The following is a 248461-nucleotide window of genomic DNA, read 5'->3' on the forward strand; positions in this document are numbered from 1 at the left end:
CAGATGGGCTTGGTAGTCACCATAAACTGAAGTCTACTCAAAAGCAATTGACCACAACAATAAAGCTCTTGGTAGGAACCTGCTCACCAAATTTTGGAGGCCATTGAAATCATACCATCCCTATGCACTTTCTGAATCTTTCTCTGACTGAGCTGCCTGGGAGGGGAAGAAAAAGGTTAAGTTTGCTTTAAAAAGCCAATTGTTTTATTTTTACAAGAGTTCTTGTCACTAGTTGCCGCTCTCCAGCCAGACAACCCTTCCAGTCCATCTGTCCTTCCATCCGGTAGATAGTCCCTCAGCCCCCCAGAAAGCAAAACAAATGCTTAAGCAATAAAAATTGCATCTGGACACACCATGTTTCAATACTGGTGCAGCCCATTGCTCTCTGTCTCTTTCCCCTTGTTTCCTTTGCACATGCTGCCCTCTTGTGCTCAAGCAAAGGAGGCTCATCTACTCAAACTTTTCCATTCAGTGTAGAAAATTTGGAGACTGTAGCCTCTTAGTGCTAAATGTTAAACAGCATCTTCAACACCTGGGATGTCTTTTTACCATCCTTACCATAGACCCTTCATGATCTTCTTGTAACCAGATGAAGTAGACTGAAGTCTACCAATGCTCATGCTGCCAACTTCTTTCTTTAGTTAGTCTCGAAGGTGCTACAAGATCTCTCTACATACTGATCTTTGGTCATAGACTCTTTCATTTCGAATGTATATACTTCCCGATAACATAAGCGCTGACTATGGTTTGCAAGCAAAAACCTAAAAACCGTAAAGTACTGTGTGGAAATAAAATGAAAAAACAGTCCAAGCTGGTCTGTGGTTCAAAATATGTGAAAACAGCTACCACCACCTCAGTTCTGCCTTTGGAGAAAGGTTTATATGGAATCATGGGGTCAGAGCTTCCACTGTGTACCCCCAACTCTTTATCCAACACACTGGAAAATGAATGATTGGAGAAACCCCCACGACTGGCTCCTGCCAGCCAAAATGTGAATCCATCACAAGTGACACCATGAAGCTGGTCAACCTTGATTGCCCTTCAACCTCAAAGCTCCATGTTCATGAGTATCCTGGCATCTCCCACATCTGGTCCCAGTACTGTGATGCAGCATCCTAGAGTCGTAGAATCATGGAGCTGGAACAGACCACAAAGGCCATCCTGTCCTATCCCCTTCTATGGAGGAACACACAAACAAAGCACTTCCGACAGATGGCCATCCAGCCTCTGCTTAAAAAACTCTGAAGGAGACACCACCACTCTTCAAGGCAGTTCTTCCTAATGTTCAGGTGGAACCTCTTTTCCTGTAATTTGCTTCACCATCCCAGGAACATCAACAATGTTTGGGCCAAAGATGCTGAAGAAGTGATGAAATGCTAGACTTCAGGCTGAGAACCACTTCGCAGTTCCTGCTTGGTGAAGCCTGAAACGGCAGAACCAGGAGAGAGTAGTCCTGCGTCAGAAGATGAAGATGCCCCACTTCAGCTCTTCCCTATGATCAGAGTCAGGTCTCCTTGGTTCTGTACCTACCCTGCTGGCCCTGTTGGCTCTCTAAACCAGCCTGAACATGACAAGGGGGTCTCCTCCTGCTGTGGGCATGCAGCGGAAGGAGATGTCAGGGGCAACCAAAGACATTTTGCTGCTTGAGCCAGAAGATAAGACAGTACTTCCCTTTTCATGCACAGATGCTAACTGAATATTGAGTTCAATTGAACTCGACTCCCTCGGTGGCATTGGGATAGCATCCTGCATCAGACTCAAGGGTGACATACTAGTTTAGGGATGCAGGAGACATTGACAGGTGATGTCTTATATAGTGAAGAATAGCAATTGAGTTCTGCACATGGTTGTGCTTGGATTGACCCCCAGAGTATTCTGTTGCTGGAGGAGAGCAGGGAAGGGAAGCTGGAGGAGCATCTGCCTATGTTCCTGTAGCCAGACACAGGCCAATGACATAATCTGCGGAAACCTCCAGACAGTGGCACCTGCCTCCCTGGTATCACCAGTGTGGGGGGCATGGCTACCAGGGATAATGGCTAAAAGGCAGTGCTCATCCCTTCTTCCTCCTTATGAAGAGACCACTGCAGCTACAAAGAATCGCATCCCGGCAGTCTTGGCTGAATAGTCTTAATGTTTGCACTAGGGTTGTTAATGGGTGCCAGCGTGGTCTAGTGGTTTCAGAGTCAAGACTTCAGTTCAAACCAAGGCAATGACAAGCTCCTTGTGAACAAACCTTGCCAAGAAAACCCCAGGACAGGTTGGCCTTAGGATTGCAAGAGTTGTCAGAAATGACTTGAAGGCAGACAACAACAGCAACAACAAATGTTGTTAATAAATGGATCTTGGAAGTGAAGTAAGGTCAGCCCTGGTTAATACTTGGACGGCAGGTCCATTTCAGATGAAGTTACTGGCAAAGACCACCTCTGAATATTCCTTGCTTAAGATACTTTACGATGACATTTTTGGGGTCGCTTAAGTCGACAGGACTTTAAGGCACATACACAGACATGCACAAAGCTATGAAAAGGTCCATTTTCACCAGTTTTCACTTTATTTCATTCAAAAGGATTTTTCAAAGTGTACAGTTTATTCTGGATAAAATACTAGACGTCATTTCCAGAAAAAAAAGTGGTTTTGTGTATGTGTGTATTTCATATATTTCTAGCATTTGTGTTTCATCTGCCTATTTTTCCAAGGGGTATTTAGCTGAACCCAACATAAGTTATCACTTATATGAACGCATGACGTGGATGTCTTTCTTATAGAAGAATATAGGATATGGCTGCACATTTTCATTTTTTTTTTTCACAGACTATGCAAAAATAAACCCTTTTAACGTTTTTCCTTTTTGGTTTCCGAGGACAATTAAAATCATCAGGAGCGTGGCATACAATATAGACATGAACAGCCCTGCAAGAAATGGTTAAAGCATTACTATACATTTCCTCCAAATTAAAAACGTGTCCAAGGACTCAAAAGGGGAATGAATATATATATATATATATATATATATATATATATATATATTAAAATTCAGTAGTTGTTACAAGAGAAACAGGACTCTCATTGCTGCTTTAATGGCTATACAATATTGCTTCCTGCTTTAGGTGGGTGTTTTTAATATATATAAATATATATATATATATTTATATTTATATATATATATATAGGGTCATTTCGATTTCTTTGGGTGAGGTTGGTGATTCAGGCTGCTTTGTGTCTAAAATGATTGAGAAGTAGAAACCTAAAAAAAGAATGTGTTTACACAATATACACATTTCATTACTTACAGCTTAAACGTTTCATAGTAAAAACCTGGGATACAGTAGGGTTAGTAGCACCATGAAGTCAGGCTTTTCAGAATGGCAGGTTCTCCTCCTCTGAACCATCACAGTGCATTTTGGTTTCTTCTTTTCTCTGGGGGCAATGGAAAAAGCGGCCCCCCGTGGCTCTTGGGGGAGGAATAGCAACTTTCGCCTTCGGATCCTTAGCGCCCGCAAGTGTCTCTGATATTTCAAGGGTGCGTCCGCAAGTGTCTCCGAACAAAAACATAAACTGCACCAGAAGAACGTCTTCAGGAGAGCACTTGGGGGGACAGAGAGAAAGAGAGAAAGAGGGTGCACCGGAATCTGCATTCTGGATTTTCTCTTCTTCGTTTTGCGTCGTAGCACCATTTGTTATAGCTGAAGGATTGTGCACCAAATGATTTTGTTTTTTTCAGTTGTTCTGCATTTTTGTTTTTTACTTTCAAAGTCTCCGAGGCATTACGTCCTCTTCATACATACTTGGCATCGACTAATACGCGTCCTCAGGTCTCCGGCCTTGAGGGTCTCAGACTGAGGTTTACTGGCAAAGAGAAAAGGACACAAGAATCATACCAAGTTAAGTTGAAGGCTTTCACATCCGGCATCCATAGTTTTTTTGTGGCTTTTTCTTCTTCTAGAAGAGTTTATTCCTGATGTTTTGCCTGCGTCTGTGGCTCTCTGAAGATGCCAGCCACAGCTGCTGCGAAACATCAGAAATAAACTCTTCTAAAACATTGCCACATAGCCCCCAAAACCCATAAAAAACATACAAAGTAATCTGAATACAAGTATAAGGGCCCTTCAGTTCATGGCTCTCTTCTGTTTTCCACCTGGAAGGCTCTGAGGACAGCAGCCACTAAGTACTAGATCAGCAGTTCCCAAACTTTGGTCCTCCAGGTGTTGTGGACTCCAGCTCCCAGAATTGCTGACTATCCACCAAGCTACCTGGGGCTTCTGGGAGCTGGAGTCCAAAACTCTTGGAGGACCATAGTTTGGGAATCCCTGTACTAGATTATCCCCTAATTAGAAGAGAAAAAAGGAGATGCCTGGGAGATTCTCCAGGCAACTCAATGTGGAACCTTCTTATGGAAGGCCACCAAACTCCTGCAAACCCTACAAAGAGAAAGAGAGAGAGAAGAAGTGAGACAGGCTGAAATTCTGTTGGTGATGTACATGCACAAAGTTGGGATTATCCACCCTTATGTCTTTTTCTGATGTGTTGTGCAAGAAACTATTCACCAGCCCCATGTGCAGCATCCAAACACCTGACTTTGGCAGGTTCCAAACTCAAACATTGCTGCCATAGCCACTTACTGGCTTGTGAGAGAAGGGAGACAACTAGACTATTCATCTCAGCTGAATGGATTTGCTGACCCTCCAATAAGTCATTTGAGATATAGGGAAGCAACCTCCTTTCTATTTCAGGAACATCATCTGCAAGGACTTCTGGAGGACCTCCAGAGATCCTTAAGGATGCCTCTCGCTGTAGGAAAACAGCAGGATGCTTGTTGGCTCTCTTCTAAATGGCTGGTTGAGAAAAGATGGGTCAAAGGGGGAGGACAGGTGACTATGGAAGCTATGTCTCATAGCTACATCTTCTAATACAGCATCATAGCCAAACTTGTGCCTTCTGCCCATTTTTTGTCTTTCCTATTGCACTCAAAGTGAGTGCTCCTTGAGCCGAGAAGCAATCCCAAAATATACAGTTTGTCTATGTATCAAAAGAGAGAGAGAGAGACTCCTTGGAAAAGTTACTTTTGTAGACTACAACTCGAAGCATTGCCCCAACTGGCATGGCCAAAGTTTGGGAGATTGTAGGAGCAGCATTCCACAAATTAACTTTCCCAATCTCCAAGAGAGGGGCACACTTACCTAAACATTTCTGCCACCTCCACTGTCGCCAGCCAGAAGCTGTAGGAGTTGGCATAATAGTTGCAGGTCCCTCGGCCATGGCACTCAATGAAAGGAGCTGAGCGGAATTCTTCAAGGCAGGAACCAGGAGAAGCCAATGCCTGCCCAGATCCTTCTGCGCCAGCACTGGTGTGCTAAGAACAACGACAAAAGCATCACTATCAACGTCATCATAATATTACCAAGCTGGAATATGTCCAAAGAAGGGTGACTGAGATGGCCAAAGGTCTGGAAACCAAGTCTTATGAGGAGTAAGTTAGGGAGTTGGGTACGTTTGGCTTGGAGAAGAGAAGACGGAGAAGTAACTTTATGAGCATGTGTTCATGTGCCTTCAGGTCAGCTGTCGACTTATGGTGATCCAATGGATTTCATATGGTTTTCTTAGGCCAGGAAGACACCATGGTGGTTTTGCCAGTTCCTTCCATTGAAGTTATGCCTCATATTTGTTGGCAGTCCTCCATCCAAGTAGGGTGACCCTGCTTAGCTTCCAAGATCAGATGGGATCTGGTACCTTTAGAATAATTAGGCAATGTTACCTTGATCGCCATCTTTAAATATCTGAAGGGATGTCATATAGAAGATGGAGCTAATCTGGTGGGAGAAGGCTAATTCTGGAGATAGGCAACTTAGGGCCCTCTAGTCAAAAGACTATCACTCTCATCATCCTGACCACTGCCAATTATACTTTCTCACCTCCACCTCTCCCTGCTCCATCCTCAAGAAAGGGAATGCAGAGACAGACAAGACTGACAAGCGCCTGGGACACCATTGTAGATGGTTTAAGCAATGACACATACCATCATGAAAGAATAGCCGATCCATAAGGAGCTCCAGCCTAGTGGACATGATGGGATTTGGATGGTCTGGCTGTGGACTGCTATAACCATGGCTGGAGCTTCACAGACCGTGCAGCTGGAGAGAAGATTTGAAAGGTAATATGGTGTTAGGAGATTTAAAATACTAAAAAGCCCATCTTTATTACACTTAAGTGGTTTGAAAATGCCAGGAAATTCCCGGATCCCATAAAGAGCCATGACAGTTAAGGTGATGCATTCATTTTTCATTACTTTTGCCTCCTCACTTCCGATTTCCAACTCATCTAGACTACTACATCTATCTGTGAAGTGGGAGGCAAACAGTCACAAAGAGCACACATTCTGTGTTTGGATGGGAGACCAGTTTCTCTTCTTACCGGCTAATAAAAGGTTGGATGCTCTTTCCAGTTAATGGCTCCATGCTCATGGGCATCGGCTCGGGAGTGGAGAGCCAATAGGAATAGTCATTTCTAGATGCAAAATTACAGACATTGTTGATGTTGCAGAACATGAAGGGCATGGTGCTGAAACGGCGGAGGCAGCTGCCAGCGGTGCCTAGGGTACAAAAGTCACATTTTATACAAGCAAGACAACACTTTAGACTTTTCATGACAATAGAGGATCTCCATATAATACCTGAGCCTTCCATGATCTTTGCAAGACTCTTTTAGCTTGCCCAACCTAACACTATGCAGTTTTATGCCTTACAAAAGGCCAATTATTGGCCAGGAGGAAGCAGTATCTGTTCTGCAGCCAGAGGGAAGAAGGAAGAGTTCATTCTCCCAGAGTGTGATTTGCCCAGGGTCACCCAGAAGGTTTCCATGCTTTGAATGTAGTCCAACATTGAAAGCACTACACGATGTGGCACTCCTCCTCCTCATCCCTCTTTTCAAAACAATTGTCTGCCTTCCTTTCACCCCAGGTTATCTCCCACATTTCCCAACAGAGATGAAGTCTCACCCAAGTCCTGCCCGTGGGCTCTTTCGTTCCCCTGGACATACAAAAGAGAAAAGCCATCATATATCCGAGTGGTTCCTTGCGGGCAGAACGGTGTATCTGTCGTTTGGCTGTGGCGAGTGATCAGGAACCCATGAGCGACTGATGCCATTCCAGGAGGACCAGGAGGTCCCTGCAAACCATCCGGACCAGGAGGGCCTTGCGAACCCCGAAAACCTGTTGAAATAGGAGAAACAAAGTACATCCTTCTTTTGATCAGATGTTAAGCAAAGATTACAGGCTGTGAAATGATACGGCACTCTTGGTAGGCAAAAACCAGGCATTAGCTTCTTTGAAACAGATGCTAAATTGTCTAGACATATTCCTAGAAATCAATTTTCTGAGGAAGCTTTTCTTTGAGTCTCAAACGTGGCTGTTCATAGTCAAGCCGATCACTTCAGTCCCCAGAAAGTTCAGATGCTTCTGTGTCCCTCCATACTACCCTCCTGATGAAATTCTTCAGGGATGGGGTGCTTACCATACCTGGTTGACCTGGAAGTCCTCGCTCCCCTTTACGTCCTCCTGGACCATCAAATCCAGGCAGCCCATCTCGTCCAGCATCACCAGGAAGACCAATCGGACCTGGGTACAGACAGATATGTGGGAATTAGGAGATAATGTTTGCACACACCTGAGATTTCATAATCCTGGGAGCTAGGCAAAACCATAGACATGCAATTAAGATCTTACCTGGCGAACCCGGAGGGCCTGGTAGTCCAGGTAGGCCTTTCATTCCAGGTTGCCCTGGTGGGCCTGGTGGACCAGGGTCACCTTTTACCACAATGGTTTGTCCAGCTGGGCCAGGTATCCCTGGAGGACCTAGGACAAAGTCAAGATAGCATGAGGTCAGGGTGCGTTTCTGAGCCTTAAAGTTGCCTGTTGACTTATGGTGACCCCCATTCATTTCATGGAGTGTTCTTAGGCTAAGAACATGCAGAAATGGTTTTCCCAGTTCCTTCCTTTGAAATATAGCCTACAACACCTGGGGTTCTGTGTGTGTGTGTGTGCCTTTGAGCTGCCTGTTCTACTTATGGTAACCCCATGAATTTCATAGCGTTTTCTTAGACAAGGACTACTCAGTGGTTTTGCCATTTCCTGCCTCTGAAATAGAAAGCCAGCATGGTGTAGTGGTTTGAGCACAGGACTACAGCTTTGGCGACCAGGGTTTGAATCCCTACTTGAGCTTCAAGCCCCACTGGGTGACTTTGGGCAAGTTGCATTCTCTCAGCCTTACAAGATGGCAATGGGAAACCCTCTCTGAAGAAACATGCCAAGAAAACCCTATGATAAGGATACCTTAGGGTGGCCATAGGTCAAAAATGAGTTGGAGGCACACAACAACCACCACCTCTGAAATATAGCCTATAGCACCTGATAGTTGTTGTTGGTCTTCCATCTAAATACTAATCAGGGCTAGCTCTGACAAGCTTCCAAGTAAGAGAATCCACTAAATGGAATGGTTTTAAACAACTGACTTTCTTAGTAATTCATTAAAAGCACAGATCAGGACAAATCTTTGCCAAGCCACTTCCCAGGAAAATGGATTAGCTCCATCAAGGTTTCAGCCATCAATCCTGCTCAATAAAGTCAAAGGCCTTTCTTTTAAATCAAACCAACTGGCCCTGATTTTGCATGCCCACCCTTGTATTTGTGAAAATGTAAAGTTTGGAAGGGAGAACATTAAACAAACAAGTAATGGTAGTGACACGTCCGTTTACTGCCGACTAAGCTCCGTAAACCTTTTGCTTCTGATGACCTTAGACATCTGAAGAAATGTCTCTTGGAACAGACAGGTCAGGCTGCCTGCCTGAAAAGATGCAGTTTGTAGCAAAAAACGGTTCCTGCTTTGTTTTGAGTGGCTAATGACTTTTGCCTTGAAAATACCTGACATTTGGAACAAAGGACAGAGCCTAATCTGTGCTCCAAAACAAACTCGCTGACATGGAAATTCAGGGATGACCTAGATTGGGTGCAAAGCTTGCCTTTTTTCTGACAGCTTCATTATTCAAGATTTTGTGCATTGTGAAATGTTTTCCCCTGTTTCTTTACCTATCTTTCAGAATCAGTTATACCAATATACAGCTCCTACCTGGGGAACCTGGAGGTCCGGGGTCTCCTGCAAAGCCGGCTGGTCCTGGGGGTCCAAGGGGGCCCTTCATCCCTGAAACATCAAACCCTTGCAGTTAATGCACAGTGGTTACAAAACACCTATTACCCAAGTTAACAATCTCTCACACCTGGAGCGTCTCTCTTCCACCTGTTGTCACCATACTAGAGAGTTATTTGTTCAGGTAAGTTATAGATAGCATGTTTTGTATGTATACATTCCCAAAGCAGCCTTGACCTTCTAGTCTTCAACAAACTAGGACCCATGTACTTTAAGACCCCATAACACCTGGTTTCTCCACCTTGAATCCACCTACAAACAAGATCTGTTTCAGAGATTAAAGGGTGGGAATAAATCCAATGACAAGGTCTTCTCAGTGGTGGTGTCTCAGGTACGAAATGCCTTGCCTCACAGTTGTTTTGGTGGGGGACAGAGTCTTCTCATTGGTGATGCCTTGGTTGCTTGGTTGCCCCCATGTATTGGAGATGGAACACAAGTCTAAACATTTAGGATTGCCATTTAATATACCTGGAAATCCTGGGACTCCTGGGACACCGGGATCACCTTTCATTCCATTCAGACCAGGACGCCCTGGATCACCCTAAGACAACACAACAGTGGTTACTACTCTTACCACAAAGTAGTACCAATGGGAAATCAAAGGAATGGGCTATGCTTTTCTAATAGCAAGTGGGATGAAGAAGGCAAAGGTCAACCAGTTGTTGAGCAAATCTGTTGTTATGGCCCTTCAAGTTGACTCTGACTTATAGCAACCCTAGCGTAAGGTCTTCTTAGTCACCATGTGTTGATTCTAGAGTCCCTCTCCTGTTTCTGTTGAGTAGGATGAGACTGTTGGCTAAGATACTGCATCAAATTTGAGTGCTAGTCCAACACTCAAAGTACTACTACACTGAACTGGCTCTCTTGGGGGAATGTATTTATCAGTATATGCATGGATCAAAAGCAATGACAATTGCACCGACAATGGTTGCAGCTACGAAGACACCAAGGCTTGCCCAAATAAATGCACACCGATTTGAAGTTGTTACGTTGGATGACAATATTTTAAGTGATGATCTGGGGAAATTGAGGTGTTTGGCTCCCAGTCTTTCTTGCACCTTTTCAAGACATCCTAGACTGCATATTACAGGGTGTAGCTAAACCATATTCATGTCGGGGAGCTGTAATAGTGAGAGGACTTGAATCAGCCCTGACTTAAGTACTCCCTCCCCTGAATTTTCAATCTGTTTTTCCAAAGCTCAGGTCCAAGACCTATGGCTTGGAAACTAAAGCCTGTTTTGAAGCTCAGTTACAATCTGGAAGTCAAGATCATTCATGTCATAGTATTTCCAGTTTCTATGTGTGGTTGTGAAAACTGGACAGCAAAGAAGACTGACAGGATGAAAATCAAGCCATTTGAAATGTGCTGGGCATGTGTTGTATGGGTGCTTAATGGAAAAGGCAATAATGCTCACTCAAGTGGAAGGCAGTGGGGAAAGAGGAAGGCCACACTACAAGTGGATTGATTCAATCAAAAGAACCCATGGCCCTGAGTTTGCAAGACCTGAGAGGGCAACTGACAACTGGGGTTCTTGGAGGCCTCTCATTCATTGAGTTGCTAGAAGTCAAGTTGATAGCAAATGACAACTCCCCAACAAGCAACACAATCCTATGTGTGTCTTACTCTGAAGGAGGTTCCACTGAACACAGTGGGTGCCTATTCATAAGTAATTGTGGAATGAGCTACAGACCTCAACCATTCTTCCCAGATCAAGTCTTCTCCCTGGGTACCTACCGGGCGTCCAGGTATTCCTTGATCTCCTTTTGAGCCAGGCAGTCCAGGTTGACCTGATGGACCTGGGTTCCCCTTTTCACCTTTGACTCCTCCAGTTCCGGGGGGTCCACGGACACCTTCTGGACCAGGTAGACCTTGGTGTGGCAGAACAATGGTTTTATGGGTTAGTGTGACTTAGCTCTCTTTTCGATCCACCTCTAGTATAAGTAAGGCTCACCCAAACCCCTTGAGATTGCAGAGAGGTATGTCCCCCAAACTCAGTTCTGAGCTTAGAGAGGTCAGATCTAACTAGTAGGGATTCTGAGGTATTCTGCGGTGAGTGAGCCCTCTGGGTCTGAACAGTGTGCCCTACATTATGTGGATAGCCACAGGTGCCATACTCTATAGCAGTGGTTCTCAACCTTGTGGTCCTCTGGATTTTGAGACTTCAACCCCCAGAATTCCTGAACAATGAGCATACTCACTGGGACTTCTGGGAATTGAAGTCCAAAGCATCTGGAGGCCCAAAGGTTGAGAACCACTGCTCTATAGGGATGCAGGTCTTAATTTAATTCTCTTCTGGAAGAAAGAATAATTTCAAAAGCTATCCGAGTGAGATTATGAAAGGTGTGTCAAAACAGCCACTTGCAAGTACTGTATTATTTACACCCCTAAAATCACCTCATTTCATATAATATTTAAATTGCATGATGGACTTAGAACACAGTGCTGACTTACTGGGCTTACTGGTGGCATAGTAATAGTGATGGTGGAGGGATAACCATATTGGAACCCTTGTGCTCCTATTGATATTTTCATACTTATACAAGCAAACTGCATAAGGTCTTGGGGAGCAGTCCAACTTCTGTTGTGGGTTCCCCTTTCTCAGGCTCAATTGAAAGGAATGGGAGTTGGACAATGCCACAAAATGGTAAAAGGGCCCTTTTGGCAACAGAGAACAGGCACGCAATGAAGACGGACCTTTATACAACTCCTGCTAATTCCATTGGAAAACAGGTTGAAGGGCTGGGTTTATCAATGGATACCTCCCCAAAGTGTTTTCTCCCCATAGGGAAAAGATGCAGGTTCCCGAATCTTCTCTCCTACTAGGAGAAAACTTAGCTACACCAACAAAAGAGTACAATCGCTTTGCTAGAGGGCCACAGATATAAGTATAAAATGTAGTTCATACCTTAAAATAAAAAATCATACCAAAATAGATGAGGCATTTCATGACTTGAATATGGAGCACAGATATCACTGATATATTAAAATGTTTGATTCAATGCACTGGGCGTCTTTCTTGTGGAGACTTTGGCCATTTTCCTCCTTGCTAATACTTGCTGAATGAGTAATATCTGAGCTTTAGATCCTACTGTTTCTTTAAAAGCTTAGGGTTAACCATGGAAAACTGACCAGAAAAAATACCACCACCACCACCATCACCAAAGAGAAGTATGGCGAAAAGATCATGTACACTACATGAAAATTTACTCCTAAACCCAGTTTGTATTTTTAATATCAATGAATTTGTGCCAGTTTGGGAAGCTGTTTTGCAAGAACAGTCAGGATCTAATATATACATTTACCTGTTCTTTGGTATGAACAAGTGCAGATATGGAAAGGAAACCAAATTTTAATGTAAAAATAATGAATTACTTTTTATTAAGTGTGCTCTTATACTCTGTTCTCTCCTCCAGCGCAGTCACAAGGAGGAGATTAGAGAGCTTTGCTTCTGTTTTCAGTTAACCATAGTTTATGTTTAAACCGTAAACCATAATTACTTTTCACTATGATTTATTGAAACTAGCAAGCTTCACAAAGCATGAGTTGAAGTTGGCTTGTTTCATTAAGCAACAGTTAAATCTAACCCTATTGTGTGCAAGTCTGGACAACTCCTATAAACTATAGTTAGTTAAAAATGGAAGCAAAAAGTTTCAGATCGCCTTACAAATGGGCAAGAGGACAAAATGCAGGATCCTGATGCTTGGCCAAGATTGCTTATGCAACAATAAACCAGTTTGCTAGTGCTTCCGAGGCAGCCGTTTCCGATTTACAGTCAAAACAACATCGTAAACAACCAATGCAATGTAGAAAAGCAAACCAACCAAGTTAAGAATCTAACCTGGAGGACCTGGAAGGGTCAGGGTTCACCAAAGCCCAAAGATCGATGTTAGGGGGATATCAGACACCACACAGTGCAAAACAAGATTACGAGTTAGAAGTGGCACAGATGAGATAGATATTGATACTAAACAGTGAGACCAATTTCACCAGCATATTTTGTATTTACAACATTGCAAAACTTGCATGCATGGGGGAAAAAACCTCCCACCCGCCGGCATACTTATATACTGTATATATATATCTACATAGCACCATTTATATATACAACTTATTCTGGTGACCAGGCTACCGCGACCAATGTGAGCAAATGTGCTCAATCCAAAACTTTGTTGGTGTTGTTGGTTTTAACCGTGGCGCCTGAGGTTTGCTACTAATTAGTTCCATGTGAAACAAAGACAAGATACTAATTGTGACCATTTCACTGACACTGGTGCATGAAGGACAACTTGGTCGAAAGGAGCAGGTTTAGCGGGGAGAAGAGAGGTGACATGATAGCGTCAGACTCTGGCACATTCAGTCATAAGACGGTTGTTTGTGTTGTAATATACAGCGCTGTTTAATGTTTTAGATATATAGAAGGATTATATGGATGTGAGAGTATACTGGAATAGGATGAGAATGATGGGAGGTATAGTACTAGCGGAAATAACTGGTGGTGGTTCAATGGGATGCTTATGGCACGGGGCAGGGATGTGTAGGAGGACTTTTCTCAGAGTCTGCTGGCGAGAAACAAAGTAGAGATGAGACCAGGATGGCACTGGAGGCTGGGTGAATGAGGTTGGCATGGAAGAGAGGGTGGATACATCTTCATTAGTAAATGAATTAAGACGAAGTCTGCAAAATTCTGGGATGGGACATTGCTAATGCTATTCCAGTGTTGGTGGATGATAGCAGGAAGGCATTTGCAGACAGAAGTGCCAACATCTTATGTATTTTACTGTGTTCAGTACAGAAGACAGGTTTACTGAACTCTGGGGAGAAAAGGCAGCTCCAGACAGATAGCCATCTTTAAATATCTGAACGATGGCATGTAGAAGATCAAGTGAACTTTTTTCCTGCTGCTCCAAAGAATTAGTACACAAACCAACCAATTCAAATCATAAGAAAAGAAACTCCACTAAACATTAAGATGAATTTCTTAAGATTCTTGTGTATCTGAATGCAATGCCTTCTCTGGGGCAGCAGACAGGTAAAGCAAGGCGTTGCTGGTGTCCTCTGCATCAAATGTGTCAGTGAAACGTTTGAAAAAATATACATATTCCATGCAACATTCAATTCTATACCAGGTTATGCATACACATTAAGTTTTATCTCACTTGCTCTTTCTCTGCATCTTCTAATTCTACTTACATTAGCACACTACATTACTAAATAAAAGATGAGGCTAACATGAACATTGTAGTACAAAACAGAAAGAAAGTTTTGCTATGGCATCGAGTGTGGCAAAATCCAGTTTTTCAGCCACTATGCAATTTCTGTTATGAAGGGCACATCAGGAATGAATGTGGTGTTGTTCCATTTTCTAGCTTTCTATCTAAGACTAAACTCTGGATTTAATGCAATATCAATGTGGCATCTCAGTTTAAAACTATCTTTCTCTGCTTGTAGTTGCGAAGATTTTCTTTTTCTTAAAAGCCATCATAGCAAAACTTTCACGTCTTTGTTGCAATCCACACAATATAGATGCATATGCCAAGTCATTCCTATTCTATGGAAAGATATTAACAGCATTATAATTAGGCTTAAGTAACATTACATTAGTAGAGAAACAAGAATATTCACTAAATCAGAGCACTGTTGGGGTGGGGAGGAAAGCCCTTCTTCCAATGCAATCTTCTTCATGTCTACTCAGATGTAAACTTTAATGCATTTGAGAGGAGTCACTCCTAGGCATTGAGTCACACCTTGGAAAAGTTACTTTTCTGAAATACAACTCCCAGAATGCCCAAACCGGTGCAACTGTAGACCAAATAAGTAATGTTTCTAAGCTCTGCAAGGTGTCCAGGGAGATTATTTTGTTATGAGGTGAGCCAATTTTCTATCCCTGGGATGCTTTAGGATCTACATAAAGCAAAGAAATCCCAACCCAGAAGTGCTGAAAATCCACTTCTCGTGTTGAAAAACCATTTTAAAAAAGTTTATCTGCAAAAGGCTGCAACATGTTTAGAAGTTGAATTGTCACTCCATTCATCTTTTATTTTTGAGGAAACAGAATCGCCTTGAACTCTCTGATGTTGGCCTAAGGCAGATGCTCCAAGGCCTCTTCCATCTTAAGAGGCACCAACAGGATAGATGAGATTTAAAACAGTAAAGCCAGAATCTTTGTCTTTGGGGAAACACTGAAAGACTACAAGGCACATCTCACTCCCTCTCAAAATGGCCAAATGACATGACATGACACCACTTCCTGACACCAATTTTGGCAGACTGCAGGGGAAAATATAGTTGAGTTTGCTTGGGGAGGGGATGGGGGAACTGGACCCTGGCTTCCATAAAGCTGCCCCAACCCAACTCAAAGGTACCATTTGAACCTCTCACACTCATGGCACCATATTAGCTTCATCATGAGTACGGTCGTTGGTACATGTTTGGGTATGGTGTTGGCAAGTGTTTAATCAATAAAGCTGTTGTAATTCAGCCAGAACATACCCATTGTCATCTGCAAAAAGCGTAAAGAAACTAGCTATGTGGACATATATCCAAGTGACTTGTGGAGTCAGTTTAGGTCAGTGTTTCCCAAACTTTGGTCCTCCGGGTGTTTTGGACTTCAACTCCCAGAAACCCTAGCCAGCTTGGCTAACAACCAGGAATTCTTGGGGGCTGAAGTCCAAAACATCTGGAGGACTTAAGTTTGGGAATCATTGATTTAGATACTACAAACTATTTGCCCAAGTTCTGCCAATGATTTTCAGATCACAGAGTTGCCACATTGGTTCTTCCCACCAATCCCTGCATTTGGCCATACTGTAGGTTCTCAACGACTAGTGATCTACCACATCTATGCAAGATTAATGACTTGGCATACACATTCTTAGAGAACAAGGCATCCCCCCCCCCATCAAAGTAGTACATTCAAATTCATGCAAAGTTATTACACTGGAGTTAATGCGCTAACCTGTGGCACCTGGAAGTAGGGGACCAAAAGTTCACCAAGGCCATCATTAGAAGGGGGAAACATCAATATGGTTAGATATGTCAATAAACTAAACGTTTTCATGGCGATCCATCTAAAATTCCTTTTTGTACATAACGTATAGACCAAGCTATTGCAACCCATCATCAGTTTATCACGGTGCAGTCCAATGCATGAAAGCAATGGTAAATGTTGCAGCTTAAAATGATTAAATGAAGGTGGTCTAGCACTGCAGTTTGGTATGGAATGGATATTAAGGAGTTTTCCTAACAAAAACAGTCCTGTGTAAAAGCTGGAGGAACTCCTAGGAAGAAAACTGTATTATGTGAACCATGGCCAGAGTTAATGCCATAAGCTTCATCGAAGTGTTTCAAGCAGCCACTATTCCTTTAAAATTAATTGATTCAAGAAATGTCTTCTTTGGATAGCCAATTTCATCTCCATCCAGGTTATGTTACATAGGTGGTGTTTCATCCATTGTGGCTCATTTAGGCGGACAAATATGGACTGATTTGACAGGCAATAACAGCTTGGTCTACCCATGTTGGGACATGCGCTTCAGATGCTCTGCATGGTGCAGTATGCATGCAATACAAACAAGGATGGTGGGAACAAAACCACTGAGCGGTTACTGGTACTTTCTCATGGTGCTTAACCAAACAGAAGTGTGCACACATGGCCCATGAAGTACATGTGCTGTCTTCTGCTGAATTGCTAACAATATGGCATCTGTTTAAAAAAATAGCCTTCAATTTGGCTTTAAAACAAGATGCAATAGGAGCATGCGCCTTGTTTTCAAGCGGATTAGAGCTGCTAGAAATCTTCCAGGAATGCTAACCAATCTGGAAAAAATGCCACATGCCATGTTTTAAGACAAGTTGCAGCTTTTGTGCTGACATCGTAATGCCAAATTCTGGTGACAAAACCCCACACTGTTGCATTAAAACAAGAGGATCATGTGCCTTGTTTCCAAGTTTGTTAGCTCTCTCAAAAGAAGCTTAATGAATTTGAAAACAGGTGCTCCTCAGGTGTGCCTCAGTGTGGGCTACACATTCACAGCAATTGTTTGCTTCTGGGCAAGATTGATACTATCTCCTTCTAAGTATGAAGCTCTTTTATTTTTGAATGTACAGTGTGTCCGCATATGCTGGAAGCCATGCCGTAAAAAGCCATGGTGCACCCTGAAAGAATGGAGAGTGTGCCTGTGGCGTGTGTGCTGCGCCACACCGTAGGCACAAGCCCCATGGGCTCCAGCATATGTGGGATTTCCCTTACATGGGAACGGATCGCCTGCGTAATGGAAGGGCCCACTGTATTTTACTGGCACGCAAAACTGTATATACTACGTGGAAAATGCCACTGAAGATCCAGAAGATTTTCTGAGATTCAGTAGATCTCAGCTAATGGGTAGGTTCATATGAATGCAGAAGGGCTTTACCACATGAACCTGACCATCAGCTGAGATCTTCTCTAACTGCTCCCATGGGCATGTTCTCTTCATGGAATCAACTGATGCCCAGGAAGGACCTTTATAGACTGTATCACCTCATCACCATACTCACAAGTTTTGCATTTCCATCAATATTCATACAAAGGTCCTTCCTGGGCACTAGTTCCCTCCATGGATCTGAGGATGTAGACCAACTCTACAAAAGCTCATGCTACAACTTCTTTCGCACAAGATCCCTTTGCTTATTGATATTCCAGACTAACACAGCTATGTCTCTGAATTCTACTTTAATGAAGAAGTCACACAAAGGGGGCCAGTTACAAATAAAACCATACAATATGCAAAGGCTTGTCCACTTTGTAGCTGCCTTTCTTGGTTTTAATGTAGGACAATAAGGCAGAAAAATAGGATGAAAGGCAGTCTACCTTTTCTGTTTTAACGTTTCAGCCATTGTCCAGATTTTGTCAGAAACCCAATAGCAGCTCAGTGGCGTTCGCCCACAATGGAAATTATCACTTCCAAGAATTAGCACACAGAGGGAAAGCAAACATGACAAGGGATGGTAGGGTGAAGATGATGTGGCGCACTGAATCCATCGGAGCCACAGGACATTGATGGAGCAAGGAAAAGCACACGCGACGCAAAGATGAACGGGAACCATGATACAATCTGGTCATGCTGTGCTGCTAACATGGATTTGATTTCAATGGATCCTGCGGGCAGTGCATATTATTATTATGTTCGGTGCACAAGATGGATTTGTTTATCAATGTGGCGTCATGGTACAGGCACATTTGGCGGATGCTATTAAAAGTCGATTGGGTGCTTGGCTGGATGATTGCTGTGATGACATGCGGAGGCCATCTCAAGTTGGCAAACTTTTGCTGTCAGGTTATCGAGGGAGTGCTATTTATTTTCTCTCTCTCGACATTGCTTTCACAGCAAATTACGGAAAGCCAGAAGATATCAAGTTAATACCTTCCAGCATTAAACAAGCAACATATAAATACCGAAAGGGACTGATGCAAAGTTCAGTCTAATTCCACAGACCGATAACCTGTCAGCAAAAGGCTCAATGTGCTGATTTTTCTCTTTCTTACCTGGCCTTCCTGGTATGCCTGGTGGACCAGGGCTACCCTTCGGTCCTTCTGATGGTGGCCCTGGGAGTCCTGGGGAGCCTGGTGGGCCTTGGAGGCCAGGAAAGCCCTGGGCCCCTGACTCTCCTTTCAGACCAGGGGGGCCTGGTGGACCAAGGGGCCCCGGTAAACCTGGGTCACCCTTTTGACCTGTTGTTTGAAAACAAGAAATTGAAAAAGTCAGAGGCTTTTATGGACGGCATCCATAGTTTTTTGTGGGGTTTTCAGGCTACATGGCCATGTACTTGAAGAGTTTATTCCTGATGTTTCACCAGCATCTTCATTTCTCCAAAGATGCCAGCCACAGATGCTGGTGAAATGTCAGGAATAAACTCTTCTAGAACATGGCCGCTTAGCCCCAAAAACCCACCCAAAAAACCTATGCAAAAGTCATGTTTGTTAGGATTGCAAATCTTGGTAACATTTACTATTGCAAGAAGAAATGAACAACTTTGCTGAGATAAAGTCTTGAAAGCTGCAGTTTTCAAGGACTGTTTGCAGTTCAAGACTCCTCTGCTTTAAAAACATTAGCCAAAATCTTGTTTTCTGCACAGAAATTGCAATTTTCTTCACAATGCATTTTCTATGAGAATAAATGCCAAATGAGACATACTCTTGTGGGTGTCTAGTATTCTCCTTGTTAAGCTTCTCTGAGTCTCTGACATTCAATATACCCACTTTTACGTCTGTCGTTTGGATATTTTCAGATATTATCAACCTGGCACCTTCTATATACAAAGTATGATCTCTACTACTGATCTAGGATCAACCTGCTCCATGAATAAAGACAAATAAAACTTTGCCTGATAGTCCTGGGAGTCCTGGATTTCCGGGAAGACCAAACCCTGGTTGACCTGAAAACAACAACAACAATGATAGAAGTCAATGGAATGGTTATGTATTATGGATGTGGTTCTATATGGCTGTCTACATTGCATAACTTTACACATATGTAGCAGAGTTTAAAAAGGTGCAGTCGGAGTGGGAAAACAGATCAGGTCCCAGAAGATGTACTGGGAAGACTTCTGTTTGGAAAGAATAAATGGGGGGGGGGGGGGGAAGCAAGTGGGACATCCAAGAGAAGGAAGGCATTTGCTAACCTGGTTCTCCCTTCTGTCCTGCCGGTCCAGGAATGCCGTCTTGCCCAGGTTGTCCTTTTTCTCCTGAAGGACCTGGAGGACCAGGGCGACCAAGGTCACCTATGAACAGATGAGGAGAACATGTTAAAAATAGCAGGCTTTCTGGCAGTCTTGAGGTTTGTTTAAGTTTGTACAGTTTGAGTTTCCCTTAGCCAAAATGCTTGGGACTAGAAGTGTTTGGGATTTTGAAATTTTTCGGATTTCGGAATATCTGTATTCGCACAGACAGTCGGCCCTTTGTAGCTGTTCCATTCCCGCATCATGGATAAGAAAAAAACGTAGGACCTTAAGACCCATTGTCCCCAATGGCAGCACAGCTGGGTGCATGCACCACCATTGAAAACAATGGGCTTTGCCATCCATGGATGCTCAACTCCAAGGATGCCAAGCCAGCAGATGACAAGAGACCACTGTACATACATAATGAGATGATACTCAAGTTTAAACACAAAATTCATTTATGTTTTGTATACATTTTATACAAAAAGCATGATGGTTAATTTTATCTTGTGCATGAAACAAAGTTGGTGCACACTAAGCCATCAGAAAGCATCACTATCTCATTCACCCGTGAAAAAGTTTTGGATTTTGGAGAATTTCAGATTTTGGCGTTCTGGATAAGGGAGACTCCATCTCAATTTCAATCTCAGTTTGTAAAGAATTCACATTAAAGGAAAAAGCTGTTGAGAAGTACATTTTCCCCTTTTCTTTACTGGATTATGAAGGCCATATCCAAAAGTAACTGTCAAGATCTCTTTCCGTACTCATGCCACATGGACAGCTTCTCACTTGGTACGCTGTATTTCTATTACTACCAGACCCAGGCCAAGAACCACTTGTGTCCTCCAGTGTCCAAGATGAGCAAGGTCTACACTTGCTTCCATCCACTCAACCCTCTGTGATAGGGGACACCTGGGCCCATGCACACTATACACATATAGTGCCATCATACCACTTTAACTGCCTTGGCTACATCCAATGGAAGTTTTAGAAGAGAAGAAAGGGAGGTAGTATTAACCAGCCTTCTTTCCCATGAGCAGCATTACCCAATGCATCCTTCCATCACAGAGCTGTTTGCTAACATGTTGGGAGATGTACACCAAAGAAGGAAAAGCAATGCTTCCAACATCTATGGGGGAGTCTAAGCTACCTTAAATTGCTACGGCTACTGATTTTATCACTGGAACCAGAAATTGGTTTTTATATTTAAAGCATAGACTTCACATTCCAGATTATCAACAGATAAGGGAAATTTTGATTTTGAAAGCCTCCTTCTTTCAGAAAAAAAGGAGAAAGTCTATCTCTTTTGGAAGCATCTTGCACCGTATTCTTGCAAGTTTTCTTGCCTCATGATGGGTGTTTCTGAATGTTAAATCAATGCTGGATCAGCATTTGGACAGGTAAGTCTGCACAGAACCTCTCAGGAGTCAGAGAAGTGGGAATACTATACAGTTGCTACTGTTGTGTGCCTTCAGGTTGTTGAGGCATACAACCATAGGGTTTTCTTGGTAAGGTTTGTTCTGAGAGGGTTTGTCCTTGGCTTCCTTTGAGGCTGAGTTGCCCAAGTCACCCAGCGAATTTCCATGACCAAGCAAGGATTCGAACCCTGGTCTCTCAGTGTTTTAATCCAATTCTTAAATCACTACGCCATGTTGACTCTCAACACTATGTGTAACTGCTATGTTTTACTAAAAGCTTAGCTTCAGGACAATTCAAGTAGACCAAGAACAAAAAAAGCAGTTGCCCACTTTGCCCCAAAGTTTGACAGATCTTGCATCCCTGAACATGTACCTGGAGGTCCAGGTGTTCCTGGTACGCCTGGATTACCTGGGGGTCCATCGATACCTTTTGGTCCTGGCATACCTGGTGTCCCTGTGAAAGCAGAATTTTAGCTTACAAACAAGGAAATTAATTCAGAGAGACGTCAGAGGAGGTAGACCAAGTCTACAAATGCTGACATACAACTTCTTTTGCACAGTCCATAAGGTGCTACAAGATCTCTTTGCAAACAAGGAAATGGATAAATAAAGGAGGTGCAATGCAGCTAGATGGGGCCAGTAAAATAGGATGAAAAATGGAATAACTTGTTTATGAATTATAGTCCAAACACAGGGGATAAAATTGGAAGGGGGAGAAAAGTTCTTCCCTTTGCTATTCTACTCAGCGATGGGGATGGTTCCTTTCATTGAAAGGAGTTATAGTACTTATGCTGACCTGTAATAAGTCCACCCAGGGTTTTTGGGTTGATTTTTTGAATTAAATTTCTCTATACAACACCGTTGCAAAACTAAAAGAAATTATCCATATATATATAAACCTCTCAAAGCTTTGGGAAACATTAATGTTTTCAATTGAGACTTCCCAGGACCAATGGGGATTGCAATCCAACAATATCTGGAGGGTCATAGGTTCCCCAGCCATAGCTTTAAAACCAATATGAGAGGGAAAGGATGAGAAGAATTCACTTCCCTGGAACAACGTCTTGACTTTATCCCCTGTTCATGTTACTAGAGTCCACTATGTACATACCAGTAAGGGAAAACCGTAAGGCAGAAGAAGAATTACCTGAAGCCAAAACATGAAAGCATGGAGAAAAACAGAAAAAACAAGAGTCAAATGAAACAAGAAATTAATTACCTGGGAACCCGGGGAGGCCAGGTTCACCTTTTGCACCTGGATTACCGGGCAAACCAGGCAAGCCAGGATTGCCAGAAGACCCTTTGATACCAGGACTCCCTGAGTAGCCAGGCAATCCTGCATCGCCCTGGAAAAAAACCGGAGAGGTCAAAAACAAAGAAGGGGCCTCGTTTTTGGTGGGTTTCTTGGGCGATGAGGCCACGTTCTAGAAGAGTTTATTCCTGAGGTTTCACCAGCATCTGTGGTATGTATGCAACAACAAGGGTCTGTCTCCATCCATCTGGGCTGATGTGGAGCAGGCCATCACAAGATTTACATGGGTTTTGGGATACCTGTGAGATATGAATTTTCACGGGAGACCTGAGATCTCAAAAGAAACTCTCCTCTTGCAGGGCCGGAGGTAGCCTCATATAGGCCAGCTTCAAACATCCCATATTTCTCTGTGGAGAACCTGGCAACCCTTAAGAAGTTAATCTTTCACCTCTCTCTCTCTCTCTCTCTGTTCTCATTTGCAAGCACTATGAAGAACAAGCTCTTCTCAGTGTGGCTTTCTGTGTATCCAAAATAGCACTAGCCTCACATGCTCACAAGATATTCACCTCCAAAACCCTTTAGCAAATTGAATGGGTTTGATGTAAAATTCAATAAGTCCAATGACGATTCAACATGCTTGAGTGCATCTCACACCTGTGTGCATACAGGTTGAGTCTCCCTTATTCAAAATGCTTGGGATCAGAAGCATTTAGGATCCCCTAATATTTGTAATATTTGTATTACATTGTGGCATGATATCTTGGAGATGAGACCCAGGTCTAAACATGAAATTAATGTATGTTTCGTATACATCTTGTACACATAGCCTGAAGATAATTTTATACACAATATTTTAAATAATCTTGCACATGAGACAAAGTTGGTGCACACTGAACCATCAGAAAGCAAAGGCGGCACTATTTCAGCCACCCATATGAACACATTGAGTAAGGAATTCTACAAGTTGTAGTTCTAGAAAGTAACTTCTCCAAGCTCTGCTCAAGGAATATTCAAGAATCATGCCAGAACAGGCCAATGCTGTGATGATCTGCATTCATTAAACTAGTGATGGGTACTTGGCTTGCAGCTCCTATCATCCCCAGCCAGCAAAACCAATGGTGAGGGATTATGGAAGTTACAGTCCAAAAACTTCTTGAGAGCCAAACTTGCCCACCTCTGCATTCATGTTTATGTATTTGTTTGTATGTGCATGTGTATACACACACACACACACACACACACACTTACAAAATGTATCTAAAAGGGAAGCCAAGATCTTTATATGACACTGATAAAATATCCTTGAAAAGGACATTCCAGCAACATACCTTAGGGCCAGGGGGACCTGGAATACCGACGTCCGAAAGTCCAGGATCACCCTTGTCTCCTTTCAGTCCAGGAAACCCAGGAGAACCAGGCTGTCCAGGGCGCCCTCCTATGCCTTGTGAACCTTTCGCACCCGGGGAACCTGTCCAAAATTTAACAAGAAAGGTTGCAGCAGATTCTGAACCTTCAAATATGTCCCTAACTATGTTCACAAACTAAATGTCTTCAGTTTAATCTCTAGTACAAAATTCATCCCAACAACAGACCTGAATGAAAAAAAATATCTTAGTTACCTGGAAGACCCATTTCGCCACCAGAACCTTTCTGTCCAGGGGGTCCAGTTGGTCCAGGGGGGCCAGGTAATCCTCGATCGCCTTTGGGACCTAGCAAAAACATATTTCTTAGATTGATGCTAGACAATCATTTCCACCAACAAACACACATAGAGTCCATCAGATCTGTTATGTCATTAGCATTCAAGCATCAGAATTCATAGACTCATCATGCATAATCTTCCAAGTCTAGTATCTGCCATGGATTCCCGTTAAAAAAACCAATATATCCAGGAAATCTTAATTTTTTTGTTTCAGGCATGTGCTAATTAAGTGTTATTGTCTCAATGTGCATTTGTGTTTTCTTTGTGTTTTGCTATTGAAGCATGCTCATTAAGGGTTTTGGGAGGCAGCTGCAATATATCTTGCTTGCTGTAGGCAGACACACATGGCTACTTCAGGCCTGGCTAGAATGTCATTCTTTTCCAGCATCTTCTTTATTGCATTGCCTACTGCGGATCTGCTGCTGAAACCCAGCTGTGAAGGTCTATGTTTCTCCAACCTCCTTCATCATCCACCTGATGCTGATGCTGCTAAAAAAACCTCCAGAGGAGAAGGAGGAGGCAAAGTGGGACTGAGGGCACAGGAAGCCTTTGTAACAAGGAGCGTCTTTGCCATAGGTTTTGCTAACCAAACTAGGCCTGTACATTCACATGTTAGGCAAGCTATCGTTTTTTTCCTCACCTGGAAGTCCAGGTGTGCCTGGCTGCCCAACTAGTCCAGGAGGCCCTGGGTCACCTGAGATGCCTTGGTAACCCTTCTGCCCAGTTAGACCAGGAATACCTTCAAGAAAAGAAAGGGAGAATTAGATGCATTTATACTTAGGTGCATGGCCAAATGGAAAGTGCAAGACGATGCAGTCTTCCTCAGGCTCCAGTGGCATCTTTCCTGTTTGTCCAGCTAAAAACCATTGTGCAAGGGTCCCAAGGGGCACTTTGGCATGCAGACACACCCCACTCAAACCAATACACAACATATGACTATTCACAGAGCTGAGCATGCTTTTCCATTGAAGATAACACTAAAGTTCTATTTGTTAGGTTCACAAATCAGGTAACCGAAGTAATAAAAGATGCAGTTCATTGAGCAGAGGTAGGATGACCTGGGACCTTTTATTTGTTTTAACCGAATCAGAATACCTGGTACTGTGTTGTTGTATAAATTGTTCAGTTCAACCTCCTATCAGACTTAAAGAGTTAATTTTTCTCCCTGGGGCCCTTGATTATCAATAGTTTAGCAATAGTAGCTTCCCTCCTTGCATTATACTGATTTAATGAAGAAAGGTTGGGGCAAACAGGAGTTTTATGCCCAAAGTCAGTAAGCTCTGTTCAATGTTTGTTTTTGGAACAAATTCCATGGCTCAGAATTATTTAATTCTAAATTCACATCAGGCTCCGTTTGGTTAATCTTAGGACTCTGCAAGCTTGAAGCCTGCAGTATTAAAGTGCTATGAGAAGGACATCTCAGCGGAAAACATATCCATCCCACAATGGGCCCCATGTTGCAAGGTGAGGTTAAATGAGAATCCCAAGTCTGGAAAACAGCAAATATTCAAGATCTATATTATATCAGGGGGAAATACAAAGGCAGGATTTTCTCACCGGCAGTTCCTGGCTCTCCTTTTTCTCCTTTTGAGCCCAACTGGCTTAGATCCACTTTTCCTGGAAGTCCAGGCAGACCTGTCTCGCCCTTGCTGCCTTTTTGTCCCGGAGATCCTGGGCGGCCCGACTGGCCAGGTAAACCATCATTGCCTAAAGTGGTACCCAAACACAGAGAATGTATCACTGATTCAGACTGCTTTGCCAATGCTATACAATCCCCAAAGGAAGGAGTGGCATTCTAGGTTTGTTAGCGTCAAAGCATTGGTGTAATCTGAAGAATTCAAAAGGTACGGTGTACCGAACACTGTTTGATATCACATCCTTCTTCCAATAGATTCAGGGTGGTCTAAATGGTCACACACATACACACCTCACACACTTAAGCCTAATTTAAAGACATAGCCATGTTAGTCTAGAAAAACCGTATGGAAAGGAATCTTAGGCCTGTTACAGACTGCCAAAATAAAGCTGCTTCGGGTCTCTTTGGAGGTATGCTGTTTAAATGATGCATGCATCCTAAGAATCCGAAAGCTGCACCAAAGCTGCACTCCAGTGCTTAGGAATGGAGTGTGGCTTTGGCACAACCTCCGGACTCTTAGGACCCATGCATCATTTAAATAGCATACCTCCAAAGAGACCCGAAGCAGCTTTATTTTGGCAGTCTGTAACAGGCCTTAGTCTTTTTCCTGAGATGAATGGGGATAAATGACTCCACGCATCTGAGGAAGCAGATTCAAATCTATGAAATCTCATGTTACCAACTTCTCTTTTTCACTTAGTCTCAAAGGTGCTACAAGATCCCTTTGCATATTTAAGGCTAATGGCAACCTGTGAACTAGGGACTGGATTAGGATGAGTGGATTCCATAACTAATAACTACTACTACTACTACTACTAATAATAATAATAATAATAAAATTTATTTTTAACCTGCCCCCAATTTGAACTATACACTGGTCCTAGCTCAACATTGTTTTTTAAAAGAATGATTAATTCTACATGATTAGACAGTGCCATGGAAAGGTGGGATATAAGTTTAATTATTAATTAATTAATTAATTAATTAATAACACTGCCACCATGCACCTGCACAGCAAAGTAGAACATCAAAAATCTACCTTTTTTCTATTTGTTTGTGATAAATGGAAAACAGACTTGAACTTTCAGAACCTTTCAGAGATGAGTCTCATGCACCAATGTATACATTGCAATGTCACATATCCCAACACCGCATTAAACCCACCGCCATGAAAATGGAGAGCCACACACATCTTACCTTTGGGGCCAGGAAGGCCACTTCTGCCAGGGGTTCCAGGTGAACCTGGTGGCCCAGGTGCGCCCATCACTCCCATCTCACCTTTGCCACCTAAAGGCACAACAACATCACAGTTTAAGGCACAACATCACAGTTTTATTCTGAGTCCAATACATTCTCTCTCACACACAGAGTCTAAACCCTTTGGCTGCTTTCCCTTCAAAAGATCAAGATGACAAATTGAAATCCTTCTTAACTGTAGTGCTTAAATTAATGATCCACAATCAAAAAGTCCAGAAGTGGCCATGTTATTGTAAGCTATAAAGACAACGCTATGTAACATAACTGACTAAGTATTTTCTTGCTCATGAGGATGATCTAAGGATTGGTTGGCATGCCTAATACAGAAAGGCTTCAAAAGACCTGGAAACCTTCAATAATCATCTTATTATGGAAATACAGAAGCACCTATGGTCTCACTATAAGCTTGGCCAAATGGATCTGTCATTTCCCATTATTTATGCTTGGGATCTAAGATGTTTCTTACAGGCAGAATTCTACTAAAGCCATAAGTGTGTCTCTGTAAAATTAACCAGAAAGCTGGCATTAAAGTAAAATAATGCCGGCCATCATGGGGACTTGAAACCTGTATACAGACTCTGCCTTCATCACCAATTCATTTGAAATAATACCAAAGAAGCCCACTTGCAAGCCTTAAATTTCTCTGATGACTCATTCAGACTATGCCCACTGAATCAAATGCAAATCCTTGTCCAGCATTCAGACAGTTATCCATTTCTAGCCAAGTTCTCGGTCACCGCATCCTTGAAAAAGCCCCAAAGAAATTTACCTGGGAATCCTGGACTTCCGTCTCGGCCAGGTGGCCCAGTTGGACCCGGTGGTCCTGGGGAACCAGGGGATCCTGGGAAACCTGGACTGCCTCGGTCACCTGGAGGACCAGGAACGTCGAATCCTGGCGGGCCAGGGTCTCCTTTTTCACCGGCTATACCTTGCAGTCCTGGACAACATTATGAGAATACAGTCCTTCAGTGAGAGCAGTTATGGAAGAGGCTCTAGAATGATTGCAAATCATGTCATATATATCAATTTGTGTTTTGCATCAGCATGATTAGAATGTAAAGTTGATTGGTTGCCTACATGGCCTTAATTCAATAAAAACCAAGTATATGACAGGACTCCAAAAATGATAAATTTAGGAGTCTGGTGTTGTAGGCGCAAGACTTGTACAAATGGCTGCAAAAGCTGCGTCAGGTAGACAGACCTTATATATATTTTCTGATTGATGGCTCAAGAGGCAGTTGTTTATGGAAAAATGGAAATTTGTGATCCAATGTATTAAAAACCATAATCATTTTGATTGACAGGGATATTACCTTTACAATTATATAAGATTGTATATGTCTGTAATTGTGTGTGTAATAGCCTGAGTTGAGACTGCTACCAGGAATAGGTTTATTGACTGCACAACTAATGAAGTTATTCATTTGCTTTCATATGAGAAAACCAAGGCATCTTTCTATGTCTTCAGCATCCTTTAGGGATTTTTGGACAAAACCTACTCCATGTGGGTGAAGGTGCTGCCTTTGTAATGTATGGTTTTGTAATGTAATAGTTTTATTGTACCGTATCTAAAGATGTATTGTATTTGTCGTGATTTATTGTGCACCGCCCTGATCATAGGAAGGGCGGTATATAAATAAAATTATTATTATTATTATTATTATTATTATTATTATTATTATGGTAAAAGTATGCATAGAAGTCTATGTGATCAGCCTTAAATTTCTCTTGAGGAGCCATCTTCCGTCAGGCCTCCGAGGTGAGAGCTACTCTTGACCGAATGAGTAAATAATAACCGCCTGGACCAAGAGTCTAGAAACAGACTAGATTATGCTCTTCTTGAAGAAGAAAACCAAGAGCTGAAGAGAAGTTCTTTATAGAGGAGGATTTGGAAGGTGTGAGCTATCATACCTTGATAGCAGGCCAGTCACATCCTATTCTCTGTATGTACTATAGGCTTGCATAGAGCTCACTAAGAGTCAGCTTTCTTGAGACATTAGAGTTGGGAATTTTTGGTTCTCCAGCTGTTCTGGTCTACAACTCCTATTAATGCTACCAAACATCATCAGTAACAAGGGACTGTGGGAGTTATTTTCCTAAACATCTGGAAGGCCAAAGGTTCCCCAGCCCTCTTCCAGAAGCTGGTTTAGAGACTCCTTCCCACCTACAGTGTAGTATCTAACACGTAATACCAAGCGGCAGAATAGCAGAACCCAGCAGAAATGGGGGAATCCTCCTTCCCTTAATGCAAACCCTCATGTGTCCACAAAACTGGTTCTGTAGGGCTAAGAATTACTCCGAACCCAGTTTTGGGGATGATGTGGACAGCTGTGTGGGGAAGCAAATCAGAAGAGAGTCCCATTGCACTGGAACTCTACTGAAAATGTTATGTAGAATTCGAAGGCTTTCATGGCTGGTATCCATATTCTAGAAGAGTTTATTCCTGATGTTTCACCAACCTCTGTGGCTGGCATCTTTGGAGAAATGCCTGAAGATGCCAGCCACAGATGCTGGTGAAATGTCAGGAAGAAACTCTTCTAGAACATGGCCACATAGCCCAAAAAAACCCACAGAACATTATGTGGAATTATGTGCATTTAAAAAGAAAGAAAGAAAGAAAAGAAAATCAATACATTTATGGGAAGGGGGAAAGAGGCGGAAAAAGGAAACCATAATACCTGGTGGGCCTGAGAAGATGAAAAGCCATCATGGTAAGAACTCATCAGGAGGTTGAAGCACAGGTAGGTAGTAGGGAGTTGGGAGAATGCCATTAGGGTTAAGATACAAAAGTAATCACAATAATGTTAGACCAAAAAGCGACATAATAGTTTCAATCCACAACCCAACAACTTGAGAGATCAACCAGTGAACAAACGGGTTGTGGATTGTGACCATCGTCAGTTATCTAACCCAAGCATAATGCCAAGGTAGCAACATCTAGAAACTGAATTTCAGGTACACTTGGACTGAAATGTTTTCCAATGGGTAGTCACTATCATATCTGGAGAAAATGAATGCATTTTTGTCATACAGAAATTCCAATAGGAACCGAACCTTTTGATGCCTTTGAATAATGGAAGTAAACCAAAATGTTGCAATGCACTTATTTATTGGTGGGGTTTCTTCTCCTTAGAAAATAATTTGTTCTTCAGTGACAATATCGCAATAAATAATGAACTGCCCAAAGGAAAACATAAGCCAAGAAGATGGCTTCAAACTGCACAGAAACAAAGACTCATGTCACTGTTATCCCAAGTTATTGCTAGAGAAAAAATGGAATTCTAGGGAGACAAATATAGGTAAAAGAAGGAAGGCGTGTGACATCAGGACAAAGCCAACAGTGCCAAGCAAAGATGGTTAATTCTGGTTTGTTAGTCAAAGCTTCAGCCATGCAGGTGCTGGAGGAGTGAAACGATAGAACAAGAACAAAAACTGAACCATATAGATTGCTTTAATTGAGTAGATCTAAAGTTCATATGGGAAAAAATGAATGTAGGGTATAAACCCAACAGTAGACAACTTGATGTGGAAATTACAGCACTTGGCAAACAGGTGAGTAAACGTGCATTGACAGCTGTGTTACATGCAGAGATTTGGTTGAGATACTCTGGCATGTCATGCGGAACGGGCATTAAAATGTGATATCAAATCAAGGTAAATCCTTCTATAATGCTGTTGACTCAGGAAGCCATTCAAAACACGACACATCAGTGGAAGTAGTCAAACTGAAGTTGACTTGACTTGTACAAAGTTGGACTTCCCATAGAGGTAACATAGTGGGACAACTACAAAGTGATGTGGACAAGATATGGATGAGGCTTGAAGGATTGTACATTCCCCACCTTTGGGCTGTTGGGACTAGACATCCCAGTCTTGATGCATTTTGCAACATTGATATGGTCACAGAGGAAGCCCCAGTCGTGGATTTTCTTTCAATACAGTAGGTACAGAATTTGCCTGACCACATTTTTAACCCAATGTTGGCATCCGCAAGTGTGAAAATAAATACATGGTGGCTTGTGTTCATGCAATACAGCTATACAGATGTGCACAGCAAGAGCCAAAACATGTTCTCTAAGTGGCTTGGAGTGAAACATGAAATGGTGTTGAGCTTCGCAAGAAAACATTCTGATAGCGGTTAATGATTGTGTGGATTTATGACTTATCCATATATTAGGCAAACCTCACAGGACTGCCTCAGGAACATGAGGGCCTGTCAGGCTTCTGGCTAGGCTTCTGTAGCAATGCCGTTGGTGTTAATTGGCATTTCCATGTGGCATACAGTGCAGAAAATATTTCCATGACAGGCACAGTGTGAAAAAGCAGTACCATCGTAATGCAGAAGTTATAGGACCATATATTCCGCTCTCTTTCTTGAAAGCAGAAAGCCCCAGGTATATCATTCCTAACAAGTATTACCTGAGGCCCTTGGGCACCAATTCCTGGAAAGACTCAGGTTTATTATTTTATTAAGAACTATCCTTACTCTGAAACCAGGAATCTTATCAATTAAGTAATTCATCCGACCGACCAACCAACCAACCATTCAACCATGTATGTCTTAATCCCAATCCCAAGAAAGCAACCAACCATGATCCAATTTAACAATTTTCTCCAGACCTACATTTAAGTAAAAAATCAGCACAATCCTACATAATCCATGGCTATCAGTGTTCTGCAAAATGTTTTTGCTGCCTATAATTATGGACGAATTACACTCCAACAGCAAAAAAGGCAACAAATGTTAATTGTTTTAAGGCAAGCCCTGTTTACTCAGCCCAATTTAATATTTGTGGATAATTTCCAGGAGAAACCCAACAGAAATATTGCTTTGACTTTCGTAATTGTTTTGCTGTTGGGCAGCAAGGCAAAGTGTGGCCCCGGGGCAATTTCATGGCCATTGGGGAGCCCCAAAGGTATGTTTTATTTGCCTCCAAATAATCCCTGCTGGGGGTGGTGGGACATTTGGGGGCAAAAAGGGTTTTTTTTGTGGTTGGATGGAATGGCTCCAATGGCTGATGCTCCCTATAGATCTTCTACAGTTGCCCACTCCTACTCTGGGATATGTCAGGAACTCCCCAACTGTGGAAGTCAATGTGAGAAATTTTTAATCTCTTCTCACAAATCATTAAGTATCCATTTTAACGGCTGGTTTTCCCAAATTCATTCCAGTTGCTGTTCTCTTTGGATCCCATCATTTGCTAAACAAATCTTACCTGGGGGGCCGACAGGTCCTGGAGGCCCCGGTGCGCCTGGGGGACCTTGACCACCAATTCCTGGAAACCCTGGAGGTCCTACTAACCCAGGCTGGCCGCGTGGCCCAGGGTCACCTGGAAATAAGATGGCAAGAAATGCTATCTTTAGAAGGCTATACACTTAATGATAATGTTTATATTACCAAGTACATAGGATGATGCCTTTTTGTCTGTCTTAGAATAATACAAACATAGAGTTGGAAGAGACCACAAGGGCCATTCAGTACAACCCCATTCTGCCACACAGGAGCATACAGCGCGCCCACGTTATACGTGGCTTTGAGCGTACGTGCCCAAGCTGAGGGGAGCATGTGGGGTGCAAGGGGTGGTGTGTCCCATTCGAATGAATGGGGTGTGCACCTGTGGCTGCCACTGTGTGCACGGGCGAAATTCGCCTTACACAGGGGGGTCCGGAACGGATCCCCCGCATAAATCGAGGCTCAACTGTACAATCAAAGCCCTCCCTGTGACAGATGGCCATCTAGCCTCTGCTTAAAATCCTTCAAAGAAGGAGACTCCATCCAAGACAGCATATTCCACTGTCAAACAGCTCCTACCAATAGGAAATTCTTCCTAGTACTTGAATCCACTGTTCTGAGCTTTAGTCTCTGCAGCAGCAGAAAACAAGCTCGCTCCATCCTCAATATGACATCCATTCCAATCTTTAGGCATGGCTATCATGTCCCCTCCTAACTTTCTCTTCTCCAGCTAAACATACCTAGCTCCTTGAGTCAATCCTCATAGGACATGGTTTCTGGACCTTCTAGACCTTCCACCATTTTTGGTCGCCCTCCTCTGGACACATTCTTAGCAAACACTCAACAGAAAGACTAGCAAGGACCATGCAAATGCACAAAGAAATGTGCTTCATACTGAGTCTGCTTATTGATCTAGGTGACATCAGTGTTATTTATACTGACTGGTACTATTAAGTATGGTACTTAAGTATAGTACAAGAAAGCCCCATGATAGGTTTGCCTTAGGGTTGCCATAAGTCAGAAATAACCTGAAGGCACAGAACAACAAACTATTAAGTATCCACGCTTATTACCTTTAGGTCCTGGAGTTCCATTTAAACCTGCGCGTCCCGGAGTACCAGGAGTTCCTGGAAAGCCAGGTTCACCTTTCGAACCCTGTGTCCCTTTAAAACCTGGTGGCCCAGGTGGCCCAGCTGGTCCTGGAACACCAAATCCACGATCCCCCTATAAGAAAGAAAGAAAGAAAGAAAGAAAGAAAGAAAAGAAGGAAGGATGATCTTTTAGAATGTTTTTCTTTGTTCCCACTAAACACAGTTATATATATTTTTTCCTATTCATATTTACTGCAATCACACACAAAAATGGTATATGTATAATATATATATAAGAAATAATCATTATATATATATATATATATATATATATATATATATATATGAAATGATCACGATGGAATCTTCTGCTAGCTATCACAATGTGTTCACTCCCACAATATCCTAAATTATGGTTTGCTGGTACCTGATGGCAATGGCAACCTTCCTCTGAGGAAACTTGCCAATAAACCCCATGATTGCCTTAGGGTTGCTATAAGTTGGAAATCTCATTATTACATCCATTCCTGCCCTCCCAAGCCAAGTTAGTGGATCTTCTTTACAGACCTTCTGTCCTGCTATTCCAGGTGGGCCGGGAGGTCCATCTAGACCTGCTATTCCAGGGGTTCCTGGTGCTCCGGGGAGACCTGGCAATCCAGGGAAACCTAAAACATAATTAAAAAGGGGTTGGTTAACCGTATCAAGAAACATCATATTAAAGTAAGCTCCTATTTTCATACCATTATGACCCTTTCCCTACACAATTCCAATGCTTCTGGGACATCACATGAGCAAGACAGGAGGAATATAGAAATGCTTTTATCCTACATTGGTCCATTTACAATACTATCAACTCTGACTGGCAGCAATACTTCTTTGAGTCTTTAGGCAGGACTCTTTCCTAACTCCACTTGGAGATCTTGGCATTTGTCCATCATAGTTTCCCTTTCAAGAGCCAGGGTAGTGCAGTGGTTTGAGCACTGGATGATGACTCTGGAGACCAGGGTTCGAATCCCAGCTCGGCCATGGAAACCCACTGGGTGACCTTAGGTAAGTCACACTATCTCAACCTCAGGGGATGGAAATTACAAACCTCCTCTGAACCAATCTTGCCAAGAAAAGCCCATGATAGGTTTGCCTTAGGGTCACCATAAGTTGGAATTGACCTGAAGGCACACAACAACAACAACAACAATCTTATCTTACCTCCAAGGAACCCCGAGGGTTGAAACAAAATGTTGCAAAATTCCCCCCAATCCAAAATGCCCACAAATTAGCTATACGGATATGGAGGGTATTTTCACCACATTTGGAGCCCCCTGACCTCCCAGAGGTCAAAACCTTTCACTTTCACAACAAGCCACTGTGGCAGTTTACCTACAATGCTTTGAGGCTGAGTGAGGATTTGAACCCAGATTTCCATAGTCATAAGTACAAGAGTCTAATCTCTTTTCCACACAGGCATTATAGAATACGACAAAGACAAACCTTTCGGTCCTGGTGGGCCTGGAAGACCGATGCCAGGTAGTCCTGGGTCACCTTTCTGCCCAGGGAACCCTGGCAATCCAGCTGGCCCTGGTGGACCTGGGTCACCTGGAAAGACGTACATTTCAATCAGCAAAGTCAAGGGGCACAAAACGTCACTTATGAACATATCTACATTTTACAGTTAGGGTAGTCTGATACCACTTAGATTGTCATGGATCCATTCTGTGCAATCCTGGGATCAGTAGTTCAGTGAAGTACTCTGGTTCATGGGAGAGAATACACTGAAGCTCTCTACTGAAAAATTATGAGTACCTTACCAAACTATACATCCAAGCCTTTGAATCCAGAGCAGCTGAAGTCGCATCACACAGATATAATTATGCAACGTGTATATACAGGTTGAGTCTCCCTTATCCAAAATGCCTGGGACCAGAAGTGTTTTGGATTTTAATTTTTTGGGGGGGATTTTTGGAATACCTATGTTTGCATATATGCATATAACAAGGTATCTTAAAGATGGGCCCAAGTTGAAACGCAAAATTCAGTTGTATCCTATGCACTTTATACACACAGCATGAAGGTAGTAGTATACAATATTTTTTAATAATGGAACAAAATTTATGCACACTGAATATTCCATATTTTTTAATTCCAGATAAGGGAGGCTCAACCTGTAATCCTTATTTCATTGTAGCATTCACAGATGAAGAGTTCAAGACGTTTTCTCATTACTTGGTATGAAAGGGTTTTTTTACATTTTGGGGCGATTTTTAACATTTTGGAAATTCTTTCCTACAAATTTACAACAAATTGATTTGGGGGGAAAAAAGCCCCTCTTTTCTGTGCAAAATTGTTTTAGGCACAAATGATTTTTGCTTTTCTTCTAATGGGTGATGAAATTTCACCAGGAATCATAGCTAATCTCTTACCTGGGAGACCAATTTCGCCATCCCTGCCTGGAGGACCAGGTATTCCTGGAGACCCCGATTCTGTGATTGTTTGACCAGGGTCTCCTTTGGGTCCTGAAAGTAGGAAAGGTACAGGTGAACACCTCAAATAATTCGCTGCAGAGATGTCAACATTTAATATGGATTGCCCCCCTCAAAAAAGTTTAAATTTTCTTTAAAAAGGAAGATAATTAAGGAGGAGAAACTAAACCAACAGAAACACGGACAACGATAAACCTGAACATTTCCCACCATTTCCCATTCTACTGAGTGTGAAGAAGGCTGACCCTGTGATGGAAACCTGATGATGATGATGATGACGACGACAACAGATTTTGTCTTTGGTGCTTCGTTGTGAAAAGGTAAATATACTAACCTGGGACTCCAGGGGATCCCGGGCGACCTGAAACACCCTGAATGCCCTTCTCTCCCGGAGGACCCTGTGGACCAAATCCAGGAGGCCCCGGTGGCCCTCGGTCCCCCGGAAGTCCAGGGATCCCTGGATCACCAGAGGGGCCCCTGCTTCCTTTGAAATTGATGCCTCCCTGAAAGGACAAGGAAATGGAGAAAGAAAAACAAGTGCATGACGGCAGACTTCTCAATACTTATTTATAAGGCCATTCTGTCCCAATAAGAAGGTATGGGTCGCTTTGCTGATTGATGGTCTATCTAGTCTCCAATGTTGTTGTGCATCTTCAAATCGTGGATTTGCAACACTGCCCCATTCACGCAAACTTACTGGCTCTCCTTTAGGTCCAGGAAGTCCCGGGCTTCCATCTTGTCCACGGGTCCCATCCAAACCAGGCAGCCCTGCAGGGCCTGGGAAGCCTGGGTCTCCTTTATCGCCTTTCAACCCAGGGAAAGTACGGACATCACCTGGATCGCCTTTGGCACCGGGTCGTCCGGGAGGACCTTGAGGGCCAGGAAGACCCTAGGGAAAGAACCGCAGCTATTTCAGTTCTGAGGACTGCACAGATGTTTCAATACAATCTCCCTTCAACCCCATGCTCCCATGAAAGTCAGCTACCGGTACTTACTTGGGGCCCAACAAGGCCAACTAGGCCAGGAAATCCTTTATCACCTTTTGGTCCAGGTAAACCAGGTGAACCTGTTCACAGGTAAAAGGAAGTATCAAGAATGGCCACTAGAACATAGCCATGATTTGTCAGTAGAAATTCAAAGATATATCCAAAGTGATCTAGTACCATCTTTGACATTAACTGAAACAAAAGAAGCGGGTAGCACGATCTTTCATAGACTTGAGCTTATGTCCTCAGAGATGAAGCTCATGCTACCAGCTTCTTTCTGTCATTTAGTCTCAAAGGTGCTACTAGATCCCTTTGTATACTTATGCAAGAATTAGGGAAGGTTGGATGCAACCAGTCTATCTTACCTGGGCTTCCAGGTAATCCAGGGAGCCCCTTCTCCCCAGGAGGGCCAGAAATGCCAGTTCCTATACAGTTGAAACACGTGTCCCCTTTATCTCCTGGAAAGGATGAGTTAAGCACTGAAGTGAATAACCGTGCATGGAATAACAACAAAAGCAACCTTCACTTATATCCCACATTTCCACCCAAACTGGGAGTCAAAGCAGTGTAGAAATTAAAATGTAGAATAGATAAAAACATACAACATGAACACCTGAATATAGGGTTTCTGTAGTATACAACAGAAATAGGCATATTGTGCATTATGCTAATGTACAAAATAAAAAACAACAATTATTTCTGTTGTCTATGAAAACAAATACTAGGTTGCAGTATACAAGAAATATAAATATACTCTGAAATATAAAATGTACAAAAAAAACCCCCAGAATATACATTTTGGGATAATGTTATGTGAGCCCATTAGTTTAGGCTCCCCAGCAAGTCTTAATACACTCCTCAACCCCACTTTAAGACCAACAGGAATGAATGATGTTATTGTACCTTTCTGGCCTGTCTCTCCCATAAATCCTTGTTCACCTGGGAGGCCTGGGAGGCCGGGAGGCCCTCGTTCACATAACCCATCCACTGAAAGGAAAGGCAAAGGCAGTTCAAGGTGTTTGTATTTGCATATATGTATATAATAAGATATCTTAGAGATGGGCCCATGTCGAAATGCAAAATTCGGTTGTGTCATATGCACTTACGGGTGGATGACCATACCTGTTCCCTCTTAAGACCTTTTGACAAGGTGTATATAAAAATGAGTATAAATGTCATCCTTGTTTCATCATAGCATCCATTTAGCTGGGGCATAAGCCAGCATCCACTTGAGAGGCATGGCTACCAAAGACAGTGTGTCATGGCCCTGGCATAAGCCAACATCCACTTGAGTGTCATGGCTACCAAACATAGAGTCATGTCCCCTGTCATATCTAGCTAATGAGGGTTGACCAACCCATGGCTTCTAGCATCTCTCTTTTGTCATGCTCCACAAAGTGGGGAGATGGTATAGGCCCGTGGCTCAGGCAAGTTTGTGCAGTAAACCATGATTTAACATTGAATCTGTATCACTGTCTGCTAAATATAACTCAGCAGAAAGCTTGTGTAGATACAAATGGTTTGTAACAACAGGTTCAGTCATTCTGTTCCATTTGTTCATCCAAGTAGGCTTTGTTTCCAGTAGTAGAAGGTAGTGTATAATTTAAGCCACTCTGAGAGGCTTTAGGGCTGAAGGATGGAGCATGAACACCATAAATAAAATAAAGATGCCATCCCTGGGTCCACTATGCAGAACAACTGACTTGGTTGGGAGAAGGCACTGAGACTCATTTCCCCTTAGGCAAGAAATAGTAGACTCCTCTCAGGGTTAATGTTTGCTGTATACTCAGAGCCAAGGATATCAACCAGAGGTCAACGCTCTCCTGTCTCCTAGTTCCTTGGAGCCACTGTAAGTAAGCATTCTATAGAAGGTAAAACTGGTGGGGAAAAGACTATAAAATGTGGGAAACCACTAATGATGGTGCTACAGAGAATTGGGCCAAATGGAGGAGACCATGGCCATCTGAGAAGGGCTGGGACCACAATAAAGACAGATTTAGCCTGAGATCCTCCATCACAGCATCAGAGGAAGCAAGATTCAATGCAGAATACATTTGTGAAACTGCATGCCTTGTAAAAAACAAGGGAAAAGGAATACCAATGCTGCAATACCACCCACAGAGATACTGGGGCATCATGGCAAAGCCTGATATAGATCAAGCCACAAAAGCCTTGGAGGAGAAGTTCCTAAACATGTACTGAAGTTAATATAGGCTAAAGCAGACCTTTGGGTGATTCTGTTGCACCTTGATACCAGGACTCTTTCAACGTTTAAGAGTCTTTCTGCCTTTTGCTCAGCTGAGTAACTGGTTTGAGAAAGGAAAGGGATACAAAAACATTATCCAGTTAATTGGAGGCCCAATATTATGTCTTACCTGGTGAAACTGCTGTTCCTGGTGGTCCTGGGGGACCCGGGGGACCGGGAAGTCCTGGTCGTCCATCAATTCCAGGTGGGCCAGGGATGGAAATCCCAGGGAGACCTTGATCCCCCTTCTGTCCTCTTTCTCCAGGGAGACCAGGTGTGCCAGAAGGACCTATGCTTGGAATTCCTGGAGTAGGAAAAGATTCATATTCTCAGTCGGACTGCTTTGGGCATAAATGAAAGCCACAGTGTTCATCCAACCAACCAAGTGATCAATTAACCAACCAACCAACCAACCAACCAACCAACCAACCAACCAACCAACCATATCTTAATCCCATACTGGAAATTAAGAAAGCAATTGGCAATGGTGAACCTTCCAAATGTTTTTGGGCTCTCATCACTGACTGTGTTGGCTAGGACTTCTGGGAGTTGCAGTAAATCCAGTTGCTACAGTTGTCATATGGAAGAAGCAGCAAGCTTGCTTTCTGCTGTTCCAAAACACTAAGACATGGAGCAATGGATTCAAACTACAGGAAAAGAGACTCCACCTAAACATTAGGAAGGGCTCCCTGATGGTAAAAGCTATTCCACATTGCAACACACTCCTTTGGAGGGTTGTAGAGTCTCCTACTTTGGAGGTTTTTAAACAGAGGCTGGATGGCTTCCTTTCAGGAGTGTTTTAATGGTGTATTCTTGCACAGCAAGGGGTTGGACTGGATGGTCCTTGTGGTTCCTTCCATGAAGTTACAGTATAGTAAAACAGGGCAAACTATCTAAGCACAGTCAAACTACATACTGGGTTGGATCTAGATTTAGTCATAGAATCATAGGATAATAGAGTTGGAAAAGATGGTCAGAAGGGACTTGCTGAAATCAATAACTTGCTGAATGCCCCTTCATTTCCATCCTCTTCAGAACATGAAATCTGCAAGCATTGGGGACAATGAAAGGTTGCTAGTTACATCAGAGTAGGAATGGAGTGGAGCTTCAACAGTGTCGTCCTTTGCTGGGATTATAAGGAATACAATGACCAGGTATTTGCTTTGGGTTGGAAATCACATCGCTATCTAGGCTGGTGCCCAACTGGCATATACCCAAGAGTCTCATCCTCTTACCTGGGGGACCTGGAAAGCCGGGAGGACCTTCTAGACCAGGATAGCCGCGCTCGCCCTTCTCTCCAGGAAATCCTGGCAAACCTTTGCTACCTTTGGGTCCCACCGTTGCACCAGTATCTGGCCTAGGAATTACCTGGCAAACCCCATGAATTGGGAAAACGAAAGTGTTATGCAAATACAGAAAGATAAAGGCAACAACATTCTGCAGAGATGAACTGGAAGCTCAAACTTCTTATACCAGCATCAATAAAATGACCCGTAATAAAGTACCTGTTGTAAATAGGCACACACAGCTATGACAGAATTTGCAGAGAGAAATCCAGGGGTGTAATTATTTACTAATTTTCATCTCAAAGGAAGCAACAAGCAATTTAACACATTTTCTTCCCACTGCAAGAAAGTCTTCTGAAACGGTGCAGTTTTCGAAGCCTTTTTGCAATAAGAGACTTCTTCTGTGCACAATTCACCCATGGTCGCTTTGCTTAGGAAACAGCGCTTTCTGCGTAAGAGACAGCATTTCTGGAGAGAAATATTATTTTCTGGGCCACAAAAGATGTTTCATGTGCAGAAAATGGTATTTCCTTTACAAATAAACCCCATGCATTTTTTCTGCATAGAAAATGCTGTTTTCTAAGGAAAACAACCATGTGTAAATTTTTAGCTGGAGTCCCAAACTGCAAAGTTCAGGAGCGTTTCTAAACACTGAACACTTACAAAGTCTGTGTTTCTCCAGCCCTCCTTCACCATCCCGATGCCAATGTTGCTAAAAAGACTTGCAGGTGGACAGAGGATGAGGAAGGAAAGAGGGCTGGATGAGAATAAAAAGACTTGTACAAAGCAGTCAGGGAACTACTTCTGAGGAAGCCGACTGAAGTCTACGAAAGCTCATGCTGCCAATTTCTTTCTTTCATTTAGTCTCAAAGGTGCTGCAAGATCTCTTCTTTGTCAGAGGCTTTCTTGACTGAGGTATCCCTGTATCTAATATATGGTCCAACTCTGTAACACTTAACAATGATAAAAGCAAGCAGATTTTAAATTAAATGAGATGATGATGATGGGAGAAAAGATGCCATGCAAAACACAAGGGAGGTAACTGCGTGAATGGCTAGAACTTGGACTGTTTTAGATTTGTAAGCCGCCTTGAGTCCCCATACTGGGAGGAAGGCAGGATACAAATAAACATAAGCATAAGCATAAGCATAAGCATAATAATAATAATAATAATGGATACTTACACGACCAGGAGGGCCAGGTGGACCAGCGTCGCCTTTCTGACCCTGCCAAGAAAATTTTGACAAGTTTGACATTAGCAGTAAAACGGATCAGGAACTGTATATACTTCAGGGATGTGAATCTTCAGTTATATCACTCTCACACACAAGAATGAAAGGCTTCACAACTTTTCTCCCTGCTGGGGAAGATTGTGATCGGGCCGGCATATATTTTGCAAATTTTAGGGCTATTTCTCCTTCTTTGGTGAAAAACACATTTCTGCACAAAATGCAATTAGGTAGAAAAAGGGTATGTGCAGGCCATCTTGAGTGCTAGTCATGGGGGGAAGATGGGGCATAAGATAGAAAGAATGAGGGTCAGTCTAATATAAGGTTTTGAGAGTCGGACTACAACTCCGGAGACCAGAGTTCGATTCCCTGTTTGGCCATGAAACCCAATATATGACCATGAGCAAGTCACATGCTCTCAGCTTCATGGGAGACAATGGCAAACCTCCTCTCAACAAACTGTGTCATGAAAAACCCATGATAGGGTTACCTTAGGGTTGCCGTAAGTCAGACATGACTTGAAGGCACAAAACAACTACAAGATAGATTGATAGAGCAATTTCCCCCCACAAATAATGCCTGGAATGCAAATACTAATACTAATATTACCACTAAATCTTGTGGCAATTGTCTATTTTCTCAACATGGTGAGAACCCTTCCTCTGCAAGGATGCAAAAGCTTGTGGCAATGATTTATATCTCTTTCAAGTATATACAGGTGGAGGTTCTGAGTAGTAAAGCACCCTTACCTTTTCCCCATCTCTTCCCGGAAAGCCAGGGACGCCACGATCACCCGACAAGCCCTTAGAAAAGAAGGGAGATGAGAGAGCTTGAGATCAGTCTTCAGAATATTTAAACGGTACCAGATCATTACGTGTGAAAGAAAGGAAGGGAGTAAAAGTGTAAGACACTCACAAACAAGCCAGGCTGCCCAGGTTCTCCATCCTTGCCAGGTTTTCCCTTTAAAAAACACAAATGAGGATTGAAACAAAACAAGAAACCTTCATAATGCAAAGATGCTACTGGCTTTGCACTGTTGGCAGCTATAGCAGAAGGTAAAATTTGTCTCTCCGGCATTGTTTGAAAGGTAAATGGAGCCAAATTGTTCTTTGCTGCTCCAGAGACCAGAACACGAACCAATGGATTCAAATGACAAGAAAAGATATTCCACCTAAACATTAGGAAGGACTTCTTTACTGCAAGAATTGTTTGGCAGTGGTGGTGGATTCTCCTTCTTTGGAGGTCTTTATACATAGGTTGGATGGGCATCTTTCAGAAGTCCTGCCATTGTATTCCTGCATGGCATGAGGTTGGACTCGGTGGCCCTTGTGGCCCCTTCCAACTATGATTCTATGAAATACCAACAGGCAGCTGGTTCTTGGGGAATCTATCTACATACACTACAAAGTTAAAGCAATTAGATCCCACTTTAATTGTTACTCTGGCACTCTATGATATCCTGGGATTTGTAGTTTGGTGAGGGAGTTAGAGACTTCTGACCAAACTAAACCAAACAACAAATTCTAGGATTCTATAGGATGGAGCTTAAGATAGTTTAAGTGGGATCAAACTGATGTTAACTATGTAACGTAGATTTACTTATTGTTAGTATACATAATTAAAACAAGTGCTAAGGATGACAAGAATGGGTAGGCATCATTATGGGAATACAGTTGGTCCTCCACATTTGTAGCTTTGACTTTTGCAGATTTGATTATTCACAGATTTGATTAATTATGTTCTCTCTAGGAATCCCTGGGTTCCTCCAACACGACTATATTGTCAACGTCTGCCACAAGGTCTCTAGAGATTCCTAGAGAGAACACTTCTCTGGGCATTTGTAGGTCATGCAGGGCAATTTCATGGTCAACTTCTGGGCAGATCTTGACCACAGAACTGCCCTGGAAGAACTAGAGATCCCTATGAGAAGTGTTCTCTTAGGTTAAAAAAAGTGTTTTGGGGTTTTCCACTTTTACAGGGTCCCTGCCCCCCTAACTTCAGTGAATGTGGAGGGTTCACTTTATAAGGAAAAACAAGCCCTGGATAACGCAATGACAATTCCCTGATCTTTACCTTGAATGCCTACTACTGCAGCAGCATGCATAATATCTTCCAGGGTTATACAAACAATGCAGATAGGTCTGGTTTGGGACTGTGATGCAGATAGTAATTCTGCTCCACATTGCCATTTTCCCAATGTAACTCTCCTCCACCAACATGTAAGGATACACCTTTCATCCCTCATCATGATCATGGTCCACCTTAGCCCTTGCCCTGGAACTGCTTCTTTTAAAAATATTAAGGGACAAGAGATCCTATCCATCAGATGGCCAATGTTCTTCCTGATCTGGACCTCTTATCATTTTAGCCATCCTTTGAAGGAAGCAAAGGCTCTGGTTTTTCCAAACAGGGCCTTTTCAGACTTGTCACTAGATCACAGGTTCCAGCAGGTAATCCATTTATCAATTTCATGCTCTTAGAAGTTGTTACATGGTTGTACGCTTGCGGATATGGGGTGAGAATTCATTAAAATGCCAAAACAAATGGAACACCAAGCCGTCTTGCAGATATCTTCCTCAATAAGCATCCTGCCTCCTGCAGTCTTCCTGTCTCATTGCTATAGCAATGGAAAGAAACGGTGAGGGAGGTACCATCCTTTAGATGATGCTGGACTGAGAGCCCCACAAACTTTTAGTCCCAGATTTAAACAAACCACAGCTTGGCAAGTTGAGATGTCATGGGAAATTATGGTATTCTAACTAAGCATGATAATGAAAATGTACAAATCCTCTTAATTATTTTTTTGTTTGCTCAGCCCTTGCTTAGCACTTGTGTATGATATCACCATGCCACTGTTGTGTATTAATGCATTAAAAATATCTTTAAAGGGTTGCCTTTCTATGTTTTCATTTGCATCTTCTGCACATTTGGGTGCTCTCTGGCCAAGTTCACACCTTACAATAAATCACAGACTTGCAGAGCCCTTGACGCATTTTAGGATTGCCAGGTAAAGACCCATCCTAGGCCCTGAGACTTTGGGGCCAAAATTTGGAGATGTAGGGACAATCCCTTTTGATGTCATGGGGGAATTAAACATTATGGATTAAGCAGTCATCTTCATAGCTCACAGCTTGTGATTCAGAAACACACACATATATAAAGAGAACCTATTTTCCTGGTTGGAAATGGAAGTGTCTTTGCAAATTGCAATACAAGTTGCATCTCCTTTTTCTGAAATTCTTGGGACCAGAAGTGTCTTGGATTTTGGAATTATTATTATTACTGTTTTGGATTTTACCTGCATTTGCATATGCATACATAATATGAATTCTTGGCAGTGGGACTGAAGTCTAAACACAAAATTCATTTATGGTTTATGTACACCTGATACACATTTTATACAACTGCAGTCAATGGAGCCTTCTCAACCAGGAAACTACACTGTCCTCCCTAAAAGCCTCTTCATCCACACCAACACAGCAAAGGAGAAAGGGAGAAAAAAAGATCTTACCCAGCGTTTGGTGGCCCAACCTGAATTCCCAAAGCTATACATGATTTGGAAAGAGAAAAATGCTGGGTTTCAAGAAGTTACTTACTCTTTTGCCTGGTTCTCCTTGCTCACCTTTTTCACCTTTTCCACCACCAGGAGGGCCCTGGGAAGGAGAAACACAAACCAACCATTGGCTCCGTGGGATCCAAGGCTTTAGAGAATATTTCTGACATGACTTCAGAAATGAATGCAAAAGTGGGTTACTTACAGGAGGACCTGGTAACCCAGGAGGTCCTGGGGGCCCACGGTCACCTGGAACACCCTGTCAAACATGGCGAGGGTGAAAAAGAAGAGGAAGATCATTAGGGGGAAAAAGAGAGAAGTCGTTGCACTGTGTAGAACATTAATGCTTTCATTCCCATCTAAACTACTATACTTCATGACACTCCTTAGTATGTTGTCCTTGGGTGTGATCTTTCTCCCCATGTGAGTGGAGAGCAAGGTTTCTACTGTGTTAGACAGCAATGGTCCTTGCCATGCTGAGGCCACTTGCGCCTATCACTGGGATGTGCAGAGTTCGAAGTCCCACAGGCAGGAGAACAAGTCAATGTCACTTACACAAGGGCTCCTTTCAAGGTGGGCTAGGAAGCTGGGTTCCTTGTGACTTGGACAAGTATAGAGACGCAAGAGAGAGGCAGAGAGACAGACAGAGAGAATACAACAGGGTTGGGCCTCCTCCTTCCCTCCGTCTTCCCCACCCGCCGCCACTCAGCAACAGCAGCCTGTGGGAGGGACGTGGCACTCACCATCAGGCGGCCATCACTGCGTGGCGAGCAATGAGAGAGAGACCCGGGAATCCCAGCAGCTCCTGCAGCATCCCAGATGGCGCAAAAAGGGGGGCGGCACGCGTAGCCTGGTGCCACAGTCGCCATGGGAAGACAGCAGCCTAATGAGCAGGGCAGGAAAAGCAACTGTCACAGGAGCACACACATACATGACACACGCGCACAGAGTCAGGGCTGGCCCAAAGACATTTTGCCAACTGCTGCAAAGAACACAACGGTGCCTCCCCCTGCCCACTTCCACATCAAGAAGCCACTCTGGATTGGCCATTGAATGTTATAGTAACCACAAGTGGTCACCGGATAGTGTCCTCCAACATCACCTCTCATGCTTGCTTCGGAGTGGGACCAGGGAGGTTTGCATGGAATATACAAGCCATGTCCTTTAAACAGTAAATGACAAGAGAAGCCAAGAATCCATGAAGCTTCATGTATATTCTGCTTCAGATTAATGCCTCACTCTGTCTAATAGGAGGACCAAATCTCACACCAGGAGGTTCTCCAGGTTCTCCTCAGCTTAGGTCTTAAGGATGATGGCTAGTTAGGAGGAGGAGGAGGAGGAAGAGGAGGAGAAAGGAGGAGTGAGGAGAAGAAATACGAATGACACAACTGGGTGAAGAGATTCAGCACCGCATGCCAACGGGGCCTGAATCATCAATCATGCTCAAGGACAGAACAGTGCCTCTTGCCCCCTGGTCCTTTAAATAAACTATCATCTACAGTAGTTGACTCTGAAGTCATCATCACATACAGTACTGTAGTGCTTAGGCCAACTTCCATCTCTTATGTTCCCTGGTGCATTTGTGACTTTCAGCCACTGGTTTGCAGGTCACCAAAATTTGCTACAACCTGTAAAGTCCTAAAAGAGCTTGGGACCAAAGTACCTGAAGGACCCACCTTCACAAATACGAACCTCTGCGAGAGGGTGAGAGACCCTCATCAGTGCCTTGCCAACACAAGAGCTACATGTAGTGAGAATAAGGGTGGAAAGGCTTTTCTCTGGATGGAAAGGTCCATTTAGATTCCGTTTTGATGATCTTTGGTTACCATCTTGCTCAGAAAAGCTTAAGATCTCATGGACTGATTATGTACCCTACTCACTACTAGCTGTGATGCCTGTATTAATCTGTCTTTTATTGCTGTCTCTGTGCATGTGTGTGTGTTATGCAGTAATCTTATGTCTTATTGTTCTTAGCTGCCTTGGACAACTATAATATATACTTCCAGGTGAAGGAACCCATCAAACCAAACCAGAATGGTCTGGCAACCATCCCTCTTTCATGAGAACCCAGCAGAAATATGAGGCAGTTATGCAAGAGGATCTCATGACAGCTACATCAAATGTGCATCTCTAAAAACAGCAAACCTCAAGTTTTGGGAAGCAGAAATACATGGAAAAGGTGCAAAGACAAATGTCAGCATAGCAGTGGAAATTGAATAGAAGAGCCCCTAGAAGTAAAATACAAGAGTACTAAAGTCTGGATCTAGTTCTCAGTTTTGTCACTGAGGTGACCTGCCTGTTTTTGGACCCTGTGACATGTTGCTTGAATTGTACTATGTCTGTATGCCATATTCAGGCGTGGCATCCCTTTGCAGGCAGGTGAAGGCACTGGAGGGAGGGAGGACAGGTGTACAGGATGAATGGAAAGAGCAGGAATGTTCTCTCTTCACCTTATGTCATGGGCTGGATTATGGTTTGAAGGTGGAGCATGATCCACTGTGCCTTGCTGCACCTGGCCAAGTTTATGAATGTGCCCAATGTGGGAATGCCATTGGAATCTCCTTTTCTCACTCACCTGATCTCCCTTCTGAAATTCTACATCGTTTGGTCTCTTCTGTTCGCCAATCTGCCCTGGTGGCCCTGGAGGTCCTTGGAGTCCCTGTTCACCCTAATTTCCCAAGGAGACAGCAAGATATATTAGTTTTAGAAGGTGCTCTCATCTGATCCGCCGCTACCAACCAAAGGAAGGCTGAGCATGGCAGCTCTGCACTCACCTTTTCTCCTTTGGGCCCTTGGAAGTTCAAGCCCATGTTGCCCTAAAAAGAGAGTCATGACAATTGTTGTTATTACTCTTGATACTGTTATTGCTACTGTTGTTGTAATCATCGTCTTCATCATCAACTTCTTGCATCAATATCCCACCAGAAAAATCCCAGGGCAAGGGATAGGAATACTGAACAATCACAGCAATACTGAAACAATCCAATAAATAAACACCTAATAAAACACATGAGCGGTCAATAGGGACAAAAAAGGCCCACAAATTCAGAACACATTATTTACAGCACCATTTATAAATGCCCAGGCAAATAAATGGGTTCTAGCCAAGGCCCAAAAGAATAGTAATAACAGCAACCACAACAAAATACAAAAAGCTTAATGAAAGTAGACAAAGGATACTATACCTTAGGGCCTGGTAATCCTGGTGGGCCAGGAGGACCCTGTAAATGACACACACACTCATGATTTTGCAAGACAATCACTCCCCCCCCCCAAAAAAAAAATTGCATGAGATATTGCATCAGATGCCATGATGCATAACTTTGCAATGACTTATCTACTTTGCTGACATGATATGAAACTAAGGTAGTGATTGCAAGAAGCCTCGTTCTGTTGCTGGCACTATACACAAAAACAAGACACTTATACACTTCTTGAACCATGAAGTATTTGGCCAGGGCAAGGGGCTATGGATCTGTCTCCCACTGCCCTCCATAAAAGTTTACCACCCACCCAGGCTTCATTTCCCAGCTGTTGAATGAATAAGGGATACATTGTGGTGCAGGACCTCTGAGTCTCAGCCTCATCTCACTAGCTGGGACTCTGCCACCAAAGAAATGGGAGTTAGAATCCTTGTTAGTTTCATGGCCAAATGTTAACAGCTGCCCAGTGGCATGAAAGTGTTCAATTGTATTAGTGATCTTGTTGGATACCTTTTACATTTGGTTCACAGTATGAGGCTGGGAAAAAGATATGAAGCTAGAAACTGACTATGGAAATGTATGTTTATTGCTAACTACCTAAACATTTCTCATAGCTACTGGGGTCAGGGGACACTTAGATTTTCTTTGTTTACCTTGGGAGTCCATTCTCCATTAATGGGAGGCTGGACCCATCAGCACAAGAGCGAGAATGATTTTCTTCTGCTGTCTACCATCTGTTGTATCACCACCATTAAAGCTAATGCTGTAACAGTAATGCATGCCAGGGTTCAGCATAAAAACAAAACCTTGGACGGGCCTGGGAGCACACTCAATTCTGGAACAAGACAGGGCCTAAAAGAGGTTGGCTTTGCTACCTGGAGGGACTCCTCTTGGTTCATCAGTACCATAAGCCTGATCTGCCACAGCATGGACCTGTTCCACTGATAGGGAAACTTGCACACATGGGCACTAAGATATCTCCACTCCGGAGAACTTTAATCCCGCCTTGCAGCAGGATCAAAGAAATGCCAAGCAGAAATCCCCCTGTTTCATTCTCTCTCATTGCTCTTACTGCTCACAGCGCAAAGGTTTCTCTTGTCCTGTTCAGGATGCAAGAGACACTTTTCAATCTGCTATAATATCTTGCCCCACCTCTACTCAAAGCCCTGCCCCTGAATGCTGTACATTTCTACTGCAAAGCACTGGAGAAACTCCAGAGCAGAAGCTCAGACTCTCATTGGGCAACACTTAATCATTGCAAAAGTTATGCAGAGGAAATCAAGGAAATGTACCGTCAAACCTGGTGGCCCGGGAGGACCAATGGGACCTAGTGCGCCAATGGGACCTGGCGGGCCCTGTAACAAGGAGAGAAGGAATGATCATCCGAGCCCAAAAACATGATATGAGAATACCTACAGAATATATGTGTTTGTGTGGAAGTATAGCATTAGCATTAGTCAACTGGGAGGATCATCAATTAACCCACCACTTTTCCACCAGGTCTAAAGCTCTGCCTGATTCTCCATTGCCACCAAATGTGAAGACTTTTATAAATCCCTCTGTTACCACCTTGGATTGAGGGCTTCCCTTACCTTCACCTTTGCCAGCCATGTAAGGACCTCCTTTTGTCCTTCTGCTGTGTCCATCACTGGTGGGGACTTCCTAAATGCCCCCAAGCCTGACATATATTTATATCCCCACCAGATACTGGAGTTCCCTTAAAGTTTTGGTTTAACACTGGGTGACCAAATAGTGGACCTCCAGCTTTTGGACTACAATTCCAACCATCCTTCATCATTTGCTAGAGATTATTGGTTTCACAGTCAAACAACATCTTGAGGCCCCAACCCCTAGTTTAATTTCACAATTGATAATACTATCCTACTACGGATGGAAAAAAATAATCATAAATATTTGCAGTTATTCATTCACAGATTGATAAACAGGTTTCCTGACTGTCAACTTACTGGTATCCCTGGAACGCCTGGGAATCCTGGGTCGCCTTTCTGTCCTGGAAGCATAGACGATATAATTTCACCTGGCTCTCCCTTTTAAAAAGAAGAAGAGAAATTGGACTAAGAAGGCACTCATTGAGATTTCTATAGAAACAGATCATACAGTTCACATATAATACTGGTGCAACCATTTTTAACACACAAACAAAAGCTCCCAATTTTTATTTAAACATTGCCTTACATGAACGTATTGATAACATTTATGGACCCAATGAATGCATTGGGTGCTAGATCTGATCTTGAAAACTTAACAGGTTGGTTGGTACTTGCATGGGAGACCATCAAGCCATGATGGTTAGCATTCCTTTACCATCAGCTGGAGAATGATATGACTCTTGTCCTCACCTCAAACCTTGGCAAGCTAAAACATATTTGTTTGTTGCTGTGTGTCTACATGTCGTTTCCAACTTATTTTCATCTTAAAATCTTGGGTGAAAGCATTCAGACATTCCAGATTTAACAGACTTGGGCAGAGTAGCATTTGCAGAAAGTGTTTGCAGAATAACAGCATATTTAAATGAAATTTACCTTCATTCCTGGTAAGCCAGGAGGACCCTGCATTTAAATAAAAATGGAGGTGGGGGAAAGAAAGATAGACAGAGTTATGAGTAGCCCATTCAGTGAGAATGTATCTCTCTTGAATCAAAGAATTCAATTCAGTCAACAGCTATTATAGAAGCTCAATATTTGGATGATGATGATGATATTATTCAATATTGGCATTTATATCTCCCCTTTCTTCCAACAAGCTCCAGGCAATATGCATGCTTTCCTTCTCTTTGCTTTTACTCTTCACAACAACTCGGTGAGGTAGGCCAGGCAACAGACAGTAGCTGGCCTAAGGCATCTCAGTGAGCTTTATGGAGCATTGAGGCCCTAACCTGGGATCTTCCAAGTCCTAGTCTGATATTCTAAGTCCAGTATAACACTGGCTCTCCATACTGTAAGTACTGGTTCATTGAGGGAATCTCTCAGTGTCTTTAATTGACCTCTTATTTAGAATGTATACTACCTCTGTGAAGTTTCTATTGATCAGCTCTTATAGTGTATCAAAACTATAAGAAATGGGGATGGCAGCGGGGAAGGCAAGTAAGTCTAGCACATGCTGGATGCTCATCTTTACTCTCAGAAGTCACAGCAATGGCAACTGGAACATGGAAGGAGGGTCTCTCACCAGCCACTGGGACCCAGGCATGATGGATCTAATCAATAATCTTGAATTTAATACATAATCAATTACACTGCCATAATGATTAGAGAAATGAGTATAGCCCCTTTGCTGATTTCCATTGGTAGTGCCATTCAATATATGTGGAACTCTCTGTGTCGTGATTTCAAACAAATGAAGTCCTGCAGAATCAGACTTATTTTTGGATATACAGAGGCTAAACCAATCCCCATAAACTAGGTTCTGTTCTAGGACCGATCATCATGTATAAAACCAGACCAATGCTAGAATGCTAGGTCACAACACTTTTCTTTAAAACATAATAATAATCAAAAGTTATGCATAAAAGGACTGTATAACAAGTCAATGCCACTAAAACTTGCAATTCAAAATCCAAATATAACAACTGTAAGAGGGAGTTCCTTATACTTACGGGGGGCCCTTGCAGACCGGGAAAACCTACATTGCCAGGAAAGCCACGTTCACCCTGCAGAAGAAAGAAATTGAAATTCAATGTACAGTATACTTAAACACAGCTTAAAATCTAAATGCATACTTCTGTTAAATGGAGAGAAGCAGCAAAGCAGTAACACATGTTGCAAAATATCAGGAACTAACTCACATACATAACATTTGAGGAGTAAGCTAAATACAGGAGAGAGAAATCGCTTTATGTACTCAGCAATCCACAGTTGCTTGGCCTTTACAGGATACAATTGGAAAAGGCTGATGGAGATAAGGAACATTATATCTGACCACTGAAGATGACAGATTGATGGAAAGCTTGCGCATGCCATGTTCTTGTTCCAGAGAACATGGAAAAAATTATTCTAACCAGAAGAGAGGACAAGCAGCTAGTACTCCATGATAATATGCAGCTACTAGGAGGAAAAGTGAGGCAGCCTTATGTAGCAGCAGATTTTAAGCATCATGAAATGGAAGCCAACTCTCTAGTTACTTACCTTGCATTTTTTAATTAAGAGAATGAGGAAGGGAACTTGTGGGATTTTTCACTTTGTAAATACTTTGGCTATTATGAAACATCTTTGTATATATTCTGTTTTTCTCCTGTGCTTTTACAATGCAAAATATCTGGAAATAAGCAGCTCTTCCTCGTCTGCGACAGATAAATGCTAGTACCAGCTGCTACACATGCTACTGCCGTTTTTAGCACCTTCTAGTCTCATGACCAAAAATGATTCAGTTTCCAAGACTATTGCAAACATGAACCAGTCCTACCTTTGTTCCGTTGCATCCTGGGATTCCTGGAGGCCCTGGAGGCCCATCTTGACCTGGCAGCCCCTGAAAGGTAGAAGGAGAAGTGGCACAGCTACATCCAGATAAGCATTTCACGCATACAGTACATATGACCTGACAATTCTGCAGTTATGTCAGCAATGAAGTCTACTTACAGGAAGTCCTGGTGTTCCTGGAAAGCCAGGTAGACCTGGAGGTCCCTGCAAATATGAAATTAAGATTTGTGATTAGAGAGAAAGGGAAGGGCATATAATATTTAAAAGCCAAGGAAAAGAATTATTGTCTCAGGCTTCAGAATGAGGTGAGTTAGGCTGCAAGGACTTCAGAAGAAGAAATGCTGAGATTGTTGCACAAGGAGCAACAGGATCATAAGCAAATTTACTCCTTGATATTTTAGATCTGAGTTATGAGAATGAAAACCTGTATGTTGAAAGTGCTTGGAGTTAGTGATATTGGACCAAACATTTTCCACTGCTTTTTTTGACAGTAAATTCTTCATTTTCAGAAAGATTGCTATCAGAGCTTTGTGGCAGTTCTCTATGGGTGCCTGGGGTGTCCTTTTGTATCATAGAGCCCTGCAGACTGATAGGGTTGAGTGTCTCCTTTTCGTTGCAGAAAGAAAGGAGGAAACTGCCACAGAAAGGAGGGTTTTGCCACAGAATGGTAGAATATTATTTGTGGTGATGCCAATGGCCATGGTAGGGGGCATAAAAACAGCTGGCGGGTATGGGTATGCTGCCCATGGGTCATAGGATCCATCCCTGAACAAGTTTGACATTGAATAGGTTTAAAAGCATGGGAAGAAATCTCACATTCTTGGATTGCTCCAGATCCCAGAATCATATTCCAGGAAATAAAGAATGCCACTTACTCTAATTCCTTTGGGTCCACCTGGTCCTGGAAGTCCATCATCTCCCTACAAAAACACATGCCAGCAGGGGTGGAGAAAGTGGTAAAAGAAAGAAATGGATGGCATTATTAATACGAATGGGAAAAGCTTACTTTAATGGCAAACATCCAAAGCCATTTTGTCCATTAACCTGAGATGTGAAGACTCCCCCTCTTACCATCACTTTGAAAGAAAATCATGTGGTTTTGTTTCCGCTAGCGCACACAGGTTTCTGGGTTTGCTTGGCCAATTCCACAGAAAATGAGATGCACATGAAATTCAAGTTGGTGGGAGCAATTTTACAGACCCAGGAATTTTTTGTACTCTCTGGGTGCATCTACTCTGTAGAAATAATGCAGCTTAAGTGCTGTAGCTCATCCTCTGGAAGCCTGGGATTTGTAGTGTTGTGTTACAAGGTCTTTAACCTTTGATGCCAAAAAGTGCTGGTGATTCACAAAACTATAGTTCGCACCAGATTCGGGATGCTGGTCCTGCATCATAGAAACAGGATGCAGTGAGCCTGGGGGCAATTCAGGGTAAATCACCCATGTAGACAAGGCCACAGAGTCCCAAAGAGATTCCACCTATCTTTTTCACAGAGCTTACTTCATGTATGTCATGAGCCACAAAGCAACAGTTCCCCCACGTAACAGGGATATTCAAGAAACATCAGTTCATACGGGTTCTGCAGGTCTCCACTTGTGAATATACAACAGGTTGTAGCAAAGGAAACACAGGCGCGGTACAGAGCACCAAATAAAAAGAAAGAAGCACACGGAAGTGGCTCCTTTTTGTGGCACAGTTGCACCATCGCAAACCACAAGAGACAGCACGATGATGTCGCAGCTGCGCAGCGCTGTTTGGATGCTGCACTGCTGCAATGTCATAGTTGTGCATGCTGTGTAGATGGTGCTGTGCAGCTGCGATGTCCTCATCACATGCTAGGGTTGCGGGGCATGTGCACGCACCCCCCTGAGGCAACCCTAGCATGTCACCATGACGCCGCAAAGGGCCGGTATGTACTGGGCCACAGAGCTAGCTCTGCCTTTTTGGGGATGCCCCAGGTGCTGGCAAGATGGCTGAACCAACAATCATGGAGCCACCATTTCTGGTTGTACTGTTTCCATGATGGAGACAGCAACCATGACTGTCTAAGGTTCCAAGAGCAGAGCTAGCTCTGCACAAAACTCAAGACCCCTTCACAGACCATAGAGATGCCTGGTTTCTAATGCCATTGCGCTGAGTTACTCACTTTTTCGCCTCTTGGCCCAGGTGGTCCTTCTGGTCCTGGAAATCCGGGTAAACCTGGTTGCCCTTCTAAACCCGGGAATCCTCTGTCGCCCTGCAGCAATGCAAGAGAAGCAAGAAATCTCATTATTACAACTCACAGTGTTAATCAGTTTTCCCCAAGGTTTCCAACATGAGTTTTGTTACGTTTTTCTAAATAACGTTCCCTGATGTGGTATGTTTGGTTTGAATCTTATATTCAAAGACATTCAAAGCTTTCTGCGGAAATTATTTTACTGGGATGTTTGTAAGAGCATAACTCACCTTGGATCCCATCCTGGCAGAAAGGCAGAGTATACAGCCAGTAAACGAACGGACAGACGAATGAATGAATATTGCTTCCCTTTCATTCCATTTTTCAACCTGCCTGGTCTACCATAGCAACCTCTAGCTAAGTAGCTTATTCACTTTCCCCTCCCTTCCCAAGTTTGTGTTTTTAATAGAGTCTCAATATTCTGGGACCAACAAGCACTTTAAAATATTCACTGAACTGACTTTCTTGCGGAGTGGGAGTTGTTGTCCCTTCCGCTCTGATACTGAAGAGACCTGTGATCTGACTGAGGTTTCTTGCAGCTAAAAGGCACATTATAATTCTTCCAAATAAACATTACTTTTAAATAAATAGCATGCGTAACTGGGATTCAACACAGGTGGACTCCGTCCAAACACTTATGTGACATCTGGAGGCAGTGTGGAACACCAGTGCTTATTTAGACATGCCTCAACAAAGGAGGTGAATAATACTTATGCAAGCAGCAAGTGCCAGGGTGTTTTTGTTTACTTAGATTTGTATGCTACACTGAGAAGATTTTGCACCTTCATGGTGTTGAGCGTCTCACGCATGTCAAGTGGTAACATTGCCAACTAAAAACAATTCCAATTCCTCGTTGTTACAACCACAAAATGTGGAGAGGATTGCATGCTTCTGCAAGGCACTATAGGTTTGCAACCACGAATGGTTAGCCAACACAAGCAAAATGCAGGCTTATTACATTCCATAATGCACTGTATTTCTTGGCCAAAGGAAACATAGGATTCAACACAAGTGGACTCCGTCCAAACACGTATGTGTCATCTGGAGGCAGTGTGGAACACCAGCGCTCCTAGCACTTGAGTGCGAGTCTTTGGTGACACAGTAAACTGTAAAGGTCATCATGTAGATATATCTTGTTTCTTTCCTTAGTGAGTTTTGTTTTGAGGAAATGGATGGAGGGAATACAGTGGGTAAATACACGAGGTTGTCATTTGAACCCTCTATAAAAGAAAAGGTCCACGAACAAGAAAGGTTGGTTGTTTTATCTGGAGGCATCCGAATTGCCCTCTTCTGTAATCTGAGGCATATACTAGCTAAAACACAGGGCAGCCACAATTAGATCTCCACATCTCTCTCACACACACATACACATACACACAAACAATGATGGCTGGTGTTGTCTGTGCCACTAGGATGGTGAATCCATCCTAGGTTTTAAACTAAACTTAAAGGTGCTGTCCAAGGTGTTGAGCCTATTTTGCAGTCTAGACTTCAGCATCCTGGGGTGCATCTGCACTGTAGAGATAATGCAGCTTGACATTATTTTAACTGCGGTAGCTCCATCCCATGGAATCCTGGGATTGGTAGTTTTTCTTTAGCCTTCTCTGGTGCATCACCAAACTTCAAATCCCAGGATTATTTACGATGGAGCCATGGCCATTAATGTGGGGTCAAACTGCATTATTTCTACAATGTAGATGCATCCTTGGATAGCTCCTTTAAAATATGACTTAAAATCTGGAGCAGATTTACTATCCCACTAACAGGGGGGTCACCAGCCACCACTGTTCAGATCCATCATACAATGTAATACTTTCCTTCATGTGAGGGAAGCGCAGATCAGCTCTCAAATGCCTTAAACCTGTCTTGAAAGATTTATTTGTTGGGAAATAAAGAGGGTGGATGGGAACAAGCTGAACCACTGGCAAGTTCTTTCGAAAACTAAGGTCACGGAGACCAGGTGGGGACTGTTCAGTGTCACGTAGAACAGCAGCCCTTGTGAGACAGATGTTCTCCATCATGGAGCACTGATACATTTGCAAAGGGATTAGAGACGCTGCAGATGTACGTGGGACATGTGTGCTTTTGATCCCAATGAAGCAATGGAAGAGTGTCCAGCCCTGATTTCTTCTTGTGTATTTGGCATGTTGAGCAGCTACAGCAAAAGAGAAAGCGGACAATCTGTGCCCCAAAGGAACATAAGCCTGGCATGAGGAAAGCCTGATGTAAGGAAGGAGCAACCCTTTTGCTGCCAAATATCAACCGAAGATGTTGTCTTATGTGGACAGACCACTCTACTACCATTACAGTGGGCCCTTGGTATTATCTGGGGTTTGGTTCCAAGACCCGGTGTGGATGCCAAGATCCATGGATGCTCAAATCCCATTATATACAATAGCACAGTAAAATGTCAACACCCTTTTGAATTGTTCTGCCCTGAAATGAACACAGTATTCCAGGTGAGGCCTGACTAAAGCAGAATATTTGCTGTTCCCTTCTGAGAAATGCGCCCCATGCTCTGGGGGCAAGTCTTGCCTGCTGCTTGAAGTGAATGGCACTTGCAAGTCGGTTATGGAAAATACACAAGCCTCAAGTCAAGTCAAGTCAGTGTGTCATTTGTGCCAAGTCAAGTCATGGAGGTGACTTGTGTCTGAGTCAACAGACTTGAATCTACATCGCTGGCAGGACCTAGAGAAGGGCCTATCCTGTGGATCTCAGGGTCCAGGCAGGATGATATTAGGATATATAGTCTATCAGATAGCTTGGACCTAAACTGTAATATTGTCCAAGCGAGAGGCCAGATCCAGCTCTTTCCTCCAAACTATGCATCACTCTGGTTAAAAACAAAAACAAACCCACACTCCGTCATTGCGACAATAGAGGATCGTATTCGAACACATACGTAACCTCACTTAACCTTTCTTCTGTGCCAAAGAGACTAAGCCTTCAGGCTCAGGCACACATATGTGTACAATGAACCCTTGGCAAGCGCATTTGCCAAAAGATGATCTCATTCATCTCAGCCACCTGGAGAGAAAGGCGTGACCCTTCCAGGGCAGTTTCTATGAAAGGCATTGCGGAACATGCCATTGTGCAAAGCCTGGCCCTATTCACATGGTTTGCTACGGAAACTTTGAGTTTAAAAACTAGCAAGGGACGAAATGCAGTGGGCCCTTGGTGTCTGCTGGGGTTTGATTCCAGGATAACAAAATCCATGGATGCTCAAGTCCCATTCAATACAACGGCAGAGTAAAATGCTATCCCTTATATAAAATGGCAAAATCAAAGTTTGCTTTTTGGAATGTATACGTTTTAAATAACATTTTCAAACCACGGATGCTTGAATCTGCAGATAAAAATATCCATGAATATGGAGAGCTGACTGTAATACTTCTGCAAATTTAAATTCAAATCACAAACCCTGAATGCCCTTAAGCAATGGTTTAGCTTGGAATTTCAGTTGACCTGCTCTGTTTGTGTACTAGTGCTATTGACAATTTAATATCTACTCTATTAGAGATTATCCTATTAACTTGTTTGTTGTGTTGCCCTGGTGATGTAAGGCATTGCGGAAAGATGATTTCCTTCAAAGGTTACAAAGGCGGCATCTGCACTATAGAAATATTGCAGTTTGACCGCACTTTAAACGCTTCATCCCATAGAATCCTGCAATTTGCAATTTTAGAAGGCCTTTAGCCTTCTCTGCCAAAGAGTGCTGGTGCCTCACAAAACTACAAATCCCAGGGTTCTGTGGGATGGAGAAACAGCAATTAAAGTGGGGTCAAACTGCATTATTTCCACAGTGCAGATGCACCCCAAGAAAGAGACTACATAAACTAATGATTTGCAGCATGGTTGCCACAGCAGACCATGGTTGCAATGGAAGTGGATGGGAACTAATATGCTTCTCTGCTTACCTTTTCTCCTTTTTGTCCACTACAGTCGCATTTGGATCCTGAAGAACATCCATGGCAAGCCTAGGCAAAAGGATAAAACCAGCAAAGTGAGACTCATTTAACTTTGAAAAGAGAGAGACAATGCACACTGCTTCTTCCTTCCGAAGGCTTATGAATATTATTAAGTGTATCTATCCATTTGGAATAAAATACATCTTTTAAAGTAATTAACTCTGTTTAAGATGTTAGGATTGACTGGATAACTCCTGCATGAGGCTCTTGGTCTCGTATTTTAAGGCATTTCTGCAGTAAGAATTCTGGCCAGTAGGTGGCACTTTCTGCTCACTGCTGAGATGCAGTTGCTCAGACTCCATCCAGTTTGGAGGGCAAGTAAGGAATTAACTTCTCCTCTCCTGTTCATCCAGGCCACAAATGCACTTTTGCCATGCAAATCTGAAAGGCAACATTCACATTCCAATGTGGCCTTGGTGCTGAGGATTTCAGACATCAAGAAGTGAATTAGATTTCATTGACACTTTGCTAAAGTCCCATCAGACCCACCCAGCATGTACAATGTTATGGGATTCTGGGAGCGGTAGTCCAATAAATCTGGAGGGCCAAAAGCTTCTCCACCTTGACATACCAGTAAGAATGGCATCCCATAAAGTAGTATGAATGAAAACAGGCCACAATGAAATACCATGAAGGAACATACAACAACGTCAAACCAACTCACATACAATTATTTCAGCAATAGTACAACGTCTTTTCAGCGAAGTACAATATTTGCAGAATAACCAATCAGCCCCAACAAGATGGCCATCTGTCAGGTATGCTTTGATTGAGAGTTCCTGCATGGCAGGGGTTGCATTGGATGGCCCTTGTGGTCTCTTCCAACTCTAGGATTCTATGATTACAAAAACAGTGTGGGGCTGGAAGTAGATACATAATGTCCCTCCAGATGCTGCTGGACTCCAGCTCCCATCAATCCTCAAACCTGTTTGTTCTGGATAGGGCTGATGGGACTTGCAGTCCAACAGTCCACATGTTCCTATACCTCAGCAATTATGCAATCATAACACTAGTACTAGAAGAACAGCAGCAAAGATATAATACACAGAACCGCCTTGATCCATGCATGAAAGATCAATTTAGTGGCAAGGTCAGAGCCATGTCTTACACACAGACAGAATGCACAAAACTAGTATTGCTGTCAAGAGAAAATCTAGCAACGGATTGCCTGCACTCTTTCTACTTCAGTTTCTCCACCCGTCCAAAACTGCAGACAGACATGACTGCAAGTGATGGTAGGCATGAAATCTTTAGATGAATAATAGCTTTAGATTTAAACTGATCAGAACTGCATACTTTATACCCCCAGGATGGACTAAGTCCCAGGGACATGTGGGCACACTGGATGCCTGGGGCAGTGACGTAGCCAAGGTGGGGGGCCTGTACCCCCCTTCTCTTAATTCTGTTAATAGATCAACAGCATAAAGCAAGGGTCCCCTGTATCATGGAAAATGGTGGCACATAATCTGGATCCCCCCTTCCCAAAATCCTGGCTAAGTCCCTGCTGAGGGGCACACTGCTGACAAGTTTCCTGCCAGTACTGAAAGTCAGTGGTGACAGCTTAATTCCATGCTGGCACAGAAGTTCAGCAACAATTGCATCGTGTAGCAGGATGCATGTGCATTTTCCTCTGTGATAGAGCCTTGCCACTTTGCAGGGCAGCTCCTTCCCTTCCAGCAGGGAAGAGCGATGGGAATATGTGTGCATTTTGCTGTTATTCTTCTTGTTGTTAACTGCCTTCAAATCAGACTCAATTCATGGCAACCTATCTCCAAAACACCCTTATCCTCAACAGCTCTGCTCAGGTCTTGCAGACTCAGGACTGTGGCTTCAATTATTGAGTCTATCCATCTGGTAAGTGGTCCTCCTCTCTTTCTGCTTCCTCCTACTTTGCCTAGTATTATAATCTTTTTCTATTGAGTTGTGCCTTCTCATGATGTGGCCAAAGTACAACAGCCTTGGTTTAATCATCATGGCTTAGAGGGAGATTCCAGTGGCCTTTGGTTTGTCTTTTTAGCTGTCCACAGTATCCACAGAACTCTTCTCCAATACCACATCTTTCATATCAATACATAGGAGTTTATCACACTGGGGCTAATTTCAGCATTAGAGAGAGATTAAAGCATCACTCAAATAAAGCGAAAAGGGCGAGTAATTGCACGGATGATTATCGCAAGCAATTGTGCAAATAAAGTGGTATCGGAAATGCTTTGTCGCTGAAATCCCGAAAGTAAAAAGATACGCATTAATGCTTCTTTTGGACCACTTTAATGGTGGGTTTTGCGCGATGTTGTGTGAAATTATTTAGCATAATTCAACAGTTTTTCCGGGATATTCATGGGCGCATAGTTTGTAAAGACTGCATGCATTTCCATACAATGAATACTATTTCCATGTGAAGAACACTACCTTTAAGAAAAGGTATGTTTCCAATTTTGCATGAACTGACTGTGCATCAAAGCAGATACACCAAAGCATGGGAAGAATGATAGGATGCTTCTTCTAAGAAAGGAAAACTGGAGATGACAGGTGCTAACTAACAGAAACGAAATGGACCATCTCATTGGAGTCACATTTTAGTTGGTCATAAAGGTAATTAATCAACCAGCAAAACAGTGCGGCTATTAACTCTTAGCATTGCAACCCATGGCAGAGGAGTCACATTCCAACAAAGCATAGCTCAGGAAAGAGTTAAAAATTAACTTCTTAACTACTAATCAACTGAATAGGAACATACACAAAGTTTCTCCCTTTGTCTACCAAAGCACTCACCACCCACAGACACAGTGAAGGCCATATAGCTCTGGACTTAGACCCATTTGCCATTAAAGAATGGCATAACTGTTGCTGCTATGTGCCTTCAATTCAACGCCTACTTATGGCGCCCATATCCTAGGTTTTCCTTGGCAAGGATTTGTTCAAAGTGGAATCTCCATTGCCTTCTTTCCAAGGCTGACGGAGTCTGATTTGCCCAGGGTCACATGCAGTTTTGTGTGTGTTTTATTTCTCTGGAGTGGACCTCAAGTGTTGCAAATCCAAGCTTTGAATTTCTGAAGCAAAGTAAGCTTTGTTCCAATGCAAAAGTCTCATGAGGTGTTAAATGAATATTCTGATCATGCATTAACTTCATATGCAATTTTTCTGCATCCCTAGCTGGGAGGAGAGTAGCTGTTCCCTATCTCTACAGTTTTATAATAATCCGAGGCAGGAATGCAAGAGGAGTTTCTACAGATAAGTGGTTTAAACCTCCATGGCACAAAGCAGATATAGGAAGACGTCTCCCATATATAATATAAAACCTAGAAGTTACTTGGTGTTGTCTCAGGTCCCCATTAAAAAGCCGTCCACTTCTTTGGGGACAAACAGAACAAAAAAGAACACCACAATCTATATTATCAAACTATAGAGATTCATCTTTTAAGTAGTTAGCTAGGCAATGCATCAGTAGAAATCATCTCAGGGAGCATTACCTAGAGCATCAGTGAGCATGCTCCAGATTCCAGAGGGAGCCCATCCAAAGATTGAGAGGGTCACAAAACACCATCATGGTGTCCTTTTTGTAGACCAGGAACCTTTCCATATTACACAATGTTAGCACTATGATTCCACTTGAACTACCAAGGCAACATCCTATGGACTCTTGGTGTTTGCAGTCTGCAGAACCACTAGACCTCTTGGGCTGAAAATTCTTGCAAAGGCTGGATGCATGTCTATATACCTTCATGTCACCTGTTGACTCACTGTGATCCCATGAATCTCATAGGGCTTTCTTAAGCAAAGAATACTCAGAGGTGGTTTTGACAGTTCCTTCCTCTGAAAAGTAGCCTACAGCAACCTGGTATTTGTCTGCAGTCTCCCTTCCCAAGTACTAACCAGGACTGACCCTGCTTAGCTTCCAAAAACAGACAAAATCTGGTGCCTTTAGGACAGTGGTTCCTAAACTTTGTTCCTCTAGGCATTTTGAAGTTCAACTCCCAGAAGCTAAAGCTAGGTTGGCCAATGATTGGGGATTTTCCACCTCTGAGCTAGTAGAAGGATTAAAAAGTATCCCCCTTCCCAAGCAATGCTCCTTCTTTAGAAGGTGGAAAGTCACCCCTTTCCAATTTCAGAAACGCTCTTCTAGAAAACTAAATTTCAGAGACATATCTTCCTCTGCCTTTTTTTTTAAACTATGAGATTATTCTTAGGACCACTTTCTGCAGCTTGCATACCATTTTTATGTACTTTTCACAGACATGCAAACAGAGCACAGTTGAAGTTTGCAAACTTTTGAGAGGATTAAAAAAAGAGAGCAAGAGAAAGAGAGGAGGGAGAAGGGGAGGGAGTGGAAACTAAGGCCGAAAGAGAGAACATTCTGTACTAAATTAGGTATCAGTCAAGCAAAGAGGCAAATCCAGCTCGTTGCAACTCCCAAACCCCTTGTGTGCTTGAACTGTCTTCCACTTCCATCACATCGTGCAAAGAGGTGCATGACCTCTTGCCTACCTGGCTGGCACCAGGAATGCCCTGGTTCCTGGCCAAAGCAAATCACCACATGCCTCACCAAGAAGGAAGGAGAGAGGAAAGGCTTCGGCTGCAAAAACCTGAGACACAGAGAGGGACGGCTGGTGCTCTTCTTTCCCACAAAAAGCCTTGCAAGAAACTTTGGTGCATTGAATCATTTGGGGCAAGGAGGATTGATCCCAATGGTGTCACTGCAAATTCTGAAGAGGGAACATTAATCCAGACAGTCCCTATAGCTAGAGTCTTTATCCATCTCCACAGGACAGGGGATAGGGAGCCCACTCTCAATCAATCAATCGATCAATCAATCATTCCCTTTCCACTGGTTGTACTGGACGAGAACTGATAGCAGCCAGATGTCCAAAACATCTGGAGGGAGCCAGTGTTTCCTGATCCAAGGCTGTGTAAGTGAGGGAGACTCTACACTCCTGGTACTCAATATAAAATCTCGGCGGTATGCAGCCAAAAGCACGATGCCCTTCAAATATTTACCGAAAGTCTTATTCCTGTGATTCTATCCAATTGCCTTGCCAAAGACTCACTCAACAGTCTGATGAAGGGGATTTTGCAGGCCAGTGCTCTTAAGACTCTCCATTCAGCCACCCAAACGGGGGTGTGCGTGGCATTCGTTCTCATCTGAAGAAGGTCAAAAGCAACCATCCCTCCCCCTCCTCTCACAAAGGAGACCCTGAAGGGCTCTTCTTTGTGTACACACCATTAACTTACTCTCCCGTTCGCTTCAAAAGAAAGCCATTTTGCTCAGACATTAAACTCAGATCCACAGGTGCTATATAGAGCTGTACAATTTCCTTCTGTCAATGGAGCAAAAGAGATGAAAGGCCCTCCTCAAGATACAGAAACTCAACCAGTATTTTCCCCCTCCATAGCCACCAAGCACATTAACCAAACACACGTGGGATTTATTACATATTAAGATGCCATGCCATTTGGTTTGGTGGTGAACCAAAGAGATCTTGCTGGTTAAAGTGGTTCCAGAAATTGTAAGGCTTCAAATCCCACAGCAATCCTGATCCTATATTACTCAGAGAAGTCACTGGAACCTAGCCCCACTGCTGCTGGAATTGATCCTAACCTCCTCCCCAAATTGGTACTTCTCCTCCAAGTTAAAAAGAAGAAGAGGGTATGTCACTCCTGTCTTAAGCAATATTTTCTTTGCACAGCTATAGAGGTTGCACCGCTAGTACCGTCGTTCATACTGAAAGACATAGGTATGTTGGTTTATGCCATCTTGTCCATTGTCGCAGGTGGGAAAATGTTTTGGGCTGACAGTCTAATCACTGTTACAATCATCCAGGATGTATCTCTGTGCACTTCAACATGGGTCCAAAATACACCGCAGAAACAATCCAGTTTGAGACCACTTTAACTGCCCTGGCTCAATGTTAGGGGATTCTGGGGACTGTAGTTTTGTAAGACATTCAGCCTTCTTAGTCGGAGAGCTTTGGAGCCATAATAAACTACAGTTCCCAGGATTCCCTAGCATTGAGTCAAGGCTGTTAAAGAGGTCTCAAACTAGATTATTTCTGCAGTGTGTTTTGGACCATTGCTACCCTAGCAGCCTCACATATACTGAGAAATGAAACAAGCATAAAACATTCCCCATAACATTGATACTGGGAGGAAGACCAGCAACCTCCCACTGAAAAATCCATCTATGAGTTCTGGGAGAACACCGACGCAACTGAGGTCCTGGGAACATGGCTCATGCCAAGGTCTGTGTGGCTGGATCTCTGATCACCGTGCCAAAGCTCACTGGAAAGACTTACTAAAAGGTTATCAGAATTCAACCACTCCAAATGATCTCCAAGAATAAAGCTACTAAGGCCACCAGTGCACTCCCAAAGTCACAGTGAGGTAGAAAACAAGCTCAGAAAGATATTTCTGGACATCTTTTTATCTCTCTTAAAAAAATATTCTGCATTGGCAAAACTGCCTGGAAGCAATCATACCAAAAGCAACCCCCTTTCAACAACAGATCTATTTCCTCAAGTGTTTGAGAGACTAGTTGGCTCCATGCATCTACAAGGGAAGAGTGTGCTGCACAATTGCCAACAGAGGCAGGAGACCTGGGAACATGGGCTCTTAAGGCTCTAAGCCAGAGGTTCTCAACCTTTAAGCCTCCAACTGTTTTGGACTTCAGCACCCAGAAGCCTTTGCCAGCATGGCCAATGATGAGGGAATCTGGGAGATGAAGTCAAAAACTTTTGGAGGACCAGAGGTTGAGAACCACTCTCTAAGCATCTGCGGAAGGGAGCAAATGCAGAAAAGGCCTCAGATGTGTTGAACATTGCCGAGAGACTTGGATCATCTAATGCAGTGATGTCCAGATTCTAGCCCTCCAGGCATTTTGGACTTGAGCTCCCAGAATCCCAGACCATTACCCAAGGTGGCTGAGGCTTCTGGGAGCTGAAGTCCAAAACACCTGTAGAGCCAGAGTTCGGACATCACTGATCTAACAAGAAGTCTCCTTAGACAGAGCTGAATTGACTTCTTTATTTCAGACACAGCTCTTTGCCTCTTCACCTCTAGCTTTATCTTAACTTTCTTTCCAAGTCTCTCCTCCCTACTATTATTTTTATTGCTTCTTACTTTCTTCTCTTCTCCCCCTTGTATCACTTTTGGGTACCATTGTGCTACAGGAGTATCCATAAAGCAAGGTTGGAGATCATGCAATTCAGCAGATATGCCTAGTCCTGGCAGATCCCCATGGAAGGCAAGCACCTTCAACCTCAAGGTTTAGTAACCTGAGAAAACAGTGATGTAAATCCTTGACTGTTTTGTCCATGCTTGCAAGGATGAATAAGCATGATAATTTTCACCCCACGGCATGGGAAAACTCGAATATCCCTCCACAGAATATTGGGAATTTTTTTTATTTCTCACTTGGGAACAAATAATTCTGAATATTCTTTCTATCCCTCAAGGTGAACAACAACAGACAAGGGATATCCACCAGCATTCACCAGCTGTTGGATCATTGTTGCTAAAACATGTCCCAGTGAATACAACTTGATTCACATCCAGGTAAGTTTGCAAAGAAAGACTGGAGTTTGATGATTGTCACATCTGTTCCAGGGGTCCTTTCACAGCATACAATTAAAGCACTATGGTTCCACTTTAACTGCCATGGCAACATGCTGGATAGAGGAGAGGAGATAAATATTCTAATAAATAATAAACAAATAAAATAGCCATTTTGCATATGCTCAAGTGGACATCTGGTTATTGCAATAAATTCTTCTTTACATTTTGGCAATACAAGTGAAAAATTGGCCCCCAGACCAACCTCCAGTGCCCACCCGAGTTTAATATTCTGCCTAGACTGGATCGATGTGGATTCATTTCACTTGCAAAAGACACAAAGCAAATATTTTGTATTAGTCCTTGCCGCCGCCGCTGCTACTTCGGGGAAGGCAGCTGTCTGGGATTCAACTCCGCAGCTGCGCAGTTTCCTGGCTAAAGGCAGGTCTTTTCTCCAGGTCAAAGGCAGATAATGCAGCCTGTTGAAGAGGTTTCCCACCTGCCCAGACATGAATGCATAGGAAATGGAAAGATTTTGCAAAGCAGCTCTGACATGGAGAAAGAGTGAGAGCTAATGAAAAGTTTAATATACAGTTACAGATATGCAGGCTGTTCCGGCGCAGCTGAATGCCGAAAGCCTCCAAAAGTGTATCGTCTTGCATAAAAACATGTTTTCTGTGGAAAAAAACCCGTTGTCTACATAGGTCCAAAACACAATGCAGAAATAATTTAGTTTGAGACCATTTTAACGGCCCTGATTCAGTGCCGGAGAATCCTGGGAATTATACTTTATTGTGATGCCAGAGCTCTCCGACAAAGGCCACTAAATATCTCACAAGACTACAAGTCCCAGAATTCCCTAGCATTCAGCCAGGGCACTTAAAGCAGCCTCAAACGGGATTATTTCTGCAGTGTGTTTTGGACCATTGAAAATGTGTGTGTGTGTGCAAAAAAACCACCTGTTTTTCTTTGCAACATGATTCCGGTGCAATACTTAAGGATAATGAATACGAGGAGAAAACTGAAAAATTATCGTTGGTCTTGGTGGGGGTTCCCAACTGTCAGGGAACCTGTCTTTCAACCTGTTTGTGATTAATTGCAAATATTTTTTCCATCGCTATTGCATGTACCTTGATTTCTCCAAAACGCCTGGCATGAATGTGCAAATTTCTCAAAGCGAGTTGCATTTCTCCTCCCCAATGAACCTCAGGAGATGCAAAAACAAAGGACTACTTTTGTGAAGATTGCAAAATCCAACCCAGTGCTATTCCAATACTCCTGGTTATAAGTTGGGAAATGAAGGGAGACTCAATGGAAAAGGGGAGAACAAATGTTACCTGCCTGAGTTTGTCCCTGACATTTCACCAGCATCTGTGGCTGGTATCTTCAGAGAATGCTGGCATGGAAGAGAGTGGGGTGTGTGTATGTACGTATGTACACACACACACACACACACACACACACACACAGTGTGACCCATAAATATCTGTGTGTCTGCAGTATAGTAGGAAGGTTAGTGAGCAGAGTAGATGTGCTTTCCTGGTCCAGAGTTTTTCCAGTCTCCAGGTGTCTTGGAACAGTTTCTCCCGATACAGATTTCCTGCTACGCTGCAGAGACAGAGATACTCATGGGTCATACAGTGTGTACACACACACACACACACACACACCCCAAACTAGAGATAAAACATTTTCCAGCCATTTGCCCATTTCTGAGGACACCTTCTCTTAACCCAGGGGCAAAACTATTCTGCACCATGGAGTGCAATTGGCCCTCAGTCTCTCTCACCCTATTATCTTGCCTTATAAACCCTTCCAAGCAAACATTTCATGGCTTGGTCTTTCTTTACATCTTAAGTCCATCTTGTCAGTGGGAAAACTCTTTTTGTCTGGCATTATTTTTTTTAAAGGTTAAATTACGTAGCAAAGATCTCTTTCCCTCTTTGCAGCACCCCTGTCCCTTTGAAGTCTGCACAATGCCTGATCTGTCCGGACTTGCAGAGGATGCCCCCACCGCACTCGGCTCTTCTTTTGGGTTGCAATACTAGCAGCTGCAATTCTGTCTGGCCATCTTTTTCATCTTGGCGCAGGCAACGGTGCGCCGGGTCAAAGAAACCTGAAGGCATCCAATTATTTGGAGGCCATCTTCTCTGGAAATAAGCGTAGTTCAATAGGTCACCGGGAGGATTGCCAAGAGACAGAGAGCAGGACTGTATTCCCTCTACACCTGTGAAATGCCATCTTCATTCTCTGAAGGTGCCAGCCACAGATGCTGGCAAACGTCAGGAATAAACTCTTCTAGAACATGGCTGCATAGCCCCCCCCCAAAAAAACTATGGATGCCGGCCATGAAAGCCTTTGCCTTCACATTGGAACAAAACCTTCCACTTTCAACGCACATACCTCTTGGTATGCATCTGAGGAAGTAGACCGAAGTCTACAAAAGCTTGTGCTGCCAATTTCTTTCTTCCAGTTAGTCTCAAAGGTGCCCATAAAAGATGGTGCTATATCTCAGAGCAGATGCACACAAGAATATATTGCCTGCATAGATGGCACCCGTAGTAAAACCATAACCACACTTATGGACAAGTGGCTATAGCACATTTCAAAGAATTGGTTTGGGTTGATGGGATTTTTACCCATGTAAAAGATCCCAGGCTGGGTACAGAAAGGCTGGCAATATAGTATTTCTCACTATCTGAAATACTGTCGGCTACTGTCCCATCTCATGTCTGATTTTCCTCGCCTACATGAGAAATACTTCATCTCCAAAACAACTCAACTACTATCACTCTGGAGCCATTCGGAAGCTAGCATTTCTTCTCTCTGGTTTCCCTCTCTAGAGGAAAAACAAGAGCAGGGAACTTGCTAGCAAGGCTACTCAATCTTCAGCAATCTTCAGATATGAAATGAAAGGAGGTAGATACTCCCACAATGATCTAATAAGGTTTTTCTTCTTTTATAGAGGGAGGGGAAGCAATTACATTGCAATTCCATGTGCTCAGCCAGACTTTTATTGGAGAGCCAGTGCGGTGTAGTGGTTCAAGTATAGCATTATAACTGTAGAGACCAGGGTTCGAATTCCCACTCAGCCACGGAAACCCATTGGTTGACTTTGAGCAAGCCACACTCTCTCAGCCTCAGAGGAAGGCAATGGCTAACCCACTCTGAATTATTACTGCCAATGATAGGTTCACTTTAGGAGTCAGAAACAACTTGAAGAGTTGTATTACAGTTATTTGCAGGGGTAGAAATCTGGACCAAAACCTGGGGGGGTGGAATCAACATTTAAAAAGTAAAATAACTCCTGTGTGATTTAGTGATTCTGTTCTGAAAAAGATCCCCCACAAACCTATCCTCCTGAATGAAAGACTGTATTTTGACCTCCATGAAATAACTGCTCTACAGATGGCTGAAGACTGATCTTCCCTCTGGTTATGATTTACTCAGCTCAGCATCTTGACACGAATGCAGTTGGGATTTGCTTTTCAGTAGTTAGCGTCAGACTACCTTTGCTTTTCAGGAAATCTACAGTTTTACTTGAGCGCCGACTTACAAGTCTTTAAATTACTGGCCTCCTGAGACAGGCCTAGTAAGAATCCAGATGGTACCCATTAAGGGTTGACTTTCCGCTTTCTAGAGCACAAGGGTTGCTTGATGTTTGCAAATGGGAAGCAAGTAGAATGGGAGAGAAAACAAAGATTTCGATCTCCCAGCTGCATGTCTGGAAGATTTTGTGATCATCTGGTACAACATCACCACCCATATTTTCAACACCAACGTTGCGCAGATGGCCCAGGACTAGCTTCAGGACAGACATTTCTAACACCTGACAATAGGAAAGGAAGAACTCATTCTTTCCAGTCAGTACAAGTCTTAATTTCAACACTTTGTCTAGCCATAAGAATTATACAGTGGGCCCTTGGTATCCGCTGGGGTTTGGTTCCAGGGTCCTCCGTAGATAACAAAATCCATGGGTGCTCAAGTCCCATTAAATACAATAGCATAGTCGAATGGTATCCCTTATATAAAATGGGGGGTGGGGGGTGGGATCAAGCTTTGCTATTTGGAATTTATACTTTTTGGAATATTTTCAAGCCGTGGATGCTTGAATCCATAGATAAAAAAAATCCATGGATAAGGAGGGCTGACTGTACATATAGTAGGCCCTTGGGATTTTGTTACAGTACCCTCCGTCAGGTAAACACAGCTTCTGTTTCCAGGACACAGGGTGCATCTACACTGGAGAAATAATGCAGTTTGTCACCATTTTAAGTGCCCTGACTCTGTCCTACAGAATCCTGGGATTGGTAGTTTTGTGAGGTGCCATCATTCTTTGGCAGAGAAGGCTAAAGACCTCATGAAACTACAAACCCCAGATTCCATAGGATGGAGCTATAGTGCTTAAAAGTGCTGTCAAGCTGCATTATTTCCACAGTGTGGATGCACCCACAGATCCAAGAGACATCAAGAGATGGGAAAAGGAATGTCACTAGTGTAATATTGCTAAAGCAATTACCACTTGGACTATAAGTCCCCGATAATGATGATGATGGCTTGGTGGAAATTTGTGAAAACCAATTTCTTAAATGTTGTCTTAATTCTGAAAGTGACAGATGATCCATTGGAGAGGGAGGAGGAAGAACAGAAGGGAGTAAGGGAAACTCAAGACTTGGCAAAGAAGAGTTTGGACGGAAACCTGGAAATACCTGTATGCAGGTACATTCAAAACCAAAAGAACTAGAACTTCTGAATACTTTCAGATACTTTTTTCTTTGTATGAATCCAAACTTGGGACACCCAGGTTAAGAAAAAACCCATTTAGTCATGAAACTCACCTTTGGCAACACTGGGTTATCTTGGGCCTGATCTAACCCAAAGGGCTATTATAGGGATGAAAGCCATTGGAGGAAAGGAGGGACATCAATATACAAAATGCACGCATAGGTAGAAAAAAATAACACTCCATCCTAGGTAACAGCCACATGCCTCCAGTATTAGTCCATACATGGAGCAAAAAAGTACGGTAATAAAAAGTAATGATTGCATGCCTTATATAGGACAAAAGTAGGAAAGTGCGGATGACACACACTGCATGCAACGCAACCCAAAGCTATAAAAAGCATAATTGGAATAGTGGTGCACAGACGTAGCCTAAGAGAACGCCAAGCACCTGACTGTTTCAACCAGAACGCAAGTAGCATTTAAGATTTTATCTCTATTTCTCCCTTTTAAAAAGACACACCCGTACAAGACGCAGCCTGCAGACGCTGTTCCCAATTCAAAATCTCAAAACCACCAACCATGGCTCTAGGCCCCTCATGGGAAAACAGACGTTTCTGCAAGGTCTTTCATGACAGTGGCATCAAAGCAGTCGAGAGTCAGAAATGTACTTCATTACACAACTCTGATAATAAAGCCCCTGCTCCCTGTGCTGCTCCCTGCAAGGGAGAGACGTTTACCTGTTGCTCACGTAAAAGCACATTGCAACACCTCAGATGACATCTGGAGCATCTATGCATACGTTTGTTACACTTAAATCAAGCAAGTGCCTTTTCTTGGTATGGATGATTCTGGGAGCTACGGTCCAAAAACGTAACTTTCCCAGTCACTACCAAGAAGTCTTTTTATACTTTGGTTTTCAAAAAACAAGGCAGGAAATAATGCTTTAAGACCAATATGGATTTGTGAACCTCCACCTAAAATCCACAGAACTGATACAATGCTAAACACATCACTTTCTCTCCCCATTTTGTAGAAACCATGCCATATTTAAGGTAGCTTGAAATGGTTTGTTCCAGAAGCTTGAATTGGTTCATTCCAATGGGAACATCTGCCTGTGCCAAACAAGGTATAAGTGAGCCTTCAAAACCTATATTGCACCCGTTTCCCTTGCTCTGACCACCTGAAAATGAACTGCTTGGAAATTAAGACAAAATCTCAATGAAAGGGGATGTTCCCAGATGGGATAAGGAACATTTAAACCTAACCATGTTGCTTCTAGCCAGAAAATGGATGCAGAACAGAACAGAAGCCCTGGCACCTCTATAACTCGGAGGGAAGTACAAAGCTAACTACCATACATACTCAAGTAGTAAACATCATATATAAGTTGAGGGCAGGTTTGGGAGCCTTTGCAAACCGCAGCAAGAAATCAGTCAATAGTTTTTGGAGGGTTTTTGGGCTATGTGGCCATGTTCTAGGAGAAGATGCCAGCCACAGATGCTGGCGAAGCATCAGGAAGAAAACTCTCCTAGAACATGGCCACATAGCCTGAAAACCCCACAAAAACTATGGATGCCGGCCATGAAAGCCTTCGACTCCACAAATTAGTCAATCCTTGCAAACCTTAGCATGGTGCTGCTCTACAAACTGAGCTGGAGATTTGGATGCAGCCCTTGCCTGGAGTTGAATTCCCCAAAACGGCAGAATGTACCCCTGGAGATGGTCCTTGAAAAACTGAGATTTAGGGTCAGGCCCTGAGCTATGGAAAGCCTATGCATAAGCCCTCACTTATGGTATGGTCAGAAGGAATACAGTTTAGCAACCTACGCAGCTTTGAGTTTCCTCGCTTTGAGTTGGGGAATGCTCAGGAGCCCAGTGTGTAGCACCTTGAATTACATGATGGAAGATGTACTGTAAACAAGCACAACTGAACACTCACGTCTCAATCGAGTTATTACAAAAGGCAGAAGATATCCATCACACTTATTTCCCATTTCTGGAGGAAGGGGGTTGGGAACAACTTCTCCACTCCCAGAATGGGAAAACCCAAGGAAACCAACCTTTTCTGCTTGGAGGCAAGGTGGGATATGAATGTAATAAAGGAAGAACACCACAACACTTCCCTGCGCTGTTTATCCTTCTTGTTTCTTTTTAACATTGGACCCAGAGGCTTGCAACAAAAATGATCTGGCAGGGCTGGATTATCTTATCAGAAACAAACCAGTTTACTGTAATGGCACTTTTGTCCTTCTTAGCACTGAAGAATGAACCAATGCACTTATGGATGCTATCCACTGGAGATCTCTACAATGCAGATGTATTGGGGCAGTGTGAAAGTGCGAAGCCATTTTACACTGCCAAGGACCCTCAATATTACCCCACATTGGGCTGTTTTACAAACAAAATATGCTCCAAGGTTGACATTCACCATGTATACATCAACACATTTATCCTGTGCCCATGATACAGTAGTAGTGTATGGCATTAAATATCCACCAACGAATGCCTTCGAAGTCACACATCTCCAGTTTCTGTGAATGATCAAATCCACAAAAGTCAAAATTGTAACTGTGCATGTATGAAGAGATAAGAAGGTCAAAGAAGGAAAGAGAAGGGTATGAAGGAAGGTATGAAAGTGTAAGAAGGTGTGAGTAAGTGATGAGAAGGTGAGAGAAGGCTTATGGGAGGGAAAAGGTGTATGGAAGAATGGAGGAGATGAGTAGATAAGAAAACAAGAGGAGAAGGGGAAGATCGAGAAGTTAAAGGGGGAAAAGGAAGGAACAGAAGCAGAAAGATGAAGGATAAAGGTTGAAGAAGAAAGTAGGAGGAAGAAGAAGGGAAAGGAAGGATATGGAAGTGATTGGAAAGAAAAGGTGAGATAGGTTGTTAAGAGGGGGGAAAGTGGGTTAGGATGTTATCACAAACTAATGTGTTGAGATTTATTTTAGTGTTATGTTATGCAAGTGGGTATTAAAGTTAAAGTATAAGATTTTGGGGTTTTATGGAAGGCTTTCTTTCTTTCGCATAGTATTTTACGAATTATGTTAGCATACGGTATGCTTGTCTGTAGACCTGTAGTGTGCTTCTTCTGGGACACGTTGCGTTTCAATGTTGAGCTTGTATGTTGTTGTCATAGTTGTATTGTGTGATATCAATACAAAAACGGTAAATGTGGAAGGATGGCTGGAGTTGTCCTTTGGGGGCAATGCATTGGTGGCCATCCAACTCTCTGTCAACCTACTCTAACTACACTAACTACTCGCCTCAAGCGTTGTTTTTATTTTGCTATGTTTTGGGGGTAGGGGATTGTGCTGAATTTTAAATGTATCATGTATTTTATTGCTATTTTTGTTTTGTAACCCGCCTCGATCTATAGGGAGAGGTGGGATATACATAAAATAATTACTACTACTACTACTACTACTACTACTACACTACCACACAGGTCTATCTGACTTTCATGGTTGAAACTAGTCATTTTGGAAGAAGACAGCTGCTAAATCCACAGAAAGGAGGTCAATCGTCGGAGACAACCATCTTGCTCAAGAGCCGGTTCCAAACCAGGTGAGCTAATACTCTTATCATATCTTGAAGCACTCTTTCCACCTCGCACTACTCCCATTTATCATTATATTTATTCAAGCTAAGAATGCGCAGCGCCCGTCTCCTTTCCTCTAGATTCCTCAGTCATTTAAAACACAATAACAACAAAATAATAACCTAAAAGTACTCGGTTGCCTGCTTATTTCAGAGTTCAAGTATACTGTAAGACATTCCAGGCCAGTACATTTTGCAGGCATGACCAAACACGTCAACCACGCTCAGCCTCGCTGCCAGTGTTTTGTCGCTGGATTAATTCATTAAGGTTCGGCTAAGATTATAAAACCCAGTTTTTAAACAAAGCCACTTCACATTTGGATCTGCCCTTTAAAACATTTTTGGCTGTCATTACCTGAGCGACTTGAAAAGAGGCCATACGTTCTGCCCAATATGCCCAGTTCCTGCAATTTTTGGCTAAGCCATATCCAGAAACAGCAGATGCAAAGTGGTTGTTTCCTGAACCCATTGTTTCTTTTGTAACTATGTCTGTGGTTAAGGGCAAATTCTCATTTATACTTCACTTCTTGAGGATTGAGACATGAGGATTGTGGAGTTGGTGCAACACATCTTTGATTCCAGTTCCACTGTTTTTCTATTGCCTGACTCCGATTCCTTCATAAAAAGCAAATGCATATGTATTGGTAGTACAAATGTATATTAGTAGGTGATACCAAGTTGACCTACGACTCTGGAGACCAGGGTTCGATTCTCAACTCAGCCACAAAAACTACGTACTTGGGCAAGTCACACTCTCTCAGCTTCAGAGGAAGGCAATGGCAAACCTCCTCTGAACCAATATTGCCAAGAAAACCCCATGGTAGCGTTGCCTTAGGGTTACATAAGTCAAGAATGACTTGAGGGCACACAGCAACAACCACCAAATTTATTGTAGTACAATGATTACTACAGTGTGTAGTGATTTGAGTGCTGGACTAGGACTCTGGAGACCAGGGTTCGATTCCCTATTCGGCCATGAAACCCACTGGGTGGCCTTGGGCAAGTCACATACTCTCAGCCTCAGAGAAAAGCAATGGCAAAGGCCCTCTGAACAAATATTGCCAAGTTGAAAATGAGTCGAAGGCACCCAACAGCAAGAACAAAATAGTTACACAAGGCACAAGGAACACACTACTTAAATATGAGGAAAACACAATGTAAGCTAATTGTCTTCCTCAGGTAGAGACACACACAGTAAAAGCCCTTTGGCAGAACCTGCCGCTTTGCATCGCCTGAGGCCATGTTGGCTTTCATTGCTCCGCTGTGAACAAGAACGGCCACTATGTCAGGTTATAATAGGTGCGGCTTTGCAAAGATGCCGTGCCAATCGCAACTCTGGATTTCCCTTCCCTGTGGCCACAAAGTTCATCCCACAGAAAAGCTGTTGCACACCCAATATTCAGCCTTGCCAGGAGTGTTTCAGGAGAGATGTCTGTCATCGCAGTCATAGTGTTGATGTATAAAGAAACATATCTCAGAATCTAAAACAACTGCTCAGATGTACCATCTGCAGCAGATATGGAGATCCTTTGGCTCTACAAGTGTTTGGATCACAACCTAAATGTGAGGCTGATGAGAGATATAGGCCAAAATGTATGGAAAACACAACGTTCCCTTGCTCTTCTCTGTTGAAAGTATGGTTTAGCGTTGCATCCAAGTTGGGTCATGCTTGGACCACCTACAAGAGAAGCAGATATCCCTTGACCTTCTAACTTCCACAATTCCTTCTCAATGGTTTCTCAAAGGGTTGATGGCAGTTGAAGGCCAAGACACCTGGATGCTTAAAACCTAATGCAATGGCATCTCTCACACTTCAGGGCTTAAGCGCAACCAAGAGACTACTCAGAAGGCTTTCTTCCATATGTAAGTCATTACTTTTTATCTCAGATAAAGCGGTATTAAAAGAAAGCTTGAAGAGTACATGACCCACTTGCCAAGGACAATTCCTCCACAGGCATTTTTTATTCAAGCCCAAACCTCATTTTCACTTTCAGATCTGGATAGACAGTTAGTCTACTCCAGTCCTTATCTGTTCTGCATGCCTGTCTCATTTCTACATTGAAGTACAGCTTTCTTTTCTAAAAGCCACACATTTTGAATGTGTTTTCCACAAATTATACATTTTAAGAACCTAAGATGCACACGTTTTAAGCCACACGTTTGGCATTTTTTGTGACGCACATCGCCAAGTTTGCAGAAGTGCAAAATCCAACAGAAAGTAACATTGCGATCTGCACATTAATCCAGTCAGCTTGCAATTCAAATGCACAAAGACCCAAGTCCTGAATTAAGAATGAAGTCGATCAGAACATACACATTTAGTTACCATCCCACATGAGCGCATAGTTCTTCCTAGTCGCTGGGAAATTCTCAGCATGCCAGCATTTGCACATGTGTCAAATATGACACAACAACAGCAACAACTCTATGTCAGATAACAAATCAGCCAAACAAGCACATTTATACTTGAGTAACTGGCTTAACTGTCACCCCAATGCAGCATCTCACAAAAGTAAATGATCCAAGTAAGAAAAATCATGTCATTTCCTAAAAATCAATTCAAGACACTTTCTAGAGTGGATGTTAGCTCCATGTTTCAGGGAACATTAATATGGCTTTAATCCCAAACAGGCAGCAATGGCAAAGAGGAGTAGCAGGGGTTGCAGACTGGCACTCAGTCTCAGATGACACATGGATCCCATTCAACTGCACACGCCAACCTTGCATTTGCATCTCTTGCTGGAAGCAAAATCATCCCGAAAGATGATTGCCATTTGTTATATTATGCATGCCTTTGTATGTTCAGACACCATTGAAAAAGTGTGTGTGCATGGCATAATATGGAATTCCAAGATGGCTTCAAAACCCACTTTGTTGTTGTGTGTCTTCTACTTGTTTCCAGATTATGATGCAGGGCTTTTTTCTCATCCAAGGAACAGAAACAGGGCTCCAAAATAAAGGACTTTTCTGGCTAAGGTCCTCTGAGGGTTGATAGTGGGTCCTTTCCATGGGAGTGGGCATTAGCACATGGCCAATGATGTCAGTACCTACCACTACCCCTGAAATCTATTTCATGCGCATAGACAAAAGAATCGGAGCCAGTGTGATGCAGTGGTTTGAGTGCTGAGCTACAAAACCGGAGACCAGGGTTCAAATCCCCTCTCAGCCATGAAAACCAACTGGGTGACATCAAACAAGTCACAGTGTTTCAGAAAAAAGTTTACTACAGCACTGCCAAAAGTTACACACAACTGCCAGGAGGCTGGAGAACAAATGAGAAGAATGAATGAATGAATGAATGAATGAATGAATGAATGAATGAAGGCAAACTGCAACAAAGCCTGGGCTATGTTGGGCACCCATAGCTAAGAATGGAGAACCTTATGAAGGCTATCTAACCCTACCATAGCTTCTATATTGTCTATAGTCGTGGTTTGCAACATTTGGTCCTCCGGACATTTTGGACTTCAGTTCTCAGAATCCTTGACTGTTGGCCAAGCTGGTTGGGATTTTGGGGAGCTGAAGTCCGAAGCACCTGGAAGACCAAAGGTTGGGAACCACTGGTCTACTAGTGCTGGTATGATCAACAGCAGCTTTCCAGACGTTGGCCCTAGCCAGCATTACCAGTAGTCAAGGATTTTGGAAGTTGCAGTCCAACCAGATCTATATGGCTACCAGTGCCCACTCCTGAACTGAAAGCCAAAATATGCTGAATTGCACAGCTCCTGAAGAAAATTCCAACAAACAATTCATTACATTCAACACATGCACCTGAAGGTTTATTGTAAATGTAGTGTCAATTTGGCTATGTCACCAAGTGTCAATATACCCCCCTGGGACCAGGGGGTCTTCAGTTGCTACCAGATTACAACTCTCATCATCCCTGGCCACTGACTGGGGAAGAGAGGAGTTAAACTGCAACAACAAATTATTATTATTATTAACATTTGGAGACTCACGGGCTCTTTACCCCTACTCTGTGTCTGTGTGTGTGTGTGAACACACACACACACACACACCCCTTGGGAGTTGGAAGAGGAACAGAACCACATCCCTATCTTAACCAGTCCTGTGCCAAGAGATATATAGCAAACTTGGATTCATGCAAGGCCTTTTCCTATCCTAAGTTGGCACAATTTTAGATTAGTTTCTATCTTGAGTATAAGACCTTAAAAAACCTTAAATCTGCTGCATGCCAAGAGCCTATGCTGGAAAGTTATCCCCAAGGGATATGAATCTTGCAGTTTTCCCAACATTGCTGTCAATTACCTCCCAGTTAAAGGGTTGCTGGAAGGAAGGAGGGGAAAGACCATAGAGGAGAAAACTTCTCTTCCATCTTCTAATCTCTCACGACCTGCTTGGCCTAAAGCAAGAAGCCTTCTGGCAGCCTTGCTAGAACTTCTCTATACCCAGGCCAGCACTCTTTCCCAAGTATTGGTCTTGGCTCTGAAAGGCAACTTCTCAGGGATTACAAGTACACAAAGTGCCCCAAATGCATCTAGAAATAGGATCTGATGAGGTTTTTCTTCACCCCCCTCCACCCCTTTTCCTTTCAACAGCTCCAGGGTTGTAGTGATGATGGGGGATGAAAGCATTGCCCCACATCTAAGACCCTGTTGTCCTGCCAAATGTCCCCTTTGGCCCCAGCATTTCTAGCACTTGCAAGAGAGAGTAAGACACTGAAAATTGGTCACACCTAGAACTGTGTTACTTGCTGTGTTCATGTTCCCTTGGTCTCTTTGCCTGCCCCTTTTCTTTGGTTGTCAAAACTGTCTTTTGGAATACCAAACTGAAGTTTTAAGTTACTACAATGCTAGAAATTTGGAGATGTATTGCAGTTGGGCAGAATTCTTATTTGGGAGGGCAATACTCCCATTTTGGTTTTCCCTTAGCTACAGCCCTGGAGCACTCCATTAAAATGCAAAACCCTATTTCGATCTTGGGTCCTCGGTATTCACTTAGGGTTTGGTCCTAGGAACATCTGTGAATACCAAAATTCCACTCCACTGTGGTATAGTGAAATGGTGTCCCTTACATAAAATAGCAAAATCAAGGTTTGCTTTTGGGAATGCGTATGTTCTGGAATAATTTCAAGCCATGAATGGCTCGTTCTGCAGGTACAGAGGGCTGAATGTAACTAGTTTTAAAATATATGAACATTTATCTCAGATCTCACTTTCACTGCACAACTGTGTCTATTTCCACAATCACGTCATGGTATAAATACTCCCTAGACTGACAAAGTGCAGCACCAGATTTTCTCTTAGTGGATATAAATACTCATGGGAGGAAGAGGACATACACACATGCATAATATATATACACACACACTTTCTATCTACCAGTTCCACCCAGTAATGACTTGTCTTCACAACCCATAGAAGACATCCTCCCATCTTGAGACTTGTATCTGTCATCATCAACAGACAAGAACCTCAGAATTTTGCATTATAACCCAGGGTTTTTTGACATGGCATTTCCACATTCCACTCAAACAATATTTGGAAATTCAGAAACACATGAAGAAGCAGCACAGGGACTCCTTCTTAGCTAGTTGCTCTCCTCTATGGTTCAAAACTGAGAGCCAGCATGAGTGTTGGACTATGACTCTGGAGAACAGGGTTCAAATCACCGCTTGGCCATGGAAACCCGCTGGGCACCTCATACTCTCAGCCTCAGAGGAAGGCAAAGGCAAACTGCCTCTTGGCAACAAGTCTTGCCAAGAAAGCCCCATGATAGATTTGCCTCAGAAATAACTTGAAGACACAACAGCAACAGGTGGAATCTAATGGGCCCAAACCATAAATGCCTCCAAAGCTATTGGGTAGGCAAGGAAAGGTGTCTCAGCCGGCCAAGTACACTGCCAGGCTTTCACCTTGGATGGCTGGAGGTTATAAATTGATATTTGGAGGAGAAAGGAGTGACCCGTCAGTGACCCGCAACTGTCTGCCAAGGTCTGTAGTTGGAACAGGGTTGGAATTTCTTGTTTATTTAGGCTGAGGCTGCATCTCAGGATAACAAGGCTGGAATTAATGCAGTAATATTTGGTATGTTTTCTTTCTTTCAAAAGAAAAAGCCTTTAGAATAGAATAGAATCTTAGAATGGGAAGGGGCCACAAGGACCTTCTCATCCAAGCATCTGCCATGTAGAAATACATAACTAAAGCATTCCTGAAAGTTGCCCATCCAAGCTCTGTTTAAACACTATCCTTGAGGTGCCCCCCCTTCGAGGCACTCTGTTCTGCTATTGAGCCATTTTTATGATAAAGAAGTTATTCCTAATGTTTAGGTAGATTCTCTTCCCTTGTGATTTGAATCCATGACTCTGCTACCATCTCCGAGATTCACCATTGTGCTATGATAACCCCCTGTTGCTGGTGGAGAATGAAGAAACCAGAGAAGTGTCTGGCCATGTCTTCATAACCAGACACAGACTGAGAACATCCTCCACTTTGAAAATCTGAGCAGTTGATGTCAGTCGGTTGCATTTGACCATAAGAAAATAGACAGATGTGTCTCCAATCCCCCCCATGCCACTCTCCGCCAGCAACCAAATGGCCAACAGAATTCAGAGGGGCTATTGTAGAGTATGCCTAAATACCCTAAAGGCACCAGACCCTTTCTGATCTTGGAAGGTAAACAGGGTCAGCTCTGGTTAGTGCTTGGAAGGATGAACGCCAGGTGATGCTGCGTAGGCTCTATTTCAGAGGAAGGAACTGGAAAAACCACCTCTGAGTATCCCTTCCCTAAGAAAACCCTATGAAATTCAGGGAGTCACCATAAAGGTGACTTGAAGGAATACACAACACACATACACAAAAACAATACAACAAGTCCTGGGAAGGGTGTAAAAGAGTATCAGCCTCTGCAACAGCCCCTCTCCAAATCACATGAAGGCATAAGGGAGATGTATACCTCACCATGTCACCAAAAAACCCAGCATCTTTACACTTTCTTGGAAAGGGAAATAAATGCAAGGAGCTTGCTTTAACAACCGAATCCTAACACATCAGCACTACTGCTAATGCTACCAGACTCTGCTGTAAGCACTCTTTCCACCTCACTGGACTACAACAACCCAAACCAATGCTGCAACACAAGAGGGTTATATAATGGTATAATAGACATATCAACAAATCCACAATAAAAATGGTGTCGGGTTTACTTAGAAGATGAACAATGCTATCTCATCTTCTCATCTGCCAAACAAATCCAAGGGGCTTTGATGGATCTAAGGTTTCATTTAGCAGGACAGGAGCCAAGGAACAAACCCCCAGATAATCCACAACACTTCCTTTGGCAAATAGGAGAAGATGGAATGGAAGTAGCAATGCAAGCCTATCTTGCTGGCCTGACAATCATGCAATAGGCCTGATCATATCTCCTAATGTCTACTTGGTCAGCTTCATCACAAGATGGGCTCCGTTATTTAGGAAATAGGAAGTACACATTGGGGCAGTACAGATGGATGGCTCCATGCCACCCATCTTTGCCCCATGTCTAAGAGCCGCCTAGAGCGGCTCCTTTTTTGTGATGCCAGAAGCAGGAAGGAGCGCCACCATGATGCCACTTCCTGCCAGCGACGGCTGGTCACTGTATGGTGACAGTGACGGCATCATGGCAGCCCCAGTATGGATGTATTAGGGTTCAGGAGCATGTGGTTTCTGTGCACTCCCGAACCTTAATATTGCTGCCGCCACACCACAAAGCGCCCATGGGTAGCAGGCCTTTATTTATTTATGTTTAGTGTGGTATGGAAGTAGTGTAGAAATATAGGCAGGGTACAGACCGCCCAAAAAGGGCGGTTTCCCAGTGCCTGGTTTTGATCTGCAGGGATGCTGCAGTTTCCAGACCGCAGGACCTCTTCACGGACCAAAAAGAACCCACAAAAAGCGGGTTTGTCTTGTGGTGCGATTATGACACTGCAATGTGCCAATGGCACACTCGCGACGTCATAATGGTGCCGCGACATGCGGATGCTATACATCCAGCACTTAACAACAATGGCGCCCATCTGTACAGGGTGACGCCATTTTGATGCTCTCATCACACGCAAGGGGTGAGGGGCATCTAGAAGCGCCACCCCTTGCATGTGACAAGGGCATCCTTTCATGCCTGTCTGGACTGGGCCATAGTTAACATTGTCACTAACCAAAATCATCCTCCCATTATCCTTGAAATAAATCCATAAATCTCATGATGTGCTAGGTTGCTTTTTGAAGGAAATGTGTCCCTTCAAAGAATATAATGCCTTAGCACTGCAGCAGCTTCACACTTTTACATGCCACATTTCCCTGGTTTACTTTTCACATCCTGCTGAAATGAGCCTTTTCCCGCACGCTCAACCAGCTATATTCATCCATGGCCAGAATCCATTCTGCAATTCCTCTTTTATTTTTTCCTAATGTGGTTCCATTTCCCAAGGAAATAAAACGACCAGAAAGTAGCCAACAATGCAATACGCAATGCAACAATTGCTTCCTAAATATGGCCATAAGTAAGGGCAGCAATTACTTGATAGATATAGTAGCAAGGAACAAGAATGATGAACTGCTAACAAGTAACTTTTTACTTGTTCTGGCTTCCTTTCTGTTCTTAGGATTCATTGGATGCAAGAAAACAATCCCTTCCAGTGTTACATTGTTTAAAGAAAGCACTAAAATAGCTGCTTCATATAAGATTTAGGAGTACATTTGCTTGCTTTTATTATTACAGCCAAAGTCATTTTCAAAGATAGCATCCGCTCAGAGGCTAAGGTGACACCCCTGCAATTTAAAAATGCTTTTAGGCTAACTTTAAAACGTTTTAAAAATACATCTTCTTCACACGCAACAGTAATAATATACTGCAAGTTCAATTAAAACCAGCCTTGCATTCAAACACCATTCTAAATGCAAGTGAAAATCCAATTACAGTAGAAGGCATCAATCCAGCAACAATTAAAAGCCAAGCGAAACATCCAGGTTTTTGAGGCAGACTTTACCCAAGGAGGGCACAAAATAGGGAAACCATGGAAAAAGCCTCTGGAGACCAGGGTTTGAATCCTTGCTTGCTCCTGGAAACCCAGCATGGGACAGTGGTTTCAGTGTAGAACTAGGGCTCTGGGTTCAGATCCATGCTCAGCCACAGAAACCTTGAGCAAACTACATCCTCTCAGCCCCAGAAAATCCCATGATAGGTTTGCCTTAGGGTCACAATAAATTCGGGAAATGACCTGAAGGGACACAACGACAATGTTGGGCAAGTCATACTCTCTCAACCTCGGAGGAAGACAAAGGTAAACCCCTTCTGAACAAATCATGCCAAGAAAACCCTGCGATAGGTTTGCCTTAGGGTCGCCATAAGTCCAAAGCAACTTGGTCTTATAAGTCCTACCAGCAGCACATGAACAAAGCCTCCATCTTAGGCCCTGGAGAGGATGCTATAAGTGGAGATCATCCTTAGATTAAACCTGGCTCTAAAGCACCACATCTTGCAGTCCACTGCTTCCCAAACTTTGCTCCTCCAGATGTTTTGAACTTCAGATCCCAGAATTCCTGACTACTGGTCAAGCTGGCTGAGGCTTCTGGGAGCTGAAGTCCAAAACATCTGGAGGAGCAAAGTCTGTAGTCTCTGCAAACAATTAGCCAGCAGGACTCAGCATCAGCTTCCAAACCTTCTCCAGAACCATATTCTCTTACGATAGTCTAATCTGGATGAGATATGGGCATGGATGACTACAGCAAGGCCTGCTTTCTCCACATGGCAATAAAACTGGTGAAACAAACAAAACTGATCAAAGGCCCCCATGATAGTCTGTGCTTCCAGAGATAGAATCAAGCTCAGAAGACCCTTCAACCTTGGGCTTTCAAGAGGAGAGCTAACTCACTCAATACCAGCCTCACATCTCTATTCAGATCAGTACTTTTGTTTTATCTCGCTCGCACCTCAGCTCATTTGTCTTCATCCATCTCCAAACTGCCTCCAAGCAGATGTTCACAGTTCCACAGACTCTTTGGAGGAAACAGATAGTAGAGCTGCAAATTGTGTACATATTTATGGCAATTCTGCAGACTAACACGGCTATATCTTTGAATGCTTAGCTACTTCCAAGTTGTTCTTGCAGGTATCTAAAGGGAGGCTCCTATGGTCTAAATAGATCATTACTAATTCTGCACTAATTAATGCTCTCCCTGGAATTTCATTATATTAATACAAACTGAGCATTGGCTTCCTTGATCTATTATTTGTTTTCTCTAAAATGCATTACTGGGATGAATTAAACTCAGTATTAGGGAATCCAGTTGCTCAGTTGGTTGTCAGTCTCTCCTGAAAGACTACAGAGGTTTATAGATCAATACACACTGCAGGAATAATCCAGTTTGACACCGCTTAAACTGCCCTAGTTCAGTGCTAGGGAACCCTGGGAACTGTAGTTTATTGTGGCACTGTAGAAGGCTAAATGTCTCACAAAACTACAGTTCCTGGAATTCTTTAGCATTGAGCTAAAGCCGTCTCGATCTGGATTATTTCTGCAGTGTGTTTTGGACCCAAGAGACTCGATATAGCTTAAAGACCCCTTCTATCCAGATTGGGAAAACTGCAAGACCTGAAACTGGTCCACAGTGGGGCAGGAAATATTATGAGGTACAACCTGAGAGACAGGACTCACAAGAAAGCATTTTGATTGAGACAAATTAGTAACTTCTAGAAGAATTGTTCACTTGCGGGCAGATGCACTCCCAACTCAATTAACATTCCTTCCTTGACTCTTTAGTTTCACTTCTATGTAACTGCAATTTTAGGAGTCTTTAATTATGAAGGTACAGCGAAGGCAGACAGTTGACACCAACAGATGTTGCTTTCATACATTTATTCTGCAATGGAGTCTTTTCATAACTAAGTGTGGCTGGGGGTTCAAAGGACGATTAAAGGATGATTGTAACCCGAATACACACTTGTTGTTTTGCGTCTTCAAGCCATTTCCAACTTATGGTGACCCTAAGATCACCGAGTTTTCTGGGGCTGAGAGTGTGTGACTCACCCAAGGTTACCCAGCAGGTTTCCATGGCCAAGCGAAGAATTGAACCCCAGTCTCCAAAACCCTAGAGAAAGAGGGAAATTAACTAAAGAAGTAACTAAGGGCCCATACGGACAGGCCAAAATAAAGCTGCTTCGGGTCACTTTGGAGGTATGCTGTTTAAATGATGCATGTGTCCTAAGAGTCCAGAAGCTGCACCAAAGCTGCGCTCCATTCCTTAAGACTGAAGTGTGGCTTTGGCACAGCTTCTGGCCTCTTAGGACACATGCATCATTGAAACACCATACCTCCAAAGTGACCTGAAGCAGCTTTATTTTGGCCTGTCTGTATAGGGCCTAAGTTATCCATGTTATATCAGTCTATACTGTAAGCTGGTTTATGTTACAGCACCTTAAACCAAAAATCTGAATACATCAGATATTGGCCAAGAAGACGATAATCATGAAAGTGTTAGTTCAGTTCTTTCTACTCACAAAATGCTTAGGGGAGGTTTGCATGAAAAACATCTGGGATCCTTTAATATCTATACATACACACTCTAATTCTCATCTCTTATGATCAGCCAACTTTTTAGGGTTGCAATTAATTAATTTAATACACTACTGCTGAACCCAGTATGATCTTAAATGCACACAGCATAAGCGATTGCTATCTGTTTCTCCAGCATTGTTTTTATTATGGTTATAGGGGCCAGGATATTACATATCACTCTAAAGGGGAGATATTATTAGTAATAATTACATCAGTACCTTTAAGACGACAGTGGAAACTGTCTGGAAATTTCAATTGGCCTCTGGGATAACAACACTACAATAGTGCAACATCCTTTACAATGGTTGGTCACCCATTCCCAAGCCAAATGTTGTGCTATTGGTTCTTAAAGCTATAAATTCAGGAATTGGAGCCAGACTATCACCAGTCAGATAGGTACATGATGGCAAGCATATCTGTACTACATAACAGTGAATGCAGCCATCACGAAGATATAAGGTGTGTCTAGAGTTCAGCCATGAAACCCACTGAGTGGCCTTGGGCAAGTCACTCTCTCTCAGCCTCAGCAGATGGCAATGTCAAACTTCCTCTGAACAAATCTTGCCCCATGATAGATTTGCCTTAGGATTGCCATAAGTCAGAAACAACTTGAAGGCACACAGCAACCACAAGAGTGACGAATGGCTGGTTTCACGTCCCACCTCTGTCACAGGTCAGTGAGCAGCCATGGACTACAACTGTAGCTTGACTTCCCAATCTGTAAAATAGGAACAATTCACCCTACATAAAAACAAGTATGAACAGAAGTGCATTTAGTAGGTGTCAATCTTGTTTCTCTCACAAAATCATGCTCTAGAGGGCAGAAAGTGTGTAGCCTTCCTGATGTTACTGGAGCTCAGCTCCTACCTGCTTTAAGCAACATTAACCAGTGGTGAAGGCTGATGGGAGCTGCAATCCAGCAACATCTAGAGGTCCATAAATTGGCTGTCTGAGGTCAAGGCACACTTCTAGACTTCTCCACAGCCCTATATAGTGGGCCCTTGGGATCTGCTTGGGTTTGGTTCCAGGTCCCCCTGTGGATACCAAACTTGATGGATGCTCACATCCCATTAAATGCAATGGAATGGTAAAATGGTGTCCTTTATATAAAATGGCAAAATCAAGGTTTGCTATATATCTATATCATTATATAGATTCCAACCATGAATGGTTGAATCTGTGCATGCGCACACACACACACACACACACACACACATTCAAACCATGGCTGGTAGAATCTGTGCATACAGAGGGCTGACTGTATAGCAATGTGACATTAAGACAGGACTCTGCAAGGCCCCCTTTTTTCAAATGCGCAAGAGCACCCCCCCCATAGTAGGATACACACCGCCACATGCATTTATATGAGTTTAAAGCGACTTAGCTGTGCAACAAGACCCTTTAACTGACAAAACACACAGGCACCAAATTGCAACCCTTCTTTCAAGTCCTGGCATCCAGAGATCACCAGAAACTACCAGAATCTGCCCCTTTGGCCCCAAGACAGAGAGATATGCTCCATCCACATCCCAGAAACCGTGGGAGGCAGGGGCTGGGGGAGAAAGGAGATTAAGGTCGAAGGTCTTTGAGTGGAACTGAGCTCCTTCCTTCTTTTGTGCTAAACCCTCACACTGGACACACACACCAGACAGGGCTGGGCTAAGCATGGAGGAAGGAGAGGGTCCTCCCAGCTGCCCAAGTGGCTTCCAGAGCTCAGAGAAGGTCTTGAAGAGGGTTGAGGCATCCATCTGAAGTGCCAGAGAGCTAGACAAAACTATACATGCCTTTGTTTGATAAAAGACATTCCCCCAGGAAGAGAGGGAGAAGGAGAGGGCTGTAGTTGGGGGTGGGAAAGGGGGGTGGCGGGAGAGATAAGGGAACCAGGATGCAGGAACCTGAAGGAGACAGTTGAGCCAAAGGAGAAACAACCTTCCCACTATTGGTGGTCTTGTCCCGTTTGGCAAGTTGCGTATCTCCCCGCACTAGGAAATGCATCCAAGATGGGCCTAAGAAAGCACCCTGTGTGCCTTTCAAGTCATTTCTGATGTATGGAAAACCTATCCTGGGATTTTCTTGGCAAGATTTGTCCTTGCCTTCCCCAGAGGCTGAGAGAGTGTTACTTGCCCAAAGTCACCCTTCCATGGCACCCTAACACTGCAGATAATGCCAAGAGAGTTTTTAGGGTGGCTGCAATACTTCTCTGCCTTAGATTGCAAGGCCAAAGGGGAAACAACATCCCTGCCATCCAGCCCCATTGCGTTTGGTGCTTCACGTATCTGCCTCTTACAAGAAACGCATCTAAGATGGGCAAAAGAAAGCACCCCAATACATCAGATAGTGTCATGTTTCTTCATCCTGATCAAGAGAGAGTTGGTAGGGTGGATGCAACATCTCATCTCTGCCCCAGACTGCAAGGCCAAAGGGGGGAAACAGCATCCTTGCCACCAGTCCCACCCCATTTGGTACCTTTAGTGTTCCTCTAAATATAGGACAAATGGGCATGAAAGCACCCTACCCAACAGATAATGCCATGCCCCTTCATCTCCCTCAAGAGAGGTGTGTAGGGTGACTGCAATGTGTCATCTCTGCCCCAAACTGTAAGACCAAAGGAGAAACTGGTCCCACTCCATTTGGCACCTCAAATCTCTCTCCCTTCCCCAAGAAAAGCATCTAAGATGGGGATAAGAAAGCACCCCAAGACAGCAGATAAGGTCAAGCCCCTTCATGCCTCTCAAGGAGGTGTTTGTAGGGTGGCTGCAACACTTCATCTCTGCCCCAGACTGCAAGGCCAAAGGGGAAACCAGTCCCAGCCCATTTGGCACCTCAGGTACCTTTCCCCTCACCAAGAAATGCATCTAAGATAGTCATAGGAAAGCACCCAAACACAGAAGGTAATGCCATATCCTTACATCCCTCTCAAAGGGGAGTTTGTAGGGTGGCTGCAACACTTCATCTCTGCCCCAGATGGCAATCCCACCCCATTTGGCACTTTGGCTATACCTCTCCTCACCAAGAAATATATGTCAGATGGGTGGATAGGAAAGCACCCCAAGACAGCAGATAAGGCCAAGCCCCTTCATCCCTCTCAAAGGGGCTTTGCAACATTTCCTCTCCAGCCCAAATGCAAGGCAAAAACCCTTTGCAGTTACGTCCAAGCCAAGATTCCCGCTTGCCTTCCTCACTCCTTGAAAAAAAAGAGGGGGGGAGGAAGGAAGGAAGGAATCATTCTTTCTTACATCCTGAAACCCTTTAAGTTGCTACCAAGCCTTCCAAGCCAGACTCCCACTTGTCTTCCCTGCTCTTTCCTTAGAAGTAAAAGGAGGAGGGGGGGGGAAGGAAAAGAGGGAAGGAAAAGGAGGAGGGAAAGAAAAAGAAACGAAACGAGGGAGAAACGATTCTTCCTTGCATCCTCAGACCTTTGCAACTGCTTCCAAGGCAGAGTCCTACTTGCCTTCCTTGCTCTTAGAAGCAAAAGATGAGGAGGGAAAAGGAAAAAAAGGAAAGAGGGGGAAGGAAGGGAACCATTCCTCCTTGCAGCCTCAAACCCTGCAATCTTGCAGCCGCCTTTAATATCTCCCAATCAAGGATCAAAATGAAAGGGGGAACCCAGAAGTGTGCTGGGAAGTGGGTGCCTTCAGGGAAGCCCTTCTTTTCCAGAGAGCCTCCTCTGCAGCCTCCCCGAAAGGGCACCTCTTGAGGAAGGCTGGGCTTCCCAACTCCAAAGGTTTATGGAGGAAGGCAAATCTCTGCCAGAGCAGCAGCACCTGAGGAGGAGGCAGCCTGAAGCCCAGGGAAGCGCATGGCTGCCAACGTCTGGCTTGCAGCAAAGTTTCCAAAAGAGCAAAAGAAGACCCCCAGCCCAGCCCCCTCCTACTTTCCCAGAACCTTTAAGTTACTTTTTAACTATAAAGTTACAAATAGGGAAATAATTTCCCCTCCACAGCCCCTATAGAACCCCAAGCTGGGTCCTTTGGTCCCCTTTGGTTCCCTTTGGCCTTCCTTGGACCCCCCAAAAGCCCCCCAAGCCCCCCATCCCTCTCACATGGTCCCCAAGGAGGAAAAGGGGGTCCAAGGAGGAGCACCCACCGCGGCTCCGACGTCCTGAGCCCCCCGAAGAAGAAGCAGGAGAAGGAGAAGCCAAAGAGGGGGGAGCCCCTGAGGGCCCCCCTTCATCCTTTGCATCTCTCTCTTGGTCCTCAGCAGCCTTGGGGGCTCCTGGCTCTGCTTTGCAGGGCTGGCATGGCCCTTTGGGGGGGGGGTCCAAGAAAGAGCTTGAGCAGAGGTGGGCTCCTGCCTTCTTCCTTTCCTTCTCTCCTCCTTTCTTGCTTTCCTTCCTTCCTCCTTTCCTGCTGCTCCTTGCAAAGTTGGCCTCTCTGCGCCCGAAATCCAGCAGCAGCAGCAGCAAGAGCTCCTCTCCCGGGACTACTTTGCAGCCAAAAAAGAGAGAGAGGGAAAGGGGCAGGACGGGATTCCTCCGCCCCAAAGAGAGAGGCAGAGAAGGGGGGGGGGCACGGCGGAAGGGTCCCGGCTCAAAGGCGCAGCCAGGCCTTGCAGGTTAAAGGAGGCTCTTGCAAAGGACCGAATGGTGAGGGGCACTTTGGCCCCTGAAGAAGGGACTCCCTGCACCTGGAAAGGGAGGGAGAGAAGTTACTTGTAGCCCTGGGGGGCAGTTTGAGGAGTATATGGAAGGAATGGGAGGAGGGAAGTTGCTTTAGCCCTGGGGGGGGATAAGAAGGGGATTCCTTTCACCTGGGAAGGAAGGAGAGGGAGGGAAGTTACTTTAGCCCCTGGGGGGCAGTTTGAGGTGTGTATTGAAGGAAAGGGAAGGAGGGAAGTTACTACTTTAGCCCTGGGGGGTGACTTCCTCTTTTGGAGCTTTGCTTGAGAGGAGGTTTTTTCCCACGAATGGGAGGGAGGGCAGTCATTTCAGGTGATCCAGAGGGAAAGAAAAGAGAGTCCCTCTCAGTCCATGGCTCCTATGGCCCCCTCATTTTCCATTTGACAGGTGTGTCCCTTCATTTAGATGAATTGGATGCCAAGGATCCCAATTTTAAAGAGCTGCAAAGAAGGGGAAAGTCCCCACAGTTAAAGGATCCGTAGTATTGCAAATCAAGCGCTAACAAACTGCATTAACTCTTCAGTGTGGATGCAATCTCAATGCCACCCTGAAACCCCAGCGTCCCATCGCGAGGAGGAGCCAAAGCAGTTCAAGCGGTGTCAGACCCGGTTCCTTCTGCATTGTGTGGATGCAAAGCCCTGGGGCAAACTACCAAGCCGAATTGTAAAGCCTTACAAAGCCCTGGGGCAAACTACCAGCCCCAGACGCCCTGGTGCAAACTAGAAAGCCCAGGATGCGATAGTATGGAGCCAGGAGAGTTGAAGTGGCATCAAACCCCTTCAGCAGTGTGTGTGGATGCACAGCCCTGATGCAAATTATAAAGCCCCAGGAGCCCTGGTGCAAACTATAAGCTCCAGGGTGCCATAGTACGGAGCCTGGGCAATCCAAGCGGAGCCAAAGTGAGCTATGTCTGCAGTGCAGATGCAGCCTTAGCATCCCTTTTGGAGGAAGAGGAGGAACTTGGCCTGGAAGGGGGGGGGGGAGAGGGGGGCGTCGGCTTGCTTTGTGGCACCTTGATTGACAGCCGAGGCAGCCCCGCCCCTCCCTCTCCTCCATTCCTCCTCCTCCTCCTTCCTCTCTTTCCTCGCGGGGCTCCTTTTCTCTCTGCCCCCCCCCTTTTGCTCCAAAAATGCCTCCACTTTGAGACGCTGGATTGCAATTGCAAAAGGGAGCAAAAGACCCCCCTTTAGGAGCCCTTTGGGGACCCTCATGGTCTAAGTTTTCTTCTGAGGACAAACTTTCTCCTGGGGAGGGAGAAAGCCCCCAGCCTTTCTCTGCCCCCCCTTTGGGGCCAGGAATTGGGGTCCCCCCTTGAAGCCTCTTCTCAGCCGCCATGCAGGGAAGGTAAGGAGGGGGGTCGGGGGAAAGATGGGGCTGAGATGCAAAGGGGGGTCCCCTCCATGCTCCCCACTTGGATTGGCTTGAGGCTTTGCAAGCCTTTTTTCCCTTTATTGTATTCCTCCTTTTGCAGGGTGCTGCTTCTTCTTCTGGCACTCGCATGTCTGAACGCGGATCCCGTGAACGGGGTAAGTGCAGGGGGAGGCTGGGCAACACGCATCTCCAGGGATTTTTATGGCTGTTGGGTGCCTCCAGGTCTTCCATGGGGAGTCTCTCCTGGGGTTTTCGTGGCAAGGTTTCTTCAGAGGGAGGCTTTCTCTGAGGCTGAGAGAGTGTGGCTTGAGTGGGCTTTATGGCGGAGCTCTAGGCACACCTTTTATCCCATTAGGAGTGGCTTGGTGTGTGCCTTCAGGTCTTTCATGGAGACCTTGTCCTAGGGTTTTCTTGCAAGGTTTGTCCAGAGGAGGTTTTCCTTGACCTTCCCCTGAGGCTGAGAGAGTGTGACGTGGTCAACAGCACCCAGTGGGTTTCATGGCAAAGCTCTAGACCCACTTTATACCTTCATTATTATTGTTAGTTGTTGTTGTGTGCCTCCAAGTCTTCCATGGTGACCCTTTCCAGGGATTTTCTTGCAAGGTTTCCCCTGAGGCTGAGAGAGTGTGGCTTGCCCAAGGTCACCCAGGGGCTTCCATGGGCTCGAACCCTGGTCTCCAAAGTCGTCGTCCAATGCTCTGACTACTACACCCCACTCTCTCTCCTCCCAGGGGTAGCAAAGGACAGTAACAACCCAGACCCCCCCAACTAGGGATGCCTTGCTTGGGCCAACCCAGATGCACCCCATCCATACTGCAAAAGGTTCAACCTGGAAGAGAGGAGTTGGTCAAGTGAGCTTTCCTCTCGGACCTTGAACCTGCTTAGGGACTTTGGGTTTTGTCATTAGTTTTTGGTGTTAAAGCTGCTGCCACACTGCAGAATCTGATACAGTTTGATACTGCCCTAACTGCCCTGGCTCCATGCTGTGGGATCCTGGGATGTGTAGTTTGTTGTGGCACCAAGGTTGCACTCACAACTACAGAAGTACCTAGGAAAGCTCATGCTGCCAACTTCTCTCTTTCGGTTAGTCTCAAGGGTGCTACAAGATCCCTTTCCAGACTGATTTTCCAGACTTAGCATATAGACTTGAATACAGATATTGCAACTTTTCAGCTGTGGAAGCCATTGTTTCCCTGTTTAGTGTGTGTGTGTGTGTGTGTATACACATTAGCTTTTCTTTTAGTCTTGTTTGTTTTTAGTTGCATGTGTTTATTCCTTGTATATCTTTTTGCATATGGAAAATTAGCTTGTATCTATTTGTTAGTATTTTTAAAACGTAATTGTTGCAATTATGTTTGAACAACAGGAAAGCACAGAGTTTTTTAAATTGGAACTACAGTGATAACTGTCTACTTTTGGAGGGGCTTGAAACTTTTATCTGTAACTAATTATGTTTAAAAATTAATTTTTCAAGCTCTGAATTCAGGTCGCCAGCTTTCCTTCTCGGTCTGAAATTGTGCAGATGCTTGTCTTACCATTTCTAAATGGATTCCCTTTTGCTACTCGCTGTTAAAGGAAACAGACCGAATTAGGATTGGCAGACTGAAAACCGGAGAAGGGTTATGTCTCTTTAATGGTTGTGTCAAAGGGTGTTGTGAAGCAGCAGCTGGGGCTTATCAGACAACCAGGTAACAAGCAATAGCTGCTGAGATTCTGCCTTCTACACAACCGTTAAAGGCACAGGAGCCCTCTCCAGCGTTCTCTGTGGCAACCGGATTCAGAGTGTATTAACCTGGTAGTCATAACATGTGCCAAACCAAATACTCACAAAAGTGTACAGCAAAAAGGTAGTGGTTTGCATGTTGGATTATGACTCTGGAGACCAGGGTTCGAGTCCCCACTCAGCCATGAAACCCATTGGGTGACCTTGGGCAAAGTCACACTCTCTCAGCTTCAATGGAAGGCAATGGCAAACCTCCTCTGAACAATTATGGCTAAGAAAACCCTGTAATAGATTTGCCTTAGGGTCGCCAAAGTAGGAAACTACTTCAAGGTTCTCAAAAGCAACAACAACAACGCATCAATAGAGGTATAGTGTCTAGATCGATAGAAGTCATAGTGCCACTCTGTTCTGCTTTGGTAAGATCTCATTGGAATGATATTGTGGCCAGATCTGGGCAAAACAATTCAAAAAGGATGTGGAGAAACTGGAGCCATGTGTCCAAAGGAGGGTGGCTAAAATGGAGAAGGGTCTAGAAACCATGAAGCCCTATGAGGAAGGACTTAGGGAGCTGAGGATGTTTAGCCTGGAGAAGGTTAAGAGGTGAGCCCTGTTCAAATATATGAAGGGACGTCATCGTTTAAAAAATTTAATGTCCTTAAGGGCCACAGAAATATCCCTGGGTGGCCACATGGAGTTCACAGGCCACACATGAATTAGAACCAAATGGAAAACTACCTGAACATCCAAAGAATGATACCTTTATGGGACCAACCAAAATGCACAATTACATGCTTTCAAAGTCACACTGGATTCTTCATCAGGGAAACAGGAGGGGAAAAATTGAAGATGTCAGTCATAGGCCTGCATTTTCTGTTTCTGGTCTTAGTTCAGATATTAGGGCAGGCTGTCTGCAGGCTGGCATCTCCCTCTTTGGCCATGCAATCAAAGTCAAGGAAATTTAATGTGGATTGCAACTCAAAGAAGACCTCCAGATTGTTTGGCGTGGGAGAATTTGAATCTGGCCCACTTGAGGCTTTGGGTTCATGTGCCTTTCTTCTTAAAGCCCTGCTACTAAGAATGAGTAGAGGAATCCCCCAGTTTGGTCTTTGTTGCCTTAACGTTACCCAGCCCCAAATGGCTGCCCCCCAAAGCATGTTCCTTCACTCCTGCTGTATATATTATTGTTCATAGACCTGGGACTATATGGAGTCAGTCGTGTGCATTTGAAGTGTTTTCGGACTTTCCTGGCATAGTTCAGGCCATCTGTGGAAGACCTTTCTGCTGCTGAAATGGATTCACTGTGCAAGGCACTTAACTATGATGGGAATAACCCCCTTTTTTAAGTTAGGTAAGGGCTGATAAAGTCAGAACCCCAATAAAATGCAGCTTTCTGTTGCAAAAGCCTTGTGTTTTATAGCCAGCTATTTCCTTCTCATAAATCAGTACCAAACCTTGGACCTTTGGTAGATCATCACCATAAATTGGAAGGGAGGACTGGAGGTGATAGTGTCAGTAGACAGTCTTAAGACCAGTGACAGTAAAATATCTTCTTAAACTGGTTGAATTAAGCTGAGGAGTGCACAAGCCATTCAAAAGTGTAGTGTAGCCCTTTGGCTCATTCCTTTGCCAGAAGCCACAGTTAAACAAGGAAGCCTCCAATTAACCATACCTTCCCATTTTGTCTGAAGTAGGTAGCTATGGTTAGCACCTTTGGAATAAACCAGGATGTTAAACCATGGCTTGAAATATGATTTGAAGACTCTGTCTTTGCCAAAGAACAGGCTTCCTAGTTCCGAAGGACTTCACGCATGAACAAAAGGCCCATGAATATGCAGTCTTATTAGACCAAGATGTGATCAGCCAAAGTGGTTTAGTAAATATCAGAAGAATATTGATATCCATACCCAATATGATCTATGATAAAGGATTATGGGAGCTGCAGTCCAAAACATCTGGCAAGCTAAATGTTCCTGGCCCAGTTCTAGAAAGACACATTTGCATGGCTGAAGTTATAAACATATAAACGTGTCTGAAATGTAATTCCCTTGGCAATATAACTTCTCATCTCTTACGTTTCTAAAACATGTTTCCAGCATGTAGTGAGTTTTTAATATATATATATATATGTTTAAAGTTTTCCTGTTTCAAAATCAAAGAGAACTTTTTAACAAAAAGACAGGCAAATAGTTTCCTTTCCTTTTGGGCTGAGAAAAAAGGGAATTTGTCATCCTTCCACAGTTGTCCTAACTTGAATTAAATGTGTTCCAATGCCTTTAATTTAAATTTTGGCCTTGATACAGTGGACTCTGCATTGCACTGAGCTGTTTTATTTCAGAGAAGGAAACACATATCTCAACATCTTTCAAAGTTTGGCTTGGAGAATGCGCTGTCCTCCAGATGTTGTTGGACTGCAACAGCTCCATCAGCATCATAGGCAGTGGCGAAGGACGATGGGAATTACAGTCTGGGAACATCTGGAAGGTTGCATGTTCCTATCACTTCTTCTAGCATCTCCCTTAGAGAAGTCAAAGCCTGGCAGGAGACTGAAGCTGGGTTCAAATGACACCATTGAGTAATTGAAGTTTTAGATAGCAAGCAAGTATGTGGCCCAGTGAGCAAAGTACTATATGTTCAAAGCATAGAGGTGGTAGCATTCACAAAATTGACTGGTTTATAACCTTCTGAAATGTAATTCCCTTGGAACTGTCATGGGCAATGGTTATATCAGCCTTCCCTGAACCACCCGGTATCCTTCAGATGTGTTGGATTATAGCTACCATCATCCACCATTTGCCATGCCATCTGAAGATGGGAGGTGTATTCCAGCACATCTCTAGAGCACCTGGTTGAGTAACTCCACCTGATGGAGGGTGTTGTTCCCAATGCAGCAACAATCCACTTAAGGTGTTCTTGTAGATTGACCCCTTTTTTTCCAGACTGGTGTGACTCCTAATTGTGAAGGCAGACATTAACTGAGATATTAATTCCTATTCATGTATCTTTCCCCCTGTCTGTATACTTTAATAAAGAGAGCCGGCATGGTGTCGTGATTTGAGCATTGGATGATGACTGTAGAGATCAGGGTTCAGTCCCCATTTTACTATGGAAACCCACTAGTGAGGAAGCTAAGAGCCCATTCAGGGAAGATGGGGAGATAGAGGGATCTTTGTTGCTCAAGGGTTCCCCAAAGGCTTGGCTCAGAAATGCCTGCCTGTAAGTGGTTTAGAACCACTGAAGTGCTCCCATTGTTCTTCCATCGACCAATTGTTTGTGGAGAAGCCATTTTTGTAATAACGGGATCTTCTGTGGCTTCTCCACGAATGATTGGTTGACGGAAGAACAGAGGAATGCCTCAATTACATTTCAGAAATGTGGCGGATGATCCCACATATGCGCATCTGAAGTGCTTGGGCAACATTTGGGCTATGATTACCGCATGGTAAGTCCCTTGTGTGATAGAGTCCATGGAGTTGGAAGAGACCTCAACGGCCATCCAATCGAACCCCATTCCACCATGCAGGAATACACAGTCAAAACACTCCCATCAGGTGGCCATCCAGTCTTTCCAAACCTGCAAAGAAGATGATTCCACCACTGGAGTTCAGTTTGCACTGAAGTAGGCCCACATTTCCCCCTCAAGCTCTGCTTTTGTGTTCCTTGGCCAGCCAAGGCAAACACAATTCAATGTCTTTACAGGGACGCTTATCATCTGGGGAGAGATCTTAACATGCCTGTTTGCTGGGGTAGTTTTCCATTCAACCTGCCAAGAACACTACAGCCCAATAGAAAAGCATAATCCTTGTCCAGTTTGTTCCTGAAAAAATGCTAGTTATAAAAGGCCGGGGGTTATTTATTTTTTTTGGAAGGTGGGGGTTTGGGTTTCTTGGAAGAGGCTGGGATTTGTATTTGAGTGGGAGAAATTGACCAAATTCCCCACTCTCTGGTCCCCTTAACATACACTCACTCTTATCTAACTGGATAGATTTTAAACTGGAATTCAGGCTTGATGTTTGCTTGAAGTTAAAGCACCTGGAGATGCTAAGACATTGGGAATGATTATGAAATGGGTCCCAGTGGTGTTTTGAGCATTGGACTTTGACTCTGGAGACCTGGGTTTGAATCCCAGCTTGGCCATGGTCAAACCACTGGGTGACTTTGGACAAGTCACAGACTCTCAGCTTTCAAAAACCATGTGATAGGTTTGCCTCAGAGTCTCCGTTGGTCAGAAATGAAGGCACACAACAACATGTCACCCTTCTTGCAGTCCTTGCAAAACCTTTGCATGGTCAGGCAATATATTCACAGGGGCAACTCACTAATGCATTTTTGGGGAGGAGAGTGGTTCTGGTTGCAATATTATGCTGCTGTATCAACTGCTGGAATTGCAAGCTTCTTTTCAAGGCTACCTCCATCTCCTTTCCTCCTTGCCTTTCTGCCTTCAATAGTGGAAATACCGTTGTCTTCAGTAGTGCTGGATGTAAGGAGAAGCTCTGTGTGCCTGTTTAGTGCATGCATGGACAGGCCATGGCTTGCATGCTGTGAATATGAGCCTGTCAAAGTTGAGTGCTTCTTGTCCGTACCTTCAAAGCTCTCCATGGCCTTTCTCTGTCTAATCTCTCACCTCCTATGTCTTGAAACTTCCCTGCTGCTCACCTCTGCTCCATCTCTCTCATCTCTTTTCAAAAGTCTTCCCCCTTCCTTCCTCTTTTATGCCTGGCCCTATCTCCCATGATGCCTCTGTGATGCCACCTCTCTTGCTTTCTTTCTGCTCCCTCCTGGAAAATCCCCTTTCTCTTGAATCCTTTGGCAGGGCCCTCAGTGCAACTATAGCTTGGCCACTTTTCCTCCAAGGAATGGTAGTTTATTCATCTGCTCTCTCACAGGATGCAGAGAGTTTTTCCATGACCACTTTTGCATCCCTATGTCTGCCATCTACACACACAATTTCAAGATGCACATGGAAAGCTGGGCATAGTTCTATACAGAGCTGGCCATAAGGATGACAGTTTTAAAAAGTAGTTTTTCCAAGTTTCACCTTATGATGAAAAATTATGCATATTCATCCATCTTTTCTTTCTTTCTTTCTTTCTTTCTTTCTTTCTTTCTTTCTGCAATCCTTACTCCCAGCATGCAATGGGCAGCAACATCAGAGTCAAGTGATGGGGCCAGAGAGGGCAGTTTAGTGTGGCCACGTATCATACTACAAATATACCACCTGTATTTGAAGCTGCCCTCTGTAAAGCCTTTCTAAAGGCTGTGAGTGACCTGCTACTCCCACTAGTCTTAGCCAGGAAAAACCATGGTACGGATTGTGGCAGCCCAAAAACATGGAGTGGGGTGGAAATTACAGTTACCAAACCTTGCTTTAGATTGTTTTCCTTTAGTGGCATGCATTAGGGAAACGTAACTAATTCAGTGGAACCCCAAATAATGAAACAAACTACATATTTCATAAAATCACTACTTCCCAATCTGGAGGCTAAGAAGGGAAGAGAAAACGTGTTGCATTGGCAGTCATGGGGACACTGTTTTGTTGCTCTTACTGCTAAAAAGACAGAGGAGAAACAGTTGGTACCCACTGAGATGTCAACGCTTAGTGGCCACATAAATCTGACAACTGATGGGAACTGCAGTCCAATACTTCTGGAGGCCCTAGAAGGAATGACTATGAGGGATGAGGCCTCCTTTTTCTCCATGGAAGCCCTAAGATGTGTGTGTATTTAAGCACAGGTTCACAGGAGTCATTGTCGATGAGCTTCAGTAAGTTTGCCGAGGTGAGGTGACACATGGCCACCTTATCTGGCCTCTTTTTTGGAGCTCAGTATGAAATCCAGGAGGTCTGGTTCATTCTGGAAAACATTCCTGATGTTAAAGAGGACAGAGAAAGGTCAGTGTGGAATTAAGCCATTTGCCATTGCACTTAAGAGCTGACCAAAGTCTGGAGATGGTTGGAAAACAGCTGTTAAGGACTGATGAGTATATAATGGGACAGGATTTGCGATAGCATCAGTGCAAATATATCTTGACCACCTTCCTCCATGCAATGGTAGTTTATGGTCCCAGTTGTTTTTCCTTCTTTTCTTGTCCCTGCAAAACAAACAGCAGGGGATCATTTATCTTTTGAAAAAGGAAATGCAGACTTTGGGAAGATCTTCTTCAAAGAAAAGCACCACTGAATCTGTTTATGTGTAGCTATTCTCCCCTTGCAGGTCTGGCCTGCTATTTTCACCATTTCACTGACTGGCTTTGGATTGGGGAGGGAATGGGAAGTAGAACAGCATAAGATTTTCAAGGCAACTGATGTGTCCTTGTGACAGACCCACCTACATCCAGTGCTAAGAAGTGACCCTGAACACAGGGCTGGGTTATGATACAGCTCCTGATCCTTTTTAATCTGAAAGAAATATTGTGGAATGATGTCAGATCTCCATGGCTTGTTTTTCTCAACCTTAAAAAGAGTTTACCTTACCAAAGGAGAGGATATGATAAGAGCAGGGGCCTAAATACGTTGTGAAGAACAGCACTAAAATGTTAAGACTCTTCAGTAGGGATAGGAATCATAGTGGGAAGTAGTATGATGGCTATATATGACTTTTAGCATCAATTGTCATATTATTTCCACTTTCAGTGTAGTTGTAGACATTGTAGTTGTAACAGTGCAGACATATTATTTTCAATTTCACATCTAGTAGATGTGAAAGCTAAAGAATGAAGACATTTTGGCAGGGGAAGGAAATCTGGAAGAGACTTCTCCATTTGCCAAAAAGAGTCTGAGATCAAATGAAGCCTGAATTCCCTCTCAAAACTAAACTGAGGTTATGGTTCTTTGGACATAAGACAACCTGAATAGATGATGGGATCTTCAATCTTAGAACAATAAAACCATAGAGTTGGAAGACACCCAAGGGTTATAGAGTCCAATCCATTCCCAACAGATGGCCATCCAAACTGTGCTTAAAAACCTTCAAAGGCAGTATAGTCCACAGTCAAATAGCTCTTATAATAGGAAGAGCTTCCTAATGTTGAGGTGGAATCTCTTTGCCTGTAGTTTGAATCCATGGCTCAGAGTGTGAGTCTCCAGAGCAGCAGAAAACAAGCTTGCTCAATCCCCAGTATGACAATATGACTTAGGAACATCTAGAAGACCACTGTTGCCCATCCTTGTTTATTCCGATTGTCTCTCCAAGAATGTCAAAGTGCAATAGAACAGAGTGAATTACCTTGATGCTATTTTAACTGTGGGGGATATAAAGAATGTATCTCCCTGTATTTGAGAGATCCTGAATCTCAGAATTCCTCGTTCTCTTTATCAGTGCTGGGCAAAGGTGACAGGACTCTCCTTTGCTCAGTGAATTGCTGCAGTTTGGTATCTTACCTTTTTGACTGCTGATGTCATAGGGTGATAGCCTCAGTAGTATTAATCACAAATAAGAGGAAGCTGTTTCATCTTGTAGGTTAAACATAGACCTGGTAATCCTTCCTGTCATCCTGTTGAGGTTGACAAATCCTTGCTCTCCTACTGGGCTGTGGGACATCTCAACTGTAGAACTGTAGCCTTCAATCAACTGATAGCTCACATTGATTATAAAGATTTTGATTGTTTGTGGACAAACACCAGGTTTCCAGGATCTGCTTTTCTTCCTAGGTCACCTGCTAGAGCCCAGTGCAAACAATATTTTGTTGTTGTTGCAGTCATCTGCCCTTGAGTCAACCTCAGCTCATGGTGACTCTGTGGATGAGACATCTCCAAGACTCCCTCTCCTCAGCCTCTCTGCTCAGGTCCTGCAGGCCTGTGTCTGCCCCAAAATGGGGGAATATAATAGCAGTATGAAAGGTTCTTCTTGGGGAGGTGGACCTTGTCATGTCCCACCTGGAGGAGACCTTTCCTTCTCAAGGCAATATAACTTGAAGCACCATGAGCAAAAGGTCAGACAAAGCCCTGCTACGCTTTAAATGGAAGACACTGAGCTAATGAAGCCATTGGCTTCATTGGCTATAAATTATCACAATCAAGTTCATTCTGTTGCCCCCGAAGTTCTGTGGAATCCTGTTTGGTATCTGTGGCTTCTTGGTCCTCTGACATTTTTGGACCAATCTTTCTGGCAGGTTCTTTCTTGGCTTTGGACTCTTCTTGGGGCTACTTTCTCCATGGACTGTCTGGACCACGCTTCTGTTTGCAACCCCTTGTGACTGTTCTTGTAGACTGTAGATGTTCTTACCTGGGACATTGATTCTCTTATGGTAAAACCCAGGTTGGCAGAGTCAGATTTAAGAGACTACTAATGCTCTCAATTCACCTTTTCAGCACCTCTTGGACATGTAAAACATGTGCTGTATTGAAATGCGTGCTACTGGCCATAAGAGAGAAGTACGGGGGTCCAGTTCAAACTGACCACCGTTTGATACTTCTGTTTTATATGTTCCTGAATTTTCCTTGTTGCAGATTCAGCTGCACTTACGTGCCAAGTGCAGATGTGAATTATATTGCTACCTTCCTTGCATACATGCAAACTGCAGGATGTTTAGATGACTTGGTTTTCTTTGGGATTCTTAAAGAACAGGAGTGTAAAATGATGAGATAAATTCCCCGAGGCTATGCTGGTGTTTCTGAAATACGTGGGGCTTCTCCCCCCCCCCAAAAAAGGGGGGGGGGAAACCAAAGCTATTTATATGTTTTTAAACAATAAAACATAGGTTTGTATAGACTACATCCTAGATGAGTCATCTTGGTAGCACTTTTACAGTGCAGAGATATACAAAGGATGGGAGAAGTGAAGTAGTGGATGACACAAGGGGGAAAAAGAAATGATTTGCCATGAGAAGAAGAAATGCAAAAATGAAACAAAATGTGCTGTATATTAATGGCAGGAGAATCAAGTAAAGATGCAAAACCAATGGAGCTTTAAAAAGGTGGTTTATAAATAGAACAAAATTTTATTCATTACGCAGTGTTTGTAATTGTGCCCAAACCTGACTCTTCCATAACAAGTTTTAACCTGAAATATAGTTCTCTTTTGTTCCATCGCATGGTGATCCATATTCTTGCAGGTATTTCTGGTCTGAAGTTGGCTGGTTAGTGTTTTTTCCCCCCTTGAGCAGCTGCTTCATATTTACACTGCTTCCAGATGAGACTTTTTATTGTGCAGTTGTTCTGTTTCATTCATGGTAGTTTACCAAAGCCCAGATGATGTTGTGAGCCATCTGCAATCTGCCTGTTTTCCCCCCTCCATCTGTAATTTTGCATCTGCAAACAGAACAACTGCATATCCACTCTGATTTGCATCCATTAACAAGTAATAAGTGCTTGTCCCATGAAAAGCATTGCCTACAGTTTCTGTATTATATGCCTTCAAGTCGTTTCTGACTTACCGTGTTCCCAACTTACGGCGATACTATCACAGGGTTTACTTGACAAAATTTGTTCAGAGGTGTTTTGCCCTAGTTTTCCTTTAAGGCTGAGAGAGTGTGATTTGTTCACGTCCACCCAGTGGGTTTCCATTGTCAAGCGAGGATTCGAACCCTGCTCTCCAGAGTCCTAGTCCAACACCGAAACCACTACATCATACTGGTACATACTGGTACCAAACTACAAATGACTCTTTCCAGGTCCAGATGCGATATCAAATTAAAAATGCTCAGAGTCCTTAGGATGTAACCAAGCCATTTAAAGAGGACTAAACTATAATGGTATAGTCTGAAAGAGCCCTTGAGGTCAAGGAGCTCAGGCCAGTGTTTTGTCCACAACAACCCTGCGAGGTTAGATTGCGCTGACACAGAACGATTTGCTGGAGATCGCTTGATGGACTTGAAAGCCAAATAGGAATTTGCACCTGGCCTTCCCACATCGAAACTCAATGGAGAGCAATCTAAAGTGAGATCTCCAGGATTTTGGCAGCCGTTCTCTCTCTCTTGCTTTTAGGAAAAGACAGCAAGCTTGCACTGTCAGGCGATAAAGCATTTAATAAAACAAAAAGTGGGTGAGTCATTATGCTATAAAATTATTACTAACTGTATCCTAGCATCAGGGTGGAGTTTCACTGAAAGAACATGTCCCAAAGGGGATTTAAATAATAATAATATCCCAGCCGGCAAATCTGGCAACTATCTGTGTTTTAAGACTGCAGGACTTGTCTGTGCCTTAAAATAGCCTGTAGTCCTTACACCGTAAATCAGAGGAAGGTAGGGCTAGCTTGTCTTGATGTTGTCGGACCAAAACACCCATCGGTTTCTATCCAGCATAGCCAGTGATGGAAAAACGATGCACCCAACAACATCAGGAGGGCCATATTTCACCCAAACCTGCTGGATATGGAGGGTTTTGGTGTGCATACACAACTAGCGTTCCCTCAAGACTTCCCCAATGCAGTGCTCTCCATAGGAACTGGACTACAACTCCTATAATCCTCACTTGTCATAGCCATTTTCATAGTCCAACACATCTGGAGGGTTTATTGTTCATGGCTCTTGAGTCAACCCTGAATCATGGTGACTTTGTGGATGAGACATCTCCAAGCCCTCTTGTCCTCTACTCAGGTCGTGCAAATTCAGACCCATAGCCTCCATGACCAAGTCTAACCATCTCTTTCTACTACCTTCTTCCTTCCCTAGCATTATTGTCTTTCCAAGTGAGTTGTGCCTTCTCATGATGTGGCCAAAGTCCAACAGCTTCCGTTTTGTCATCTTGGCTTCCAGGGAGATTTCAGGCTTGATGTGTTCTTGGCTGTCCACGGTATCTGGAGGGTATCGATTTAGAACTGGACAAATTTCAAAGTGTATTTAATGATAGTATGAATGTGGGGGTTTTGGGGGGAGCATTATGGATGTAGGGTTTTTTGGTGAGCTGTATGTTCTGTTGGAGTTAATGTCCCATTGATTCTTCCAGGAAAAGAGTTGGTGGAAGAAACAGCAGTGAAAGGAACTGGGGCTTTTCTACAATATAGCAATGTGGTTCCACTTTAACTGCCAGGCTTCTGTCCTCTGGGATCCTGGGGCTTGTAGTTTTGGGATGCACTAAAGGTCTCTGACTGAGAATTAATATCCCTCCCTAAACTGCCAATCCAAGGAGTCCTTAGGATGGAACCCATGGCAACTGTAGTGCTAGAATTAGATCTAGTGTGAAAGGGTTCTCAGGTTGAAGTCTCCACTGAACTATGAAACCTACTGGGTGACCTACAATTCCCAGAGCTCCATAGCATGGAGCCGTGGCAGTTGAGTATCCTTGCAGTGTGCATGCGGCCTCAGTTATGCTCCATCCATTGGGACCATTTGTGACAGGGGCATAAAAGCAGAATGGGCTTTCCTAGCAAATACGGAGAGCTACCTTCATGAATCTTATATGTGACCGCTGGTATAGGAGAGGGAAGCCAATACTAGTGGTTACCATCTAAAAATCTTATGGCTCAGTTACAAAAAAGCAGGCTAAAGTCCATGTACATCACACAGCTGTAGCACTGTTCCTACTTCAACTGCCATGGCTCCATGCTGCAGAATCTGGGGATTTGCAGTATGGCTGATGTGCTTCATATTCTCTGGTGGCAGAATTCAAAGATTTAGCCATGTTAAGTCTGGAAAATCAGTATATAAAGGGATCTCGTCGCACCTTTGAGACTAACTGAAAGCAAGAAGTTGGTAGCATGAGCCTTCGTAGACTTGAGCCTACTTCCTCAGATGGGTTTTTAGAGCGAAGAACCCAGAGACAGACCTGTATAAGCCATTTGTGTGTGAGAATGTCAATTCAGATTCAAAGCCTTGTATGTATGGGGATACGTACTTGCCATCCTATCTCCATACGTACAAGGTTTTGAATTTGAATTCACATTCTCACACACAACTATTATAACTGTGTAGCTTAAAAAACATCCTTAGTTTTGAAGAAGCACTGGTCAGTTAAGGGATTGGTTCATTAAATACATACGGTTGTGTCTAAACAAGAATAGTACCAATGTATTTAGTCATGCCAGTTGATGGATCCTGCGAATTATCGTCCAATTCCTCATCAGGCACCAACTTGGAATTTCTTTATCTCTTTCTATTTATTAGTTGGCTCCCAACTTAGATTTTTCTGAACAATTAAAGCTATTTTAAATTACATAGAGAATAGGCCCTTCTTTATCTTTGCTAATCTTCTGCTCAGTTTGCCATAGCCCCAATTTTCTCTTCATCATTATAGGAAAGGACAGAGAGAACCTCAGTGCATTTTTTGGCCTAATAAAGTAGTTTTAAGGACAAGACTGGAGACTTTATGGGAGACCCATGCAGCAGCTCTACTTGGCGCAGGAAAACCTAACCATAAACTTGATGCTGGTATAAAAATAGCTGTATATATTTTTAAAGGAGTAGTTTCTTGCTGTGCTGCTTGTAAACTGTATTTTTTAAAAAAAATAGGGCTGGATGAAACTGTTGTTCGGTGCATTTTAACAAGATGAATGGATCAAAATTTATCAAATTTTGGAATGGGAAGAAATGGAAAAGTAAAAGATTGGCATTATTCTGTCCAGGCAGAGGGCACTGACTGTTTAGTTCTTAAAAGTCTGGGTTTAAATCTTGGTGCGTTCAGTCATATTTGTCATGCCCAGATCAAGGTTGCCACCAGAGCAATGAAACTGGTGTGCCATACCTTCGCCTCTCCTTCCAAATCCTCTATTTTTCCACTGTCTGACTATGACTTCAACACTATGGCAGTTAAAAGCGGTGTCAAACTGCATTATTCCTACAGTATAGATGCAACCTCTGACTTCATGTTGGCCCCCTTGTTTTTATTTAATGACATATTAATGGCTGTGGTTGCATTGCTGTCTCAGGATCTGTTGCATGTGTCCAAGTCTAAATACAATTACTATAGTGTGTTAATCCAATATAGAGTCAAAATATTGCCCATTGCCTATCTATACCTGTTTGGGGCCCAGTTTTACTTTTGCCAAGATTGATATTCTGGCCATTTTCACAACTTCAGTCTAGTTGCTAGCTAGAAATGAGTGTTCGGAGAAACTGAAACCAATAAATAAATAAATAAATAATGCTTATGTTCATTAATATCCCACCTTGGTTCCAGTACAGGGACAAGAGCATCAGTGCAAGGTTTTTGTTGCAAGGTTCTAAACTTGATGTTAATGAAATTAGACTTTTAGTGATAAAATTGGAACGAAGATAAACACTGTGCTTACCTCTATCATGGATGGGATTGTCTTTGCTTTAATTTTATGGTCCTATGCTTCTGAGAGCCAGCATGGCACAGCGGTTTGAGTGTTGGACTATGACTCTGGAGACCTGGGTTCGAATCCCAGCTTGGCCATGAAACCCAATGGGTGACCTTGGGCAAGTTGCACTCTCTCAGCCTCAGAGGTTGGCAATGGCAGATACTCTCTGAAGAAACTTGCCAAGAAAAGCCTGCGAAAGGGTCACAAGAAGTCAGGAGTGATTTCAAGGTACACAACAACAACAAGGCACACAGCAACAACAAACCTATTTTTTCTTTCTGCCATCTTGTGCTGTTAGGTTTGTCATTTCCTAGTTGTACGTTCCTCAAGTACTTTGCATGCCTTTGATGCAAAATAAAAATACATGCAATAGATGCAAATATGTGCAAAACACATGCAGTTGTTTTATGCAAAGTACGCTTCAGAATAAAAATTTTGGTTTCAGAATTGGGTGAAATGCAGCACTAGATTGTCCCAAACCAACGTAAACAGATGGAAAACTGAAAACTATTAGAACTAGATTTAAGACTATTTTGGCCCAGCAAAAATGAAATGCTTTGGGTACATTGGACATCAATATGTCTCTTTAGAAAGAAATTGACTACCCCAACTAAATGCTAGCAACTTGGTACAAAGAATCCATCCTTCTAGTGGTTTTCTCTCTTTTTACCTGGATGTATTACAGTGTACAAATTTGGTCCTGGAAAAACCTTTGAGATTTGCAGGAGCTGAAATAAAACAACCCTGAAGGCATCAGATCCCTTTTGAACTTGGAAGTTAAGCAGGGCCAGGCCTGCTTAGTTTGGAGCAGCCAGCTTGGCAAAGCAGTTCTCTTCCCCTGCAACAACAATGCAGCATCTTTTAAAAAGCTCTTTCTTTAAACCTAAACCTTTCAGTTATCAGAAGCCTGTTGGAATAATAATAACAACAAGAAGAAATTGCCTGCCAACAGAAAGACTACAAGGAGAGGTTCATCCAGACCTTCCCCTGCACTGTTTAACATCAGAAAAATATCTGTTTTCCAAAACCACGACTGGTCTTGGTTTTAATTTTTGGCAGGTTTCACGGTCTCTAGAGGGTCCCTGGGCAGAAAGTTACTTGTTCCAGGTTTAGGTGGAAGGGAAAAGAAGAGATCCAAGAAGATAAAGCGTAGTGTTAAAAGCAGACCATTATAGGGAATATATGCACTGGCGCACATGCTTACATACAGATGATGCGCTCAAAATGAGCCAGTTTGGCACAGCTCCAGCCAATTAACTGGCCCAGAGGAGCCATTTAAATGGATGTTTAATTGCTTCACAAAGACAACGCCAAAGTTACCAAAGGAGTCCTATGTTTGAGGCCTGGCTTCGAGTGCTAGATTTAACACGCATTATTCGGGGAGAAAGGGAATGGTGGTTTCGGCTCAGATCTCTCTTAATCCTCCTGGAATTTCTTTCATGGCGATGACAGAACAAGGCTGGGAGTCTTCCAATTGTAGGTGGGGATGAATATCCCAGATCAGTGCTGGGCAACATTGGAAAGGTAGAGGGCTATAGTAACCCTGTAGAAAACCTTGAGCATGCATATGCTCCCAAAAGAAAAAGAAAAACGACTTTGTAAGGAACAAACCATATTTTGGATTTTTCCTGCCCAGGAGAGGCCTTTCTTTTAAAACAAGAAGAAGCCACTTTATTATTATTATTATTATTATTATTATTATTATTATTATTTTGAAAAGACAAGACAAATTCCAAATATAATAAACATATACCTGCATACATTCAACACAAAACATTAACAGAACAGAACAAAGACTGTCTCAATCCATTATATTCAAACCTTCTTCTCTATCGCAGTCAATCGTATCTAATAACTCATTTAATTAACTTTCTTTTTATCCGGACTTCCTTATCTTCTTATCATCGTCTCCTTTTCAGTGTAATCTCAATAACTAAAGCAGCTTCTCATTTCGATATGGTCACGGTGACTACAATAAATATTCACACCGGTTTTAAACGTTCTTGTTAAGAAGAAGCTACTTCATGTTCATTTCTTATTTCAGAAAGCCTCTCTCGGACCTAGGTTGTCTTAGGATAAGCCCAAAAATGTGGTGAAAATACCCATCAGCCGCTATTTTGGGGTGCAAATTTGGGTTTTTTTTAGCCCTATAGTACCTCCAGGTGTGATGAAAATGCCCTAGAGAGCTTTCAAGGGTATTTTGGAGCAATTCATACTGCTACTTTAATGGATGGATGGATGGATGGATGGATGGATGGATGGATGGATGGATATTTTGGACCTTCTGGGTGGCCTGCCTTTGTCCTAGGTTTGCATTATCCAGCCAAGTTCTGGATATGTTTGAGTCAAGACGGACAAAGTAACAGAGCTTTCTTTTGGCTAGAGAGGGAAATCTTATCATATATGTTAACATTGGTATGAATTAAGTCTTTACGCAGAACTTCCAGTCTCACTGAGGTTTGTTTTCTTTTCTTTTTAAAAAATCCATCCATTGAAAATTGCCAAGGTTTTCTATGGGTCAGAGTTCCCAAATCCAAAAGCAAGCCACGATAAGCACAGCAGCTGTATTTGTTCCTTTGCTAAATATTAAGACACTCGATTACTCCTCCTCATTACGATTATTACTTTAGGGGCCTTTTTGGCAAAACAAAAGCAGCAGTTCTTCGAACTGTACTCCTAAACAGATTGGAGAGTAGATATTGTAGGAAAGCATTTGCATTGATATCCAGGGTTGGGGCTGTAAGTTTCCAGATGGTGCATCATTAGATTTTGTATCCTGGGGCTACTCAAAGTGACCATCCATGCGCTGGTCCTGGCCCATGTGCCAACAGCTGCCAGGCCCTGGTGAGTTTTCAGGAAACAAATAGTTGTACCCAATGGACATAAATATGGTTCCAATCCCTGGCACACTGAAAGGGGGATTACTGATGGTCCCCAACATTAGCTTAAGAAGCATTACTGTATCACCACCGCATAAGAGGAAAATAAGAGCAATAACCATATCGACCTGGCATCCTCCAAATGTGCTGAATTTTAAACTAGGTTGGTTTTAACTGTCGCATGAAGCCTTGAGTCCCAAATGGAAAGGTGAGAGATTATGATAATGGTGATGATGTCTGTGCCTACAAGTTGCCTGTCGACTTATGGTGCCCCCATGAATATTATAAGGCAAGGGATCCTCGGAGGTGGTTTCCCCAATTCCTTCCTCTGAAACATAGCCTACACCAGCAATCCCCAAACTGTGCTCTTTAAAGGATTTTGGACTTCAGCTCCCAGAATCCCAGACTATGGGCAACATGGCTGAGGCTTCTGGAAGGTGGAGTCCAAAATCTCTTAAAGGACAAAGTTTGGGGACCACTGGCTTACAGCAATCCAAAAGTCCAGTCTCCCATTAAGTACTAACCTCTTACAATTCCCAGGATTCCCTAGCACTGAGCCAGGGCAGTTAAAGCGGTGTCAAAGTGGATTATTTCTGCAGCGTGAGTAAAATCAGTTTCCGGTGCTATAAAATAAATGGTATGCAATATTTTAATAATAATAATAATAATAATAATAGTTGATTTCAATTTAATCTTTATTAAGTTTTTCTTACCTATTTAACAGATTTAACGTTAACACGCCACTAGTGTATCCTTAGCTCTGAAACAGTTCAGAGTCCAGTGTCACAAAGATTTATAGACAAGCCGAAGTCGTAATGCAAAACACAGTAAGATGGAACTGTTGCTGATATCTCTTTTTATTACTTTAATAACCAAGCAGATCAATAGGAAGTTGAGTAATAAAGACAGACTTTTTTCTTTGCAGTTGAAAAAAAGCAGAGTGAAGATGATTCAACGGTGCGTTAAATTTGTATGCGATTTTGTTCCATGCATTTTTCTGGGGAAGGGGGTCCGCAGCTTTTATCGGAGGAGTCCAAGTTCCTGTGAAACATTTTAAGAACTTCTACTGTAGGAAGAGTTCAACTTCCTCAGTAACTATAACTTGACCTCTGTAGGAGCAGCAGCTAAAAATGCCTCTCGGGCCCTTTTTCGGAGGAGTGCAAGGGTCCTATAAATTTCATTACAAAGGTATCCACAAACCAAGATACTTTCTCTCCTCCTCATTCCAGGGCAGTGAGATCACTTGCGGAGATGGGAGGTGGATTGGGGGGGAAAGGGAAAGGTTTCAGGTTGAAATTCCACCACGAAAGGAATGTGAATGGAGACGCAGGTACGGGCTAGCTTGCCGAAATATTTGTTGAATGGGCTTATTGACAATCCTTTCCCTTTCTGGAAGGGGATTTGAGGTTTCCACTTTTTTAAAAGTCATCTGCATATTTTGCAAGGAGAAAAAGCAAAGGATTGTTATGTCTAGAATGCCCGGTTTTGTAACCAACCCATTATTAGCTGCCAGTGTGTCGACGGTTGGAAGGCGCAGCACAAACCCGTCGTTTGTTCAGCGCTGCCTTTTGCGGCATTAATTGCAATAAAAACCCCTACATTAATGGGTTATTATTTTTCAGAGAGAGGAGCATTATTTTGTGCCATGGGCCCAGGGCAGCCTGTATTCAAGTGGAATGCTCACGTTAACCTTCATTCTAATTTAGTTTGAAGCATGTGAGTGTTGAGTTCAGCCATCTGGCTAAATATAGATAGGTAGCTTTGGTATGTAGTGAAATGTTGTAAGGAAAGGAGGAGGCAAGCTTACACTCATACAGTAAGCTTAGTCCAAAAGTGAGGGAGAATCCATGGAAGGAGATGAAACATGGAAGCGATCTGCTGTGTGCAAAGGGGCAAATGTTGTTGCCATCATGGTTCTGTGCTTCCAAGTTGTTTCTGACTTGTGTTGAACCTAAGGCAAAGCTATCACAGGGGTTTCTTGGCCAGGGTTTGTTCAGAGGAAGTTGGCCTTTGCCTTCCTCTGAGGCTGAGAGTATGTGACTTGTCTGATGACATCCAGTGGGTTTCTATGTACACCACAACTTCAAATAAAACGGCAGAGCAATTCACACAGAGATGAATCCACATGACTAGATTCCTCTGAAAAATCTGTGAATGATAGCCCTCAAATATATTGAAATTCCACCACGTATATGCATATGAAGTTGACATTATCAGCTCCACGTTTCCAGCCCTTGAACCAGTTGGTCTGAAAACCTAGTCGCTCTGCCAGGACTCCTTTAGGAACATGGGGGAAATAAAACTACACAAAGCCATTTATAGATGCCAAAGAGCGGTCCCAGCCTGATGCTCCCGACCATCGGCGTTCTTTCAGAACGAGTCCCTAGGAAGAGTTCAGACTTTGTGCTCACTGTGAGGAAACCTCTTCAGCATTGATGTGCGGGCTGTGAAAGCTCCATGGGTTGTGGACCACATTGTCAGTGAGATGAGTAATTGCTCTTGGCTGTTCTGCCTGAGCGGAGCATGCTCTAGAACCTGCCTTCCCATTATGCTTGTCTTGCAAGGCCTCACTCTTGGCTTCTCTGTTAGCAGCATCCTCAACGTGGATCTCCTTCCTTTGAGCAATGCCTCCTAGTGCCATTATTCACATTGTTTGGGTGTTAGGCTGCCCTATTTTCCTGACAACAATGGCAGGGTTCATGTCAGTTTTTGCTTCTTTGTCCTTGCTTTCCATGCCTTGCAACAAATCACTGATCCATCCCTGGTTCATCTAACTCAGTATTATTTTCCCCTATATACTTTAATGTAGGGATAACCTACACCCGCATTTGCAGATGCAAGGGAATGCATTTTTCAGCTGTCATAAAAGTGCGTCAAATTCTTACTTACTTTATGGTTTATTTAGCATTTACTTATTTTCACATTACCATCAGTCTCTGGTGTGGTGTTTGTAGTATTTTCTGCCTTACGTGGCTGGTTTGGAATAACACACACATTCATGCAAGTGTTTTGTTTGTGTGTGTTACTAAAACAAATCAGAAATTAAAAGGGGAATGCAATTTTTTCTAATTTCTGAATAAATTGTACTCTTTATGGACCAAACTTGGTAATTTTACGACAAGAAAAATTCTATGTATTGTAAGGTGAGCCCTAGGTATCTTCTGGGGTTTGGTTCCAGGGCCTCAAAATCCATGCATGTTCAAGTCCCAATAAATACAGTGCCATTATAACATGGTGTCCCTTATATAAAATAGCAAAAAATAATAATAAAAAAACCAAGCATTACATTTTGGGGACAAAATGTGCATTTTTGAATTGTAGTTGGTTGAATCCATGGATGTACGATCCATGGATAAAGAGGGGCAACTGCTTTGTTTTATGTTCCTGAACTGCCAAAGGTGTCTTTCAATCTGTAAAAAAATCTAAATATCACATTATTCAATCCCCCCATTTCCTTAAAAAAATACACCCATTTTTTTCTTATGACTTCAAAATTTCAGATAATTTTGCAGTTCCCTCCCTCCCTCCTTCCTTCCTTCCTTTCTTTCTTTCTTTCTTTCTTTCTTTCTTTCTTTCTTTCTTCTTGCTGTTGTTTGCTGCTTTATTTGAGGCAGAAACATCCCTTGGACTTATCCTAACCTTGCCCCATCCATCTGAAATTTGACAGGTCTGAGACTACAAGAGGAAAGGGAGGTTGTAGTAGATAAGTAATAGAACGGCTGCCAATTTCATAGCCGTTGCAACGGGTGACGTCCATGTCAGCAACGCTTAAATACCTCTCCCAAAATTTTGGGTCATTGGGGCAACACTTCAGCCTTCCAGGAGCAGAGACTGGAAACCTTATGTTTCCAGAATCCAGAATCTGCCATCCAGCCTGACTATGGCTGTGTTGACCTGGGGATTTTGGAAATGTTAGTTTAAAAGCAACCTTTGCCCAGGATGCTAGCACCGACCTGATGGTGGATGCTGGGAAGCCAAGAGACTTCAAAGGGAGATTAGAGCAAAATAATGCTGAGTTACAATGCCTCAATAGAGCCCAGTCTATCACCAGAGGCTTAAAGCAGGATGAAGGACTGTTATCGTACTGCATGTTTTAATTGGCTTACTTAGTCTCAGGATGTTTGTGTTATCTGCAATGGGATTTGCCAGTGTCCAGCATTAATATTGTAATAGTCATTGTCAGTGCTTTCTGCATTTAATTTCCCTTGGGCTTCACAGCCTACAATCTCAAACTGCATCCTGGCTGGAATCCTGTTGGTGACATACAGTTGTGCAACCTGGCCTTAGACAAGTTTACCATACATACCCATGGATCTGGGAATGTTTAGTCAAAAAACTGACCCAAAAATCCGCTGAATTGACTCATGTATGGATCAATGTTTGTATAGGACTTTAACTCTTATTTGAAAAAGGAGCCATCCCCTGATGAAAGGCCAAAATGTAATCTGTCCTGGAAGCAGTGACTCACTTCTATTCTCTCATCCATCCAGCCTTTAAGGTGAGACCAAACCATTATGTCTGCTGGAATATTGCAAGTTCTTTCACATTGTTTTCTTTGGCTTTGGCTTTGACTTTAAATCCTTTACATGCCCCTAGGTTTTACCCTCGACTTATCCACGGGTCATATCAAAATCCATAATTTTGACCCCGAAACCTGTCCTCACCTTATACAGGTCAACTTACAGTCAAATATATATGGTATGTGCTTCTAAATGTGTTGTGCAAGGAGGCTTTGCTTACCTTCTTGACCTGTGATGCCCATCCTAATTCTGGGCCCCTTTAAAAACCCTATTGTATGCCCCCATGTCCATTTAGTGCACTCCGGCATAGAATTATACGTGTCCTTCCCTGAAATGCAGATCCCAGAATACCATAGGCTGTTGTTATGGCAGTTGAAGTAGAATCATAACACTATACAGTGGTCCCTCCACTGTCACTGGGGTTTGGGTTGAAGAACCCCCATGAATGTGGAAACATTGCAAATGAAGAAACACAATTCTTTTTACTTGGGAGAACACCTCTGTGGGAATCTCTAGGTCATCCAATGCAACTCTGTGGTCAACGTCTGCCAGACGTTGATCCTAGAATCATGTTGGAGGACCTACAAATGCCTAGAGAAGTGTTTTCTCCAAGAACATCTAGGTTCACCAGCACAGCTCTATGGTCAAATGCGGGGTTTCAGGAGTTAACAGCATCCTTTTTGGGCCTGGCACAGAAGAGATCTTTCAAAGTATTATCTCACGAAGCGTTCAGGATGAACGAAGGCTGAGCTGGGAGGAAAGTCAGGTGGTTGTTTATAGCAGCCCCATGTCTCTCTTGGTAAGAATTTTCCAGCTTTTAAGTTTCATTAAGCAGAGAGAACAAGATGTAAAAAAAGTTGGCTTACACTTGCGGGCAAAAAGAAGCTGTTAATTGTAGCAATGTCAAGATCTGGAGGCCTTGGCACTTCGGGGAGTTGGCCATAAAAGGCAAACCAGCCAAGAGGATCAGAGGTTGTAGCCTGTGGCCATGGTGATCCAAGGAGGAAACATTGAGACGACCCTCTCCGCTCCCGAGTAAAGTCTGGCATGTTTCTACCTCTCTTAGAGGTGTTGCGGGGGCTTTATTCCTCCATTTGTGTTAGAAAGAGAAAACCAAAAAGGAAAGGTAGCTACTGTACTGTTACATGGAGGTGCAATGAGCCCTGTGCCACACAAGAAAATGCATGCAAAATTCCAAAATCTACAAGTTGAACCTGCAAGAAAACGTCGTAGTGTATCTTCACCCCTTAATAGGAGGGTTCTGAGTTCAGATTTCCTGCCCAGAGTATGGAAAAGTTACATTTGGGGATATAACTGCCCTAAATCTATCAGCCAACTTAGTTGGAGGCCAGGCTGACTTGGGGATTTGGGAATTGTAGACAAAAAAAGTAACTGCCCCAAGCGCTGTTGCTGCCAGCTATTCCCACTTGCAAGATAGTTTCTTCTTGGAGCCCCATTTTGGCTCTGATCATGTTGGCGCTTACCACCTGCATTTGGTAATATTCAGCAGAAACAGACAAAAGATGGCCAATGTCTATGGGCAGACAGTGTGAGCAATGACAGATGTAGAGGAAGTTTCCAATAGATCAAGACTGTATTCAGTGGAAATGTTGGGTTCCTTGTACACAAATTTCGAAAGCCGTTTGCTGCAGGCCGTCGCTCCCATATCTACTTTGCAGAAAATTGCCCCATACAGCTATTAAAAACTAAAAAGAGGCCAGTGATTTGTCTAGATCCGAAGGATGAGTAATTCTCTCCTTTGATTTCTGATAGTCTCCTCAAAGGGCTTGTGGTTTTTGGGTGGACATGCCTGCACTTGGTCATTGTATCAGAAATCATCTAACATGTCTACATGCATTTTCTCTGCATGGCATGTAGGATACTATGTCCGTGCGTCATCCACTGCTTTGGTGTTGCCAAAGCAGAGTCCCAAAGCTTACAGTGGTTGCTGTCGTATGGATCATTTTAACTTCTTCCTATGCAAGGTCTGTGGTTTTGTGAGGTATTTAGAAATCTCAGAGAGAGAGAGAGGCCTCTCATGCCTTACCAAGCTGCAAATCCAAGGATGCTGTAGGATCCAGCCATGGGCAGTTAAAGTGGGATAATAGGGTGATGACGATGTAGTGTGAATGATACCAAATTGTCCTACATTTCAGGCTATTTTGAAAGACTGCACTATAGTTAGTTAAGCTTAGGTCCTGGGCTCAGTGCTCTCTTATGATTCAACTATGTAAAAAAGCCAAATTTCTGGAAATGTCCAAATTGTGTTTCATTGTTTTGATTTCCAAAGCTGGTAAGAACCATTGGGAACTCTGGCTGAACAGAAATAAGTAATGCACCTGGTGCAGATGCACCTGTCTGGGACTTGAATATAAACATTAAATGATTTCCTAGGATCATTCTCACTTGCCAGTTCTGTGTTCTGCATAGAGTTGCTTTTGTTTCACAAGCCATATTTACACATCTTAATGGCCATCTGTTTTGCTGTGCATTTCTCTCTTTATCCCGAGTCTTCAAACTTAATTTTGCTTAGCAAACTTTTGAACTCATTCCCCCAAGTGAAATACGTTTTGCAGGAACTATGCGTTGTTCATTTATCCTTGGATTCTACACCCCTTTGGAGCACATTGAGTAACCAGTTTCAGGAACATCCAAAATGGGACATTTTGCTATGAGTGCCATGACTTTTTTTGAGGAGCGCACACAAAAAAAGCATGGTTAGGGGAGTCCAGAGTTTGTAAAAATCATTTTTAGTACTATCAGCATCACTAGGCAGGATGTCCAGTGGCTATATTAGCTAGGGGATTCTGGGAAAGTGACCTTTCCAATCTGTTTCAGGTGTCAGTGGACTACAGATCTATCAGTTCCCACCATTGGCAATGATGGCTAAGGATGCCTGACTGCTTCTGGAGGGCCACAACTTGGAAGGCTGTGTTTTGGCATAGATAGAAGTTCCCAACTATGAGGAAATTTGCATCCTACGTATTCTGCAAACAGGCAGATGCAATGAAGGCTTCTGGGTGATGCCTAGCTGTTGTGGAACTTGTACACATGCAACAACATGCCTCCCTATGTATAGGGTTTCCAGGGTGAAAACTGAGTGGGCTCCTGTACTATTAATGGTTGTGTAGAAGAGAGAATTTTGGAAAGTGCTGCTTGTTAGCTGGAGTTATGGGTTGCATGGAAGACAACACATACTGAAATGCCCTCTTCTATACAACCATGAAAGATTCAGCAGCCATTTTCAGTTCTCAGACTAGAAATCCTACATCACATCCAGATGTGAGTTTGAATGACAAAGTTTTAGAAGTGCCGAGCTTCCATATCTTATTCTTATTCTTTATAGTAAAAAGCATCTGAAAAAGTAGACTTTAGTCTATGAAAGCTCCTGCTGCCAACTTCTTTCTTTCAGTTAGTCTCAGAGGTGCTACAAGATCCCTCTACATCAGTGGTTCTCAACCTTCCTAATGCCACGACCCTTTAATGCAGTTCTTCATGTTGTGGTGACCCTACATGGGAGCCTAAGGGATCCATCGCTGGATAAAATCATTGCGCTTCACTGGAAAGCACACATTCTGATTTTCCATGGAACATCAGCCCTGGTTTGTGCCAGCTGAATATTATCCACTGTGCACATGGCCTGGACTGCACCTGGATTGTCCAAAGCTTCCCATGGAATACATGACAATGCGTCCCAAAGCCCAGATGAAGCTTGACTTCTCTTAAAAGGGTGACAGGTGTCCAGAGAGAAGAGACTTGGGCTCATTTTTGTTTCAAGCGAGGAGGTCAGGCCGATGGGATTTCTGAACCATCCTGCTTGCCAAAAGATTCCTCGCTCTTCTGGATTGCGATAAACTTAGCTGGAGCATGGATGAGCTCACCGCGCAGCTGTGTGAAACTCTGCTGGCATAGGAAGAGACAGGGAGAGCACTAAATGACAGCCCTTTCCCACCACTTCTTTGTTGTTTTGCTGCTAAATGAGTGGAGTATCTGCAGAGAGCTTTTCAATATGTCAGGATTGGTTTCCTTTCCACCTCCCCCTGTTTGCAAAGCAACAAGATAAGCCCAATTTCCCTCCGCAAACAGCCAAATGATTCCACTGTGTCAGGCTTAGCCTACCTTCCCTTGTTTGTTCAGTAGGCGGTAACCCCCCCCCCCAAACAGATCACAGCACTCACTCTGTTGCTGATGGCTCTCAATAGAAATATATACGTACCTTAGACGATAGAAAAGGATGCCAAGTCAAATTAGGACAGCCATTTGAGAGCTCTTCCAAACTGATCACTACATAGCTCTTTGGATTTTGCCAAATTGTGCTGGGTTTTTATTTGTCACCTCCATGTCCAATGTGCAAACTTTATAGTGCTCTATAAATACAGTAAATGATAATAATAATAATAATAATCCCCACTTGGCCATAGGAACCCACTGGGTGACTTGGACAAGTCACACTCTCTCAGTCTCAGAGGAAGGCAATGGCAATGCCCCCCGCCACAACAAATATTGACAAAAAACCCCTATGATGGAGTCGCACCATAAATTAGAGTCAACTTGAAAGCACATAAAAACAACAGCTTTAGAGAGCCAGCCAGTTGTAGTGGTTTGAGTGTTGGAAGTAAGGGCCTGGGAGGTTTCTCTGTCGCTTCCCCAAAGGCCATTCACAATGTGTTTCCAGCACATTTCCATCTGTTGAAGAGTTGCTCTTCTCTGTCCTTTGGGCCCCAGTCCAAGCCTTCCTGATTTTTTCTTTTTCCGAATCTGGATATCTGCTGTCCAGCTGCATTATATTGATTTCAGCCTTTTGGGGCACAATGCAGAAACTACAGTCAATGCAAACACCAGGATCCATATATTTATGGATGCCTATCCCAACTTTTCTCCCAAGCGGAAGCCTGTGCTTTCAAGTCATTTGTCAATGCTGTGGAATTCTGCGATTTGTAGTTTCGTGAGATATTTAGCCTTCTCTGTCAGAGAGCTCTGGTGGCATAGGATTCCATAGGATAGAGCCATGACAGTTAAAGCGGTGTCAAACTGCAACAATTCTGCAATATGGCAGCAGCTACAGTGAATGCAGCTCTTTGGGCCAACTGAAGTTTCTGAGTGCTTTTCAAAGGTAGCTGCTAAACAGAGCACAGTTTATTTTGGACCACATCTCCCAGTATCCTTGAGACAGCTTCTGTATGCTTAGAGATTTTGGATACGTATATGCCCAGGGCCTTCTTGCCTTGCTGAAGGCACAGCTGATAGGGGTGCGTGTGTTGCCAATGGGTACCTTGGCAGCATTGGTTAGGATGAGCTCATGCCCTTTTGTGCTTTTTGTCCCTCTAAGAATACATACGTACAGAGAACCACCTACAATCCAGCCATGTCACAACAGCATTGTAACAACAGATGACATTCCTCACAAACAGTATCCATACTGAACAAATGCTAACTGCACTGTTATGATAATGGCTCACATTCATTGCAGTGGAGACAAAATCCTTTGCTGCAGTTGACACAATATCAGTGAATTTCTGGAAGAGCAATGGAAAGCCGTGTGATATCTGAAAGACTAACAAGTTTTATTTGGCAAATGCTTTGGGGGACTCCAGCCTGCTCCGCAAAATCCGTGAGAGCTTACGGACTCCATCCCACTTCTGAGGCTGAGAGAATGTGACTTGCCCTAGGCCACTTAATGGGTTTCCATGGCCGAGCTGGGATTCGAACCCTGCTCTCCAGAGTCCTAGTCCAACATTCAAACCACTACGCATACAAGTGAGGAGATCACTGTCTCATCTATCCTCATCCTTCATATCTTTCCTGCCTCAAACTGCCAGTGGGAGTGTTAACATTTGGCCATGATGCCAACAAGGACTCCAAAACCCATCTTCCTGGTGGCAGGGGCCCTGTTCTGGGACAGGTGTGGTAGAAGCATGGATTGCTTTGCATATGCTCTGAGCATAACAGCAAAATTGAAATGGTTGGTAAGCGGCTACCTTGTCCGAAATCCATGTATTCTCTCCCTTAAAGACCTTGTTCCTTCGGTTAATCAGTTAGATGTGCTATGCACTTCAGTGAATCCGAATCACAGATGTGAAGGCCTTTGAACATTCGCAAGTGCTACTCAAATCTAATCACATCTATATTTGGAAGTGGAAAGATCAGAGCAGAGAAAAGTCGTATGTTTTGAGAAAGGAGGGAAAAAACACGGTTCTGGCATATAACTCAAAATGGAAACTATAAGCCCTGATCTTGGCAGCGCAGATCTTCCTCCCCTCCCCATGCAACTGAAGGCAAAACAAAACAAAACCAACCAAGCACTCTCCATCCAAGGCATCCTTACATTACATTTAGAGCCGAGGGCGAAATTATGTTTTGACAGCATCTGTAACACAGAAAACTAGATGTACCAGTGACCTCTCTCCGTTTCTATGCTCTAAATAGTCCGGAGTTTCGAAACCAGGCAGGGCAAAATCCAGCCATCCGTTGCCAGTTCTCATGAGAGCAGCTTTAAAAAGTAAATGAAAACAAACTACACCTACCAAGATAAAGGCTATTGGAGGAAATGTTTTACACCAGAAAGATAAACCTTTGGATCTCTTTTAGGTCTCTTGTATGTTCTGGGACAGCTCAGTTGCATGTCAGGCAACGCATTAAAAAAAGGAAGCTGAAAAGGAAAGTCTTATCTGTGAATATTGGAGAGTATGGGAGAGGGTGATTTTACTATGGATTACTATGGTATGTCAGTGTATATATTTTTGGAAAACGGTAACAGGATGAAGCATGAACCAGCCCCATGATGTTCTCTCTACAAGGGAATAATTGCGCTGTTTATTTCTCCATCTATTCCAATACACTCAGCCAGAGTCCTGAAAGTATTGGGGAGAGTGTAAGACAGATTTTTGTTTAAATACCCCCCCCCCCATCCTTACACAAACCTGAGCAGACTGGTTAGCAGTTTTATTTCTCCATGCCAGGACTGGGTTTCTGTGGCCTGTTCCGTTTCTGGTATGATTATTAATGCTTTTTCTAAATTAGCTCAAGGCCAGAGGACTATTTTAAGTACTGCAGAAGAGGCTCTGAGATCTTGCAGTGAGCTAGCGCATTAGTTTTAATGGGCCATATCACTTACAGCCTGAGGTTATTTGGGATTTGGGCACTAATATGTGGATGAAGGAAAGTAGTCCCCCTTCACTTTTTGCGAGCGAAATGAAATATTGCACTATCTTGACCGTTCCTCTATCGCTCATTCCTAGCGGGTCGAATCCTGAGCTAAAGCAGTGCTTCTCAAAATCTGTTCCTTCAGATTTTGGGGACTTCAACTCCCACAATTCCTTGGCCAAGTGGACTAGGACTTCTGGGAGCTGAGGTCCAAAACATCTGGAGGACCAAATTTTGAGAATCGGTGAGCTAAAGCATACCCCTCTTCAGTACTACTCCAGCTGTGTGTGTTGGGGGACACAGTTTAGTGCTTTGCTTTGTTTCTTCTATTTCTAAAAAGCTTCCTTTTTTTGCAGAGAGATCACATTTTCTTACAGAATGCCCCCCTCCAAAACAAAAAACAAAATACAAATGTCTCTTTCGTTCCCTTTCTTGCCTCTCCATCTATTGCTAATGATCCACGCATCCCTTTTACTAAAAACTCTGCATCTTTTGCCTTTCCAAAACACTCAGGCTTGCATAGTAACCCAGATCACACACTCTGGAGAGCTGGGCTATTAGTAAATACAAAGAGCAGCTGGCTTGGTCCTTTTGCCCTTTTTTGGTTCTCTTGGTACCAGGGCTGAGAAGTGGTCTGCATGCGATTCAATCTGTAGCTTTTGTCCCCTCTGGCAAATACTCGCCCCGGCAAAAGAATGCACCAGGCTGCACCTCTTCTGTCCTGTTTAATCTGAAATACATCTTGCGAAGGTATTCCAGCTCCCTTGCCCCTTTTCCAGACAGGTAAGATTATCTCCAGCCCAGTTTGTCTTATTTTCTCTTGGCAGATGGGAGCAGCATCTAAGGGAAAGCGATCTGCTCTGCTCTCGGTGTCCCTATAAATTAAATTAGGGACAAAGTATTTCAATAAACATGGGATTATGTCAAGGAGTTAATGAAATATCGCTCAACATCTCATGTCTACTTTTCCCCCTCTTGTCTTCTTTACTTGACTCGAAAGCAGCCAGATTCCATCTCAGCCAAGTCTTGACCTTTCTTTCTTTCTTTCTTTCTTTCTTTCTTTCTTTCTTTGCAAAACGTGGTGAGAAGATCCAGTGATGAGTTTGCCTTAGAGTCAGAGTAAGTCAGAAATGGAGAGCCAGCCTGGCATAGTGGTTTGAGTGTTGGATTACGACTTTGGAGACCAGGGTTCGATTCCCAGCTCGGCCATGAAAACCCATTGGGTGACCTTGGGCAAGTCACACTCTCTCAGCCTCAGAGGAAGGCAATGGCAAACCTCCTTTGAACAAATCTTATCAAGAAAATCCCACGATAGGTCCCCTTTAGGGTTGCCATAAATCGGAAACACCTTGAAGGCACACAGCAGGAACAACAAAAGTCAGAAATGACTCGAAGGCACACAACAGAAACAGCAAATGCAACGAAAACAGCAGCATGCCCCTGTGACCTAACCAGATGTGGACCTAAGCTGATGTTGGGAGGATGAATGGAGATGGGGTTGGGAAGTAGAATGTCATTAGCTCCTTGGAGATAAAGATGAATCTAAATAAACGAGTAGCAGTTTTGGGAATCCATAAGTTGTGGGCTGCAAAGCAGTCCACCTTGTACAGTTCATGACCATTATTAGTGAGACTGATTGTGAGCTTGGTTGCTTCTTTTAGCTCCCAGTCACATTTCGATTGCTTGGAGATGAAGGGAGGGGATTCTGTTTGCTAACAACATCTCCTTCCCTTGACCAGATTTAGTGCTCCGGCTCAGATGGTGCCGGGGTCTCATATGGTCGCTCCAGGAGGTGACTGCATGAGTTTGTATTTAGAGGAGCTATAATTAAGGTAGACTTTTCAGCTGCCTTGGGACAGTTTGGTCTGTTTGCAACTTGCAAGGGAGAACTCTGGCTCTTAAAAATATAATGTGAGGCTAAGAGGAAGAAATGACTTGACCAGGTTTGTTCATTGCAAGCTAATTTGCCCTCAAGGAAATAAAAAAATGGGATGGCCTTGCTCTGGATCACATTTGCCAGGTTGAAAACCTGTTTTTAAAAAATATACCTTTGGGGCATATTTTTTGGGGGGTAAGCAAAACTCTACCTTCCCATGGGACTGGTTCCACCCTGTCTGCATCTGACGCATATAACTGTCCTAATTTAGAAACTTAATCCAAGGCTGGGTTATAGCAGTAATTTGAATAGACTAGGGCCCAAGATACAGCACTCTCAGTGATGGATAGAGTTCTCTTCTGCCATACGAATGGGAGCATATAATTGTCCTGTTTTGATATTATTTTTAACTTGGCTTCAGAGACATCTTTGTAAGACAAATAAGATGATGATGATGATGATGATGATGATGACGATGATCCTATACAGACAGGCCAAAGCAAAGCTGCTTCAGGTCACTTTGGAGGTATGTTGTTTAAATGATGCATGCGTCCTAAGAGGCCAGAAGCCACGCCAAAGCCATGCTCCAGTCCTTAGGACTGGAATGCAGCTTTGGCCTCTTAAGATGCATGTGTCATTTAAACAGCATACCTCCAAAGTGACCCAAAGCAGCTTTATCTTGGTCTGTCTGTATGGGCCCAATAATAATAATAGACTATTTTTTGTTAATCTGAAGAATGCTATTTCATATGGGTAGGTAATTTATGCAATGGGGTGAAGTGCTGCTATTTTCCTTTTTTTTCCTCCCCTCCTTTCCTCCTTTTTATATCACAAGAGAGAGAGAGAGCATGGCATAGTGGTTTGAGCATTGGACTACGGCTCTGGAGACCAGGTTTTGATTCCTGGCAAAGCCATGAAACCCATTGGGTGACGTTGTGCAAGCCACATACTCTCAGCCTCGGGGAAGGCAATGGCAAACGCCCCTGAATAGATCTTGCCAAAAAACAAAACCATGATAGGATTGCCTTAGGGTTAGTATAAGTTTGAAATGACACAACAGCAATATCCATATACACTTGATAATGATTAGTGGAGGTGTGTGTATTATTGAGATAAAAGTTTGCTATCAGAACTGGTTGTTGCAAATATTTTCCATACTTTGAAGGAGAACGTTTTGGTCCAAACTGATCTTATCCACAAATCCCTCTCCCTCTATATTTTGAATACATTATTCTATTTATATAATTTGCATCTACTGACAGTGTGTATTTATTCTCTCTCTTGTCTGATAACAGGAGCTGTCTTAAAACAGTGCATTCTTTCTTCAGTTCTCATTATTATCCCCTTTCGTTACTCTTTGTGTGTGTGTGTGTGTGTGTGTGTTGTGTAGCAGAAATTCCAGGTGGATTGTGCCCTTAGAGAAACCTGAGAGAAGCCATTGTTTCCCAGCTGCACAACCAGCCTTCAGGCTTTGCCTTAACCTTCTGCAGACTGAGTCGCACACACATTCCAATTAGGAGCAATAAATTAAATATGCTATAATCCTATAAGCCTCCTATTACATAACCTCAACCTTAGCATGAAATCAAATCACTTTGGCCCTTACTTGGCCCTTTTAGGAATCGCTGGGCATTTACGCTGCTTTCCCAAATAAGCCGAGAAGCAAAGGGTGAGTCTGCACTGACATTTTTAAGATGAAGTGTCTGGGATGGTGGGATTGATTGATTGATTAGTACTTTTAATCCATTTACCCACCAAACAAGTCTCCATAGTGGCTTATTATGCAGTATCCCATCTAATGCCATGCTGTCTCAGTGGTTAAATGCCAGTATTGCAGCCACAAGGTTGTGAGTTCGATCCCAGGGCTCCAGGTTGACTCAGCCTTCTATCCTTTTGTACGTCGGTGAAATGATTACGCAGCTTCTTGGATGCAATAGGCTTACATGTTGTAAACTGCTTAGAGACTACTTAGTTCAGTATGAAGCAGTATAGAAATGTAAATGCTATTGCTATGTCACAACAAACACTTTGCTTCTCCATGCCAAACCTTGGAAGGTTTCTTCAGAGAAAGTTCATCTTTGCCTCCCTCTGAGCCTGACTTGCTCAGAGTCCTGCAGTGGGTTTCCATGGCTGTGCAGGGATTTGAACCTTATTCTCCAGAGTTGTAGTCCAATGTGCAGACCATGCTGGTTCTTCCCATGAAGTTTGTTGTTGTTGTGTGTCTTCAAGTCACCTCCGACGTATGTTGACCCTATCGTGGGGTTTTCTTGGCAAGATTTATTCAGAGGTTTGCCTCTGAAGCTGAGAGAGTGTGAGTTGCTCAAGATCCCACAGGGATGAGTAGGGATTCAAGCCCTATTCTGCAGACTCATAGTCCAATATGCAAACCATGCTAGTTCTCCTTCCCATGAAGTTATTTCTTCTTCAATACTGTTGTTCTTTGGGAAATTAATTTGAAATAACTAGTTATTTCTAAAAAGTCATTTCCAACTTATGGGTTTCCATAGCCAAGCAAGGAATTCAACCTGATCTCCAGGGTAGTAGTCCAAAGTTCAAACCACTACACCACATTGGCCCTCATTTTATGTTTACTATATAAAAATATTTGCATCTTCATGCATGCTCTTTTCCCCCTAAACATAACGCAATAAAAGGCAGCGGAGGGAACAAAAATGAAAATAGATGAAATAGATGCAGGATGTGATCCTGAGGGTATTGTTTTGGCCGCAGTTGAGCATTTTGTAGGAGGAAGCTGTGAATTTTATGGTACAACCTCAGCAGAGGACCATGCGCAAAAACAAGTTGTCCTTTGACGCTGGATATTTCCAGCATATTTCAAGGAAGGGAGCATTCTGCCTCATTAAGCCTTTGGAATGCCTTTGACAATATTGCTGGCTTGGCAGGCAGGCAGGGACAGTCAAGCAGCTGCCTAGGAGTTAAAAACATGAGATGATGCCATCTGCTTGTGGGCATGGCCTTTGAGACATGGAAAGCTGGAGAGATGTTGGCATGGCCACTCTCTGTGGAGGAAAGGACAGTGTAGAATCACAGAGTTGGAAGAGACGACAAGAACCATTCAGACCAACCCCATTACCTCCAAAGAAGGAGACTCTGCCATATTCCGAGGAAGGAGTGTGTTCCACTCTCCAACAGCTCAAGAAGTTCCTCCTAGTGTTGAGGTGGAATCTCTTTTCCTGTAGCTTGCATCCATTGTCCCAGGTCCTATTCTCTGGAGCAGCAGAAACCAAGCTTGCTCCATCATAGAACCATAGAGTTGGAAGGGGAACCTAGAGGCTATAGAGTCCAACCAAATGCATCAACTCTAGCTAGAGCATTGCCAGCAGCAGCTCACCAGCCTCTTTTGGAAGACATTCAGAGCCAGTGATGTTGCGGTTTGGGATACTGGGAGACCAGGGGTCAATTCCCAGCATGGTCATGAAACCCACTGGGGACTGAGATAGTGCTTTCTGATGATTCACACATTTTGAACCGTGTACACCATGTACACAAACTTTGTTTTATGCGCACAGTTTCTTGCACAAAATTATTATAAGTACTGTGTATAAAATTTCCTCCAGGCTATGTGTATAAGATGTAAATGAAATTTAAACGGTTTCGTCTTTAGACTGGGTCCTGTTGCCGAGATATTTCATTACATTTGTGCAAATATTCCAAAATCTAAAAAAATCCCTCATCCAAAATGCTCCCAGTCCCAAGCATTTCAGATCAGGGAGATTCAACCTGTGTTAATTAATGATATTAATTAATTAATATGCTGCTTCGATTGATTAATAAGGCGATGATAGATGGCGACAGACAGAGGATGCTTTGTTCGGAAGGCCTGTTTTTGTCCCTTTTGCAAGAAATACTGCATTGTCCTCTCTCCCCGCGGTTCATGCAAACCGATGGCAAGAATCCAACTAAGACTTCAGAGGGTTTGCATTTTGGAGCGCCTATGCAGGCTTAATCATCTAATGCTTGACCCTTGTTGTAATACATGAAATTTCTCCAGAGATTATTTCATTTACAATGGGACACACAGAGCCAGGGTTGGCCTCGGGGGTCGGCAGCGTTGGATACCAGCCAAGCCCCACGTCAGGGGGCTCCATGGACACATTGTGGATCCTCCAGGCCCTGTTCAAGTTCCTCCTATTCTCTGTTGCTTGTTCCCCTGCCAACTGTACTGGCCTTAGGGAGGAAGGCAATGCATGGGCAATAGAGGTAAGGTGTGCCCCAAGCCCCCTTCCCCAAAACCATGAAGTGTGCAAACATTGTAGAGGAAGAAAGGTCAATTTCCGTTTGGTTGGAAGAAAGAGGACCGTGAATTGTCCGCTCTGCCATGAAAACTCAATGGTCAAGTCGCATCCTCTCGGCCTCAGAGGAATGCAATGGCAAGCCCCCCAGAAACAAATATTACCAAGGAAACCCTGTGATAGGGTCACCATAAGTCAGAAACAACTTAAAGGCACACAATAACAACAACAACAAAATTGTTAACAGTGATTACAAAATTCTGACTTGTTGGAGATATACACAAGAGTAATTCCAACTCATGTTTGCATATGTGTTGTTGTTGTCGAAGTTACTATTCCCTTTCACCCTCTGCAAGGACCAGTGTATGACTCACAGTATCACTGATATAGCCATCTCCAACAGTCATTTTATTCTTGGTAGAGAGTGGAGGGAGCTGGAGAAGCATCTGGATATGTGTCCAAAGCCAGATGAAGCAGACCCCGGACATCATCTGCTGAACATCATCCTTTGGACCCTGGCTGAGCTTGGTCTTTGTCTGTCTATGGAAGTATAGCTAGACACTTCTCCAGTTCTCCTTACTCTCCACCAACTGTGGAATGGCCATGGGGGTATTGGAGCAACATAATGAATCCTGAGCATACAGCCAAATGCCACTCTTACTCTGTGTGTAACCGTGTAGGATCTCAGCCAGTGTTGGCCCAGTCTTCCCTATCCTCCTCTTATGATTTAGTCTACAACTGCAGCTTAGGATCATATAAGAGTTGGAAGAGACCCCAAGGACCATCCAGTCCAACACCATTGTGCCATTCAAGAAGACACAGTCCAAGAACCCCCAAACAGATGGCCATCCAGCCTCTGCTTAAAAACCTCCTGAGAAGGAGACTCCACAGCATCTTCCACTGTCAAACAACTATTACTGTCGGGATGTTCTTCCTAATATTGAGGTGGAATCTCTTTTCCTGTAGTTTGCATCAATTGCCCTGTGCCCTATTCTCTGGAATAGCAGCAAGCAAGCTTGCTCCATCCTCAATATGACATCCCTTCAAATATTTAAATAGGGCCATTCTATCACCTCTTAACCTCTTCTTCTCCAGCCTAAACATACTCAGATCCCTAAGCATTTCTCATAGGGCATGGTTTTTGGATCTTTCACCATTTTGCTTCAGTCAGTATAGCCAATAACCAGAGGTTTTTATAGCTGCAGCCCAAAGTACATGGAGGACACTGGTTTAAGGAAGGCCGACATGCCCCATACAACAAGTATTGTGTAATCTGCAGGTTTTTAAACGCCAAAAGAGGCTCATCTCATCTAAAGGGAAGAGCTGTGGATTTTACCAAGACTGTGGAGGTGAAACGGGGAAAGCTGCGCCTGGCAGAGTCCATGCCTTTATTTTCTGCTATAACAAACCCAGCTGGGAGTAGGGAAAGCAGAGCGAGAGCAGTAAACCTCCTCGGACCGGGCAGGATTTGGCAGATGTCTCTCTACTCCTCCAAGAAGGATGGAGGCAAACGTTGCCCGGAGCCAGTGACTCAGCAGATAAGTCTGGAATCCTTGTAGTATCTAATGTTAAATTAATCACATGGCTATCATCCACGCCGTGGAACTTGGAGCCCTAAATGAGCTCAACCCCGAGGAGACAGAAGTGTAATTGTTCACAAAGCTGCTTTTGACATCATGTTTTCCATCCTACGAAGGGCTTTCATACTTAAGGGAAGTAAGCAGAGCCCAGAAATGGGTCAGGCCAGAGTCCTATCTATCTCAGCTAGCATCCCAGGTTTGGTTTTGGGTCTTTTTTTGCAAAGCAGTCCATGGGAAGCGAACAAATAGGACAAGAAGGTCTAGCATTCAGCTACCCTTATAGAGTAGGTTCCTTAAAGAGAAGGCAGATAAGTCTCCTCCTGCTATTTAGTGGACTGCTCAGGAGTAAGGAAAAGAGCAGCTTGGCTCCTCCTTTCCCCTTTTGCTCTAAACCAGTGGTTCTCAACCTTTGAATCTCTAGACATTTTGGACTTTAGCTTCCAGGAGATCTAGCCAATATGGCCAATGCTCAGGAATTCTGGGAACTGAAATCCAAAACATCTGGAGAGCCAAAGGTTGAGAACCACTGCATATGCAAAGGGATCTTACTGCACCTTTGAGACTAACTAAAAGAGAGAAGTTGGTAGCAAGAGCGTTTGTAAACTTGAGCCTATTTCCTCAGATGCTACCAACTTCTCTCTTTCAGTTAGTTTCAGAATGTGTGGCAAGATCCCTTTGCATACTGATTTTCCAGACTAACATGGCTATGCCTTTGAACTGCTGTAAACTAAGGGCCAGTGTGACTGAAACAATGAAAGCAATAAGTGAGAAGGTGGTATTGTCCTCCTGTATTGCTTTGCAGGATTCCTATAGAACAATAATAGGGGACAGTCCCAGAACTGAGGGCCACAAACATTAACTTAACTTGCCTTCAAGTGAAATCCAAGTTCTGGTGACCATATCATGAGGGTTTATCAGCCAGATTTACTCAGAGGATGTTTGCCATGTCCTTCTTATGAGGCTGCAAAAGGACGATTTCCATCATTCCATCAGTTTTCATGGCTAAGCAAGGATTTGAACCCCGATCTCCTGGAGTCCTAGTCCAGCACTCAAACCTCTACATTGGGTTGGTTTAATGTGTCTTGTTGTTGTTTCCCTTCAAGTTGTTTCCGACTTACAGCAACCCTAAAGCAAACTTATCACAGGGTTTTCTTGGCAAGTGTCTTCAGGGGGGATTTGCCATGGCCATCCTCTGAGGCTGAGAGAATGTGACTTGCCCAGGGTCACCCACTGGGTTTCATGACTGAGCAGGAATTCGAACCCTGGTCTCCAGAGTCGCAGTCCAACACTTAAGCCACTATGCCACTCTTATCTTCCCATAAAGATGTGAAGATATCCACACAAACATTTCATGTAACACATAACCATGAACCAAAAAATGATTCTGCCTTTCTAGACTCTCTTTGCCTCTTAATCTAACGCTCCGTTACTTCTCCGTATTTGCATTTGTTTTCTTAAAAGATTTAAGGGAGTGTGGCGATTCCTTCTGAAATTGACATGCAAGTCTCTTTTTGGCTGGGAAGGAATAAATAAATTAGGATCCATTCTAGAAAATCAAAAGCCTACTCTGATGCCTCACTTGCATCAATATGAAGCACATGGCCATTTGCTATGTAAATAATTTGGGAGTGTCTGGTGTCAGCTCCTTCCCGTAAACGAAATAGTTGTGTGACATGTAACACCGCGTCTTCCGCCAATTGGCTCCACTGCGCTTCCTCCATTTCTCGGGTTTCATTCATTCATGACCTCTCCATGCAGGGAAAGGGAAGAGCGCATAGAAATGTGTTGTGATTGAACATGATATTTGGGAGGAAACATTAATCTCTTTTTAAAGGAAAGGCTTGGGCCAGGACTTCTCCATGCAGGTTTGGAAATGGCTGAACAAAGACTGTGGCTATAGGATGAATATTGCATTCAGGAAATACTTACGGGGTCAATAATTTCAGCATAGATGGGTTGTGTAGTTTTTAACCTGTATTGTACTTAGTATGTTGCAACCTGCCTCGAGTCCCAATATTGGGAAAAGGCTGGGATAGAAACGAATGAGTAAAACAAACAAATGAAATATTTAAATCAATAAGTAAATAAACTATCAAGAGCTACAATGAATAAAGATGGAATCGAGTGGATTGATGCAATTTTTGAGGCTAATATTGCCTATACATTACTGTTTTTAAGCAAGTATTAGAAATATCTCATCCATAATGAAGGGGTGGAAATCAAGGATGAGAACCTGATTTCAAGTTTCTAAACTGAGTTCCAAAAAGATGTATGCAATCTAAACAAAAACAGCAAAATATATGACTGAAAAGCAATAATAAAAGGGTAACTGCAGGATTTTGGTTCTGGAGGCCCCCCCTTAAATGGCAAAAAATATGGACAGTTGCATCTCAAATTATTCAATGGCGGCAATGTGAACATGGATATACCAGCACATCTGCACACACACGCCACCATTGAATAATATGGGGTATGGTGATCTGTGGACAGTCAGCTCTATGGATTTGCAGCCCACTGATACAAAGGGTCCACTATATTGCACTTTGATCCCACATCAACTGTGTTGGCTCCTATGGAATTATGGGGTTTGTAGTTCAGGAGAGCTACTTGCAATTATCTGTCAGATGCTCTAGTTCCGCCCTTTATGCGCATCTCAGGATTCCATGGCAGTCATTGTGGAATCAAAGCGCCATAACTGTGTTGTGTGAACTGGCCCCAAGTCAGTCCAATATTAAGGAATATATTTGTACCTTCTTGTCATTGTTAGGCATTTCTGACTTAATGGTGACCCTAAGGCAAACCTATCATGGAGTTTTTTTTGGTAAGGTTTATTCAGAGGAGGTTCGCCATTGCCTTCCCCTGAGGCTGAGAGACTGTGACTTGCCCAAAGTCACCCAGTAGGTTTTGTGGCCGAACTGGGATTTGAACCCTGGTCTCCAGCGTCATAGCCCAACACTCAAAACCACTACATCACTCTGGCTCTCATTTGTACCTTCCTTCTAACAAATACTTCTGTGATTTATGTTAAAACTGTTTAAATAGCTTTTTGTGTGTGTGTGCACTGTAGAAACTGTTTTGGCAATTTCAAGTCAACAAGCCTGACTTTTATATTGTTCTGTCTCACAGCAGGATCCAGACTTTTTAAAAGGTACATGTTAAGATGCGCTGTCCAGAAAATTGCAAATGGGGCCTTGGGACTTCATTTGTCCTCCAAGCCTGTCAAAATGGCAATAAAATAAACTGTTCTGGAGACGCTGTATAATTAAACATGATTTTGAAAGTGTATACAGTACATGCCTGGTTGCTAAATTTTTGTCTTTCTCCTTCTGTTTCTTCAGGGTGGGAAGAAGTTTTACCAGGGACCTTGCGGAGGTCGAGACTGCAGCGCAGGATGCAGATGCTTTCCAGAGAAAGGGGCTCGGGTAAGTTGTTGAATCAAAACAGTCCCCAGGTTTCTTATCTTGGCCGTCTTTTCCCCAGAGAAAACAAAGTAATTATGCTTAAGACGTGGACTAGTGGGTTCAGGAGGCATGGGAAGTGAAGAAGAACAGCTGCTCAGGAATGCCAGACCTGGCCAAAATAGTTGAAACCTTACCGAAATAAACTTTCTTTGCACGCTCAACTTAGTTAACTGGAAAACAGAATAACGCAGATGGCATTGTATATCCAACCAAAGAAGTACAGCATTTGTGAGTTGTAATGTCTTCTGCAAGGTTTGCGCCCTTCTGCTGAATGATTTTGAGCTTTCTCCAAAGGCATTAGTAGAATTTCTCCTTGCAGCCCATGTATGAGCTGACATATTTCCAGTTTAGTAAATTGTCCCAGTTTGCCCGATTGTCCCAGTTAGATGTAAGAGGCAATGGTAGTCTCTTACTATACGTGAATCTTGGACAGATGTGCCCATCCTTTCCTCCTCTTTAGCTTTCACAAGGCTTTTGCTTCTAAACAAACCATACTTCTCCATGATGTCCAAACACGAGTAACTGTGTCTGTATGGGCCTTCAAATTGCCTATCAACTTTTGGCAACCCCATGAACTCCATGGGGTTTTCTTAGGCAAGGAATGCTCAGAAGTGGTTTTTCCAGTTCCTCCCTCTGAAATAAAGCCGACAGCACCTGGTATTCATTGGTGGTCTCCCACCCAAGTACAAAGCAGATCTGGTCCTGCTTAGCTTTCAAGATCAAGTGGGATCTGGTACCTTTAGGGTATTTCGGCCCTCCACCAAGAGGTCTTGTAGCACCTTTGAGACTCACTGAAAGAAAGTAGTTGGCAGCATGAGCGTACTCCACCTAAAGCATCTTTGGGAGTAGACTGAAGTCTACGAAAGCTAATGCTCATGCTGCCAACTTCTTTCTTTCAGTGAGTCTCAAAGGTGCTACATGGTCTCTCTACGTACCAATTCTGCAGACTAACACAGCTATATCTTTGAATTTTACAAAGAAAATTTGTACAAAGGCCAAACCAAAGGCCTATCTAGCTTAGCATTTTGTTCACAGATGGTCCAACCAGTTGCCCATAGAAAAACAGCATGGCAGGGACAAGACTGGGGTCAATCCTCCGCTTTGACCGACTAATCTTCTACTTGCCAGGCCGCTGTAACCAAACTGCTGGCTGGTGACAGATCCTTTCCGCTGGGGCCAAGGCACCTACATTTCCCACAAATTAAGTCACCTTTGATGGCTGCTCCTCCGCATCCTTCTGTCTCTTTCCATTTCTGGGGTTCAGCCGGATTGTTTGAACTGGCTGCTACACTGTTGACCTTGCAGTTCAAACTCGTAGTTTCCCCCTTTGTTAAGATGTCACAAAGATTTTAGTTTGTTTTCATTGCTGACCTGGGAACTTGGATGAACTTTCACTTTATTTCTTACAGGGGTCTAAACTGTTAGGTCTAGTCGCTGCTTGAACAACAACAACAAAAAGCAGATATCAGTTCCACAGCGGACTGTGCATGGCAAGAGCCTTTGGGCCTAGAAATCCCAACTCCCATCACTTTGATTGAACATGGAAAGGAATGATTAGCCCTCTATACATGTAACGGTTGTCCCTGTAATACCATATTCACTGTCACCATTGCAGATCAGATGATATTATCACACTAAGGCAAATTCTACAACAGTTGCGCTATTGGAAGATAACGGAAGCATAGCGCTACAGGGATCTGTAGTTCTGTACAGTTGTGCAATCGCACTATTAGAATCACATTCCACATAAAAAAGTTGATTGTGTTGCTGTATCATTAGTATACTGTGATTGGATGTTTCACGCATGTGTCATTATTGTGCTACTGCACATTTCCCCCAAAATACGGTTTCGTCCCAAACAGACTAAAATAAAATGTCTATATGTAACAACAGTTCGAATAAAATGCCTCAAGATAAGAGAAATCTACTCTGAAAACAATCCTAGCAAGGAGAGTGAATTGCCTGTGCCAAAGTGCAGTCTGGAAAAAGTGCCACAATAGCCCAAATACATAGCTTTTGCGCCTTTGCAGTGGCGTGAATGAAGCATTATTGGCAAACCATTCACATGGTTTCCTCATTAATAAGAAGTTACGGGACAATTCCAGGTTGTTCATGGGAGAACTACTGGATGAGTGTGACATTGTGCAAAAATCTTGGTGCGATCTTGCTATAACAGGAGCAGTCTTTTCCCTCTTTTTATAACACCATGTGATAATCTCCATAATCTCCATCCATAGAAGTCTGCATTCAAATGTTTACTCTTTCATAACGTATAATCCTTTGCGTGTGTGCATATGTGTACAGATACATAATACCCACCAGGTGCCCATGCGTATACACACACAGATGCTGCCCTTCCCTGCTCTGTGGGTGTTGAAGAAGAAGAGCCTTTCATGGGGGGAAATGAGCTGGTAAACCTAACCCAACACTCCAGACATGGTTGAATGCATGGAAATGCAAAGCCACACTTTTGACCGCTTTATTGTTGTATGCCTTCAAGTCATTTACAATTTATGGTGACTCAAGATGATGACTCAAGATCTTGGCAAGATTTATTCAGAGAGGTGAAGTCAAAGTCTTTCATGGCCGGAATCCATAGTCTTTTGTGGGTTTTTTTAGACTATGTGGCCATGTTCTAGAAGAGTTTATTCCTGACATTTCACCGGCATCCTCTGAAGATGCCAGCCACAGATGCTGGCGAAACATCAAGAATAAACTCTTCTAGAACATGGCCACATAGCCCAAAAAACCCACCAAATACTATATTCAGAGAGGGTTTGCTTTTGTCTTCCTCTGAGGCTGAGCGAGTGGGTTTCCTTGGCCAAGTGGGGATTCAAACCCTGGTCTCCAAAGGCATAGTCCGACACTGAAACCATGGCACCTTGTTGGACAGCTAAGCGCTCCAGATTGATGGCCAAACCTGGCCAAGTTTTTGCTAGTTGCCCATCCTGGCTGGAGCTGATAGGATTATAGTCCTAGAGAATATCATATTGGGGAAAACAGTCCCAACCAAGGTAGATTTTAGATACTTTGTGCTCTAGGGAAGTTTCAAAAGCTCTCATTCCCCTCTTCCTCAAAAAGATCTATAGATGAGTTCTATTCAGGCTAATTTAAAGCTTGTCTTAAAGGAGACCATCAACTGAAATGGCAATATTAACATTAACAGATTTCCCCTCTGGTTGTCATTCAGCCTTTGACCTGTAACCTCCAGGAAATTCAGCCCTTGGGGTTTCTTTGTCTTTGTTCTTGCCTTCTTTCAAGTGGTTTCCCAGCCTAGGGAAAACCCTGTGAAATTCAATGGGTCACCATGACTGCCTTGAAAGCACACAAATACATTCCAAGGGGGAAAAGGAGAAGGGGAAGGAAGCTAGCCAACCCTTGAAGATTAAGTAGTTTATATTTTAGCATGAGCTTTCATGGATATCAGCCCACATCTTCCAAAGCCCTACGAGAATGAGGTCAAAGCAGCACAGTGGTAGGAATGGGACAGAGTGCAAAGGGATACAGAAAAGATGCAAATTGTAACCTGTAAATCCACTTGGAAGAAGGAGCTAGCCATTTCTGCCTAAACTCTTCTTTCAAGCAATTCGGCCACAGTGGGATGTTCACTTGGAAAGCCGGTGATGCTTTGGAAAGTAGGTCTGGATGTGCGCTGTTTTATTAAACCCTCGCAAAACTTGTGAGCGCTCTCCTGTTGCCTTATCTTAGAAGATAGCTTCTTTAAACATCTCTCGAAGTGCGATATATGTTTTCCTTCTCCCCTCTGAGTACGGGTCGTGTGAACGTGTGAACTTTGTTTTCACATCTTCTCAATACCATCAGCATTTTGGGAAGGGGTAAAAAGAAAAGGAAAGGAAAAACCCAACCCTGAGGGCTTCTTTCTTTCTCTCTTTCTTTCTTATTTCATTGCATTTTCCAAAAACAGATATTGGGCAGCTTTCTATCGTTCTTTCTCTCATCCCTGGAGGGTTTTTTAATTTGGACGTGTTCGTATTTATTTTATTTTTTATGCATTGCAGTTCAGAATTGCTTACTTACTGTTAAAAAAAAATAACAGGCACTTTTTAAGCATTTATTTTGGAAACTTGATATTCAGCCTTTCCACTAGAAATAGTATTCAAGATGGCGAATGACTGGAACGCTTAATAATAAAGCCATAACATCGAATTGGAGAAGAACATTTCTTAGTTTAAAAAGAAGCAGAAACAGACTGAACCCATAGTTAAAACCTAATAATAATAATAATAACAACAGGAGATTATAATAGAATCTTAGAGTTGGATGAGATGACAAGGGCAATCTAGAACCATTCCCAAGGCTGTTTCATTGCCTGCTCCCTGCGTTATTTCCTTGTTGTAGAGCCAGCCCTCTGCATCCACAGATTCTTTATCTATATATTCAAAGCAAAGTTTGATTTTGCCATTTCATATGAAGACACCATTTTATTATGCCTTTGTATTTAATGGGACTTGAGTATTCACTGGGTGTCCTGGAACTGAACCCCGGCAGATACCAAGGGCCTACTATAATATACTTTCAAACTGACTCTGACTTATGGTGACTATCCTAGGTTTTTCTTTATTTGGAGAGGTTTGCCATTGCCTTCCTAAAAGGCTGAGAAAGAATAACTTGCCCAAAATCATCCAGTGGGTTTCCATGGCTGAGCGCAGATTCGAACCCTGTTCTCCAGAGTCCTATTCCAACACTTAAACCACTATACAGTACTATGCTGGTTTATCTCATATATACTCACATATTCTCAACTAAAAAATTTTTTCCCTTCCTTTATCCCACTTACATTGCTTCTCTTTATTTCGTTTCCCCTTGAATATAGTCAATGTTGCTACACCGGGTTTTAAATTCAAAGAAACCCACACATACTGTTGACCCAAAGAGATAACCTTATCTGATAATATATGGCTTCTGATCCATAACAAACATTGGTATTTTCAATATTTGTCAGTGAGGATTAGCTCCAGCCGGCCAAGGAGTCACGGTTATCTTTTCCTCCCAATGGGCGAACGTGAGAAAGAAGGAGGCAGGGATCACTCCGCTGTTTTATTTGGGGGGATAGGAGAGAATTATCTTCAAAGTTAAGAAATCTTGACCATCTGTTAGCTGTTATTTGACATGTTTCTGGCAAACGTTCAGGTGAAAATGAGGTAATAGTAAGTCAAACAAACTCCACTGTGCCAATGTTGTTTTTATTAACCACCACCAAAGACCTGCGCTTTGAGATTTCCAAAAGGGCCTTCGGTGGCTGCCAAATGGGGCATTAAGCAATTAGCCTCCATTTCCCCTCTCCCACTTAGTACAGCGAGTTCTGGCCACGGGTTGGATGCCTGTGCATGCCTCCGGTTGCGAAATAAAAAGCCGTACCTTGCAGTTGCTACCTTCTCTTTCTCCTCGATTGCTTCATGCAACTGTGTGATCGAGGAGGAACCTGTAAGTTTGGGCAGAGATTCTGTAATGTCTTGAGAAGGTTTGCTCAGACGTCTCAAGGGAGAGGCACTGCTGGGTCTTGAACATCTTGAGTGTTTGCTTGGTCACGATGGCTCTTAAAACAGGGTGATTTGTTGACCTTTCTGGCTGTCAGTGCCTGCAAGGAGGACTTGGAAATCTTCTTTGCAGGCAGCTGTGCTGCTCTTCCCAAGCCCATCCTGACCCATTTCTCCTCCCACGTTCGAAAGAGGAGCCAAGGGTCTTGCAGTGATCTTTCAGAGCTCCACATTGTTTTGCAAATAACTAGCAGAGCGTCTTCCCCTATTTGATCCCTTGTCAACTCTCAAGTTTGTTTGCTGTTGTGTGCCTTCAAGTCGTTTCTGGCTTACGGTGGCCCTACAGTGGCAGATGTGGTGGCTTAGTGGTTAAGACATCACTTCTGATGATCGGAAGATCAGAAGCTTGACAGTTCGAGGCCTGAGTGCTTCATGATGGGGTAAGCTCCTATCACTAGTCCCAGCTTCGGTCAACCTAGCAGTTCAAAAGCATGCAAATGCAAGTAGATAGATAGATAGATACCACTTCTCAATGGCAAGGTAACAGCATTCGTTGCAGTCATGCTGGCCACATGACCACCGGAGCAATCTTCAGACAACACTGGCTCTTTGGCTTAGAAACGGACATGAGCACCGTCCCCTACAGTCGGTTACAACTAGACATTCATGTCAAGGGACTACCTTACCTTTTACAGTGCCCCTATTACAGGGTTTTCTTGGCAAGATTTGTTCGGGGAAGAGATTTGCCATTGCATTCCTCTGAGGCTGAGATAGAGTGACTTTTGTTGTAGCTATGTAAGTAACTAAAAATTGAAGTTACTCTGCAGATGGGATGCAATTATCCTTCGTTAAGGTATAACCATGACTGCAGTGTTGACATATCTTCATTGCTAGGGAACAAAGCCAGTATTGAGCTACTTTTGAGCTGTGTTCAGGAGATGCTCTGATAATGCTGGCTGAGGAACAGAAGACAACAATTTGGAAAGGGCTATTCAGGAAATAGGGACCCCCAATTTGACAGCTATAAAACCCAGTCGGCTGCATGGCTGAGTTGAGAATTGCACCCTGTTCTCTAGAGTCAAGAGTCCAATGCTCAGACCATTGGGCCATGAAATAGTTGAAAGATTTCCTATACACTGGATCAAACAATGATCAGAACAGAGACTGCAGTCAAGAAATACGAAGGCAACTAGGAATGGGTAGGGCAGCCATGAAAGAAATAGACAAGATCCTAACGGTGTAAAGATATATGACTGGAGAATACAGTTAGAATTGTCCAAGCCGTTGTGTTTCCCATCACCATATACAAATGTGAAAGTTGGACAGTGAAGGAAGCAGATAAAAAGAAAGTCATTTGAGATGTGATGCTGGAGAAGAGTGCTGAGAAGACCATGGATGGCCAGAAAGACAAACAAATGGGTCCTTGAACAGATGAAGCCTGAACTCTTCCTGCACTCTTCCAAATAGCCAAGCAAAGTTGCTTCTGGAACCATCTGTTGGTCTTTAGGAGCTCTTGCCTCTTGCCAAGGATCACATACTCCTTTTTTACGTGCTGCAGATGAACTTGGTGGAAGGAAAGGGACATCGAAACACTTGCCTGCCTTAGATGTGATTTATGGCCTGTTGTTGGAAGAAAAGGATAGGGATTAGATTTTATTTGCCCACACACACTTACTATTTGGACTTCTCTGCTGTTGAGTCCCCGATGCTTCAGAGCTGAAAGCCAACCTTAATGGAGGATTTAGGGAACATTGGTCAATTGTGTCCCATTTTCTTTCTTGTGATAACATGAGCCATTGTTGCATGACAATTGCACATTCGTGGAGTGAGCCAAGGAAGGAGGGAACACAACAAAACCAGTGTTGTTGCTCTGCTATCTTTCAGATGAAAGTTTAGAGAGTGGAACTGCAGGGCCATTCCAGGGTCCTGTTTCCACTACAGGATTATAGCACTAGATTCCACTTTAACTACCATAGTTCCATCCTATGGAATCCTGGGATTTGTAGTTTGTTCAGGAACGAGGGCTCTTTGGCTATGGATTCTAAAGCCCCACTCTAAACTGCCAGAGAGCCAGCATGGTGTAGTGGTTTGAGCATTGGACTACGACCGTGGCAGCCAGGGTTCAGTTCGCCACTCAGCCATGGAAACCCACTAGGTGATCTTGAGTGAGTCACATGCTCTCAGCCCCAGAAAATTTCACTATAGGTTCCTGCTTAGGGTTGACAATATGTCGGAAACAATTTGGACACACACATCAACTACAACAAAACTGCCGGACAAAGGGTTCTGTGGGATGTTGCCATGGCAGTTGAAGTGGCATCATAGTGCTATAATTGTGTAGTGTGAATGGGTCCCGCTTGATTTTGCTGCCTGGGAAAGAGAACAAGATGCTGTGCCTCCCCATTCTGCCTCAAAAGCAGATGGTTGCATTGGCAGTGAAGTCTTGCTTCAGTTATCTTTCCAGTATTGGAGTAGCAGTCTTCAAGTAGTTCCAGAAGGCTCTCTGGCTTCTCTTCAGACTGGATATTCAGCCCTCCATATCCATGGATTCTTCATCCATAGATTCAATCACCCATGGCTTAAAAATATTTTTTTTAAAATCCAAAAAGCAAATCTTGATTTCACCATTTTATACAAGGGACACCATTTTATTATGCCATTGCATGTAATGTGACTTGAGCACCCACAAATCTTTATATCCATAGATATAAAGGACCATACCCCAACAGATACCAGGGGCCCATTGTGTAAATCTCTTGCCTTTTCACATGGGCTGGTCACCATCTTCCTGAAGTGGATGCATTTCTTCATTCACTCTTGTATAACTAGCCATCCTATGGCCACCTTGTACCTAGATATCTCGACCCAGTGGTTCCAGTAGGATCTAACCCATTGGTTCCAGTAGGTTTTAACTCAACTTAGTCTGGATCCAACCAGGGGTCATTAAGGCAATGGAAGAGAAGAGAAGAGAAGAAAAATTATTAAATTTCACTGAAGATTTTAGATGCTGGATAGAGAGGTACAAATGAATGCAAGGTTTCTCCTTTCTCTTAAATTCTCCAAAGAGATTATGAAATGCAACATAAATTGGACAGCTTGGACAGCTATAGGGGCAAAAAGTCAAGATGAATGCCAAAAAATTAAATTAAATTAAAAATAAAACCCCCAGCCAATAGGAGGCTGTGCCAAAAAATAAAGAGGCAAAACCTAATTAGGTTTTGAGGAAGTTGACTAGCCACAAAGCCGGAGGCCAAATGAACTTTCAGAGTCAAATGGTTAATCCAGCAAGTTTGCCTTGGTGCCAGTTGGCTTGGAACAAAGGAACGCATCTTATGGCTCTTTCTAGAAGAAGGATATTTAGTGCCCCAGATGCAAAGCAAAAGGGTTCTTCAAACGGGGCGGGAGGGGAAAGACTTAGATTTTGAAGCAGACTGAAACACATCCTCATACTTTCATCAGAAGAATAAGGCTAGGAAAACTCTCAAGGGTGTTTTTCAAAGCGTATTTACTTAAGCTAACCTTCCTTAACACTCGAGAAATACTGTTGTGGCATGTTAGACTCTATTGCAGAACAGTGTATTTATTGTTCGATGAAAAATCTGGGCAACTTGTGCCCCTCCAGACATTGTAGGGCTGCAGTTCTTGTCAACCCTAGCCAGGCAATGATGTGGGACCACATCTGGAGAGCTAGGTCTTGCTTTGTATTTGGTTGTTTGTTTGCTTTGTTTTAGACCTCATTAATAAATCTGGGCAGATCAGCCAACAAAGAGAAGCTGTGCCAATCTAAGAGCATTATCTGGACTTGCCAGTCTTTGGGCCCCTTTTAAGGCTTCTCTTAACTTAACTAACAAGTGTTTGAGTCTGCATGGTTGACCCAACATGGAGGCTGATCTTCTCCAAAAACAACTGTCTTGGACACTGGTTCTTCACAAGTATATACTTGATGGTTCTAAAATAGCTATGTCAAGCATCTACTCCGAATCACCCTGCATCTTAATTCTTAGTTTCCCTACATGAACGACTCTCTTATCTAAAATGTAAAGATAGCCATATGGGTATAAAGGGTGGGGGAATCAAAATTTATGGTATCACCATACTTTTATTAGTTCAACTCAGAGATAACAAAGGTTCTGGAAGACTTCAAGATCTCCAGATCTTTTAATCAGGCAACCTGTTAAAATAGATAGTCATTTGGACCATTGATGATGCTCACTTATGGCGTCTCCATAGTCGGAAGACAGAATAGGAGAGGAATGTTCACAGACTTTTAAACTGGGCTCTTCCAAGTGATGCAATGGTTTCAGGTTGCATCTGGAACTGCTTCATCTGGACTGCTGGGAACAGGAAAGTAACAAAGAAGAGTCAGTCAAGCCGCCATTTCTGGAAATATACAATCCAGCTGTTGTTGAGAAGTGTCTCCTTCTTGGGCGAAACCCACTAACTCCTTTCTCAGTAGAAAACAATTCAGGAGAACCTTATATATAAACAAAGCTGGGTTTAATTTTAAGGATTGTTTTTAAAAAAGTCAATTGAAGCTAAACTGGGTAGCTTGGGTGCTTTACCTAAATAGCCGGAAGCGGTGAAGTCTTGGTAGAACTCAAGGGGATAGTTTTTTAAAAGTAAGTAGACCCTGCAAGCCTGAAATGTACCTAAGTTAACAATTTAAATCCTATAAAGATCCCGTAGGATCCTATAAAGATCTACTAAGAAGAACTAAGTACTAAAAAGTAAGCCTCGTTGAGTTCAGTTGGGTTTACTCACCCGCATGTAGGTCTAGGTTTGCAGCGTGATTTTGACATCAGCTTTCATGGGGTCTGCCCTAACAGAGAGGAAGAAAACAATCTCGTCCTGGATTTGGGTGCAAGCTTGAATTCATCAGGATTGCTCACATTTGGAGAGTGAGCGGGTGGACATTTTATTGATTGCAGCTGTTAAAACATGGCTGCACTAAACAGCATTAACCTTGCTTGACTTTTTGTAACGTTGCGCTGGTCGTCTTAGACGCAAAGCGAGACAATGAAGTGATGTCTCCTCAAAGCCTTCCGCACAAGTTCAGGATGTCTTACCCCTCAGAAAGGAGTGTCGCTCGGCTTTCCAGCTGAAATTGTGGTGTGCCTTTTAACCATGCCTTGGTTTGTTTTCTTTGAGTCCCCTGCTTTCCAACCCACCCTCCTGGCAAACATGTCAGAACAACTGACTTTTGTCCTTATGGCGAATCAGATAATCCTGCCGCAGAGGGAGAGATGGAGAATCTCAGCGTTAAAGATGCACGTCCGAGCAAAAAAAGAACATTTGGTTCTTACAGCTGCTCCCCAGTTACTTGAAGAGAAGTACTACTTGAGTGAAAGAGTAGTTAATGTTCCAGTTCGTTTGTTCTTGGTTTTTGGAAAGAAAGCTTGGAAATGTATATTTAAACAATAAAAATAAATGTGTTCTGTTGTAAGGCCAAGACACTCCTCCCTCAGAGTAGTTTGGCTTGTAGTTTTAGTTTAACAAGTTGCTTTTATACTCGTTCCTCCACATTTGCGGCTTTGACTTTTGCGGATTTGATTATTCATGGATTTTATTAATATGTTCTCCCTAGAAATAGCTAGGTCCTCCAGCGCAACTCTATGGTCAACTTTAACCAAACGTCACACTGAAGGACCTATATATTCCTAGAGAGAACACTCCGCTAGGTGTTTGTAGCTCCTCCAGCGCAATTCTGTGGTCAGTGTCTGGCAGATATTGACCACAGAGTTGCACTGGAGGACCTAGAGATTCCTAGAGAGGCCTTCTGTTAGGTAAAAAGAATAGCGTTTTGGTTATTTGTGGTTTTTCCACATTCCCAGGGGTCCTGTGTCCTACCCCAGTAAATGTAGAGGGACAAGTGTACAAATCACACTTACCTCCCATTCACTCCATTGATTTCCTCAACAGAACAAGCCAACATATGAGGCAGTGCTCCACCATTTTGTAGCTACAGTGGACCCTTGTTATACGCTGGGGTTTGGTTCCAAGATCTCCCGTGTATAACAAAATCCGTGTATGCTCAAGTCCCATTAAGTATAATGACATAGCAAAATGGTGTCCCTTATAAAAAATGGAAAATCAAGGTAAATTTATACTTTTTTGTAACATTTTCAAACTGTGTATGCTTGAATCCGTGTATAAAAAATCCGTGTATAAGAAGGGGCGACTGTACTACTTGTTGTTGTGTGCTTTCAAGTCATTTCCAATTTATAGTGACCCTAAGGCAACCTATCCTGGGGTTTTCTTGGCAAGATTTGCTCAGAGGAAGAGGTTTGCCATTGCCTTCCTCTGAGGCTGAGAGAGTGTGACTTGCCCAAGGTTGTAGCTACACAAGTAACTAAAAACTGCAGTTATTCCGCAAATGGGGTGCAGTTATCCTTCATTAAAGTATGACCATGACTTCAGTGTTGGCATGCCTTCAATACTGGGGAACAGAGCCAATATGGAGCTACTTCTGAGCTGAGTTCAGAAGATGCTCTGATAACGTTGGCTGAGAAACAGAAGACAACAGTCTTGAATGGGCTGGATTTTATTCAGGAAAGAGGGATACCCGTTTAACATATAGATCCGCTGTTTTTCATTTTAATCGACTGGTTTATTCCTTAAATTCCATGCAATTGCCGAAACAGTCTTCAAAGAAACCCCGATAATTCAATGCCTCAAGAGGAGATGGCCACAAGTGCTTGTAATAGTGTCAAGGAAGACATCACTGGAGCTGAGATTATCTGGTCAGCTGTTATAATACTCCGCGTACTTAAAAGCCATATCTGAAGTTTGTTTTTGAATAGTTGTCCAGTTACGTTCTGTGGCTAGTAACATCTGCTGTTAGAAGAAGAACGGTCTGGAACATCTAATTGCTTTTGATGCCTCTGTTATCATAGGATCTGACTTGGCTTTCATGGAAGCACAACAGATGTAACTATTGACACAGGCTTTGTTTTCTGAATTAGTTTTTCCAACCCTCGCTGTTGTAACCATACTCAATCCCTCATTCTTCCCCTATTTCATCATTTAAATTCTCCAGATCTCTCTCAGGTATTTAGGCTGTCTACAAACATCAGTATAAAGTCAGGGTGGTGTCATGGTTTGAGTGTTGGACTACTACACTATCAGATTCAATTCCCTTTCTTAGCCATGGAAACCCTCTGGAACCACAAGGCTGTTTTTGTGGCTCTTACCATCTCACTTTGGCCTATTACAGACTGCCAAAATAAAGCTGCTTCGGGTCTCTTTGGAGGTATGCTGTTTAAATGATGCATGCATCCTAAGAATCCGGAAGCTGCACCAAAGCCGCATTCCAGTGCTTAGGAATGGAGTGTGGCGACCTCCAGACTCTTAGGACCCATGCATCATTTAAATAACATACCTCCAAAGAGACCCGAAGCAGCTTTATTTTGGCAGTCTGTAACAGGCCTTTGTCTTGCAAAAAATGTTGGATTGCCTTTTCTGGAACCAGACCAGTATCTCCCTAAACTACAAATCCCAGGATTCCATAGGAAGCAGCCATGGCAAGTGAAAGTGGAATCGTAGCACTATAATTGTGTAGCATGAAAGGGTGCCAGCAATCAAGGAGCATGCCCTTTTTGGTGCCCACAAACCCTCCAACAACAGGGTTCTCTTATGAGCGAGTACCAGCTTTTCCAGTCTGCGCAAGCAAAAGACAAACCCTAAGATCCTTGGCTAGAATATCCTGAAGTTCGCGCTTTTAAAAAAATGTTGACAGATTTTGCCACGGGTGAGATGTCGTGCTTTCTAAGATTTTACAGATTTCATTGTAACATGAGCATTTTGTTTATTGTTCTTATCCATTCTCTCCATCTCTCTTTTTAGCAGATTATGTTTTCCTTCTTTCTTTCTTTCTTTCTTGAGTGACGTGAGGAATTGCTTTGAGCTCCAGAGGAAAAACACATTTAAATCGGGCATCTTGCTGAAAAGCACCCACTGCCTCTGTTGAATTGCAGATATTTCTATTTTCCCGCTATGTAAAATACCCCTGTCCTTGTAAGTCTAGCAATTCCATAGATATCCACAAAGATATTCACATAGATAATCACAAAGGCAGCATAGACCAGTAGTTAAAAACAGAGCACCAAGGACCTGTTGTTTCTTTCCTGTCTTTGTCCATCCTCCGTTTAGTAGTTGTAATTCTTCTCTGTTTTGAACATACAATAGAATATCAGTTTGAGTTCACCACACATTGCGCTCATAGCAATCACATCAGTTTTGATATCATATCAAAATCCATAATTTTGGCCCAAAACCTGCCTTCGACTTATATATGAGGTCGACTTATAGTCGAGTATATATGGTAATGTGAAGTCGAAGGCTTTCATGGCCAGCATCCATAGTTTTTGGGTTATGCGGCCATGTTCTAGAAGAGTTTATTCCTGACATTTCACCAGCATCTGTAGCGAAAGATGCCAGCCACATAAACTCTTCTAGAACATGGCTACATAGCCCAAAAAACCCACCAAAAACTATGGATGCCGGCCATGAAAGCCTTCGACCTTCTATATGGTACCTTTGCACCCTATTCCCTTTGCCATCATTTATGAGAAACAGCTCTCCCTGGGGTTTTCACTTCTCCCTGGCTTGTTCTGCCAAGACGTTTTCCGAAGCCATCTTTTATTTATTGGTTTTTGTTCATATTTCCTAAACGGTTTGGCCTGGGAATTGGCATACAGCAAACAGTGGGGGTGTGTATAAGAGAAGCCTTGAGCATCCCAGAGGGACCTTTAACCACTTCCCATCATCGCCGCCACCAGCCCACTTCCAAAGAGTTTGTTGGGGAAGGAGTGATGGAGGGGAGGGTCTGAATCTTGGAAATGAAAGCCTGGTTTTCATCAGGACTTGATCAGCGAATGAGTGCTGTGGTCAATGTGGCTTTCCTGCGTTTAAGCTGAACAGGCTGTGAAAACCGTTGCCTTGTTTGCAAGGGGAAAGGGAGCTGACCGAGTTATTGCTTCTCTTCCCACCCTGATCCGAGCCGCAAGGCCACACAGATAGGTGCTCCTTTTGGAGAATGTAACGTTAAGCACTAGAAAATTCTGCACAGCAATGATAAATAAGGTTTTCTTTTGTTGTTAGCTGCCCTTGAGTCGGTTCTGATTCATGGTGACTCCGTGGATGAGACATCTCCAAGAATCCCTCTCCTCCACTGCAGTCTTGCCCAGATCCTGCAAGCCCTTGCCCATAATAACCCCCTTAATTAAGTTTATCATTGGGTTTGCGGTCTTTCTCTCCTCCTCCTACCTTCCATCTTTCCTAGCATCTGGAGGACTAAAGTTTTGGATATACCGGCTAGAGAAATGGTGGTCTCCTCTGGATGTCTTTTGAAAGAGGCTGGACAGCTACCTGCTGGAGATGTTCTAGATCAGTGATGTCCAAACTCTGGCCCTCCAAGTGTTTTGGACTTGAGCTCCAAGAAGTCTCAGCCATCTTGGCTAATGGTCTGGGATTCTGGGAGCTGAAGTCTAAAACACCTGGAGGGCCAGAGTTTGAACATCACTCTTCTAGAACAATGGTTCCCAAAGTTTGTTTCTCCAGATGTTTTGGACTTCAGCTCTCAGAATTCTTGACTCTTGGCCAAGCTGGCTAGGGCTTCTGGGAGCTAAAGTTCAAAACACCTGGAGAAACAAACTTTGGGAATTGCTGTTCTAGATGGAGATCCTGCATTGAGCAGGGTCTTGATGTAGCCCTGATTGCAAGAACTGTAGAGTCCTTGAAGACTTTCTCACAGTGGGAAGAATATTGCTAAATTTGCTCATTCCATCCTCCAAGGAGAAAATATGCAAAGCTTTACGTCCTTAGCATTCATCAGGTGTGTGTATTCCTTGTTGTGACCGTTGCCGTCCTAAAGCTCCACATATATTTGTTCTGGCTCAGAAAGGACCTCGTAAAGAGAACCTTTCAGAGTCGGCACACTCAGGAATTATATATATATATATATATATATATATATATATATATATATATAGCTTAGAGGTGACGACAAGTGCTTGAAGCCACCTCTGCTGGTTTCTGTACATTTGGATATCAGCGAAGTATATCAGCAAATATTTATGGACAATGAAAGGTTGTATTAACACTGTGTCACACGAGGGATTGGTCTTAATTGGGGAAGAAAGCTGGTTCTGCTGACCATGCCAGCTTTCTCTTAATATTTATAAGAGCGCTAGTGTGTTTACTCTGAATCTCAACAGCTTGCCGCATTCGTATGATGAACACCTGGGCCCTTCTTGGTAGGACTTTATGAGAAGGTCTGCATTTGAATTCAAAGCTTATAAGAAGTCATCTTAAGGCTTGATCCCCTTCAACGTTCTCCTCAAAATGATTAATCCGTGCCACATAAGAGCACTTTCATGTGCCTTGCGGGTAGCATTCAGAGACATAGCCATCACGTTAGTCGGGAATATCAGTATGCAATATCTTGTAGCACTGTTGAGACTCAATGAACGAAAGAAGTTGTAGCATAACATTTTGTTGACTAAGGTCCAAAACACACTGCAGAAATAATCCAGTTTGAGACTGCTTTAATTGCCCTGGCTCGCTGCTAGGGAATTCTGGGAACTGTGGTTTAGTGAAACATTTAGCTGCCTCTGTCAGAGAGTTGTGGTGCCACAATAAACTACAATTCCCAGGATTCCCCAGCACTGAGCCAGGGCATTTAAAGCAGTCTCAAACTAGATTATTTCTGCAGTGTTTTTGGCCCATAGTCTGCTTCCTCAGATGCATAGAGTGCATGGAGCTTAGGTTTGCCATAAGTCAGAAATGACTTGGGGGCACACAATAATGCTTTAGGCAACCTTCCTCGGGAGCTATTTGAACTATAACTTCATGCACATTCTGTGCATGTTTTTCTTTGAAGGTGAGTGGCATCTTGGTGTAGCAATAGACTCTGCTTCAGGTTATGTGTATTAACAGTCCCTGCAAAATATCCAAGGACCATTTGGGCAGATAAAACTCCCTTCCCTGAATGCCCTCCAAGCATTTCTTTGCAACCGATTCATTCAAGCTGCAAACATTTGGACGGACTCCATAAAGTTTGGCCTGGCAATAGCTGTGCAAATGTATTCCTAAACTCTGGGTTTGCATGGAATTGGTATTCACTGGCCAGCTGTTCTGCGCTGATATTTCTAGAAGGAAAACAGGTTCCAAATGAGAGGAAAGGTGCTAATGGTTTGCCCAGATTTGCTAGAAATGAAGCTTGGAAATAACTTTCTTCTTGTAATTCATTACTTGCTGTTAATTCATATTTTGCTGTAAATGAGGCACAGTGAGGTTGCATTATAGTTGCATTATTGTTACAAGGGGAAAGCCACTAATTTTGTAACGTAACATTAACTGATTTAGGTTACTTTGGTTGGAATCCCAACTAGAGTATACCCCTTGAAGCAATGGCTGAATAGTGAGTTAACATGTTAGGTAATTCCCTTTGATTGAATGGGTCTACTAACAGGGTTTAAACCTTTTATTGTTATAAGAGAGCTGTGTGGCCTCACCACTTAAATATTTTTCATACTACAGGCCAGTGACTGATGGCATTCTGCTATTTTAAAGAGTAACTTGGAGTCTAAAATCCCATAGGGACCACTGGGGCCATCAATGCAAAGTCAATGCAGGAATACACATCTAAAGCACTCCCAAAAGTTGGCCATCCAACCCACTTGAAAGACCTCCAAAGAAAAATAATCCACCACTTTCCAAGGCAATCTGTTCCACTGTTGAAAAGCTCCTACAGTCGAGAGTTTTTCCCTAATGTTTCGGTGGAATTGCTTTCTTAAACTTTGAATCCATTGGCTCACGTTCTAGTCTTTGGAACAGGCAGAAAACAAGCTCGCATCTATACAGTGCGCAAAGCTAAGAGCAGCTGGTTTAAATCGCCCTTCTAAATATTTATGGCTATCTGAAAGTATCTGCCAAAAACCCAAACAAAACCCCACTGCCCCCTGAGACCAGCAAACCCTCCAAGCAGAACAAATGATAACAACTGTGAATATTTCCCTAATTTTCTTGGCGTTCATCTATTGCGTATACGTTCTGGCAGAATTGGGTATTTCCACGGATACTTTTGCAACGGGAGATGGGAGGAGAGGACCGAACCATACACAAAATTATACACAAGGCCCTGAACCTCTGCATTAAATAGATGCAAGACCAAGACAGAAAGTTGCACTGGAAGTATCTCAAAGATGTAACACTCCCTAGTATTTAAGGTTGCATTTACACTGAGGAATTAATGCACATTAACCGCTGTGGCTCAATGCTATCAAATTCTGGGCTTTATAGTTTTGTGAGATGTCTAGCCTCCTCTGGCAGAGAGCTCTGGTGCCACAGCAAACTATAAATCCCAGAATTCCCCAGGATGGGGCTATGACAGTTAAAGCAGTGTCAGACTGTATTAATTCTGCAGTGTGGCAGCAGCCTAAGTTCAGCACTGGAAACAGCTGATCTGCTGCCGTTGTAACATCCATACTGCCCCTTGTGGTTCCTTTGGGTTAATTTGTCCATAAAGAAAGAAACTGAAAATATTTCCCAACTGCATTGCTTTAGAACCATCCGCCCACCTTTGGACTGATCTATAACATCATAGGATTAACGGAGCTCTTCTTTTCCTTGTTTGAGGATTGCTTTTGGTCATTAACGTTGGCTTGTTGGTGCTTTTAGCAGCCCTCTTCACAGACATTGCACACATGAAGGGGAAGGGGAAGCCTGTAAGAGGAAAAGGCCATGGGACTCAATAGTGATGCTGTTTCTCTAGCACCATCTCTTGACATCCGCATGCAAAGAATGGAGGCTTGAGCCAAGGAAGTCTGCGGACTAAATCCAGTGGTTAGTCACATGTAGAGTAGACCAACAGGATCAACAAATAAATGTTGGTTTGACACGTTCATTTTATGAAATGTGCCAATTATGATACTAGAATCGTAGTCTCATAGGGTTGGGAGAGACCACAAGGGCTATCCAGTCCGTAACATTCTGCCATGGAAGAAGACACCCTCAAAGCACTACTGACAAATGGCCATTCATCTTCTGTTTAAAAACCTCCAAAGAAGGAGACTCCACCACTCTCCAAGGGAGCATCTTCCACAGTCAAAAAGATCTTGCTATCAGGACATTCTTCCAAACGTTTAGATGGAATCTCTTTTCCTATAGTTTGGATCGATTGCTCCAAGTCCTAGTCTCTGGAGCTGCAGGAAACAAGCTTGCTCCATCCCCAATATGACATCCCTTCAAATATTTAAACCCAGCTATCGTGTTAACTCTTAACCTTCTCTTCTCCAGGCGAAACAGACCCAGCTCCCTAAGCTGGATCATGGTTTATTCAGTGCCTGGTGTTTAAGCAGCTCATACTTTTTAGTGCTTGAGACTAATGAAAGAGAAAGCAAGAATTTTCCTGTAAGTGAAATAGAGGAGAGCACCAGAACTGGGATGGAGGGCTATCTTCCACCCCTTGCTCTTCTATATGGACTACATGGGCATGCCAAAGCCCCTAGATCCATCAGTCTCAAGCCCCCAGACCCATAACCCTCATACTTACAATGTGCCAGAACCCACACACCCTGCAAATTGGCTGCAACTGAAACAAGGAGTGAACAACATTGCAGGTTTATTTTCCTGGCCTTGGGCAGGCCGTGTGAACAGAAAGCTGGACTAGAAGGACCTTTGGCCTCATCCAGTAAGGCTGGGCTTATGTTCTGACATGTCTCTCCTGCTTCCGATGTGACATGAGGATTCGGAGGCGGCCTTTTGAGCCGGAGAGGATGGGTTCCTGAGACAATGCCTCTTCTGACCCTGGATCAGCCAAGCGGACATTGTGGCTGGTGTCAGCACTGGCAGCTGTAGCAAGGGAATTTAAAAACAACCCGGAAGTCTGGCTTGCCTCTCTGGGTTGCATGCTTCAGCCAAGAGATCTCTTTCATGGCAGCTTGTGTTAAAGGGCAAGAACAGATGTAGTCCCTCCGGCCGATCAAAGCCCTCAAGGGGAAGGCTTGCCCCTGTATCTCATGGCTAGGGTTGCCCAGTTGGATGTAAGGCAGGGATCCCCTAACTTTGCTTCAAAGACCAAAATTCATTGACATTATTCCATGCAAAGATACAGCTGTCTTAGTTTGCAGAATCAGTATGTAGAGAGCTATTGTAGCACCTTTGAGACTAACTGAAAGAAAAAAGTTGGCAGCAGGAGCTTTCCTAGACTCCAGTCTACTTCCTCAGATGCAACAGATAAGGAAACAGACTTCAGTCTACAAAGGTCATGCTGCCAACTTCTTTCTTTCAGTTAGTCTCAAAGGTGCTACATGATCAATCTCTCTACGTAATTATTCAGTACAGTCAGTCTGTGTATCTATGGATCTTTTATCCACGGAGTCAACCATCCACAGCTTGGGAATATTAAAACATAATATAAATCCCAAAAGCAAAGCTTGTTTTTGCCATTTTAAATAAGGGAAACCATTTTGCCTTTGTACTTTAACTGGATCTGCTGTGTACCTTCAAGTCAAGAAGTCTTAATTTCCCATTGAAGATACAACTGTTTCAAAAGAGCTTTCTGGTTTACCCAGGCCTTTAAATATCTTTGGACATTCCAGTGTTTATTTTAATATATATATTTTACAGGGCGGTAGAATTCAAAAGTACAGTTAAAGCTGTGTTCATCTGTAAAGTCAGTACGTAAAGAGATCTTGCAGCACCTTTGAGACTCACTGAAAGAAAGAAGTTGGCAGCAGGAGGTCTCATAGACTTAAGACTAACACATCAGACTTAAGTTTACAAAAGCTCATGCTGCCAATTTCTTTCTTTCAATTGGTCCCAAAGGTGCTGCAAAATCTCTTTACATACATTTTACAGAGTTATTGTTGCGCTGTAGCAACATTTGATTTCACCATTGTGGGTTTACTGTGACGGCCAGGCTGGTGTAGTGGTTTGAGCGTTGGACCAGGACTCTGGGAGACCAAGGTTTGAATCTCTGCTCAGCCATGGAAACCCACTGAGTGACTTTGGGCAAGTCACATCCTCTCAGCCTCAGAGGAAGGCAAGGGCACACCTCTTCTGAAGAAATCTTGCCAAGAAAACTCTAAGATAGGGCTGCCATAAGTTGGAAACAACCCGAAGGCACACAACAACCCAACAAGGGGTTCTTACAGCTCCTTTTCAGTACTATCATCTGATCCATCCAGGCTCTTCTTATATTCCTGACACACAAACACCAAAGTACTGGATAGGGCTCAGGTGATGGGAAAGCAACCCAGCTTTTTCTGTTTTTCTTCAGATCTATAATGAAAGCAGTCACTGGGGATATTTTGCATTCTTCCGTCTCTTTCTTGTTTTGGAGTATTGACACAAGGAAAGGGCAGCTCTGGGCTCTTCAAAGGTTTCAGCCCTGCATCAAGGGCTCTTTACACGACTGAGTAGTTGCGAAAGCATTTGCTCAGTCCTTCCTTTCCATGGGAGCAGCAGAAGGGAGGTGCTTTGTGCGGGGAAGTGTTGTTTCTGGGTGTGTTAAGGTTTGGGATGACTGTTATCATCCCTATCAAAGTCCCTTGACCCATGGATCGGACGCAGCCAGGGGTCTATCCTGTCATCCGAGCCAGATGGCCGATAGCCGCTGGTGATCTTGCGCAGCTGCGCTTCCTTCTGGCTCTCGTCAATGGGCGGATGAGCACCAAGCCATGACAGGTGAAATCTTCATCCAGACCTCAGATGCTGCTGTACAAAGAGGGCAGCTTAAGCCCTGGCCTAGTGTGTGATTGAACATTTTGCATGGTCATGAATTCCAGCCATACAGGGACAGGAAGCCGGGTGCATTTTGGGTGGGAGCTCAGCCCCACCGAGCCCCTTCAGCCTTTGTTGTATTGTATGGCGAGGGATTTTGGGGAACAATTGGCCCTGTCCATCAAAGATTAAGCAGACTGGAAGTGCACTTTGTACCAACAAATGAACGTACAGCCTTTTGGAGTGTTAATACAGCCGCGTAGGAAAAGGTCCAAGGACTTAAACATACAATTTAAGTGATGACAAGCACCATTGGAATGAATCATTTATTTTATAACCCTTAGCCAGTGGGAATGCCGGCGGGATGCGAAGGGTCCGTGCTGATCCTCCTTCGCATATATCATACTTCAGAACACAGGGTTTTAAAGATAAAAATATAAAAATCTTGTTCTTGGGTTCATTCATATGGAATTTTTCCTTCCTTAAGTGCACTCTGTTCTTCCCAGGAGGGTACAGCCCTCTTAACTTGTCATAGCAACAATGGTAAGAGTTCTGTGACATCTCAAAAATGAACCATTTACTTGATACGAGCTTTTTATTGAATTTGTTCTTTTGAGGATGCTGGCAAACAGAGTAGCCGGTGGACCGCCATGTCCCTCTCCTCCATGGAATGCAAACGTTATGTGAACTGGACTTGCCCAATTTTGTTAGGTGCCTTCAAGTCATTTCTGACTTATGGCAACCCTAAGGTGAACTTATCATGGGACTTTCTAAGCAAGATTTGTTCAGAGAGGTTTCTCCTTTGCTTTCCTCTCAATCTGTTAGAGAGTGACTTGCCCAACGTGGCTCACTGGTTTCCATGGCTGAGCAAGGTTTGAACCCTGGTTTCCAGAGTCATAGTCCAACACTCAAACCATTTTACCATTCTGTCTCTCCGCTGTGTTGCAGTTTAAAGAGTGCCTCATCCAACTACAAACTTCAGGATTCCTTAGAATGCAGCCAAGGCAATTCAAATGGAAGCATAGTGGTATAACTGTGTAGTGTGAAAGGGTCCCATGGGTTTATCTCATAAAGAATCTCTCTGGCCTAGGAAAGACCCACAGAGAAAAGCCTCAACGTTCTGATGCCTCTCTGGAGAGGCCCACCTCACTTTTCAGAAACCAGAGCTTCGCGTAGTACTGTGTTGCCAAGTCTTTCTCGCTGGCATTCACATTCTCAGTGCCAGTTCTTCTTCAAGAGCCCAGCAATGCCTTTTATGGTATATACTGTGCAGTAGATTCAGACTTTCCTAGTATAATTCAGCTCTGGTGAGAGGTCACTTTAAACCCAGTCAATCATTGCCTTTTAAATGTATAATTAAAAATGCTAGCCTTGTGACAAGCTGAGAGAAAAATAACACCAGCGAGACAGTTGAAGTCTTTTCTTTCTGCAGATCCTTTTTTGTAACTTACTGCTTTTTACCCACTCTCTTTGGTCATGTTTATTCCTTCTCAGTATCTTTGGACAGGAGTCTCTCTCACATACACACATTTTCATATGAAATCCTCATATTGCAATTTTGGCCTGCTAATCCTGGTTGTGCAAATAGTAAAGGCATCCTGTTATGGTAATGATCAAACAGGACTTTAAATGTATATGTGTGTGCATTCACATACACACAAAACTTATCCAAGAGCAAAACCACAAAGGAACCCAGAGACCCCCAGACCATCGTCTGCATTACAGGTACCTTTGCCCTTAAGGCTGATACATTAAACAGTAAATTTGATGCCACGAAATGGAATCTGCATAGCCCTGGACTAATTCTTAGAATCATAGAATAATAGAATTGGAAGAGACCACAAGGGCCTTAAACTTGTTTTACATTTGGAGCTCAGTATCCATGGATTCTGCGTTTTGGATTTTTGAAATCTGGATAAGGGAGGCTCAGCCTGTATATACAAAATCCATCCTTGCACCAATACCTTGTTTCTAGCAACATGAGAACAGCTCAAGATAAAATGTCATTCCAAAGGCCAAGATGACACTGTGGGGAACATCTTTGACTTGCTTGATATAGGTAACAACCAGAAACCCATCGCTAATAAAGTTATCTTCATCAAGTTTATTTTTAGAGCATCCAGGCACACAATGTGAATTTCTCTATAAGTGTGTGAGGGTCCAAGTTGGAGCTGCTGTACATTTAGATGAAGGTTCATGAACTGTAGAAACCCTGGATGCTTTTTCAGTTCCATCATTGGAGGCTTCTGGTCACCATTCCATTTGGGGAAGGGACTTCCTTCAGGCGCTTCCACTATGTTTTAAAGGAGCTGTCCAAGGTGCTGAGTCCTATCTCCAGAATAGGTTCAGCAACTTGCATATCTTCTACAGTGGTTTTGTTTGTTGTTGACTGTCCTCAAGTCAATCTTGACCCATGACAACCCTGTGGATGAGACATCAAGATTCCCACTGCTCTGCTTAGTTCTTGCAAACTCATACCCTTGACCTCCTTGAGTCCACCCATCTAACATGCAGCCTTCTTCTCTTTCTATTTCCTTCCACCTTTCCTAGCATTACTGTTTTTTTCCAGTGATTCATGCCTTCTCATGATGTGCCCAAAGTATGACAGCCTCAGCTATGTCATCTTGGCTTCCAGGGAGATTTCTGGCTTGATCTGCTCTAGGACCCATTTGTTTGTCTTTTTGGCTGTCCCTGGGATCCTCAGCGCTCTTCTCCAGCACCACATATGAAATGAATTGATTTTCTTCCTATCTTCTTTCTTAACTGTCCAGCTCTCACATCCATACCACCCTCTGATATGGGAGCCACTACTTGGTTTTACCAGATAAGGATTATTTACTCAAAAAGGGTTCATCCAGCATGGGGGAGCCCTGTTACTGGCTTTCCTGCCCTAGAAGAACCAGTGGCGAGTCTAGGTGGGAGAAATCATGCTGTCCTTTTTATTGATGTGCTTTTGAATTGCTTTTGGTTTAAGTGTGTTTTGATATTACAGTTTCAAAGGAAGATAGCAAGTTGTTTTGTGCAGAGTCAGATTACTGGTCCACACAGTTTTCCAACTGATATTGGTAGTATTAACTCTTCAGGGTTTCATGGAGAATTCTTTCTTAGTTCTACTTGGAAAGCACTGGTATTCCCTAGCAGTCTTCCATCCTAGTATAAATCAGTCCTGAAGTTGTGATGTCAAAAGCTTTCATGGCCAGCATCCATAGTTTTTTGTGGCTTTTTCGGGTTATGTGGCCATGTTCTAGAAGAGTCTTCTTCTAGAACATGGCCACATAGCCCAAAAACCCCACAAAAAACTATAGTCCTGAAGCTGTTTAGCTTCTGAAAGCAGATAGGGTCAGGAGTCTAGAGGGCAACAACGTGGTCAAAGTGTTCAGTGCTGTTTTAATATAAAATGTCATGTAATACCCCAGTTGCTGAATTGTATTGTAATATTAGTCAGAGTCTGTTTCTTTAGGGATCAGCCTTGGCTAGCCTTTCTCATGGGAGTGACTAGCCCCCAAACCTGAACAGGGGAGAACCCAAAATAACAGACCCAAGAAAAAAGGCAGCTAAACTTTTATACCTCCCAGCTCTTGAAAGTTTGAGATGTTTTAACACCTCCATAGCTCACTCCAAACATGAGTGACAAAAGGGTATCACCCCTGATCTTATAACCTTCTGCCACCCTGGGTCATAATTCACCCCTTGTTCACTGGATCTAGCTTGGTATGTTACAAGTGGCATTATCACAGAGCTATTGATAGCCTTTCTGGCTTGGTGCCCTCCAGATGTTTTGGATTATCATTCCTATTAGCCTCAAGCAATGGCCATGCTGACAGATGGGAGTTGTAGTACAGAACATCTGAAGGGAATCAACTGAGCTGAGACATCATCGGGGATGGGGGTATTTCTATGGTTTGCTTAATATACCTCATACACTACAGTCATGTTTCCCAAACGACTTTCCTTTATTTGAAGGGCTGCCCTAGAACGACCTTCTTTCTGAAGGATTCCTCAATTTGAAGAGTTGTCCCATCATCCAAGATCCAAGTCTGATTTAAAAACTAAGAACCATAAAAGAGGGAGATCAAGATACTCCACAAATACAATGCGAGGATATCATTTCAAATACTACGGCAACATCCTATGACATTTGTGGCTTGGTGAGGCACTCTGGCTGAGCATTTAAAATATCCCTCCTTAAACTCCAAATCCCAGAATGCTGCAGGATGTTGCCATGGCAGTTAAAATAGAATCATAGCCCTATAACTGCATAGCATGAGAGAGCCCCAGGAATCTTGAAGGAGCCTTTATCCTTTTCATGCGTAATTTTTTGGTGCCAAAATCATGATTTTATTTTTGTACTTCATGCCAGCTGTTCAGCAGACTGAACAGCTGGCATGAAGTATAAAAGACTCATTCCTCACTTTGCATCTGTACCTTTAAATTAGTAGTGTATGCAGCATTAGGGAGCTTGGTGTCCTCATTTGTCCTCTTTTTTTGGTGGAGTGGAAATGGCCAGTCTAAGACTACAACTAGTTTTAGTTATAAATGAGATTGTAGGAGGCTGGAGGGTATTCAGGTAAGAATGGAAAGCCCATCTGCATACTTTCTAGTTAAAACAAGCACGGTTTCCAGGGATGCTGGTATCACAAGATTCATCCCTGTTTACACTAGTATTCATCCTTATTTACACAAGTTTTTATCTCGTCGCTCTTCCTTGAGCCCTGTGTGTTTGGAAACCCACTTTAACTGTCCATCCTTCTTAAAACAAAGGGCACGTTCCTGACATTTCTCTAATTCCTTTCATGCCAAAAGGCTGTGCCGAACTCATTTTTGCTCTCAGTTAAGGCGAGATAAGGAGGGCTGTGCCAGCCCCTGCTAATCTGACAACCCATGAAGGGGATCTCATGTAATTGCAAGTTATCTGCATTCCTTTTGGGCCTAGAGCCATCCCCGCTTGTCTCTGAAGTTGCTGAGATGCATTTCATCCTGCTTGGGTTTGATCCTCGCTGGTGGCATGGGAGGCGGGCGGGGAAAACTTGCAAGCTCAGGCGGGGTCCATCGGCCTTGGCGCCTGCTCCGCTCATTCCTGGGGGTCGCCCTGCACACTCGTATCTTGTGGGGAAGGTGGGGGGAAGACAGCATGCGCATGGCACTGGCTGCCTCCCCTTGAAATCTTGCTGACGGGGTGAATGGTGACATTTCATGAAAGCAAGCAGGGAGCTGGCCTTTCAGTCTGAATGTGATGAAGGGTCAAAGTGCAAGTGTAAAAATCTGCACGGACCTGGCGAAATTTCCAGATTTGTCTTGGGCTGCAACGGGAGCATATTAGTACATCTTCTTCCTTTGACTCTTGTTCCACTGCAAATGTTGTAGTAGAGAAAACTGGATGGGTTTAACTGACTGGACATCCTCACAAAAGAGGCTGCACCATTCCCTGCAGTAGCTGGAGTTTCTGCGGTGAGCAGGAGTTTGAATTCAATGGCCAAGGAGGTCCCTTCCAACTCTAGGAGCATATAATGTATTTCATAAGTCCTACAAATCATTTCCTCTGGTTTTCAGATCCCTGTCTCCTTAGGCTGGATTAATGTAGTTGGGTTCCTGGAATAATTTCAAAAATAGACCCATTTTGTGCAAGAGGGTGAACTCTATGATTCTGTGATCCCCACTCCTGAAGTAAAGTAACTCCATCCCCACATATTACATTATGCTTGAAGTGCAACTGTGTTGGGCTCTCATTGCCTCCCCAAAAGTAACTCTCCATGCCTTCAGTCCTTGTAACTTACTTTTATTTACAAGCTCTGAGTTTTGCACCCACCTAGCAAAGAGGTAGCAGAGATTTTGTTCAAAGCGGGGACATCCAGATTTGCAACTCAGCCTCTTAGGCACTGCATTGTTAATCCAGCTGGAAGCACTTGAAACTTTGGTCTGGGAAAATGTTCTGCCAACGCTTGGGCTGACATTTATTTTTTGCAATCATCTCCAAGATCATAAATTAATTTTTCTCTCTCTTGGGGATATTAAGACTTCCAATTGGATGTGGACAAAAAAAAAGTACTGTAAACAACATTGAAAACACACACAAAACAGGAGACAGGTTTGCTTGTTATGAACATGCAGGGGAAAGGAATGAAATATGAAAAAGGGGATCCAACGTGACAAAACAGTGAAACAATAATGTTACAGATTTATTTCAGGTTTTGCTACCATAGTGAACATGAACATTAAGTAGAATTCATGGATTCAAGCGTCCATGGCTTGAAAATATTCAATATCCATCCCAGAAAGCAAACCTTCATTTTGCCATTTTATATAAGGGACACCATTTTACAATCCATAGTATTTAATAGGACTTAAGCATCCATGGATTTTGAGATCCATAGGAGATCCTGGAACTAAACCTCAGCAGATACCAAGGGCCCAGTGTCTTACCAATTTCTTTCAGTGTGTCTTAAAGGTGCTACAAGATCCCTTCTTTAACATTAAGGACATTACTACACACAACTTTGAAACCTCAATTACAATTGGGAAGAAGTGGCTTTGGTGACAGCTATCACATGCTGCTGCCTCCGACCCATCCCTTTTCATTGACAGGAAGCAATGGCACACGTGTGTTGTGTGCCTTCAAGTCAGTTCTGACTTAGGGCAACCCAAAGGTGAACCTATCATGGGGTTATCTTGGCAAGATTTGTCCAAAGAGTGGGACCTATAGGGGTGAAAACCCTGGTTAATCCTGGTTCCCAACCCCTTGGTGAGGGTCATTCATGTAGACATCTGTATGAATGTAGAGCCTCTTCAGTCTTCAGTCTCACTCCAATAATGCATCAACCAAGGATGCTAGCAAGCACATCAGCATCTGAGAGGAAGGACCAACTTTGCATCTTTGGCGGGCTACAGACGGGCAGGGGAAGACGTCTTGGAGGTGTATTCTGCTGAATACGGAGCCTCCAGACCGCCTGCCCCGGGGACGTGCTTCAGGTGTTGGGGCTTCCACATGGGGGCAGTGAAGACGCCTCACCTGGGTCCGTTTCAGACCCGGAGTTTCCAAACCACCGCCTCGGAGGACGCCGCAAAGAGAGAGGCAGCTTCCTCACGGGCGGCCCAAACCGCGGCTTTTTTTTTCCTTTGCCGGTTGGCGGATGCGCAGCTGCGCAGCTGCAGCGCTAAGCAGCGGCGGCAGAAAGCCTATGGGCACATTTAAAGTGCCCAAGCCCCTTTAAAACTTTTCCCCCCGCTCTGCCCAAGAACAAAGGTGGTCTCCTGCCAGCTGGTGATCAGCTGGTGTTAGCATCCTTGTCCGCTTGCACTTTGCCAGTGTCACCAGCATCATAGATGCCTCCTCTCCTTTGGTCCCCGCGCTCCTGCTGAATCTGCAATGCACAGCCACAGCTGTCTCCGCTGCCACCGCTGTCCCCCTGCCATCCCCCATCACCTCCCTTGTATATATGTAAATATTTACAGTTTTAGCGTTTTTTATTGTTAGGTGAAAATGGCACAGGAATGTGTGTAGGGGTGCACTTTAAAGTCCAAACTTTCCAAGCAGCGCATGCGTACATGTTGCTCTAGGGTTAGGGTTAGGGTTAGGGTTAGGGTTAGGAGTCTTAAAATGCGCTGCAGCTGTGCTGCAGCTTCCACACCTGCATGGCAGCGGACGCTGCAATTAAAGCCTGACTGCAAACTGCGCATGTTCCAAGACCCCAACTCATTATGCGACGCAGCAGACACGGAGCTTTTAAATGGGCAACTTAAATTAGCGGCGTAGCAATTCTGGTGTACCGGTGCAGCAGCTCTCATGGCTTCTTCCACTTCTCGATATGTGTCAGCATTCAGGTAGGACTGCTCCAGTTTCTGCAAAATGTTTGGCTCGGACCATATAGCTATGAGGTCAGCCGTCTCAGTATGAGACCAAGACGTCCCCCTGCCTTTTTTCGGGGTGCTGGTGGATGGCTGTGCCATCCTGCCTGGTGGCAAAGGGGAGCCGCCACACAGCTGTGCCAGGAGCAGCCGAACTGTGCCCGTTCCCAGGTGAAAATGGCACAGGAATGTGTGTAGGGGGACACTTTAAATTCCAAACGTTCCCTTATCACTTTCTACAACCAAAACATCCGCCGGCAAAACTTACAACTTCCCGCGATTCTAGCAACGCATGCGCACAAGTGGCTCTAGGGTTAGGGTTACGAGTCTTAAAATGCGCCGCAGCTGTGCCGCAGCTTCCACAGCTGCATGGCAGCGGACGCTGCAATTAAAGCTTGACTGCAAACCACGCATGTCCCGGACCCCGACCCATTATGCGACGCAGCTGACACGGAGCTTTTAAACAGGCAACTTATATTTGCGGCGTAGCAATTCTGACGTATCGGTGCAGCAGCTTACATACGGAGCTGCGCACGTACGCCGCAAATCAAAAAGAAGCGGAAAAAAGCAGCACCTTTTTAATGCCGCTTCTTCCCGCTTGGGGCGTGCGGGCGGCGCGTTCATGACGGCATTCAGGTAAGGGCCGTCTGAAGGCTCTACCTTCATGACGTCATGAATACACCCCTTTTTGCCCGTCTGTATCCCGCCTTTATTTGTGCCCAGATTCCAAATTCAGAAAGGTTGGGTTGCTTGGGTAGATCTCGGTTGTGTTGACTGTAGTTACAACAGTTTCCCTTTATTCTGGGGTGGAAAATATCCTTTGCCAGGCATCTTCATAGACTTCAAAGAGATTTAAATGCAATTCCTAAGAATTAGATTATCATGGCTTAATCACATTACGAAGGAGATTAGCAAAACTTTGCTGTGCTCCTGGAACCACCCTCAACTTTGTAGACCAGGAGTGGGGAAAGTGCAGCTGATGGAAGGCCATTTTGCTATTTTAAGCTCTTCTGTGTCTCTAACCTTTCCCCCCAAAATTATGAAAAAAATGTTTATTATATTTAGATATTGTATTTATATGCTTTAGATATTCAGATTCTTGCATAGAACCTGAATCGTTGGTGGTCCAAAACTCCAATCAGTTAACATCTGGTAGACTCTGGATGTATCCACACTGCGCATTTATAGTGCTATTGTTCCACATTAACTGCCATGGCTCCATCCTATGGAATGCTGGGATTTGTAGTTTGGTTCAATACTGAGGCAAGAACTCCAGGTACAGTCTGGATCTCCTTTATCTGGAATTCTGAAATCAAAGGTGACGCGATAGTTTGCTTTCTGATGATTCAGTGTACACAAACTTTGTTTGATGCACACTTTTTAAAGAAATGTTATCTATAAAATTATTTTCGTGTTTAGACTTGGGCCCCAATCTCCAAGGTATCTCCATATGCATATGCAAATATTCCAAAATCCAAAACATTTCAGGCCCCCAAGCATCTTGGATAAGGGAGGCTCAGCCTGTACTTTCTTAATCTAGAGATCCCAGCATCCCACAGGATGGATCCTTAGCACTTAAGGTGGTATCATACTGCTGTGAATGTGCAGGATGGATATACAGTCTGAAATTCCAATGATAATGTAGAGGAGGACGTTTGGTTATTGCTGTTGATGCTGTGTTCCTTTAAGTCAGCTCCAACTGATGGTGATCCTATCCTAGGGATTTTCTTCGCAAGATTCATTCAGATAAGGTTCAAAAATCAAGAATCTTTATTATTATGGTCATAGACCAGCACAGATAAGCTCAGACAAGGTTTGCCAGGCAAGATGTGCCATACACTTTGGATGCTGAGAGAGTGTGACTTGTCTCTGCCGAGGGTCTTGGGGTAAATTTCACCATGTTCCCATCAGGACGCTGTTTTAATTCATGGAGAAGCATTTCCTAAACCAGAAAGTAAACCAAGCATTCTTGAAACCAGTGGAAACCATAGCTGGAAAGATTTTACACGCACCGTTTAGAATTATAGCACGAAAGGGGAATTTGGGTCACAAATCCCAGTATCAAACAACATGGTATGTTAAATACACAGTTGCAGTTTTGTTGATGTTGTGTGCTCTTCGAGTCAGTTCCGACTCTGGAAACCTTGTTTTCGAGTATATTTTTCAGTTCAGAAGTAAACTCTGGATAACTCTGATCATAAAAGTCGGTTCTAAAAGGGATTAATGTTTTAAAAATCATGCATATTGCACTCCATTGTTGCGTATAAAAAGAAAAGCATTGAGGCTAGTAGAGTTCCTCTTGCTCCATGAGATTGGAAGGAATTTAACATCGTAAAAAGCAGATGTGAGCAGGTGAGGCCTTACCCTCCCACACTTGCTGGTTCCTATCCAAACTGGAGCAGAATGTGCTTACTTTCATGAACAAAGAGAGGATTTTTAACATGACACAAAGCTTGACCCTTAAGAAGATCCACCCAGCAGATTTATCTTATGTAAGATGAATGTGAGAGTCAGCATGGTGTAGTGGTTTGAGCCTTGGAGATCTTTGGAGATCTGAGTTCAATTCCTTGCTCAGCCACAGAAACCAACTGGATGATCTTGGGCAAGTCTCACATTCTCAGATCCAGAAAACCCCATGATAAGTTTGCCTTAGGTTCCAACATAAAGAAACAACTTAAAAGATACACAACAACAACATCAACAGCAATAATGTAGTTTAAATAAAACCAGGTGTTGTTATAAAGAGTTACAACCACGATTCAAACGGCAAGCAAAATAAGAAGGATCCTTTCCTGACCAAGGAGCATTCTAAGGACTTTTCATGGGATCAGTTGATCTTAAGGGTCTCTTTATATCCAATCCTTTTTATTTCTTACTGTGCTGAATCTCCTGTTTTGCTGAATCTTTAACTTCAGACGTTTCCATTGTCTCTCCGATCTATCCCCATTATATCCCTACTCACAGCTAGTGGTTCACTAAAGTGGCTTTAAACTCTCCAGACTTTGGGAATACTTTAGATCAGTGGTTCTCAAACTTTGGTCCTCTGGTGCTGCAATTCAGAAGAATTAACTAATTTCTCAAAGGAACTTGCAAATAATATTTGAAGAGTCTATCTATTTAGTTAACTTGCGCCTTCCCTCCTAGTCCTTTGCTAGGACTCAGCCATAGCATGACAAATGCAGAATGTGGAAAGGCTCTTCCTTGCGTATTTTTGTCCCTGTTATCTCTTTGCAGGTGATTTGGAAGGTGGACATTCACCTGTTTGTTGACAAAGTATATAATGGATGATTCCTTCTTTCTCTTAGGGTCGACCCGGGCCAATTGGAAACCAAGGACTGATGGGTGCTCCAGGATTTACGGGACCAGAAGGCTTGAGAGGACAAAAAGGAGAGAAAGGATCAGTGGGTGTTTCAGGACCAGCTGGAGTCAAGGGTGACAAGGTAAGTTCAGCCTTGCCTTAAGCTGCTGACAAAGGCTTCAAGGCAGCCCTAGACATTGCAGCTGGAAAGAACCAAATGGACTCAGTACAGTGTTGGGTCTACCAAGTCTATGAAAGCTTATGCTACAACTTCTTTTGCACAGTTACTCTCCAAGTTGCTAAAAGATCTCTTTGCATCCAGGAAAAGAGTTCTAGATCCCCGAGAACCAGAAAGATGTCACTAGGTAGCCACATATGGTTCCCCAGGTCACACTTTTCCCACCCTGGATCTAAAACCAAGATCCTTAAACATCTGCCACAAGACAAGACATTGCACACACTCATTGCATACGCTCTCAAGCATCCTTGATAATATTGTAGTCATGTCTGCTTCTTATCTCAAGTAAAGCAATGTGATCATGTCTGGCACATCCACCTTTGACTATAAAAACGTGTATGTCTTAAGCTACCCCATCTTGGTCCAGATTTACAACCGAACCTCAACTGTGCTCTTTTTCTCCTTTTAGGGCCCAATGGGGGTTCCTGGATTTCAAGGCATCTACGGAGTTCCTGTAAGTCCCTCTGTATTTTAAATGTTTAAGTGTTTTAAGTGCGGGGAAGCTATCATCAGTTCTTTTTGGTCACAGAACAAGCATGAGTCCTTGCTAAAGTGCAAAGTTCATGATGTTTGATAGTTGGCATCCATCAGGCCTGAAAGAAAGGCTAAGAATCAATGTAGACAACAACGAACCAAGTGGACAAATACTGAAGAACCCATTCGCACTACAAAGTTAGAGCACTACGATTCCACTTTAACTGATATGGCTGCATTCAGTGGAATACAATATTTCCCAGCAGCTTTCATTTGCTGTGATGGGAAAGGTGTTCCTTGGGTAAGATGCCACGACTGAAAAGACCCTCATCCTGATAGTTCCCTGCTTCATTCCTTCATTGAGGGTTTCAACAACTCCAAAGACAATTTACATTCTGAGTTGACGCATCTGAAAGATAGCAATCTTTCAGGTATATCAAGGCTCCCTGTATTTTTCAACCTTTAAAGCTTAAAACCCAACATTTTTAACTCAAGTCCAAAAACAGACTGGAATGCTTCCAATGCAACCTTATTGCAAGTTTTGTGGGGGTCAGTAGTTTCTATGCAGGGGAAGCCAAAAGAGTTAGTATTCAAGAGTAGGGAAAGGTTTTGCATGGGCGAAAAGGGCCACGTAGGGTCATGTAGGAAATGTTGACCGCCAGGTAAGTTGCCGACTTCTCGTGTTGTTGCAGCTGGGCCGATGAAATCTCTTGGCAGCCGTGGCCACCGCCTGTGTTTATGAACTGTTAACCGCAGATGTACAGGAGGAAAAAAGCCCTTAAACGTTCCCCGCTCCCTCTCCCTGCTGCATATGTTTAGCTTTTCCCATGGAACAAGGTTCAGAAGTTTGGAAACTGGCGAGAGCATACGATTTATACCGTTTCAGCTGAATATACAAGGCTGGCGAAATGGAAACATTGCAGTGAGATAGCGCATGGAATGGCTTCTATCAGCTCTGCTTAGTTTCTGTGTGTGTGTGTGTGTGTGTGTGTGTGTGTGTGTGTGTGTAAATCCTCCGGCTGTTTTAAAGGCAAGGTCTGGCACTCCGCAGAAGGGGCCCGCTTAGCAGGAAAATATACAGAGCCACTTATTAAATTAGGCTTGCGTTCATCCTTGACTCGGTCCATTTCCCCTTTCTGTCTTTGGCGTTCTTGAGTACTCCTGGAGAAATCACAGTTGCATCAATGGAGCAATCCGACATATGTCTCTACTTAGAAGGAAACCCCACTGGCTTCAAAGGGCCCTGCGCTTTAGCTGCAGGCTACCTTCAATGCATCTACCGCAGCTAAAGGTTATTTTCTTTCTCCATCTGAAATGTGCGTCTGGATGCCCAGTTTGGATCAGGACCATTGCAAAGGAGAAGGCTTCCTACAGAGGTGTTCTACTGAATTCAATAAAGGACCCATTTTTAAAGAAATGATGGTACCTGCTGAGTTTCCATGCCCTGTGCAAAAAGGGCTTCTCCAAGCACCTCTGGAGAAGAAGGCTTGAGTTCCCCAAACTATACATCAAGGATTGGCAACTGCATGGCAGGGGATCAGGGGCCAATCCCCCCATAGGCCTGTTCTAGTGGCTTCCCACACACCCCCACCCCAAGTAGGCTCAAATACACAACAACAACAGCACCTTTCTACCACCTCATTCAATTTAATGTGTCAAAGAAGGGACTTTGCTTTAGCTATTAAATGCACAAAGAAGCAGATAGTTGCAAAGTATGACCTGATCTATAGCAATGTCCGATAAGGCTGAATTTCAAAAGCCAGCCTGTCGCAATGCACAATCTCCGCTAAAAACGTGATGTTTACACGGCTGCAAAACTGAAGATAATGTACACATACGCTATCCTTTCTCGTATCTAGTTATCTCCCTGGAAAGGAAAAGCTGCTGGTCTTTCCTTGTGAACATATGTAATTCTCATTTCCACTCAGTCCCCTTGTTCCCCAAGGAGAGAAAGTGCAGCCCTTCTGGCTATAAATCTAAATACATAAATAAATGGATGAAGCCCTGCACATGTTGGCTTTGAATGGTCACAGTCCAATGTTTGCATTTTATTACTGGATGGTGTGTTGACATAAGATACTCTACTACCAAACCAAAGATAAGCACATGAGCTCAGAGATTACAATATCTGGCTCTTTTTTTCTGCCACCCGCAAAGGATTAGCATTTAATGGTAAAGGAAGGCAGGGAAAGCGTATTCCAGGAACCAGAAGAATTGGCAGTTCAGCCCCAGTTTCTACTATGAGGGCTGATTTTCCAATAAGAATTATTTGGAAAGGCTCCAACCGTGAGAAAGTTTTTGAAAACTATGCTGCTTCTGCACAAAATTGGCACGTGCGCAACATTTTATCCACAGGAAACAGCATGTGTCCACACAGAAAAATAACATTTGTGCAGAGAGAGATATTTTTTCCTATGTAGAAAAGGCTGTATTCTGCACAGAAAATGCTATCATTGGCACCAGGCTCTGCTTCCACCGGTTTGGGCAAAATGCAACCTGCAGACTGCTTGTCTGGCCTGTTTTTTGTGTTTCTCCAAAGGCCGCTGTTTAAGCGAGACCAAAGTAGATCCAAATTGTAATGTATTAGCTGGATTAGTTTTAAAGTTCTTACTGCTGCCATCTACTGTCCCAGTTTTATTTCAGAGGATTTGGGGGACTGCTGTATGAAAAGAGGCAGGGAAAAGCTCTTTGGCCTCCTTATTTTATGTAGGAGCTGTCAGAGTTGGGTGTTGTCCTATAGAAATACCCTGTAGCTTCAAATGTCTGTCTATATTCGTTAGGTTAGGGTTAGGGTTAGGAGCACAAGACCTGCGCCAGGTCTCTATCCTACAGCATCCTGGCATTGCAGTTTGGTGAAGCACTGGAGTTCACTAATGGACCAGGATGAAAATGTCACCAAACTACAAATCCCAGGATTCTATAGGATAGCATCATAGCAATTAAAGTGGTGCCAAATTGCTTCAGTTCTGCAGTGCAGATACACCCAATAGTAGCAAAAGCAGGAATAACGGTGCTAATAACATTAATAGCCCAGCGCATTTGCAGCATTCTGGGTTAAGCAAGGCCAATATAAGTAGATTTCTCTTATAGCAACCATGTTTACATTAGCATTTAAAACACTTTATGGATTTTATTTTTAAGATGGCTGATTTCAGTATGCACTTTCCCTCCCTTGCCTTTCTTTGTACAGGGGCACCCTGGCCAAGCAGGGTCCAGAGGTCTACCTGGTCTGGATGGCTGTAACGGAACAATTGGGAGCCCTGGTTTTCCTGGAACAGAGGGATTTCCTGGCATCCAAGGGCTGCCGGTACGTTTTGGGCTAGCATAAGACAAAAGGACTATAAAGGAGGTCTTTGGGATGAGATTTTTGGTATATTTACATATACAGAATGAGCTTTCTGAGAGATAGGACCCAACTCTAAACACGAAATTCATTTATGGTTCATATACATCTTATACATGTAGCTTGGAGGTAACTTTATGCACAATATTTTTAATAATGCCGTGCATGGAACAAAGTTGGTGTGCACTGAATCATCAGTAAGCCAAGATGTCACTATCTTCGCCACCAATATGGACAATTCTGGATTTTGGAGTATTTTGGATTTCTAAACTCCAGATAAGGAATACTCAACCTGTACCTTGTTATAATTCATGATGCAAGTTGGTAGAAAGGCACAACATTAGTCAAATATAATCAGTCATCCAATTAAATTATATCAGTTGTATTAATTGTTGTAATTAATTATATTAATTGTAATTATTTTATTTTATTCTTAATTAATTAAAAGTCTGGTTTGTTCATCCCTTCCTCCCACATCTTTTCTAACCTCTGGGTTTTGCTTATTTATGTATATCCATAGGGGCGTCCTGGCTCCAAAGGTCCAAAGGGTGAGCCTGTTTTTGCCCAGGGAGTTTTAAAAGGAATGAAGGTAAGAAGTGTTCAAGAATATATTCTTTACATACATAGCTCATACATCATGAATCCTTTACCTTTTTAAAAGTGGAACCTGCATTCATGTGATTTTTCTGCTGCCAATATTTAGGCTGAACTACCATTGTGCTCTAACTAAATTCATGAGACTTTAGCAAGTAGTCATGTCTGTTGGATTCAGGTTTTGGTTCTAGGGACTAACCTCCTTCCCTGTCCCTTAAAACACAAAAGGCATTTTATACAAGGAAAGCTTTATGTGCTTTCCACCGAAGGATAGGGTTGGGATAGCAGTAAGTATCAAAGCTTGAGAACATAGGTTTTGGAGGGAGGTCTAAATGCAATTGCAAATCACAACTTAAATATCCATTGGACAAATGGAAACTTGGGAAGTCAACATCTAGGTGAGTTCCTTCGATTCAGTGGCTTCATTGACTCCATGGATTAACATTCAGGTTCAAGTGAGGGATATTTCTGCTTTTGCATTTATTAAGGAGAAAGAAAACACTGAGCTTACCTTTTTAATTACAGATTTTGATTCCTAGATAGTAATACAAGCAAGAAAGCCAGGCTTTTACCAATACAGTACCACATCCCAATTTGGCATAATAGGATTTCTGTCCAAATTATCATTTCTGTTTCATTGATGGTGGTTGTTGTTACTCTTAGGGAGAAAGTGGACTTCCGGGATTGGATGGCGCGGTGGTAAGTTTGCTTTCCTTGCCTTGCACAGTCTGTTAAAAGTTTTGTACTTTTGCATCATGCATTGCCTTGGGGGCTGCGGCATGTGAAGAGGAGATGAATTAGCGCCTGAAATAAATGAATACATTTATGACCTATTGTCAGTAGCTCAACAAATTACCCTTTTCTCCCCCTTTGGACTACAGCTCTCAGAATCGGAGTAGCCATGCTGCCTGAGGGATTCTGGGAGCCGTAGTCCCAAAAGGTAACTTTCACCATCTCTGCTTGTTATGTTATGTTCGATTTCTTAAGGTGCCATTGTTACTTTGAAAATCTGAACATGCCTATTACCCTCCCAAAGATCTTGAACTTTTCAGAATGGTGAAGTCACAATCCTCCCATCCTTCCAGAGCCATGATCCTTTTAGCCATCCTGGTTGAATGCCAGAGACACATTAACCAGAGTGTAATGCCAGAGTATATTAACAATAAGGGTTTCAGGACTGAACAGACTAGAGAACAGTCTGAACAAATGGAATAATGTAAGTTTCTCTTACTTGCGACTCAACTTAATTCTTCTTTGTTAAAAACAGGGTGCCAAAGGATTCCCAGGTCTACTAGGTCCTGCTGGCCCAGTTGGGCTACCTGGCTTTCCCGTAAGTTGCCCATGCATCTTTTCTCTTCCTTGTGATTAATTGTATTGTAAATAGGTGGAACTGTAAAAGAGCATCTTTACCTTGGATCAAACATTGATCAGAACAGAGACTGCAGCCAAGAAATCAGAAGAAGACTAGGAATGGGGAAGGCAGCTATGAAAGAACTAGGAGGAGAGATATACAACCGAACACTAAAGTTAGAATTGCCCAAGACATTTTATTCCCTGTCACCATCTATGAATGCGAGAGCAGGATGGTTAAGAAAGCGGATAAAAAAGAAAATCAATTCCTTTGAGATGCAATGCTAGAGAAGAGAGCTGAGGATGCTGTGGATGGTCAAAAGGACAAATAAATGGGTCCTTGAACAGATCAAGTCAGAAATCTCCCTGGAAGCCAAGATGACCAAATTGAGGCTGTTGTACTTTGGCCACATCATGAGAAGGCATGAATCGCTGGAAAAGACCATAATGCTAGAAAAGGTCGAGAGAAATAGAAATAGAGGAAGAGTGCATGCTAGATGGATGCAACCAATCAGAGAGGTCATAAACTATGGCCTCATTCCCACTTACAAATAAATCGGTGTGTGATTTGAATCAATGGATCGATTTGACAGTGGAGCGTGGTTCCCAGTACATTTGTCCTGATCGCATTTCCTCCCTCTAAAATAATCCACTTGTGGTTCCCATTCATTAATAAATTGGTTCGAAATGATTCGGTTCCAACCAGCCAAAGGGGAAATTTGAATTGATTCCAATCTGCTTCTGGTTCACACTTGCGCAGATTCGATTTAACCAAAAAGAAGCGGGGGGAAATCAGCATCAAAAAGACACTGGATAAATGGGGTTAGCACATGGCTCCCCTCTCGGAATCGCTTCAGTAATTCGGATTAAGTGGGAACTAGGGTCATTTAAACCGGTTTAAAAGGTAGTGGGAATGAGGCCTATGCTGGGAAGGGATGTGTAGTTTTTACCAGCGTTTCTGCAAGGATGCACATTGTCAAATGTGTGGCTGGCCAGCTGCGTCACATGGATTGACATGACTGTGCATTTTCCTCAGAGAGAAGGTGAAAAGATGCACATTTGCACTGGAAAGTGAAGACCATTAAGCATTGATGCTGTGAAAATCCACAGCAGTGTGCATAATACACTCCATAGACTATCCCTTTGAGAAGGCTATAGCTTCTGAGATTGGAATCCTCCCTTTAATCTCTTCCTTTAGCAAAAAATGAAAAAATTAAGTTGCAACATTTAATTAACATTATTTTATATATTCATATTTAGGGACCACCAGGTATACCTGGCCCTCCAGGCCAATTGGTAAGTATAGCTGACTACTTTCTTGATTCTTGCCTTTTCCATTAGATATGCAGGTTTGTTGTCTTTCTTCTTTCTATCAACCATTTTGAACATTTGAATTAACACTGGCTATGTTGCCTGTAGGTTATTGTCCAACGATTTTCTTTTGCCTTGTTTACTATCTTGCTTCTCCTGTTCTTAATAAACTATTCTTAAGCAGTTTCTTGGTTGCAGCGACTGGTATTGTTTAATACTGCTCCAGCGTTGCAAACAATGCCATGCGACATCAATGCAGAATCTGAGCTTAGAAGATGAAAATGCTTTGATAACACCTGAAACGTTTTTTAAAAACTGCTTTTGAATGTTAATTGGAGAGCGAGGTTTACTTCTCAAAGGGAGGTTTTCCTGAGTCTTAGGTGCAATGCCTGGAATGCCTTGGAGAATAGATTATCGTTTAATCTTTCTCCCTTTTTTACTGTTATAATGATATGTCTTTAACATATTTGCGGGGAAATGGATTTAAAGATAGTCGTCAACTTTAAATTGTTGCTGAATGGGCAATTACCTTTCTTGGCAAGGAAAGCATTTCACCCATGATATCTGAATAGTTCTTTCAGGGCATAGAAATTCATGTTTAAACTGGCTTCATCGTCCTGAAATTTGGAAGGATAGGGCTTCTTATTCCTCCTGCAGTTTCATGTTATGCTAAACCATTGTTTATTGTGATGGAAATGGACCGACCACTTCTTACTTACTTTCTGCTGTGGTTGCAAAAAAGAGACTATACTGTATCTTCTCCTTGCAGTTTGGATAAACTTTGCTGAGTGCATTGTTAAACTCTAAACTATATAGGATAAACTATAGGATTAAACCACAGTTTATTAGGCTTGGATGACACAGCAAACTGTGGCTCATAACCAGAAAGAAAAATCTTGAATTCATGGATTTGTACAGATGGAGATGCACAAGAAGAGGAGGAAGGCCAGGCTTATTCCCATCACAGTAAAAAATGGTTTATCCTATTGTCAGTCTGAAGCTATTATCAAGTGCCTGATCTTTTAAAATTTTAATATGATGAAGACTTCAGAGAATGATATTCAATATCTGTAAGTCCTGGAGCAATAAAGGGAGTGATAATGTAATACCAAAGCCTACATCCGGTTGCTAGTTTCACATATAGTAGACCCAATGCTGGATTATATGTCAGCCTTGATGTAAATCCCACTGCTCCAATGGGTCGTCTCTAGCTGGGATTAGCAATTGGATTTAGGCTGAAATGCTTTGTTTCTATTGGTGTGAATCTTGTCTTTGTTAATAATTATATAAAAGAGTGTGTTTTTTAATACAACAACAACAACAACAAACTATAATTATTTGGTATTTTATAGGGGAACAGTGGCCTAGTTTTCCAGGGAGAAAAAGGAGAAAAAGTAAGTTCAGTTCATTTTGATTTTTCCTGAAATACCTGCAGTTGTCATGCTAGTTGTTGCCATCAGTGAAGGAAGAACTCTATACAAATACAATCTATTGAAAGGTGGATATACATATCCCTGTGTGAATACTCAGAGAGATCTTGTAGCATCTAACTGAAAGACAGACATTGGCCGTTCTTTCAATTAGTCTCAAGGGTGCTCCAAGATCTCTCTGTGTACTGATTCTACAGACTAACACGGCTATATCTTTTTCTCATTTTTCCGCTTTGTCCTCTGCTTACTTCAGAGTTCCTCCAAAGGTTACAAAAGTACAGTGCACCTTTCCCTTACGAAGGGGATCCATTCCGGACCCCCTTCCAGCATATGCTGGAGCCCCATTGAAAACAATGGGGTTCGTGCCCATGGTGTGGTGCAGCGCATGCACCATGGGTGCACGCACCAGTGTCTCTTCCGGCACACAACTTTCAGCGTAAGATGAAAGCCGCATTTGGCAAGCTTGCGTATGACACAGGCGCACTGTAGTTTGCACTCGTCCGACTCAGAAGGGGGAGAGGAGGAGTCAGAGTCTTGCTCTTCCCAGTAGACTCAGGCAAAAGCAAACTCCTGTGTAATCTCCTACCTTGGTTTTTCTTCCTTGTTAATAATTTTTGCCATCATGTTGCTTGGCCACACACGTTCTGGCCACGGTCCTTGAACCAAAGCCTGTTCGGCTCCTTCCGACTTCCTGCTGAGCAGACATGTGGCGAACTGCATGTTTGAGACTTATTGCCTCTTAACCTGGAGGGAACATATAGACATCATCGACTTTCCTAGGCAACCGTTTGCTCCCCCAGAGTTCTGCAGCTGTCAAGAGAGTGTTGACAGGCGAATGGCAGATTATCCAGCTAGTAGCTCGGTAGCTGGCCCCGTCTGTTTCTCATTAGAGCCCCGGGTGGTGCAGCCGCATGCAAAACTGGTTTATGGATTTTCCAGCTGGCCTCATTCCGTCTAGCGGCTGAGGTTCATGCGGATGGGTGGGGTCTGAAGGGCTTCTGCCGAGGAAGGTCCTTCCCCTTAGCTTGGGAAGCAGAACCAAATTGCAAACAAGGAAAGAAAGTGAGTGAGTGAGTGTGCTTGCTGCATCTGAGTAAGTCCATCTGCATCATAGAATTTGACTTGATGCAGACTTCTGATGCCTTCCTTGCCCAATTGCACAGACAGAAGAAGATATTTATTTCCCTCTCCCGATATTGTACAGTTTGAGGTTACTTGGTAGAATTGATCAGTGGGAGATTTCAGGGAAGCGAAAGGGATGGCTGTAGCCTGACTTATGTCTAACATCAAATTTCTTTCCCTATTAGGGAGATGTTGGCCTTCCTGGTCCTGCTGGACCTCCACCTTCCACTGGGATTTTGGAATTCATGGAGTTCCCCAAGGGACAACGAGGGGCAAAGGTGGGCTTTTACAATCTGATATTACTTTGTGGTGTAGTGGTTTGAATGTTGGACTACGTCTCTAGAGTCCTGAGTTCAATTCCTGGCTTGGCATTGAAATCCACTGGGTGGCCTCAAGCAAGTCACACACTCTCAGCCTCAGGGAAAGGCAATGGGCAACCTCCTCTGAATAGCTCTTGCCAGGAAGAGCCCATGATAGCTTCACCTTAGGGTCACCATAAGACAGAAACAACTTGAAGGCATACAACAACAAGAACATGGTGTAAGAAGGCAATGACAACCCTTCTCTGAACAAATCTTACCAAGAAAACCCCATGACCTTAGATCTGAAACAACTTGAAGCCACACAACAACAAATGAATGTAGGGCCAGGTGTGCTTATCCATGAAATTGGGTTGGTAGGTTTAGATCAAACGTGAAAGGAACCGTTTAAGGTACTGAATCTATTTAGAAGCTAGAGTTCAGCATCTTGGATAGTTTCAAGTTCAGACTCAAAACCCAGGATGGATTCACTTCCCCACTGACATAGCCGCCAATGGGAGACTGAACAAGATTCCAGCATCTTTGGGGTCTTGGATTAACCGTTGGACTCTTTCCAGCGCTTAGGCTTTATTGACTTTGGCCATTGGTCCAGCTGATACCAGGGAGAGCTGATTAACTCCCAAATCCTTCCTTGAGTTTCCAGCTCAGCCATTTGCAAGATCAGCAGGGCTTTTTTTGTTATTTCTTGGCAAGAATTTGCTAGTTAGGAGCATCGTCCTGACCTTCAGTTCCCCAGGGAAAAGCCAAGATAACAGCGAGCCTCATCCCTCAACTGCCGGGATTAAAAAGATTTGCAGCCTGGTTTGAAATTAAAAGCTCGCCGTTTCAAGAAGTGTGGAGGAAGGGAGACAACTGAGGCCTGTTAATACTTGGCCGTCATATATTTTTTCACCTCTGTAAACCATTAATTCATTTGATCCCTGATTTCACCTCTTCCAACGTACCCTAAATATGTGGGAAGCTCTGCCCCAATATGCATTTCAGCTCTCCTCTTAAATTAGCTAATCTTTTATATGAACACTTTATTTTTAGGGCATTCCAGGCCCAGAAGGGTTTCCAGGTCCGCAAGGGTTTCCTGGTCCTCCGGTAAGTGGTTTAATCTATGGCACAAAGGTTTGGTACGTTTCCAGTCTTCTAGTCCTTATGATAAAATGGGTGGATTATAAAATGAGTGAGGCTTAAACTGGAGTTTTTAGGCTCATGCAGGTTAATCTTGTCTATATCACAATTCTTACGTCATGTTTGCTTCTGTCTTATGATATGAGGATGATTTTTCAGAGTTTACATACATTTGATGCACACAAAAGACACATCACAATATGCCTTGGTCTTTGCTAACCATGGTTTGTTGCTTAAGCCATAAAATGCAATGTTACCAAACCAACTGGAACTTGCCTTCCTCATTTTGAGTTGTTTCGGGTTTGCTTTTTTTCCTGTTGCAGCATAAATTGATGGGGAAACAGGCCAAGAACAAGCTAGGATTGCAGGTCTGCGAGTCACAATAAACCATGTTTTAACAAAACAGCATTCATATGCTATCAAGAGGCCATACGTTCAGATTGCATTCTGTGGGTACTTTACAAACCATGACTTGACAGCAGATGCTGATTTATACATCACAACAAGCCATATTTCCACAGAGTATACTATGGCTTGTTGGTGATGTTTAATGCAAGCAGTTTGGGAAAAGGAGTGCCAGAGTCATTGTAAGTGGTGTGTTCCAAGGAATATTTTGTGGCTGAAATCCAATTGCTGGACAAACCTAGAGCGGATCCATTGAACCAATGCAATTTACAGAAGAGTTTTGGTTTGATTCTGCAGTTGATTTATTGTGTCTACTGCAGCTGGGACTAGCAACTGCCTTTAGGCATTTTTAATTACTGTGTTTCTCGTTTGAGTATCTCGGTATATGTCTTGTTTCGGGTTAAATTAAAATACTTTCACACAACCACGAAGCAAACCACATTACTTTTGATCATGACAGAAGGCATATTTCCTTGTTGCATTTCAAAAATGTTAAACAGATTTTCCTCCCTGTATTTAACTCTTTCCCCCATATTTATCTCAAAACATTGCTCTTTTTAGGATTGGAGTGGAAGCTTTTAATTTTTACCTTTGGCATAAGTGCAGTATAGAGGTTGGGCCTCCCTCCCCACAAACACAAACACATGCTTTCTAATCCTTTTTGGCTGATAGCAATGAATTTCCCACAACCGTGAAACATCTGTAAATGTCACTCCTTTCTTTTACAACCTAATGAATAAATACTCTAGGCAAGATTACAGCCCTGCAGTAAATTACTTATGGATTGCATCAACATTGCATGCTGTCCTGCTTCTCTCTTTCTCTGCAAAGGAAAGATACATTGCAAGAATTTTTGTATGAGTGACACTAGCATTTTAAACATGCTCTGCATTTGAGTGTGGTTCAAGATAGAGGAAATGCTCCTTTTGCACATTGGAGGCATTAGCAACGATGAAAAACAGAAGTATGAATGGGTAGTTGCATATGCACAGGAGATCTCCTTATTCTCTTGGATGAGTGGAAATTATCTAGGTATACTCAGGACTATCCCATGGTATACTGCAAGTGTAGGAATTGTATGGCCCTCCTGGTGTTGTTGGACTGCACCTCCCATAATCCCTAGCCATCATAGCGAAGAATGATGGAACTTGCAGTACAACACAACCATGGCAAATTGGCCTGCAGTCATATGCCTGAGTTATATGAGTATCTGGCAATGCAGAAGGAAGTCAACTGATTCACAAGAACTTTGGATGAACTGATGGATTTGGAGTCTGGGATATCAGGGGCAGCCCTTAATAAAGGATATAGAAAAGCAGAATTCTCTATATGTGTCTGATAATTTCTCTGCTTTTGGTTTAGGAATGTTTGCTTAATCCAAGGAGTATCTTCTGCAAGGATATTGCAGTTCTGATGAAGGTGCAGGAAAGGGCAACCCAATATATCCCAGGAACTGCAACAACTCTCATTGATCAACTAGTTTTTAAAAGCTATCATCCCAAGCTCTAGTCCCAAATCTTGCTTCCCATATATTGTTTACACTGAACCAGTTGCATGAAGTATTTTTTATTTTCTGTGTCATGGGTTTGCATCATGTTTTTGTTCTCACAATAAGGTGAAGATTAACCCCTGTTATCTCTGTTGTCTTTCCCCTGTTCTTCGTTTAGGGCTTTTTTGCTTTTGGGGAGAAAGGAGAAAAGGGCGTACCTGGGTTGCCAGGACCCAGGGTAAGTACCATCATAAAATCCATCCATGGTTGGGGTGATAGATAGATGTAAGGTAGTATCAGAGGCCTAAATGGTTTCCAGATTTTCAGTGATCTGAGGAAAACCTGGAAAAGTTACTATTGTAGACACTGATCATAATGGTGGGACAATTATGAGAGCTGGGTTACATAGTCCCCAGTAAATATCTCAGGATATCAAATGCAGATATTGAGCTCTAGGGCATAAATTTCCTAGCTCCTGCTCTAAAAAATTCCCAGCAAAAGCAAGCCAAACAGTCCATTTGCCTGAGAATGAAATGGCAAGTTGGAATTCAATAATATTTTTCATCTTCTTTCTTCTTTGTTTTTAGGGAGACATGGGACTGAAGGGATTTGAAGGGAGCCCGGGCGGAAAGGTACGTTGCACCTTGTATCCCATCATCTGGTGGACTGCCAGCCTGGGTCAAAATGGTCTTCCTCCTTATTTGCCTCTAAATTGTGGGATCGCCTATTCATTCTGTGCAGCATAACCAGGACAAGGAGCCATTTAAAAGAGGAAACAAAGAGTTTGGAAAAGTCACTCTTCGGGGCTGCATTGCTCAGCATGGCAATAATTCTGAACATTATAATCCAAAGAAGCAATCTTTTGAAGCTCTGGTTAAAAAAAGTGGGTAGAAACAATGGTAATAACGATAATTCCTTGTCATTTAGGGCCAACCGGGGGACCCAGGATTTCCAGGAAGAGATGGAACACCAGGAGGAAAGGTAACGTCTTGCAGCAAAACTCAAACCGCTCATTCTGGCACTTCAGATATACAGGGAAAACATCCCCATGACGTATAAATGAATTTTATGTTTAGATTTGGTTACCATGGCCAAAATATCTCATCATATATTCAAATGCAGGTATTCTGAAATCCAGAAAAATCCAGAATCCAAAACAGCCCTGGTCCCAAGCATTTTGGATAAGGGAGACAACCTGTACTAACAGCGAATCCAATCTCTGGTGTTTTTCCTTAAGTATCCAGAATTGCCCCATTCAGGCCCAAAAGGGAACACCAAGATTTTCAGAAGTGTTTTCTTTTTCTTTTTTAAGAAACCCTAAAGGAATAGTGAACCCAAAACCATCCAATGAAGCCTGAGAGAGGCCAAAGAATGCTATGCGTCTTGTGTTCATGAAAGGAAGGAACAAGAGGAAATTAGAAAGCTGAATGGTGGTGATGGCGGGGAATGAAATGAAATGTCCTGAAAGTAGTAGGAATAGAAAAGAAATTGGGATCACTTTGTGTGATTAATACATGTCTAGGCCAATTCAAATCCAACAATCCCAAGGAATATTTCTATGTACGAAACATTCCCTCTACATAGAAAACTTGAATTTTAAGGATAAGAGTTCCAACTTAGTCTTCATCCTGAGCTGCTTGTTTTCTCTCTCTGTGTGTGAATTTAATTAATTGATTGATTGATTGATGTATTCATTGCATGGAGGAAGACTGGATCATGCAAATCCCCATTTGCCCTCTGGATAGCAAGAGTCCAAGCTGCAGTTTCTCATCTCAGTCAGGGTCCAATTGCTGTCTGGGTTGAACAGAAGTAGTTTAGATGAACTTTCATGTCCTACACTTACGTTTGATTTTCTCCAGGGCGAGTTTGGCGATATTGGCCCCCCGGGTCCTACTGTCGTTGTTGACGCAGAAGGCATTGTGATCTCAGGTGCACTCTTGTTTTCCTTTCTTTGACCAAATACATCACTTCATCTATCTGTATACCTTTATATACCCGGAGTGGGAATTCCCCAAGCTCTTTTGTCTATTGTGAATTTGAAGGCTTTCGTGTCTGGCATCCCTTGTTTTTTGTGGGTTTTTCAGGCTATGTGGCCATGTTCTGGAAGAGTTTATTCCTGACGTTTCGCCAGCATCTGTGGCTGGCATCTTCAGAGACTGAAGAATCCTTAGCATTCTCCAAAGATGTCAGCCACAGATGCTGGCGAAACATTAGGAATAAACTCTTCTAGAACATGGCCACATAGCCTGAAAAACCCACAAAAACCCATGAATTGTCTATTTCCGCTTCAGAAAGTTCTAGGAGCTGTAATTTTGCTTTAATACAAGGTAGTAGACTGCTGTGCCTTGAATCCATGGATTAAAAACCTGTGGATATGGAGGGCCTACTGTATATACTGAGTAGAGAACATCGCAGGCAGTGGGAAAGGTGATGATGCTCTGGGTGAGATCAATACAGAGCAATTCTGACATCTTTCTCTTTTTCACCCTAGGTCCTCCTGGAGAGCCTGGGACACCAGGAATCCCTGGTCCTAGAGGTGACGAAGGTCCCATTGGGTTCCCAGGCCTTCCTGGCCAAGCAGGGTATCCTGCACCATTTCCAGGTAAAGTGGCTGAAGATCCTTGGCCTGAGACATCCTTGGCTTGAGACTCAATTGTGGCTGGTTTTGGTGGGCAAAGGCTGGGGGAAGAGGAATAGATGCATGATGTTCCTCGGATGCTATCTGATGAGCACTGAAGACACCAGTGTAGTTACTCCTTTTAAACTGGGTGTGCGGCAAGATATTAATTGTGTATGCATATACATAACTTATGCATATGTTCTTTTAAATGATACCACTGAGGTGTGGAAGCTAACTGAAGGTCAGCATTATTGAACCCTGCATGATTTTCCTGTTTGAAAGAAAAAGACTTACACTTTATGGTTGGAAAGATGAAATATTCACCTTCAGTGTTCAGTAGCTAAGCATGAACTCAAGTTTCCTTGAAGGAATATGTAGTTTCAATGCAGTGAGTTTCAGTAACACGTAGTTTCCATAATAAGTTGTTTTGCAAATATAGCCAGTTCATATCAATCTATATAAATACCCTAAAAGCACCAGATCCCATCTGATCTTGGAAGCAAAGCAGGTTTAGGTCTGGTTAGTGGGGGGTGACTGCCAACAAATATCAGGTGCTATAGGCTGCATTTCAGAAGAAGGGATTACCAAAACCACCTCTTCTTGAGTGTTCCTTGCCTTAAAAAACCCTATGAATTTATGGGGCTGCCCTAAGTCAACAGATGACTTGGAAGCACATGCACACATATACATATACCTAGTTTATGTCCATATCCTACATACGTCTTCCCTTCCCCCTCTTTACATTCTCTTGCTCTCCTTTTAATCTAGTCTAAAATCCAATCTAAAAAGAAGATTCCAACATAAATGAGATTTTATGCACATCAGGTTGAACTTAAGACAAGTATGTCTGTCTTTCCTAGGTCCCCCAGGTCAGGCAGGATACCCAGGAGCTTCAGGAGCTAAAGGTGAACAAGGAGTTCCAGGTAGATCAACAACTGGATTGCCTGGTCCACCTGGCAGAGATGGAGTTCCTGGTTTGCCAGGACCACCAGGACTACCCGGGCCATTGCGTAAGTACAGGTTGAAGTTCAGTTCCCATACGACAGTGATTTAGGTGTGCATAACTGCATACCTTTCACTCTTCCCAGGCTTTGAATGACTGGTGGAGTTTCCACAGGCCTAAGGCACTGCTGTAGCTCATGGCCATTTGGATTTCTAGACCCTTCCCAACTATATACCCCACAAAATCCATAGCAGATTTCCTTTCCCCATTTTTTGAAATCTGCAGGTCCTGGTTTTAGACCAGATGGAATCCTTGAAGGAGAAGCCGGAGAACCAGGAGTCCCTGGGCAGAGAGGGCCACCAGGGAGGTTCGGTCCAAAAGGGTACAAAGGTGAGCAGGGTTCTCATCAACCTTTTGAGTTTTCACCATGACATAACCACCGAGTAAATAATGGGATGGGGCTTTTCCCATTGGGCATGTTGAACACAATATATAGAGCACAGTCTTCTGTGCATCTGTTCAGATGATATTCTTTCTACTTTCCTGGGCAAACATTCACATTATGGGCCATTCCACCTCATTGTAGTTGAGTAGGGTCTGCTTATGTGTGCAGGCTATGTTTTGGCTTTGTGTCTGATGTGAGCCGTTCTTTTCCAAGGTGAAGGAGGCGACTGTGCTTGCGATGGAGGGCTGACCGGAGTTGGCCCAAGGGGAGAGCCAGGTTCACCTGGTCAGCCTGGAAGGCCAGGAGAAGTTGGCCCAAAAGGTCCTTCAGGAGATCTAGGCATTGGTGAACCAGGCCCACGTGGGCCATCGGTAAGGAGAGAGAATTTCTCTGTTCACTGATGATGGGGAATGGGGCTGCCATTCATTGCATAAATAATACGCTGAAGTCCAAAAGCACTAGATCCCATCTGATCTTGGAAACTAAGCAGGGTCAGCCCTGGCTAGTACTTGGACAGGAGACCACCAAAAAATCCCAGGTTCTGTAGGCTATATTTCAGAGGAAGGAATGAGCAAAACCACTTCTAAGCAGAAGAAAAGCCTATGAAATTCATGGGATCACCATAGGTTGACAGGCGACTTGGAGCAAACACACACACAGTCCAAAGAAGTCTGTCTTCCAGGTCTGCTCCTCTACTGTGATTTCCTAGGGAATCCATATCTTTTTGTTTACTGACTCCTTGTTTGTTTGTACCTTCAGGGTATCCTCGGTCCCCCTGGCCTTCCGGGTTTCAAAGGAGAGAAAGGAGAACCAGTGTTAGCAACCAGCAGAGGAATCCGAGGAGATCCTGGGGATGTTGGCCCCAGAGGTCCTTCAGGTGTCCCTGGGATTCCTGGTCCAGATGGTTCCTCAGGTTTGCCAGGTCTCCCTGGACCTCCAGTAAGTATGTCCCATCGGAAACCCTTGCTGTCCCTGCATGGAATTACTGTGCTTTTCATCACTGAGGAACCAGGAGGTCCTAAAAAAGAGGGCTATTTTAGGATGGTGGGAATCATCAGACTAGGATTCAATATTTGCAAGGGACTCTGGAGCAGAAACATGCAAGAAAAAGAGGCTATAAAAAGCCAGAAAAAGATTTGTACAAGTGACATGGTAAAAATTATTTGCAGACTTGGCTTGCCCATCGTCTGACCAACTACGGGGGATAAACCCTGCCCTGAAATCAGTGGCATAATCATAAAGACAATATGGCAAGTCCCATCCCCACCCTGAGTTGAAAAATGCAGGCATTTGTATTAGCCCTTAGAAAGAAACCAGCTGTGTCAGTTTTGATCTCCATCTGGAGCAAGCCTTCTGTAAACATTATGGATCTTAATCACCCATTCAGGAACAAGTAACTCCAAAATACATTGTGAAAGACTTTGCATAATAACAGAGATAGCTCACATCAATCTATAGTTACTGGAAAAATGCACTGCTACTCTGCTACTATGAGGATAACAACTGAATTCCTAGGGAGCAAAGAAGCCTAATAGAGCCCTACTCAACAGAAAAACCTGGCATGTCAACCATGCTCAGAATCCTGGCTTCATTACACAATAGATTGCAAGATCCAGCCATGCTTTCAAGATCCAGCCTTGTTCTTGAGGGTGTTCTTTTACATAGCGAAGTGATCCTCTTTTTGCAGACTCTAGTTGGCTTGGAGTAAACTGAATTAATTGCCCCGAAATTGAAGAATGGCTCTCCATAATCTGAGCCTAAAAGAATCAGTTTGGACCAGGGCATACCAACCTGGGCATATGGTAGGAAGTGATCTCAACCTCCATCTCCACCTTTGAATACTTCCCATCCACCCATCATTGATCTTCTGACACTCTTTCCTTCCTGTGGAGTTAGGTGGCTGCTACTAGCAGGAGGAGGGTGGAAGGTAGAGTAGTAAGTCTTCTGGCAGGGCATTATATAGGGAGCACGTAGGTCTGGGAAATCTAGTTTTGCAAGCCCTACTGCAGGAGAAGAGGATTAGTGGGAGGTAGATGTTCTCCTGTTTGTTTGCATTACCCTAACTTAGATGACCAGTTCCAACTGGGGAGGACCCATTGAATCAGTGGAACTTCAAAACTTAACAAATTCATCAGGTTCCCACTGATTCAAGGAGTCTTCTCAGTTGGAACCAACAACTGGATTTAGACCTTAATAAATCCAAACTGGAGGAGTTACCAGGAATGGTGGTGCTTGCCTTGTATTTGAGCTGCGCATTGCAAGACCCCATAGCTTCTCTTTCCAAGCCAAGAAGGACCAGTCTTGATGAAATCTCTAACCTTTATACTCACTGTAAAGATTTTATTTATTAAAACCCACCTTCTTCTTTTGCTTATGTTTAGGGTGATGGTGGCCTTGGCTACCCAGGGGACAAAGGCTCGCCAGGATTGCCCGGAGCAATGGGCCGGCGTGGTGAGAGCGGTCTTCCTGGCATTGGTTTCCCAGGCTCCATTGGAATCCGTGGGCCTCCGGGTGAGCCAGGAATTGATGGCTTTCCGGGACAACCTGGTCCTCCAGGTCCTCCAGGTACATCATTTGCATCTGTAGCAAAGGGGGGGGAGGAATTTCCTACTCTTAGTTGATCACAAGGAGCAACCTGGACACCGTAGTTTTCAAAGAAGCCAAACTGGATTTCAGATTTTTAACCCATTTCTGCAATAAGAACCAAAAGTAATATTAATACTCTCTATTTGTCTTAATCATACAGCTGCCATTCAACAGAGCAGTTGTAGTCTGGGAGAAAACTGAGCAATATAAATCGCAGCCTGTGTTCATTGGCATGGCTAGTGATGGCATGGCAAGGAAGGGCAGCTATTGATGCCTCCTGCCCTGTCGCTCTGGGTAAAGGCTTGTCTTTCATAGCATTGCCTTTAGAAAGAGGAGAAGTGGTGGATGGGGGTTAGTATTAGTGGTCTCTTACCCGTTGCCTTGTCTTGTATCAACTGCAACTGCAATAGAAAAATGATTTGTAAATAATTTCCAGGGCTTAGAAAAATCACCTCTGGGGACTATAACTCCCAGAATCCCTTAGCAAACTAGTTGCAGAATTCCAGGAATTGTCCAAAAATTTGCCATGCTCTGGGTTTCCTTCCATTGAGAACCACTTTCCAGATTCTCATTTGAACTGGTTTTCTATTGTCCAGTAAACAAAAGAAACCCCTTCCCTTATTCTTTCATTCTAATGCCAGCTTTATTTAAAAGACTCTTAAAATATAACAACTGCAGTGTGTTGCTTTCTTTTCCTCTGCTTTCTTTTTTTAAAACAACAACTACTACTATGTCTTTTATGCATATGTAATGTTTTGTTTAGAGAGAGATGCATTTCAGCTTGCAGTGTTTACAAGTCTACCTGAGCTGTATTCACAGGCAAAGCATTTCCATGTATAATCTCTTCATTTCCACATCCAAAATACGGTCCATATCCACAGATTCAACCATTCATGGCTTGAAAATATTCTCAATAAAAAAGTAAACCTTGATTTTGCCACTCCTATAAAGGACACCATTTTAGTGCACCATTGTATTTATTTAATGGGACTTGAGCATCCACAGATTTTGGTATCCATCCTGGAACCAAACCCCAATGGATCCCAAGGGCCCACTGTGTACATATGCAAACAATTGCAGTTGCTTTAAGACCAATATGAATTTCCATTGGAATCGATTGTCTTCATTTATGCATCTGGTGCAATGCCCGTGAATATGGTAGGATTGTGATTCAAGAGCAAGCCACTGGGCATTCTTGCAGGTGGTCTTTCTTCTCCTTTTATATGCCTTCCCTGCCTCTGTTTTAACCTCTCCTCCTTTGCTTAACTGGTATAGGTGATTGCTGCTGCAGTGAGGAGGTTGGTAATGGAGTCTTAGACGCTCAGGGAGGTGAGAGTGAGGCCTGGCGGTTGTCACACTTGTGGTGTTCGGGGGGGATCCACTTTAAACGCATGTTGTGTGACACTGTGGGCAGGGCGGCATGGGAGGATCACATTTGGTGGTGGAAGAAGTTCGAGGGAACACAGAAAGCTTGCTTACATGTGCTTTCCCCCTGCCCTCCTGCGAACCGTGTGCTTAAATGCTCAGTGTCTGTTTCCATGTGGCTATGTGTTTCCGACATCTTTGCTTGTTGCATGGGGACCGGAAAGTGGCAATGTGACAAACAAAAGCAGTTTTAAAAAATACTGCACAAGAACCAGATTTATGTCCTGCATCCCAATTCCAAGTCTATAAGAAAAAGCATATTCATAGTTCAGATAGTTGATTGCATAGCTTGAAATGTATAATATATTCTGATTTTATTTAGTGACTGTTTGGACAAATACTGTTAATGTAGAAACTGGGAAACGATGCAGGGATGTAGGTCCCTCCCATGAAATTTGCCCTCAGTCCCCAAATTTCTATCATTGCAGTAACTTAATGCATCTGAGGAAGTAGGTTCAAGTCTACGAAGGCTCATGCTACCAAACCATATCTTTCAAAGGTGTTGCAAGATCCCTTTGGACATTAAAGCATCAGTTGAGCATTTAGAAATAAGGTCTAGGCATTCAAAGGAAAGGGGCAAGCAAAGTTACCAAAGGAGTTAGAAAGAAAATCTTACACTCGTCTGTAAAATGTGGTAGATTACAAGCGTGTAAATCACCCTAAACATGCGGGGTGAAGTATTTACCACTGGGCAATGCATGTATTCAGCTGACAGTGGTGGAAGTGGAGTTGTACATGTAGCAACATTTCATGCTGCAATTTCACATCATCGCTGCACATCACAGGGGAACATTGCACTTTGGAGTTGCTCGTTGTCACTATGCAATGTGCAAGAGCACCAAGTCACCAAGATGCCTTGCGGAGCATTGCTGTTCTGCATGTGGGTTTGTGTAGGAATGGCAAAATACATCTCCACATGAATAGGTGTTGGATTGCTGCCACTGTTTTTAACTGGCGTTGTAAACCACTTTGGGTACTATATTGGAAGGAAAGTGGGATATATATCAAAATAAATAAATGGATAAATATTCTTCCTGAAATTTCCTTGAATTACAAGGAGCCAAAGAAAGTTTTGATGCATGTTCTTTCTGTAGGTATAACCTTGCCCTGCGTAATTCCTGGAGCATTCGGTCCACCTGGGCTTCCAGGGTCTCCGGGATTTCCAGGTATGACACTTTATACTGTGTAAAGCTTACAAGTTATAGTTGGCCTTTAACTTTTGTGGGGTATGGGGCACAGACCCCATGGACGTAGCCAGGATTTTAGGAAGGGGGGGGGTCCAGACTAAGTGACACCATTATAATGGGACTTGGGCGCTGCAGCGCAGCAGCACGCACCATTCATTTTTCTAATGGAAGGGGGGGTCCGGACCCCAAGAACCCCCCCCTTGGCTACGTCCCTGCAGACCCTCTGCAAAAGTGGAAAAACTGCAAATATAGGACCATGATGACTTTTCTGGGCACCTGTAGGTCCTCCAACATGTCCCTATCTATAATCAGCTTCCATTTGATATTGACCATAGAATTGCCTCAAGTGCCTTCAAATGCCTAGAAGAGTGCTCTCTCTGGACATCTGTAGATCCTCCAGCACAACTCTATGGTCAACTTCTGCTAGAACTGTGGTTCCCAAACTTTGAACCTCCAGATGCTTTGGATTTCAGCTCCCAAAATTCCTGATTGTTGGCCCAATTGGCTAGGGCTTCTGGGAGTTGAAGTCCAAAGCACTTGGAGGACTAAGTCTGGAAGTCATTGTGCTAGAAGTGGATCATAGCATTGTGCTGAAGGATCTAAAAATCTGTAGGTTAGGATTTTCTGCTTTTGTGTTGCGTTACAGTTAGGAAAGCTGTAAGCACAGTCATTAACTACTTGGAGGCCTTGGAGAGCAACTTTACCATGAGTATGCTAGTCACAAAAATAATTATCATTATCATCATCACCACGATCATCATTTTATTACCAGCTTCTCCCCAAGGTTCGAGACAGGGTACAATACAGATTAAAACACATAAAAAATCATTTAAATACATAAACGTAGGATGCATTCAAATCATCCAACATAAAATTTGAAATGTACCACTTCAAAATTCATAGTTTGCAATTGACTCGATAGGCATGCTGGAAGAGAAAGGTCTTTAATGTTAAATTCAGACAGAAGGTTTAGCTGTTGAATATCTCCTGACAGGTCATTCCACAGTCTAGGGGCGGTCAGTGAAAATGACTGGGTGACAGTTGCCAGTCTAGTTCTGGCTGATTGAAGTCAGTATCCCCCAGAGGCCCTGAGTGTATGGGGCGGATTGTATGGTGCCTACATATGTGGCTCTGATGCGGACCAGCTCATCTTCGGGACCACACTTGCTATCTTGGCTTGCTCTGAGTTAGGTATCCAGAGACAATGTAGAGGGGTGGCAGTAGTGATGGATATTGGGGCACATGGTAGCAAAGGTGGGGATGGCAGCTCTTCTTTCCTCAGCAGCCAAGAGAGTCTTGGGCAAAACTGCAGTCTAAATGGGTGTTTTCTTTTATCCAGGACCCAAGGGTAGCAAAGGACTCCCAGGCATTCCAGGGCAGCCGGGATTCAATGGTGTAAAAGGACAGACAGGTGTACCAGGATTGATCGGCCTCTTAGGCATGCCAGGTAAGATCTGGGAATGCCAGGTAAGAGCTGCAGTTTTTCCAAAGAAGCAGCAATGAAGGTTACAACAATGACAATAACAGCAACAATAATTACCTGTTATTATATCCTGACTCATACCTGAAGATGTCAGGGTGGGATGCAGTCAATAAAACAGTTTTTAACCATCTGTAATAGTTTGAAAGAACATCAAACAATTCAACCAAGTCACAATCTCATAGAACAACGACACAAAATTACCATTACTGATGATGTTAGGACTTACACTCATTCAGTGTTTTAATAATAATAATAAATAATAATAATAAATTTTATTTTTACCCCGCCTTTCCAAAATATGATCAAGGCGGCTTACAAAATTTAAAACATTACAATACAGGATAAAAATTCAATATAAAAGTTAAAACATCACTACAAAAAAAACAGGAACAGGAAATCAATAAAATACACATGTCAAGGGCAAAGAGAAGGAGAAATTAATTTACATCGGTCCGGAGTTGGTTTCAAGCATTTCACGTTCGTGTATCTTTTGACAACTCTTATGATACCTTTGCAGGATATAATAAATGAGAAAGAGAGAGATTCCAGTGGCGATTGCAATGGGAATGTTATTTAAATCTTGGTGTCCCACACATTTTTGTTATTTTAGGTTTTCCAGGGATTCGTGGTGACCCAGGAATACAAGGACCTCCTGGGCCAGAGGGGACCTATGGCTTGCCTGGAAATCCAGGTCCTCCTGGTTTTCCTGGTGCAAAGGGTCCTCCTGGTGAAGTGTTTGGGGCTGAAAGTGGAGCTCGAGGTGAACCTGGGAGACCCGGATTGCCAGGAAATAAAGGGTTTGCTGGGGATCCTGGACTTCCCGGACCAAAAGGTTAGTTCTGCTGCTATCCTTCTCTGGTCAAAAAGTGCATGGCCCTGCAGCTAAGTAGGATTGGAGCAGGTTAATGTTTGAACAGGAGACTGTTGCTGCTGTTACAGACATATCTTGGTCAGTCTTTCAGTAGCAGCAGCATTGGAAGGATGGTGAAAGAGGGCTGGAGAAATAAAGGCTTTCACAGTTGCAGCACTGTATCTGCAATAAACAATGCAGTAAAAATTGTTTTCCTGCCCCTTCCAAGTCATTTCCAAGCTCTTGTTTCTCTGTTTTCAGGTTTAGATGGGAGGTCAGGCCTGCCAGGCATAAAAGGGAGCGGTGGTGAACCAGGTCTTCCAGGTATTCCTGGACTTCCAGGACCTCCAGGGCCAGTTGGCCCACTTGGCATCAAAGGAAAACCAGGTCCAGTGGGAGTCGTCGGCTTCCCAGGATCCCAAGGTATGTAGCCCCTCAAACAGGGAGGGAATGTGCTGCTTTCCAACCCACCCTTCTATGGACAGAGCCCCTCAGCTTCTATAGCTTCATGGTGGTGCATTTGGGCCTGATGTGACGAAGATTTCCAAGTTCCTGCTGTGGCTTGGAGGCTGGAAGATGCCTTCAGTAGATTCTTGGTTTCTGAAAGTAGGGAACCATACTGGATGATGAAGCTGAAAGATTTACAAAATGCAACTGAAGAAATGCATCTCACAAAAAATTCATCTCACAGCCATTATTCAGCTTCAGTGGGCCATTTTGGAGACCTCCAAAGCTCTTAGACCTAAAAAAAACAAACCCAACATTGGCTGAAAAATGGCCAAGGCAAACATGTACACTCCACAAAAATCTGGCAGTTTGACTTCCCTTGCCCCCCACAATTGCCGCAAGTGCCCTTAAGAAAACCCTGTAGGAATCCATTGTATTTCAGTTGGAATATAGCCGATTTCCGAAATCCAAGATAGCATCACGTCACTTCTGGTTGTATTGTGGGGATGATGGGAAGGGATGTCCCTGCCCTTGTGGGGATTTTCCACCTTGTTGTACATGATGGGTGGCCAGGGATTGACTGTACTCCTAGATCCAGAATCTACTGTTTGGAATTGTCTGGCTACTTGACTTCAGAAGGAAGTTTATTGTACCTCTGTCTTATCTGGAGATGAAGGACCTCTCTTAATTGAGCGTCTTTTACTCTAGATCTTCATTACTCATTACTAATTTTCATGACCCACATGCATGATTTGCTTGCAGGCATGCCTACAGAATGTAACTTGGTGTCCTTTATCATTCTCTTCTCATTTGCTTTCTCCAAAGCACTGCTGTGACTGTTCATCTTTCTGCACCATTGCTCAGAAAAAGGGACAGCCTGTAAGCCCTTTGGGAAGTTGGACACTCTATCATTCCTTTGTCCTCCCAAAAATAGCTGAATATTTCATCTTTGGAGTTGTATATACTGCAATATTTTGAAAATGGACTATCAGAAAGGGCAGGGGTATGTCTAAGGAATGGACAAGTCATAGCCTTTGGTTTCCATGGCAGACCATGGAAAGAAAAGCTTGGCAGGCATGCCAGATTTGGCCTTCTAGATATTTCAGACTACAATTCCCAGAACCATTGTGGCTCCTGGGGATTGGAGTCTGGAGCTTCAGATGTTGCACACCCCTGCCAAAAAGCTCAAGTCTATTGACCAATTTATTGGATTTCCATCCCGCCTTTATCCCAAAATGGGATTCAATGTGGTTGTTATGTACAAGTGTCCATTTCACACTATCGCGTTTGATAGCCTATCAATGGCTGCCCGTTTCCTTAATTTTCAACCAGCAGCAGTAGAAATGCCAGATGGCTAGCATTTTGGACATAGTGTTGCCTTTCTTTTTAAACATGAATCATGCGCATGGGTGAGCTGCTTGGCAGGAAACATTGCAGAGTAGTGTCAAGAGGTACTTCAGTGTGCATGGAACACTTGCAAGAGTTATCCATGGCGATAAGTCTGTACAACCCACCTACTTATGAGGAGGGGAGGGGACTCTTTGTAGCTCTTGATGCTACAGCTGAAAGGTTTTCCTGCAAAGCAGCCTACACATAGTGTAAGACTGGGTCTTGACCACCAGCAGTTAACCATGGCTTCGTACAGCTACGCTCCATTGTATTCCAAGTCATTCATCTGGTTCACCGCCTTGTGCTTTTCTCCTTGTCCCTCTCTGTGTTTGTCTGTTTTTCCTCATCATGTTTCTGTTCCATTTACCACCAACTTCTCCATTTCCGATGTCAAACTGTATTGGTTTTTGGTTTCTCCACGTAGGCTGTCAAGGTGAGAGAGAAAAAGGCATTGTAGCGTAAAAGCTCCTGGACTAACAACTACCCAGCTTTTAATGCTACAAGACTCGCATTGACTGTAGGTGACACCCCTTATCATTATCATCACCATTATTACTATTATATTTATTTATTGAATGAAGGATTTAGAGGCCAGATTCAGCATGGTGGGCACCATTATTTTGACCTAGCAGCATGGTCACCATTTTGCAAATGATGAATTGGATCCAGACTTAGGCTTAGAATAGATCCATTTGAAAGCAGTCATAGTACAGCCATGGCTAATTTTAAGTAACTGATTTCAGTGGATCTATTCTAAGTCCTTTACAGCCCAATGTCTGGATGTTGAACTGTGTTCATTTGGCATGTTTGTTCATTTTCTTTAAAAAGTAAAACAAATTAAAATGCTCAGTAACTAGAGATCCATCATTAACTCCTTTGGTTCTGCCTAATGGTGGGATTAGCAAGTGGAATTTGATGTTCCCAATGTTTGTCATCCCAACTTGTGACTTGAATATTGAGAAGTGCAATCCATATGGTTTCCCAAACGGTGACTGAAATATATCCTACGTTCAGGGCTTGGAACAAGTTGTTTCTTTGGACTGTAGCTTCCAGAATCCACTGGCCATCTCAGCTTTAGATGGGGATCTGCGAGTTGTGATCTAAAAGAGATAACTTCTCAAGCTTTGCCTAAATTATCCAAAGCATAAGGGGTTTCACTATTGGCAGTTGCGTAGTGGTGTAGGCAGTAACCTTCCTAGGCCTTTTCATTGTTAGCTGACTAATGCTTTCCCTTTTACTTTTGCATTTCTAAACCTGTGCATCTTAGAAAAGGCTGCATGACTTACTTCATTTCTGACATTCATCTGTCATGTACAAATGCAGTGCTCAGAGTAAAACAGCTTGGAAGTTGGCACAAGGAGGGGGAAAAGCGAGACTCTGATATAACTAGTGCTTGTCTGCCTTGATTCAGGACTTCCCGGAGAAAAAGGCAAAAGTGGGGATCCCGGTCCATCAGGCCCTGCTGGCATGAAGGGTTTCCCAGGTCTTAATGGTCTTCCAGGACGTCTTGGAGAGCAAGGATTTCCCGGATCGCCTGGCCTTTTGGGCTCAGATGGAAATCCAGGTTTCCCTGGATCTAAAGGTAACAAACATCAATGTTAGAGATCTATCAGCCCATGTACACACACACACACACACACACACACACGCACATTGCATTGCATAATTGTCACTTGCTATTTGATGTTCTTTTGTTGTCTGTTTTATTGAATCATTTCCTGTATTGCTATGTATTTTATATGTATTATCTTACTAGACAGGCCCCTTCCCCACCACCACTCCCTTCTCCTTCTATGTCGTGTCTTTTTAGATTGTAAGCCTGAGGGCAGGGAACCTTCCAATTAATAAGATTGTATGTACAGCGCTGTGTAAATTTACAGCGCTTTATAAATAAAGGTTAATAATAATAATATTAGTGGGAGTAGGGCCAGCATTGTGTAGTTGTTTGAATTTTGGACTAGGACAAGCGTTCAAATCCCCACTTGATCATGGAAACCCATAAGGTGACCTTGGGCAGTGACAAACCACCTCTGAATAAATCTTGCCATGAAAAGCACATTAAAAGCACATCTCAACACAAAGGTCTTTGCATGCCTAGCCTTCCCATGGAAGGAAATTGCAGAGAGTGAGACCAGCCACTGAGAATGCTCTCTCCTGTGTCCTCACCAAAGGGACTTGTGATGTTGGCCGGACCAAGAGAAAGCATCAGAGCAATTAGAAAAGTCAGATACTAAGCAATTCTGAGATACACTTATGAAACCAAGAATACCATATGTTTACTGTGGTATAACCAAGAGAAAGCACCAAAAAGATAATGCAGTGTCTGTGGATCAGTGGTCAATGCACATGGCAACTCATGACAACTCATAATGCAGTTGCTGTCCAAGTGCACAATGACAACACATAGAGGCAATGTGCATTCACATGCTACTTTGTGTGTCCAGTGTGACAGTCCCACATGTGCAGTTCAACTTAGTTAGCTCTCCATATCTACGGATTTTTTTTTATCCATCGATTCAAGCACCCACAATTTGAAAATATTCCAAAAAGAGTCCAAATTCCAAAAACCAAACCTTCATTTTGCTATTTTATATAAGGGACACCACTAATTTTGGTATCCATGAGGGGTCCTGGATACCAAGGACCTTGTGTACAACGCTGTCTGCTAAACGTAACTGTTGCACATTGTAATGACACCTGTGTATGTCACTGATAGGATGCCAGGCTAAGAGTGCTAGAATATGGATGTTAATTCCATGCCTTGTAATTCAACGCTGAGGGCCTAAACCATCCAAAGGAGAAAGAGAAAGGACTCTGTCAAGAGCGTCAAAGTGCCATCTTCCTCTGGTGCCCATGTGCCATCAGGCCAGGTGTACAAGTTAGGGTGCCAAAGAGCAGAACAACCCATGAGCTATGATATCCAGATCCCTGGAAATCATGTCTCCCGCTTCCCAAATCTTAGCTTTCCATGGGTCTTCAAATGGTGGATCATGACCCACAACTGAGTCTTACCCTGGCTCTAGGTGGATTGCAAGAGCAGTGCCACACTTATTCAAATATTTGGTGACGAACCAAGACAAAAGTTTGTGTGGTCAAAAAGTGGATCCTAGTTCTGAAAAACTTGAGAGTACTGTGCTAGACCAGTTTGGCTGTAAACACATTCTCATGCTTTACTCCTTGAATCTAGGAGAAAAGGGTTCTGCGGGTGTCATTGGCTTCCCTGGCATGCCAGGCCTACCTGGAATCACTGGGGTTGAGGGGATGAAAGGATTTCCTGGAGCACCAGGAAGAGATGGAAGTGTTGGGTTTCCTGGACTCCTTGGTCCGAAAGGTAAGACACTTTTAAATTTACCCCCAATTTAAATCAGCTCATTTCAACAAGTAGTCATTTTCACTGTGGGTTTACCCTACATCACTATTGTTTCAATTGTCGCTTCTTTAGGGGACAGAGGTAGTCCTGGCCCCCCTGGTCCTGTCGCTGTCACACCCCCAGAACTGGCCGTCACCCTCAAAGGAAACAAAGGAGAGTCCGGCTCTATTGGGCTTGGAGGATTTCCAGGACCTAGAGGTACTGTTTGACGTTCACTTCTCAACATCCCATTCCCACATTTGTCCATAATTGTTCGTCGTTCGTTCTCTGGTTAATTGCAGTTTGGTCCTAAACCAACAGATGTAAAATGCAAAATACTTTCAAAAAGATTTTTAAAGAATATAATATGGTTCTTGAAAGATATGAAAGACAGTATGGCATAAAATACAAGGGTGATGGAAAATACAATAGATTCAAATAGTATGGAATAGTATGTTTTGTCAGTTATCTGGTGGTGCATCGCCATTAAGAGGACTTGAGGTCGCACATATTTTTGGAACCGCAAGAGAGTCCGCAACAGACCCCCACAGATGCAAAGAGACGACTGTACATAGACAATGTTTTTTGCCCTTTTAATTCAACCTGGGCCCAAATTTTGCTTTTGGGGTGACGGGGGAAAGTCCTTTTAAAAAAAAATTGGAGGGAAGGAATTGGCTCACCGTATTTTTTGCAAGGTGTCCATCAAGGTTCTTCTTGTTTTCTTGAGTGAATCTCCAATTATTGTAACGTTCTATTGATCCAAATCAGAAATGGTCGATTGCACACATAGGATGAAATTGATCAGCTGCCCTTCTGCAGAATCATCCAACTCGACATAACCATCCCTGCGGTCTTTTTCATTTTGTAGGAGACAAGGGTCTTCCTGGGCCGCGGGGGCAGCCTGGCTTTCCAGGAATAGCCGGGTTGCCGAGCAGAGAGAAAGGACCAGCTGGAGACTTGGGTTTCCCAGGACCATTTGGCTCTCCTGGCTTGCCAGGGCAGAAGGGCGCTTCTGGCATTTTAGGGTTCCCAGGGATGCCTGGAGAAAGTGTAAGTAGGCCAGTTTCTTTTCCCAATGAATGTAAGGGTATAAGTCTGTGGAGAGAACATGAGCTTTCATAGACTCCTTCCAAATGCATCTGAGCATGTAGACTTAAGCCTACAAAAGCTCATGCTGCCAACCTCTTTCTTTCCGTTAGTCTCAAAGCTGCTACAAGATCTCTTTACGTATTGATTCTGCAGACTAACACAGCTATATTTTTGAACTCCACCTGTAAGGGTATAAATAAATGATGAAAACTGCCAGGAAGAAAGTAACTCATTTGAAATGTGGTGCTGGAGCTCTATGGATACTATATGGACTGCTAAAAATACAAGTGAATGGGTCTTATGGTAAATAAAGCCTTGAATGCCCCCTAGAAGCCCAGATGACTAAACTGAAGTACCTTGAGATAAAACAAAATTGAAAAAAATATTTGGTTTCCACATGTCCCCAAACACACTGTGTGAAAAGTGTAGAGAAAATTCTCTCCATGCCACCATTAGGGCATTTGGGAGGAAACCAGAATACTTTATTGCAGGGGAGTAAAGCACTCCAAGATGTCCTAGGCGGGCAATGCAGCCCCTTAGCCTCTGACAGATGCCTAATCCTGCTCTTTATAGAGATGTATAGAACTGTTGCATACCAGCAAAAGATAGGAGAGCAAACCCAATAGGCAGGATTGCATCCTCTGTTACACACTGAACTCGGTGTTATTAATGATGGTTAAATGAAATTTCTCTCTTCAGGGTGCTTTGGGTGTATCAGGCTCACCAGGATTCCCAGGGACAATGGGATTACGAGGTCCAAAGGGTAAGTAACTGATGTGATAGATATAGATATAGATATAGATATAGATACACACCATTTCCATTTTGCAAACCACAAATCTACCATAGTGAAAGACAGCTAATGTAAAATCTGGTAGCTGTCTTGTTCTCACTCCTCTAAACCACTTCTGCCACTTCAGAATAGTGGACTACATTTCCAGTGAAAAATGGAGCTGGGTAACAGCTTCTATTAGGCTGACAAAAGCCTTATGAAAGAGGCATGTTCTCAGGTTCTCCAGAACATCATGCATGAAGGCACAAAAATGAAGGGATCAGGAAAAGGTAAAAAAGAAAAATCTAGCCTGTTGGATTAGCCGTCGCATCCTCTGCAGCGGCATTGTAGTTGCAACAGGCTCAGTGAAAAGAAGACGCATGAAGGCAGCGATTCCCAAACTTGGGCCTTCCAGGTGTTTTGGACTTCAGCTTCAAGAACCGCAGATTGTTGATCAAGATGGCTGTGGCTTCTGGGAGATAGAGTCCAAACATCTAGAAGGTCAGAGTTTGGGAATCATTGCATTCAGGTAACAGCTTTCAGCACAGTTGAACAGGTTCTTTACATTCGCTCCCTCCTGGGAATTGACTGGTGCCCTGATCACCGTTTCTGAAGCCCAAAGGCTCCTGACTTGGCTTAGAGCAGAAGCATGGAACAGTAGGACAGTCTCTGTGTCGTTTCAGCAAGGTTTTCTAGTGGTTTTGGACCACTGTGTAGATACACAAATTGAAAACTGTAGATTGGTTTTGTATTTTATTCTTCCAGGTGACCGAGGAGACTCTCTTGGAATCCCAGGCGGTGTAGGAGCTAAAGGAGAACGCGGAAACCCTGGATTTCCAGGTAAAGAAAACATTGGGGCCCATGCCAGCAAGGCAGTGAATCCATGCCAGATTCAGAGTATATTTAAAGGAGCAGTCATCTAATAGTTAGTACAGAACTATGGATGAATAGTATAACTTAGTGTATCATCTAAACAGTTAATCAGCTGTTTAGGCAACGTATTACAGAGCAGATCTCTTAGGCTACTGCCCTTGACACAACTTTAACTGCCACAACTCCATCCTATGGAGTCCTGGGATTTGTACTTTGTTGTGGCACCAAAGCTCTCTGACAGAGAAGGCTAAATATCTCACCAAAATACAAATCCCTGAATTCCATAGCATTTAGCCACGGCAGTTAAAAAGCACTGTCAAACTGAATTAATTCTGCGGTGTAGATGTAGTATAGATGCAGCCCAGTTGTCCGAATGGTGGTGGTTTACATTGGCTATGGAATCATTGGTTTTTGTGTGATCTCTTTTCAGGTGCGAGAGGCTATGATGGGCCAAAGGGTGACCCAGGATTCCCCGGAAGTCCCGGGGTCAAAGGGCAGAAAGGTGTGCTCGGTAACATCGGCCAAGAAGGACCGCCAGGTATTTGAGCCATTTGGGGATCATTTACAAGATAAAGCACAACATGTGCAGATGTTAAGATGAGCTCATTGGTTGCACAGATAATCTCCTTTACTAGTTTTCATCCTCAAAAGCCCATATTGCAAGGGATTTACTTGGTCCAACCCATCATAGAGTTGGAAGAATATTGCTAATCTTGACTGCTTTAAAAAAGCGATCAAGACGGATCTCTTCCCCGATTAGCATCTCAGTTGCCTCCCATCGACTGCCTGCTTTTTTGTTTTAATAGTTTGTTTTAATCATTTCATTGTATTGCTTTTATTGTAGGTGGGTGGGTTTGTGGGATATTGTGTTTAATTGTGTTTTAATGTTCTTTTAATGTTGTTAGCCACCTCAATCTAATTGGAGAGGTGGGGGTATAAATAAATTTTATATTATTATTATTATTATTATTATTATTATTATTATTTTAAAGCATAGATTCCAAGTAGGATATCACCCAGATTCTAGAGTTCTTGCAGGTTCCTATGGGGAGATCCAGTCTTTCACTTAGGTTGGACCTAAGCCTTATAAGGCTTTATAGGTCATGACTAGGACTTTGATTTGTGCCCAGAACTGAATCAGTACCTAATGAAGCTCTTTTACATGTTTCCCATAACTGGCCCCAATGAGCATTCTGGCTTCCAAGTTTAGCTATATGTGCCAGAACCAAGATGCTTAATCTTTAATTATGTTATTCCTTCTTTTTTCTCCTCCTAGGTGTCCCTGGAGTTGGTATCTCAAGGGGCAACCCAGGATTTCCAGGGACCCCAGGACAGCGTGGTTCCCCAGGACTTCCAGGACTTCCCGGCATCCAAGGACTAAAAGGCATGGCTTTGTTTCTTTTCCCTCTCCTCCCTAGATTTTTCTTCTCTTTTAGAGAGAACCAAGAATCGATTGCTTGGGTGGAACGGAGGGGCAGTCGCATTTTTGCAAAGGGTTTTGCCCCATGTTTCGTGAAGTTGCAGAACTGATCAATGGAGCTGTGGAGCCATCAAGGGGAACGTATAGCAGCAGGGCCCTGTGTTATTATTGTGTTATTATTCCACTTTAACTGCCATGGTTCCATCCTGTGGGATTCTGGGATTGGCAGGTTAGCAAGGGGCATTTAGAATTCGCAGCAAGAGAGCTCCAGGGCCTCACCAAACTACAAATCCCAGGAGTCCAAAGGATGGAGCTGCGACACTTCAAGTAGTGCCAGACTGCATTATTTCTAGTAGCGATGCTGCCGTATGTAATGTGAATGAGCCCCAAGTGGCTGAAGCAGAGGGAACCTATATCAACAAACTAGTATTCCCAGGATTCCATAGGATGGAGCCATTAAAGTGGTGTCAAACTGGATTATTTCTGCAGTGCGGATGAAGCCTAGGTGCTCTCTCTCTTAGCCTGGTCTAACTCACAGGGCTGCTGTGAAGATAAAATAAGGAGAAAGAGAGCCAGGTATGTCACCTGGAGCTTAATGGAAGCAAGGTGGGATAGGAATAAGCTCTATCACTGACAATAATGTTTTAAGGGTCCTTGAAGTCCTGTTGGGACAAAAGATGAAGTATTTGATGAATAAAATACAGTGGGCCCTTGGTATCCACTGGGGTTTGGTACCAAAATCCGTGGATGCTCAAGTCCCATTATATACAATAGTATAGTAAAATGGTGTCCCTTATATAAAATGGCAAAATCAAGGTTTGCTCTTTGGAATTTATCTATTTTTTGAATATTTTCAAACCGTGGATGCTTGAAACCGTGGAGAAAGAATCTGTGGATACAGAGGGCTGACTGTAAATGCACTGTCTTGCTTCCCAATGTATTCGCTTCTGCCTCTTATTTGGTATCACCTTCTTTCTTGAATGTTTCTACAGGGTTTCCAGGCTTTCCAGGTCTGAATGGTCTAAATGGCTTACCAGGCACCAAAGGTTCTCCTGGGACACCAGGTAAATTGAGTCATTCTGGGTATCTGTTTTCGCCATCTCTCAGAATATCTGAGGACCTGTGGGCCCTTAAAGCCCTTTTCTTCATTATTCTATAAGTAGTCTGAGGGGCAGGGTGGTGTAGTGGTTTGTGTGTTGGACTAGAAACCCAAAGGACTAGGGTTCAAATCCCTGCTTGAACATGGAAACCCACTGGATGACTTTGGTTGGGTCATACTCCCATTCTCAGTAACAAACCTCCTTGAAGCAAAATGTGCCAAGAAAAGTGAGTCGTTGTGGTATAGTGGTTTGAATATTGGACTAGGAATCTGGGAGGCCAGGATTCAAATATCCATTCATCCATGGATGCCAACTGAGTGATCTAGGCCAAGTGCCACCCTCTCAGCTTCTGATGAATGCAATGGCAAAACCCCTCTCTTGCTAAGAAAACCACATGATAGGTTGTCCTTAGGGTAACCATAAGCCATATAGTAACTAACAAGTAAGCTCATTTGTCCTCTTCTTACCCTGTACCCAAATCAATAAATACTAAAGTTGGAATTTCTCCATTCCTCTTTGGAATTTTGTTCTCTGCCACCCCTTTTGGTTTCTTTTTAAGTGCTGTCTCTTGCCAACGGTTGTTAAGCCAGTGTCGGTGCAGGATGCTATAAGGGAAGGAGTGATGCACTTTGTAGGTGTTTCATGGGCTTTTTTGGTTGTTCCCCTTCCATCCTCCTATTAGGTCCAAGTGAAATTGGACTTCCAGGTCCTGCGGGATTTCCAGGTGCCAAAGGAGAGCAGGGAGTCCCAGGTTTTCAGCGTGGAGTCCCGGGGTTTCCTGGGCAGAAAGGACCTGCAGGAGATATGGGTAAGTATCAGACAAATACTGCAGAAAACCAGCTCAATTGAAATGTGGTGCTGGAGGAGAGTTCTCCAGATGCCATGCACCATTGAGAAGATAAGTCCATGCATTCCTGGAGCAAACCAGGCATGAACTGTCGCTAGAAGCTGAAATGACTAAAACGAGGCTGTCATACTTTGGGCACATTGAAAGGTGGCTTATTGGGAAAGAGAACATGGGAGGCAGGAGGAAATAAGAAGACCTCACTACAAGGGAATTGGTTCACTCAAGATAGCCACAGCTACTCTTGAGTTTGCAAAGCATGTTAAGAACATGGCCTCTTGAAGTCTCTCGTTCGCAGCATTACCGAAAGTCAAAGCCAACTTGATGTTGAATTGGCGCATAACAACAGTGTTTAATGTAGTGGACCATGGGTTGGGAAGTTCCAGCCGAATCTCAGATATGCCACAAATTCAATCAGGTGGCCAAAACAACCATCTGCTTGTACTCATCCCACACAGAATGGCAGCCAGAGATAGTAATTTGGGACAACCTTACAAGATTGTTGTAAGGATGACAAAAATATAAGTGTGAAGGACTAAAACATGCAAAAGCACTAAATGTTATGTTGATTAGTAGTAGTAGTAATAGGGGTGATACAGTACAGCATGACCCCGTATCAATGTAGGATACATTCTTGGTCTTACCATGGGAATGTGAACCTGTGGATAACGGCTAACCCTATTGAGATGAATTACTTCAGGCAAAGGTTGACCATAAAATCACATTGGAGTACCTAGAGATTCCTCTCTAGGCACTTCTGGGTCTTTCAGCATGACTCTAAAGTTCAACATCTTAGTGGGCCGGTTTTGGCTACACAGCTATTATAACTCAGCACCTAAGTTTGCTAATATAGTAAGTAGGTCATCTTCTATGTTTCTTCCAGCCGATCTGCCTCTCAGCAAACAGAGAACCTGCTATTGATTGTTCTTTCCTCTTGTTCTAGGTCGTCCTGGAACCCTGGGTCTGCCTGGTTTGCGAGGCCCTCCTGGCATTTCCCTTCCATCTAAGATTCCTGGGAGACCTGGAGATGCCGGACGTCCTGGAGAGGATGGTATACCAGGTAGGGAGTCAGGAGCAATGTACGTGGTTTTTTAGGGTAACGCTGAAGAGTCATTCTAATGGAATGTAGGTGACACTCATGTATTCGCAGTATCTGTAACTGCAATTTCACTTAATGGTGGTCGAGGGTGGAAGGTCTCTCTAGGCATCTGGAGGTCCTCCAGCATAATTCTATAGTGAACCTCCAGCAGACGTTGGTCTTTCTCTGAAGACACCAGCCACAGATGCTGGCGAAACGTCAGGAACGAACTCTTCTAGAGCATGGCCACATAGCACGAAAACCCCACAAAAATATGGATGCCAGCCATGAAAGCCTTTGACTTCATATTCATACTTATATTTGTGCTTATGCAGTAATATAATATAAAATACAGTGATACGGGCTCTGCATTTCAACACTTTCTGCCTTTTGACAGGTCCATATCTTGTCGAATAAGCAGGGGGCTCCTGTACCGAGCTGCAAATATGTGCATCCTTGCAGTTTCTGTTATCCCGCCATGAGAAAATACCTGAATTAGAAAGAAAGAATGCCCCTACGACTCTTATCAAAGCTTAGCAAATTGCTTTAGAAACACACCTGGGACTGCAAAAGTTATATATCTGGGTGATTGGTTCTATTTTTGATTTTCCTTAGGCCCGCAAGGACCCCCTGGTATTCGAGGACCCCCGGGTCCAGCTTCTAACCAAGGGGACACAGGGACCCCAGGATTCGCGGGTCTTCCTGGTTTCCCAGGCCCCAAAGGTGATATGGGGATTTCTGGACTCAGTGGTGTTCCAGGAGCATCTGGATTCAAAGGTAGGGCATTGTGTTACTCATTATATTACCTTCAAACCACTTCTAGGAGCATAAAATGTCATCTTCTTCTAGCCACTCTTCTTCTCAAATTAGCATTGACACTATTATGGGGAAATCGGAGCCATCTTATGGGTGTTTCGGCCCAAAACTGTGTTAAACTAAAAGTCAATGCGCTTAAGAACTTCATAGTGCTGCCACCCAGTGTATGGTTGAATCCATGGATAAAATATCCATGGATACGGTGGGCTTGACTGTACATGGCCTTATCTGACTCCGATCAGTAACAGAGAAATAGAATGGAGTGCCACGTCTATGTACTAATGTATTTCAATGAGATAATCTTTTGTCACCATGATTTGGTCCAAAATTGGGTATTTTGTGACCTTGATCTTTTCATCTCAGGCTTCAGAGGTGAACCAGGCTCCATGGGAATGCCAGGCAAAGATGGCCCTTCAGGCGATCCAGGTTTCCCAGGTCCGAAAGGTGAAACTGGGCGTCGAGGTAAGTGCCAAACAGGTCAAGGGGAATGGGCTAAGTTTTGGGCATAAACCAATACATAGGAGATAAGATGTTGTATCTGAGCAATTCATCTGTTATAAGATGAACCAAAAGCTGGATTTCTCTTTCAGGGACTATTACTGAGTTTGCAGGCTTTGTCTAGGTTTGCATTCTGTTACCAAATTGAGACAAATATGGGAGCCACAAGTTGGACCTGCAACAAAATATTACCATGGAGAGTCTTGCTGGAATCCAAAGTGCAGGCATGCTTTGGTCAGTCGAAAAACGAACTGTACAACATGTGTACAGTACTAAAGCAAGCAAAAGTCTGTATCATTTTTAACTGCAAAATACAATTTTTAAATGCAAAAAAATAAAATGAAATGCAACACACAAAATTCCCTTGCAAGTAGAAAGCCCCTGATAATCAAGTCTTGCAACTAATGTACAAACACACTGCTGAAATGATCCAGTTTGAGACTGCTTTAACTGCCTTGGCTCAGTGCTAGGGAATTATGTAGTTTTGTGATACACTTAGCCTTCTCTGTCAGAGAGCTCTGGCGCCACCATAAAATACAATTCCCAGGATTCCCTACCACTGAGCAAGGGAAATTAAAGTGGTCTCAAACTGGATTATTTCTGCAGTGTGCTTTGGACCTTAATTCATCAAAGATAGGAGAAGAGAGCACTTGGTGTTTGGCAAAATGCAACCGAATCAAGATTGGGTTTTTTTCCCACACCTCTAACTACAAGGGACTGGATTATTTTCAGGCTTCATCCTAGCGATACTGTGCCATCTTTGCAAGTCACTCTCTTCCTATTATGTGCAGGTTTTCCTGGTCTCCAGGGAGCTCCAGGCTTGACACAGAAACCCGAAGACATCAAGGTTCCTCCTGGGTTCATTGGACTTCCAGGAATTGATGGCATCCCAGGTTTAAATGGAGATCCGGGATTCCAGGGACCAGTCGGCCAGCAAGGTAAAACCAGTGCCTTACTTGGATGCCTAGTAATATTTTAAAGTGACCAAGAAACACTGGTCTCTATTTTTTAAAAAGGCATTTAATGTCTAAAATAATGATTGCTTTTTAAACTGAGTTAGAGCCAACAAGTTGCTTTTAATCATATTATTTCCAAACTTGGTAGCAATGTTGGGGGCAGGATTCTGCAATGGGCAGATCCCTGGTCAGATCCAGCAAGGTTGGTTTTTGTTCTCAAGAAGTGCCCCCGCCTCCCATGTTCCTTGTTTACAGGTTTCAAAAGCAATGATAAAGGCCATTGCTATCTTTTTACTCAGTAAAATAAATTGCATTTGAACCACCCTATACATTGTGCCAAGCTGTGTAGAATGGAAGGTTTAAAATCAGCCGGTCTAAGTATCTAAGGCTGAATCTACACAACTGAAATAATGCACTTTGAAACCCCTTGAACTGCCGTGCGTCAATGCTATGGAGTTTGGGAATTTGTAGTTTTGTGGCGTGTTTAACATTCTCAGTCAGAAAGTTCTGGTGCCGCAACAAACAACAGATTGCAGGATCCCATAGGATGGTGCCACAGCAGTTAAAGTGGTGTCACACTGCATTAATTCTGCAGTGAAGATTCAGCCTAAGACACCTGACTCTTGTTAGTTGTGAACTGAAGATGCTGGGGCAATGAAACAACTTGCCAAGAGGTGGCTGTTCCTCTCTCTTTCAGGCCCCAAAGGGGTGACAGGTAGACCTGGCCAGATGGGGATCAATGGTCTGCCTGGAGCACCTGGTATGGTGGGCGATCCAGGCTCTCCAGGTAGCCCTGGACCACCAGGATTTGAAGGTAAATGCTTTCTACATTGCTTTTTAAGTGCATCATTTTTTTTCTGTTTTAAAAATGCAGTTTCTCCCTAAAATCTTACACATCTTCACCCTTTTCCAGTGTTTACATCTGCATATGGGAAAGGTATGGCCACGAAAAGCCATTTTTGGAGGCTCTAACCCCCATCAAAATGTCTGGATTTTCCAAAACTTTTATTTCTAACTCATTATAGAGATAAGGAGAGAGGGCAATGTCACCATATTATGTTTAGCCTCCTGGACTATTTTAAAATGACACTCAGCCCACCCCATTTGCAGCTTTGACTTTTGCAGATTGATTATTCGGGGATTTGCTTAAAATGTTCAACTTCTTCTTGCTAGCAATATCTCAATAAGAAATGGCCTCCAACCTCTTCTCTTTCTCCCAAGGTCAGTCTGGGAAGACAGGGCAGCTGGGTTTGCCTGGCATGCCGGGGCGCAGCGTTGGCGTCGGCTACACCTTGGTGAAGCACAGCCAGTCAGAGCAGATCCCGCCCTGCCCTGTAGGGATGAACAAGCTCTGGGAAGGCTACAGCTTGTTGTATGTGGAGGGCCAGGAGAAGGCGCACAACCAAGACCTCGGTGAGTGGATGGATGGATGGATGGATGGATGGATGGATGGATGGATGGTTGGATGGCATCGTGAGTCGCTTACCTGCAGGATGTTGTTTGGCTGCTCAGGAATTGTATTTCATGGATAAGAATCGAAGGGTCATAGAGTTGGAAGAGACTTCAAGAACCATCCTGTTCAACCCCCTGCCATGCAAGAAAACACAACCAAAGCACTCCTGACAAAGGGCCATCCAGCCTCTGTTTAAAATCCTTCAAAGAAGGAGATCCCACCGCTCACCAAGGCAGCATTTTCCACTGTTGAACTGTCCTTACTGTCAGGAAGTTCTTCCTAACTTTGAGGTGGAAACTCTTTTCCTGTAACTTGAATCCATTGCTCCATGTCCTAGTCTCTGGAGCAGCAGAAAACAAGCTTGCTCCATCCTCAACATGATGTCCCTTCAAATACTTAAACAGGGCCATCATATCACCTCTTAGCCTTCTCTTCTCCAGGCTAAACATACCCAGCTTTCTGTGCTTTCTCATTATTCTTGTAATGGGAATAGTAGGCATTGACCTTGTTGCTGTTTTATTTCCCCCTTGCATCCCTGCTTGTTCTCTGTAGGTTTTGCTGGCTCCTGTCTGCCTCGCTTCAGCACGATGCCCTTTATTTATTGCAACATCAATGAGGTGTGCTACTATGCCAGCCGCAACGATAAGTCTTACTGGCTCTCCACCACTGCGCCCATCCCCATGATGCCTGTCAGCAGCTTCCAGATCGCTCAGTACATCAGCCGCTGCTCTGTGTGTGAAGCTCCTTCCCAAGCAGTGGCTGTCCACAGTCAGGACATCACCATCCCACAGTGTCCGGAGGGCTGGCGAAGCCTCTGGATTGGATACTCCTTCCTTATGGTAAGAGGTTTGGAGCATGAGCAGGCACCCTCTTTTTCTCCAGGGCTGAAATTGGGTGTCAAAGATGTTCTTGGGGGCTGCTTGCCATTCCCAAACTCTGTTCCTCCAGATGTTCAGCTCCCAGAATTCCTGTTTGTTGGCCAAATTGGTTAGGGCTTCTGGGGGTTGAAGTCCAAAACACCTGGAGGATCAAGGTTTGGGAAACACTGCATTAGAGCCAGCATGGCCAACTGCATGGGGTTTGAGGGCAAATGCTCCCATGCTCCCTCTATCAGTCATATCCTCTCCACAGCAAGACCAAATACCTCTGTTTTCCTCTGCAGTACCTCTTAAAATGGTGACAGAAAGTGACATCGAGTCACTGTCACCATTTTGAGAGGGACTGCAGAGGAAAATGGAAGTACTTGGGGGCAGTACAGGGTTCTTTAGAGGACTGATGGGAGGCGTCTGGGGCCACAAAAGCGGGATGCAAGGGTTGTTGGCATCATTGGCCATTCTGCACAACTGCATCAACAACAACACTGATGGTTATTTTTACTCACACTGTTTTGTTTCAGCACACTGCTGCCGGAGCCGAAGGGGGCGGACAGTCCCTTGTCTCCCCAGGGTCCTGCCTGGAGGATTTCCGTGCCACCCCTTTCATCGAGTGCAATGGTGCCCGGGGGACCTGCCACTACTTTTCCAACAAGTACAGCTTCTGGCTGACAACGGTGGAGCAGACCCAGCAATTTATTGAACCTCCCATCTCCGAGACATTGAAAGCAGGGCAGCTCCTGACGCGGGTAGGCCGGTGCCAAGTCTGCATGAAGAATTTGTAGCGAAGGCCTCAAACCCACCAAATGCCAACATCGGGACTTGGAGGTCTTCTTTGTTTGAAGGCCAAGGACTACGTAACCCCCCAGAATCTTCTTGTCTATCATCACAGAACATGGTGCTACGTTTTCTCTGTTTTTCCTCTCCCTTGTTTTTATATTCATGGCTACCTCAGAAAGTCTTTCCAGGTGCCACCTTTGTCCTCTTTTTGACACGCCAAACAGAGTTTAACATTTCAGGAGGAAGTTGTCTCAAAACCCTTTGCCCTTTGGCACTGCTTCTTATGTTATGGATTTAGACACTTGCAAAGAATTCCACAAATGTTACTGAGGCCATTATGGGCCAGTCAACCGTTCAGTCCAAAATGGTAAGTGAATATGAATATCACCACCATCAACATAGTGATGCAGTTAATACATGCAAATGCTTAACTGAACAACCCAGGATATTTCATGCAGGCAGTGGAGAAATTTGTGAGGCACACAGCTTTGATAGTCCACATACAATTTTTATTTCTGAGCATTTATCAGCTACTTAAAAGGCTTGAATCTTGTTCCCAGGCCCCATCCAAAAGAGCAACTCACTTTATGAAGTGTGTCCACCACGTACATAATAACCTCTTCCTAGTGTGTTGTAATAGACGGCTCCCTGTTTTATGCTTGATATTGGCTGGCTGTAAAGTTTTAAGCAGAAATAAAAGTAATTACACCTAAAAAAAAACACAGAACAGTTGTCCAGATTATGGTTTGGACACCATGGTTTTAATTATGGCTTGCGCCAACCATCTTAACTATCTTCCCTGATTCTGATAGGAAAATGGTTAACGCAAGAAGTCTTCCCTAAGAATCCCCTTTTCTTAAGGTCACTTTTGTGAGTTATCTGCACTTATTGCATTTTGGAGTTCTTTATGTTGAACCTTCTTGGCTGATGTACCTGCTTTAATGTTCCCCGATATGTATTTTACATCTTACTAATCTTAGCCTCTGTATTTTCTATATGTAAAAAGGATTGTTCCCCCCCCCCCCCCCTTCTTTTTAGAATGATTTCTGAATACATAATGCCTTAAATCATCTGCAGTTTGAATGTGGGTTGTAGAATATCCTTGATTTTTTAGATTATATTGAGCTGTTTAATAATAGCACAGTATTCCTCTAGGGCAGGGAACTTATACACAAATGCAGTAGTTGAACACCAGAGATGGGAGCATAGCATTTTCTGAGACTTCACCCACCTTTTAGGCTTTCTGAACTGGCAACACAATATTGCCAGGAGGATCCCTAACAATTTTCAGGCATCAATTGATGGTGTTCCAAGCCTCAGAATCGGTAACCATTTATAAAAGGCATATACAAGCTTGAACTAGACACTGGATAAGAAGGACTCTCTCTAAGTACTTGTGTTGTGTGAACCCTGAGTGAACAATTTGTTTTGCAGAGTCCAAAGACCCTTGTATGAAGTTTCATAGCTTCTCTGACTCTAAGCTGTACTGTATATCTGCTTAAGGATTCTGGAAGTTGTAACCCAACACATCTAAAGATTGTAGGCAGGAGAAAGCTGGTGCATTGTACATACAATCAGACATTTTAAACATTGGTTACCATTAATATTTTGCCCTTGTCTCTCAAAGGTAGCCTTGGAAATATTGGTGCTTGACTATTAAACAATTTAGTATTAGTCTGATGTTGCATTGAGTAGGTATTAGATTACTGTTTTCTACTACTATTTTACTTCTGCCAGACGGGGGTAGGGGGAGGATGACTGTTTTTGTAATGCACTGTGAGAAATATTTTACAGGCACTGAGTATATTTCCTCTGTTATTGTCTCCAGAAAGACATAAAACACCAGTACGTATATCAGTTTTGGGAGTTGTATCCCATTTGGTCTCACATGGTAAGCTTGGGTGATCCCTCTGCTTTGTATAAGCTATTTAGCAAAGTCTTAGTAAACAGTCACGTCTTAGTTAAGCAAGGAGCCAGGTTTGGTAGAATCACCAAGCACACCATTCACATGTGACTATGTTAAGGATAATAGCCAAAGAAGAATGTGAGAGTTAAAGAAGCGATTTTCATTTTGACTGAGATAACCTCCTTTGGTTGTTAGAACAAGTTGAGACGGTTCACGAAATCCACGAATGTTTTTAAGAAATTTATTAAATGCACACATAAAGTGCTCTTACAAGAGGGAGGAAACTGTAAATGTTTAATTTAAAATAAATAAGATACCATTATAACAAAATTACCTTGTTGTTTTTAATAATGATTGGAACTTTTAAGGGCGAGGCAAAATATGTCATGAGAAGTAGGGAGGCGGCGAGCTCCATGTTGTTTGCAGCCTCCTTCCTTTCCTAGAAGTGGAAAAAGAGAGGGGTCTGTCTGGGAAGTTGGAAGGCAGCCCTCCACGTCCCCCTTGTTCATCTGCGTATCTCCTAGAAACAGGAGGTAACATCGCATCATGAGAGAGAGTTCCTTTCATAGAAACAGCTGGGTTTCTTGGTTGGTTTCTGAAGTGCGGTTGCGGAAATGTGGGGGAAAAAACCCTTTTACAAAACCACTGTTTTTGCCTGATCTAACTGATCTTTTAAAACAAGATGGGGACATTTGTGCCTATGAAAACTGTCCATGTGAAGGAACAAGAGGTAACACACACTCCTTTACCTCAACGACATGCTTTCAGCGTGAGCAGAACTATTGCATTATATACTACATCGAGTAATAATAGCCATCCAAATATTGATGCCTTCAAAGGCGATTCTCAGCAATATACCAGAGTCTTTACTTCGATATCGTTTTTGCCTTTGTTGTTCCCCCCAAAGTCCCACTTTCTTCAGACAAGAATACATTTTGAGGGGGGGGGGAATGCATGAGCCAAGGCCAGAATCTTTTAACTTCCCTCCCTGGGAAGGTCTTTCTGAATGGTTCGCCTCCATTCCAGGCGCTGTTCAGGTCTTGTGCTCTGTTCATGGTTTGTATGCAGGCACTTGGGGGCTAGAAAGGCTGCACGTGGTCTTAGTCACTGTCAATGTGCTACACATGGGTGCGTGCAAGAGGTCAAAGGAAGCGTCCTTCATACGCTCAGGATCTCAAACTCTTCTTCCAATTCAAACAGTTTATCAGTGGACTCAATGAGCTCTGTGGAAAATGAGGAAAATTGAAGATTTAATTTCAAGGCCGTGTTACAGGAAAGGATGGAAGTTCTCTGTTAACCCAAGACTTTATTTGCACATTCACATGCATCACCAAAAGGCAGCTTAGCATGTACAATGTGGAATACAGTGTTTTCCCTGAAACCAGGTATTACAATACAATGCACCTCTATCTATACCTTCTTGGTTGCTTCCACATGTGCTGTTTGTTTACTGAGGTCCACTAACATAGAACTACTACAGAGAATGGATGAATCGGACTACATATTTTCCAAAGTACATATTCTTTACATTATGAAACGGACAATTAGTAGCCAGACAGAATAGTCTAAAAAGAAGAGGTCTTGGGTTAACTGTTTAACAGGTCTACTGTGATATAAGCTGTTACAGACTTAAGTTCCTTTAGCCAGATAACAGAGACTAACGTTTCATGTAACTGATAAAAAATGGATTCTACTACACAAATGATCACCTAGTGTTCAAGGTACCATGTTGGCTTTGCTACAACCTATAATCTTACTAATTTCTCACATCAGTTTACACTTACACTTCATTTCGTAACAGGAAGAAAATGCCATCTTTAAAGTACAACCCCGTACCTGCTCCTGTTGTTGTTACTTCTGGCTTTGTAGGAGGTATGAAAGGAGGCCAGTGTGGTGGATGCTTCTGAACCAGTTCAAACATTCGCAGACTCTGCTGCTTATGTATCTCCTGGAAAAGACGATATTTAATTTGTAAAATGGGCACTGGAATAATGAAACCAATAAGCACTAGCTACATGGCTAGAGCAATCATGAACTAGAAGAACCACAATGATTGTGCTTGGGTAAGAACCATCAGTTTACATATATATCAATGAACCGTTTATGAGGATTCCATGACATCACTGCTTGTAGTTGCAGAAACTTGACATTTACATAAGTTAAGAGACTTCTTACTCCTTACCTTTTGCACAAGGCTACACCAGTTATCAAAGTCCTTTTCTTCTTTACAAAAGAATCCCTGTGAAAACAAGAGGAAATACTTCAAGCACAAGATAATTTTTAAACAAAGCACATCACCAGGTCAGAACAGTAACAGGGCCACCCTGCCATATTACTTTTCAAATCACCTTGAATGGGAAAAGATTTGCCAACTCAACAGGAATAAAGCCAAGTTTACACTGAACTTAAGACTAAATGAAAGCGGAGTACCTCAGTACTAGAGGCCCACCAAAACCTTCAGACAAGCCTCATCCTCTGCCTCATTTGCTGCTTCTGGAGGATCGCATGAAGTCAACCCAGTAAGTCATCAGATATAGGCAATACTGCTTTCCTTGTTCCTCAGCCCATATTTCTGTAGAGGGGAGGGGAAAAGGAAAGAAGCCTGATCCCTGGGTGGACAAACTGGACTGGAAGTCATGGAGCACTAACATCACTGACACCATCTAGGATGGTAATTCCCATCATGGAGAGCAATTGCTAGGTTCCCTAACTGCCTGGTATTAACAATGCAAAGTATACATGCTCACTGTGCCACAGCCATTTTCATAAACAGAATCAAGCAGAGAACTTGTTTATAAGGTTTGTAGGTAACAAATTAGAGGGTTCAAGGCTCTAACTGGGCTGGCATGCCCTTTCTCAGCCAGTCCTGCAAAGCCTTTTTCTTAACACTTACTAATGCTACAGAAGGATCGAGATTCATGATCTTCATCCGATGAGGCGCTTGCTGACAATGGAAGCTTCGATCATCTACTGTGCCATCTTCTTCAGAATCTACAAAAACCTGGGTAGTATGAGGATCCAGGTAAATCAGCTCATTTCCTGTATAAACAGAACAAATGTATTCTGTAGCAAACAAGAAGTGAAAGACATCCAGTCTCTAGGGGGCTAGAGAAAGTGGACTTTAAGAAAAGGAAAAGACGATGGCTTGGAACAACTGGAAAAGTTGTCTTGTAACAAATCTGACCAGTGGTCTGTCTGCACCAGCCTTGCCACAAAATAGCAGCCTCCAGGCTTTCTGAAATTCAGAAATTTCAGCTCTAGGAGATTTCTTCTCAATACAATTCAACATTTTATCCATAAATTATGTTTTCCTTACCCAAAAATCCTATAAAATAGTAGGCATTGTTTGGTTTTCCTCCTAAAGCTCCCAAAGACTGTGGCATCTTAAAACACTCCTAGAGATCAGAGAAGAACAAAACTATTACATTTATGTTTCACTGTTTTTCCATGATGGAATTAAAGAATACACACAACGGTTCCTACACTTATATTGTATTAGCATGAGCAAGGCTCCTACAATCAGGTGCCTTTGGTTGTTACATATGGATCAATATGTATTTTCAGTTTCCTTTATTACTACTAATAGTAATTGATGGCTGGGGTTTGATAATTTTTTATCATTTCAAATAACAGTATGCTGAATATGGCTGGAATCATGGTCTATGCTGTGTAACCTTACACATACCCAGCTGCCTAACAGAGATGCTAAAGGACTCTGTTAGTGAATCTAAGAGAACCGTACCTTAAAAGCATCAACATAGACTGGATTGATGTGGTTTATCCCCAAGCGAAGAGGTATAATCAGCAACAGAGGCTTCCATCCACAGCAGAACCCTCCAGCGCTCCTGTTTCGGCTCAGCAGACTCCTGTGCGATAGAGAAGTGCAGTGGGCACCAGGACAGTTCTGGGTGGGAAACCGGCACATCTTCTCTGGGGAATAAGAGGCAGGAAAAGCTAGCTGTTAAGTCACTAGCGGTTTGTGACTGTCCTAAGCAAAAGCCATGTCCTTTGTAAAAAAAACATTTTTTAAAGAATGTTTAAAAGGAATATAGAAGTGAACTTCTGCATTCGTTTCAATGGCAGGAACAGTTCCTATGTAAACCCATCTTTCAGCCCACCTGTGAAGTGTGTCTAAATGATATTCTGGTTAGGACAAAGACTATCCTTACAAGACATGCAAGTAGTTAAGAAGAGAATTGGAGAGGCTCTCCAGGGTTTGGTTTGTTTTTTACTCAGGCAAAGGTAATACTTGGAAGGAAGACCATCAGGGAACACCAGCTATCAGAGGCTACATTTCAGAGGAAGGAAATGGCAAACTTCCTCTGAATAAACCTTGTCAAGAAACCCATATAGCAGGGTTATGGAAAAGGCACATAACAAATAACAACAAATAGCTGGGAGACTGAAGACGTTCCTCTTCTAGCTGGCAATGCCTATTCAAATGCATTAGTATCCCCTATCATATTTTACCAGCAGGCAGAATCAGATAGGAACTAAACCCCAACTGAATTTATAAAGTATGCAGATCAGTAACTGTAGATGTTAATCAAACTTACTGATATCTTCAATCACCACAGTGTTGTCCATAGACACATAAACAGCTAGAGAATTCCATTCATCAAAGAGAGCAAGTTTCCTGCAAAAAATCAAGACAGGCTTTGATGAAGGTATGCTGCTACTCAGAGGTTTAAGTATAACTAGAATGTCTAAAAGAAAACAGCTCCCTGAAGGGTTTTTTGGGGAGGGAAGAGGTAAGGTTTATTGTTGGGACTGCAAATACCAGCACTCTTTGCCACTGATTATGTTCTCTAGAGTGTATAGGAGCTACAGTCCAACAACAGTAGGAGAGCCTTATTCTGCCTCCCTTGATATAACTTCTTAGTCAAGACCAAAGTTCTCTATTCCACTACAGGCATTAAGCTAGCATAGCAAAACTTTCTGTTATCAGCTATAGTGTTGCTTCAGATGGTCACTGTATTTACCTTACATACACCTGAGCTTTATATAGAACTGTTACCAATTTTATCTCTTGCATTTTATGGCCCTTTGGCTTTGCTATTTACAATTTCCCTTCCTCAGATGCTTGGATATGGCAATGAAGATTAATATTCCAAACATTTAATAAAACGGGACACTCAACCACACAAACTCATGCTAATCTACAAAACATAGTGCTTAAGGTCTTTTCCACATTCCACAACTATAGCACTTCAATACTGTTTTAATTGCCATGGCTCCATGGGATTTATCATTTTGGGAGGCATTTAGAATTCTTTGTCACAGAGCTCTAGCGCCTCACTAAACAACAAATCCCATGATTCTGTAGGATACAGCCATGGCAGTGAAAATGCTATCAAACCGCTATAATTGTGTAGCATGACAAAACTGTAATATGCCAAAAAAGCTCTTTGGTGATTTTGATACTAAGAAGGTTAATAGTAATCTCTGGGGGAAACCATCACTGCGTGAAAGTGGGCTTGTGTACAGAGAATTAGGACTGGAATTTTTTCTCTCTCACATTACAAGTGACCAAATATTAATTGCATAAACAAATGAACATATCAATGCTTGCTTACTTAAGCACTTGGGCAACCGTATTTGGTCCAAACCATTCTCCAATAGATTTCCCTTCACCAACACCCATCTGTGCTGTGTGGATGAGAAATAGAAACAGACACACAGAGTAACACAAGTGTCAGGAAAGTGCCAGTCAACTGCGGCCCATTAGCATATCATTCTGCACATGTCCAAAAGCCATTACAAACTGGAACCCTCCATAAAGAGGAGTTTGTTTCCTCTCCATAGAGAGGAGCATTTATACCCCGCTCTTCAGCCACAAAGGCTCTCAGAGCGGTTTGCAGATTGCTTATTTGACAGAAAGGAGTTGGAGCTTGACCATAAAGCAGGAGAAGTTTGACCATAAAAGTTGTCCTTTCATAAATATTTAAAAACATGAATCTTCCATAATCTCAACCGATACTAACAGAAATTTATATGCCCTGGCAGTTTGAATAGCCTGGGTGAGATGAAGGGATGGGGTGCGGGAGACAGCTCTTACCCATTTGGTGGATGGAGTAACAGCAGTCTTTTCTGTCTAGGAAACAATGCAAGATTCTGTGATATTCTTCAGGCTGCTTTTTGTGTTCCTCCCAATGCCAATCTTGGAGAGAAAATCATTCCAGATTTTAAATGTCAAATGGTACTTGCAGACAGTTCAGGAGAAATAAGAACAAGAGATGGTAATGCAAAGGCATTAATTGAAACGGGAATCTTATGCCCTCTGTAAGGAGAAAGCCCATGGAACAGTGGGATTTGCCTACTACTAAACAAATATGCACCAACTGAACTCCACGCTCTGTAGTTGCATACATGACACATTCACTGAAAACAGATGGTGTCTGCATACCATTGGTTACAACATTTCTATGGTCCCATCAAATATTCACAGTATGGATCACAATCAGGGCTGCATAGATGCCATGCAAGAAGGATTATCCAGATGCTCTTTCAACTTCTAAGGTCTTCACAGGTGTTGCCTGCAGATTTTTACACTGATTTCCAAAACCGTAAAGATTGGGAATCTGGGATCCCCCCCCCCCCCCAAAATGAAAGTTGGGATTATTGTGAAGCTGAATTTAGTAGTCAAAGCTGTATTATCAGAGCTTGGGAAAAGTTATTTTTTTGGATTACAATGCCTATAATTTTGTATCATGGGAGCTACAGTCCAGTAATAATAATAATGATGATGGTAATAATAATAATAATAAAGATTTATTTATAGCCTGCCCAATCACGAAGAATCCAGGCAGGTTACAACAATAAAATACATCAATTACAATACAGTTAAAAATCGAACCCTACATTAATCTCAGGGAATCAGTGAATCCAAGCAGATTACAGCAGTAAAATAACATACAATTAAAAGAGAAATGCATTAAAAATTCCCAAATCCCCAATCCTCCCCCCTAACATGAAGTAACACTTCTGAGCAACTGTTGGAGGGGTTCACAGTAGTCTCAGGAAACCTTAAGAGAGCCACAGCCTTTCCAAAATAACAACAACAAAACAAAAACCAGACACCTTCTACAAGTGCCACATTTTTGTCCCTTTTTTGAGGGACCTAGACCATTTTAGGCCTAAGAGAAGACTTTTTTAAACCAAAGGAAATGACTCGAAAACTACTTCTTGTTTTTTAAACAAAGCCTCTCCTGAGCCTCAAATGGCCTAGGGAGCCCCTTCCCAATGTTTGACCCTGGAGTGGCGCACTTTGTCCACCCCTGTACTACCACTTTGTTCACAAAAACATACAAGGCTCCGTTTACTATGTTGGAAGCATTATAATCAATTTGCACACAGTATGGAATTAAGTGCTCTGCTGTGGGAACACTCAGGATCCAAATACCAGCAGGTCACTTCTTCATTTATTTTACCAAACATCACCCTCACTTCAGTTCTCTCCAAAAATTACGGTAATTCGCTGGCAAATAAAGATCAGACTCACCTCTTCCCAGGTGTCGACAGATCAGAGCCTGAGCTAACATCATCTGTCCGCATCGCAGCATGCAGCCCCAGCCAGCATCTGAGGAAGGGCCCGTGCCACCTGGGATCAAGAACCACCATGTTTATGTGCTTATAAAAGAAGTAAAATGCATCATTAAGCTTCTTTGGCTCTAAAGCACATGAACCTGAATAGGTGTCATAGACCAATGTCTAGTCCTGTCCACAGTTTGCTGCTGGAATAGCTTTTGGCACAGAAGTGGGCACAATACAGTCTGCAAGTGAGTTCTTGGGCCCTGTTTTACGAACTCTAAACCCCCTATTACCCCTCCACCTCACATTTAAAAAAATGTTTGGCATGACTTGGGGCACTTTTTGTGCCAAACTCACACAGAGAGCCCCCCCCCCAATATGTGAAAACATGACAATATCCCCACCACACGCCCCAAAGGACCACAGAACCCTGTTCTACTCCAAATTCCTCTATTTTCCTATGCTGTCCCTCTCAAAATGGTGACAATAACTACTTCCTGTTACCATTTTGAGAAGGGTTGTAAAGGAAAAATTGAATTATTGGGGTTTAGTGCAGAAGGGGCACAACCCATGGGGAGTTGGGGCGGATTGGCTCCAGACCCCACATAGTTGTTCCTTTCTGCAGGGGCCAGAAACCAATTGTAGCACGATGAACTAAAAAGCAGTGAACAGAAATCAAGTGAAGAATATTCACAAACATAAATGGAAACAAATATGTTTCAAGCTAGGCTGTATGCGCCTTATATCCAAGAATCTGGGCAGTGTGGTATGGCAATGTAAAAATATAGTTCCATGTCACACCAGACAGTGGGAGGACAATAGGCACCCAAGTGCCGACAACAACACCCTTCAAAGCAATGACTAGATGCTAAATGCTGCACTGAACAAATGCCTTACAGGCATGAGAGTAAAAGTGTCAAGACTTGTTCTGTAATGAGTAATTCACTGTATTCAGGGCCAGGGCAGGATACAGCCCTATCCTTTTACGAACAGCCTTTAGGAGAGATGGTTTTTAGAACTAACTGTTCTTTCCCTTGCGTATTTCTGTTCTTGAAAACAAGAAGAAAACAAAGACAGGGATGGAGGGGGGCACATATCACAGAATGCAAACCTACCAATTGGTGAAAACTTTCTTCTGTAGGTAAACCAAAGGCAAGCGCTTATATCCGAAAGAAGTTTAGATTTTTCTAGAATTAAAGATGAGTATAAAAATTAGAGAGCTCCAGTTAGAAACTGACATGACCAGTGTCTCTTTGCTGTTATTTCTCAACTCACAACTGCACCAAAGGAACATTCCTAAGTTAAGAATGGAACAAGAAGCTATGCGGCTCAATTTACAGACTGAATTCACTTTTCTCCTAACTTTCCTTTTTGTCCCGCAAAACAATGCAGTATCTATACCAGAATTCTTGACAGTTCACTGTAGAAATGGAGGTCTCTTAAATCCCTGGTATACAGGATGGATCCCTAACGCAGTAGCCATGGACACCGCAAAACTCCCAATGTGCCCACCAGCCCATGAAAGGTTAGAAAACCCTATTACAGTGATGGCGAACTTATGGCACGCATATCAGAGGTGGCACTCAGAGCCCTCTCTGTGGGCACATGTGCCGTTGCCCCAGCACAGAGTTTGCCAGAGTTTGTTACTAGAGGGACATGGCACTTTGCAATAAATAAGTGGGTTTTGGGTTGCACTTTGGGCACTTGGCTTCTAAAAGGTTCACCAGCACTGCCTTATTGCACAGCATTCCACAAGTCTTTCTGTTATTTATTCGCTAGTCCCATGCAGATGGGGCAAGCTTGAATGGAAGAGTACATGCGACAGTGGCACCTCAAACCACCTCCACTCCATCTTTCTCTTGTGCAATATCACCATCCCCAAAGCAGCTCCAGATAGTGCTGCTGTAATGGAAACTATCTTAACATTCATTTACACACACACACAAACAAGCAAACACAAACAAACACACACTTGCATAATCCCTGCTTATCTGTTTATTAGAAACCACTCGATGTCATGTGTGTACAACACTGATCTACAACTACTGAGCAAAAGTGTTGTGAGTTACTCATTTCAACCTACCTGTTTTAAGGTGGTGCTGCCTTCCCAAGATCCAGGCAGGTTCATCTGTTTCAGGAAGCTCTTCTAGATACTCTGCTAAAAATAACGAGTTGTTCACATGTTAATAGAACTGGAAATGGCATTGAGAGCATTCATCTTGTTTCTCCAGCCATTTTGGCACCTGCTCAGTTCCTGCACAGAGTTGGATTCTAGCCCCTGGTCCTGTGATTCTCACACCACACTCTCAAACTTCATCCGCCCTTTAGGGCCCTGGAATTCATACCTTTTGCTTTCAGCTGGACTATGGCCTTTGCCATTTGCACTTCAATGCTGTAGCCAATGCTGAAACCAGATCCTGTGTGGCAGGAGGCAAGCATTAGGCACCGTGGCCTACATGCCTATTGACTTGACTAACAGTAAATTCAGCAGGAATTGGTTCAGAGCCAATTCCTCTTCCTCCTAACCTCAAATACAAAACATGCAGACAAAGACTTATATGCAGAGCTGTGGAAAATTGTGCATGCTTAGTTTCATAATGTCTACTGTGATTTTAAAAGCGGAAGGTAATGTTTTCAATACAGAAGTACTTAACAAAACAAAGGTAGCCTTCCCTGCCTTTATGCAGAGCCTAATATTCAAAAGCAAAGTTCTTCCTGTATTAATTCTGCCTCTAGTCCCAACGTTTCTTTTAAAGAAGGAATGCCTAGGAACATATTAACTTCATTAACTGAGGTATACATCTATAGGGAAAGGCAGAAGTGCAGCTGTACAAAGACAGATACTTGGGCTGCATCTGCACTGCAAAGTTAATGCAGTTTGACACCACTTTAACTGTCATGGCAAAATGCCACAGAATCCCAGGATCTGTAGTTTTGTGAAATATTTAGCCTTCTCAGGTAGGGAACAACAACAATTAACAGACCAACAACATCAGTTAAAACACTCATCAATTTAAAAGGACAAATAAGATGTCCACATATTAAAACAGGATAAAGCCATGACAGTTAAAGCAGTGCCAAACTACATTAATTCTGCAATGTGGCAGCAGCCTTAGATGAACCTTAGCAACAGCTTATGTTTTGGCCTAAAACAATATAAAGCTATTTACCTCCCTGACGGATGCAATGAGGGGTTCAACTGAAACAAGCGACCACTTTTGCAAACGCTGCCGACGGTCTAAGAATATCGTTCATGACAGTTAAGGACACATGGCTCTGGTTTTGCCTTGCCCTGCTGCGTGCCATTCTGTTGTTGTGCATTGTGTAAGGCCAATTAAGTCTGGACAACGTCCACCGTGCCAGACAGCCAACTAAAGCAGAACTGTACTAGGACAGGAGAGAACAATGCAAGGCTAAGCACTGCTCTGATCTCTGCCCAAGAATAATAGTCTTAAGGAGGTCAATACAAGTCTCGAGTCATCAGCAGTTCCCTGGATCATGCTATGCTTTAAAAGGCAAGGCCATGCGCCTTTCCTTCTCACCACATTCCTCCGCTAAGATTAGTGTCATGGGACACACAGCATCTTCCAGCTAAAAGAGAACCCAATGCTGGGGGATGGAGCGTCCAAGAAGCCTCATTCAGCTGCCTCTGGGATCCCATGGGGAAATCCACACAATATCTTTCTTCCTGAAGGACATCCAATGATGTGAAATAGCCAACATGATAAAAAGTGATCTCTGCAAAGGTGGTTTGTTAAGATACAGTGATTTCATCCAATTGGAAATCTGACATTACAAGAACTACTGTATAGCATTAAAGCACTGTGACACTGAACTTTGCAGTTTGTTCACCTTCCAAGAACAGTTGGGAAGAAACATGGCAGATTAAGAAGAGATAAAGAAAATGGTCACCCTGTTTGTTAACGCTGGTGTCCTTGTACTTAAAAATGCATTGGGACCAACTGCTGTGGCTCCAACCAATTGTACCAAGGGCTATGAAGTCATGTCTAAATTGATTTATTTAAGACATTTACATCATGGACCTCCTAGAGAGATTCCTAGAAAGAGAGATTCCTAGAGAGAACGTATCAATCCAACCCGCAAATAATTAAACCTGCAAATGAGGAGGACAGACTGGACAGACACATGAAGAAGAAAGTGAAAGCCAAAATGTCCCACCATAATATTCAAACAGTTCTGGTTTTGTTTTAAAATTATTAACGCACACATATTGTTACATACATTCATTCATTGCCTACCTTAATACACACCTGACACCATCAGACACACTCCAGGGCTAACTCTAAATGAGATTGTGTAGCTGTCACTAACTAAGGAAAGCATTTTCCTGGCCAAGAAGGTATGTCTTGAATCGTTTGCTCATGCTTATTCCATCGATTATGTCTGCTTTTATGTTTGTTAGTCAACAAGGTTTGTTGTGTGTAGTGTTACCTTGAGGTTCCTCACGTTTCTTCTGTTCAGTGTGGCTGACTTTCTTTAAGCTCTTACTACAGCGGTCCCTCCACATTCGCCGGGGTTCAGGGCGAAGTACCCCCATAAATGTGGGGGGAAATGCAAATAAAAGGGTACTATCCTTTTTCCCAAAGAGAACACCTCTCTGGGGATTTCCAGGTCCTCCAGTGAAACTCTATGGTCAACATTGGACAGAGGTTAACCACAGAGTGATGCTGGAGGACCTGCAATTGCCTAGAGAAGTGTTTTCTCTAGGTCCTCCAGTGCAACTCTATGGTCAACTTCAACCAGTTGCATTTATATATATATATATCAAAAGCACATATAATCAAATCTGCAAAAGTGAAAACTGCAAATGTGGAGGAGGGCCACATATATATTAGGATTACCAGCTGTTCCTTATTATAACATATGTATCCTTCTTTGAAAGTTGGAAACCTCTTCCTGAACCATTATCATTATTAGGAGAGGAGGCTTCGTAAATGCAGAAATAACAATGCAACGAAGGCCAGGTTGGGCCTCACTTCTCCAAAACACCTTCCTTTATGTAATGAGATACTTTGGAGGAGGCACCCAGCTACAAAGATGAAATCCATTTACGTTTCTGAGGCCAAAACATACTGCACAAACAACCCAGTTTGAGACCGCTTTACCTGCCCTGGCTCAGTGCTAGGGGATTCTGGGAACTGTAGTTCATTGTGGCATCAGAGCCACAAAACGACAGCCCCCATAATTCCCTAGCACTGAGCCAGGGCTGTTAACGCAGTCTCAAACTGGGTTGCTTCTGCAGTGCGTTTTGGACCATAGGCACCTTATGACCCTGAGAATGAAGGTCATTTTATACAGAGGATTCTAATTGTTCTTGCTATATAATATTTATTATATTATTACCTAATAAGTAATAATAAATATTTTGTACTTGAGTCACAAATAATAATATGATATAATTAATAAATAATAATGAAATTATTACTTTGTGCTTCAGCCACAAAATTATTATTATTATATTTATTATATTATTATATCATAATTAATAAATAATAATAATAATAATAATAAAATTATTATTTTGTGCTTCAGCCACAGAAGTATTATTATTATTATTATTATTTGGGGGCTGAGGGCCAAGGTGCCACTCTCTCAGCCACAAAATATCATTATTGTCATTATTGCTATTATTATTGGGCCTATTTCTAAGAAGGGAGGCTGGACCTGCGTTTCAGTTACTGAGGCGAAGGAATTAACCGCTGTCCGTCTGACAAAGCCCCTTTGGCGGCCTCTTCCTGGTCCTCAGAGGCTGAGAGAGTGTGACTCTTCTGAGGCTGAGGCAGGATTCGAACCCAGGTCCCCAGAGCCTTAGTCCGACGAGGCTCCACCCACGAATTAACTGGTGGTTAGTTAAGCACAAAAGCCTTCCCAGAATCCCCCGGAGCCTCACCGGCCTCCATCCTCCGCTCCGTCGCTCTCCGCCACCATCTTCTCCGCCTTCGCCTTCGCCTCCCCTCAGAAAACAACACGACAGCAGCGCAGGAGGAGGAGGAAGTCGCATCCGCTTCCCGCGAGGCTTGCTGGGAAACGTAGTCCCGCCCCCTTTTCCGCCTCATGTCCATTCCCCCTCACCTTCCTCTTCACGGACTACGACTCCCGTCAGGCGCCGCTTCTCGCTCCCGCTCCAGCCTCTCGAGAAACAGAGCTGGGGCGTGGTTCGGCCCAACTCGATTCTGATTGGCTGAGAGAGAAGACAAGAGGCGTGGCGATGAAGCCAAACCCCGCCCACCTTTTGCCCTCTTGTGGGCGGAGCCAAGACCATAACTGAGGAGAAGAAGGAGGTGGTTTCAAAATGGAGGGCGGCGAAGGCGGTTCGGTTTCCAACGTGGATGTTTGTAACCTGGCCTATTTGGGGCGCTTCGAGGAGCTGAAGCAGCGCCTGGACGGAAGCCGGAGCTTGGCCACGAGAGCGGATCAGGTTGGGATGAAAACCGAGGGGGTTCCTAAGATTGTGGCTCTGGACTACAACTCCCAGCATGCCTCGCCGTCGCTTCTCTTGCGGGGGCTGACGGGAGTTGCAGTCCTCCAGCCAAAACAACACACCGCGGGAAGGATCCAGTTCGAGACCGCTTGAACTGCCCTAGGGAATTCTGGGAACTGTAGTTTATTGTGGCAACAGAGAGAGAAGGCTCAATGTCGCCCAAAAATACAGTTCCCAGAATTCCCTAGCATGGAGCCAGGGCTCTTAAAGCGTTTATTAGGCCTGAGTTGAATTGCCACAGCAGAGAGCCCTGGGTTCAAATCCTCACCTGTTTCTGCTGCTTAATTTTATTTTTGTGTTACTTTTCACTTTGTATTTTTTAATTTATTTTATATTATATTGGCTTAATTAAGTTCATGATTATTTCTTACTTTATTATTATTATTATTATTATTATTGCTTTATTTATTTATTTATTACTTCATTTTATATGCCGCCTTTCTCCCGAAAAGGGAGCCAAGGTGACTTACAGATAAAAAACAATGTTATTTTAAAAGAAATTAAACATTAAAACCATGATTTTGGCCTTTGGCTGCGTCCACACTGCAGGAATAATCCAGTTTGAAACCGCTTTAACTGCCCTGGCTCAGTGCTAGGGAATCCTGGGAAATGTAGTTCATTGTGGCACCAGACAGAGAAGGCTAAATGTCTCCCAAAACTACAGTTCCCAGGATTCCCTAGCATTGAGCCAAGGCAGTTAAAGCGGTCTCAAACTGGATTATTCCTGCAGTGTGTTTTGGACCTCGGTGCGCATAAATGGGAAGATGTGTCCATATCTTCTCTGCCATTTTATGGTTTCCGTAATGGAGGCTGGTTTCAGATGCGCTGCTAATGTTTCCTTTGTGTCTTGGATGTAGGATAACCGGACAGCCCTGCACTGGGCCTGCTCCGCTGGACATTCGGACGTCGTCGACTTCTTGCTAAGCCTAGGAGTCCCTGTGAACGACAAGGACGATGTAAGTTCTTAAAACGAGACGCAGAACCGCGTCGTGTAAGTTGCGTAAGGTGAAGGGTCTGGAGACCATGGAGCCCTATGAGGAGAGACTCAGGGAGCTGGGTCTGTTCAGCCTGGAGAAGAAAAGGTTAAGAAGTGATAATATAGCCCTGTTTAAGTATTTGAAGGGATGTCATATTGAGGAGGGAGCAAGCTTGTTTTCCAATGGATGCAAAGTATAGGAAAAGTGATTCCACCTCAACATTAGGAGGAACTTCTTGCAATAAGGTTCAAAAGGATGTTGAGAAGCTGGAGTGTCTCCAGAGAAGGGTGGCCAAAATCGTGAAAGGTCTGGAAAACATGCCTTATGAGGAAAGACTTAGGGAGCTGGGTATGTTTGGCCTGGAAGAGAGAAGATAGCCCTGTTTAAATATTTGAAGGGTTGTCATATTGAGGAGGGAGCAAGCTTTTTTCCTGCTGCTCTAGGGAATAGGATCCAGAGCAGTGGATGCAAAGTATAGAAAAAAGAGATTCCACCTCAACATTAGGAGGAACTTCCTGTCAGTAAGAGCCGTTTGACAGTGGAAGACACTCCCTCGGAAAGTGGTGGAGTCTCATTCTTTGGAGGTTTTTAAGCAGAGGCTGGATGGCCATCTGTCAGGTGTGCTTTGATTGTGAGTTCCTGCATGGCAGAACGGGGTTGGACTGGATGGTCCTTGGGGTCTCTTCCTAAGATTCTTTCTAAGTTGTGGCATACCCGTCTATACGCAACTATAAGTCAACCCCATGTATACGTTGAGGGCAGGTTTTGGGGACAAAGTTATGGATTTTGATATGACCCGTGGACTAAGTCGAGGGTAAAACTTAGGGGCATGCAACAAAGGATCTACATGATGAAGCAAAGGGAAATGATCCCAAAGATCCTACAGGCATAACTGTTTGTGCTCACCTTAAATGAATGGAGGAGGGAGCAGAGGAGGGCCATTGCTTCCAGGATACATTACACTCTTGCCTGTCACCAGGGAAATGGTTCCCTTTTCTATAAGTTGACCCAGCAAATCACCTGTGCATTGATCTATGTATCTGTATTTGTATTTATTTATGTAGAGTATGATCTATACATTCATATATTACCTATATATGCATCTATACTTCCGTCATATATCTTTACATTCATCCGCCACTATGCAAGGTCTGTTATTTGTGGCTCTGTCTCTATTTGTTAATATCTTCTGCCCCCCAAAATCTAGCTGATTAGTTGAAGGTCCACCTTCACCATGCGCTGTAGTGTACAAAATCATAATGTACAGCGATCTTGGTTAGGGCGGGATTTTTTTAACTGGCTTAGAAGTGACTTTCTCATAGAGGCAAAGTTGGGGTTTTCTAACCCCCTTTCCAGAAATGTCAAAATGTGGCTTATTCACAATGGTCTTAAGAGGTCGGTCAATGGGAATTTAATAACTCTTACGCTCTTACCATCCTGAAAGACTGGAGTAATCTCTTTGTAGCTGAAGAGGTTGCTGTTCTGAATGGTAAATCTTACCCTGTGTTTTGTTTCCTTTTCATTTTCAGGCCGGCTGGAGTCCTCTGCATATCGCTGCTTCGGCCGGTCGGGATCAGATTGTGAAAGCCCTTCTGAAGAAAGGGGCTCAGGTGAATGCTGTCAACCAAAATGGCTGCACCCCTTTGCATTATGCGGCTTCCAAAAATAAACAGGAGGTAAGTGTTTGCCTGTTGCCTTCTTGCCTGATCCCTTGCTTAAAACCATGGCTTGTCCAAGACATAGACTTAACACAACATATACAGATCCACAAACAGTGCCTAAAACAAGCCAAATTATTTTGACATATGAGACAGAATCCCCCAAACATCTCTCCCTCTCAGTGGCAGTTCAGGCACAATAATTGCAAATTAAGTAATTAACAGTTTTCTTCCTTCTTATGACACCCAGTCCTGCTGTTTAAGGCATCCATTTCACTCAGCTTAAGGGCAGAACCATCTCTGTTCCGCACAAAGCAAAGCCAGTTAGCCAATCTTTTCCCTTTCTTCATCTATTAGATTGCAGTGATGCTGCTAGAGAACAAAGCTAATCCGGATGCGAAGGATCACTTGGACTCTACTCCGCTGCACAGAGCAGCATCCAAAGGAAACCTAAAAATGATACAGATCCTTTTGAAGTACAAAGCATCTGCCAATCTCCAGGACTCAGAAGGAAACACAGCCCTGTAAGTGCTAATATATTTGTGGTGGATCTTTGGCATATCCTTGTTGTGGAACTTTGATACTGTTTGGAGAAAAGAGACAGCACAGAATCCATACCGAAAAGGCAGGAGCGCTTGTCAGGCTCAATGGTTTACACAAGAGCAATCAAAATCTGGGCTTAAATATCACCAGCTGAAGATTACTTAGTCCTTTTAAAACGAAGCAATTTAACCTCGGCACTCCTGTATTCTTTTCATTTTACATTATTTGGATGGGTGAAACATTCATCCAATAAGAAAACTAGCAACCTTCTCATGCTATATAGTACTAAGATTTCTTTCATTGCCATGGTTCCATTCTTTGGACTCTTGGGATTTGTAATGCGGGGAAGTACTTAGATCTCTCTGTCTGAACTATATACTAGAACGGTTTAGCAAAGAATTCTAAGTGCCTACCCAAACTACAAACCCCAAGATTCCATAAGATGGAGCCATGACAGTTAAAGTGGTATCAAAGTGGTATAATTGTGTAGTATGGTTACACCTCTTGTCCTTCTTTGGTTGAACGTCTCACCAATCCCTTTCAAGTGCATAGGTAGTAAAATCCCCTCCTTTAGTAATGCTTCAGAACATCCGTGAATACATGGTAGAGTCTGGTCAGTAGGTTGCTCTTTGGTCAGTTTGCAGTAGACCTGCAAGGGTTTTTCACTTCCAGTTATATAACAGCAGCTGAAAGAAAGAAAGACAGAAAGACAGAAAGAAAGCATTCAGGTTGATGAAAAGGAGGGAAATGGGGAATGGGATAGAACTAGGTAAGGGTTTTTTTGTGCAGCAAAGGTGGCTTTTCTTTGGATCAAAGTATAGTTTATCATTTAAAGTTTCAAATCCGAACGATGGTTTGACATTCCAAGCACAGAACTTCCACAGTCATTCCCATATTGCAGTAGCATTTGGAGCTGGGACGATGGTTGTAATTGTGGTTTGTCCATTCATACCTTGTGCCAAATCGTAGTTAAGTTTTCTTGGGTGATAGTTTATCCTGGTGCCTGAATTAAACCTTAAACGCCTGGACAAAGTATGGAAGTTCAAGGACTAGTGGGGAGAAGGCAAAAGTATTTCAGGCCTCCTTTTTAAAACGCAGCTTGCAAAGAAATACAGAAGCCATCAGGTAGATAGTTTATTATTGCCTGCTAAAAGGTAATCCTCTTTGGTTTTGTTTACAGCCATTTAGCCTGTGATGAAGAGAGAGTGGATGAAGCTAAACTTCTGGTGTCCCACGGTGCAAGCATATATATCGAGAACAAGGAGGAAAAGACTCCACTGCAAGTTGCAAAAGGTGGCCTGGGATCCATACTGAGGAGGCTAGTTGAAGGTTAGCCATCTCAGCCAGCTTGGATTCAACACTTGAGGAGCAAGCTAAAGATTATTCACTGGCTGTATTTGGATTAACTGTCACAACTTGAATTTTTCTTGCTCATTATTTACTATATTTCCTATGACTTCAGTGGACAAACCTTTTTTAAAAAATTTATAATTGTACATGTACATGACATTTCTTAAAGTATATTTGTGCTTTTGGCGGCTTGGGCTTACAGCCCTGCTTTTCCCATAGGAGATAACCCTTGGCAACCATCTTCCCATTTTGATGCTATTAATCTTCCTCCGTAGAACATCTCTGTCTTAAAATCGTGTGGTCCTCTAGATATTATGGGACTTCAACTCCCAACATTACTGACTGTTGGCCATACTGACTAGGGCTACTGGGAGTTGCAGTCTGGAAGATTGCATGATGCCAACTCCTGATGAAAAGAGCAGGCAATAAATGATAGTTATCTACTGCCTGCTTTTAAAAGAAGGGTTATCATGGTTGCATTAAGTGAAACCAAAATCATCATGGGTGGACAGTGTTCACTAAAGGCACAGCAAGTGGAGGGTCTCTCTGTGGTCTTCAACTAAAGGCTGTGGAGTAACTTGTTATAAAACATCCTTGCAACAATCACTTGTTTCTGCCCTATGCTTTATATAGAAGATTAGCAGGGACTGAGAATTGGGAGAAGACAGTGAAGCTTAACTCATCTAAAGCAATTACAGGTCCAGTATTGTTAGTAAGGTTGCTAGAAGTAGTAGTTTTACCTTAAGGTTTAAGATTTGCCATGAGCTTTTGTAGGCAACTGTCAACTTCAGTGGGCAGTCTACTATTCGCCCTTTGCCTGGTATTTGGGTGAAGGAGCCTAGGGTTTGTGCAGTAAGACAGACAATATGAATTTCAGTTGTTAGGACCCGTTGTTATCAAAATTTGGTTTTGTTCTTCTCCACTGCCTTCCAGTCTCTCCGTCTCAGTGGTTTTGAGCTGTGTGGGTTAATGCGACCAGCTTTGTACAACCAGCGTGGTTTGTTGAGTCCTAAGCTACTTAGAATAAAGCATGCTTTGCTCCTTAAATCAGTTCAGTCTCTGACAAGCAGCATCCCCCTAAGCTGCAAGAACAGCCTTTCCTTGTCACATAAGCTCAGCTTTTTGCAGCTGGTGAGCAATTGCTGTTGTCTCTGTTGGCATAATACATGCACAAAACACTCTGTCCTTAAGAGAGTATTAAGCAGCAGGGACACTGTTACCAGAAGGCATTAATGTTTGTCTGGATCTTATATCATGTCTTTCTTCTCCCAGTTGCCACTCAGGACTCCTTACCTTGCCAATATAGGTTGAAGAACCCTTATAAAGTTGTCATCATGTGGACCTAGTTATATTCTTAATCTAGCGAGCAACACATGCCTACTTGGTTAACAGCGATGCTCTTGCAGCTCTTAAGTACAACGCTGAGAAAGGTAAACAGTCATTTTCTGTTCTCTCTTTCCATGCTCACAGTGTTAAACAGCTTCAGGGCTAGCCGTGTTGGCCATACAACAAAGTACAATAACATCCATTATCCACAAAACGGTGATAGCTTTATTGACCCGACCAAACTGCACAAAATACATGATGCAAGCTTTTGAAGCTCCATGGTTTCTTCATCTCGGTAAAGAGAAGATCCAAAAGTGCCTTGGACCAGATGTTTTATGCCTTTCTTACAAAGGCTAACCTAGTTTTGTCACCACAACGGTGCTGTTGTTCAGACCTGGTTGTTTAATACATATTTGTCAGAGAGATTTAAAATTGTTTATTACACTTGGAAGTTACAAAAGAATCAACATATTTCTGTAATCTCCCCCAAACCCCCCCCCCCAGTATTCCTATTCTTATAAAACCCAACAGTAATGAAGAGGAGTTGTATTATTAGTTGGTAACAAATATACACTATAAAAGCAACTTATAGGGGGGAAAGTTTTGTTTCGGTGTACAAAGACCGCTATTTGTGGCACAGGAAGGTGTTGAGAGCACCATTGCTAAAGTAAATGTGAAGATTTAAAAGGCTTAATCCCAGTCTATCCATGCTAGACCAGATATAACACCCCATTCCCTACCCCTCCCTGGCAGCTATAAGAAGAATGCCAGAGTAGCCAAAGAAGGAATCTGCATGGAGGAGGTCTGTTTGAGTGCTTTGGATTAGCTAGATTTGGGGCAATGGTGGATATGACTTGTGCCTTATACTAATTCACAAGCAGATGAGTTGCTGTTGGGTTGCCCTTGGGATGGATTTAGGCCACAGATTGGTGCTCCATCTTCTGCCTCTCATTTTCAGGCACCGCAGCAGCTTCAATTTCGTCTGGGGTGACGTATTCGCCAGTCTCATTGGAATCTTTGCTGGGCGGAACGGCTGCAACCGGCACATTTTCCTGGCTGGGCACAGCAGCATAGTCCGACGTCAGGGGCTCTTTCTGAGCCATAGTCCTGGGGAAGGCAAAGTAAATTTAGACTTTTAGGTCATTACCAACTTTCAAGGCTGTTCGCAGTCTTTCTATATCTACTATTTTCAAAAAGCAAGCAAACAAACCATGAAGTTCAGTGGCAGAATGTGGAGGAAGTCTGAAAGGCCTAGCAGCCAGTGATGGACTATAAGTCTCAATGGCCCTGCCATTTGGGGATGATGGGAATCATAATCGTACATATCTGAGCCATTGTTTCCGCTGTTCAGCTTCTGCCTTGCAAGCATCTCCTAGAGAATCCCAGCCATCATTCCCACTCTCTCCAATGCATTTTGGCTCCAAATGAAAGCATGAATACTGTTTCAGTTTGCTGCATTTTATGTTTCTACTGTCCATGCTCTTTACATTGCATACCTCCCTAAAGAAGACCTTCCCTTGACAGGCAATATAAAGGACCATTTTAAAGAAATCATTATTTCTCCCTATGCCACTCACAGCCAAGACAGAGTTCTGTGCTGAACCTCTTTCGACCGCACATTCGTGTCCCATCATGGGAAGCAAACTGTTTCGGAGGCTGAATTTGGGAAAGACTCTGTCAAAACTTACTGCATTTCACTGATGGCAGCTTTTTTATTTCTCCTCTTTTTCTTCTCCTTTGAGGTTAAAATCCAGACAATGACACAGATCAAAGCAGCCGCCAGAATGGCCGCAATCAACGCTGCAGCAATAACGCCGCTTTCTGAATCTGGAAAACAATGATACAGAAGCCTTTGTCATTTTTCAGAGCTACGTTTGTCACTTTTTGCAGAACTAACATCACAGAACCCATGTAAAAACGCAGTGCATATTGATTTATGTTTGTGAAGTACAGCAGATGTGTTCCGGGGGATTCCTTCTTTGTGACTTATGGGGACTGTCCTGATGAGGGTCTGCATTTCAACATTTCCATTACTGATTAATGAATTATTCTTCAAAGCTAAAGCTGGATGAAAACGTTGCTGCAACGATGAGAAACTCACGTTTGATTGTGAGGTCAATCTGACAAGTGCTGTTGCCAAGAGAGTTTATAGCAATGCACTGATAGTAACCTTCTTCAAGCTTGGTTAGGTTGCCAATTTCCAAGAGACCAGTCTGAGGATCTGTACCAAAAAGGAAAGAAATTCAGATTATAACATGCTCAGGAAGGTTTTGAGGAATGCTAGAACAAGGTGACCAGATGCTCTCCTTTTCCCAAACCTGTCCTACACTTCAGCCTTCAGTCCAGGAGGAACTCCAAAAGGCCCTCCATTTTGAGCATGACTAGGAAGCATGAATGGATGTTTGTTGCATTTATTTGGTCATGTCCCACATTTTTTTTCATGAATCGCTTACATTTTATCATCTTTATTTAACATTTCTGCTTGTTGACTGTACAAAAATTGCAGTGCAGAGAGTTCCACCTTTGTTCTTAGTTTCTTTGTATGGATCTCAGATATAGCTGGATATAGATATAGCTGGATATGGTGTCTTGTCCTTCTTTGTGGTTAGGGAATCCGGTCACCCTGGGTTAAAACAACAGGGAGAAGTTACTTACCGTAATACTCCGATACGCGCGTGATTGTATCTCCCGATACTCGATGCCAATAGTACTTCGGGTTAGGCATCCCGATTTCCGAAAGACAGGAGAGAGTGATGAAGTGCCCAAGTTCGACCTTTTGGCTGTGGCTGAAGCTGCAGAGAGGCTTCGAAGGGGGAGCTGGAAAACAACAAAACAGTCACCCATGATTTCCATCACTGTGAAATTTTGCTATAAAACATCAATAGTTATTTCGATTATTCCTGCCGTTTCTTCTATGGCAAATATAGGCAACTGCAGAAGGGCAGGGGGCCGCATTAACATCCGAGTAAACCATGGTTTCGTTCCCTCACCCTGTTCCCACAAAAATAAATGTTATCATTATGTGTGTGTATGTGTGTGTGTGTATATATATATATATATATATCTCCCACCATGTTTTGAGGCTTTCCTGGGCCATTTTAGCCCCAGAAGAGGCCTTGACTTTAACTATGAGAAGTGAGCAGACATCATTTCGTGTTTCAAAAAAGGCACCACTTTGGCATAAAATGCCACAGATGCACCCATAAAAAACATGATGGAAATGTCTTTCCCATGCTCTAGAGAGCATTTATCTATTCATTTATTTCCATCAGGAGAACCCTGGTGAGCCAATGTCACCTAGTTGGTGTTTTTAGAAAGATAAAAAGTAGAACCAAATGGAGGGGACGCAAGGTTGCCAATGTGTCCCTCTCCAAATCTGTCAGCTGCCCATTAACTGCATTAAGTACCACTGCAATCTTTTGCTGCAGTCTCCACCTGCTAGCCCTCTTATCTCCTGAAATCAATGAAACGGGAATGTAAAAATGAGAAGGCAAATACCTACTTAGTACATAGACGGGGAATGATTTTTCAACCTGGGAAGGAGGAGTCCCAGAAATCAAAACTTCGCAAGTGTAAACGCCCGTCTCCCACGGCTTCATGTTGAAGATGGTTAAGGATGCGTTGCCTGTGCTGTTGGCAATGAGGATTCGGTTCTTGTACTCTGTTGAAGTGTATGGCTGGCCTTTCTGGAAATAATAAATCTGAGGCACAAAACGTCAGGTTAATGAGACTTATTTGTTTGATTTATCCTGTATTTACATCTCACTTTTCCACCAAAAGGAAGGAGAGAGAGAGAGAGCTGTTGCCAAAGGAATTCACAAACAAAAATGGGATTTGATTCTCTCCCTGTCTTCAGCCACCAATCCCAACAGATTCTAGACATCACAAAAGTGCATATGCTCCAAGTGCCTCAATTTGGAAAGGACAGGCCGAATTAATCCTCTGTCATCCCAGTTTTTCAGTTGCTCTTAAAATGTCCTGGTTTCTTTCTTCTCCTCCCACTCCTTCCCTTTGTCTTTAGCTTACTTCAATTGCTGCAAACGGAATTCAAAATGCAAAAGTAATTTGCACCCAGTTAACTGAGTCTCTTCTCATCTTATCTATTCTTCCTCTTTAATAACATTTTGCCGCCTTTGGTGCTTTCCATAGTGGTACAGTTCAAAGATATAGCTGTGTCAGTCTGTAGAATCAGAGATTAGAGAGATCTTACAGCACCATTGAGACTAAGTGAAAGAAAGAAGTTGACAACATAAGCTTTCATAGACATAAGTCTACTTCCTCAGATGCATATGGATGCATATCACTATATGCATCTGAGGAAGCAGACTTTAGTCTACGAAGGGTCATACTGCCAACTTCTTTCTTTCAGTTAGTCTCAAAAGTGCTACAAGATCTCTCTACATCTCTTTTTGCCACCTTGGTGCTTTGCCACACATGTCTTGGTTTTCATCTGTGAAACGTTGGAAGATCTGTGAACTGGTGGTAGCTATTGCTAGTTTGTAGGCTCTCAGGTCCAAGCAATAAGTATCCAAAGGAATCTTATAGCACCTTTGAGACTAACTGGAAGAAAGTTAGCATCATCTTTCATAGACAACTATAGATGCGTATAGAGTGGTCCCTCCACATTCACTGGAGTTGGGGGTGAAGGACCCCAATGAATGTGGGAAAGCTGCAAATAAAATAATACTATTCTTTTTACCTAGGAGAACACCTCTCCAAAAAATTCCTCCAGGGCAACTCTATGGTCAACATCTGCCAGAGGTTGGCCATAGAATCATGCTGGAGGACCCACAAATGTCTAGAGAAGTGTTTTCTCTAGGGACTTCTAGGTTCTCCAGCTCAGCCTAGAGATTCTTAGAGACAATGCATAAATCAAAACCACACATAAAGCTGCAAAAGTCAAAGCTGCAAATGTGGAAGGCCAACTGTAGTCTCAAAGATGCTACAACCAGATTCCTTTCTATACTGATAAAAGCAGCAAAGATGTCAAAGAGCTGCAACCCCCTTTGAGGGATGCACAAGCCTTTTCCCATAACATGGACATCCCATTGCAATGGTGCATTGATCATTTTATTTGATTTCGAAGCATACATAGACATTTCCCCTTCCTTTTTGTGGATCGACAAATGCTATAGAAATTTAACAAAACCAGTCTTTTGTTTAGCCATTTAGTTAAGTTTGTTTTGCTATCGTTCGTATATTCTTGTTTTGGACATATGTAGAAAATGCGTTAGGTTTTAGTTATAAATCTCAGTCACTGCCTTGGGGAGAAACATGGCTGTATTTACTTTATGCTGCCGCTCAGTTGGATTCGGGTCTTAAAAACAAGTCCTTGGGAAAACTTGAAAGCTGGGATTGACTAATGCTTTAATCAAAGTTATCTAGAAGTTTCTGTTGACCAAAAGCAGGTTACACCCTGTTGGTTAATACATTTGAAAGCACACATAGACACACACAGAGGCACAACTGAAATGGAGGTGCAACCGAAAGCTGTTGCTAAGGGTTATAAAATCCATGGGAGCTGGTGGCTTCTGTTATCAATGGGGTGATGAATTTGGTTTGGATTTTAGTGGGAGCTTTAAAAGAGTTGTCCAGAGCATAACCACAAAATGTGCTCCTAGGATCACTCCCATAAAATTTGAAATGAAACATGGATGCACCATCTCACAAACATAAGGACAACTAGCTCCCATTCCCTTATATCTGTCATGGCATCTCCTTCCCTTGCAAAAAGGGTTCTACCGAGAGGTGAAATCACAGGCAAACTGAAATAATATATCAAATTATCATCAAATGTCAAATTCGGTGGTTCCCAAACTTGAGTTTTTGAAGAGGAGGTTTGGATTGGATTTACCAGAATCCCTGAACATCTGGAGTACTAAACACTTGGAGGACCAATGTTTGGGAACCACTTTTAAATTTGAAAAACAACAACCCACAACTCAACATATGTGTTAAATGAGACCAAGGTGACAGATGTCAGAACTGCAAAGGAGGACAAGGCACTGCACAATGCAGGACGTCCAAGAAAAAAGTAGGACGTTACAAAGTAAAAGCTAAAAACACCAAAACAGACCTTCTAAAATAGACCTCCTGTCTAGGAGGAACTCTATTGTGAGCATGACTAAGAGGCATGAATGTATATTTTAAATGTAAATCCGTGCTCCTTATGCTCAAGATGGATTTTGAAGTTCCTCCTAGACAGAAGGTTGAAATGTAGGTGATGTCCTGGAAAAGGAGGACATCTGGTCAAAGTAAGATTATTACCAAGTCAAACTATTAATCCACTGAATTCAAAGGCAAAGCTGGGGGAAATTATTTTGGAACACAACTCCCAGAATCCCCATTTTTTGGATTCTGGGTGCTGTAGTCTAAAAAGCAATTCCTCCTAAATTGATGTTCAGGGTGTTGTCTATTCTGAACATCTTATAGGATCTTAGGCTGAGGTCTTTTCCATCAACAGATACCTGAACTTTTTAAACAAAGGTGCAAGAAATCATAAAATCATAAACCTGAAACTTTCTCCATGCAAAACTACTGTGACCCATCCTTTAAACTCTTCCCAAAGCCTGATCAGAAAGCACTCTGAATTATGGAATCCAAAATGCAACTCCAGCAATGTGCTCGCAGATACAAAAAGGCATCAACTTTGGAAATCAAGGCAAAAATGTTATCCTTTGAGTTGCTTCCATTGCCTTACCTTGTTTTTCCAGCTACATCTCCCCCGTGCATCTGTCATGTACACCATCTTTTGACAATGACTGGCGGACTTGTAACTCACAGAGTGGCACGGGGACTGCTGCATTTGAGTAGAAATGCGCCCATCTAAGAGTTCAATACGACCTTTTGGAAATGTTGCACACAACACAGACCGCTCTTACTGTACGACTGGGTGGGATTTTTAAGGGAGCTCCGGACACGGTTGCTAGATTTCCAGATTCAGCCCTGAGCATTTGCAAGGTTAACTCTCAGGGCAGTCCTCAAGTCTCCAATGCTGCATCTACACCTCAGAGACGTAATGCACTTTGACACTGCTTTAACTGCTATGGCTCAATGCGATGGGATCCTGGCATTTGTAGTTTGTTGTGGCACCAGAATACCCAAAACTACAAATCCCAGAATCCCACAATTTGAGCCAAGAATGAGTCTTGGACCTAGGAGACCTGACTTGATGTGGCGAATAAATCAAACATCTATAATATGCTGAACACAAGGTTTCAGATAACCAACCTCTAAGGCAGGATTTGTCACACTTAAAGTTGGTTTTGAAGCTTGAGCTCCATAATGAGAACAAGCATCTAAGGCTGAGATCCTACACTGTGAAGACATGACTTAAAGGTTCAACAGGTAGAACTATGCCATGTCTCTTCTCCCTAGGACTTCCTCTTGTTCTTCTGCCTTTCTTTTTCACTTGGTAAATTTGGTTTAATATAGTGGATCTCAAAACGGACGTTCCTAGGACAGTTGCATTCGTGATAACATTTGGGGGGAAACAATTTCAACCTAACTGCACCAAGCCCCATAAATAATTACAGAACACAGTAAAAATAAACTGGAAGAAAGAACATGGCCCCTTACTATGGCGCTATTTTTCAGTTTGGCGTTGTAAAACGTCCACTGGATGAATAAATCAGATACGGGGGCATCCATATTATACATGCAGGGGAGTGTGATATTCCCGCCGACGGTTGTATTCACAGACCGCTGCGACGCTGGGACAACTGTGCAGCTCACAGGACCTGTGGAAGACAAAGCCGGCCCAGAGAAGTTATGAGATTTTGTCATCATATACATAAGAACTGTGTGTAGTTGCTATATGTATCACACATCCTCTGAGCACACAGTGAATAGGGATGTACAAATGAAAAGTAACCCAGTTGTACATGTGTCTCAAATGCTCTCATGTGCTCCGTCTCCTGCAGAGCACTCTTTCCAGATTTTGCTAGTGGGTTTTGCTTGGAAAATAAACATGCAAACCAGTATGCATTTAAATACAAGACACACTACTATATGACCCCATTTGTGTGCGCCTTGGGTGCCTTCCATTCGTTTCTGACTTACAGTGACGCTAAGGCAAAAACTTGGTTTTTAAAAATTTTATTAACATATTATATTCCATTTATTTATTGATTGATTGATTTAGGGTATTTATACCCCGCCCTTCAACCCTAAAGGCTCTCCGAGCGGCTTACAATTATTATTTTTAGTTAAGATGGTTTTACATTTTACATTTTACATCTTCTAACACAGCAATACAGCATAGCATTTACATCTACAGGAGAATTCAACCTGTAGTTTGTACACGCATTGACCTAATCTGGAGAGCTCTCAATCTTCCTCTTCCTTAGTTAAGTCTTCTAGAAATAGTCCAATTGTCGGAATAAATAGCACAAAATCCAAAGAAACGCAGAAAAGCCTGGGAGTTGCGAATCCAAAAACATGATTTGCTGTGATATCACACATCCCCAGCTTTTTGTTCCCACCCAAAATATATTGATCTCATCTACTACAGTTCAAGGAAGAAATGGAATCCGTGTTTCATTTCGGCGACTCTTTTGCATGAGCCTTACCTGTAACGGCGACCAAAATGACAAATATCTTCAGCATTGTTGCCTCCGTGTTCATGAGCATGAGAGAAAGCGACTCAGACGACGCAGTTGCGCGAAAAGGCAAACTCCAACTGAGGTTTCAGGAAAACATGGCCGTTGTTTCACTTATCAGGAGAGCATGAGTAAGTCAACAGGGCCTTTTTTCCCCCTTGCAATTTTTATCAGAATCCTATGACTGTTCTCAGGGAAGCTGTGTGATTTGTTCGGTCAAAAAAATCCTTTCGCGGGGTGTGTCCTGTTGAAATATTCGCTAATAATAAACCAAACAATTTGGCCGTGGAAATGGGGCTAGGATCATACCGCCATCATTCACACCGAGAAAATGTTTTTGTCATGATGCATATTTCACTTGGAGTGCAAACTTCCAATGGATGATTTACACACCGTCCAACAAGTGTGTATATGGTCCCAAGACTACGCATGCCTTACCTTTTAAAAATGTATGTATGTACGCCAAGAGTTGTGAGGGTCCGTCTGGCGTTGTGGTTTGAATGTAGGACTAAAAGTGCATCTGCGCTGTAGAAATAATGCAGTTTGACACCACTCTAACTGCCATGGCTCTGTCCTAAAGAATCCTAGGAAACATCAGGATTAAACTCTTCTAGAACATGGACACATAGCCCGAAAAACCCACAAAAACCTATGGATGCCGGCCATGGAAGCCTCCGACTTCACAATCCTAGGATTTGTTGTTTTGTGAGACATCAACGCTCTTCCAACTCTATGAGTTTTTTTTGGCAAGAAAAGGCTAAAGACCTTGTAAAACTACACGTCTCTGGATTTCACAGCACGGAGCTGCAGCACTTAAAATGGCATCAAACTGCATTATTTCTACAGTGCAAATGCACCCTAGGACTCCTGGAGGCCAGGGTTCAAATCCCCGCTTGATCACGGAAACCCACTGGTTGATCTTGGGCACATCATATTCTCTCAGTTTCACTGGAAGACAATGGCAAAATCGTGCCAAGGAATACCCCATGATGGAGCCACCATAAGTTGCAAATGACTTGAAGGCACTCAATAACAAATACTCAGAGTCATTCTGCCCCCCCTCCCCCATATTTTCTAATTTAATTACTGTTTTATGAACATAATGTTCTCCATAAAAAAGTTTCTGAAGTTTTGGGAAGTGCTCCAGGCCATCTGAGCAAACAGATTTTGGCCAAGGTTCCAGATCAAGGAGATGTGGCATAATGTTCCACCCATGTTTACCAGCCTCATCTCCTCCAACATGTTCATTTTCTGACTGGTAGAGCATGGGAAGGTAGTACAAAAAGTATCCAGTTATGTTCTTATGATTGTATTCTAGTGACAAGGCACTTTCAACAGGTCTTTTGGAGGTCCAGGATGGAGGAGCACATCAGTTGGTGCTGTTCACCCAGCCATAGGAATATTACTGGACACCTCCTCCATCCCTGCTCCCTAGCAGCCAATAAGTGGCCAAAGTGAAGAAGCAGGGTAACCAGACATCCTCCTCTTCCAGGACATGTCCCACATTTCAACCTCCTGTCCAGGAGAAATCCCACAATCTCTTCCATTTTGAGCATGACTAAGAAGCCCATTGAGTAACACCAATTGCTGTTCCCCTTTGAGAAATGGGACTACAGTGTGCCCGCGTCATATGTGGGTGCGGTTTACATGGCTTTCAGCATATGGTGAAATCCACACAAGGGGTAAGGGGCAGGGCGTCCCATAGGGAGTAATGGGGCATGTGCCCATGGTGTGTGCACGCCGCCGCACCACCGCACCGCCATTTGCACGAGCCCCATTCGTTCAAATGAGGCTCGAGCATGCGCAGAATTTGCTTTAAAGCAAGGGCGCACTGTACTTGGCATTTTGTCCTTGCTGCAAATAAGGGGTTAGGATAGATCCTTCTAAGGCCGAATTCCCACTTACAAATAAACCGCTTTGCGATCTGAATTCATGGATCGGTTGGGCAGCAGAGCATGGTTCACACTACATTTGCCCCGATCACATTTTCTAGCTGCAAAATAAAATCAAATAGTCCACTTGTGGTTCACACTGACGAATGAATCGTTTCAGTTTAAACCGTTTCCTGCGGGAGTCTCTCAAAATAACCCACTTGTAGTTCACACTGGCAAATGAATTGGTTCAGTTTGGGTCTAGCGCATGGCCTCCCTCTCTGAATTGCTTCAGCGATTTGGTTCCAGTGTGAACCAGGGTCATTTAAACCGCTTTAAACCAATTTGCGAACTGGTTTAAAACATAATGGGAATGAGGCTTAAAGTTCTTCCTAGGAGCAGCAGCTTTGCCTGTAACTTGAACCAAATGAAGGGAGCATTATACTTCCAAAATGGGTTGAGATGCCCATGCCCCTACCTTTTCTGAAACTGTGATGTTCCCCCAAATACCTGGTATTGCTACCTTATGGAAGACACTTCCTTAACTCCTTATGGAACTACTTTCATGTCCGGATCATTCTTTTCTGCCTTTCTAGCTTTTCCCCAACACTAAGTGCTAGCTTTCCATAGGGAGCATGCAGCTGGTGGCATGGAAACCCTTATCTTCAGATAGGATGGAAAATGGAAAGGCCCCAGTGCCAGGCACTGTGTGTTAACAGATGGTGTGAGTCAACAGCAAGCAAACAGAAAAACCCAGGGCTAAATCACCGACACCGAGAGGCTGAATGCAAATACTGTAAGACTTACTCCATCTTGAGCGCACAGATATTCTCACCTGGGGAAAGCAACCACCAACAACTCCCTTCAGCTTCTACTCAAAGCTGTGCAATGAAAGAGGCACATCAGGGTTCAAGTAGGTTTAATGTCATCCTTTTGTGACATATTATAGAATCATAGGAGTTTATCACACACAGGAAATCCGTGCAAAAACGGGATTTAAAAGCTGGAAAAAAACCCTGCAAAAGCGGGTTGATTTTCACACATGTCGTTGTTAAAGTGGTGTTAACCCGAACGGAGACAAAAGCCACCCCTTTTTACTTTCAAGATTTTCTGAAAGTCAAAAGGAGCGGCTTTTGTCTTCTTTCCGTCTACTTTTCTGTTGTGTGAAAATCAACCCACTTTTGTGGGGTTTTCCCCCTGATTTAAACCCCATTTCTGCACGGGATTTCCCCCATGTGATAAGCTCCAAAGAGTTGGAAAAGATCCCGAGGGTCATGGCCCCATAGGTCACACCACAAGCACAAGGGCAGCGCTGAGAGAAGGGGGGAAATGGTGGATCTACCAAAAACCGAGGAGGGATGTTAAACTCCCCTCTGCCATTAGTCTCTCCTCTCCAGAATAACGCGATTCAGATCCATGGTTCCCACTTGTTGAACATGCTTCGGAGCTGACTATTTTCAAAAGAACCCCCAAAGAACTAGTGTCAGGAAAAACCGGGGGTTTTTTGCATTTGCCTCACTTTATCACCAGAAACTGATCACAGTAGGATCAGAACCAGTTCCAAGTGGGAACGATGGTCATATAAACCAATCGGCGATTCGCTTTAAATCATAATGGGAACGCGCCCTATAAATGCAGGGGAAAGACACCATCGTTTTTGGCCTCGGGTGGCAAAATATCTTGGTCCTGAGATGGCTGTTTGAGGGAATGGTGTTGCTAGGATGAATCACTGGTGCTTTGTGATGAAGAGGTTCGAAATGCCACAAAGGAGAGGTCTGAAAAGCCTCCTTCGGTGGCATGGAGAGACAAAGTGGCAACCGAGACAGAAATAGTTCTAACTTTTTGCTTTGCATGAGTAGGAGTTACAAATGAATGGGGCTTTCAGGCCAGTCTGGGCTGACTCAGAGTCTGCTAACAGGGTGTTTCTGTTGTCTTGGTGGCCTTTCCCCATTTTTCCTTCCTATCTCTAGATAAGAGCCACTTTGCTGCAGGAGCATGTATGGGTCATTGTTGGCACACATCTCAACTGCCAGCGAAAAACCACCCAGAACTGGGAATGCAGCAGCAGTGAAAAGAATGAGTGCAGACAGGAAGGGAAGAAAATCCAGAGCTTAGAAGGGATCACTGGCTTCTTTTAAAAAAGTATTTTCCCTTGGAATCGACCAAAATCCCCCACTCCATCCTTTGCAAATGCCAGGAAAAGAGATATAGGGCATCCTTTGGGACCTTAGCTGCCTCATTCCAGAATAAGGATGGAAAGGGAATTCCAAAAGATTTGCAAAAAGGCATTTCTCAAGAAGGAAATTCCGAGAAGCAGCATCCAAGACAGGAGAGACTCTTTGACATTCAGGATTTACTCGGCACGGAAATGTCATTTTCTGTGCCGAAATTAACATTTTGTAGGGGTGCTGGTGTTTATTTGTAGTATTGACAACCGGTGTGTTGTAGTGGTTTAAACACTGGACTGGAGATCGGGGTTCGAATCCCCGCTCAGCCATGGAAGCCCACTTGGTGGCCTTGGACAAGTCACACTCTCTCAGCCTCAGATGACAGCAAAGGCTTATTCAGAGTCGGAAACAATTTAAAGACACACAACAGCAGCAACAACAAGAAGTGGGTAATATTTCTTTTATTTAGATTTTTCCTCATTACAGATATTTCTCAACGTACTAACAAATAGAAAAAGAGATAGACAGTGTTGAAACATAATGTCACAGATATATTGTTGCTGTGTGCTTTCAAGTCATTTCTGACTTATGGTGACCTGATCACGGGGTTTTCTTGGCACGTTTCTTCAGAGGCTGAGAGAGTGTGATTTGACCAAGATCACCCAGTGGGTTTCCATAGCCGAGCCAGGATTCGAACTCTGGTCTCCCAGGGTCCTAGTCCAACGCTCAAACCACTATGCCATATTACCTCTCTATGCTAGCAATACATTTTTAAACACAGACACACACAACAATCCATTTACTGCCTGCTACTGGAACGTGGAAATGCTGCTCTTTTGGACAATACCTCCCAGAATCCCCCAGCTGACATGATCAGCGGCCATGATGGCTGGAGGATTCTGGAAGTACCCTTTTCAAGTTGTGACCCATGATCCATCATCAGTGGCAATGCCCTAGCCTAGTTTATTTCTGTGTACTATCACTAGATGGCAGCATCATTATAAATGTTTGCATACAATGACAGAACCAGACCAAGAAGGTTTGAGTCATGGTCAGTTTCTTCCTTTGCTTTATTTCAGACTGAGGCATCAGAATCCTGGAAACAGACCCCCAATTAATGTGTTTTAATTGCACGAAATGCTACTTACTTAAAGCAAATAGCAGGTACAAGTGGAGCCAGCGTAGTGGAGTGGTTTGAGCGCTGGATTCTGGAGAACAGGGTTCGAATTCTACACTCAGCCATGGAAACCCACTGGGGAAGGCAAAGGCCAAGAAAACCCCATGATGGGTTCACCTTATGGTCGCCGTGAGTCAGAAACGACTTGAAGGCACACAACAACAACAATAACAACAACATGACCAAAAAGACTACCCCTGGATATATATCCCCTCTTATGCTGGACTATGGAAAGCCACTGGGTCCAGCAGGGACACCATAAGAGGTGATATACATCCAGGGTTAGTCTTTTTGGCCATGTTGCTATGGTTGATTTGTGCCTTCAAGTTGCTTGGACAAGGCACACTCTCTCAGCCTCAGAGGAAGACAAAGGCAAACCCTCTCTGAACAAACCTTGCCAAGAAAACCCTGCGATAGGTCCACCTTAGGGTCGCCATAAGTCAGGAATGACTTGAAGGCACACAACAGCAACAGCAACAACATGGTAACCTAGCTGATGCTCCTGTTAATATCCTCCTCTCTCCTCTTGCATATAGTTTCTGCAATCCTCTATTTTGCTGATGTTGGCTGGAAACTGAGGTCCCCAGCATTCCCAATGCGCCATGCTGGTTTCAAGCACAAGCCAGGCTAGCACTGCAGCCCCATTTCCCAAGACACTTGATCTTCTAAAGTCGGAAAGAAAAAAATAACATTAAAACACAGAGCACTTTGAGGTTGCTGAGACTGCCACACTCATAATGAGAGCAGCAGCGACGTGAGAGACCAAAAATAGAGGCATGAGAAATATGGAAACTGGACTGCTACGAAAAGAGTAGGCTGGAGGCTTAGGGCAGCTGGATTGGCTTGCTGCAGCTTCTCACACGCCTCTTTTCTTTTTCTGCCTTCCACATTTCTGTCGCTTATGGTTATAATGCTCCTGACAGCAGTGGTCCAAGATATTTGTATGTCTAAAGCAAAACAGCAAATGGTGCTCTTCTATCTCAGATCAAGGACCCGAATCCAGCTACAGGCCAAGTCTACCTTATCCGAAATGCTTGACACCAGAAGTATTTTGAATTTTGGAATCGCTGCATGTACATATCTTGCAGATGGGACCCAAGTCTAAACAAGAAATTCATGTGTCTTTCTTATACACCTTATATAAACACTCCTATGATGCATCAACTGAAGAACAGTATCCAGATAAAGGGAAATAGTAATACAGTTCTATTCTTTGGTAAGACCGGCTACGGCTTCATGCTTTGGTGAGGATTTGAACCTGGATCTCTCAAGGCACAGTCCAGCACTCTAACCATTACTCTGGATTCTGCAAATTAGTAGTGGATACTGGGCTACCAACTTAGTAGCTAGACCCACTGTGTCTAACAGAAGTGGATACTGGGCTACAAGAAGACATTTGCAGACTATTGGAATGAATTTGCAAAAGGGCCAAAACAGCAGATGAAGGTGGGACCTAACGCAAAAGTCGGCAGTGTTACATTTTGGAGACTATTACAACTCACAACCAGCATGATCACTAACCATGAGAGCTAGGGGATTCTGGGAGTTGTAACTCCAAACCTAACATCACCAAGTTTAAAGAACTACTGATACTCTGTCTCAGTTCAGATCATCCATGGTCCAAAATGCACTGCAGAAATAACCCAGTCTGAGACTGCTTTAACTTCTGTGGTTCGATGCTAGGGAATCCTGGGAACTGTACTTTATTGTGGCACCAGAGTTTTCTGGGGGGGGGGGGGGAGGAGGCTAAATGTCTCACAAAACTACAATTCCCAGGATTCCCTAGTATTAAGACTGGGCTGTTAAAGCAGTCCCTAACTGGATTATTTCTGCAGTGTGTTTTGGCTTGGAGATTCTGGAAACTTTGGTTCAAAAAAGTAACTTTCCCAAGCTCTATTTCTCTCATCACCATCATCATCCCCACCATCACCATCACCATTTTCATTTCTGTTGCTTGCTTCCCAAGGAGTCTCTGTGTCAAGACTATTTCTGAGGTCAGAACCAAATCACCAGGAAAACATATATTTTAAAATGGTGCTGGGTTTCTGACTGTAGCAAAGATTCGATTCGATTCTATATTTTAAAACTTGGACCAATTTGCCTTTTTGGGTTCTTTTGGTCCCTCCATCTGGTGGCACGATGTGAAACATGTCTGGCACCTTCTCTAATTGCATCCGTACGTCTCCTCCTCCAATCTGTTTTAAAACTGTTGTAAATTCTCTTTGCAATTTTGGGGATGCGACGCAGCCACAGTTTTAACTTTCTTCACTTTCTGCATTCTTCTCTGCCTTGACAGTCCTTGATCCCCCCACTCTCATTCTGACACATCCCTTCGTGCTTTCTCTTTAGTTACAACTGAAAGCCGAGGTAGACATTAAGGGAAATCTTTATGATTAACCCATTTTCCGCCCCCGCCGTTGGATTGCCTCTGAAAACACATGCCTCGGTAGTCAAGATTTGCAAATCAAGCCTATGTTTATCTTCTTTTGCACAGTTAGCACAACAAAACACGCTAGATGCGAGATACGTAGGTGTGGGAAATCACGTGCCGCGACAAACAGATGCCTTTCGCCACTTGGGGACCACTGCTACAAAATAGAGGATAAATGTGTCTGAGCCCTTGGCTTTTATGCTCCACCGACAGCAAGGTCACGAGCATCTTCCAAGGCGCACAATTACTCAGTACAGAGGGAATACATCCTGGACCTTGATCAAGTCACACTCTCTCAGCCTCAGGGGAAGGCCATGGCAAAACCCCTCTGAACCAAGCTTGCCAAGAAAACCCCATGATAGGTTTGCCTTAGGGTCGCCATAAGTCAGAAACGACATACGCATCAGCAGCAGCATGACATGCATGCTCTCAAGTTAATTCCTAGAATGCTGCAAAGTGCGTAAGTGTGTGCAAGAAAGAAATAGGGAGGGATTAATCAAACTACCCACATTCTCTCTCTCTTTGCTTCTGGAAAACTATGCGGAGGCAGAGCGCATAGCAAAGAAGAGACAAAAGGGCCGGCCAAAAACAAAATTGCCCCCAGTTTTCCATTTCCTTACAAACTGGGTAAGCGGGAGAATACTTAATCTGGAGGAGGAGGCGATGGTAGTGGAGGGTGTCAGAGACAGCTGGAGCATGTATCGGGTGCTCTTCGTCTCCCAGCTCCTTCTCCCTCCTTCCTTCCCTCCCAAATATAGCACAGCCTTGTTTTTCTTGCTGCATGAATATGGCAGACAGAGGCGCATGAGGATGTCGCCGGAGAAGGGTGGCACATGGCTGCGACACAAAAGGGGCAAGAGGGTTTCCCCCCAGCGCATGCCTTCAGGATTTCAGAAAGCAAAAAGAAGGCAGGCCGAGAGGCCAATTTTATCTTACATCCCCAAATGCCCCAGATTAGATGGAGAACAAGAGTGGCTAGAAGTCCAGTTTTGCTTTTTGCAGGAGAAAAGGTGCTTTCTTCATGTTAAAGAACACAAGGAGAGACTTACTTTTGAATGGGAGGGATCAGAAATTCTGCAGCCATGGATTCGAACCATCCACAGTTTGGTATCTGCTGAGGTTTGGTTCCAAAACGCTCCATTTAGACCCAATTCCATAGATGCTCCAGTCCCATTAAATACAATGGCAAAATAAAATGGGGCCCTTTATATAAAATGGCACAACTGAGGTTGGCTTTGGGGAATGTATATACATTTTAAAACATTTTCTACCCGTGGATAGTTGAATCCGTGGATAAGGAATCTGGATACGGAGGGTCGATTTTATTGCATGAGTTGCAATTGTCTGGCTCAAGTTTCTAAATGCTTCTCTTCACAATTGTGTTGTTGTTGTTGGGTGCCTTCTTTTCTGACCTATCATGGGGTTTTCTTGGCAAGGTTTGTTCATTGCCTTCCCCTGAGGCTGAGAGAGTGTGACTTTGCCTAAGGTCACCCAATGGGTTTAATGGTCAAACTGGGAATCAAACCCTGGTCTCCGGAGTTGGAGAAGGTCAAAAGAGTCCAGGATCCATCCCTGGGTTTTCCCATCAATACCTGAATAGCAGATGGACATGATCTTTCGTCCTCATCTTTCCGACTCTAGTGGGATGTATTGTATTTCCAGCTCCACCTAAATTTGCATCCATGTCTAATGTTAGCTTATGCAAATCGTATGCAAACAGGCATCTTTTTTCCTTCTTCTTCTCTCTCTGCGTTTCTTGTTGTTTGCCAACAGACAAGCCTTCCACCTGGGTCACACAACCTGACCCTTTTCGGCATCATATTTCCTTCTGACTTCCCTGGTTCGAGTCTCCAAACCTGCTATTCCGCATATTCCGCACCCGATACCCACCGGAAAACTTATTCCACCGTGAATATATTCTGCAATGCCCCTTGTTTCAAAGGGCTTCCCCAAAGTCCAGCTGAAAGGAAAAAGAACCATCAGAGCAAGGGCTTGACAATGCCCATCGTCCCCAGTTAACAGCCTCTGGACAGTGGACTGCCTATAGCTTCACTGCAGAATTACAGCCACTTCATAGGGATGAAAGTATCATAGCTCCAATTTATGGGAACTTGGGATTTGTAGTCCGGTGCTGGGTCTCTCCGCTTCCAAAGCTCTAGCCCTGCCTTAGGGCAGTCTCCCAGCAAACTATAGATCCCAGGACTCCACAAGAGGGAGCCATGGCAATTGCTTTTGGATGTTTGGTGGTTGGGGAGCAGTGGTCAGGAGGCTAGAATGGAGGACATGTCCGGGAGAAGCAGGGCAGGATGGACAGGAGGCTGGAGAGGAAAGCATGTGTCCGGGAAAAGGAGGACAGGAGGCTGGAGAGGAGGTTGCAATGGAGAGGGAGGACATGTCCGGGGAAAGGAGGGCAGGGGCTGGAGAGAAGGCTTAAATGGAGGAGAGGAGGATGGAGGGGAGGCTGAATTGGAGGA

General features: G+C 43.2%; 5 protein-coding genes across 10 annotated transcripts; 2 read left to right on the forward strand and 3 right to left on the reverse strand.

The window, feature by feature from the left end:
• Window positions 1-2987: 2987 nt before the first annotated feature.
• Window positions 2988-90914, reverse strand: LOC149308798 (uncharacterized). 2 transcript variants are annotated; one of them, XM_089536484.1, is made up of 51 exons: window positions 90584-90914; window positions 59029-59088; window positions 55043-55132; window positions 53773-53817; window positions 53057-53101; window positions 52884-52946; window positions 52078-52131; window positions 51005-51031; window positions 50429-50509; window positions 49754-49816; window positions 48444-48479; window positions 48033-48074; window positions 47834-47926; window positions 45464-45517; window positions 45302-45358; window positions 42621-42665; window positions 42455-42508; window positions 41661-41702; window positions 40426-40558; window positions 39321-39494; window positions 37849-37932; window positions 37311-37403; window positions 36955-37025; window positions 36657-36848; window positions 36294-36462; window positions 35900-35992; window positions 34971-35075; window positions 34050-34147; window positions 33465-33615; window positions 32375-32488; window positions 27928-28095; window positions 27099-27188; window positions 25823-25972; window positions 24906-25004; window positions 24183-24272; window positions 23892-24031; window positions 22531-22657; window positions 21685-21765; window positions 19855-19953; window positions 19558-19608; window positions 18719-18904; window positions 10930-11063; window positions 9663-9735; window positions 9117-9188; window positions 7718-7846; window positions 7511-7609; window positions 6992-7204; window positions 6409-6586; window positions 6014-6128; window positions 5178-5350; window positions 2988-3846 (listed from the first exon to the last, which is right to left on the reverse strand). In XM_089536484.1, exons 1-51 carry the CDS (start codon window positions 90677-90679, stop codon window positions 3765-3767), a joined length of 5073 nt encoding a protein of 1690 aa, XP_089392610.1. In that variant the 5' UTR covers window positions 90680-90914; the 3' UTR covers window positions 2988-3764. The 2 variants fall into 2 exon arrangements, with proteins under 2 accessions (XP_089392610.1, XP_089392612.1); XM_089536486.1 differs by lacking the exons at window positions 2988-3846; window positions 5178-5350; window positions 6014-6128; window positions 6409-6586 and having other exon boundaries at window positions 7021-7204; window positions 7506-7609.
• A 1321-nt stretch (window positions 90915-92235) lies between these two features.
• COL4A6 (collagen type IV alpha 6 chain) lies at window positions 92236-209985 on the forward strand. Of its 3 annotated transcripts, XM_089536487.1 has the most exons (47): window positions 92236-92459; window positions 92587-92641; window positions 96545-96690; window positions 132995-133078; window positions 165486-165620; window positions 166126-166170; window positions 169381-169497; window positions 170054-170122; window positions 170791-170826; window positions 171395-171457; window positions 172738-172773; window positions 174141-174182; window positions 175526-175618; window positions 176693-176746; window positions 178852-178911; window positions 179261-179305; window positions 179601-179654; window positions 180533-180602; window positions 181165-181275; window positions 182154-182303; window positions 182522-182626; window positions 182895-183052; window positions 183441-183620; window positions 185063-185246; window positions 186543-186596; window positions 187787-187858; window positions 189219-189326; window positions 189973-190194; window positions 190474-190635; window positions 193460-193630; window positions 195236-195379; window positions 195491-195616; window positions 196266-196447; window positions 197186-197249; window positions 198024-198098; window positions 198562-198669; window positions 199408-199515; window positions 200544-200615; window positions 201334-201459; window positions 202439-202555; window positions 203189-203350; window positions 203753-203851; window positions 204679-204825; window positions 205541-205657; window positions 206065-206256; window positions 206849-207135; window positions 207693-209985. In XM_089536487.1, the coding sequence occupies exons 2-47, from the start codon at window positions 92614-92616 to the stop codon at window positions 207951-207953; spliced, it is 5241 nt and encodes a 1746-aa protein (XP_089392613.1). In that variant the 5' UTR covers window positions 92236-92459; window positions 92587-92613; the 3' UTR covers window positions 207954-209985. The 3 variants fall into 3 exon arrangements, with proteins under 3 accessions (XP_089392613.1, XP_089392614.1, XP_089392615.1); XM_089536488.1 differs by lacking the exon at window positions 186543-186596; XM_089536489.1 differs by lacking the exon at window positions 96545-96690.
• A 96-nt stretch (window positions 209986-210081) lies between these two features.
• Window positions 210082-223376, reverse strand: LOC149308800 (cysteine protease ATG4A). 3 transcript variants are annotated; one of them, XM_089536491.1, is made up of 13 exons: window positions 223296-223376; window positions 219468-219539; window positions 218500-218571; window positions 217356-217454; window positions 215913-216014; window positions 215431-215503; window positions 214411-214490; window positions 213597-213784; window positions 213171-213249; window positions 212748-212893; window positions 212037-212093; window positions 211691-211802; window positions 210082-211077 (listed from the first exon to the last, which is right to left on the reverse strand). In XM_089536491.1, the coding sequence occupies exons 1-13, from the start codon at window positions 223303-223305 to the stop codon at window positions 211013-211015; spliced, it is 1155 nt and encodes a 384-aa protein (XP_089392617.1). In that variant the 5' UTR covers window positions 223306-223376; the 3' UTR covers window positions 210082-211012. The 3 variants fall into 3 exon arrangements, 2 of the variants coding, with proteins under 2 accessions (XP_089392617.1, XP_089392616.1); XM_089536490.1 differs by having other exon boundaries at window positions 219468-219542; XR_016282193.1 differs by lacking the exon at window positions 210082-211077 and adding an exon at window positions 212285-212426 and having other exon boundaries at window positions 211787-211802; window positions 219468-219542.
• Window positions 223377-223669: 293 nt separating this feature from the next.
• Window positions 223670-229461, forward strand: LOC149308801 (uncharacterized). Its single transcript, XM_089536492.1, has 5 exons — window positions 223670-223823; window positions 224744-224842; window positions 226393-226539; window positions 226879-227045; window positions 228245-229461. The coding sequence occupies exons 1-5, from the start codon at window positions 223698-223700 to the stop codon at window positions 228396-228398; spliced, it is 693 nt and encodes a 230-aa protein (XP_089392618.1). The 5' UTR covers window positions 223670-223697; the 3' UTR covers window positions 228399-229461.
• Window positions 229462-230524: 1063 nt separating this feature from the next.
• On the reverse strand, window positions 230525-238365 carry LOC149308802 (V-set and immunoglobulin domain-containing protein 1-like). The gene is made up of 7 exons (XM_089537146.1): window positions 238311-238365; window positions 237319-237479; window positions 233243-233441; window positions 232396-232557; window positions 231842-231961; window positions 231429-231567; window positions 230525-230847 (listed from the first exon to the last, which is right to left on the reverse strand). Exons 1-7 carry the CDS (start codon window positions 238363-238365, stop codon window positions 230655-230657), a joined length of 1029 nt encoding a protein of 342 aa, XP_089393272.1. The 3' UTR covers window positions 230525-230654.
• Between the last annotated feature and the right edge of the window lie 10096 nt (window positions 238366-248461).

The sequence above is a fragment of the Sceloporus occidentalis genome, unplaced genomic scaffold, assembly GCF_023333645.1.
Source record: "Sceloporus occidentalis isolate IW3139 unplaced genomic scaffold, rSceOcc1.0.p SCAF_8, whole genome shotgun sequence".
NCBI classification, from domain to species: Eukaryota; Metazoa; Chordata; class Lepidosauria; order Squamata; family Phrynosomatidae; genus Sceloporus; species Sceloporus occidentalis.

Excerpts from the sequence above, each read along its gene's own strand:
- LOC149308798 (XM_089536484.1), bottom strand. The coding sequence starts at position 90,679 with ATGCAAAGGATGAAGGGGGGCCCTCAGGGGCTCCCCCCTCTTTGGCTT. Across the intron at positions 28,096-32,374 it reads AGGACCTGTCGGCCCCCCAG|GACTGCAAGGTATAGCCGGT; the intron begins GTAAGATTTGTT and ends AATGTTGTCCAG. Across the intron at positions 27,189-27,927 it reads CGGAAGTCCAGGATTCCCAG|GTGGCAAAGGTGAGATGGGA; the intron begins GTAAATTTCTTT and ends TTGTGCCTTTAG.
- COL4A6 (XM_089536487.1), top strand. The coding sequence starts at position 92,614 with ATGTCTGAACGCGGATCCCGTGAACGGG. Across the intron at positions 174,183-175,525 it reads AGGGAGAAAAAGGAGAAAAA|GGAGATGTTGGCCTTCCTGG; the intron begins GTAAGTTCAGTT and ends TTTCCCTATTAG. Across the intron at positions 186,597-187,786 it reads AGTCTTAGACGCTCAGGGAG|GTATAACCTTGCCCTGCGTA; the intron begins GTGAGAGTGAGG and ends TTCTTTCTGTAG.
- LOC149308800 (XM_089536490.1), bottom strand. Across the intron at positions 213,785-214,410 it reads TGTGGTGATTGAAGATATCA|AGAAGATGTGCCGGTTTCCC; the intron begins GTAAGTTTGATT and ends CTTATTCCCCAG. Across the intron at positions 212,894-213,170 it reads CTATTTTATAGGATTTTTGG|GAAATGAGCTGATTTACCTG; the intron begins GTAAGGAAAACA and ends CTGTTTATACAG.
- LOC149308801 (XM_089536492.1), top strand. The coding sequence starts at position 223,698 with ATGGAGGGCGGCGAAGGCGGTTCGGTTTCCAACGTGGATGTTTGTAAC. Across the intron at positions 224,843-226,392 it reads CTGTGAACGACAAGGACGAT|GCCGGCTGGAGTCCTCTGCA; the intron begins GTAAGTTCTTAA and ends TTTCATTTTCAG. Across the intron at positions 227,046-228,244 it reads TCAGAAGGAAACACAGCCCT|CCATTTAGCCTGTGATGAAG; the intron begins GTAAGTGCTAAT and ends TTTTGTTTACAG.
- LOC149308802 (XM_089537146.1), bottom strand. The coding sequence starts at position 238,365 with ATGAACACGGAGGCAACAATGCTGAAGATATTTGTCATTTTGGTCGCC. Across the intron at positions 233,442-237,318 it reads AACTGAAAAATAGCGCCATA|ATTTATTATTTCCAGAAAGG; the intron begins GTAAGGGGCCAT and ends TTTGTGCCTCAG. Across the intron at positions 230,848-231,428 it reads GCTGCCATCAGTGAAATGCA|GACTATGGCTCAGAAAGAGC; the intron begins GTAAGTTTTGAC and ends TGCCTTCCCCAG.